The following is a 236,580-nucleotide window of genomic DNA, read 5'->3' as shown; positions in this document are numbered from 1 at the left end:
GGATTTACTCTGAATCACATCACTTGGAGATTTAGTTGGAAACCCCAATGTAAGTGCTCAGTGTAGTGCACCGGATAAATGTGATCCCTAACGTAATGTAAAATGTTCCCAATAAAAGCTTCAACTCAATTCACAAAAATAGTAAGTCCATACTTAGGTCTGGCACCTGTCAATGGAAATATAGGGGGCTTCCACATTACTGGTAGTACAAAGGCTATGGAAAAGATAATTGGCTCCTTGAACACCAAAAACAAACCCAGGAAATTCTGTGCACCGAAATCCAAAAACCCCTCTCCCTTCTGAGCCCCAGGGTCCCTAAACCACATTTAGAGTCCACATGTTTAGCAATTTTGTAGTGGTGAGTGCCCACCTAATTTATGGGTGCATGATTCCAGAAGCATGAGCTGGGCATAATGTACTTGTCACTAAAGCGTACTGGTCACTCAAACATACTGATCACTACAATTCACTGGGCACTACAACGGCAGTTTCCAATTTACTCAGTAACATCCGCTGCTCCTTCACTTCCGAGCCCTGCCGTGCACCAAAAAAAGTACTTTTCTCCCACATATGGGGTATCTGCGTACTCAGGAGAAATTTCAAAACAATATTTGGGGTCTATTTTCTCCTGTTACCCTTGTAAAAATTAAAATAAATTGGGCTAAAAGAACATTTTTGTGGAAATTTTTTTTTTTTTTGTTTTCACGGCTCAACGTCATACATTTTTGTGAAGCACCTGGGGGTTCAAAGTGCTCACTACACATCTAGATAAGTTCATTGAGGGGTATAATTTTCAAAATGGGGTCATTGTGAGGGGTTTCCACTGTTTCGGCACATCAGGGGATCTCCAAAAGAGACATGGCGTCCGCTTTGGATTCCAGTCAATTTTGCGCTCAAAAAGTCAAACTGTGCTCCTAACCTTTCCGAGCCCTGCTGTGCATCTAAACAGTACTTTTCCCCCTCATATGGAGTATCGGCATTCTTAGAAGAAATTGCACAACAAATTTTGCACTTAATTTTCTCCTGTTTCCATAGTGAAAATAAATTTAGTTGTAAACTAATTTTTTTGTGAAAAAAAAGTTAAATGTTTATTTTTTTCTTCCACATTCCATTAATTCATATGAGCACCTGAAGGGATAATACATTTCTTGAATGTGGTTTTGAGCACCTTGAGCGGTGCAGTTTTTAGAATGGTGTCACTTTTGGGTATTTTCTATCATATAGACCCCTCAAAAACACTTTAAATGTGAGGTGGTCCCTAAAAAATGGTTTCGTAAACATTGTTGGAAAAATGAGAAATCGCTGGTCAAATTTTAACCCTTATAACTTCCTAACAAAAAAATCATGTTTCAAAAATTGTGCTGATGTAGACTAGACATGTGGGAAATGTTTTTATTAACTATTTTGTGTGACATAACTCTCTAATTTAAGGAAATAAAAATTAAAAGTTTGAAAATGGCAACATTTTCTACATTTTCACAAAATTTCCTTGTTTCACAAATAAATGTAGGTCATTTCAAACTTTTTTTAACAACATCATGAAAGTGCAATATGTCACGAAAAGATAAACTCAGAATCAGTGGAATCCATTGAAGCATTCCAGAGTTATTATCTTATGAATTGACACTGGTCAGAATTGTGAAATTTGGCCTGGTCATGAAGGTGCAAACAGGCTTGGGGAATAAAGGGGTTAATATTACTATATCTTGCAGATATATCCAATAGCATTGAGCACCATTTATCTGCCTCCTATGTTATCTGATACTTGTTTCATAGTGAATACAGGAAGTAAAATTAAACAAAAACTGCCAGAGCCTTTTATGTTCCCAGACCTAGGAAGGGGCCTAATCCTAAGCTACGTTTTACTGGGTAACTTCACCATACCCACAAAAAACATTATACAAAAATAGAGAATGTTGTTAAAGAAAATTGCATTAATGGAATACCAAGATTTTTTGTTTCCTAAATTACAAGAATTGTTCTCTTTGTGCTCTGCCCTGCCCAGGGGCCAATGTTGTGCAGGATACTATCTGGGAAAGTCATCCTAGTAGATTCCCCTCCTAAAGAAAAATACATTCTATCTAATATGATGGAGAAGGAAGCAGAGACCTGAATAAATTTGGGAGATATACAAGCCTAACAATTTATTAATAAAAATGTTTTCACTTGTTGCCCAGGGGCCCAATCCTGACCAGGGTCCTACGTTGGAAAGGTCATCCCAGTTGATTTCCCATCCAATAACAATTCACCTAAAAATCAGGTGGAAACAGACATTCTGAAAATGTGAGTCACCAAAAATTGCCAATTTTGATTTAAAAAAAAAAAAAAGGTTGCATTTTGCTTCCAGATCTGTGCAAGGTCCTTCCTGGGTAATTAACCCCAGATGCAGCCTCCCCAAAAAATCATTTCAGTAAAAGTGAGGAGTACACTGAGCTGTCCTGAAAATTTGAATCCAAGGGGTAATGTTTCTCCTTGTGGAGAGTGACATGTTAAGCATGCCGAGATGAGGAGACTTTTAAGCTGCAATGCTCCTATGGGAAATATTCAAACTGTCTCTTCAGAGAGTACCGTAAGTCAATGTCGACCTTTTAATGAGCCTTATCACATGACTTAGGATAACGACTTTGGCTTTTACCCTAAGTCATGTGACAAAGCTCGTTAAAGGATCGACATTGACTTTTAGGATTACTACTTCTTTTAGGTGGCACTAGAGTTCAAGTCCACTTCTTCTCTGAAGAGACAATCTGTAAATTTAAATCATGGCTGTTTAACAATTTTCTACCCTCTTTCAAAGGCTTCAATGAGTGACACACAGCCCTTATCATCTACTACAGATTTCAAGTAATGCAAGCTCCAGTTTCTATGCTTTATATTATCTGTCAACTCATCACCTGATGTCGCTCAAATTACAATTTCACAAATCAACTCATGACTCAGTAAAAACTACCCTGTTTCTGAAAATCTTGTTGGACAGTTTTTGCCACACAACAACAGTTGACTTGCCCACACACTCTTCTGGCAATGAGCACAACCATATTCCAGTGGACTATTGTTTTTAAATGTTGCAAAATCAAATTGAGAGTGTGTGAGGAAGTTGACTGTCTTACCCTGTCCTTACCCTGAAGACAACCGCCACATGCTTATGTGTAATGTGAACAGTGTTATACATTTTATATATTTAATGTATATGTGTATAATCCCTATGTAATATGTTATGGTAATGTGAAGAACAGCGGGGCAAATGCTGAAACCCCATAGTGTATAAAGATAAGTGTTTATAGATAAAAGAAAGAAAGGATTATTAGTAATATATGGTAAGAGAAAAGAAATATATAAGGAATAGTTATTGTCAGGTACATGTCCACAGATGGGAGGGGAATAGTGTTAATAAAAGGAGAGGTGCTTCCTGGTTATGGGTGGTTAGGAGTTGTGGAAGGTTTAAGCAAGTTCTTCTTGGAGTTCAAATGCAGTTGATTGCTAGGACCAACATGGAACTGCCATGGGATTGCCACATAACTCATCCATGCGGATCCATTTGTTGGGTCCAGAACCTCGAGATTGATGCTGGTGCCAACGGACAAATTGCACTTGAAGGATTGCATGGGAAGATGGACAAGGATCCTCAAAGGTGGAAGATGATGGAATATGGATGCACTTCCAATGATGGAGAGGGATCCCTAGAGGTAATGGAGACAACAGGGAAAGGGATGCTCTATCGGGAATGAGTGTTAAGGATGAAGATATGTCCGGTACCTGAGGGAAAGGCCGCAACCTGTTGTGGCCTATCCCACATGCTCCACTGCAATGACTGAACTGTTCAGTAAAAGTTTGACTGCTGAAAAGCTCTTGGTTTCCCCTGGATTGTGTGTGGTGTTTGTTGAAGATTGATGCCTGGAGTCAGTGGAGGCCTATAGCCCACAAGTGAGTGTGATGCACCCCACACATAACAGCTTACTGGGAATAGGACATAATTTTCCTGTAGGGTGCCAGAGCGTGCAAAGGCAACAGCTCGTCCATGGCTAGCTCACTCAGGCACCTTACATGTCACCTTACATAGGTTTCTTGGCCTAATTTCATGGCAGCCACAATGTTTCTGGCACTTGTGCTTACTAGTTTTCCCAGTTGTAGTTGACTAGGAGGGATCCTGAGTGACATTTGATATAATGATCTGCGCCAATCCTTGTGGGGATAGGAAGATGTCCATTGAAGAGGATGTGGTGGAAATGCATAAGCATCACCTGGGGCGGAGTTATCACCAATAGTTAACATCAGTCCCACTTTCATCACCGCATTGAAAACCATTAACTCAATGGAGCATAATATGTAAGGTCCCAACTCCCTGGCTATAATTGATGCTGCTGACGATGGCGTGCAAATTCCAGCACGATGTCAATTTCAAGAAGTGGATCATGGGCTCTGCTGTGTGAAATCATAAAACAGATATCGCTTTACTCACCAAATAATGGAGATTAGCTAACTTGCAGTGAGACTGACAGTACAAACCAGGTGGTTTGGCATTGATTGTGGTGAGCGTGGGCATGTTTTCAGTTCAGTTTCCACACAGATAACTGAATGCAGTTTTCTTAGGCGCAGAAAAGGCTAACTAACGACACAATGGAGAAAGAGCAGAAAGAGTTCCTAAAGCAGTAGATGAGGGTGATGATGGGGTTGATAACAATGACCATGCAGTGGTACTAACTGTGGATGTGGAATGGCTGCAAGAAAAATGACGAGGAGATGAAGGAGGACAGCTTGAGTCTTGCTCCTCTTGAAGGTCAGTTTTATTTCTCCTTTCGAGCAAGGGATGCCATTTCATGTTCTAATGGAGTGATGTGGTTCCTAGAGAATGTGTTCCAATATGTGCACAACTCATTTTCTAACAGCAAAGCCTGCGCATACTGTAAAAGATTAATACTCAACGTAAAAAATAATTTCCACATTCGAGAACCCTGTACGTAGGAATCGCCACCGTCACAGCCATCACCAGAGCTTTCAGGCACTGCTGAGCTTCCAACACCAACATCAGTCGCAATATCACCAGCTCCTGAGTTTACCTCAGAAGAAGCATATCTTCACCCAGAAGATCTTTTGGCATGGGCATTAATTTTACTCTTTAATGCTATCTTCACGGTCCCCCCCTTGGGCGTCATTATCCTCGGCACCCCAATTTGATTCCCAATCATCAGCAGTATCGAGGACTCGGCACAGTTGGTCAGTGTGGAAAATGTTCTGTGCTCCCATACCAACATGGCTGGCAAAGTCAGCAACAGAGCTGGGCTTTTAAATCGTGTCTTTCTCCTCCTCCTGCCCTATGTCATTTGAATACAAAGTCTGACTGACCATTTCGCCCAATCAACTCGAAGAACTTGTTCTTTTGAAATGTGTTCCTTAACCCCTGAGTTTAGGGGACTAAGAGGATATAGTGATAGAGGAACAATTTACAGAATTGAAAGTCTGCTATGTAAAAGATTAGGTACTTTTGCTGTAGAGGAGGATAACGGTACATAGCACTGCCTCAAACTGACTGTGTTGCTGTCAGAGGTAACATTATTCTGCTGTGACTGATATGAGTAATGTGCCATATATTACATTAAGCTCTGCCCTTGATCCATTTGTTAATTGATGCAAGCGGAAGTAATGGGACCCCATTGATAATATTTGGTTTCATTATGTGTCAGTTTTTGCAATGGAAAAAAAAAAGTTCTACATGCTGCGCTTTTTCTTCTGCTCAGAAAACTGACACATAAAGGATTCCAGACGGCCCCTATAATAATTAATCGACTCCCTCTGTTTCCATTTGCATGTATTTTGTTTGTATTCCTAAAAGCAGAACTGATAAGCAGATCTCCCACATGAACATGTGAACATAGCCTGAGCGGTATATGTTGCACGTGTCCGAAATGTGAGACGTGTGCAGCATGAGACTAATTTGTAAGCCATTGTTCACATTTAGTTTCTGCAGTGCATTTGGAAGTTCCATCTCAATCTTCATAAAAACAGTATTCAGAAGAACCTCTAACTGAAATTTTTTTTAATATTATTTAATTTTAAAGTGTCCATCTTTTTCAGACTGGTACAAACACATAGCCTCTTTCTGTTGTCCCCATCCCTGCCTATGGCAAGCGGCGGTGGGGGGGAGGGAGGACCCAGTCCCTTTGGCTGACTAAAGTCCAGAAATTCCCGATGGATGATCTGACAACAAGAACACAAAAGTTTGAAAGTATTAGAGAACAAAATGCTGAGATTTAATTGCCCAAAACTCATAGCAGTTTTGCAACATAAGGACTACTGTTCATTAATTAATGCTGGAGTGTGAATATCAGATAAGTTCTGTTCATGTGTGTATGTATTCCAGTATAAAGTCATTGTTGGAGAGCTGAGCTCCAGCACGCTGTGAATGGAATCTGGAGAATGAGTTTCCAAGACTTTTATCTAAAGAACTTGGATCTTGAAACCAGAGAGCTCATAAGGCCTGTTTGCTCTGCAGTGGGAGAGAGTGTTTACTTTTTCATGCAGTTGGCACTTGTGGATACTATGGTTCACGCATTTTCTTTTTTTTGTTAGAAAATAAAGAATATGTCTGTTGCTCAATATTTTATAGTCCATGTTGGGCCAATTTATAATGATATAACAACAACAAAGCACATACTGTGGAAGTTTCTAATATTCGAAACGAAGCGTAGTCTATAGGAATCGATAAAATTGTGATCCAAAAGGAAAAAAATATTAAATTCCCTCTTGGATCAGTCATGGGTTACATCCCTTATCACCTCTTCTTTTCATACCGTATAAAACATTTCTTAATTACTAAAGTCAGTTCATTTAAGAATTTGTTACTATATGTAAAAAACTGTAAATGAAATAATTTGACTCAACAAAATTATAGGCAATTATAACCTATCAATGGGATTTTTTGTCACTCAACAAAAGGTAAAAAAGTGTTCCTAATTGGCCTCTGTCAGGGTTGTATATGTCGGCATACAATCCCTATAAAGGCTTTATAGGAAAGTAAAGAAGACTCAGTTTTCCTACAGGGACAACCAAAGCAAAAAGTTGTATACCTTATAAGCAACGTATGCTACCGTTTGTTCATACAGTGGTTTTGATTGGAATCCTCCATCAAAGGTATGTCTCAGGAGCACATTGAATATTTCCAACAAAAGGCTTGAACGACATGTGCACCTGAAAATAGCAAATATAAGCCATCAACCAGTCATTGTGAATTGAAAAATTTTGACATGTGCATAGGGAAGTACAGTCTCTTATTGGTATAATAAATATAGTATAACACCAAGGTATTTAGCTTGCATTTCATTGTAGTTAGATTATAAATTCTCTAAAAATAGGCAGATGCTGGCATGCCTAATACTTATGCATACTTATTATCCATAATTCTGAGAAATAAGGGGTCACAATGCTGATTAGGACTTGCAGACACTTTACTGCCTTTCCCTGCACATCTACTGTCACTGGTGACTGTGGGATAGCAGATGTGCACCTATACTGACCCTCAGACTAGGGGTCCCTAGCTATCCCCTTCCCCTAGGATTATGGAATGCCCGCCAGGGTCGTGGGGTACTCGGTACCAGGTCTGGTACTTAAAGGGATGTGTCACAGCGGCGGCGACCCGGTCACTGGCCCTGGGCGCCCATGTAAAAGGGATGGGCTTCAAAGGGGTTTTGTGAATAAAGTTTGTTCGTGACGCTACCTGTGGTATTCGGTCAGTGGGGACTGACGCTGCTTAAAGGGGTCCTCTGGGGTGATGTTATGGCAGCTAAGATGGTATAACTTCCCACAGGTGAAGTTGGGTCCCCAGGGCACCCGGTGTATAGATGAAGATGGTGAATGGTGCGGTAGAAACAGAGGACACAGGTTTGCAGTCTCTTTACCTGGTTTACTGAAGACTTCAGGCAGCCACAGTCCAGGGCAACAGATCACAGGTACAGGCAGGGTCCGGATGGCTTGGAAGTGAGTTCAGAGTCCCCTTTACCAGGTGGAGTTAAAAGCCTTCCTACTAGCGCTGCCGTGTAGTCCCTTGCTGCCTGTGGCTTCTGTCAAGGTCCTCACTGTTCTCTCAGTCCTCCTTAAAGGTGGGACACAAACCCGTATGACAGATGGCTCGAGCCTTTTTACAGGGTCTCTCTCACGACCCGGGCTCTATGCGCCACTGTGTCTTCAGGTGTTAAGGCGGACAGGTGACGTGTAGTCCAGCTGTCCTGCCGGTTTCTGCTGTGAATTTCAGACTCCCTCACAACCTCAGTCTTCCGGCTACCGGTGTCTGCGCTCTGCAGGGAGGTATGTTATGATCCTTAGTTGTTGAAGATCACAAATTACTCCAGCTAAGTAACAAACATAGGACAAGCTCTAGGGAGGTGGCAAACTGGACTGACCGCAAATCTGAACCTATCCAAACACACTAGAAGTAGCCGGTGAACGTACCTAAAATCTTAGACGTCTCGAGCCAGCCTGAGGAACTAACTACCCCTAGAGAGAAAGACCTCACTTGCCTCCAGAGAAATAATCCCCAAAGATATAGAAGCCCCCAACAAATAATAACGGTGAGGTAAGAGGAAGGCACATACACAGGGGTGAAAGCAGATTCAGCAAATGAGGCCCACTAATACTAGATAGCAGAAAATAGAAAAGGGGTCTGTGCGGTCAGTAAAAAACCCTTACAAAATATCCACACTGAGATTTCCAGAATCCCCGCACCAACTAACGGTGTGGGGGGAGAAACTCAGTCCCCTAGAGCAACCAGCAATCAAGGAAATCACATTTTAGCAAGCTGGACAAGAAACATGATGAATGCTGATAATCAAAAAATGAACAAACAAAAACTTAGCTTGTCTTGGAGAGACTGGGAGCAAGGTAGTCACAAGGAATCTGAAGAGCACTGAATACATTGATAGCAGGCAAGGAACTGAGTATCCAGGTGAGCTAAATAGGAAACCAGCCTAGGATAACGAACCAGCTGATGCTGCCAACCTGCAGAAAGACAACACTACACAGTACCGCTTGTGACCACTAGAGGGAGCCCAAAAATAGAGTTCACAACAGTACCCCCCCCTTGAGGAGGGGTCACCAAACCCTCATCAAGACCCCCAGGGCGATCAGGATGAGCCGCGTGGAAGGCACGAACCAAATCGGCCGCATGAACATCAGAGGCGACAACCCAGGAATTATCTTCCTGACCATAGCCCTTCCACTTAACCAAATACTGAAGCCTCCGTCTAGAGATACGAGAATCCAAAATCTTCACCACGTACTCCAATTCGCCCTCGACCAGCACCGGAGCAGGAGGCTCAACAGAAGGAACCACAGGTACCACATACCTCCGCAACAAAGACCTATGGAATACATTATGAATGGCAAACGATGCTGGGAGATCCAAACGAAAAGACACCGGGTTAAGGATTTCCAAGATCTTATAAGGACCGATGAAGCGAGGCTTTAATTTAGGAGAGGAGACCTTCATAGGAACATACCGAGAAGACAGCCACACCAAATCCCCAACACGAAGTCGGGGACCCACACTGCGGTGGCAGTTGGCAAAGCGCTGAGCCTTCTCCTGTGACAACCTCAAATTGTCCACCACATGGTTCCAAATCTGCTGCAACCTATCCACCACAGAATCCACCCCAGGACAGTCAGAAGGCTCAACCTGACCCGAGGAAAAACGAGGATGGAAATCAGAATTGCAGAAAAAAGGCGAAACCAAAGTAGCAGAACTAGCCCGATTATTAAGGGCAAACTCGGCCAATGGCAAAAAAGTCACCCAATCATCCTGATCAGCAGAAACAAAACATCTCAAATAAGTTTCCAACGTCTGATTAGTTCGCTCGGTTTGGCCATTAGTCTGAGGATGGAAGGCCGACGAAAAAGACAAATCAATGCCCATCTTAGCACAAAAAGTCCGCCAAAACCTGGACACAAACTGGTATCCTCTATCAGACACAATATTTTCAGGAATACCGTGCAAGCGAACCACATTCTGAAAAAATAGAGGAACCAAATCGGAGGAAGAAGGCAACTTAGGCAAGGGCACCAAATGGACCATCTTGGAAAAACGATCACACACCACCCAGATAACAGACATTTTCTGAGATACTGGAAGATCCGAAATAAAATCCATGGAAATGTGCGTCCAAGGCCTCTTCGGAACAGGCAGAGGCAAAAGCAAACCGCTGGCACGAGAACAGCAAGGCTTAGCCCGAGCACAAATCCCACAAGACTGCACAAAGGAACGCACATCCCGCGACAAGGAAGGCCACCAGAAGGACCTAGCCACCAAATCTCTGGTACCAAAAATCCCAGGATGACCCGCCAACACCGAAGAATGGACCTCGGAAATAACTCTGCTGGTCCATCTATCCGGGACAAACAGTCTCTCTGGTGGACAACGGTCAGGTCTATCCGCCTGAAATTTCTGCAGCACTCGTCGCAAATCTGGGGAAATGGCAGACAAAATCACTCCCTCTCTGAGAATACCAGCCGGCTCAGAAACTCCCGGAGAGTCAGGCACAAAACTCCTAGAAAGTGCATCAGCTTTCACGTTCTTCAAACCAGGCAGGTATGAGACCACGAAGTTGAAACGGGAGAAAAACAACGACCAACGAGCCTGTCTAGGATTCAGGCGCTTGGCAGATTCAAGATAAATCAGATTTTTTTGATCAGTCAAGACCACCACACGATGTTTAGCTCCTTCGAGCCAATGTCGCCACTTCTCAAATGCCCACTTCATAGCCAACAACTCCCGATTACCAACATCATAATTCCGCTCGGCAGGCGAAAACTTTCTTGAAAAGAAAGCACATGGCTTCATCACAGAGCCATCAGAGCTTCTCTGCGACAAAACAGCCCCTGCTCCAATCTCAGAAGCATCAACCTCGACCTGGAAGGGGAGAGAGACATCTGGCTGACATAAGACTGGAGCTGAAGAAAACCGGTGCTTCAGCTCCCGAAAGGCCTCCACGGCCGCAGGAGACCAATTAGTCACATCAGAACCCTTCTTGGTCAAATCCGTCAAGGGTTTAACCACGCTAGAAAAATTAGCGATGAAACGACGGTAAAAATTAGCAAAACCCAAGAACTTCTGAAGACTCTTAACAGACGTGGGCTGAGTCCAGTCATGAATAGCCTGGACCTTGACTGGGTCCATCTCCACAGTAGAAGGAGAAAAAATAAAACCCAAAAAGGAGACCTTCTGTACTCCGAAGAGACATTTTGAGCCCTTCACAAATAAAGCATTAGCACGCAAGACCTGAAACACCATCCTGACCTGCTTCACATGGGACTCCCAATCATCAGAAAAGACCAAAATGTCATCCAGATAAACAATCATAAATTTATCCAGATATTCTCAGAAGATGTCATGCATGAAGGACTGAAACACAGAAGGAGCATTAGAAAGTCCAAAAGGCATCACCAAGTACTCAAAATGGCCTTCGGGCGTATTAAATGCTGTTTTCCATTCATCTCCCTGCTTAATGCGCACAAGGTTATACGCACCACGGAGATCTATCTTGGTGAACCAACTGGCACCCTTAATCCGAGCAAACAAATCAGACAATAGTGGCAAAGGATACTGAAATTTGACTGTGATTTTATTCAGAAGACGATAATCTATACAAGGTCTCAAAGAACCGTCCTTCTTGGCCACAAAAAAAATTCCTGCACCAAGAGGGGAAGAGGATGGGCGAATATGTCCCTTCTCCAAAGACTCCTTTATATAACTCCGCATCGCAGCATGCTCTGGTATAGACCAATTAAAAAGTCGTCCTTTAGGAAATTTACTACCAGGAATTAAATTTATAGCACAGTCACAATCCCTATGAGGGGGCAGGGCACTGGACCTGGGCTCATCAAATACATCCTGGTAGTCAGACAAAAACTCAGGGACCTCAGAAGGAGTGGAAGAAGCAATAGACACCAACGGAGTATCGCCATGAATTCCCTGACAACCCCAACTTGACACAGACATAGCTTTCCAATCTAAAACTGGATTATGAGCCTGCAGCCATGGCAGACCCAAAACGACAACATCATGCAAATTATACAAAACAAGAAAGCGAATCACCTCCTGATGTACGGGAGTCATGCACATGGTCATTTGCGTCCAATACTGAGGCTTATTCTCAGCCAATGGCTGTTGTGGATTCTGTTTGTGGGCTCCCTCTGGTGGTTACTGCTGGTACTGGGTGACTTTGGTGGGTTGCGGCCTTTGGTTTCCACCTGTCCATCAGAGGCTGGGTGGTTCCTATTTTACCTGGCCTTTCTGTCATTCCCTTGCCGGCTATCAATGTATTCAGATGTGCTCTGTTTGGTTCCTGCCTACCTGCTCCCAGATCTTTCAGGATAAGCTAAGTGCTGATTTTCAGTTGTTGGTTTTTTTGTCCAGCTTGCTTATTATGTCTCTATGCTAGCTGGTAGCTCTAGTGGACTGAGGTTCTCCCCATGTGCCATGAGTTGGCACATGGGTTCTTGTAATCTCAGGATGGTTTTTTTGATTAGTGTTTTTTGCTGACCGCTCAGACCCCTTTTGTATCGTTCTGCTTTCTAGTTTACAGCGGGCCTCAATTTGCTGAACCTATATACAGTGGGGCAAAAAAGTATTTAGTCAGTCAGCAATAGTGCAAGTTCCACCACTTAAAAAGATGAGAGGCATCTGTAATTTACATCATAGGTAGACCTCAACTATGGGAGACAAACTGAGAAAAAAAAATCCAGAAAATCACATTGTCTGTTTTTTTATCATTTTATTTGCATTTTATGGTGGAAAATAAGTATTTGGTCAGAAACAAACAATCAAGATTTCTGGCTCTCACAGACCTGTAACTTCTTCTTTAAGACTCTCCTCTTTCCTCCACTCATTACCTGTAGTAATGGCACCTGTTTAAACTTGTTATCAGTATAAAAAGATACCTGTGCACACCCTCAAACAGTCTGACTCCAAACTCCACTATGGTGAAGACCAAAGAGCTGTCAAAGGACACCAGAAACAAAATTGTAGCCCTGCACCAGGCTGGGAAGACTGAATCTGCAATAGCCAACCAGCTTGGAGTGAAGAAATCAACAGTGGGAGCAATAATTAGCAAATGGAAGACATACAAGACCACTGATAATCTCCCTCGATCTGGGGCTCCACGCAAAATCCCACCCCGTGGGGTCAGAATGATCACAAGAACGGTGAGCAAAAATCCCAGAACCACGCGGGGGGACCTAGTGAATGAACTGCAGAGAGCTGGGACCAATGTAACAAGGCCTACCATAAGTAACACACTACGCCACCATGGACTCAGATCCTGCAGTGCCAGACGTGTCCCACTGCTTAAGCCAGTACATGTCCGGGCCCGTCTGAAGTTTGCTAGAGAGCATTTGGATGATCCAGAGGAGTTTTGGGAGAATGTCCTATGGTCTGATGAAACCAAACTGGAACTGTTTGGTAGAAACACAACTTGTCGTGTTTGAAGGAAAAAGAATACTGAGTTGCATCCATCAAACACCATACCTACTGTAAAGCATGGTGGTGGAAACATCATGCTTTGGGGCTGTTTCTCTGCAAAGGGGCCAGGACGACTGATCCGGGTACATGAAAGAATGAATGGGGCCATGTATCGTGAGATTTTGAGTGCAAACCTCCTTCCATCAGCAAGGGCATTGAAGATGAAACATGGCTGGGTCTTTCAACATGACAATGATCCAAAGCACACCGCCAGGGCAACGAAGGAGTGGCTTTGTAAGAAGCATTTCAAGGTCCTGGAGTGGCCTAGCCAGTCTCCAGATCTCAACCCTATAGAAAACCTTTGGAGGGAGTTGAAAGTCCGTGTTGCAAAGCGAAAAGCCAAAAACATCACTGCTCTAGAGGAGATCTGCATGGAGGAATGGGCCAACATACCAACAACAGTGTGTGGCAACCTTGTGAAGACTTACAGAAAACGTTTGACCTCTGTCATTGCCAACAAAGGATATATTACAAAGTATTGAGATGAAATTTTGTTTCTGACCAAATACTTATTTTCCACCATAAAATGCAAATAAAATGATAAAAAAACAGACAATGTGATTTTCTGGATTTTTTTTTCTCAGTTTGTCTCCCATAGTTGAGGTCTACCTATGATGTAAATTACAGACGCCTCTCATCTTTTTAAGTGGTGGAACTTGCACTATTGCTGACTGACTAAATACTTTTTTGCCCCACTGTATATCATCTCTATGTGTGTGCCTTCCTCTCATTTCACCGTCAATACATGTGGGGGGCAACTATACCTTTTGGGGTTCATTCCTCTGGAGGCAAGTGAGGTCTTTATTTTCTCTGCAGTACTAGTTAGCTCTTAGGCTGGTGCGTGGCGTCTAGAACCAACGTAGGCACGCTCCCTGGCTATCTCTAGTTGCGTTTGTCAGGCGTAGGGCAGCGGTCAGCCCAGGTTCCATCACCCTAGAGCTTGTCCGATATTTTGTATTACTTTGCTTGTCCCTTGCTATCCCTAGCCATTGGGATTCATGACAGTATAGCCGGCCCACAAAGTGTTAATTGTTTGGGCTGAAGCAGGAGAAAAAGAAGTGTTTAAGGGAAAAAAAATTTTTTTTCCTTCAGAGTTTTGCTGCCTAGCCCTTAATTGCTGTCTAGCTGCTTCTTACCTCCTCTTAACCCTTGAATAGCTCTGATATTAGCTGTTTAACATGGATGTCCAGAGTTTGGCTTCCAGCCTGAGTAATCTCGCGGCAAAAGTTCAAAACATACAGGATTTTGTTGTTCACACTTCCATGTCTGAACCTAGAATTCCTATTCCAGAGTTCTTTTCTGGAGATAGATCTACCTTCCTGAATTTCAGGAACAATTGTAAATTGTTTCTTTCTTTAAAATCTCGCTCCTCTGGAGACCCTGCTCAACAGGTTAAGATTGTAATATCTTTCCTGCGGGGCGACCCTCAGAATTGGGCATTTGCATTGGCACCAGGGGATCCTGCATTGCTCAATGTGGATGCGTTTTTTCTGGCATTGGGATTGCTCTATGAGGAACCCAACCTGGAGATTCAGGCTGAAAAGGCTTTATTAGCCCTCTCTCAGGGGCATGATGAAGCGGAAATATATTGTCAAAAATTTCGGAAATGGTCGGTGCTTACTCAGTGGAATGAGTGCGCCCTGGCTGCAAACTTCAGAAATGGTCTTTCCGAGGCCATTAAGGATATTATGGTGGGGTTCCCTACGCCTACAGATCTGAATGAGTCGATGGCTATGGCCATTCAGATTGATCGGCGTTTACGGGAGCGCAAACCCGTGCACCACTTGGCGGTGTCTTCTGAACAGGCACCTGAGACTATGCAATGTGATAGAATTCAGTCCAGAAGTGAACGGCAAAATTATAGGCGGAAAAATGGATTGTGTTTTTATTGTGGTGATTCAGCTCATGTTATATCAGCATGCTCTAAACGCACCAAAAGGGTTGATAAATCTTTTGCCATTGGTACTCTGCAGCCTAAGTTCATTTTGTCTGTGACTCTGATTTTTTCACTGTCTTCCATTTCCGTCGATGCCTATGTGGATTCAGGCGCTGCCCTGAGTCTTATGGATTGGTCATTTGCTAAACGCTGCGGTTTTAGTCTGGAGCCTCTGGAAGTTCCTATCTTTCTGAAGGGAATTGACTCTACACCATTGGCTATGAATAAGCCGCAGTATTGGACACAAGTGACCATGCGCATGACTCCCGTTCATCAGGAGGTGATTCGCTTCCTTGTACTGTATAATTTACATGATGTACTAGTGCTTGGTCTGCCATGGTTACAAACTCATAATCCTGTCCTGGACTGGAAAACAATGTCTGTGTTAAGCTGGGGATGTCAGGGGGTTCATGATGATGCACCTCCGATTTCAATCGCTTCATCTACTCCTTCTGAGATCCCTGCGTTTTTGTCTGACTATAGGGATGTTTTTGAGGAGCCTAAGCTCAATTCGCTCCCTCCTCATAGAGAGTGTGACTGTGCTATAGAATTGATTCCTGGCAGTAAGTTCCCTAAGGGTCGTTTATTTAATCTGTCACTGCCAGAGCATACTGCTATGCGGAATTATATTAAGGAGTCCTTGGAAAAGGGACATATTCGTCCATCTTCGTCCCCTCTGGGAGCAGGTTTTTTTTTCGTGGCCAAAAAAGATGGTTCCCTGAGGCCTTGTATAGATTATCGCCTTCTGAATAAGATTACAGTCAAATATCAGTATCCACTGCCATTATTGACTGATTTGTTTGCTCGCATTAAGGGGGCTAGGTGGTTCACTAAGATAGATCTTCGCGGTGCGTATAATCTGGTGCGGATAAAACAGGGTGACGAGTGGAAAACCGCATTTAATACGCCTGAGGGCCATTTTGAGTATTTGGTAATGCCTTTTGGACTCTCCAATGCTCCGTCAGTCTTTCAGTCCTTTATGCACAATATTTTCCGTGAATATCTGGATAAGTTTATGATTGTGTATTTGGATGATATTTTGGTGTTTTCTGATGACTGGGAGTCTCATGTTTTACAGGTCAGGAAGGTGTTTCAGGTTCTGCGGGCCAATTCTCTGTTTGTGAAGGGCTCAAAGTGTCTCTTCGGAGTCCAGAAGATTTCTTTTTTGGGGTACATTTTTTCTCCTTCTACTATTGAGATGGATCCCGTCAAGGTTCAGGCGATTTGTGACTGGACACAACCTACATCTGTTAAGAGCCTTCAGAAGTTCTTGGGGTTTGCTAATTTTTATCGTCGGTTCATTGCTAATTTTTCCAGTATTGTTAAACCTTTGACTGATTTGACTAAAAAGGGTGCTGATGTTGCTGATTGGTCTCCTGCGGCCGTGGAGGCCTTTCGGGAACTTAAGCGCCGGTTTTCTTCTGCTCCTGTGTTGTGTCAACCAGATGTTTCACTTCCTTTTCAGGTTGAGGTTGATGCTTCCGAGATTGGAGCGGGGGCGGTTTTGTCACAGAGAAGTTCTAATGGCTCGGTGATGAAGCCATGTGCATTCTTCTCTAGAAAATTCTCTGTTGTGAATTTGGATTCTGGGCTCCCCCGGTGGCTACTGGTGGAATTGAACTGGTGTCTTCATCTTCTCTGTTCACCTGTTCCCATCAAGATGTGGGAGTCGCTATATAACCTTGCTGCTCTGTTAGTTGCTTGCCGGTCAACAATGTTATCAGAAGCCTCTCTGTGCTTGTTCCTGCTCCTAGACAACTACTAGATAAGTTGGACTCTTGTCCATGTTTGTTTTTGCATTTTTGTTCCAGTTCACAGCTGTAGTTTCGTTACTGTGTCTGGAAAGCTCTTGTGAACAGGAATTGCCACTCTGGTGTTATGAGTTAATGCCAGAGTTTTAAAGTAATTTCTGGATGGTGTTTTGATAGGGTTTTTAGCTGACCATGAAAGTGTCCTTTCTGTCTTCTGCTATGTAGTAAGTGGACCTCAAATTTGCTAAACCTATTTTCATACTACGTTTGTTATTTCATCTTGATTCACCGCCAATACATGTGGGGGGCCTCTGTCTCCTTTCGGGGTATTTCTCTAGAGGTGAGCTAGGACTAATATTTTCCTCTGCTAGCTTTATTTAGTCCTCCGGCTGGTGCTGGGCATCTAGAATCAACGTAGGCATGCTACCCGGCCACTGCTAGTTGTGCGTTAGGTTTAGTTCATGGTCGGCTCAGTTTCCATCTTCCAAGAGCTAGTTCCTATATATGCTGATGCTATGATCTCTTGCCATTGAGATCATGACAGTTTGACAGGCCACTAAAGGGTTAAAATCCTTGGCTGAGAAAGGAGAGAAATAAGTAGTCTGCTGAAATTTTTTTTTTTTTTTTTTTTCTCTCCTTTGAATGGCTCTGTGTTCACCTGTTTGCAATGGATCTTCAGAGTGTAACTGCAGGTTTGAATAATCTCGCCACGAAGGTACAAAATTTGCAAGATTTTGTTTGTCATGCACCTGTATCTGAGCCGAGAATTCCTTTGCCGGAATTTTTCTCGGGGAATAGATCTGGGTTTCAGAATTTTCGAAATAATTGCAAATTATTTTTGTCCCTGAAATCTCGCTCTGCCGGAGATCCTGCACAGCAGGTCAGGATTGTGATTTCCTTGCTCCGGGGCGACCCTCAAGACTGGGCTTTTTCATTGACACCAGGGGATCCTGCGTTGCTCAATGTGGATGCGTTTTTTCTGGCCTTGGGGTTGCTTTATGACGAACCTCATTTGGAGCTTCAGGCAGAAAAAACTTTGATGTCCCTATCTCAGGGGCAAGATGAAGCGGAAATTTACTGCCAAAGATTCCGTAAATGGTCTGTGCTTACTCAGTGGAATGAGTGCGCCCTGGCGGCGACTTTCAGAGAGGGTCTCTCTGATGCCATTAAGGATGTTATGGTGGGGTTCCCTGTGCCTGCGGGTCTGAATGAGTCCATGACAATGGCTATTCAGATCGATAGGCGTTTGCGGGAGCGCAAACCAGTGCACCATCTGGCGGTGTCCACTGAGAAATCGCCAGAGAGTATGCAGTGTGATAGAATTCTGTCCCGAAGCGAGCGGCAGAATTTTAGACGGAAAAATGGGTTGTGTTTCTATTGTGGTGATTCTACTCATGTTATATCAGCATGCTCTAAGCGCACTAAAAAGCTTGGTAAATCTGTTTCCATTTGCACCTTACCGTCTAAGTTTATTCTATCTGTGACCCTGATTTGCTCTTTGTCATCTATTACCACGGACGCCTATGTCGACTCTGGCGCCGCTTTGAGTCTTATGGATTGGTCCTTTGCCAAACGCTGTGGGTATGATTTAGAGCCTTTGGAGACTCCTATTCCTCTGAAGGGGATTGACTCCACCCCATTGGCTAATAATAAACCACAATACTGGACACAAGTAACTATGCGTATTAATCCGGATCACCAGGAGATTATTCGCTTTCTGGTGCTGTATAATCTACATGATGATTTGGTGCTAGGATTGCCTTGGCTGCAATCTCACAACCCAGTCCTCGACTGGAAAGCTATGTCTGTGTTGAGCTGGGGATGTAAGGGGGCTCATGGGGATGTACCTGTGGTTTCCATTTCATCATCTATTCCCTCTGAAATTCCTGAGTTCCTGTCTGACTATCGTGTCGTCTTTGAAGAATCCAAGCTTGATTCGTTACCTCCGCACCGAGAGTGCGATTGTGCCATAGATTTAATCCCGGGTAGTAAATACCCAAAGGGTCGTTTATTTAATCTGTCTGTGCCTGAACATGCTGCTATGCGTGAATATATAAAGGAGTCCTTGGAAAAGGGACATATTCGTCCATCGTCATCTCCCTTAGGAGCCGGTTTTTTCTTCGTGTCAAAAAAAGACGGCTCTTTGAGACCATGTATTGATTATCGGCTTTTGAATAAAATCACTGTTAAATATCAATACCCATTGCCGTTGCTGACTGATTTGTTTGCTCGCATAAAGGGGGCCAAGTGGTTCTCTAAGATTGACCTTCGTGGGGCGTATAATTTGGTGCGAATCAGGCAGGGGGATGAGTGGAAAACCGCATTTAATACGCCCGAGGGCCACTTTGAGTATTTAGTGATGCCTTTTGGTCTTTCAAATGCTCCGTCAGTTTTCCAGTCCTTTATGCATGATATTTTTCGCGATTATTTGGATAAATTTATGATTGTGTATCTGGATGATATTCTGATTTTTTCGGATGACTGGGACTCTCATGTCCAGCAAGTCAGGAGGGTTTTTCAGGTTTTGCGGTCTAATTCTTTGTGTGTGAAGGGTTCTAAGTGTGTTTTTGGGGTACAGAGGATTTCCTTTTTGGGATATATTTTTTCCCCCTCTTCCATTGAAATGGATCCTGTCAAGGTTCAAGCTATTTGTGATTGGACGCAGCCCTCTTCTCTTAAGAGTCTTCAGAAATTTTTGGGCTTTGCTAACTTTTATCGTCGATTTATTGCTGGTTTTTCGGATATTGCTAAGCCATTGACCGATTTGACTAAGAAGGGTGCTGATGTTGCTGATTGGTCCCCTGATGCTGTGGAGGCCTTTCGGGAGCTTAAGCGCCGTTTTTCCTCTGCCCCTGTGTTGCGTCAGCCTGATGTTGCTCTACCTTTTCAGGTTGAGGTCGACGCTTCTGAGATCGGAGCTGGGGCAGTGTTGTCGCAGAAAAGTTCTGACTGCTCCGTGATGAGGCCTTGTGCCTTCTTTTCCCGTAAATTTTCGCCCGCTGAGCGGAATTATGATGTTGGGAATCGGGAGCTTTTGGCCATGAAGTGGGCTTTTGAGGAGTGGCGCCATTGGCTTGAGGGGGCCAGACATCAGGTGGTGGTATTGACTGACCACAAAAATTTGGTTTATCTTGAGACTGCCAGGCGCCTGAATCCTAGACAGGCGCGCTGGTCATTATTTTTCTCTCGGTTTAATTTTGTGGTGTCATACCTACCGGGTTCTAAGAATGTTAAGGCGGATGCCCTTTCTAGGAGTTTTGAGCCTGACTCGCCTGGTAACTCTGAGCCCACAGGTATCCTTAAGGATGGAGTGGTATTGTCAGCCGTTTCTCCAGACCTGCGGCGGGCCTTGCAGGAGTTTCAGGCGGATAGACCTGATCGTTGCCCACCTGATAAACTGTTTGTTCCTGATGATTGGACCAGTAGAGTCATCTCTGAGGTTCATTCTTCTGCGTTGGCAGGTCATCCTGGCATTTTTGGTACCAGGGATTTGGTGGCAAGGTCCTTCTGGTGGCCTTCCCTGTCACGAGATGTGCGAGGCTTTGTGCAGTCTTGTGACGTTTGTGCTCGGGCCAAGCCTTGTTGTTCTCGGGCTAGTGGATTGTTGTTGCCCTTGCCTATTCCTAAGAGGCCTTGGACGCACATCTCGATGGATTTTATTTCAGATCTGCCTGTTTCTCAGAAGATGTCTGTCATCTGGGTGGTGTGTGACCGTTTCTCTAAGATGGTCCATTTGGTTCCTCTGCCCAAGTTGCCTTCTTCTTCCGAGTTGGTTCCTCTGTTTTTTCAAAATGTTGTTCGTTTGCATGGTATTCCTGAGAATATCGTTTCTGACAGAGGGACCCAATTCGTGTCTAGATTTTGGCGGGCATTCTGTGCTAGGATGGGCATAGATTTATCTTTTTCGTCCGCTTTCCATCCTCAGACGAATGGCCAGACTGAGCGGATTAATCAGACCCTGGAGACATATCTGAGGTGTTTTGTGTCTGCTGACCAGGATGATTGGGTTGCTTTTTTGCCATTGGCGGAGTTCGCTCTCAATAATCGGGCCAGCTCTGCCACTTTGGTGTCCCCGTTTTTCTGTAATTCGGGGTTTCATCCTCGATTTTCCTCTGGTCATGTGGAATCTTCGGATTGTCCTGGAGTGGATGCTGTAGTGGAGAGATTGCATCAGATCTGGGGGCAGGTGGTGGACAATTTGAGGTTGTCCCAGGAGAAGACTCAGCTTTTTGCTAACCGCCGTCGTCGTGTTGGTCCTCGTCTTCATGTTGGGGACTTGGTGTGGTTGTCTTCTCGTTTTGTCCCTATGAGGGTCTCTTCTCCTAAGTTTAAGCCTCGGTTCATCGGCCCGTATAAGATATTGGAGATTCTTAACCCTGTTTCCTTCCGTTTGGACCTCCCTGCATCCTTTTCTATTCATAACGTTTTTCATCGGTCATTATTGCGCAGGTATGAGGTACCGGTTGTGCCTTCCGTTGAGCCTCCTGCTCCGGTGTTTGTTGAGGGTGAGTTGGAGTACGTTGTGGAGAAAATCTTAGACTCTCGTGTTTCCAGACGGAGACTCCAGTATCTGGTCAAGTGGAAGGGATACGGCCAGGAGGATAATTCTTGGGTGAATGCATCTGATGTTCATGCCTCTGATCTGGTTCGTGCCTTTCATAGGGCCCATCCTGATCGCCCTGGTGGTTCGGGTGAGGGTTCGGTGCCCCCTCCTTGAGGGGGGGGTACTGTTGTGAATTTGGATTCTGGGCTCCCCCGGTGGCTACTGGTGGAATTGAACTGGTGTCTTCATCTTCTCTGTTCACCTGTTCCCATCAAGATGTGGGAGTCGCTATATAACCTTGCTGCTCTGTTAGTTGCTTGCCGGTCAACAATGTTATCAGAAGCCTCTCTGTGCTTGTTCCTGCTCCTAGACAACTACTAGATAAGTTGGACTCTTGTCCATGTTTGTTTTTGCATTTTTGTTCCAGTTCACAGCTGTAGTTTCGTTACTGTGTCTGGAAAGCTCTTGTGAACAGGAATTGCCACTCTGGTGTTATGAGTTAATGCCAGAGTTTTAAAGTAATTTCTGGATGGTGTTTTGATAGGGTTTTTAGCTGACCATGAAAGTGTCCTTTCTGTCTTCTGCTATGTAGTAAGTGGACCTCAAATTTGCTAAACCTATTTTCATACTACGTTTGTTATTTCATCTTGATTCACCGCCAATACATGTGGGGGGCCTCTGTCTCCTTTCGGGGTATTTCTCTAGAGGTGAGCTAGGACTAATATTTTCCTCTGCTAGCTTTATTTAGTCCTCCGGCTGGTGCTGGGCATCTAGAATCAACGTAGGCATGCTACCCGGCCACTGCTAGTTGTGCGTTAGGTTTAGTTCATGGTCGGCTCAGTTTCCATCTTCCAAGAGCTAGTTCCTATATATGCTGATGCTATGATCTCTTGCCATTGAGATCATGACAATTCTCGCCCGCCGAGCGCAATTATGATGTGGGTAATCGGGAGCTTTTGGCCATGAAGTGGGCATTTGAGGAGTGGCGTCATTGGCTTGAGGGTGCTAAAAATCGTGTGGTGGTCTTGACTGATCACAAGAATCTCATTTACCTTGAGTCTGCCAGGCGTTTGAATCCTAGACAGGCTCGTTGGTCGTTGTTTTTTTCTCGTTTCAATTTCGTGGTTTCATACCTGCCAGGTTCTAAGAATGTGAAGGCAGATGCTCTTTCCAGGAGTTTTGTGCCTGACTCTCCTGGAGACTCTGGGCCTACTGGTATCCTTAGGGATGGGGTAATATTGTCCGCCGTATCCCCAGACTTGCGACGTGCATTGCAGGAGTTTCAGGTGGATAAACCGGATCGTTGTCCGCCAGAAAGACTGTTTGTTCCGGATGATTGGACCAGTAGAGTCATCTCCGAGGTCCATTCTTCTGTGTTGGCTGGTCATCCTGGAATATTTGGTACTAGAGACTTGGTGGCCAGGTCTTTTTGGTGGCCTTCCTTGTCTAGGGATGTGCGTACCTTTGTGCAGTCTTGTGAAGTGTGTGCTCGAGGTAAGCCTTGCTGTTCTCGGGCCAGTGGGTAGTTGTTATCCTTGCCCATCCCGAAGAGGCCTTGGACGCACATTTCCATGGATTTTATTTCTGATCTCCCGGTTTCACAGAAAATGTCCGTTATCTGGGTTGTGTGTGACCGCTTTTCTAAGATGGTTCATTTGGTGCCCTTGCCTAAGTTGCCTTCCTCCTCTGAGTTGGTCCCTTTATTTTTTCAGAACGTGGTTCGTTTGCATGGGATTCCGGAGAATATCGTTTCTGACAGGGGATCTCAGTTTGTGTCTAGATTTTGGCGGACGTTTTGTGCCAAGATGGGCATTGATTTGTCTTTCTCGTCTGCATTCCATCCTCAGACGAATGGCCAGACGGAGCGAACTAATCAGACCTTGGAAACTTATTTGAGGTGTTTTGTTTCTGCTGATCAAGATGACTGGGTTGCTTTTTTGCCACTGGCCGAATTTGCTCTTAATAATCGGGCTAGTTCTGCCACGTTGGTCTCTCCTTTTTTTTGTAATTCGGGGTTTCATCCTCGTTTTTCCTCTGGTCAGGTGGAGTCTTCGGATTGTCCTGGAGTGGACGTGGTGGTGGACAGGCTACATCAGATTTGGAATCAGGTGGTGGACAATTTGAAGTTATCTCAGGAGAAGACTCAGCAGTTTGCTAATCGCCGTCGCCGCGTGGGTCCCCGACTTCTTGTTGGGGATTTGGTGTGGTTGTCTTCTCGTTTTGTCCCTATGAAGGTCTCTTCTCCTAAGTTCAAGCCTCGGTTCATCGGTCCTTATAGGATCTCGGAGATTCTTAACCCTGTATCTTTTCGTTTGGATCTCCCAGCATCGTTTGCTATTCATAATGTGTTCCATCGGTCGTTGTTGCAGAGGTATGAGGTGCCCGTTGTTCCTTCGGTTGAGCCTCCTGCTCCGGTGCTGGTGGAGGGAGAATTGGAGTATGTTGTTGAGAAGATCTTGGATTCTCGTGTTTCCAGACGCAAACTCCAGTATTTGGTTAAGTGGAAGGGTTATGGTCAGGAGGATAATTCCTGGGTGGTCGCCTCTGATGTTCATGCGACTGATTTGGTCCGCGCCTTCCATAGAGCTCACCCTGATCGCCCTGGGGGTTCTCGTGAGGGTTCGGTGACCCCTCCTCAAGGGGGGGGTACTGTTGTGGATTCTGTTTGTGGGCTCCCTCTGGTGATTACTGCTGGTACTGGGTGACTTTGGTGGGTTGCGGCCTTTGGTTTCCACCTGTCCATCAGAGGCTGGGTGGTTCCTATTTTACCTGGCCTTTCTGTCATTCCCTTGCCGGCTATCAATGTATTCAGATGTGCTCTGTTTGGTTCCTGCCTACCTGCTCCCAGATCTTTCAGGATAAGCTAAGTGCTGATTTTCAGTTGTTGGTTTTTTTGTCCAGCTTGCTTATTATGTCTCTATGCTAGCTGGTAGCTCTAGTGGACTGAGGTTCTCCCCATGTGCCATGAGTTGGCACATGGGTTCTTGTAATCTCAGGATGGTTTTTTTGATTAGGGTTTTTTGCTGACCGCTCAGACCCCTTTTGTATCGTTCTGCTTTCTAGTTTACAGCGGGCCTCAATTTGCTGAACCTATATATATCATCTCTATGTGTGTGCCTTCCTCTCATTTCACCGTCAATACATGTGGGGGGCAACTATACCTTTTGGGGTTCATTCCTCTGGAGGCAAGTGAGGTCTTTATTTTCTCTGCAGTACTAGTTAGCTCTTAGGCTGGTGCGTGGCGTCTAGAACCAACGTAGGCACGCTCCCTGGCTATCTCTAGTTGCGTTTGTCAGGCGTAGGGCAGCGGTAAGCCCAGGTTCCATCACCCTAGAGCTCGTCCGATATTTTGTATTACTTTGCTTGTCCCTTGCTATCCCTAGCCATTGGGATTCATGACAAATGGCGTAGCATCAATTCCCCTCAGAGGAATAGGAAATTCCAAAGGCTCCAGGACAAAACCACAGCGCCTGGCAAACGACAAATCCATCAGATTCAGGGCAGCACCCGAATCCACAAAAGCCATAACCGGGTAGGACGACAAAGAACAAATCAAAGTAACAGACAAAATAAATTTAGGCTGTATAGTACCAATGGTGACAGGTTTAGCGAATTTTTTTAAGCGTTTAGACTTTAGAGCATGCTGAGATAACATGAGTAGAATCACCACAGTAAAAGCACAACCCATTTTGACGTCTATGACTTTGTCGCTCAATTCTGGTCAGAGTTCGGTCACATTGCATAGACTCAGGTCTCTGTTCAGAAAATACCGTCAAAGGATGAGCAGATTTGCGCTCCCGCAAACGCCGATCAACCTGAATGGCTAAAGCCATAGAATCACTCAGACTTGTAGGGGTGGGAAACCCCACCATAACATTCTTAACGGCCTCAGAAAGACCTTCTCTGAAATTTGCAGCCAGGGCACACTCATTCTATTGAGTAAGCACCGACCATTTCCGAAATTTTTGACAATACACCTCTGCTTCATCCTGACCTTGAGAGATAGCCAGCAATGCTTTTTCTGCCTGATTCTCAAGATTAGGCTCCTCATAAAGCAGTCCAAGAGCCAGAAAAAATGCATCTACATTAAGCAATGCAGGATCTCCTGGCGCCAGAGAGAAAGCCCAATCTTGAGGGTCGCCACGCAACAAGGAGATAACAATTTTAACTTGCTGAGCAGAATCACCAGAGGAACGAGGTCTCAGAGATAGAAATAACTTTCAATTATTCTTAAAATTTAGAAACCTAGATCTATCTCCAGAAAACAACTCAGGAATGGGTATCTTTGGTTCTGACATAGGGCTATGAATAACAAAATCCCGAATACTTTGCACCCGTGCAGTAAGATGATCTACACTAGAAGTCAGAGTCTGAACATTCATGTCTGCAGCTGAGCTCAAAACCACCCAGAGTTCAAGGGGATGAAAGAAGCTAAACAGCCTGCAGCAAAGGAAAAGCGGGAGGAGAAAAAAAAAAATGTACTCAGGTCTTCTTTTTATCCCACTTCTGCGATGCATTAAACACTTTTTGGCCTGCTATACTGTTATGATCCTTAGTGGTTGAGGATCACAAATTACTCCAGCTAAGTAACAAACATAGGACAAGCTCTAGGGAGGTGGCAAACTGGACTGACCGCAAATCTGAACCTATCCAAACACACTAGAAGTAGCCGGTGAACGTACCTAAAATCTTAGACGTCTCGAGCCAGCCTGAGGAACTAACTACCCCTAGAGAGAAAGACCTCACTTGCCTCTAGAGAAATAATCCCCAAAGATATAGAAGCCCCCAACAAATAATAACGGTGAGGTAAGAGGAAGGCACATACACAGGGGTGAAAGCAGATTCAGCAAATGAGGCCCACTAATACTAGATAGCAGAAAATAGAAAAGGGGTCTGTGCGGTCAGTAAAAAACCCTTACAAAATATCCACACTGAGATTTCCAGAACCCCCGCACCAACTAACGGTGTGGGAGGAGAAACTCAGTCCCCTAGAGCAACCAGCAAGCAAGGAAATCACATTTTAGCAAGCTGGACAAGAAACATGATGAATGCTGATAATAAAAAAATGAACAAACAAAAACTTAGCTTGTCTTGGAGAGACTGGGAGCAAGGTAGTCACAAGGAATCTGAAGAGCACTGAATACATTGATAGCAGGCAAGGAACTGAGTATCCAGGTGAGCTAAATAGGAAACCAGCCAAGGATAACGAACCAGCTGATGCTGCCAACCTGCAGAAAGACAACACTACACAGTACCGCTTGTGACCACTAGAGGGAGCCCAAAAATAGAGTTCACAACAGAGGTAGCTCAGTCGCAGCTATTCTCCCCAGTTCTTTATTCTCCTGTGCTCTGCTCTCCTCCACGCTCTCTACAATGTGTTCATTCTGTATTATCTCTATCCAGGAGCTGCAGCACTCTCGTGGCTGCACGGCCCCTCACCTTCCTCTCTGCCTCAGACTGCTCCAGTCTGCTGTCTGGCACTCTCTGACTCTCTGACAGGAACTGACTGGCTTTCCCTCCAGACCAGAATATATATAGGGGAGCTACCCACAAGCTGGATCAGAGCTCCCCCTTCTGGCCTGGAGTGTGGACATGTTGTATGCTTGTGTTACCTGATAAAGAAGATCTTCCCTCGCTTCCAAGCATGACATCACTCTCCCTGTGAGGAAAGCAATGCCACTGTGACAACCAAGAACATGGGGTGTCACAATTACCCCTCAAGGTGAGTATGCCTGGGCCTCGTTTCTTCCTATGCTCCTAAGTAGCACTAGTCTGTACAGTGTATATGGGTAATACAAAAAGACAGACAGGGTAAAACAAAAGAACAATCACTGAGCACTCTCTCAGGGAAATAAGCAAAGGAATATAAAGTGTAAAGGCTGATAGGCAATAAAGTAATATAAAGACATCTAGAAGAAAGGGTTAATCAAACACGGCTCACAAGAACTTTGGAAATAACCTCAAATAACCATGATGTGTCCACCTCTCCATACCAGGATAGAGAAAATATTACCAGCATCACTTGGAAAGCAGAGCTGCCTTAAAGGGAACCTGTCACCAGAAAAAAACGCTATTAACCTGCAGATTTGCGGTTAATTTGCAGGTTAATAGTGTTATAATGCTGGCCGGTGCCTGCACTTAGCCTAAAGCTGCGGGGAGAAAATTAACTTTATTCTCCCCAGCAGTGTTCCCATTTCAGTCACGGGGGCGTCGGCGGCACTAGTTCAGTCACCTCTCTGAGAATTCAGAGAGTCAGATGTAGCCATGCCCTGGCACTTACTAACAGCTGAGCCCCAATAAAGAGGGAGTTTCAGTCAGGGCCTGGGCAGCAGTTACAGCCACCACTCTGTATTCTCAGAGCAGTGACTGTACCCATGCTGCCCCTGGGACTGAAACCCCTGTCAGTCAGGGCCAAGGGTGCGGTTTCAGTCAGGGGAGCGGTGCCGGAGCTATTAACCTGCAGATTACCTCCATATGTGGAGGTTAATCGCATTTTTTCTGGTACAGGTTTCCTTTATATAGGGAAAGAGCAGACATGACTGGTTCTTCCGCAGCATGTGACCAAAGGCAATCAACAACCTCAGCTGCAGCTCTAAACATCGATGTCCGAATCACTCTGTGCTGATCATAGCTATCAATGGAGTTACAAGGAGGAATGTAAGAATCTGTGGAATCTGCAGATACTGACGCTTTTATGACAGTTGTTGATGATTCCGAAAACTGTTGTGAATTCTGCTCTTGGGCTCCCTCCGGTGGTTGTTGGTGGTAGTGCAGTTGTCTTGGGGTTGTAATCCAGGGCAGGTGTTTCTGCTGATTGCAGCTTTACTAGGTATTTAGGTTTGCAGGATCCATGAGTCCTTGCCAGTCGTCCATTGTACTTGGAGGGATTACATCTCTCTCTGGTTCCTCATGCCCTGCTGCCAATTTAGCTAAAGATAAGTGTCTGGTTTTTTGTCTCTGTGCACACTTGCAGTGTGCTTTGCAATTCAGTGCAATTCATTGTGTTTTTGTCCAGCTTAGACTTTGTTTGGATTTTTCCGTCATGCTGGATTCTCAGGAGATGCAGATATTCTTTCTGTGTCTTTAGTTAGATGTAGAATATTTGTATTATCTGCTGTGGATATTTTTTAGGATTTTAATACTGACCGCTTAGTATTCTGGCCTATCCTTTTCTATTTAGCTAGAAGTGCCTCTTTTGCTAAATCCTGTTTTTCTGCCTGTGTGTGTCTTTCCTCTTACACTCACAGTCAATATTTGTGGGGGGCTGCCTATCCTTTGGGGTTCTGCTCTGAGGCAAGATAGAATTCCCATTTCCATCTATAGGGGTATTTAGTCCTCCGGCTGTGTCGAGGTGTCTAGGACGTGTTAGGTACATCCCACGGCTACTTCTAGTTGCGGTGTTAGTTTAGGTTTTGCGGTCAGTACAGGTACCACCTACTCCTGAAAAAGTCTCTCATGCGGCTCCAAGGTCACCGGATCATAACAGAAAACCTCCTCGTGTGACATCTGCATCCCAACCTTCTACAGTGTAACTCCTCTACATTCAAACCAATGAGACTGGCTACAGGTAATTGCACACATAGGTGGCTGAGAGCACCACTGTGCAATGAAAAACAGTGATCCTGATCCCTTTATATGTAGGATTTGGGGGCTCTCTGAGGTCAGCTGCCCATAAACTATAAAGTGATGACATACATGGTATTTTATACTCATAGCTCTTTAACTACATTTTGGTGAAGAGAAGATATAATTCAATAAATGCCCCTTGAAACCATCTTAAATGAAGACTGCACTGACAAAAACATTTGCATGAATTAATAAAACAAGTGTATATAAGAATGCTTGCAATATATCTTCTCAAAGAAATCTATTTAGCCACTTATGAGACACTTCTTTCTCTCCCTCCACCCCTGGACTTACTTCTACTCTGAAAAAAAACAAAACAGCTCAAATCCATCTTGTTCAAGACAAAATGGACTGCCAGCCAATCGAGGTTAGAAATTATATTGAAAGGAGGAAGAGGTGAGAGGTACAAAGTGAAAAACAAAGAGTGAGGAAGAGAAAAAAGGTTTTGCAGATTCTAGTTACCTTACTGCAGAGATGGATTCACATTTACACTGCTCAGTACTGTTGTATAATTTCCTCCTTGCCTCTGTTGCTTCTGTATGTGTGCTACCAAATGGAAAAAGAGCATTAATACCTCTGTATTCTGTGTATGGGAGACATTATAGCATCTAGTATTCACCTACTAGCTCAGAGTCAATTGTAAATTAGAGATAAAGCCTGCAGAGGAGGAAACTGTTATAAAAATATATGATACAAGACATATAATGAACAAAATTAATGTTATTGCTCATGCAAACACACATGATTGACAATTTTGAAAATTTACTTGAAGTTGTATTTCCCCTTTAAACATATAAAAGCTGCTCTTTCATATTTTCAGGAGCAACTTGTTAAAACTTTTTTTTTACAGAAAATTCCAATGACCAGGCATCTGGAGTCCAAAAATAATCAAGGCGTATATATCAGGTTTTGCCAAAACGGCTCATGGGTGGGGAGAAGAAGATAAAATCCTGTTATCTCTCCTGTAACAAGAACTGTGTAACTCAGATACACAAAAAACAACATTTTAGGTGTGGTTCATTTGAGGTAATTTGATAATGACATAAATAGATTACTTTTTAGTTGCTGCCTGGCAGAATGAGTCATTCTTGCTAACAGAGCCAGTAACTATACAAGAGGCTAGTGGGCATAAATAAGAGAACTCTCTGTATTAAATCACCTTGCTGTGGATGTCAGGTCTCTTGTCACATCGCATGCAGGTCTGTGGTTTAGTTTAATTCACTTAATGCTAATGGTTCAATAACGGTATTTAATGCATTTAATATGACGGTGCTTAATGAATAAATCAGTTACATTGACAAGATGGCTAACCTCAATGTGTAATCTTATCTGGACAAGCAGAACGTGGGGTGTATGCCAATTTAATTCAGTTTGCTTTCATTACAAGTCATAGAACTACCCCTATGTAATACTCAAAGGGGTGCAACGACTGCATGCACAAGCCATCCCATTACCGCCAACACCCCTGGGAAATGGCAATATCCTGGTCACACTGTGTGTCAATATTTGGTATGTAATACATGGAGTTATTTCCTAAGAGAATATAACTAGTAGAGGAGCCACTAAAAGACTCCCCTGAGAGCCAATCAGGACTAAACTAATCTCTTTACATATGCTAACGGTCCTTTTCCCTCCATGGAGGGCACTTAGCGAGTCAGCACTGCAGAGAGTGCTCGTCTTTTGGCAATTGTCCAACAACATATTAGTAGGAAGTTTTCTAACAAGTCTAAGAGCTCATGCACACAAAGTCATAGGCCATCTGCCCCGCATTACGGAGGTTCTCTACACTAGAAATAATGATTTATAAAGGAGAGTATTTCCATAATGTGTATATGGATGGAGGAACCGAGCATGCAGAATTTGTGGGATAAGGAAAAGGAATGAAGGAGGTACCAGACGAGTGATTTTGGGGCTTCCCAACTCTTCTGAAATTATCTTGCCAGGGAAAATAGGGACCAGGTAGTTTGAATTCTAGCACTCGATCCTTTTGTCTCAAATGTATAAGCACCTAAAATGTATAGGCATCTTACTATATGCCTCAGCTTCCCCAAATCAGGGGTATTGAGAGGATAGCAACAGCAGGGAATGTGTCATCAGAAAATGACCTGTTTATATTAGGTTTTATGTTGAAAACATTTTTTAAATGTTGATTATTTTTTCTATATTCTCGTATATCACCATCTATATTTAAACATTTACACTTGCAACTAGGCCTAGTATTTCATTCCTACTTTTTGTTCTATGCAGATGGTTTTCAGTCATCTTATTATCATCACAGACAGGATTACAATGACAGATATCACCTTTATACAAAGCTGATAACACAGAATCCATCATTCACAATGGTCTCACAGCTCACCTCCTCTCTCTTCCCGCACAATGAACTTTTGCTGGATTAGAGCATGCTCAGATGATACTTCTATACTAACAAATTGGGTACGAGTCCGTCTATTGTTGCTAATATCCATATGAAAAGCAGGAAGTAGTAATCTAATATTAGGCCTAGTGGCCACTGTGAAAACTGCAAGAGAATTTTTTTTGTTTACATATCGATAGTGATATAAAAAAAAATGTCAATTACTAAAAAAAATGTAACATAAAACCTTATTTAAACAAAAGGCAACTTTCTGATTTTTTGATGACACATTTCCTTTAAAATCAAACATTTCTGATTCCTCATACGTGATTCTGATCAGCTAATCCTGCCAGAAACTTTTTTTCACAGATGTTCTTAGTTAAAGGAATCTGTGCGGCTTAAAGAGACTGTGGCCCTGATTCATCAAGACCAGCATTGCTCACACCAGTCTTGATGAGGGGGCATGGTGGAGTCAGAGACGACTAATGCATTTATAACACACATGCCTCTTAATGAATCAGGTGCATCTTAAAAGAGGTACCTGCCCAAAATCAAGTCAAGTACTGGAGTAAAATTAGTGGCTCAAGGTAAGCCATAATTTGTCATGAATTAGCGGATGTCACTACTTAGTGTCCCACCCCATCTCCGCCCATTTTGGTGAAGCTGGCCAAAATAAATAAAAAAATTCCGGCACTCTAAATGTCTGCAATTTAGATTTGTTTTTAATGCAATCCCAAATTTATAACGTTTCGATCTGTTACTTAGACCTTCCTCAGACGGATTGCTGAAGGGTGAAGGTGCCAGTCGTAAGCAGCGCGTGGTAGAGGATAAGCTCCTATGAGGAAACAGCGATGTTTCCTCATAGGAGCTAAGTAACAGACCGAAACGTTATAAATTTGGGATTGCATTAAAAACAAATCTAAATTGCAGACATTTGGAGTGCCGGAATTTTACAGATAAGGGAGTGGTATCCCTCTCCGAGCACCCCCCTTGTTACAGAGTGATGTGCACCATCTTTTTATAAGCTGGCCAAAATAGGCATTAAAGCTGCAAAAGTTGCCATATTTCTACATAACCTCGTGTTCTGCACAAACTTTGCAAATTAAGTATTATATACCAGATTTCTGTTGTCTACAGCAGACTTTGGGGTCTTTAAGTATGTGTTGGCATGAATAACGGGGGCGGCCCAGAGCATACATCTAGCGATATTGGGCGCAGAGGTACATTAGTAGTCAAAACCTAGCCCTGGTGCCAAATGAGGGCCAAAACTACTTATCGTGTGGGAGATTTGAGGCCCACAGTCTAGAATTTATGCCAGGATAGCACAAGAGGAGTCTCATAGCAATGCATATGTATAGGGAATCTGTCAGAGAGATGTAGGAAAAGAGACCCTGATTCCAACGATGTATCACTTAGTTTACTGGGTGCAGCAGTTGTGACACAATCAGAATTTTTAGATGCAGCAGAGCTCAGAAAGCTGACCATGCCCACCCACAGCTTTCTGTGTACATGGTCTATTGACAGTGAGCTGCTTATCAGAGGAGAATGTGTGGTCGGACCAGGGTTCACATGAGCTGTGGTCCAGGCAGTGAAAATCTCCTGATGATAAAACATTGATTGTATTGAAACAACAGCACACAGCCTAATAAGTGACCCATCCCTGAAATATGTGTCCCTACCTCATGCTGTCCTCAGATTGCATAGCAAAAATCTGCTGACAGATTACCTTTAAAACACATAGGGGCATAATCCAGAATACTCTTCAATTTTGAGACTATGGAAGATGGTAAATGCCATCAGTATTTGCTTTTAGAAGATCATAAAAATCCTTATATTAACTTTATATATGGAGATCAGAACTGAGCAATAATCGCGATATGAAAGCGCCTGCAATGACAAGATCTACTGAGAAAAGAGTGATTGAAAGGAAAACTCCATTATGTGATAGATTTCCTTTTATCTCATCTTTGCAAAATATCTCTGCGTGTAAATGTCTGCAAAGCCAGCATGACAAACGGATGGGTAATTCTTGTTTGTCTTCCAATGCCTAGAACTGGTAATTACAATGTTAACGGGTCGATGATGATACTATAAAAATCATTTAAAAATCCGAAAAGATTAGGATTCTGAAAAAGATACCAAATTAAATAAATGATAGATTACTGCATTTCATCATTATAAGATATTTAGCACAGGAATTTACAGGTGTCAATCAATTATTCTTGATGGGCTTCATTAATTATACAATATAAAAAAGTATGATTGCAATTTGAGGACTCTCGAATTGTTAAATGATAATATTGTGCAATGTACAAAACACTGTCTTATTGAATGCAGCGACATATGGGGCAATTTATCAGATTTAATTGCATAATATCATTTGTTTTAGAGCAAGGGTTAAATCTGCAGCATTTCTTCATAGCAGACTGTGGTTTTGCTATTCCTGCATGAGTCAAGGTGACCCTACTACTGCAGTATTATTAATCCCTTCAGTGCTGAGGGAGCTACAAAGCAAGACGACCCTACAACCAAGCAATGAGGCAGGAGGGGATTTGTAAGAAAGAAGTCAGACAAGGGCCATTTGGTTGACATTGCATAAACCATGATAAGTTATTATTAATCGTCCTGACTGCTCGAATGCAATTTCTATTTATCCTTTGGTTGTAAAAGTCACTTTTAGTCCTGCGTAACTTTCCTTCGGCTCCTGATAGTCATGAAGTCTTCTTTGAAGCTGTAGGCAGATACAGGCATGTAACATAATAGTTACTGGCTCATTTCTATGCTGTGAAGTAGAATGTTGCCACATATTGTTCTTATCTACATATGGAAATTAGTATAAAAAATGTCCCGTAAGTGACCAATTGAAATTTTTAAGATCTGTCACTAGAATTTACCATATTCCCACGTGCAGCAGCAGTAGCGTAGCTACCGGGGAGGCAGAGGGGGCCATCGCTCCGGGCTAAGCGCTCTGAGGGGGCCCACCTGGAGATACGCTACTGTACCTGTATCAGCGTGTGCAGCACGCCGATACAGTTACATTCTGTGGCAGAGCAGGGACAATCGATCTCCCTGCAATGCTGCCCGGCCATTATACGGCCCCTGAGCGGGGGGGCCCTGGTGTCCACAGTGGTCCCCTCGGCCGTCATCACTTGTTCAGCTGCATCGGCTACATGCTGATACAGCGGACTGCATTGATGAGAGAAGGAGCATTACGCTGCCTCTACCATCATCCCCCTGTCAGCGTCTGACGTCAATGAGGCTGACACTGGTCCAGAGACGTGCAGCCGCTCAGAGCAGCGGAGGAACCAGGAAGAAGAGAGGTGAGTATTTATGTATTTATTTTTATGGGGCTACCTTATACTACAGAGTCTGCCTATGGGGGGATTCCTTATACTACAGAGTCCACCCATGGGGGCTTCCTTATACTACAGAGTCTGCCTATGGGGGCTGCCTTATACTACATTGTCTGTGGAGCGCCCCCACTGCTGCAGGGCCGAGGGGTACCCAGTACCGGGCCTCTCTGTCTCAGTTCTGGGGTTGTCACGTGGCTAGACCCGGCCCGTGACCCTGCTGAGCGGCGTCCAATGAAGGTGGAGAGAGATGATGTTGTGGTGTGGTGCCGGTCGCAGTAAATAACAAGGACACCAGGGTGCAGTCTCTTTACCTCTTTACTGAAGGCTTCAGGATCCTCAGTCCGGAATACGGTTAACCGGGCTGCGTGAGTCCAGCCGGTCCGATGGCACCTCCAGAGTTCCCTTTGCAGGTGGAAATCTGTGCCTACCTTCTAGCGCTTGTGTGTTGTAGTCCTTCCCTGCTGTGCTTACGGGATAGTCCTCACAACTGTTGTGTCTGTTTCTGAAGTTCCCTCACAACTCGATTATGATGTTCTGTTTCGTCCCCCAGATGATATGGCTAGGACGCACCCATATGACGGGTAGGCTCGGAGGTCTTCCGGGACCCTAGAGTCACCCCTCTCCAGATGTTGCCCCCTGTGTCTGCTTAGGTGATTTTGGGTGAGACAGCCCGCTTATAACTGACTGTCCTGCCGTAGGTTTAAAGTAAGGCCTGGAGCTCAATACTCCCTCGGCGTTCCGGCCACCGGCTACGCGCCTCAGTAGGATGTTGCATCGTCTTACAGCACGACTCCTACTGGTGTTTCTCCTTGTTGCGTTGATCTCGTTTCTCACTCAGCACAATAAACCTCGCTTCTTGTCCTTTCTTGGGGTACCGCCGCGATGAAGTGCAGGCGCGGTCCCTTAATGTTCTTTCTGTTCGCTAGGCCTCTGTCAGGATCCCACCCCTGACAGGGACCCCCCCTGAATCTTCCCCTGCAACACCCTCTGCCACAGGATGTTGCCTGGTTCCAACCCAGTCAGCTTCTGACTAACTTCCTATCTAACCCCCAGTTTTACCAGATTGTGAGGAGTGGCCTAATACATAGCACCCTTAGTTCCCCCTGGAGGCCAGACTGTGAAGTGTATTGGTGTCTGTGATACCTGGTCAGGTGAACTTCTTCAGTGCCATCAGACGTACCATAGCCCCCCTTAGCGGCGGAGCATCAGTACTGCAACGACCAGGACTCTGGGGCACTGCACTCCCCCCCCGGTTAAATCCAGTACTCCTGGACTGGGAAGAAAACAACAATACATGTCAGCAAAAAGACATATAATTTTTTTGAAATGCAATAACAAGTAAATTTGAACAGAGCTTCCCTTTATGGGAGGTGAGGACACTTGAACGTTACAAACATGGTTAAATATTTAAAATAACATACTATAAATAACTTCTCTTACCCAACCGGGTATTCTACTTAGTGCAATTTCTGAACAATAATTTAACGTTGCCTTTAAGGACGTACACACTGAATCCACTAAAGACCTTCTTATAAAACACTATAAGGCTAATCAACTTTTCTTCATTTTCCACCTTTACATCTGCAGGACCGCCTGTCTATCTGCTCCACGCCTACTGCCTCTCGTTCTGTTGCAGGACCGCCCCTTCTCGCCCAGGCCTACTGCCTTTCTGCTACTATGCACAGTATAGAACTTATCATCCTTCTCTCAGTTCAAGATCGCTGAGCCATCTCTTTATGGCTCCTAGGAGGACTCACCGACTAACCCCATGCGGGTTCACTTCCTGTCCTCATTCTCTAACACATTATTAAGCATTTCTTACAGTTTAACTAGCTTTCTACATATAACTTTGACATGTAAGCATTATTCGACTTTAAGTGCTATTGGCGAACGTCCCCTTTAAGAAGGGACCAAGTCTCTCGGAGGTAATGCAACTTCTCAAGCTGCAAGTTCGTATACAGCAAGGACTCCGGTGCTGTTTCCAAGAACAGTTTCTTCGCAAAGAGTCCTTTTCTTTGTAAAACCGGTAGAGGGCACCTTTAAGAAGGTGCAAACTATTTACAATAAGTTTGTAATCATGCAGTGTTCATGATCCAGCAGTTCTTTTCAACAATGATAAACAAGAAACAAAAACAAAAAGGCAAAAATAGGGATCCCAGGTAAACTAAGGGATCCCTTTAAGAGTTAACCCTAATCGGGTTGTAGCAGCAGAAAGACACATAGAAAGACAGACAGTTAACTTTATACAAATGATGAAGCTTTCTTGCTTACTGAGTTTCTGGCTGAGCAGGAGGCGGCCTCCTTCTCCCAAACAGGGGTCTGGGTGGCCACCATTTTGGTTTCAACGCCAGCTGGGGCACCAGCTACCACTGCGGCCAAGCTCCCGGCCACTACAGCGGCGGTGGTAGTAACAGTGCAGGTTGTGGTCTTCACCACGGTGCAAGTGGGAGTAACCACCGTGGTCTTTGTGGTGACGGTGGAGCGGTCACAGGATGGTGTCTTCACCACCGGGGGCTGTTTTGCGGGCACCTTGGTTGGGGGTGTCGTGGGCTTTTTTCTTATGGATGTTCAAAGCGAACCACCCCTTTTCCACAAAGTGCCGGGTGTAGGTGACTTCGTCCCCCGGGTAGAGGTCCTGGTCCGGATGACCCTCCCTCAGGTGAGACTCGACATCCCTCCAATAGACAAACACTTCCGCGTACAGGCCCGGCTCTTTAATGAAGCCCCAGCCTCCGCGGAGCTTGAAGGCAATGATGGTGCCTTGCCTGCGCGGGGCCTGGTGAGCGGTGGGGTCCTTGCAGGCCCGGTTCTTGACCGCCAAGTCTTTTTGATGGTGGGCCTCCATCCCGGCCCGGTACGCCTCCTTCTTTTCCCACTGCTGTTCTAGCTGGGCCTGTTATTCCTCCCAGCTAAGGGCCTGTACCATTTCACCCTCCTGGGTCGCCACCCCGGGGAACCCAATAAAGTTGGCCCCGGGGTTCACCCAGCGGCATACCGTGCGCTCCGCATAGACCGCGCCCGGCAGGGTGACTGGTGAGATCGGGGGCTTCAGGAGGTGCTCCATGCCTTGTGGCCTCGTCCCAGGGAAGGAGGCACTGAAGCTGATAGGTCCCAGGGGGAGGTGGCGCTGCGACGGGGCCTATCAGCAGGTCCGCTGCTAACGGGGCAGGGTCAGCGGGCTTACCGGCCGGTGCAGCGTCCTCCCCCGCGGCGGATCCCACTGGCGGTGCCATCGGTGGAGATGTCGGCAGAAAGTCGATCAGCGGTGCGGGAACCGAGGTCGGGGATCCTTCCGCCGGCACCTCCTGGGGCGCGGCCTTGGCCTCCATCCACAGCTGAAGAAGCTGTTCAATTAAGTCCTCCATCTCAAGTTGCAGAAGACCCACTTCAGCTGTGGAGACGAGACCGCTACACTCCTCCGGGTAGCTGGGGGAGTTTTCCACTTCAACCCCACATTCTGGGTCTGAGCGATCAGCCATCTCATCCTCCACGTGGGCCGCTTCCTGGTCCTTTTTCCGCTCTCTCCTTCGTGGGCGGTTTTGTTTTCTCTGTCTCCGCCCACCATTGAGAATCAGGAGGCGGATCTCGGCTGCTGACGGACACGTCCTCAAGGTACAGAAATATTTAGATTGGGCGGCCATTGTCTTTCGCGCTCTTCAGCTTGTCTACGCCCACTTCCACGCCCTTCTTCTCCTCCTGCGCTCTCCTTAGCACTGTAATGGCGGCGGTTTTAGCAGGAACTTTTGGCGGCAAGTGGCAATACACAGCCTTTGCAATAAGTCACAGTCCAAGCACAATAAATCGCAGTTCCAAGGCACATATGACCTGATTCTTCAGGCTTAAGTAGATCCTGTTTGTGATGCCAAGTTGGAGCGCCCCCACTGCCGCAGGGCCGAGGGGTACCCGGTACCGGGCCTCTCTGTCTCAGTTCTGTGGTTGTCACGGTGGCTAGACCCGGCCCGTGACCCTGCTGAGGGGCGTCCAATGAAGGTGGAGAGTGATGATGTTGTGGTGTGGTGCCGGTCACAGTAAATAACAAGGACACCAGGGTGCAGTCTCTTTACCTCTTTACTGAAGGCTTCAGGATCCTCAGTCCGGAATACGGTTAACCGGGCTGCGTGAGTCCAGCCGGTCTGATGGCACCTCCAGAGTTCCCTTTGCAGGTGGAAATCTGTGCCTACCTTCTAGCGCTTGTGTGTTGTAGTCCTTCCCTGCTGTGCTTACGGGATAGTCCTCACAACTGTTGTGTCTGTTTCTGAAGTTCCCTCACAACTCGATTATGATGTTCTGTTTCGTCCCCCAGATGATATGGCTAGGACGCACCCGTATGACGGGTAGGCTCGGAGGTCTTCCGGGACCCTAGAGTCGCCCCTCTCCAGATGTTGCCCCCTGTGTCTGCTTAGGTGATTTTGGGTGAGACAGCCCGCCTATAACTGACTGTCCTGCCGTAGGTTTGAAGTAAGGCCTGGAGCTCAATACTCCCTCGGTGTTCCAGCCACCAGCTACGCGCCTCAGTAGGATGTTGCCTTGTCTTACAGCACGACTCCTACTGGTGTTTCTCCTTGTTGCGTTGATCTCGTTTCTCACTCAGCACAATAAACCTCGCTTCTTGTCCTTTCTTGGGGTACCGCCGCGATGAAGTGCAGGCGCGGTCCCGTAATTTTCTTTCTGTTCGCTAGGCCTCTGTCAGGATCCCACCCCTGACAGGGACCCCCCTGAATCTTCCCCTGCAACACCCTCTGCCACAGGATGTTGCCTGGTTCCAACCCAGTCAGCTTCTGACTAACTCCCTATCTAACCCCCAGTTTTACCAGATTGTGAGGAGTGGCCTAATACATAGCACCCTTAGTTCCCCCTGGAGGCCAGACTGTGAAGTGTATTGGTGTCTGTGATACCTGGTCAGGTGAACTCCTTCAGTGCCATCAGACATACCATAGCCCCCCTTAGCGGCGGAGCATCAGTACTGCAACGACCAGGACTCTGGGGCGCTGCACCTGCCTATGGGAGCTGCCTTATACTACAGAGTCTGCCTATGGAGGCTTCCTTATAGTACAGAGTCTGCCTATGGGGGGCTGCCTTATACTACAGAGTCTGCCTATGGGGGGCTGCCTTATACTACAGAGTCTGCCTATGGGGGCTGCCTTAGGCTATAGTGTCTGCCTATGGTTGCTGCCTTGTGCTATAGAGTCTTCCTATGGGTGGCAGCCTTGTGGTATAGAGTCTGCCTATGGGGGGTTGCCTTATACCGCAGAGTCTGCCTATGGGGGCTGCCTTATACTATACAGAGTCTGCCTATGGGTGCTGCCTTGTGCTATAGAGTCTGCCTATGGTGGGCTGCCTTATACTACAGAGTCTGCCTATGGGGGCTGCTTTATACTACATAGTCTGCCTATGGGGGGACTTTCTTATACTACAGAGACTGCCTATGGGGGGCTGCCTGATACTACAGAGTCTGCCTATGGGGGCTGTCTTATACTACAGAGTCTGCCTATGGGGGCTGCCTTATACTACAGAGTCTGCCTATGGGAGCTGCTTTATGCTATAGAGTGTGCCTATTGGGGGTGCATTATACAATATAGAGTAGGCCTATGGGGAGTGCATTATACTATATGGAGGCCTATGGGAGTGCATTATATGTGGAGGCTCTCTATGGGGTGATCATACAGTGTGGAGATTACAGTGAGCGGGCCATCATAAAGAGTGTTGGAACCATCAAACAGTTTGGGGGCTACTAAGAGGTCAGTATACTGTGTGGGTGGTACTATACAGTGAGGGGGCATCATACTGTGTATAGGGGAGCTGTACAGGGGGGAGACTCGGGATATTATTAAATGTAAAGTGGGCACTTATTGTTATAGGGGAACTCAGGTTACTGTGCCTATAAAAGGGGCACACAGAGGGCAATATTACTTTCTAGGGGGCAAAATGTGGCATTGTTTTAGAGCACACTTTCAACCGGCATTACTATATTATAGAGGGTTGCTTTAGAATTAGAGGGCACAGAGAACCACACAGCAGGAGCAGTAATAGGACACATACGGCAGTAGCTGCTCAGTATTGGGGTATCAGCAGGATGAGGAGTTTGTGCAGGTTGGGGATAGATGTTGATGGGGCTGGAATATGAGAAGTGAAATGTGTCTTTGTTGTATTCTCGGCAGACGAGTCCTGGCTGGAAGAAGTTGTCATGTCGGTCTGGGCCAGATGGAAAAGATGGTAAAAGTGAACGATTCTATTAGAAAGAACATCACCATCTATAACTGTGCTGTGATCTCTTATATGTTCTGTAGGGCTGGTATCTACCACTGACTATATGGTGGTAATATCCATGTTGGTCTTTATTCCCTTTACCCCCAAGGGTGGTTTGCACGTTAATGACCGGGCCAATTTTTACAATTCTGACCACTGTCCCTTTATAAGGTTATAACTCTGGAACGCTTCTATGGATCCCAGTGATTTTGACACTGTTTTCTCTTAACATATTGTACTTTATGTTAGTGGTAAAATTTCTTTGATATTACCCGCGTTTATTTGTGAAAAAAATGGAAATTTGGTGAAAATTTAGAAAATTTTGCAATTTTCCAAATTTGAATTTTTATGCCCTTAAATCACAGAGTTATGTCACACAAAATACTTAATAAGTAACATTTCCCACATGTCTACTTTACATCAGCACAATTTTGGAACCAAAATTTTTTTTTTGTTAGGGAGTTATAAGGGTTAAAAGTTGACCAGAAATTTCTCATTTTTACAACACCATTTTTTTAGGGACCACATCACATTTGAAGGGGTCTATATGATAGAAAATACCCAAGTGTGACACCATTCTAAAAACTGCACCCCTCAAGGTGCTCAAAACCATATTCAATACGTTTATTAACCCTTCAGGTGTTTCACAGTAATTTTTGTAATGTTTAAAAAAATGAACATTTAACTTTTTTTCTTAAAAAAATTTACTTTAGCTCCAATTTGTTTAATTTTACCAAGAGTAACAGGAAAAATTGGACCTCAAAAGTTGTTGCACAATTCGTCCTGAGTACGCTAATACCCCATATGTGGGGTAAACCACTGTTTGGGTGCATGGCAGAGCTCGAAAGGGAAGGAGCGCCATTTGACTATCCAATGCAAAATTGACTGAAATTGAGATGGGACGCCATGTCACGTTTGGAGAGCCCCTGATGTGCCTAAACATTGAAACCCCCCACAAGTGACACCATTTTGGAAAGTAGACCCCCTAAGGAACTTATCTAGATGTGTGGTGAGCACTTTGAACCCCCAAGTGTTTCACTACAGTTTATAACGCAGAGCCGTGAAAATAAAAAATCATATTATTTAACAAAATTGATATTTTCGCCCCCATTTTTTTTATTTTTTCAAGGGTAACAGAAGAAATTGGACCCCAAAAGTTGTTGTGCAATTTGTCCTGAGTACACTGATACCCCATATGTGGGGTAAACCACTGTTTGGGTGCATGGCAGAGCTCGAAAGGGAAGGAGCGCCGTTTGACTATCCAATGCAAAATTGACTGAAATTGAGATGGGACGCCATGTCGCGTTTGGAGAGCCCCTGATGTGCCTAAACATTGAAACCCCCCACAAGTGACACCATTTTGGAAAGTAGACCCCCTAAGGAACTTATCTAGATGTGTGGTGAGCACTTTGAAACCCCAAGTGTTTCACTACAGTTTATAACGCAGAGCCGTGAAAATAAAAATTATTTTTTTCCACAAAATTATTTAATAATGGTCTGCAGGCATCACATTGTGTTTGCAGAGCCCCTGATGTACCTAAATAGTAGAAACCCCCCACAAGTGACCCCATATTGGAAACTAGACACCCTAAGGAACTGATCTAGATGTGTTGTAAGAACTCTAAACCCCCAAATGTTTCACTGCAGTTTATAATGCAGAGCCATGAAAATAAAAAATATTTTTTTTCCACACAACATTTTTTAGCCCCCTGTTTTGTATTTTCCCACAAGGGAAACTGGACCCCAAAAGTTGTTTTCCAATTTGTCTTGAGTACGCTGATACCCCATATGTGGGAGGGAACAACCGTTTGGGCACATGGCAGAGCTCGGAAGGGAAGGAGGGCTGTTTGGAATGCAGACTTAGATGGAATGGTTTGCAGGCGTCACATTGTTTTTGCAGAGCCCCTGATGTACCTAAACAGTAGAAACCCCCCACAAGTGACCCCAAATTAGAAACTAGATCCCCCAAGGAACTTATCTAGATGTGTTGTGAGAACTTTGAAGCACCAAGTGTTTCACTACAGTTTATAATGCAGAGCCATGAAAATAAAAAAAATAATTTTTTTTCCCACAAAAATATTTTTTTAGCCCCCCAAATTTTTATTTTCCCAAGGGTAACCAGAGAAATTGGACCTCAAAAGTTGTTTTCCAATTTGTCCTGAGTACACTGATATTCATATGTTGGGGTAAACCCCTGTTTGGGTGCACGGGAGAGCTCGGAAGGGAAGGAGCACTGTTTTACTTTTTCAACGCAGAATTGGCTGGAATTGAGATCGGACGCCATGTCGCGTTTGGAGATCCCCTGATGTGCCTAAACAGTGGAAACCCCCAATTCTAACTGAAACCCTAACCGAAACACACCCCTAATCCCAACCCTAACCATAACCCTAACCACACCCCTAACCCAAACATGCCCCTAACCCTAATCCCAACCCTAACCACACCCCTAACTCCAACACACCCCTAACCCTAATCCCAACCATAACCCTAACCACACCCCTAACCCTGACACACCCCTAACCCTAATCATAACTCTAATCCCAACCGTAAATGTAATCCAAATCCTAACCCTAACTTTAGCCCCAACGCTAACTTTAGCCCCAACCCTAATCCTAACTTTAGCCCCAACCCTAACCCTAACTTTAGCCCCAACCCTAACCCTAGCTGTAGCCCCAACCCTAACCCTAACTGTAGCCCCAACCCTAACTGTTGCCCCAACCCTAACTGTAGCCCTAACCCTAACTGTAGCCCTAACCCTATCTTTAGCCCCAACCCTAACCATAACTTTAGCCCCAACCCTAACCCTAACTGTAGCCCAAACCCTAACTGTAGCCCCAAGCTTAACTGTAGCTCTAACCCTAATTTTAGCCCCAACCCTAACCTTAACTTTAGCCCCAACTCCAACCCTAACCCTAACTTTAGCACCAACCCTAAGCCTAACTGTAGCCCTAACCCTAACCCTATCCATAACTGTAGCCCTATCCCTAACCCTAATGGGAAAATGGAAATAAATACATTTTTAAATTTTATTATTTTTCCCTAACTATAAGGGGGTGATCAAGGGGGGTTTGATTTACTTTTATACTGGGTTTTCTAGTGGATTTTTATGATTGGCAGCTGTCACACACTAAAAATTAGTTTTTGCATCTCCACATTTTGAGAGCTATAATTTTTCCATATTTTGGTCCACAGAGTCATATGAGGTCTTGTTTTTTGCGGGACGAGTTGATGTTTTTATTGGTACCATTTTTGGGAACATGACATTTTTGATCACTTTTTATTCTGATTTTTGTGAGGCAGAATGAACAAAAACCAGCAATTCAGGAATTTCTTTTTTTTTTTGGGGGGGGGGGGCGTTTATACCGTTCCACATTTGATAAAATTGATAAAGCAGTTTTATTCTTTGGGTCAGTACGATTACAGCGATACCTCATTTATATCATTTTTTATGTTTTGGCGGTTTGAGGACTGTAACTTTTTTATTTATTCACTGATGATGCTGTATGGTGGCTCGTTTTTTGCGGGTCAAGATGACATTTTCAGTGGTACCATTATTTTAGATCCCTCTTTTATATCCCTCTTGATCGCGTGTTATTCCACTTTTTGTTCAGCGGTATGATAATAAAGCATTGGTTTTTGCCTCATTTTTTTTTTACGGTGATCACTGAAAGGGTTAACTAGTGGGACAGTTTTATAGGTCGGTTCGCTACGGATGCAGCGACACTAAATATGTGTACTTTTATTGTTTTTTTTATGTAGACAAAGAAATTTATTTATTGGAACAATTTTTTTTTATTATTTATTTAGGTTTTTTTTTTTTACACTTGTAAATATATATTTTTTTTACTTTGTAACATTGCCGCAGTGTTGAACATCACATTATAGTGTCATATCACTGATCTGACACTTTGCAGTGCACTGTATCAGATCAGCGATCTGACAGGCACTGAAGGAGGCTTGCCGGTGCCTGCTCTGAGCAGGCGCTTGCAAGCCACCTCCCTGCAGGACCCGAAAGGCCCCCGCAGCCATTTTGGATCCGGGCCTGCAGGGAGGAGGAGGTAGGAGACCCTCAGAGCAACGCGATCACATCGCGTTGCTCCGAGGGTCTCAGGGAAGCACGCAGGGAGCCCCCTCCCTGCGCGATGCTTCCCTGTGCCGCCGGAATGCTGCGATCATGTTTGATCGCAGTGTTCCAGGGGTTAATGTGCCAGGAGGGGTCCGCTCCTGGCCCATAGTGCCGGATGTCAGCTGTGATAGTCAGCTGACACCCGGCCCCGATTGACCGGGCTCCTCCCGTGAGCGCGGCTGATCGGTGATGAAGTACTATCCCGTCGGTGGTCATGCGGGCCCATACCACCTCGACGGGATAGTACGTCAGATGTCAGAAAAGGGTTAAATAGAGATTATTTTCAGCAACAGCGCAGTCATCTGCTGAGGTTCTCTTACATTACTAAGGTGCGTTACCGAGTTGCAATCAACCTGGTTAGGGGCCCACTCAGACGTTTTGCCCCCGAACCAAAACCCTAGCTACGTCTATGTGCAACAGATACAGCAGCTGCTATATGGCCGACAACTAAGGGGGACTCATCTCCACTCAAAAGATGCAGTTAGCTGTGGAGATTTAGTCTTATTATGGTGATCCCTGCTGTGTGCCTTATTACTTTTCTGCAGAATTACTTTTTGCACTATAAAAGTATGTTCAAACCAGGACAGATACGCTGCAGATTTTCCTGTAGAATTTCTGCAGCATATTACAGTATCGGCGCAGTGAATAAGACTGACATAACTCCTCCACATACTTCAGAAAAAAAATCTGGTGAAGTCATGCCGCAATTGACATGCACTATGGATTTAATATTTACAGTCAATTTATATAGCAGATCGATTGCAGATTTGTTGAATGTTTTCCCCACTTCAATGAGGGTGTCAAAATCTGCAACAAAACCCACATTTTTTTTAGAATTAGTATCCATCCATAGTACTATAAAATAAGATACAGAATAACAGCTTAATAATAATTATTTTATTTTTATAGCGCCGCATATTCCACACCTTTAGCACCACTGTGAAAATAAGTGTTAAAGGGAACCTGTCACGTGAAAATACGCTATCAACCTGCAGATATGGGGTTGATCTGCAGATTGATAGCTTTCTGAGGCTGCCCTGCGCCAGCACTTAGACCCCCGCTGCCGGGATGAAATTAACTTTTTTCCTTCCGGTAGCACTCCAGTTTCAGTCATGGGGGCGGCTCCAGGACTAGTTCAGTCACCGCTCTGCAGCTGTAATTGTGCCCACGGCCCTGACTGACAGCAGGCTCTAATGCTGAGCTGCTATCAGTCAGTACCTGTGGCACAGTTACAGCCAATGCTCTATATACACAGTGCTGTGACTGAAAACCAAGGCTCTAAGTGCGGGCGCCAGACAGATCAACCCCATATCTGCAGGTTTTTTTTCTCATGACAGGTTCTCTTTAAGGTTATATATCTTACTTGTCGCTGCTTTTGCTGCAAATTACTCACAGATTCACAGCAAAATTTGCAACTCCTGAAATAAAATACTCATTTTCCCCATTGTCTCAAGTGTTTCCCTTTGCCTGATGCTCTGCCGGTCTTCATACAACCTAGGCTCCTGCGTTGATGTTTAGTCCCAGTGGCATGCTGCAGGGGTTATGTGGTTAATGGTTATATGAGAACGCATCTTTACAGATGGTCGAATTGTACAAATATGCCGAGGAGCAAAGACGAGAGCCAAGTAAGCACCGGAAGTCTACGTAGTGGGGGTGTTTTTTAGCAATTTGTCCTATTCGCAGTCTTTAATCTGCATGCAAATAAGCACTAAAATCTATATGTTTTGTTACAGATTTGCAGTTGCTGATGTCCACGGGATTTCTGCAGAAAATTTTAGTTTCATGTGACTACGCCCTTACTATGCATTCTTATTGCCTGCAAGTATCAAAATGCGTGCATGTGCATTATTCCTGTAGTATCATGGTGTGCGTGATCCCTGGTCAGTGACATCACTGTGCACCAAAACAAATAGAGTAGGGGTCCCACTACAAGTTTTGCTTTTAGACATTACTACAGCTTGTAATGACATTTGGCAAATACTTGTTTGAAGCTTGATCCACTTTAGTATAAGCTATTTTTCTTTACTTATGGTTGGAAATGAGTGCAACTTCAGAAATTCGAATTTGCAGACTTTGCTGGCGTAAAAATTTAATTTGTGGTGAATAAATTTGCACAAATTGCTTGCATTTACTCAGAAAATCCACGTGGTGGAGAAGAGAGAGAGAACCCTGTTGACCATAAGAGCTTACACTATACAGGATAGAGAGAACTCCGCTGACCATATGAGCTTAATAGAAGAGAGAGAGGACCCTGCTGACCATAAGAGCTTACACTCTACAGGAGAGAGAGAACCCTACTGACCATAAGAGCTTACACTCTACAGGAGAGAGAGGACCCCGCTGACCATAAGACCTTACACTCTACAGGAGAGAGAGGACCCCGCTGACCATAAGACCTTACACTCTACAGGAGAGAGAGGACCCCGCTGACCATAAGAGCTTATATTCTACAGGAGAGAGAGGACCCCGCTGACCATAAGAGCTTATATTCTACAGGAGAGAGAGGACCCTGCTGACCATAAGAGCTTACACTCTACAGGAGAGAGAGAACCCCGCTGACCATAAGAGCTTACACTCTACAGGAGAGAGAGGACCCCGTTGACCATAAGAGCTTACACTCTACAGGAGAGAGAGGACCCCGTTGACCATAAGAGCTTACACGCTACAGGAGAGAGAGGACCCTGTTGACCATAAGAGCATACACTCTACAGGAGAGAGAGAGAACCCTGCTGACCATAAGAGCTTACACTCTACAGGAGAGAGAGGACCCCACTGACCATAAGAGCTTACACTCTACAGGAGAAAGTATCCCACTGACCATAAGAGCTTACACTCCTCAGGAGAGAGAGAGAACTCTGCTGACCATAAGAGCTTACACTCTACAGGAGAGAGAGGATCCTGCTGACCATAAGAGCTTACACTCTACAGGAGAGAGAGAGGACCCTGCTGACCATAAGAGCTTACACTCTACAGAAAAGAGAACCCAGCTGACCATAAGAGCTTACACTCTAAAGGATAGAATCCTTTGACCATATGAGCTTACACTTTATAGGAGATAGAATCATGCTGACCAGAAGAGTTTACAGTCTACAAGGGAGAGAGAGGACCCCGCTGACCATAAGAACTTACGCTCAACAGAAGAGGAGAAAAACTCACCCAGTGACTCCAGAGGTAGAATATGACTCTGCTGTACAAGCTATACTCTGCTGATCTGTGATGGCTCAGGTACTGACCACCACTGTACAAGGTATGGCAATCCACTGGATGTCATAGCTGCAGGGCGTTATGGGAGACCTCTGCAGCAGTACAAAATGACATTAGCCCGCTTTCTGATACTTCAGCAATGCTTCAGAAATATCACTGGGCAAGGAAATTCAACTCGAAATCGACCCTCTGTGGATTGATCCGCTCATCTCTACTCATGGTTACAAGGTTAGCAGCAGCATCAGCAGCACCTAAGCCCCAAATTTCAGGGCCTGCGTCAGCACCCGGTGTACCTGGGCAAGTGTCGGGGCCCTGGAGAGACGGGGGGCCCACTCATGCTGTCTGGGATACAGGCAACTCACCCCCCGCCAGCGCCGACTCACTCCCCTGCCAGCGCCGACTCACCCCCCTGCCAGCGCCGCCGCATTCAACTATACCGACGTCTATGATGCTGGTAGAGTTCAATGCAATGATGGAGAAGAGAGCGTCAGATGATGCTCCCTCTCCCATCATTCCCCTCTGCCTCTGACACTGTGGGAGCGCGATGATGTCATATCATCACGTACCTGCTGTGTGCCGGGCAGACTGCAGCCACTGAGACCGGAGCCGAGCCTGGAGCACCAGGAGCAGCACGGGGCATGAGGAGAGGTGAGGATTGTGTTGTTTTTTTTTTAAATCTATCAATGAGTGATAACTGGATTGTGGGGCCATTCTCGGGGGGGGGGCTACATTATATTCTATGGGGGGTTGTATTATATTCTATGGGGGGCTATATTATATTCTATGGGGGGCTGTATTATATTCTATGGGGTGCTGTATTATGTTCTGTGTGGGGCTGTATTACATTCTATGGGGTGCTGTATTATATTCTATGGGGGGCTGTATTACATTCTATGGGGGCTGTATTATATTCTATGGGGGGCTGTATTACATTCTACGGGGTGCTGTGCTATGTTATATTCTATGGGGGGCTGTATTACATTCTATGGGGGGCTGTATTACATTCTATGGGGGGCTGTATTACATTCTATGGGGTGCTGTATTATATTCTATGGGGGGCTGTATTACATTCTATGGGGAGCTGTATTACATTCTATGGGGGCTGTATTATATTCTATGGGGGGCTGTATTACATTCTATGGGGTGCTGTGCTATATTATATTCTATGGGGGGCTGTATTATACTCTATGGGGGCTGTATTGCATTCTATGGGGGGCTGTATTACATTTTATGGGGGCTGTATTACATTCTATGGGGTGCTGTATTATATTCTATGGGGGGGGCTGTATTCCATTCTATGGGGTGCTGTATTATATTCTATGGGGGGCTGTATTACATTCTATGGGGAGCTGTATTATATTCTCTGGGGGCTACATTATATTCTATGGGTGATGTATTATATTCTATGAGGGAGGATTGCATCATACTCTTTTATGGGGCTACATTATATTCTATGGGGAGGTGGGTGTAATAATGATAGGGGATAATTCAGGAGACTCTTTGCGTGGAACAAGACAACAGGACACAGTTTTATAAGTGGTAAAGTTTATATTATCACACGGTGATTCAAACAGGTGCAGAGAGAAACTCAAGTCCACAACACTTGGTGCAAATAATAAACGCAGCTTAGCAGTCAATAGGAAACTTCAGAGGTAGATGCAAACAAACCGAAAGTCTATGAAGCACAGTTATTCTTGAGGAAACTTGACACGAATAGATCCTTGACTTAGTCCAGACACAGATAGATATGCTATAAGGCAGTTCAAATCATATCTTAGCTCAACCAGGGAGGCCTGGTTAATAGTCTCAGGTTTTGCAGAGCAGCAAACAGCTTACATGTCCAGCAAATGCAGATGGAAGTAACACGAGCAACAGATGAAGGAGGATTACTGAACACTGGTGTATGCAGCAGGAACTCAGAGCAGAGTGGCAGGATCTCCAACACAGGTTCACAGGAGCAGGTGCAGGTGCAAGGCCAGGGAGTAATCAGGAGCTGGATTCAAAGCAGAATAATCTAGCACAGACTGAAGGATGGGGTGGAGTTTTATAGCAGGAAGACAAGTGCACATGAGACCAAAGACGCCATGTTGGAAAAGGGCAGTAATGCACAGAAGGTAAAAAATGTTCAGAGTCCTGACAGTGGGCTGTATTATATTCTATGTATTAAATGTATTCTATGTATTAAATTTATTATATTCTATGAGGGGTGATTGCATCATACTCTATGAGGGGGCTACATTATATTCTATGGGGCGCTGCATTGTATTCTATGGAGGGGCTACATTATATTCTATGGGGGTTGCATTATACTCTATGAGGGGGCTACCATACATTATATATGCAGGGGCTGCATTATACTATATAAGGGCGTTGCATTATATTTTCTGGGGGGTTACATTATACTCAGGGGGCTACAATATATTCTGTGGGGTGGCTGCATTATACTCTGTGAGGTGGCAGCATTATACTATATGTGGGCTGCATTATACTGTATCGAGGACTATGGGGAATACATTATACTATATGAAGAACTATGGGGTGCATTATACTATGGGAAGTGAATTGTACTACATGGATGACTAAATGGATATACTCACCCCTCCGACGGACCCTGGACCTTATCGGTGCCTCCGTTCCTAAGAATGCAGTGAGTGTACAGGACCTGCAATGACGTCGCGGTCTTGTGATTGGTCGCGTGACCGCTCATGTGACCGCTCACGTGACCGCCACGTCATCGAAGGTCCTTCACTCACTGCATTCTTAGGAACGGAGGCTGCCGGTTGCACCGCTAAGGTCCAGGGTCCGTCGGAGGGGTGAGTATATCCATATTTTTTATTTTTATTCTTTATTTTTTACATGAATATGGATCCCAGGGCCTGAAGGAGAGTTTCCTCTCCTTCAGACCCTGGGAACCATCCAGGATACCTTCCGATATTTGTATCCCATTGACTTGTATTGGTATCGGGTATCGGTATCGGCGATATCCGATATTTTTTGGATATCGGCCGATCCAATCCGATACCGATACTTTTGAATATCGGAAGGTATCGCTCAACACTAGCTATCACTCATGTAAGAAGTGAAATCTGGGATTGTACTATTCTTATATTTCTCTGCTGTATCTGTGCATCATGAATCATGGTATGTGTTAAAGGGGGTGCCACTGAGACTCTTTCTCCCGGGGCCCTCAAAAACCTGGAGCCGGCCCTGCCCCAATGCAAAATCTGTACCTACCTGGGCTCCTCATCTCCAATATGTTATTCATAGTTATGGCATTGTCTCATGTGGCTTCTGGGACCCTCAGGCTCTATGACTTAGGTGAAACTGCTTCCTCTGAAACCACTAAACATCACATCTCCCATGCAATAGAATAAAATATGTAGAATTTTTTTCTAACCTTAGAAAATAGAAGAATGCATGTCCTTCCGAATCCTAACTATAATCCCTGTATGCTGAGGTGAAGGTTTTTTTATTTTGTAGCTCTTAATATTCCTGCTTTATACAGATACAGTACATTATTTCTCTAGTGCAGAAAAAGATAAATACATACAAGAGATTCGTCTCCTCCAGGATTCAGAGATCGCATAAGTGATAAGAGTCTGGATAGTAAAACACTATAATACAAACAGTACACATTTATCATCTCCCTCTAAGGGTACTGTCACACAGTGAAATTTTGATCGCTACGACGGCACGGTCCGTGACGTCGCAGCGATCGTATGATTATCGCTCCAGCGTCGTAGACTGCGGTCACACGTTGCAATCACGGCGCTGGAGCGATGCCGAAGTCCCCGGGTAACCAGGGTAAACATCGGGTAACTAAGCGCAGGGCCGCGCTTAGTAACCCGATGTTTACCCTGGTTACCAGCGTAAACGTAAAAAAAACAAACAGTACATACTTACATTCCGGTGTCTGTCCCCCGGCGTCTCAGCTTCTCTGCACTGTGTAAGCACAGCAGCCGGAAAGCACAGCGGTGACGTCAGACGTCACCGCTGTGCTCGCTTTCCAGCTGGCCGGCGCTCACAGTGCAGAGAAGCTGAGACGCCGGGGGACAGACACCGGAATGTAAGTATGTACTGTTTGTTTTTTTTACGTTTACGCTGGTAACCAGGGTAAACATCGGGTTACTAAGCGCGGCCCTGCGCTTAGTTACCCGATGTTTACCCTGGTTACAAGCGAACACATCGCTGGATCGGTGTCACACACAACGATCCAGCGATGTCAGCGGGTGATCAAGCGACGAAAGAAAGTTCCAAATGATCTGCTACGACGTACGATTCTCAGCAGGGTCCCTGATCGCTGCTGCGTGTCAGACACTGCGATATCGTAACGATATCGCTAGAACGTCACGAATCGTACCGTCGTAGCGATCAAAATTTCACTGTGTGACAGTACCCTAACTTCCATTTGTCAGTTGACTTCTGTAAGGAACAAGCAGTTCAATTCAATAGGTGTCCTGGAATGACCCCATGTCCCTCCCCTGCCTCACAGAAAAGGGTGTTACTTATGTATTACAATTACAATACACAGACCTGATGTTGACAAGTTAATGACTGAGAAATATAACTGAGACTTTCAGAAAGTGTTTCACATTGGACATGTAGTCAGATTTACATGCAGAATGTTATAGAGCAGGAGGAGCTGAGCAGGTTGATATATCAATTTGTGAGAATAGATTCAGTGTAAGCAGCATTTTTATTCATTCAATGCTTAGGAGTCCAGTGGGCGGTCCTAATCAGTGATTGACAGCTCTCTCTGTATGCACACTGATACTGGAAAGACTGTCAATCACTGAGTAGAGGGTTGCCAACTGATCTAAGCATACAAATAGCAGGAAAAAGACCTAGCGCTCATAGTAATTTGATTCAGACGTAGTGTGGAGCCATATTATGACACCCATAGAATTTTACGATGTTTGAAACCTCTTGGGTTGTAATATGTGCATTTATATTGATTTTAATATAAGATTTGTAGAACATACTTGCATTATTATATAAGTGTGCATTTATAGTATTCATACTCTGAACCTTTCCACATTTTTTCATGGGAGTTTATGAAATGTACCAACACAAAGTAGCAAGTATTTGTGAAGTGTAACAGAAATGATACAAGGCTTTCTAAATATTAAAAAAAATCAGTCTGAAAATTGTGATGTGCATTTGTATTCAGCCCCCCTGACTCAATACTTTTGCTGCAATTACGTCTGCAAAAATTTTGGGGTATGTCTCTACCAGCCTTGTACATATGAAGGTTTAAATTTTTTCCTATTCTTTTTTGCAAACTAGCTCTAATTCAGTGAGATTAGATGGAGGCATCTCTGAACAGCAATTTTCAAGTCTTGCCATAGTTTCTCAATGGGATTTAGGTCTGGAGTTTGAGCCGTTCAAATGTGTGAATATTTTTGTTCCAAAACATACCATTGTAGCTCTGGCAGTATATTTCGGGTTGTTGTCCTGCTGGAAGGTGAACCTACCCCACAGTCTCAAGTCTTTTGCAGCCACTAACAGGTTCTCATCTAAGATTTCCATGTATTTAGCTCCATCCATCTTCCCATCAACTCTAACCAACTTCCCTGTCTCTGCTGATGAAAACCATGTTTAACAGTGGGGATGATGTTTCAGGGTGATGCGCATTTTGCATTAAGCCTAAAAAGTTCTATTTATGTCTCATCTGACCAGAGCACCTTCTTCCACATGCTAGCTGCAAACTACAAACGGGACCTAGAATTATAGATGTGCCACATAGTGACTAGGGACTGTGGGCGCCTACCCAATCACTCTATCTAGGGGCGCCCTAGTCTGTCGCCCGAATTTCTCCCGATGGTAGAGACGCCAAGGTCATGTGCCTTGCTATGCTCCTATATCAACCCTTATCTGTAAAGGGAGGTGTGATGCTGAAAGGTATAGGATTAAATTATCCTAACAAACAAGGGAAGACAGACAGGGATAAATGAAAACTACAATCGTACAAAATACACTCACCAAACAACAAAGTGGAACACAGGGGAGGTATAAGAGGGTGAAACCAAATAGGAGAGGATGAGGATGAGCAACACAAAGTCCACGCAACAATCTCCTGAACAACTCTCGAAACGCCTACTCCAAACACAGACTTCACTTTCTACTCCTAACCAAGCACTAAGAACTATCACTGGCAATTGCCAAATGCCAGTGGCAAGCATAAATAGCAGAGGGGAGTGGCCAACATTCAACAGCTGAGACAACCCAGGTTGGAGAGCTCCAGGAGATCAACTGAACTGATTAACCCTTGCACTGCCAGCATGGAAAAACACCTTCACTGTTAATAAGATGGTGAAGCAGTTCTAATTAGTGCATGAGTACGTGAAACCAGATGCCATGATCTTCTGGTCCCTCTCTGTCATGGTAACCCCGTGACAGAATGTTACAGTTGGAAGTGACCTCCAGAGTCATTGTGTCCAACATATTGCTCAATGCAGTATTCACTAAACCAGCTCAGAAAAAATGTTTGCCCAGCCTCTGTTTGAAGACTTCCATTGAATGAAAACTCACCACCTCTCTTGGCAGCCTGTTCCACCCTCACTGTTAAAAAGTTTTTTTCTAATATCTAATCTGTATCTTCTTTCTTTCAGTTTCAATTGCTTCTCGTGTTTCCATGTACAAATGAGAATAAGGATGATCCCTCTACACCAGAGGTCTCAAACTGCATTCCTCAAGGGCTGCAAATAGGTCATGTTTTCAGGATTTCCTTGTACTGCACAGGTGATAATTTAATCACCTACACACATAATGAATACAGCACCTTGTGCAATGCTAAGGAAATATTGAAAACACATATGGTTTGCAGCCCTCAAGGAATGCAGTTTGAGACTACTGCTCTACACTGTGACATCCTTTCGGATATTTGTAGACAGCTATTAAGTCTCCTCTAAGCCTTCTTGTTTGCAAGATAAGCATTCCCAGATCCTTTAATCATTCCTCGTAGGACATAGTTTGCAGTCCACTCACCATCCTGGTATCTCTTTTCTGAACTTGCTCCAGTTGTTTGATGTTTTTGAAAATGTGGTTTTCAGAGCTGGACAGAGTATTGAAGATGAGGTCTGACCAAGGATGAGTAGTCTTAGTCTATAAGTTAGAAAATAGTTAATGATAGAACTATCCTATTGGGTGGGAACTAGGGTTATTAAAAAAAAGTGGGGAACTTCCTGGTAGTGTGAGAGTTAGGAGTTGTTAGAGAAGTGGAGTGTTAAGGTCATGTTCAGGTGCAGTGGGCTGCCAGGGGCAGCATGTACCACTTGCTCCAGGCAGTAGGAGGCCTTACTGGGATCCCAAACGGTCACTCCTGTCACCCAATGTCTGGCATAGGGGCTGCATGATACATCATGTCCTCTGGCATACAGTGGACTATGGACAGGGACCCGTATAAACGGAAGGTGATGACGAGTCCCGTGTGCACTGAAGTGGACAGGAAATCTCTGAGACTGATGGAATCAGTGGGCTTGGCGGTAGTCCAGAATGAACAGGTGCCAGGGATCAAGAGGTGTCATACTAAGGAGGAAGGAAACGTGAGTCTGTAAAGTGCTAGAGTGAAACAGGACAGCAGCTCGGTCATGACTACCGTTCTGTGCTACTTTACAGGCATTTGGCCACTCAGTGCCCAGACAGCGGGTCTCCTAACCTTAACTTTCAGCCTCATATATTCCTATGAGACTGAAAGTTCAGATTTTTTTTTTTTTATTTTAAATGACCAAATTTTCAAGGTTTGATTGTGCCATAAAACTCTCCTCTATGCTGCACGGGTGCTGGTACATAGTGTATTCACATGGCGCCTATGACAATGGATCTCTCGGCAGATTCAGAACAGCCACCTGCACTTGCAACAATTGTCTCTGCAGTACCGCACTTCAATACAACAAGCTGCAAAGCAATATAAAGGTACAGTAGTACAATGGCGTAAATCTATTATGTTATACGCTGTACAAATCACCCTAGAGGATTATAATGACAGAAAAAAAGAGCTTTGGATGATATCCTGATAACAAAACCAAAGCAGAAATATTCATTTAGCCCATAGCATAGTGAGAACAATCACCAGAGGGGCACATTCATGAAACTGTGATAGATGTTAGCTATTAAGATCCATTTAACAGCAAACACAGTTTATTCAATATTCCCTTCAGACCTAGAACTTAAACATTTCAGCACCAAAGACGCAGTAAAAGAAGAAAATGTATGTAATGCATCACTGCAGAAGGATGCATCGGTTAACGGGGCCTACTTAGCACGTGGGAGTTACGTTTTCTAAATAAAGCTCATGTTCGGTCCAGGACACTACTAAGGAGGAAGAATATTTTTTTACCATTTTATTTTTCCTATAGTCCTTGCAAAAAGGAAATATTCATTTTTCATATCAGTGCACTTCAGCACTGAAGCTGTACATTTAGACTCCTACCATGATAGCAGCGTTGCTTCACATCCATGGTTCTTATCTATTATGTTCAGTGGGTTATGAGTTAACCTCATTTCTGTCTGTGCATATGTTTAAAAACTGCAAAATTACTTATAACGATATGATCACAACTATGCAAATGACATGCTTACAGTTACGTGACTGCTCACTAGAATGGGAAATGGTGGGGAATCCTGACAGTCTGCATATTTCACAATACAGGGATTTGGCGGTCACAAAAAGCAACTGCAGAAAGTCACGTTGAGTCGTCGTGATATAAGTTGCGTCATTCAATAGAGAATCATTCTGCTTTTTTCTTTGCTATACAGTGGTGTGCAGGTGATTACATGGTGATGATAACTTCATTTTAGTAATCTGACAAATAACTGAAATTATTATATCAATAATAATAAATGGCAGAAATGGTTCCAAATGTAGGTATAAATGAAAAGTAACAGTTAAAAATAATCAAAAGGTGCTGATATACATTGTATATTTCATAAAATGGACATGCCACAATATGTACAAATAGTCCAAAATGTAAGTTTCCTAAACAGATAAAACAAACTAATACTTGCCCTTCATGTATGTATCTGCTATCTTTCTTATCTTTATCTGCTATTAAAGGGGTATTCTCAAGTTATTGAATTGCTTTATTTAGTCAGACAGCATGAAAATAGAAAAGCAAGTAAATTGCAAACTTTCCTATCGTCTGTCGCTCTCCTGCAATGAGAACTTTTATCTTTCAGAATGTACAGCTTGTTTTCCATGGAGCTTAGTCACTAGCGCCTACCCAAACATTGGCTAAAAGTGCACAGAAGTTACATTTCAGGAGAAGGGTTAAATCTTAACATCTCAGCCACCTCTCTACAGCCCATTGAATTATACACACAGCTAGCTGCTCACCTCCCTCTCAGCTCCTGACAAGCTGTGGTTATAAATCTTACAAAATCACCAGCCAGCACATCAGCTTCCCCCAGAGCAGGTCTCCTAATCATGATTCTTGGCTCTTAATGTTCAGAGCTGTGTGATTGTGCAAATGCCCGTTTTCTCTATAAGTACATATAGAGACAGCAGTGTAGACTCCAGAACAAACCACTGGTAGCAGAATGTGTCACAGCAGAACTTCTGTTGAGTTTTATAGTTCTATGAATACTACAGTTCTACTATTCACCAGATCTGTCCCTCAAGGTGTAGAGCCCGCCCTGCCAGAAACCAGGAAGTGCAGAGACTGTAAAGGTACCGTCACACTAAGCAACGTCGCAGCGATATAGCCAGCGATCTGTGACGTTGCAGCGTCCTAGGTAGCGATATCGCTGTATTTGACACGCAGCAGCGATCTGGATCCCGCTGTGAAATTGCTGGTCGCTGCTAGAAGGTCTGAACTTTATTTGGTCGCTAGGTCGCCGTGTATCGCCGTGTTTGACAGCAAAAGCAATGATACCAGCGATATTTTACACTGGTAACCAGGGTAAACATCGGGTTACTAAGCGCAGGGCCGCGCTTAGTAACCCGATGTTTACCCTGGTTACCAGCGTAAAATGTAAAAAAAACAAACAGTACATACTTACATGCGTCCCCCGGCGTCCGCTTCCCACACTGACTGAGCGCAGTAAAGTGAAAGTGAAAGCACACGTCACCGCTGTGCCCTGCTACTGCCGGCGCTCAGTCATTGCAGGAAGCGGACGCCGGGGGACGCATGTAAGTATGTACTGTTTGGTTTTTTTATATTTTACGCTGGTAACCAGGGTAAACATCGGGTTACTAAGCGCGGCCCTGCGCTTAGCAACCCGATGTTTACCCTGGTTACCCGGGGACCTCGGCATCGTTGGTCGCTGGAGAGCGGTCTGTGTGACAGCTCTCCAGCGACCAAACAGCGACGCTGCAGCGATCGGCATTGCTGTCGCTATCGCTGCAGCGTCGCTTAGTGTGACGGTACCTTAAGGAGATTGCATTGCTCTAAGCTGCTCAAGAATCAACTGGAGAATTACCCCTTTACCCAGTTTTTACACTCAATTGCTTGATTACCATATACAGATATCCCACAGATAGACAGACTTAAAGGGAACCTGACACCTGACACATGCTGTCAAAATCATGAGTTGCATGCATCAGACACTGTCATTTCTGTAAGGTATGTTTTCAAGATCCAGAGAAAACGCCATTCCCTGGTGACTTCTTCCTGCCCCAGTGCACTAGACTGATAGATATCTCTCTCTATGTGTTTGTATAAAGAGAGAGAGGTCTACCATTCAGGGAAAGCGCGGACCGGTCTCTTGGACTGGTCACCTGAGCAATATTGTCCCCAGTCAGCTTTTTTATTGTATGTCTTCCTAAAACACTGTAGTTTTTCAGAGTAAAACATGCCTGGCTGAAATGTTGGAACCAGTATCTGATTCATGCTGCCCATGTATCAAATGCCAGGTTCCCTCTAAAGCTTTAATAGAGATCAGTCTGCAAATAACGTGTACATGCTTGGTATTATTTTATAAGGTGCTTTACCAATTACATTAGAATATGACGTCTTTGCACTAAGAAATGTTTTTTATATAATTTTTTTGTCCATTTTTGGTGCATTATGCTTATATACCAGGATAGAAGGTATATACCATTATTATTATTATTATTATTATTTATTGTTATAATGCCATTTATTCCATGGCGCTTTACATGTGAGGAGGGGTATACATAATAAAAACAAGTACAATAATCTTACACAATACAAGTCATAACTGGTACAGGAGGAGAGAGGACCCTGCCCACGAAGGCTCACAATCTACAAGGGATGGGTGAGGATACAGTAGGTGAGGATAGAGCTGGTCGTGCAGTGGTTTGGTCGATCGGTGGTTACTGCAGGTTGTAGGCTTGTCGGAAGAGGTGGGTCTTCAGGTTCTTTTTGAAGGTTTCGATGGTAGGCGAGAGTCTGATGTGTTGTGGTAGAGAGTTCCAGAGTAGGGGGGATACGCGAGAGAAATCTTGTATGTGATTGTGGGAAGAGGAGATGAGAGGGGAGTAGAGAAGGAGATCTTGTGAGGATCGGAGGTTGTGTGCAGGAAAGTACCAGGAGACAAGGTCACAGATGTATGGAGGAGACAGGTTGTGGATGGCTTTGTACGTCATGGTTAGGGTTTTGTACTGGAGTCTCTGGGCAATGGGGAGCCAGTGAAGGGATTGACAGAAGGGAGATATATATATATATATATATATATATATATATATATATATATATATATATATATATAATCAGGATGGGGGCCCAGTCCAAATCTTGCTATATTCTTTTAATGTTCTATTGAAAGAATACATAGCGGCAAGTATATAAATCATGTGACCGCCCACTAATGCTGGGAATACAAGGGAATCCTGACAGTGTGTGAATTGCACGTAGTCATATTCAACAATCTGCAGACACAGAGTGATTGCAGAAATTTATCTAGAGCCACTTTAAGGAGAGCTAATATTGAGTGTAAAATTCCCCACATAATTCTGACAAACAACATCCAATTATGTAACCCCATTCCTTTTTCACAGAAAAGTCCACCTACTTTTTGAAATATATTTCTCTTCAAAGGTTATTGCAAAGAAAATACTACAAATTTGTAATAGAGAACAGGGGTCCCCTGACTCCCATTTGGCAAATCGAAGTGGACCCATTTAGCAGGTGGTTGGGCTCTCTAAAGATTTGCAATAAATGACAATAGTTGGAATAACTCATTAAATTCTGTGCAAAGCTGTCATATTTCTCACTGGCATTTTAAAAAGTCCATGCTGTCATTAGTCATTGCAGAAAGAATGAATTAGAAAGGCTGCAGGTTTGGCTCACAGAAGACCAGCAATCATAGCCAGACTACCGGTAATAACCAGTGGAGAGTAAACAGTCGTAGTTGTGCACCAGCAATAATGATCGCAGGACTTAGCACTCTGCATGTAAGTAATGGTTTAGTGATCAACCCTAGTGGTGAGTTTACTGTTATGTGTGCTTGTGTTTAAAGGGACTGTCAGCACATAATGACTGTTCAAACTAAGGTCCACTGCTCTGTGCTTCACGGCGGGGCCAATCATTTATATATATGCAGCGCCCCAGAGTCCTGGTCGTTGCAGTACTGTGGATCCGCCACTATGGGGAGCCATGGTGCGTTCGATGGCACTGAAGGAGTTCCTCTGAGCAGGTATCACAGACACCAATATGTTTCACAGCTGGGCCTCCGGGGGGAGCTAAGGGTTCTATTCATTAGGCCACTCCCCACCATAGTGGGTAAACTGGGGGTCAGGCAGGAAGTTAGAAGAGAAAGCTGACTGGATTGAGCGAAGCAACACCTTGTGGCAGAGGGTGTTGTGGAGGAAGAGACAGTAGGGCCTCTGTCAGGGGTGGGATCCTGACAGAGGCTTGGCATTGGAAAGAACGTAACGGGACCGTGCCTGCTCAGCATAGCGGCGGTGCCCTAAGAAAGGACTAGAAGCGAGATAGATTGTGCTGAGTGAGAAACGAGATCAAGCGAAAGGAGAATACCAGTAGGGGTCATGCTGTAAGACCGGAGCAACATCCTACTGAGGCGCACTACCGGTGGCCGGAACGCCGAGGGAGTGGAATAGCATACAGCTTCAAGCCATACTCCAAACAGCGGCAGGGCAGTCAGTTTAAGGCGGGCTGTCTAACACATATCACCTATGAAGTCTTGGGGGGCAATTGCGGGAGAGGGGCGTCTCTAGGGTCCCGGAAGAACTCCAGGCCTACCTGACAAACGGGTGCCGTTCCAACCTGAATAACAGGGCGGGATGGAATACGAGAAGAACATCAAGTAATCGAGTTGTGAGGGAACTTAAGAAACAGACACAACCGTTGTGGGGTACTTTCCGTGAGCACAGCAGGGAAGGACTACAACACACAGCGCTAGAAGGAGGGCACTGATTTCCACCTGTGAGGAGAACTCTGGAGGTGCCATTGGACCGGTCGGACTTGCGCAGCCTGGTGAACCGTATTCTGGACTGAGGACTCAGAGATCTCCAGTAAAGAGGTAAAGAGACTGCAACCTGGTGTCCTCGTTATTCCCCACAACTGCACCACCAACATCCACACCGATCATTCACTGTGCGCCCCACGGCAGGGTCACGGACTGGGGCCTAGCCGCCGTGACAACCCCAGAAGCAGAGACTCAGAGGCCCGGGTACCGGGTACCCCTCGGCCCTGCGGCAGTGGGGGCGCTACAACTTGGCGTCACGAACAGGATCTACTTAAGCCTGAGGAATCAGGTCATGTGTGCCTTGGAACTGTGATTTGTTGTGCTTGAACTGTACTTTATTGCAAAGACTGTGTGCTGCGCCAGTTGCCGCCAAAATCCGCCGCCATTGCAGCGCTGAGGAGAGCGCAGGAGAAGAAGAAGGGCGTGAGGTGGGCGTAGACAAGCTGGAGAGCGCGAACCACAATGGCCGCCCAGTCTAAGTATTTCTGCACGGTGAGGACGTGTCCGTCAGCAGCAGAGATCCGCCTCCTAATCCTTAATGGGGGGCGGAGGCAGAGAAAACGAAACCGCTCACGAAGGAGAGAGCGGGAAAAAGACCAGGAAGTGACCCACGTGGAGGACGCTATGGCCAGCAACTCCAGACCCGACAGTGGGGTTGAAGTGGAAGTCTCCCCCGACTACCCGGATGAGCCCAGCCGCCCGTCCTCCGTGGATAACACCAGATTCCTGAGAGCCGAGATGGAGGACTTATATAACCAGCTCCTCCAACTGAATGTGGGAGTCCAGGCTCCGCACCCGGTAGTGCCGGCAGAGGGTTCCCGGACATCGGAGGTCTCACTGGAAGAACCAGCGGGACCTGTTGTGGAAAGTGAACTCGTACCAGTTGGTGAGTCCGCCGATCCTGCCCCGCCAGCCGAGGGTGTGTTAGTGGGTCCCGTAGCGGCACCACCTCTCCCGGGAACCCATAAACTCCAGCGCCTGCTACCATGGGAGGAAGCCACGGGCATGGAACACCGTATGCGAGCCCCAATCACCCCTACTCCCTTGCTGTGTGAGGTCCACGCGGAGTGCACGGTGTGCCGCTGGGTGAACCCCGGATCTAATCTTATGGGGTTCCCCGGGGTGGAGACCCAGAAGGGGGAGATGGTACAGGCTCTAAGCTGGGAGGAGTACCGAATCCAGCTAGAACAACGGTGGCGAGAGGAGGAGAAAATACATCAGGCTGGGCGGGAGGCCCACCATCAAAAGGATTTGGCGGTCAAGGACCGGGCCCGTAAGGACCCCACCACTCACCAGGCCCCGCGTAGGCAGGGCATCGTCACCACCTTTAAACTCCGAGGAGGCTGGGGCTTCATTAAAGAACCGGGGCTATATGCGGAGGTCTTTGTTAACCGACGGGATGTCGAGTCGCACCTTAGGGAGGGCCACCCCGATCGGGACCTCTACCCGGGGGACAGCGTTACTTACACCCGGCATTTTGGGGAAAAGGGGTGGTTCGCTCTGAACGTTTACAAGAAAGAGAAACCAGCCCCTGTAGCCAAGGTGTCACCGTGTGACCGATCTGTAACCACCCTGGTCGCCCCCACCTGTCTGATCACAGAACCTGCGATCTGCCGCTTGATCCCTGCAACCACCGTAGTGGCCAAAGAGGTGCCTTTTCAAGTAACCGATGTTTCTGATGTACCAGCGCAGACAGAAGTGGGAACGCAGACCCTTATCACCGCACACGATCTGGTTGTGCAACAGACCCGCACCCATGGGGTGTACCTGGCCGCGGGAGTGAACCTGGAGCCTGAAATGCCTGTATTGCAGGGGTTCACCCGCCAGGTGGCGCCTCGTGGGGGATTCTGAAATTGAATGCTTCAAAAATGTAAATAGTTTTGTCCGTTAACTGTTTGTATACTGTTTGCTGCTAAACCCGTTCAGGGTTAACTCTTTATGGATCCCTTAGTTGACCCGGGATCCCTATTGTTTGTTTTTTTCCTACCAGTTTTTGCATAAGTTTTACAAACTGAGAAATCATGAACAGTGCATGATCCAAACTTTCGTGTAAATAGTTTGCACCTTCTTAAAGGCGCATTCTACTGGTTTTACTTAAAGACTCCTTGCGAAGATACCGTTCTGGAACCTTTGCTGAGCAAAGACTGGTAGGCTGAGAAGACGAGCTGCCTCAGAAAGACTTGATCCCCTCTTAAGGGGGATGTGTGACCTAAACTTGAAAGTGATACTGTTTTAGAACCGTAATATGATGATGCTCTGGAAGAAATGTAACTGTTATGCATGAAGAAAAGTTATGTGTGTTTAATCTGTTTGAAATGTGAAACCTAGATAATGTTCTTTAAAAGGAAAGATGCAGAGAGCCCGTAGGGGAAGAATTAGAGTCCTGCATAGTTGAAAGAAAGGAAGTAATAACGAAGGTGAGGATAGAAGGTAAACCCTGAGTCCCCATAGAAAGTTAGTTCGTTACTAAGGACAGAGAGTGAACCCGTAGGGGTTAGGGAGCGAGTCCTTATAGGAGCCAAGTAGAGCCGGCTCAGTGTTCTCAAATTGAAAGTAAAGTTATGTTCTATACTATGTATAGTAGTTGAAAAGGCAGTAGGCCCTGGCTGAACGGGGCGGTCCTGTAACAGAAAGGAGAGGCAGTAGGTCTGGCGCCGATAGGACAGGCGGTCCTGCAGATTCCAAAGAAGGCGAATGAAAAGTTAGAATACCTTATAATGTGATTATAGGAAGGTCTTTAGTGGATTTAGAGTGTGAATCCTTAAAGGCAATGTTAAATTATTGTTCACAAAATTTGCACTTAGTAGAATACCCGGTTGGGTAATGAGAGTTAATTGGAGCCTGTTGCTATGATATGTAATTATGTTTGTAACGTTAAAAGTGTCCACACCTCCCATAAAGGGAAGCCTGTTCAAGTATACTTATTGTTTTGCACTCAACAAAATTGTATGTCTTTTTGCTAACCTGTATTGTTGTTTTCTTCCCAGTCCCGGAGTACTGTGTTTAACCAGGGGGGAGTGCAGCGCCCCAGAGTCCTGGTCGTTGCAGTACTGTGGATCCGCCACTATGGGGAGCCATGGTGCGTTCGATGGCACTGAAGGAGTTCCTCTGAGCAGGTATCACAGACACCAATATGTTTCACAGCTGGGCCTCCGGGGGGAGCTAAGGGTTCTATTCATTAGGCCACTCCCCACCATAGTGGGTAAACTGGGGGTCAGGCAGGAAGTTAGAAGAGAAAGCTGACTGGATTGAGCGAAGCAACACCTTGTGGCAGAGGGTGTTGTGGAGGAAGAGACAGTAGGGCCTCTGTCAGGGGTGGGATCCTGACAGAGGCTTGGCATTGGAAAGAACGTAACGGGACCGTGCCTGCTCAGCATAGCGGCGGTGCCCTAAGAAAGGACTAGAAGCGAGATAGATTGTGCTGAGTGAGAAACGAGATCAAGCGAAAGGAGAATACCAGTAGGGGTCATGCTGTAAGACCGGAGCAACATCCTACTGAGGCGCACTACCGGTGGCCGGAACGCCGAGGGAGTGGAATAGCATACAGCTTCAAGCCATACTCCAAACAGCGGCAGGGCAGTCAGTTTAAGGCGGGCTGTCTAACACATATCACCTATGAAGTCTTGGGGGGCAATTGCGGGAGAGGGGCGTCTCTAGGGTCCCGGAAGAACTCCAGGCCTACCTGACAAACGGGTGCCGTTCCAACCTGAATAACAGGGCGGGATGGAATACGAGAAGAACATCAAGTAATCGAGTTGTGAGGGAACTTAAGAAACAGACACAACCGTTGTGGGGTACTTTCCGTGAGCACAGCAGGGAAGGACTACAACACACAGCGCTAGAAGGAGGGCACTGATTTCCACCTGTGAGGAGAACTCTGGAGGTGCCATTGGACCGGTCGGACTTGCGCAGCCTGGTGAACCGTATTCTGGACTGAGGACTCAGAGATCTCCAGTAAAGAGGTAAAGAGACTGCAACCTGGTGTCCTCGTTATTCCCCACAACTGCACCACCAACATCCACACCGATCATTCACTGTGCGCCCCACGGCAGGGTCACGGACCGGGGCCTAGCCGCCGTGACAACCCCAGAAGCAGAGACTCAGAGGCCCGGGTACCGGGTACCCCTCGGCCCTGCGGCAGTGGGGGCGCTACAACTACCTTCCCACCAGCTTGTTTTCCCCCTATCTCCACTAGAGTTGAGCGAAATTTTTCGGGTTCCCGCTTATTCGGCAAGCTATAGTGCTTGCCGAATAAGCTACAGTGGGAACCCGGATACATGGAGCAGGCCAGCTGATCGGCGTCTCAGCTGCATGTGCCACGGCTGTGTCACTTTCACAGCACATGCATGGGCAGCCTGTTTGTTGGACTCTCCATGCATGTGTTGTGACAGTGAAACAGCCGTGACACATTTAGCTGCGGCGCCGAACAGCTGATCAACTGGCCCGCTCCATGTATCCGGGTTCCCTCTATTGCTGAATAAGCGGGGACCCGAAGAAATTCGCTCAACTCTAATATTCACCACCATCTTCTTTGATTGACAGCTCTGGCTTCATAGATCCAGGTAATGGTGGAGATAGATGGAAACCAGGAAGGTGGGGAGGTGTATTTAAATTATTGTCCCCTCCGGGAAGCACCAAGTGGCAGGACTTGGTTTTAGCAGTCATCATGTTCAGACAGATTCCCTCTAACAGAGCTTTGCCTTGACTGATTGATCCCTGATTCAGGGTCGCAACATGACTATGTCTCTTGTTGCCGAATACTATGCCTGTTACCTGCCCCAACCTGTTTTATTACAATTTTCCACTATGTGCAGCCTGACCACCTATTAAGGACTATCCTGGAGACTGCAATGTGGCAATCTTACCTGCAAAGTCCTTGCAGGTTGCAGAGATTAAGGGTCTCTAGAATGGGGGATTTTAAAACTTCCCACATTATTAACAGACCAAGACAAAAACCAAATTCCAGCCCTTGTCTTCTTAATAAAAAAGAGTAACTCTTTATAGTATTAAAATGCAATGTGTTCTAAAAACTGCAGACAATCCAAGTTAAGAAACATAGCAATAGAGGCCAAGTGTTTGGAACTATGGTACTGGAAATTTCTTAGTAAAGATTTAGTCATTGATGCGAAACCTTAACTAAGAACCTTCTGTTACCATAGGTTCAAAATGTGTAGGCCTCTATGGCTATATTTCTTGGAACTTGGATTGTCTTCAGTTTTTATATTGCATTGGCTTTAATATTATGTAATAAAGAATTAGAGTATTTTATCAAGTAGATGAGTGTTGGAATATCATTTATGTCTTGTTTTGTAACCAATATGCAGCACCTGTTAATCAGCTTTGATATGTTCCCATGCACCATAAAATAATTGCAGTGCTATATGGACCATCAAAAAAATCTACCTTTAAAAAGGTTAGCGGAGAAAATTAACTTTTTTCTTTGTTTGCATGTTCATTTTTATTGTCCCCAAATGCTATTAATCTGCATATGTACGGTTAATCTGCAGGTAAATTACATTCCAATGCTGTTTAGCTGCCTTTTTGAAAGCACGGCTACCAGGAGAAAATTTACTTTATTCCTCCCAGGAGCCGCCAGCTTTCAGTCATAGTGGCTTGCCCTGAGCGACTAGAGTGGCCGCTGTAAGCATGTTCTGGTACTTTGATAGACAGATGGTTTTGAGGGGCATCTGTGCAGAGCAAGCTCTTAATCAAAGGGCTGCAGCATGCTTACAGCCGCTGCTCACTGCATAGCAAGCAGTGACTGTAACCATGACAGCAACGACTAAAAGCTGGCGGCTCCTGGGAGGAGTAAAGTTAATTTTCTTCATGTAGCCGTGCTTTCAGTAAGGTGGCCGGACAGATTTGTAATGCTATTGATCTGCATATTAACCCTATATCTGCATTTGAAAAGTGATTGGGGACACAACAGATTCCGTTAATAATGGTCATAGACATTTACCGTCTCTGCCAGCTGCCAAAATCCTCCTGTGATAAATGTAACCCCTTCTAGTCTACACGGCGCTTCTGTCCCTGCTATGGTGTACTACTCTTTGTCATATCCTCTGAGACGTAACCTGAGCTGCAGTTATGCCAGTTGGGAATGGGCAGTTAAGTATGCATAGAGTCATAGAGCGTTACAACTCACTTCTAAATATTATAGTGGACATGGGCACATCAAGCAGAAGACTAATCGAAAGCACATAATAGATGTGGGCTCTTTTACAGATTTTGCATTGGGGCCCAGAATATTCGAGTAATGATTCGGTGATTGTTGGCTTCCTGCAGCAAGAGTGGAAGATCAGAAGACACCTGCCTGCTGCGCTCCTTCGTTACTAACCCCAAGCAGTGAAAAGACCATACATTATAAATAGTAGCTTGACCTATGGGTTGGTGTGCAATTGAATACATAATGTAGATGCTTGGTGGGTCTTTTAAAAAGAAGAAATATACTGTATATAAATTTCCTACCAGGAACAATTACTTATAAAATGATTCTTATTCCTGCCAGGAAGGGACTGTTCTTTTTAACCAATACAGGACAGCCTCCTATCCTACACATAATGCAGACTACACGGCCTCCATACCAACCTCGCTGCCAAGTTGTGCATTAGTATCATAATTAATATGTGAAACATTGCAGAGCACATTTTCTGCCAAAATCTCAATTTATTCTGAGAACAGATTCAATGAGTAATCAATAATTTCCACCAAACGCTCCGTTACACCAACATCTCCCCAGGCAAGAATCCAGTTCTCGTTTCTCCTAGTACAAAAGGGTCACAGATCAAATCTCAAGGGTCCTTTTTCTAAAATGCCTTTGTATTGATAAGAGGAACATTTTCAGGTCTTTTATGTACAAGCAGCTGCCCTGCAGAAAGTTTACCCTGTAGTCTTTCTTCCAGGTGCACCGCTTTTTGTGTGCGTTGTTATCCCTGATATCATTGAATGCCGACACAAGGAAGCGAGGCCTCTGATGCACATGGTTCATTCGCAGATACTTTTTATCCTGTTTTCTATAAAAGAATAAAACTACTAATTATGTGTAATATAAAACTCAATTGAGGTCCCCTGGTCATATGATAAATAAAGGTGGCATCAACCTTACATATAACAGGATTCCCAAGGTGTAGCTTTTCAGCACTGTGGCCATTGGAAAGCATACAACTGGTAGGGCAATTTATTTATCATTATCAACGCATCCCAGTTAAAGGGACTCTGTCACCCCCCCAGCCGTTATAAACTAAAAGAGCCACCTTGTGCAGCAGTAATGCTGCATTCTGACAAGGTGGCTCTTTTAGTTATTGGTGCAGTCAAAGCAGAAATAAAGCGTTTTATAATTTCGCAAAAATACCTGTCTTTAGTCCTGGAGGCAGATCTTAACCCCCCTGCTGCACACGCCACACTGCCGTCACTCAAGGCTTCTTCAGCGCTGTTTTCAAATCAAATCCGGCGCCTGCGCTGTTTTCTTCTGCCTGGGGCAGGCACAGTGAACGCTGCCCGTCTGACCTCAGATACAGTCTCGCAGACTGCGCCTGTGTGGCCACCCAGCTTGTGAATCCCAGCCCCGCACTGTGCATAATGCATAACACATGAGATCTCGCCATAACACATGAGATCTTCCTATTACACATGTGATATCGCTATAACACATGAGATCTCACTAAACACATGGGATGTAGCTAACACATGGGATCTCGCTATAACACATGAGATCTCGCTATAATACAAGAGATCTCACTATAACAAATGGGATCTCGCTATAACACATGAGATCTCGCTATAATACAAGAGATCTCACTATAACAAATGGGATCTTGCTATAACACATGAGATCTCGCTATAATACAAGAGATCTCACTATAACAAATGGGATCTCGCTATAACACATGAGATCTCGCTGTAACACAAGAGATCTCACTATAACACATGGGATCTCACTATAACACATGGGATCTCACTGTAACAAATGGGATCTCGCTATAACACATAAGATCTTGCTATAACACATGAGATCTCACTATAACAAATGGGATCTCGCTATAACACATGAGATCCCGTGCATTGCCAGTGAGGAGTGCCATGAAGAGTTGTAGGATTGTCCTCTGCATGCCGGCATCTCAAAACCAGTTCAGACCCAGCTTTTGCTAGAAAGTTATTTTCTTTAAGGAGGTATTACGGGCACTACAGGCCATATTCTAACTTAATGTTATTTAGTAAATGAAGTGACTGCCCCCTTTTCATAAAATAATAAGGGCAGCCAGACAGGTGATAGGTACACTTTTACAATAAACAGGACCGGTTTACAGTAAGAGCCCAGTTGACAAGTTATGCAAGTCTATACCCAGAAAAAAATGTCATCCGTCAGCATTAAAGGCAGAGAAACATCAGCCTTTGCCAGGAAAAAGCTATCAGTCAGCAACAAGGAGAGATTCATCCACCATCACAAGGGTAAGGTTGCTGACCAGTGACATTATATCAGCTATAGAGAGGTACTCTAATTAGGGGTGCGTTTCCAGATACACAGTTTAAACTGTATGTAGAGACTATGCTCATGTCTAGGTTTAGCAATTATGTAAGGCGGCCAGGGTGGTAGTCGTGGCAACAGGCTGTAATGTTCCCACACCCTGGTGCCCCACAGATAGAATACAGTGTCCTTTCTTTTGCATGTGCAGTGTGCACAACAGTACACTTACGTTCACTGTCAGAGTCCTCTCAAGTTCTGTCCCTCTGGCTTCACATTTCCAAGCTCCACAAAACATCCCAGAGACACAGTTCTTTTCCAACAAATGAACTTTACTAAGGAACAGGGCATCGATCACACTTGCAGCACAGGTTTCACAAAGTGACATCTTCTGAGCTTTCCCTGCTTTCCTGGCAGCCACTATCCTTCCTGTTAACTCTGTCTCATTTCTTCCGGCAATCTCTGCCTTATCTCTAGACAATCTCTGTCTCATCCGTGCCATCCCACCACCTCCCTGCCATCCTCTTGCTCGATTCCAATAGGGAAAGGTGCCAGGAACATCATCTCAGCTACTCCTGCCCCAGTCGTAGACCCCGGAGCCGTCTTAGGACGGTCCTCCTTGAGCTGCTGCCCACCTGCATGATCCTCAGCCTGGGGCCCCTTCCTGACATAGCAGCTATATCCCCACGGCTGGCAGACTGTCTTCTTCACTGCTCCTTACACCTTGCCCTGGGCAAGGCTGCCTGGGCTCTGCTCTCTAATCAGGAAGTGCCTGTCCTATATCCTTTGCTCTGCACTGCACTGCCCTATCACTCCTCCCAACTGCTAAACCGCTATGCTAACTGTCTATTCTATCCTATTCTGTGATGCCCCCACTATTCTAATCCCCTTATGGTCCTATAGTACCTAAGATCCTATCCTAGCCCTAATTCTACACAGAACACATATTAAAGACATCCACATTACAGTACATGACATATAACAAATACATTTACATTAATGAACATCAAGGTGCCACATGGGAGGGAAAGCACGTGACAAACTGGGTCACCTCTTTACAATTACAATGAAGAGGCCAATAGGAAAAGAGAATAATATTTATCTGTGGTCATACAAGTCACTATTTACAGAGGCTCCTTGTAGATGCTTGTAGATTGGATTTAGGACCTTTAACTTGTTTTATTGCTCTGTACAATAGCAAAATCAGCCTTACATATCCTCTGCTGCTCCAGAGCTGCTCCTCCGCCACTTCCCAGGTCTTTGTCTACAGCAATGACTTCAAGACAAAAGCACTTGTGCACTGCAATCACTGCACTCAGCTGAGTAGACAGCGCCAGACCACTGAGTGCAGTGATGGGCTGCAGTGGTCACATACGATAGTCATGATGTTACCTCTGCAGCCATGTAATAAAAAATGTAAATTATTTTCCGCAATGAACATACAATGGCTGTTCTATTAAACAAAATTGGTTATTTGCTTGTTGTTTTGTGCATTTACTGCTGTATTAATGATAACCATTAGTATTATTAGTTGGTTTTACTGCAGCAGGCAACGTCTCTAACTCAGGATGTACAGACACGCAGCGCCTAAGGCAGGACCAGCTGTAAATACCATTGGGTTTCTTTGGATGAATATTACACTTTGTCAGTTTCCCTGTAAAATATCGCTAGTCTTTAGGATCCACTATAATGATATTGAGCACACCCTGTCTTGAGGATTGTCATGGTAAAGTTAGTTGTGACAGGAATTAATGGAGCTGAACTTCACTGAAATAATACATCTTCGACTTCAATTACTTCATGGTCACAATTTTACATCTTAACTTAAAGAGAATCTGTCACCATGAAAATAAATTCCAATCTGAAGGCACCATGGTATAGGAAAATCAGTGTTTGATTCTGAAGAGGGAGCCTGAGAAATGGCTACCACATCCAAGATAGGCAGCAGGCACATAAATTACCCACTCCCGACCTCCTATATAATCCATTAAGCATTCTTTTGCCGCCCCTCTCCTGCTTCTGCACACCCCTCATCGCTGCACACCCTTCTATCCTCTCTGTTAGCGTACAATAGTGACGCGTTTGGTGCACGCCCATTTTATCACTCCTTCTGTGCCTGTTTTGTGTCTTCTGCCCATTCTGATGATGCGTCATACAGACACGACCCCTGTACATTGTCATTCCCTGTCCACCCACTCCAGTCTCTGTTTGCCCCAATGACGTGTGCAACAAATACGTCATATGACAATTACCACTATGATGCGTTTTGCATCATTACACCGAATACTACATAATTTCTGGTAAGGCGACCTGTGCCACCAGAACCGTTTCGCCGGCACCATATTTAAACCTCCCTCCTGATCCTCTGTAATAGCTCTGGTAGCGCATGTCTGACCGGGTCCATACTATTACTGGTTTGACAGAAGTAATTTCCTTTCTCTATTTAGCTTTTTTGTCTCTCTGTTCTCATTTTTTGCACAAGAACCCTTTTTTTTCACCTCTGGCCACTGTTCCTCCGTATGATTCAAACACCAGCTGGGCACTCTTTCCTTTTGAGGCTGTGCGCCTATAGATTCTATAAAGTTTAGATGTGCCATTATACTACCATATTTTATATGCATGAACTCCCACTCTGTTTCTACGTTTTTCTCTTCTCATCATGCTTTGAATCTTGTTATTTCCACTTGTCCTAATTGATGCTTTTTTGCAGATTCGCTATATTATTAGAGATATAAAATTCATATAACAACTATACTCTGCAACTTATGCCACTATGATAATGTATAGCCTTGCTTTATATTTCTATGTATGGAAATGTTTTGTTTTGTTTCTGTATATACAATATATTTTATTTGTGTTATGTACTGTACAGCAAATCCATTGTTTTTTTTCTTTTTCCCTCCATTCAGCGACCCAATGATAAAGACCCTGAACTGCTCAAAGCATTTTCTTTTGCTTGCTGCTCCTCTGCCTTGACACACTTTACTCCATGTCTGTTCATGTACATTTCAATTCACAATACAAGTTTTGCAATTTTCCTCTTTGAGAGTACAGGGGATTTCTTCCTCTTGTTATTTACAGGCTTCACACTCAAGCAGTAGCTCCGATTTCTTCGAAAGCACATGAAAGCACCATGTTATAGAGAGCATAGGGAGTCGAGTAAACTGATATATATAAAAAAAGATCCATTATAACCTGAGCTTAAATTATTGAAACCACTAAACTTTCTGGGTTTTTCAGTCCAGTGGGCGGTGCTCTCAGTGATTGACAGCACACTTATGCAATGAAATTTGTCAGTCACTGATAGGACCGCCCACTGCACTGTAAACCCCAGAAAAAGCAGAGGTTTAAATGACTAGAACTCAGGTTATACTGAATTTTTTGTCACAAAGCTCTGTATCAACCTGCTCCGCTCTCCTTTTTCTACAATATGGTGCCTGCACATTGGACTGCATTTTCATGGTGTGAAAATTTAGATTTTGATTTTAACAATTTATATTACAGCCTAATACAAAGTGAGCTCAGAGACTTTGCCAAGGTAGACAACACAAGCCGCTGACCTCAGTGATTGTCTGCAGCAGTGATGGGCAATGTAGGCGTGATGTCATTACTGCAGCCAGTAAACACTAGAGCAGACGCAAGGAGAGCTGGCTCTGGACTCAGGGAGTGTGAGTGACAACTGTATTTGTTGTTTTAGATATATAAAATCATTTGGGCACGTGACAGATGATTGTGAAAAACTAAGGAATTATAACAGAACACATTACTTTTTGAGATCCTGACAGCTGATACATGTTGCCGGATGCGCATAAAAACATAGTTTAATAGCTGTTCGACCACCAAACAGATCAGGAGACATGATGGACAGGCAGGTCCCCAATGGCTTCTCCCCTCAAGTTCTCCTTGGGTAATAGGTCTCTACAGTGTCGGACTGGGGTGCTAAGGGCCCACCAGTAACATTGGCTTTGGGGGGCCCACTTTTCACCTGCATATAAATATTACACGACCCTCGTTCACAAATTTACCTATATCTCTATATAATAATAAACTGGGTAGTTTGGTTAATGAATGATGAGATGCTGCTTTTTATGTACAGAGTGAATAAATTGAATTATGCCAAATAATGCCCATATAGTGGGTTTGGGGCTGAGATCTGCAGTGGGGCCCACCGGGGGATTCACCTGTTAGGCCGGAGTCACACTACAGCGAGATACGGCCGAGTCTCCGGAGTGGAGCGTGCGGCTCCATGTATTGCTGTGCGGCCACATGCTCCGCTCCGGAGTGCCGGTGCCAGAGCTTGGTTTTAACTTGTGAGACTCGGCCGTATCTCGCTGTGTGTGATCCCGGCCTTACCCTGTGGCCAGTCCGAGCCTGGGTCTCTACCTGCATGCATTTATAGGAAGAGAACGATCACTTCAGGGCAGCGAGCGGGGAGACGTTGCCGGAGACCCGCCTGTCTTATTAGTCCTCTACTGTATGTAGCTCGGACCTTGGCTTGTTTCAAGCTACAATATGTTTTTCTCTGAAACATTGCAGCTAGTGTTGAGCGATACCGTCCGATACTTGAAAGTATCGGTATCGGAAAGTATCGGCCGATACCGGCAAAGTATCGGATCTAATCCGATACCGATACCCGATACCAATACAAGTCAATGGGACTCAAGTATCGGACGGTATCCCTGATGGTTCCCAGGGTCTGAAGGAGAGGAAACTCTCCTTCAGGCCCTGGGATCCATATTAATGTGTAAAATAAAGAATTAAAATAAAAAATATTGCTATACTCACCTCTCCGACGCAGCCTGGACCTCACCGAGGGAACCGTCAGCGTTCTTTGCTTAAAATGCGCGCGTTTACTGCCTTCCGTGACGTCACGGCTTGTGATTGGTCGCGTGCCGCCCATGTGGCCGCGACGCGACCAATCACAGCAAGCCGTGACGTAATTTTCAGGTCCTGAATGCCTAATTCTAGGCATTCAGGATTTTAAAATTACGTTACGGCTTGTGATTGGTCGCGTCGCGGTCACATGGGCGACGTGACCAATCACAAGCCGTGACGTCACGGGAGGCAGGAAATGCGCGCATTTTAAAATTACGTCACGGCTTGTGATTGGTTGCGTGCCGCCCATGTGACCGCGACGCGACCAATCACAGCAAGCCGTGACGTAATTTTCAGGTCCTGAATGCAGAATTAGGCATTCAGGACCTGAAATTACGTCACGGCTTGCTGTGATTGGTCGCGTCGCGGTCACATGGGCGGCACGCAACCAATCACAAGCCGTGACATCACGGAAGGCAGTAAACGCGCGCATTTTAAGCAAAGAAGGCTGCCGGTTCCCTCGGTAAGGTGCAGGTGAGTATAGCAATATTTTTTATTTTAATTCTTTATTTTACACATTAATGTTGTTTCGATACCGATACCCGATACCACAAAAGTATCGGATCTCGGTATCGGAATTCCGATACCCGCAAGTATCGGCCGATACCCGATACTTGCGGTATCGGAATGCTCAACACTAATTGCAGCATTTCAGAGTCAAACATTCCTGGCTGAAATCATTCAGTAAGTGCCTGATACATACTGCTTGTAGATCAAACAGCATGTATCAGCTGTCTGGTTTTCTTTCAGGATGTTTTCTTCATGAAATTTGTAAGAAGACTGACACAGGTAATAACTAAGCTTCTGCACATCCATTGTACCAATTGTTAAAAGGATTTATTACCTTATGGGGTAATAACTCTGTAACGCTTCAATGGATCCCATTGATTCGGAGTCTTTTTCTTGACATATTGTACTTCATGATAGTGGCAAAATTTGTTCGATATGACGTGTTTATTTATGAAATATCTGAAATTTGGCGAAAATGTTATAAATTTTGCAATTTTCAAACTTATGCTCTTAAACCAGAGTTATGCCAAACAAAATAGTTAATAAATAACATTTCCCACATGTCTACTTTACATGTGCATAATTTTTAAAGCATAATTTTTTTTGTTAGGATGTTAGAAGGGTGAAAAGTTGATGAGCAATTTCACATTTTTCCAGCAAAACCATTTTTTTAGGGACCACATCCATCACATTTGAAGTGATTTTGGGGGACCTATATGACAGAAAATACCCAAAAGTGACACAATTCTAAAAATTGCACCCCTCAAAGTCCTCAGAACCACATTCAAGAAGTTGATTAACCCTCCAGGTGCTTCACATGAATGAATGAATGAATGAATGAATGAATGAATGAATGAATGAATGAATGAATGAAATGTAGAAGGAAAAAATTATCATTTTACTTTTTTTCATAAAAATTTTACTTAAGCCCCCAATTTTTTATTTTAACAAAGGTAACAGGAGAAAATGGACTTTAAACTTGTTGTGCAATTACGCATGAGTATGCCAAAACCCCATACATTGGGAAAATGTACTGTTTGGACACATAGCAGGGCTTGGAAGGCTTGGAAGCCAAAAATCGGTGGAAATGAGAGCGGACACCATGTTGCATTTGGAGAGTGCCTGATGTGCTTAAACAGTGGAAATGCAGCGCCCCAGGGTCCTGGTCATTGCAGTAATGTCATTTTCCTCTAGGGGAGTGTGGTGTTACGTTTGGAGGCAAAGAAGGACAACTGCATCCAGGTATCACAAACATGCAACGCATTTCACACTCCAGGCCACCAGAGGGAGCTCTTGCTCCTATTTATTAGGTCACTCCCCACACTTAGGTAAAGCTGGTGATCTGTAGGGAAAGTTAGTTAGTTGCTGGCTGAGCTTCGCTCAGGTAGTTGTTCCCTGACAGGGGTGGGATCCTGTCAGAGATCGAGGAAGAAGGACACGGAGCTGTGCATGCCCTGAGAGCTGCAGCTCCCAGAAAGAGACACTGAAGGAGAACTGTATTGCAGAGAGGGTGAAAGAAGTCATAGCAAAGGAGTGGATACCAGAAGGGGACCAACCCTACACAGGCTGCTTCCTTCTGAGGCGCAGCATCTCGGTAGCCGGAACACCGAGGGAGCAATGACCCTTTATGCCTTGCTCCAGAGACCGGCAGGACAGATAATTTCATGTTACCTGCCCGCCCTACACCCAGGAGGCAAGGTGGCACCCCTTAGAGGCTGGGGCATGATAGAGTCCCTGTAAACGCCTCAAGCCACCGGTCATACGGGTTTGTCCTATCCTATCCGGGGGACAGAGAGAGAGACATAACATCTACAACATCTGTGAGGACCTTAAGAGAAGCTTAGCAGTAAGGGACTACAGCACTGCAGCGCTAGAGGAAGGCTACCGACTTCCACCTGGACAAGAGAACTCTGGACTTGCCTCCAAACCAGCCGGACTCTGCCTGCCCTGTGATCTGGTGCCCTGGACTGTGGATGCTGAAGTCTTCAGTAAAGGTAAAGAGACTGCAACCCTGTGTCCTCGTTCTTCACTGCGCCATTCATCATTCACCATCTACACACTGGGTGGGAAGCCCTGGGGATACACTTCACCTGTGGGAAGGTATACCATCTAGCTGCCATAACATCACCCCAGCGGACCCTTTAAAGCAGCGTTGGTCATCCTGACCGAATACCACAGGTGGCATCACAAACATTTCCCCTTTAAAGACCTTTTACACGGACGTCCCAGAGCCACGGGCCGGGTCAGCCACCGTGACATTCCCCTGTGAACCGCAGGACCCAGTACCGAGAACCCCACGGCCCCATGGGGCGATCCAGAAACACACAAGTGACCAACTTTGAAAATTAGATGCTTCAAGCAATGTATCTAGATGTGTTGTGTACCCCATGAACTCCCAGGTGCGTCACAGAAGTTTATATTGTAGAGCCGTGAAAATAAAACACATTTTTCTCCCAAACATGATCTTTTGGCCCCAAATTTTGCATTTGCACAAGGGTGACAGTAGAAAATTCACTGTACAATTTGTTGTACAATTTCTCTTCAGTACAACGATACCCAATATCCAGAGGAAAACTGCTGATTGGGCAAACAGCAGGGCTCAGAAGGGAAGGAGCACCATTTGATTTTTTGCAAATTTGCTGGAATCAATAAAGGACACCATGTCGCATTTGGAGAGCCCCTGATAAGCCTAAACAGTGCAAACCAAGCCCAAGGTGCTTCACTGAAGTTTATAATGTAGAGCCGTAAAAATAAAAGAATCACATTTTTCCTACAAAAATGTTCTTTTAGCCCCATTTTTTTATTTTCACAAGGGTAGCAGGAGAAATTGCACCATAAAATTTTCTGCTTCACAGAGGTTTATAGCGTTGAACTGTAAAAATTAAAAAAAAAAAAAAAACATTTTTCCAGCAAAAAAGGTTGGTTTTTGCCCCAAATTTTTCATGTTCACAAGGATAGCAGGAGAAAATGGACCCTAAAATTTGTTGAGCAATTTCTCCTGAGTACACTGATACCCCATATGTGGTTAAAAACTAATTTTGAAGCACAGTGCAAATGTAGCGCCCCCACTGCCGCAGGGCTGAGGGGTACCCGGTACCGGGCCTCTGAGTCTCTGCCCTGGGATTGTCACGGTGGCTAGACCCGGTCCGTGACCCTGCTGAGGGGCGCCCAATAATAGGTGTGGATGGTGGTGGTAGTGCGGTGCAGTGCCGGTCACAGTAAATAACGAGGACACCAGGTTGCAGTCTCTTTACCTCTTTTCTGAAGGCTTCAGGATCCTCAGTCCGGAATACGGTCAACCAGGCTGCGCAAGTCCGGCCGGTCCGATGGCACCTCCAGAGTTTCCTTTGCAGGTGGAAATCTGTGCCTACCTTCTAGCGCTTGTGTGTTGTGGTCCTCCCCTGCTGTGCTTACGGGATAGTCCCCACAACTGTTGTGTCTGTTTCTCGTGTTCCCTCACAACTCGATTCTGATGTTCTTCTCCGTCCCCCAGATGATATGGCTAGGACGCACCCGTATGACGGGTAGGCTCGGAGCTCTTCCTGGACCCTAGTGTCGCCCTTCTCCTGTTGTTGCCCCCTGTGTCTTCTTAGGTGATTTGTGTGAGACAGCCCGCCTATAGCTGACTGTCCTGCCGTAGGTTTGAAGTATTGCTTGGAGCCTGGTACTTCCTCGGCGTTCCGGCCACCGGCTACGCGCCTCAGTAGGATGTTGCCTCGTCTTACAGCACGACTCCTACTGGTATTTCTCCTTGTTGCGTTGATCTCGTTTCTCACTCAGCACAATATACCTCGCTTCTTGTCCTTTCTTAGGGTACCGCCGCGATCAAGTGCAGGCGCGGTCCCGTAACGTTCTCTCTGTTCGCTAGGCCTCTGTCAGGATCCCACCCCTGACAGGGACCCCCCTGAGTCTCTCCCCGCAACACCCTCTGCCACAGGGTGTTGCCTGTTCGATTCCCAGTCAGCTTCTCTCTAACTTCCTCTCTAACCCCCAGTTTTACCAGATTGTGAGGAGTGGCCTAATACATAGCACCCTTAGCTCCCCCTGGAGGCCAGACTGTGAAGTGTATTGGTGTCTGTGATACCTGGTCAGGTGAACTCCTTCAGTGCCATCAGACGTACCATAGCCCCGCTTAGCGGCAGAGCATCAGTACTGCAATGACCAGGACTCTGGGGCGCTGCACAAAGCTCAGAAGGGAAGAAGTGCTACATTGGAATTCAGATTTTGCTGGAATGGTTTGAGGGTGCCATGTAATATTGGCAGAGCCCCTGAGGTGCCAGAACAACAGAAACTCCCCATAAGTGAACTCATTTTACAAAACTACACCTCTCAATGAATTCATCTAGTAGTGCAGTGAGCATGTTGACACCACATGTGCCTCACAGAAATGTCTACCATTGGGCGGTGAAGAAAGAATAATTACATTTTTACCACTAAAATGTTGGTTTAGCCCCACATTTTTTAATTTTTGCAATGGCTGATAGGAAAGAATGGACCTCTCACTTGGTTGTGCAATTTCTCCTGAGTACATCAACATGTAATCGGAAACTACTTTTGAGGCACAGTGCAAGACACAGAAGGGAATGAATGCCATAATTTAGTGCAGATTTTACTGTTATGGTTTGTAGGTGCCATGACCCACTGGGAGAGTCCCTGAGGTGCCAGAACAGCAGAACCCCTCATAAGTAACAACATTTTACAAACTACACCTCTCATCTAATTTATCTAAGGGTGCATATTGACAAAACAGATGTGTCAGAGAATTTTATACCATTGGGCAGTGAAGAAAAAATAATTACATTTTGACCACAGAAATGTTGTTTGAGCCCCAGATTTTACTTTTTTAGAAAGGGAGGTGGGTAAAAACGGCACCAACATTTGCACACAATTTCTACTGAACATGTACAGCACTAATTAGCCACACAGCAAGACTCGGGACAGATGGATCACTATTTGCCTCCTGGAGCACCGAATTTCCTAGAATAGTTTGCGGACTCCATACACAGAGCCCCTAAGAGCTAGAAGAGCAGAATACACCTTCAAGTGACCCCATTTTGGAAATTATACCTGGGAATTTATCTACAGATGTAGTGATTATTTGACTCCATGGACATTTTGCAGAAGCAAGCAGCAGTGGATATTGTTGAGTGAAAATTGGAAATCTGCAGTAATGATCAAATACCCTGCAGTAAATAAATAAATAGTGCATGAAAATAAAATACTGTATTTAGTTAACATGTTTTTTGATTTAAAAAAAAGTGGTCTTCCTTGGCTGTGTGTCCACTAATTGGGCTCAGTCCATCTCTGCCCTTATCTACATGCATGTCACTTGACAAATGGTAGTTTTTAATACTAGAGTTAGGACTGTCTCAGTTATGGTTGCCTTGATGAGGCGGGATGGCTTTCACATTTTTTTGATCAAGAAAGCATGTTAAGTAAATACTGTACATTATTTTCATACACTATGCTATTTATTTATTTATTTACTGCATTTTATCACTATGTTTCTGTCTTTTTCTGGAAATGTGATAACCACAAAAAGAGGAAAATATTAAAGAAAAAAACAAAAACAGGCAGAGATGCTTACCTGTCTAACTAGGCCTCAAAAACATTACATTGAGGCCTAGTTAGACCGGTAAGCATCTCTGCCTGTTTTTTTTTTTTTCTGGAAATGCCAAACTTGTGGACACTAAATGTGCTTTAGGCACACTGTGGAACAGAAGGGAGGGGAGTATTTGCATTTGGGAGAGCAGAATTCGCTGTAGTTCTTTTGGTGGGGTGAGGAGCCATTTTGCTTTTCCAGAGTCTTTGTACTACCAGTAATGTGGAAGCCCCCTATATTTCCATTAACCGATGACGAACCTGAGTGGGGACTTGATTTATTTTTGTGGATTGAGCTGAAGCTTATATTGGGAACATTTTACATAATGTTTGGGATCACATTTATCTGGAGTTTTACGCTGAGCACTTACATTGGGTTTTCCATCTTAATATCCAAATGACATGATTCAGATGAAACCCCAGGGATCCATTCACTATAATGAGGCATCAGAGTTCCTCTAGACTCCGTCTGACCTCTATTCAGCAGTGTCCTTTTCAAAGGTGCACAAAACTGCAGCTGATGGGATTTTTATGTAGTCCTAAAAAAAACAGACACTACCGAATCATAGGTCAGATGGCATTCACAGTGCCTCCATTTGCCTCATTGTAGGGAATCTTCCTTTGGGGGTGTCGTCCTAATCACGTATTTCAGAGATTTACATGGAAACCCTGGTGTAAGATGTAAATCATTCAGCTGCGGTGATGAAAACTAAATCTCCGAGCACTAAAAAATACTCGGAGGACACCCGAGCGTGCTCAAGAAATCTCGAGTAACGAGTATATTCGCTCATCACTAGCTGTGATCTTCAGGAGGCAATAATGAAGAAGTGAACAGCAGGTCAAGTACTGGCTTTATTTATTTTTTAACACCATTCCTCATATGGTATAAGTTATGAGACAACTTTATTCTTGGGTTGGTGCAATTACAGCAATACCAGAATTATATTGTTGTTGGTTTTTTTTTGCTTGGCTGCTGTCACACACCAAAATACTTTTTTTTTCTTTCAAAAACTAGCTTTTGCATTGCCATATTTTGAGAGCTATAATTTTTGAATATGAGGGCTTGTTTTTAGTTGACTTCTTTGTTGGTACCATTTTTAGGACATGACATTTTTTGATTGCACTCTATTCCAATTTTTGTGAGGCAGAATGAGCAAAAACCAGCAGTAATTGTTTTGGGTTTTTTTTATATATGCCGTTCCTCACGTGGTAAAATTGATAAGGCAGCTTTATTCTTTAGGTCAGTACGATTAACGCGATACATTTCTATCATTTTTTTTTTTTTTTGGCGTTTTTACACAATAAAAACTATTTTATAGAAAACATAATTACTTTATTATTTTTCTGCTGATAGAGCTGTATCGCAGCTTGTTTCTTTGTGGAACAATATGTCATTTTTAGTGATACCATTTTTATTTACATTGGTCGTTTTGATCACGTTTTATATCATACGTCTTTTTCATACAGTGTTCACTGAAGGGGTTAACTAGTGGGGCAGTTTTATAGGTTGAGTCATTCTGGATGCAGTGATACCAAATGTGTGTACTTTTTTGTTATTTTTACATGAAAATATTTATTTATGGGTACAATATAACTTTCTTTTCTTAATTACTTAATGATTAGTGATGAGCGAATATACTCGTTACTCGAGATTTCTCGAGCACGCTCGGGTGTCCTCCAAGTATTTTTTAGTGCTCGGAGATTTAGTTTTTCTTGCCGCAGCTGAATGATTTACATCTCTTAGCCAGCATAAGTACATGTGGAGATTCCCTAGCAACCAGACAACTCAAACACGTACTTATGTTGGCTATCAGATGTAAATCCTTCAGCTGCGGCAAGAAAAACTAAATCTCCAAGCACTAAAAGACCCCTGAGCATGCTCGAGAAATCTCGAGTAACGAGTATATTCGCTCATCACTATTAGTGATTTTTTATATATAAATATATATTTTTTTTACTATTTTTTTTCCCTTTTTTTAACTTTTTTCTTTAGTCCTTCTATGGTACTTTCACTTTTTGCAGTCTGATCGCAGTTATAAAGCATTACAGCAATGTATTAGCCTTCCATACTGTATGCTTCAAGCAGAGACAGCTTTTCTCATGCAGCGTTGGAGGAGTGCAGGAAGACTATCGGATTCATCAGTCCAGACAGTTTTAAACCAGCGCTTACAAGCTCTATTGAAAAGAACTTTTAACCCCTTCATGACCCAGCCTATTTTGACCTTAATGACCAGGCCGTTTTTTGCAATTCTGACCAGTGTCCCTTTATGAGGTAATAACTCAGGGACGCTTCAACGGGTCCTAGCGGTTCTGAGATTGTTTTTTCGTGACATATTGGGCTTCATGGTAGTGGTAAATTTAGGTCGATAATTTCTGAGTTTATTTGTGAAAAAAACGGAAATTTGGCGAAAATTTTGAGAATTTCGCAATTTTCACATTTTGAATTTTTATTCTGTTAAACCAGAGAGTTATGTGACACAAAATAGTTAATAAATAACATTTTCCACATGTCTACTTTACATCAGCACAATTTTGGAAACAAAATTTTTTTTTGCTAGGAAGTTACAAGGGTTAAAAATTGACCAGTGATTTCTCATTTTTACAACAAAATTTACAAAACCATTTTTTTAGGGACCACCTCACATTTGAAGTCAGTTTGAGGGTTCTATATGGCAGAAAATACCCAAAAGTGACACCATTCTAAAAACTGCACCCCTCAAGGTGCTCAAAACCACATTCAAGAAGTTTATTAACCCTTCAGGTGTTTCCCAGCAGCAGAATCAACATGTAAGGAAAAAATGAACATTTAACTTTTTAGTCACAAAAATGATTTTTAGCAACAATTTTTTTATTTTCCCAAGGGTAAAAGGAGAAACTGGACCACGATCGTTGTTGTCCAATTTCTCCTGAGTACGCTGATACCTCATATGTGGGGGTAAACCACTGTTTGGGTGCACGGCAGGGCTCGGAAGGGAAGGAGCGCCGTTTGACTTTTTGAATGAAAAATTGGCTCCAATCTTTAGCGGACACCATGTCGCATTTGGAGAGCCCCCCGTGTGTCTAAACATTTGAGCTCCCCCACAAGTGACCCCATTTTGGAAACTAGACCCCCCAAGGAACTTATCTAGAAGCATAGTGAGCACTTTAAACCCTCAGGTGCTTCACAAATTGATCCATAAAAATGAAAAAGTACTTTTTTTCACACAAAATTTCTTTTAGCCTCAATTTTTTCATTTTTACATGGGCAACAGGATAAAATGGATCCTAAAATTTGTTGGGAAATTTCTCCTGAGTACACCGATACCTCAAATGTGGGGGTAAACCACTGTTTGGGCACATGGTAAGGCTCGGAAGGGAAGGAGCGCCATTTGACTTTTTGAATGAAAAATTATCTCCATCGTTAGCGGACACCATGTCGCGTTTGGAAAGCCCCTGTGTGCCTAAACATTGGAGCTCCCCCACAAGTGACCCCATTTTAGAAACTAGACCCCCCAAGGAACTTATCTAGAAGCATAGTGAGCACTTTAAACCCTCAGGTGCTTCACAAATTGATCCGTAAAAATAAAAAAGTACTTTTTTTTCACACAAAAATTCTTTTAGCCTCAATTTTTTCATTTTCACATGGGCAACAGGATAAAATGGATCCTAAAATTTGTTGGGCAATTTCTCCTGAGTACGCCGATACCTCATATTTGGGGGTAAATCACTGTTTGGGTGCACGGTAAGGCTCGGAAGGGAAGGTGCGCCATTTGACTTTTTGAATGGAAAATTAGCTCTAATCGTTAGCGGACACCATGTCGCGTTTGGATAGCCCCTGTGTGCCTAAACATTGGAGCTCCCCTACAAGTGACCCCATTTTGGAAACTAGACCCCCCAAGGAACTTATCTAGATGCATAGTGAGCACTTTAAACCCCCAAGTGCTTCACAGAAGTTTACAACGCAGAGCCGTGAAAATAAAAAATCATTTTTCTTTCCTCAAAAATGATGTTTTAGCATACAATTTTTTATTTTCACAAGGGTAACAGGAGAAATTGGACCCCAATAATTGTTGCCCAGTTTGTCCTGAGTACACTGATACCCCATATGTTGGGGTAAACCACTGCTTGGACACACGTCGGGGCTCGGAAAGGAAGTAGTGACGTTTTGAAATGCAGACTTTGATGGAATGGTCTGCGGGCACCACGTTGCGTTTGCGGAGCCCCTAATGTGCCTAAACAGTAGAAACCCCCCAAAAGTGACCCCATTTTGGAAACTAGACCCCCCAAGGAACTTATCTAGATGTGTGGTGAGCACTTTGAACCCCCAAGTGCTTCACAGAAGTTTATAACGCAGAGCCGTGAAAATAAAAAATAATTTTTCTTTCCTCAAAAATTATGTATTAGCAAGCAATTTTTTATTTTCGCAAGGGTAACAGGAGAAATTGGACCCCAATCGTTATTGCCCAGTTTGTCCTGAGTATGCTGGTACCCCATATGTGGGGGTAAACCACTTTTTGGGCACACGTCAGGGCTCGGAAGGGAGGGAGCACCATTAGACTTTTTGAACGCAAGATTGGCTGGAATCAATGGTGGCGCCATGTTGCGTTTGGAGACCCCTGATGTGCCTAAACAGTGGAAACCCCTCAATTCTAACTCCAACACTAACCCCAACACACCCCTAACCCTAATCCCAACTCTAGCCATAACCCTAATCACAACCCTAACCCCAACACACTCCTAACCACAACCCTAACCCTAATCCCAACCCTAACCCTAATCCTAACCCTAATCCCAACCCTAACCCCAACCCTAACCACAACTTTAACCCCAACACACCCCTAACCATAACCCTAACGACAAGCCTATTCTTAACCCTATTTCCAACCCTAGCGCTAATTTCAACCCTAACTCTAATTCCAACCCTAAGGCTATGTGTCCACGTTGCGGATTCGTGTGAGATTTTTCCGCACCATTTTTGAAAAATCCGCAGGTAAAAGGCTCTGCGTTTTACCTGCGGATTTACCGCGGATTTCCAGTGTTTTTTATGCAGATTTCACCTGCGGATTCCTATTGAGGAACAGGTGTAAAATGCTGCGGAATCCGCACAAAGAATTAACATGCTGTGGAAAATACAGCGCAGCATTTCCGCGCTGTATTTTCCACACCATGGGCACATCGGATGGTACTGTAAACCTGATGGAACACTGCTATGAATCCGCAGCGGCCAATCCGCTGCGGATCCGCTGCCAAATCCGCACCGTGTGCACATAGCCTAATTCTAACGCTAACTGTTGTGGATTCTGTTTGTGGGCTCCCTCTGGTGGTTACTGCTGGTACTGGGTGACTTTGGTGGGTTGCGGCCTTTGGTTTCCACCTGTCCATCAGAGGCTGGGTGTTTCCTATTTTACCTGGCCTTTCTGTCATTCCCTTGCCGGCTATCAATGTATTCAGATGTGCTCTGTTTGGTTCCTGCCTACCTGCTCCCAGATCTTTCAGGATAAGCTAAGTGCTGATTTTCAGTTGTTGGTTTTTTTGTCCAGCTTGCTTATTATGTCTCTATGCTAGCTGGTAGCTCTAGTGGACTGAGGTTCTCCCCATGTGCCATGAGTTGGCACATGGGTTCTTGTAATCTCAGGATGGTTTTTTGATTAGGGTTTTTTGCTGACCGCTCAGACCCCTTTTGTATCGTTCTGCTTTCTAGTTTACAGCGGGCCTCAATTTGCTGAACCTATATATATCATCTCTATGTGTGTGCCTTCCTCTCATTTCACCGTCAATACATGTGGGGGGCAACTATACCTTTTGGGGTTCATTCCTCTGGAGGCAAGTGAGGTCTTTATTTTCTCTGCAGTACTAGTTAGCTCTTAGGCTGGTGCGTGGCGTCTAGAACCAACGTAGGCACGCTCCCTGGCTATCTCTAGTTGCGTTTGTCAGGCGTAGGGCAGCGGTCAGCCCAGGTTCCATCACCCTAGAGCTCGTCCGATATTTTGTATTACTTTGCTTGTCCCTTGCTATCCCTAGCCATTGGGATTCATGACAGTATAGCCGGCCCACAAAGTGTTAATTGTTTGGGCTGAAGCAGGAGAAAAAGAAGTGTTTAAGGGAAATTTATTTTTTTTTTATTTTTTTTTTTTCCTTCAGAGTTTTGCTGCCTAGCCCTTAATTGCTGTCTAGCTGCTTCTTACCTCCTCTTAACCCTTGAATGGCTCTGATATTAGCTGTTTAACATGGATGTCCAGAGTTTGGCTTCCAGCCTGAGTAATCTCGCGGCAAAAGTTCAAAACATACAGGATTTTGTTGTTCACACTCCCATGTCTGAACCTAGAATTCCTATTCCAGAGTTCTTTTCTGGAGATAGATCTACCTTCCTGAATTTCAGGAACAATTGTAAATTGTTTCTTTCTTTAAAATCTCGCTCCTCTGGAGACCCTGCTCAACAGGTCAAGATTGTAATATCTTTCCTGCGAGGCGACCCTCAGAATTGGGCATTTGCATTGGCACCAGGGGATCCTGCATTGCTCAATGTGGATGCGTTTTTTCTGGCATTGGGATTGCTCTATGAGGAACCCAACCTGGAGATTCAGGCTGAAAAGGCTTTATTAGCCCTCTCTCAGGGGTATGATGAAGCGGAAATATATTGTCAAAAATTTCGGAAATGGTCGGTGCTTACTCAGTGGAATGAGTGCGCCCTGGCTGCAAACTTCAGAAATGGTCTTTCCGAGGCCATTAAGGATATTATGGTGGGGTTCCCTACGCCTACAGGTCTGAATGAGTCGATGGCTATGGCCATTCAGATTGATCGGCGTTTACGGGAGCGCAAACCCGTGCACCAGTTGGCGGTGTCTTTTGAACAGGCACCTGAGACTATGCAATGTGATAGAATTCAGTCCAGAAGTGAACGGCAAAATTATAGGCGGAAAAATGGATTGTGTTTTTATTGTGGTGATTCAGCTCATGTTATATCAGCATGCTCTAAACGCACAAAAAGGGTTGATAAATCTTTTGCCATTGGTACTCTGCAGCCTAAGTTCATTTTGTCTGTGACTCTGATTTTTTCACTGTCTTCCATTTCCGTCGATGCCTATGTGGATTCGGGCGCTGCCCTGAGTCTTATGGATTGGTCATTTGCTAAACGCTGCAGTTTTAGTCTGGAACCTCTGGAAGTTCCTATTCCTCTGAAGGGAATTGACTCTACACCATTGGCTATGAATAAACCGCAGTATTGGACACAAGTGACCATGCGCATGACTCCCGTTCATCAGGAGGTGATTCGCTTCCTTGTACTGTATAATTTACATGATGTACTAGTGCTTGGTCTGCCATGGTTACAAACTCATAATCCTGTCCTGGACTGGAAAACAATGTCTGTGTTAAGCTGGGGATGTCAGGGGGTTCATGATTATGCACCTCCGATTTCAATCGCTTCATCTACTCCTTCTGAGATCCCTGCATTTTTGTCTGACTATAGGGATGTTTTTGAGGAGCCTAAGCTCAATTCGCTCCCTCCGCATAGAGATTGTGACTGTGCTATAGAATTGATTCCTGGCAGTAAGTTCCCTAAGGGTTGTTTATTTAATCTGTCACTGCCAGAGCATACTGCTATGCGGAATTATATTAAGGAGTCCTTGGAAAAGGGACATATTCGTCCATCTTCGTCCCCTCTGGGAGCAGGTTTTTTTTTCGTGGCAAAAAAAGATGGTTCCCTGAGGCCTTGTATAGATTATCGCCTTCTGAATAAGATTACAGTCAAGTATCAGTATCCATTGCCATTATTGACTGATTTGTTTGCTCGCATTAAGGGGGCTAGGTGGTTCACTAAGATAGATCTTCGCGGTGCGTATAATCTGGTGCGGATAAAACAGGGTGATGAGTGGAAAACCGCATTTAATACGCCTGAGGGCCATTTTGAGTATTTGGTAATGCCTTTTGGACTCTCCAATGCTCCGTCAGTCTTTCAGTCCTTTATGCACAATATTTTCCGTGAATATCTGGATAAGTTTATGATTGTGTATTTGGATGATATTTTGGTGTTTTCTGATGACTGGGAGTCTCATGTTCTACAGGTCAGGAAGGTGTTTCAGGTTCTGCGGGCCAATTCTCTGTTTGTGAAGGGCTCAAAGTGTCTCTTCGTAGTCCAGAAGATTTCTTTTTTGGGGTACATTTTTTCTCCTTCTACTATTGAGATGGATCCCGTCAAGGTTCAGGCGATTTGTGACTGGACACAACCTACATCTGTTAAGAGCCTTCAGAAGTTCTTGGGGTTTGCTAATTTTTATCGTCGGTTCATTGCTAATTTTTCCAGTATTGTTAAACCTTTGACTGATTTGACTAAAAAGGGTGCTGATGTTGCTGATTGGTCTCCTGCGGCCGTGGAGGCCTTTCAGGAACTTAAGCGCCGGTTTTCTTCTGCTCCTGTGTTGTGTCAACCAGATGTTTCACTTCCTTTTCAGGTTGAGGTTGATGCTTCCGAGATTGGAGCGGGGGCGGTTTTGTCACAGAGAAGTTCTAATGGCTCGGTGATGAAGCCATGTGCATTCTTCTCTAGAAAATTCTCGCCCGCCGAGCGCAATTATGATGTGGGTAATCGGGAGCTTTTGGCCATGAAGTGGGCATTTGAGGAGTGGCGTCATTGGCTTGAGGGTGCTAAACATCGTGTGGTGGTCTTGACTGATCACAAGAATCTCATTTACCTTGAGTCTGCCAGGCGTTTGAATCCTAGACAGGCTCGTTGGTCGTTGTTTTTTTCTCGTTTCAATTTCGTGGTTTCATACCTGCCGGGTTCGAAGAATGTGAAGGCAGATGCTCTTTCCAGGAGTTTTGTGCCTGACTCTCCTGGAGACTCTGGGCCTACTGGTATCCTTAGGGATGGGGTAATATTGTCCGCCGTATCCCCAGACTTGCGATGTGCATTGCAGGAGTTTCAGGTGGATAAACCGGATCGTTGTCCACCAGAAAGACTGTTTGTTCCGGATGATTGGACCAGTAGAGTCATCTCCGAGGTCCATTCTTCTGTGTTGGCTGGTCATCCTGGAATATTTGGTACTAGAGACTTGGTGGCCAGGTCTTTTTGGTGGCCTTCCTTGTCTAGGGATGTGCGTACCTTTGTGCAGTCTTGTGAAGTGTGTGCTCGAGCTAAGCCTTGCTGTTCTCGGGCCAGTGGGTTGTTGTTATCCTTGCCCATCCCGAAGAGGCCTTGGACGCACATTTCCATGGATTTTATTTCTGATCTCCCGGTTTCACAGAAAATGTCCGTTATCTGGGTTGTGTGTGACCGCTTTTCTAAGATGGTTCATTTGGTGCCCTTGCCTAAGTTGCCTTCCTCCTCTGAGTTGGTCCCTTTATTTTTTCAGAACGTGGTTCGTTTGCATGGGATTCCGGAGAATATCGTTTCTGACAGGGGATCCCAGTTTGTGTCTAGATTTTGGCAGACGTTTTGTGCCAAGATGGGCATTGATTTGTCTTTCTCGTCTGCATTCCATCCTCAGACGAATGGCCAGACGGAGCGAACTAATCAGACCTTGGAAACTTATTTGAGGTGTTTTGTTTCTGCTGATCAAGATGACTGGGTTGCTTTTTTGCCACTGGCCGAATTTGCTCTTAATAATCGGGCTAGTTCTGCCACGTTGGTCTCTCCTTTTTTTTGTAATTCGGGGTTTCATCCTCGTTTTTCCTCTGGTCAGGTGGAGTCTTCGGATTGTCCTGGAGTGGACGTGGTGGTGGACAGGCTGCATCAGATTTGGAACCAGGTGGTGGACAATTTGAAGTTATCTCAGGAGAAGACTCAGCAGTTTGCTAATCGCCGTCGCCGCGTGGGTCCCCGACTTCTTGTTGGGGATTTGGTGTGGTTGTCTTCTCGTTTTGTCCCTATGAAGGTCTCTTCTCCTAAGTTCAAGCCTCGGTTCATCGGTCCTTATAGGATCTCGGAGATTCTTAACCCTGTATCTTTTCGTTTGGATCTCCCAGCATCGTTTGCTATTCATAATGTGTTCCATCGGTCGTTGTTGCGGAGGTATGAGGTGCCCGTTGTTCCTTCGGTTGAGCCTCCTGCTCCGGTGCTGGTGGAGGGAGAATTGGAGTATGTTGTTGAGAAGATCTTGGATTCTCGTGTTTCCAGATGCAAACTCCAGTATTTGGTTAAGTGGAAGGGTTATGGTCAGGAGGATAATTCCTGGGTGGTCGCCTCCGATGTTCATGCGACTGATTTGGTCCGCGCCTTCCATAGAGCTCACCCTGATCGCCCTGGGGGTTCTCGTGAGGGTTCGGTGACCCCTCCTCAAGGGGGGGGTACTGTTGTGGATTCTGTTTGTGGGCTCCCTCTGGTGGTTACTGCTGGTACTGGGTGACTTTGGTGGGTTGCGGCCTTTGGTTTCCACCTGTCCATCAGAGGCTGGGTGTTTCCTATTTTACCTGGCCTTTCTGTCATTCCCTTGCCGGCTATCAATGTATTCAGATGTGCTCTGTTTGGTTCCTGCCTACCTGCTCCCAGATCTTTCAGGATAAGCTAAGTGCTGATTTTCAGTTGTTGGTTTTTTTGTCCAGCTTGCTTATTATGTCTCTATGCTAGCTGGTAGCTCTAGTGGACTGAGGTTCTCCCCATGTGCCATGAGTTGGCACATGGGTTCTTGTAATCTCAGGATGGTTTTTTGATTAGGGTTTTTTGCTGACCGCTCAGACCCCTTTTGTATCGTTCTGCTTTCTAGTTTACAGCGGGCCTCAATTTGCTGAACCTATATATATCATCTCTATGTGTGTGCCTTCCTCTCATTTCACCGTCAATACATGTGGGGGGCAACTATACCTTTTGGGGTTCATTCCTCTGGAGGCAAGTGAGGTCTTTATTTTCTCTGCAGTACTAGTTAGCTCTTAGGCTGGTGCGTGGCGTCTAGAACCAACGTAGGCACGCTCCCTGGCTATCTCTAGTTGCGTTTGTCAGGCGTAGGGCAGCGGTCAGCCCAGGTTCCATCACCCTAGAGCTCGTCCGATATTTTGTATTACTTTGCTTGTCCCTTGCTATCCCTAGCCATTGGGATTCATGACAGCTAACCCTAGTTCTAACCCTAACCCTACCCCTAACCCTAACCCTAACCCTAACCCTACCCCTAGTTCTTCTAACCCTAGTTCTAACCCTAGTGGAAAAAATTATATTTTCTTTATTTTATTATTGTCCCTACGTATCGGGGTGATAAAGGGGGGGGGTCATTTACTATTTTTTTTATTTTAATCACTGTGGGTTTTATCACAGTGATCAAAATGTACCTGGAACGAATCTGCCGGCCGGCAGATTTGGCGGGCGCACTGCGCATGCGCCCGCCATTTGGGAAGATGGCGGCGCCCGTGGAGAAGACGGACGGACACCGGGAAGCTCGGTAAGTATGAGGGGGGGGACCGGAGCACGGGGGGGTGATCGGAGCAGGGGGGGTGGGATCGGAGTACGGGGGGAGCGGACAGGAGGACGGGGGAGCGGACAGGACGACGGAGGGGACAGGATGGAGGACTGGGGAGGTGATCGGTGGCGGTGGGGGGGTGCAGACCAGTGTTTCCAGCCATGGCCGATGATTTTGCAGCATCGGCCATGGCTGGATTGTAATATTTCAGCAGTTTTCACAGTGAAATATTACAAATCGCTCTGATTGGCTGTTTCACTTTCAACAGCCAATCAGAGCGATCGTAGCCATGGGGGGTGAAGCCACCCCCCCCTGGGCTGAAGTACCATTCCCCTGTCCCTGCAGATCGGGTGAAATTGGAGTTAACCCTTTCACCCGATCTGCAGGGACGCGATCATTCCATGACACCACATAGGCGTCACAGGTCGGATTGGCACCGACTTTCATGACGCCTACGTGGCGTCAAAGGTCAGGAAGGGGTTAAGTGCTGTGCTCCTTTCATAGGAGAGATGCTCCTGCTGATAGACTTCAGCATTGGCCAATAACCTAGGAGAAGAGCAGTAAACAAAAAAATTTTAAATGAAATATTAAAAGTTAAAAAATACCTCCATTCTCCACAACATATAAGAAGTAAATTGCAAAGTTAATTGTTTTTACAAGCACTTTGCAATTTTACCCATCTAATTTGATGACATAAGATTTAAGAAATCAAGTTTATTTAAAGGCCTCCATCCTAGCAGAGAATATTTAGCTAATAGACACAGCTCTCTGCTCTGAAGATCCAAGATGATTTCAGTAAGGATCATGTAATGCTTTATTTTCCCTGAAACACCTCCACTGACAAAAAGCACCAAATTATTTCTACATCTACCAACTAGTTGGGGACTTTCCTGAACTGAGGCCCTCCCAACATTGGCTTCTATGCTGGGAACTCCTTACATAAAATGAGGTTTTGTCTAAACCAGACAAATAATTTAGAGGACATGGCTATGTTTTTGTGGTGAAGCTAGAAATGTATCACTTTCTCCTAATTCTGTTCTACTGAGCTTTAAAATTCATTATATTACAATACACCACAATACACCACCATTCAGTCATGATGATAATGCGGGTGGTGTTATGGCGACTTTTTATAATTTTTCATGAAGAAAGATGCTTATCAACGCTGTAATTTTTCAGAAATATAATTGGTGCATTCACATGGCAGCTCTTACAAACACACGACCAAAGCAGCTGCACTGCGAAACAAAGGGATCAGTGAGACCTCGAGAAGGGCCAATGTCCACAGTAAATAGGTCCTGCTCTATTAGACATTACTATTAATTGTGCAGTGTAGGGAAAGAATTAACAACGTCATAGTGTCCAATGTATTGTCTAACGTTTTCACGAAAGCGTTTAATTTTTTTTTTATTTGATATTCACCTTAGTGTCTAATTCTTTGTAGATGTGAATATATTTGTGATTAAGGTTATAGATCTATTATAAGTGCATGCTTATAGTTATAAAGTGTAGTAAACAGCTTAATAAAACAGACCGAGAGATTAGAGTTTACTTCTCTGTTGGAAATAATGATACGTCCTGCCATTTAAACCGGTGTGGATGTGCCATCATCCTGATGCTACTGATGCAGATAGCAGTTATATAAATACATATCTGCTGGAGATGAGGCTGGGCAGGACTGCACACTGGGTCCTATGACCTTGTCGGGCTATCACTTTGCTGCCCAACATATCCTCTTACTCATTAGGCTGCTGAGGCCATTAATAATTCACAGGAGTCAGTGTTGTGTTCAATAGCTTTCCTACTAATTTGCTGTCCTGCCCCATTGTCAGCATCACCAGTACCGACTTTAATGGATGTAAAGAGGAGAAAGAGGGTAACAGTAGATGAGTGCCGGATCCCTGTTACTAACCACAGTCGCCAGCTGGTAAGACAGAGTGAGAAGACAAGTAGTGGTCCCAGACTCCTTCGCTGTCACTATGTATTTTTCCTTTATAAAAATATCACTGTGTCCCAAAGGAGATTATGAAAAGGAGAATGTCAATATCCGGCTATTATCATAGTAAAGCAAGGATGAATGCTGAAACATGGACGGTCGAGTTCCTACAGTTCCCAACCTTGAGAGGTCAGATTCTGTCCATGTGATTCAGGGACCAGGTTTCAGGCAAACTATTACATGGTTTAATTGATCCCTCAATAAATAGTTCATAGGACCAAGCAGACAAATAATGCAATGAATGGTGACAAGCGACTCAGTAAATGTTGTCATTTCTCATGCATTGCTCTATATCTCATGACAGGTGATCAGTGCAATCAAAATTTAGAAATCCGTCTGAGCAGCAGTTCCACCTGAGGGTATATATATGGATGTAACAGCAGTCCTGCCTAGTTGTGTGCAAAGCATTGATGGCTTCCACTATGCATATATTTAGTATTACATGACAGTGCGCCTACTGTTTATTTAGATTTGTTTGGCCTAGCTTAGGTACTCAATATTGGTATGCAGTATATTAAGACATTAATCTGAGGCACTTTTGGGCCCACAATATTAGAACTTGATTCCTCTGCACATTTGGTGCAATAGTTGCAGCTTGAATAGGCCCAAAGACAAACTCTACCAAACCAAAGCACACCAGAATTAACAAAAATACATGATAGTTGAGGTGGTGACAGACTTTGCAGTAATGCCCTGGAGCTGCAACTTATTCCTTGCTATTTTGGAAAATCATAAGGCTGTATGACTAACTTTCCTCTGATATGTAACCTATAGATATGTAATACTAAGAGAACGTTCAGAGATGCGAATTACGTTTTAGTCTGCAATTCATATGCTTCAGATAGAAACCAGGATTGTACAATTTAATAGAGGTAAAACCATGATAAAATTAATTCCTATTGTTCAAGAAGGCATTGAATCAAACCATAAAAGCAAGTTGAAAGGGAGCCTGTCTGCTGTTTCATGCTGCCGAAGCCACAGGCAGCATACATCAGACATATGACTGCTACAGCCTTTCAGAGAAAATAATATTTTGAATAGCAGGCCAGAAACCATAGGAAAGAATAGTGTAGTCAGGTGCCACCCCCAGAACGGCTTCTCCTCTCTGTGCTACTGTTATTGACAGGTCTTGCCATATGTATGTAAGGAGATTGACTGGACCTCAGGTACCTGCATGCCAGGTCCGGAACTGGAGAGGCTGCATCCTCTGTTCCCGGGGGAAAGCCAGAGTGGGGCGGACCTTTCCCTGCTGTATGAGGGAAGCTTGAGAGAGACAGAGCTTCCTGCTGAGAGGAGGGGGAGGGGAGAGCCTGTAGGGAGGAGAGCCAAGCTAATGGTCTCTCCTGATTGTCTTGGCCGGAACTGTCGGGGCTGTCACCAGTGTTTCAGGGGTAAGAGATTGCTGACCGGAGCAGTTTAGGGCACCTGACTGATGGGGGCGGGTCCGATATAAATAGCAGTTTGAGCAGGAAGATGGGACATTTGGCGGGGAACGAGCTTGTGAGTAGTAAGATGGTTAACCCCAAGACTGCCGACACATCCTACCTTCAGCCCAGAGAGACTTCCGCACCAGGTAGTGACCAGGATAGAGTACGTACCTTGGCTCTGCTCACCACCGCGGAGGCACTGCTTAGACCCATCCTTGCGGTGCCTGCTAAGTACCGGCCCATGCCTGTGGCTGTGTCCGCTGGACTGTGTGTTTCTACTGCGGCCTTGCCTACTGAACTTTCTGCTTCTTCTTCTGTGCCGCTGACCATCAACTCTACTCCACCGCGTGCCCAGATCAGGAGTTCATGTGCCGAAGAACCCGGAGGATTCGTCGTCGCAAGGAGAAAGAGCATCGCTCATCTGTGGGACCGGATTGGAGACATCTCGCGCCACCTGTGGCACCGCTGAGGAGTCTTCAATGATAAGTTAACCTGTTATATTCTATTGTATTTGACTTTCCCTCACCTTCCCAATCACATCCTTTACCCCCCTGCTTGTACCATTACTGTTCCTATATATAAAGAAGCTTTCTCTGCCTCCTGTGTGTCACTGCATTCTACGCACCTGCTAGCATCCTTCACTTGGCATAGTCGACAGGATGCAGTCCAATAGCATACAGGCGGCAGACCAAACAGCTGGGGTGGCCCCAGGACTAGCCTTTCCTTGGGGGCCATGCTGATCAATTTGCCCAAGTTCACGGGTAGCAACGCTATGCTTTAGAGCTGGACTGAGCGCCTTAGAGGCACGATAAGAATGCACCCCATGACCCCTGAGCTGGAGGCTGACGTGGCCGTTATGGCCCTGGATGAAGAAGCCAGGGATTCAGTAATGTTACGGACCCCACGAGACCGAGATACCTTTAATAAGGTGCTGCAGATCTTGGACTCACGGGTACCCCACAGACGTAGGGGAACTGAGAACACGACTTTTTAGTAGGATGCAGAAGGAGGGGAGACCGTGACCCAATATATGAATACATTGGAAGAGCTACACACTGCAATTATTAGGAAAGACGGCAGGGGAGTAGGACCCACAGACATAATGTTACGAGACTTCCTAGTGACAGGTTTGCGAGACATGCTGACAAAACAAGCCTCGCGAGAACGTGTACAGGTGAACCCCCAAATTACTTTTCCTAAAGTAGGGAGTGAGGCACTCATGCGTGAACAGGATCAGGGGGTGACAGTCCCAGTAGGAAAGGTCCAGAGCGTGGGGGTGTCTGTAAATGCTATTGCAGAACCCCAATAGGTGGAAGAACTGAGGAGAGACCTTATGAGTGTAAAAGGAGAACTGGCTGACATCAAGAGAAAAACAGGGGCTACCAGTAATCCATCAGAGGGCAGGGAAGGTCCGGAGCCTCGCCGTGAGTCCAGAATATTTCGCCTGCCAAGGCTCATCACTTGTTACAATTGTGGAGAGTGCGGACACATTGCACGGGAGTGCACTCGCCATGGAAGAATGACGTCTCGCCGCCCAGAGCCAGAACACGTGAGGAAGAATAGTGGAAGTTCCGCAAGTTTAGTGTCAACATGCCCTGTGATATGACAGAAATAGACGGACGTGCAGTGCGATGCCTGGTGGACTCGCAGGTGACAACGATACCAGAGGCTTATTACCGGCAACATTTTCCCTGGGCAAACCGGCTCGAATAGGGCTCTGAGATAAAGTTAATGGTGGCCAATCAACTACCCATCCCAGTCGCAGGGGTGGTATGGATGCAAGTGTCTATCTGTGGGAAAGACCTGTGACGGAAAGTCGTGGTACTGACACAGGGAGAGGTGAATTATGGACCCATTAGCACCTTGGGGATGAATGTGCTGAAAGAGTTTGGAAGCCTTCTCCTCAGAGACCCCTCCAACGAGACTTTGAAACCGTGGGGTCCACATACACCACAGAGAAGAATTTTCCCACAACTAGAACCAGTGGCACAAGTACAGGAGTCTAACTGTGAGGGAGGAGTGTTAGGAAAAGTAATTGTCCCGGCCTCTACCAAAATTGCTCTTCCACCAGGACAAACAGTGCTGCCCTGCCCATTCGTGCTTGTGTCCCCCTGGAGGGGGTTGAGGTCCAAATCGAACCATCCTCTTCTGAACAGCTACCCACGAGACTCCCAGTGGCACATACGTTGGCCATTGTAAGGGAAGGGACCGTTCCGGTGCAGTGCATTAGCTTAGGAGATCAGGACATTACTGTCATCCCCATAAGTGTGGTGGCCCAAATAATGAACCTACCTGAAGAAGTAATGCCCCCTCAAACAGTGCAATTGGAGGTACAACCTGGAGACCCTTGGACTGTGTCCGTGAACTCTATTTCAGTGTCAGAACTGCGTTACATCAAGGAGGGCCGACCCATATTGGAACAAATGCGGGCTGAACTGGCTGAACTCGAACCCGCTCAGGTGCAATAGGTAGAAGTTCTGCTGGGAAAGTATAAGAAAGTCTTTGCCGTCCACGAAGATGATTTTGGCTGCACCATGGCCATTACGCACGAAATACCAACAGGAAGTATCACGCCCATACGAGAGCGGTACCATCAAGAAGTGAAGAGCATTTTGAATCAGATGTTGCAGGCCAGTGTGATCCAGGAGAGCCAGAGTCTGTGGGCTTCCCCAATTGTGTTGGTACGAAAGAAAGATGGCACCTTGTGTTTTTGTGTGGATTACCGAAAACTCAAAGCCTGTATGGTGAGGGACTCCTACCCGCTGCCCCGGATTGAGGAGTCTCTGTCTGCTCTGGGGAAAGCTCTTCTCTACTCTGGACCTCACTAGTGGCTACTGGCAAGTCCCCATGTCTGAACAGGATCGAGCAAAGACTGCCTTCATTCTCCCCATGGGTCTGTGCGAGTTCAGCCGCATGCCATTCGGCCTAGCCAACGCTCCCGGAACTTTTCAATGTCTCATGGAGAGCTGTCTAGGGGACTTAAACTTTGAGTTAACGCTCATCTACCTGAATTACATTATAGTCTTTTGCGGCTTTCTTCTGCGACACCTGGAACAAGTGTTGGCGTGCCTTCAGAAGCACGGACTAAAAGTAAAGCCCCAGAAGTGCCAGCTGTTCCGCACACAAATTGAATACTTGGGCCATGTCATTTTTGCAGAAGGAGTAGAGCCCTCCAGAGGTGAAGATCGCTGTGATTCAAGACTGGCCCACTCCGGAGAAAGTAAATTGACCCGTTATTACAGGCAGTTTGTGAAGAACCTCGCTCAGTGGGCAAAGCCCTTACAGGAACTGTTGAAAAAGGTACCCTCTGGAGCCAAGAACTAAAAGATCTGCTGGGAGGAGTCTCAAGAAGAGGCCTTTCAAGATCTCAAAAAGCACTCACCGAAGCTCCTATCCTGGCTTACGCAGATTTCTCACAACCATTCATTCTCCACACTGACGAGAGTCTGTTGGGACTTGGGGCTGTGTTGTCACAGAAGCAGGACGGAAGAGAGAGAGGGTGATCGCATATACAAGTCGGTCCCTTCACGATTCCGAATGCAATCTGGACAATTACAGTTCTTTCAAGTTTGAGCTGCTAGAGTTGGTATGGGCTATAACGGAGAGATTCGTGAAATATCTGTCCGGCTTTGAAGTGTTGGGGCGTACTGATAACAACCTGCTTGCGCACCTGGAGAATGCGAGACTGAGGGCCTTAGAACAGCGATGGGTAGCAGGTGTCAGTACTCTGAACATTTTTTACCTTTTGTGCATTACTGCCCTTTTCCAACATGGCGTCTTTGGTCTCATGTGCACTTGTCTTCCTGCTATACAACTCCACCCCAGCCTTCAGTCTGTGCTAGATTATTCTGCTTTGCATCCAGCTCCTGATTACTCCCTGGCCTTGCACCTGCACCTGCTCCTGTGAACCTGCGTTGGAGATCCTGCCACTCTGCTCTGAGTTCCTGCTGCATACACCAGTGTTCAGTAATCCTCCTTCATCTGCTGCTCGTGTTACTTCCATCTGCATTTGCTGGACATGTAAGCTGTTTCTGCTCTGCAAAACCTGAGACTATTAACCAGGCCTCCCTGGTTGAGCTAAGATATGATTTGAACTTCCTAATAGCATATCTATCTGTGTCTGGACTAAGTCAAGTATCTACTCGTGTCAAGTTTCCTCAAGAATAACTGTGCTTCATAGACTTTCTGTTTGTTTGCATCTACCTCTGAAGTTTCCCATTGACTGCTAAGCTGTGTTTATTATTTGCACCAAGTGTTGTGGACTTGAGTTTCTCTCTGCACCTGCTTGAATCACCGTGTGATAATAGAAACTTTACCACTTATAAAACTGTGTCCTGTTGTCTTGCAAAGAGTCTCCTGAATTATCCCCTATAATTATTACAGGATAATCTAGCCATAAAAAAAAAATGAGAGTGCTGGAACAATGACTGCAGAGAGCAGATTAGAGCTGGTGTTTTCCATAATTAGATCACTGTAGAAAGATGTGGAAGGTCTGCGAAAGAAGTTTGGAAGCTTTGAACACAATCAACAAATGTTTGGACAAACTATGCAGGACTTAAGCAATCGCATGGCAGCCCAGGAAAACAAACTTGCTGGCATAGAGTCCCAGTATGGATGGGCTTTTCAGGACATAAGCACGCAAATAGCTGCACAAGTGACTTTACCCTCTGGGCAACCGCCACCAGCTAGCCCACCTAAGTTGCCCCATTCAGATTTAATGGTGATCGCGACAAATTTCGTGGCTTTGTGAATCAATGTATGCTATATTTTGATTTGCATGCTGACCGTTTTCTTACTGATAGATCCAAAGTATTGTGTGTAATAATGCTACGGACCTCACGAGCGCTCGCCTGGGCGAATCCGAACATTGAGTCTCATGACCCACGGTTAAATGACTTGGATGATTTCTTGGCCACTATGGCATTAATGTTTGATGACCCTAATCGCCGTGCAACCGCTGAATCTGCTTTGTTGTCTTTACGCCAGGCTAAACGTTCTGTTATTGAGTATGCCCTTGAATTCAGGAGATTGGCGGTAGATACCAATTGGGACAGTTATGCACAATTGCCTATTTTTAAAAGGGGTCTGTCTAGTATTATAAAAGATGAAGTAGCTCGCTCAGAGTCACCACAAGAACTAGAGACATTTATACAGCATTGTGTGCGCATAGACATTCGCCTTACTGAGCGTAGGCAGGAGAAATTTGCTGCATATAACCGTATTTCTAACTTTTCCCTTCCTTCCAAAGAGCCTGCAGGTAAAACATATCGGGAAGTGGAGGAGGTGCCCATGCAAATTGATTCCGTTTAGAGACGCGAGATCAATGAGCGCCGGGAGCATCGCCTTCGTGAAAGTCTATGTTTCTACTGCGGCCAGTCTGACCACTTCTTGATCAATTGTCCTAAGTGTCCTAGACGGCCTAACAAGGTGCTAGCAGCAATAGGGGAGTATGACAACTGTGATGATGAATCTGACATCTCTGAATGTAGCCTGCCTATAAACTCTGTATTCCATTCACTTTCTATGACTTCACCCCCCAAGGAGCTGAAGGATAAGAACTCTCACTGTTCTCTCCCTATTAAGATCCTGTGTTCAGGAAAGTGGATTTCCAGTTCAGCTATGATTGACTCTGGTGCAGGTGGCAATTTCATGGATATCGCATTTGCCAAGGAACATGTTATTAAAATTCAGCAAAGAGCCTCTCCAATTACCATGGAAACAGTGGATGGGTCACCTTTAATCTCTGGGCCTGTGGATCAGGAGACCGTACCCCTTGAAATTTTGTTGGAGCCTAATCATCAGGAGCAACTTTCTGTCTTGCTAATTTCTTCTCCTCATTTTCCTGTGATTTTAGGCATTCCTTGGTTCTCAGAACCCAATTATCAACTGGGAGACAAAGGAGATTATCTTTCCAACAAGGAGCAACTCAGCATTAACAGAAGCTGTCCCTGAGTCCACGGCTACGGAACCACATGTACAGGTATCTTCTTTACCTCCAGCATATAAAGAGTTCTCTGACCTCTGTGACAAGAAGAATGCAGATCAACTTCCTCCACACAGGCATTATGACTGTTCCATTGAGTTGCTTCCTGGGGCAGATATTCCTTTTGGTCACGTATACCCTTTGGCGGCACCTGAGCTTCAAGCCTTAAAGAAGTATATTGATGAAAATCTGGCCAAAGGCTTCATACATCCTTCTTCCTCACCAGCAGGGGCACCCATTTTTTTTGTAAAGAAGAAGGATGGGACCCTGAGACCCTGTGTTGACTATCGGGAACTCAATAAGGTAACCATACGAAACCGTTACCCTTTGCCTCTGATTCCTGAATTACTGGAAAGAGTCCGCCATGCTTAGGTGTTCTCTAAGCTGGATCTTCGTGGGGCTTATAATTTGGTGCGTATTCGTCCAGGGGATGAGTGGAAGACAGCATTCAGATGCCGGTATGGACACTTTGAATCTCTTGTGATGCCCTTCGGGCTTTGTAACGCCCCTGCAGCATTTCAACACCTTGTTAATGACATCTTCAGAGATTTGTTGGACCAGTTTGTGGTGAACTATTTGGACGATATACTAATCTTTTCTGACTCTCTACAGGAACATGAAGAACATGTCAAAACTGTTTTAAGACGTCTGAAAGAGAACCAACTGTATATCAAGCCGGAGAAATGCGAGTTCCATCGTTCTGAGATACAGTTCTTGGGTTATATCATCACTCCCCAGGGGCTGAATATGGAATCTGGTAAGATTCAGGCTATCCTTGACTGGCCGGCACCCAAGAACGTTAAGGAGGTCCAACGTTTTATTGGTTTTGCAAATTTCTACAGACGCTTCATTCGAAAATTTTCTGATATTGTCCGTCCCATTACTTCCTTGACAAAGAAGGAAAAGCCCTTTAAGTGGTCATCACAGGCTCAAGAAGCTTTTGATCGGCTGAAGATCTGTTTCACATCAGCACCGTTGTTGATACACCCAGATCCAACACATCCTTTCATTGTGGAGGTGGACGCTTCTGATAATGCTTTGGGGGCTATTCTCTCCCAAAGAACTGGAGAGAAGGATCTGCTACATCCTTGTGCTTTCTTTTCCCATAAACTAACCTCAGCAGAGAAGAATTGCTGGCTATTATTGCGGCTTTCAAAGAATGGAGGCATCATCTGCAAGGAGCTGCACAACAGATCATAGTGCTAACTGACCATCGCAATCTAGAGTTCCTTAGATCCGCTAGATGTCTTTCTCCTCGTCAGGCTCGTTGGAACTTGTTTTTAAATCAATTTAACTTTGTTATCTCGTACCGTTCAGGTTCTCGTAATGGGAAGGCTGATGCTTTATCCCGAATCCATGCTGCGGATTCCGTACCTGGAGCCCCGTCCAAGACCATTCTATCTGATGCCAATTTCATCGGAGTTATCCACGATCAGGACTTGTGGAAGGAGTGCAGGGAGGCCTATGAAGGTGATTTATTTCTGGCCAACCCACCTGTGGATATTAATCTTGTCTTTAAGGGTGGCATGTGGTTCAGAGATTGACGTATCTACGTCCCGGAGGTCGTCCGTCTGCAGATCCTCAAGTTGGTACATGACTCCAAGTTGGCTGGTCACAGGGGGATACAGAAGACACAAGAGTTCCTGAGCCGATTCTTCTGGTGGCCAACTTGCCTGAAGGATACCAAGGACTATGTTCTCTCTTGCGAGGTATGTGTCCGCTACAAGACTCCTCATGTGGCACCTACGGGTCTTCTACAACCATTACCTGTTCAATCCCGCCCTTGGGGGTCTATATCAATGGACTTTATTGTGGAGCTGCCTACATCCGGGGGCATGAATACAATCATGGTGGTAGTTGATCGCCTGACTAAAGCTGCTCATTTTGTTCCGTGCACCGGCCTCCCCACAGCTAAAGATACAGTGAACTTGGTTATACAGAATGTCTTTCGGTTGCATGGGGTGCCGGATGAGATCATCTCTGACCGTGGAGTACGGTTCACTTCAAGATTCTGGAAGGGGTTTTGCTCTGCACTCAATATTAATGTCTGTCTCTCTTCTGCTTACCATCCCCAGACAAATGGTCAGACTGAGCGTACCAACCAGACGCTGGAACAATATCTAAGATGCTATGTCAGCCATCTCCAGGATGATTGGTTGGAGTTGTTGCCGTTAGCCGAATTTTCATATAATTATTCTCAGAGCGCCTCCACTAAGTTTACACCTTTCTTTGCCAATCTGGGTTATCATCCGTGTATTTTACCTAGGTCTCCAATTAATTCTCCGGTTCCAGCAGTGGAGGAAAGGCTGACTGCAATGAGACAAAATCTGGAGGTTCTGAAGGAATCCCTGACCACGGCTCAAGAACGTTATAAGAGATCGGCTGATAGATTCCGTAAACCTGCACCTATGTTCAAGGTAGGAGATTCCGTGTGGTTAGCAACTAAGAATCTGAAGTTAAATGTTCCTTCACAAAAACTTGGACAGAAATTCATTGGCCCTTTCAAGATCAACGGTATTGTGAGCTCTGTGGCCTGCCGGCTGAAGCTACCTAGGACAATGAAGGTACACCCAGTTTTTCATGTATCTTTACTAAAGCCTGTATCTCCTAATACCTTCCAGGGACGTGTTGTGCCACCTCCGCAGCCTGTGTTGATTGATGGGCAAGAACAATTCGTGGTGGAGGAAATTATTGATTCCAGGATTCGCAGGAATCGGCTCCAATAACTGATAAGATGGCAGGGATATCCCCCTGAGGAAGACTCTTGGGAACCTGTGGAAAACATCAATGCCCAACAGAAGATTTCTCGTTTTCATGAGAGATTCCCTGAGAAACCAGGTCCAGGATCGTCCTGAGGCCGCTTCTAAGGAGGGAGTAATGTCAGGACTCTGAACATTTTTTACCTTTTGTGCATTACTGCCCTTTTCTAACATGGCATCTTTGGTCTCATGTGCACTTGTCTTCCTGCTATAAAACTCCACCCCACCCTTCAGTCTGTGCTAGATTATTCTGCTTTGCATCCAGCTCCTGATTACTCCCTGGCCTTGCACCTGCACCTGCTCCTGTGAACCTGTGTTGGAGATCCTGCCACTCTGCTCTGAGTTCCTGCTGCATACACCAGTGTTCAGTAATCCTCCTTCATCTGCTGCTCGTGTTACTTCCATCTGCATTTGCTGGACATGTAAGCTGTTTCTGCTCTGCAAAACCTGAGACTATTAACCAGGCCTCTCTGGTTGAGCTAAGATATGATTTGAACTTCCTAATAGCATATCTATCTGTGTCTGGACTAAGTCAAGTATCTATTCGTGTCAAGTTTCCTCAAGAATAACTGTGCTTCATAGACTTTCTGTTTGTTTGCATCTACCTCTGAAGTTTCCCATTGACTGCTAAGCTGCGTTTATTATTTGCACCAAGTGTTGTGGACTTGAGTTTCTCTCTGCACCTGCTTGAATCACCGTGTGATAATATAAACTTTACCACTTATAAAACTGTGTCCTGTTGTCTTGTTCCATGCAAAGAGTCTCCTGAATTATCCCCTATAATTATTACAGCAGGAATGTAAAAAATCCATTACAAAATCGCCTAAAGAAGGGGGGCAGAAAATACCCACGCCGATGCCCTCTCCCGGAGGAAGAGTACCAGACCCGAGCGGGACAGAGACGAAGAGTTAGAGGATGAAGAGGTCCCTAGATTCTGGAGGTCCACCAGAATGGTAGTGGCAATGCAGGGACAGATACATACCTCAGTCCAAGACGACATATTGGTACAAACTCGAGATGAGTGGGTTCAGCTTCAACAGGCAGATGGCGAACTGGCTTTGTTAAGACGATGTGTGGCTTCTCAGAGACTTCCAAGCTCGTCAGAAAGTTGTACCTTGTCCCCGGAGATGCTGTGGATCCTGTGACAGTGGGAACAACTACAGATGAAGAACGGTTTATGATATCGGAAAGTGCAACTGTGGACTGAGCTGAATGTGACCTGGCAAGTCCTCGTTCCTACAACATCATTATCTGAGATTTCGGTCGATGCACACGAGCAAGGAGCCCACTTTGGTTCAGAAAAGACCTTCCAATGGCTACAATGGTTCATCTTCCATCCCCAGTTGAAGGCGAAAGTGGACGAGGCCTGTAGGAAGTGCTGGACATGTGAGCTGGCTAATCCACCAGAGCAGAAGGCTCCCGTTCAGTCCATTATAACCTCCGCTCCTTTGTAACTATTGACAATAGACTATCTAACCATCGGCCCGGCCCATCAGGGCTATGAACATTGCCTGGTAATGGTGGATCATTTTACAAAATTTGCCGTGGTGACTCCGACACGGGATCAGACTACAGAGTCCACAATATGTAAGAACTTCATTCAACCCTATAGGTGTCCGAGGAGAATTCACTCCGATCAGGGAGCTTGTTTCTTGGGAAAAGTAATGGATGAATTGCACCGTCTGTACCAGATTGACAAGTTCCGCACCACACCGTACCACCCTCAAGGTAATGGTGCATGTGAACGATTCAGATGTTAAGATGTTATGAACTCCAGAGAAAGATCGGAAGGCCCAGTGGCCAGAGTTCGGTTCTGAACTAGTGTGGGTATATAATAATCAAATACATCGAACCACGGGATATACACCTTACTGTCTTCTGTTCTGTTGAGAAGGAAAAGGAATCACCGAGTTGGCATTGGACCCAGAAGAGAACTACACACGGGGGTGTCCTCCTGGGTTTGAGGACATCGACACTGCCTGCAGACCTTACACCAGTTGGTCCATACCAGATTACAGGAGCTAGGATATGCAGAGAGGACCTCGTCTGGAGCAACAGAGTTTCAAGCTGGAGACAGAGTCTTAGTGCAGGAGAAGCGTCCTCGAGACAAGCTGGAAAACCATTGGGAGAAAGACCCATATCGGGTAAAGAGAAGAGTTAGTCCAAAGTGACCTGTCTATGAAATCCAACCTGAAGGAAAAGAAGATGCCCCCACTCGAATTCTTCATCGGAATATGCTTCGACCCTGCTTATCTAAGAGCCCTGTTCAAGTAGAAGAGGAGCCCGAGGCTCCTAAGATGGTCCATATGCCGGTATATGCAGAGTACAAAGGAGGGGGTGAAGGATTTATCTCCGAGAGGTTAGAGCCAGAGGATGCAAGCTCCCCCATGACTCTTCCCCCACAGCTGTATTCGGCCCCACAAGAGAGCTCCACTACTTCTCCTGATCTGAGACGCTCAGAACGAACAACAGCTGGCAAGCCTCCCAATCGCTATGACCAAGAGAATTTTGTATGGCAACAATTCACACAGGAAAAGAAAAGACAGTCATTCACTTCTCGAAGACTCTCGCCCGTGGAATGGCGAGGAAAAAGAGTGGGGGAGTGTAGGGAGGAGAGCCAAACTAACGGTCTCTCCTGCATGTCTGGGCCAGAACCGTCGGGGCTGTCACCAGTGTTTCAGGGGGAAGAGATTGCTGACCAGAGCAGTTCTGGACATCTGACTGATGGGGTTGGGTCCATCATAAATAGTTTGAGCGGGAAGACGGGACATTTGGCAGGGAACGAGCTTGTGAGTAGTGAGACGGTTGAATCCCTCTCCATGGACCCACGCCCGCTAGCTGTGCCTATACCCCCAGCTAGCCAGACTGCCGACACATCCTAGCCTCAGCCCACAGAGACTTTCGCACCGGATAGTGGCCAGGATAGTGTAGTACCTTGGCTCCGCCCACCACCGCGGAGGCACCGCTTAGTCCTATCTTTGCGGTGCCTGCTAAGTACCGGCCCATGTCTGTGGCTTTGTCCGCTGGACTGTGTGCTTCTACTGCGGCCTTGCCTACTGAACTTTCTGCTTCTTCTTCTGTGCCACCAACCATCACCTCTACACCGTGTGCATGGATCAGGAGATCACGTGCCGAAGAACCTGAAGGATTCGTCGTCGCAAGGAGAAAGTGCATCGCTCATCTGCGGGACCGGATCGGAGACATCTCGCGCCACCTGCGGCGTCGCCGAGATATCTTCCAGCCACCTTCCCCCAGCGCACAGAGACTGATAAGTTAACCTGTTATATTCTATTGCATTTGACTTTCCCCATCTTCCTAATCACATCCTTTACTCCCTTCTTGTACCATTACTGTTCCTATATATATAAAGAACCTGTTAACTCTTGCTCTGTCTCCTGTGTGTCACTGCATCCTACATACCTGCTAGCATCCTACAAGCCAAAAAAGGGAGCGCAGCCAGAGAGGGGAAAGCGTGCTCAAGAGGAAAGTTGTGGGCGAGAGCATAGCAGTACGCAGAGCAGTGAGTGGCGCGCTCGGTCTCCCTTGCCCTCAGAGAGGACTGGCGCTGTAGCAGGCCGCATAGAGGGGGCCCTGTCACCTGCAGAGACAGGCATTCACAGCACCAAGTAAGAGAGAGAGACCGCTGCAGAGCTGTGCAGAGTGGATCAGAGCCGTGCTGAACAGATGTGTGCAGAGTCGTGCACACAGAGCAGAGCTGAGCCGGGTGCCGCAACAGACTTAGAGAGGAGTGCTCCGGTTGGGAGCACCAGCGCCAAAGAGACCAGCGTCGCCTGCCGCCAACAGTGGGGTCCAGGGAGAGCGGGATATGCGGTGTGTGCCTAGTGATAACCAGAAAGTACCAGGTGCTGTACACAACGTGACCATGAGTACCGCACACGCGCTGGCCCCAAGGAAAGATCACACAAGGGACTGAGACTTGCACCCTGACATGGGGAGAGAATAGTTGTCCTGACCATCTGTTACCTGACTACCCCCCATTTGAGATAGTTAATGAGCCACGTTGGGCTCACACTGGACTGTGGCCCGTGCCTTTAACACCTTTCCGACTTGTGACACAGCGTATGCGTCATGAAAGTCGGTGCCAATCCATCCTGTGACGCATATGCTGTGTTACAGAATGATCGCATTCCTGCGGGTCGGGTGACAGGGGTCAATGAAAGGTCACCCAACCCGCAGGTACAGGGGGACCTATTCTTGACCCCAGGAGGGTGGCTTTGCTACCCCCCCCCCCCCCCCCCGTGGCTACGATCGCTCTGATTGGCTGTTGAAAGTGAAACAGTCAATCAGAGCAATTGTAATATTTCACCAATGAAAATTGGTGAAATCTTACAATGAAGCCATGGCTGATGCTGCATCGGCCACGGCTGGAGACTGTGATCTGCCCCCGCCACCGACTGACGGCAGTGATCTGCCGCCGTCAGTCTTTCCACCCCTCCGTCCTGTCTTCCACTGCCCTCCTCTCCCCTCCATCCTGTCCTCTGCTCCCCTCGCAGTCCGATCCCATCCCCCGTTCCTCCCGAGTCCCGGTGTCCATCCATCTGGATAAGTTCCTTGGGGGGTCTTGAGATTTTCCTTTTTTGTTTTTTGCTCCCCTCCTTCCCAGAGCCATAATTTTTTTTAATTTTTATGTCAGTATGGCCTTGTGAGGGCTTGTTTTTCTTGAACGCACCGATACCAAATGTGTGTATTTAAATTTTTTTATTTTTCTATTTTGAATGGGGCAAAAGGGGGTGATTTGAACTTTTATATTTTTAATTTTTTAAAATATTTTTTAAAACTTTTTTTTACTTTTCACTTGGTTTATTAGTCTCTTTAGGAGACTTGAAGCTGCGATCTTCTGATCGCTTGTGCTACACAAAGCAGGGCTGATATGAAAGCCAGTCACAGGGCAGAGTTCACAGCAGATCTGCAGGTCATGCCTACCCATCGGCACTCAACAGTCATGTGACAGGGGTGCTGATGGGCGGGGTTTGTGATGCGCGTTTGGCGCACGCATGTTAAATGCCGCTGTCAGGGATTGACAGCTGCATTTCACATATTAACAGCTTTGGGTGGATCGTGATTCAACCTGCGTCTGTCAGGGGCACATGACAGCTGATCAATAAAAGACTCATTGCCTGTTATTGTAAATGCTTAATTGCAGTTGTTGCAGTTAAGAATGGCCCAACCAGTTATTAGGTTTAGGGGAAATCATTATCACACAGGGCCCTGTAGGTTTGGATCTCTATTTCCCTTAATAATAAAGATTTTCATTTAAAAACTGCATTTTGTGTTTACTTGTGTTATCTTTGTCTAATATTTAAATTTATCTGGTGATGTGAAACATTTAAGTGTAACAAACATGCAAAACAATAGCAAATCGGGAAGGGGGCAAACGCTATATACAGTGGGGCAAAAAAGTATTTAGTCAGTCAGCAATAGTGCAAGTTCCACCACTTAAAAAGATGAGAGGCGTCTGTAATTTACATCATAGGTAGACCTCAACTATGGGAGACAAACTGAGAAAAAAAAATCAAGAAAATCACATTGTCTGTTTTTTTATCATTTTATTTGCATATTATGGTGGAAAATAAGTATTTGGTCAGAAACAAAATTTCATCTCAATACTTTGTAATATATCCTTTGTTGGCAATGACATTTTCTGTAAGTCTTCACAAGGTTGCCACACACTGTTGTTGGTATGTTGGCCCATTCCTCCATGCAGATCTCCTCTAGAGCAGTGATGTTTTTGGCTTTTCGCTTGGCAACACGGACTTTCAACTCCCTCCAAAGGTTTTCTATAGGGTTGAGATCTGGAGACTGGCTAGGCCACTCCAGGACCTTGAAATGCTTCTTACGAAGCCACTCCTTCGTTGCCCTGGCGGTGTGCTTTGGATCATTGTTATGTTGAAAGACCCAGCCACGTTTCATCTTCAATGCCCTTGCTGATGGAAGGAGGTTTGCACTCAAAATCTCACGATACATGGCCCCATTTATTCTTTCATGTACCCGGATCAGTCGTCCTGGCCCCTTTGCAGAGAAACAGCCCCAAAGCATGATGTTTCCACCACCATGCTTTACAGTAGGTATGGTGTTTGATGGATGCAACTCAGTATTCTTTTTCCTCCAAACACGACAAGTTGTGTTTCTACCAAACAGTTCCAGTTTGCTTTCATCAGACCATAGGACATTCTCCCAAAACTCCTCTGGATCATCCAAATGCTCTCTAGCAAAGTTCAGATGGGCCCGGACATGTACTGGCTTAAGCAGTGGGACACGTCTGGCACTGCAGGATCTGAGTCCATGGTGGCGTAGTGTGTTACTTATGGTAGGCCTTGTTACATTGGTCCCAGCTCTCTGCAGTTCATTTACTAGGTCCCCCGCGTGGTTCTGGGATTTTTGCTCACCAGTCTTGTGATCATTCTGACCCCACGGGGTGGGATTTTGCATGGAGCCCCAGATTGAGGGAGATTATCAGTGGTCTTGAATGTGTTCCATTTTCTAATTATTGCTCCCACTGTTGATTTGTTCACTCCAAGCTGGTTGGCTATTGCAGATTCAGTCTTCCCAGCCTGGTGCAGGGCTACAATTTTGTTTCTGGTGTCCTTTGACAGCTCTTTGGTCTTCACCATAGTGGAGTTTGGAGTCAGACTGTTTGAGGGTGTGCACAGGTGTCTTTTTATACTGATAACAAGTTTAAACAGGTGCCATTACTAAAGGTAATGAGTGGAGGAAAGAGGAGACTCTTAAAGAATAAGTTACAGGTCTGTGAGAGCCAGAAATCTTGATTGTTTGTTTCTGACCAAATACTTATTTTCCACCATAATATGCAACTAAAATGATAAAAAAACAGACAATGTGATTTTCTGGATTTTTTATTCTCAGTTTGTCTCCCATAGTTGAGGTCTACCTATGATGTAAATTACAGACGCCTCTCATCTTTTTAAGTGGTGGAACTTGCACTATTGCTGACTGACTAAATACTTTTTTGCCCCACTGTATATATATCTATATATATATATATATATATATATATATATATATATATATATATCTATATATATATATATATATATATATATATATACAGTATATATATAGTAAATAGTAAAAATTGGAACAGCACAAATCCACTACTTATCTTTGGGTGCAAAGCCCGGACAACCCGTCCTTGGTTGTTTCCTGTCAATATTTTTCACAAAAGCAGGCAGCACTCCATAGTCTAGCATGCCTAGCATGGAGATGTGGGTTTAATAAACACCTACATATTGTTCCAAAGACTATGGAGTGCTGCCTGCTTTTGTGAAAAAAAAATAAATATATATATATATATATAGGTCTGGCAAAAATTAAGAGACCACCACATCAAAACCCTGTCATAGGCAGCCCAATCTCAAGATCTGAACCCCATTGAAAACCTTTGGAATGTAATCAAGTAGATGATGGATAGTCACAAGCCACCAAACAAGAGGAACTGCTTACATTTTGCACCAGAAGCAGTGTGACAGACTGGTGGAAAGCATGCCAAGACACATGAAAGCGGTGAATAAAAATCATGGTTATTCCACAAAATATTGGTTTCTGGAATCTTCCCGAGTTAAAACATTAGTATTGTTGTTTCTAAATGATTATCAACTTGTTTTCTTTGCATTATTTGAGGTCTGAAAGCACTGGGTTTTTTTGACCATTTTTCTTTGTCAGAAAAAAAATGCAAAATTTATTGCTTGGAAATTCCGAGACATGTTGTCAGAAGTTTATAACATAAAAGATCAATTTAGATCTTACTCAAAAATATACCGTATATACTCGAGTATAAGCCGACCCGAGTATAAGCCGACCCCCCTAATTTTGCCACAAAAAACTGGGAAAACTTAATGACTCGAGTATAAGCCTAGGGTGGAAAATGCAGCAGCTACTGGTAAATTTCAAAAATAAAAATAGATACCAATAAAAGTAAAATTAATTGAGACATCAGTAGGTTAAGTGTTTTGAATATCCATATTGAATCAGGAGCCCCATATAATGCTCCATACAGTTCATGATGGCCCCATAAGATGCTCCATACAAAATACGCCCCATATAATGCTCCATACAGTTTATGATGGGCTCCATAAGATGCTCCATATTAAAATATGCCCCATATAATGCTGCACAAATGTTGATTATGACCCCATAAGCTGCTCCATAGACACATTTGCCCCGTATAATGCTCCATACAGATATTTGCCCCATATAATGCTGCACATGGCCCCATACAGATATTTGCCCCATATAATGCTGCACATAGCCCAATAAGATGCTCCATACAGATATTTGCCCCATATAATGCTGCACATGGCCCCATACAGATATTTGCCCAATATAATGCTGCACATGGCCCCATACAGATATTTGCCCCATATAATGCTGCACATAGCCCCATAAGATGCTCCATACAGATATTTGCCCCATATAATGCTGCACATGACCCCATAAGATGCTCCATACAGATATTTTCCTCCCATATAATGCTGCACATCGCCCTATAAGATGGTCCATACAGATAATTGCCCCATATAATGCTGCACATGGCCCCATACAGATATTTGCCCCATATAGTGCTGCACATGGCCCTATAAGATGTTCCATACAGATAATTGCCCCATATAATGCTGCACATGACCCCATAAGATGCTCCATACAGATATTTGCCCCCATATAACGCTGCACATGGCCCCATAAGATGCTCTATACAGATATTTGCCCCCATATAACGCAGCACATGGCCCCATAAGATGCTCCATACAGACATTTGCCCCATATGCTGTTGCTGCAATTAAAAAAATAAAAAATCACATACTCACCTCTCAGGCCCCCGGCACTTGCTATACTCACCTTTCCCGTTCCACCGCCAACCGCCGCTGTGTCTTCCGCGTCTTCTGCACTGACGTTCAGGCAGAGAGCGGCACGCACTAATCGCGTCATCGCTCCCTCTGACCTGCACGTCACAGCAGAGGACGCGGAAGACACAGCGGCGCTGACGGTGGAACGGAGAGCAGTTGAATATAGTGCACTGAGTTATACTCACCTGCTCCTGGCACGGTCCCTGCACATCTGTTCCCTGGCGCTGGCAGCTTCTTCCTGTAGTGAGCGGTCACATGGTACCGCTCATTACAGTAATGAATATGCGGCTCTACCCCTATGGGAGTGGAGTCGGGTCATATTCATTACTGTAATGAGCAGTACCATGTGACCGCTCACTACAGGAAGAAGCTGCCGGCGCCGGGGAACCAGGGACACCGCGCCAGGAGCAGGGGGGTATTATTACACAGCTCCGCTCCCCCTCCCCTGCCGACCCCTGGGTATGACTCGAGTATAAGCCGAGAGGGTTACTTTCAGCCCTAAAAAGTGGGCTGAAAATCTTGGCTTATACTCGAGTATATACGGTACCTATAAAAAGAAAGCCTGTCATGGCTGCCGCGACCAATCAGCGACGGCCACAGTCTGATTAGTCCCTCCCTACTCCCCTGCTGTCACCGCTCACACAGGGTTAATGCCAGCGGTAATGGACAGCGTTATGCCGTGGGTAACTCACTCCGTTACCGCCACTATTAACCCTGTGTGACCACGTTTTTACTATTGATGGTGCCTATGCAGCGTCAATTGTAAAAACATCTAATGGTAAAAATAATTTTAAAAAATAAAAAATCATTATATACTCACCTTTTCCGCTCCTCGCGACGCTCCAGGCAAGTTCCGGTGGAAGGATGGTCTGCGAAAAGGACCTGCCATGACATCACGGTCATGTGACCGCGACGTCATCACAGGTCTTGCTCGCCTGCGCGAGAAGGACCTGCCGTGACGTCACGGTCATGTGATCGCGACACGGTCATGTGACCGCGACGTCATCACAGGTCCTGCGCGAGAAGGAGGCAACAGAACTACAAGGGTACCCTCGGAAGGTGAGTATATGTTTATTTTTTATTTTTTAACCTGTCACATACATGACTGGCCAATATACTACGTGGCTGGGCAATATACTACATGCCTCTGTGCTGTATACTATGTCACTGTGCAATATACTACGTGGCTCTGTGCTGTATACTATGTCACTGGGCAATATACTATGTAACTGGGCAATATACCATGTCACTGGGCAATATACTACGTAACTGGGCAATATACTACGTCAGTGGGCAATATACTACGTAACTGGGCAATATACTACGTCACTGGGCAATATACTACGTGGCTCTTTGCTGTATACTACGTCGCTGTGCAATATACTACGTGGCTGGGCAATATACTACGTCACTGGGCAATATACTACGTCACTGGGCAATATACTACATCACTGGGCAATATACTACGTGGCTGGGCAATATACTACGTGGGCTGGGCAATATACTACATGGGCTGGGCAATATACTATGTCACTGGGCAATATACTACGTCATTGGGCAATATACTACGTCACTGGGCAATATACTACGTAACTGGGCAATATACTACGTCACTGGGCAATATACTACGTGGCTCTTTGCTGTATACTACGTCGCTGTGCAATATACTACGTGGCTGGGCAATATACTACGTCACTGGGCAATATACTACGTCACTGGGCAATATACTACGTCACTGGGCAATATACTACGTGGCTGGGCAATATACTACGTGGGCTGGGCAATATACTACATGGGCTGGACAATATACTATGTCACTGGGCAATATACTACGTCACTGGGCAATATACTACGTCACTGGGCAATATACTACGTCACTGGGCAATATACTACGTGGGCTGGGCAATATACTACGTGGGCTGGGCAATATACTACATGGGCTGGGCAATATACTACGTGGGCTGGGCAATATACTACGTGGGCTGGGCAATATACTACGTGGACATGCATATTCTAGAATACCCAATACGTTAGAATCGGGCCACCATCTAGTGTATATATATATATATATATATATATATATATATATATATATATATACAGTGGATACAGAAAGTATAGAGACTACTATAAATTTTTCACTCTTTGTTTCATTGCAGCCATTTGGTAAATTCAAAAAAGTTCATTTTTTTCTCATTAATGTACACTCTGCACCCAGTCTTGACTGAAAAAAGCAGAAATGTAGAATTTTTTGTAATTTTATTAAAAAAGAAAAAGTGAAATATCAAATGGTCGTAAATATTCAGACCCTTTGGTCAGTATTGAGTAGAAGCATCCTATTGAGCTAGTACGGCCATGAGTTTTCTTGGGAATGATGCAACAAGTTTTTCACACCTAGATTTAGGGATCCTCTGCTATACTTCCTTTCAGATCCTCTCCACTTCCGTCAGTTTGGATGGTGAACGTTGGTGGACAGCCATTTCCAGGTCTTTCCAGAAAGGTTCAATTGGGTTTAGGTCAGGACATAGGCTGGGGCAGTCAAGAATGGTCACAGAGTTGTTCTGAAGCCACTCCTTTGATATTTTAGCTGTGTGATTAGGGTCATTGTCTTGTTGGAAGGTGAACCTTCGGCCAAGTCTGAGGTCCAGAGCACACTGGAAGAGGTTTTCATCCAGGATATCTCTGCACTTGGCCGCATTCATGTTTCCTTCAATGGCAACCAGTCATCCTATCCCTGCACCTGAAAAACACCACCATAGCATGTTGCTGCCACCACGTTTCACTTTTGGGATTGTATTGGGCAGGTGATGAGCAGTGCCTGGTTTTCTAAACACATGCTGCTTAGAATTATCACCAAAAAGGTATATCTTCATCTCATCAGACCAGAGATTCTTATTTCTCATAGTCTGGAAGACCTTCATGTGTTTTTTTAGCAAACTCTATGCGGGCTTTCATATGTCTTGCACTGAGGAGAGGCTTCCGTTGGGTCACTCTGCCATAAAGGCCCGACTGGTAGAGGGCTGCAGTGATAGATGACTTTGTGGAACTTTCTCCCATCTCCCTACTGCATCTCTGGAGCTCAGCCACAGTGATCTTGGGGTTCTTCTTTACCTCTCTCACAAGGTTCTTCTCCCACGATTGCTTAGTTTGGCTGGACGGTCAGGTTTAGGAAGACTTCTTGTGGTCCCAAACTTCTTCCATTTAAGGATTATGGAGGTCACTGTGCTGCAGAAATTATTTTGTAACCTTGGCCAGATCTGTGCCTTGCCAAAATTCTGTCTCTGAGCTCCTTGGCCAATTACTTTGACCTCATGATTCTCATTTGGTCTGACATGCACTGTGAGCTGTGAGGTCTTATATAGACAGGTGTGCGCCTTTCCAAATCAAGTCCTATCAGTTTAATTAAACACAGCTGGAATCCAATGAAGGAAGGAGTAGAACCATCTCAAGGAGGATCACAAGGAAATGGACAGCATGTGACTTAAATATTAGTGTCTGAGCAAAGGGTCTGAATACTTATGAGCATGTGATATTTCAGTTTTTCTTTTTTAATAAATTTGCAAAAATTTCTACATTTCTGTTTTTTTAAGTCAAGATGGGGTGCAGAGTGTACATTAATGAGAAAAATATGAAGTTTTTTGAAATTATCAAATGGCTGCAATGAAACAAAGAGTGAAAAATTTAAAGGGGTCTGAATACTTTCCGTACCCACTGTGTATATATATCAATAGATTATGCATATTAATAAGGAGAACTGTTTGTACTAACCCCCAACCATTACATGGAATGCACCTGGGAGCCTGCAGTACTTGTATTCTAAAACACGTTCCACAATCTTATTATTATCTACAGTGTAATCTGCACAGACTTGAAAATAAAAGCTAAGGCGCATAAATCTTATGAAGGGAAAAGTCATATTGTGATCTTTTTCTACAGCAATATACCATATTAATTCCTCTATCACTTATACTAATCTCTGATTTCTACGAAAACTTCTGCATACGTTGGCATTTCTGTTTAAAGAGAAAAATCTGTTCTCGCTTTCTGGCTGAAAATCTTTGCTTTATGATGACAGTGTTTCAATAAGGTTTTTTTTTGCCATTTTTTTTAGGGAGGAATATGGAGACATTCTTCTTTGATGTCAAGGAATGCAGGAATTACAATATAAAGACGTCTTTGTTGATGTTTAGCAGAAAGAACAGAAACAATGATATGTATTATTCTTTTTTCTCGCACCTGCTTTTGTATTTTTTAGCGTTTTTAGATATGGCTTTGAGTAATTTACTGCTCATTTACTTAATTTCTCTTTTTCATTATTTCCCATTACCTATATAGGACTAACATATTCGCATTAGTGTACAGAGATAGTCAGCATTCTGTCCTTATCACATATTTGCATGTAAGTGATGTACTCATATACACTCACCGGCCACTTTATTAGGTACACCATGCTAGTAACGGGTTGGACCCCCTTTTGCCTTCAGAACTGCCTCAATTCTTCGTGGCATAGATTCAACAAGGTGCTGGAAGCATTCCTCAGAGATTTTGGTCCATATTGACATGATGGCATCACACAGTTGCCGCAGATTTGTCGGCTGCACATCCCAAAGATGCTCCATACAAGGCAGGATGGATCCATGCTTTCATGTTGTTTACGCCAAATTCTGACCCTACCATCCGAATGTCGCAGCAGAAATCGAGACTCATCAGACCAAGCAACGTTTTTCCAATCTTCTACTGTCCAATTTCGATGAGCTTGTACAAATTGTAGCCTCAGTTTCCTGTTCTTAGCTGAAAGGAGTGGTACCCGGTGTGGTCTTCTGCTGCTGTAGCCCATCTGCCTAAAAGTTCGACGCACTGTGCGTTCAGAGATGCTCTTAGGCCTACCTTGGTTGTAACGGGTGGCGATTTGAGTCACTGTTGCCTTTCTATCAGCTCGAACCAGTCTGCCCATTCTCCTCTGACCTCTGGCATCAACAAGGCATTTCCGCCCACAGAATTGCCGCTCACTGGATTTTTTTTCTTTTTCGGACCATTCTCTGTAAACCCTAGAGATGGTTGTGCGTGAAAATCCCAGTAGATCAGCAGTTTCTGAAATACTCAGACCAGCCCTTCTGGCACCAACAACCATGCCACGTTCAAAGGCACTCAAATCACCTTTCTTCCCCATACTGATGCTCGGTTTGAACTGCAGGAGATTGTCTTGACCATGTCTACATGCCTAAATGCACTGAGTTGCCGCCATGTGATTGGCTGATTAGAAATTAAGTGTTAACAAGAAGTTGGACAGGTGTACCTAATAAAGTGGCCAGTGAGTGTACAGTGGGGCAAAAAAGTATTTAGTCAGTCAGCAATAGTGCAAGTTCCACCACTTAAAAAGATGAGAGGCGTCTGTAATTTACATCATAGGTAGACCTCAACTATGGGAGACAAAGTGAGAAAAAAAAATCCAGAAAATCACATTGTCTGTTTTTTTATCATTTTATTTGCATATTATGGTGGAAAATAAGTATTTGGTCAGAAACAAAATTTCATCTCAATACTTTGTAATATATCCTTTGTTGGCAATGACAGAGGTCAAATGTTTTCTGTAAGTCTTCACAAGGTTGCCACACACTGTTGTTGATATGTTGGCCCATTCCTCCATGCAGATCTCCTCTAGAGCAGTGATGTTTTTGGCTTTTCGCTTGGCAACACGGACTTTCAACTCCCTCCAAAGGTTTTCTATAGGGTTGAGATCTGGAGACTGGCTAGGCCACTTCAGGACCTTGAAATGATTCTTACGAAGCCACTCCTTCGTTGCCCTGGTGGTGTGCTTTGGATCATTGTCATGTTGAAAGACCCAGCCACGTTTCATCTTCAATGCCCTTGCTGATGGAAGGAGGTTTGCACTCAAAATCTCACGATACATGGCCCTATTCATTCTTTCATGTACCCGGATCAGTCGTCCTGGCCCCTTTGCAGAGAAACAGCCCCAAAGCATGATGTTTCCACCACCATGCTTTACAGTAGGTATGGTGTTTGATTGATGCAACTCAGTATTCTTTTTCCTCCAAACACGACAAGTTGTGTTTCTACCAAACAGTTCCAGTTTGGTTTCATCAGACCATAGGACATTCTCCCAAAACTCCTCTGGATCATCCAAATGCTCTCTAGCGAACTTCAGACGGGCCCGGACATGTACTGGCTTAAGCAGTGGGACACGTCTGGCACTGCAGGATCTGAGTCCATGGTGGCGTAGTGTGTTACTTATGGTAGGCCTTGTTACATTGGTCCCAGCTCTCTGCAGTTCATTCACTAGGTCCCCCCGCGTGGTTCTGGGATTTTTGCTCACCGTTCTTGTGATCATTCTGACCCCACGGGGTGGGATTTTGCGTGGAGCCCCAGATCGAGGGAGATTATCAGTGGTCTTGAATGTCTTCCATTTTCTAATTATTGCTCCCACTGTTGATTTCTTCACTCCAAGCTGGTTGGCTATTGCAGATTCAGTCTTCCCAGCCTGGTGCAGGGCTACAATTTTGTTTCTGGTGTCCTTTGACAGCTCTTTGGTCTTCACCATAGTGAAGTTTGGAGTCAGACTGTTTGAGGGTGTGCACAGGTGTCTTTTTATACTGATAACAAGTTTAAATAGGTGCCATTACTACAGGTAATGAGTGGAGGAAAGAGGAGACTCTTAAAGAAGAAGTTACAGGTCTGTGAGAGCCAGAAATCTTGATTGTTTGTTTCTGACCAAATACTTATTTTCCACCATAATATGCAAATAAAATGATAAAAAAAACAGACAATGTGATTTTCTGGATTTTTTTTTCTCAGTTTGTCTCCCATAGTTGAGGTCTAACTATGATGTAAATTACAGACGCCTCTTAGAGGTCTAACTATGATGTAAATTACAGACGCCTCTCATCTTTTTAAGTGGTGGAACTTGCACTATTGCTGACTGACTAAATACTTTTTTGCCCCACTGTATACACTGCATACTTAACTGGGAATACACTGCTTTTGCTTACACTTGGCTCCTTACATTTGTACAGCATATAGCTTATCCTTGTATAATATCCCCCACTTAAGAAACACATTCTAGATCATAAAATCTGAATACCTTTCCGATCCTGTGATGGGCCAGGTGCAGATATTTGAATCCTACCTATCAAGCCTAATAAAATTGCACTGGTTCTGTTCTAGAATGCTATAAATCAGTAACACTTTATACACTTTTTTTTTTTTGAATGTCAAAACTGAAAAAAAAAAGTTATATTTAAAGGGAAACGGTTATCAGATTTATGATTGCAGCTGTATATGTTTGACTTTGGAAGGCTTTGGCTTTACAGAGAAAATGTGTTTTGAAAAGTAGGCTGTGGCGCCTATTCATCAAAGATTTTATGCCGTAAAACTGGCGTAAAAAGCTTTGAAAAGTCACAACAGTTTGTGATATAATAGGTTGTACAAAAATATTGCAACTTTTGGCATTTTTACTCCATTTTCGCCAACAAAGTATAGGGATTTGGGGTGGCAGTTCCAATTCAATACAGAGCACATTAAAACTGTCTCCAGAACCTCACAGTTACATGCTTATGGAGTCAGGATTGTGCAACTTTTTTCCAATTTGCAGACCAAACTTGTACATTGATGTGAATGGGTTCAGGTGGGTTCACTTTTTACTGACTGGTTGCTAGCATAAATTAGGGAAATTTCCATCAGTTTTTTTCCATATGAGAAAACTGGACATATGGACCAAAAACAGATGGAAATAGGATTCAGAACACTGAAGAAAAGCGGTTTGTTTGCCTTAGTTGGGTCCACACACCAAAGCTGCTAAGTGAAGAACAGGAGCAACGAGAAGAAAAGTTACAGCCCTGTGTTCATGTGTTCACAGTGCAAAGTTTCAGTATCAGCCTCTTATTTCAGGCCTACTACAAAAAGAGTTATATATGATTTATACAATCTTACTGTGAGGGTAATCTACTGTGAGTACTACCATGTGTATCAGTTCAGTGGTACTCTAAGGCTTCTTTCACACTTCCGTCGGTACGGGGCTGTCACGAAGCATCGGCGCGACGTACCGACGGACATTGTGAAAATTTGGCACAACGTGGGCAGCGGATGCAGTTTTTCAGTGCATCCGCAGCCCATTCAAAAGTCCCGGGGAGGAGGGGGCGGAGTTCCGGCCGCACATGCGCGGTAGGAAATGCAGGACCCGACGTATGAAAAAACGTTCCCTTGAACGTTTTTTCGTGACGACGGTCCGCCAAAACACGACGCATCCAGTGCACGACAGACGCGACGTATGGCCATATGTCGCGATCCGTCGACAATACAAGTCTATGGGAAAAAAGCGCATCCTGCAGGCACATTTGCAGGATGCGTTTTTCCCAAAATGACGCATTGCGACGGAGGCCAAACAACGGAAGTGTGAAAGAAGCGTAAGAACACCAGATTAGTTTGACTTGTTCTGATAAGAAGGATTGGTTTTGGAAGCATGTCTAGACTGTTGGAGCCCAGAAAGATAGTAAATTTGTTGACCTAGGGTGAGTCACCTCACTTTCTGCAAAAAACTGGTTACTTTACCCACCAATTTCAAAAAGTGATGAGATGGGTAAAAAGTCACAAATTTGGGGGCAAAAATGGCTGGTGCCAAAAGGGTCTGCCATTTTATGCTCTAAGAATTTATAAAGAAAAATTATTAGATTTAATAAAGTTTGTCTCTGGACAGTGAGAGTACCTTTTCTTTCAAAGGAACACTAAACATAGAAAATGTAGAAAAAATAATGAAAAACCCAGTAATTAATCTTTTTCCTTTAGGTCTTTTTGCCTTCATATTTGGTCTTTTATTGCAATTTGTGAAGACATTATCTTCATGTGCCTCAAGGGATCAGTCAGGCCACCCTTTATTTTTCTCACAATCCTTTGTCTGGCTGTAAGAAGACTGGCTGAAGCACAAGCCACTCTCTCTGCCCTGTCTGTAATAGGACAAGAAAGACTTTTAACATGTAATGATTCAGGAGAAGACATAAGTTTTAGCTTGAAATACAATTTTGGTTTATTCCATTGTTCATATGTAAATGTCATATTGTGAGGGGAGTCTGTATCGGTAATCTGCTGTGATTGCTACCATTTGGATTCATTCAGGGGCACAGAGAGAAGACAGGATTACTTTGGCTTGTTCTAATATCTAGATTTTATTTTGGAAGTACGTCTAGTCTGTCCTATTCTAGAACAACAGTAAACTTGTTGGACCACAGTGGACCATGTCCCCTTCATGTAACCCCTGACTGCTTTTTCCTCCAATTTCTAAAATAGGAGAGAAGGGTAAAAAGTCTAACATTTTCACACAAAAATGGTATGACTTATGACTTTTCTATGCCATTAAAATGTAAATATAAAGAGATTAGATGTAATAAAGAATTTTTCTGCTCAGTGAAAGTGAGTTTTCTCTCAAGTGAACAGTAAACATAGAAAATTTACAAAAAATAAAAATTCCTCCTTTTGTAATGTCCCAGAATTGTACTACTTTTACATTTATGACCTATCCTTGGGATAGGCCATCAATGTCTGATCAGCCCGGGTCCGACACCCGACACCCACTGTTATCAGTGTTGGCAGCGAACCAGCTTGGCAAGTAAGTATTTCCTGCCGGTGGCAGCCGCCAACACCGATAACAGTTGATCGGCAGGGGTGATGGGTGTCCGACCTCGGCCAATCAGACATTGATGACCTATCCCAGGGATAGATCACTAATGTAAAAGTAGTGAACAAACCACTTTAAGCTGTAGCAGAGCTGTCAGACAACTTATGCTTGCACTGTGTTAAGGGGGTGTGCCCCATTTTCACAGGGGCAAACATTCAGATCAAGAAGGGATTGAAGGGTTGTCCTTCATCCCTGGGCCATTTTCCTTCTTTGTTTTCCTCCCATATATCAAGAGCCATAACTGTTTAATTTTTCCACCAATATAGCCGTATGAGGGCTTGTTTTTTGCATGACGAGTTGTACTTTTGAATGACAACATTGGCTTTACTGTATAGTGTACTGGAAAACGGAACAAACTCCAAGTGCAGTGAAATTGCAAAAAAAGTGGAATCCCACAATTGTTTTTTGGGTTTTCTCTTTACCTTGTTCACTATATGGTAAAATTGACCTGGCAATATGATTATCCAGGTCAGTATGAGTATGCAGAAAAAAATTGTAAAGTCGCATGAAAATTTCTTTCGCTTGTCGCCATTTGTCAAGACCCATAAAGTTTTCATTTTTGGGATTTGAGCCTTATTCTTTGCGCCCTGAGCTGACATTTTTATTGATACCATTTTGGTTTAGATACAAAGTTTTGATTGCCTCTTATTGCATTTTATTGCAATGTTGCTGTGGCCAAAAAAAATTAATTTAGGCAATTAGATTTTTTTTCTCGTTAAGTATTTACCGAGCAGATTAATTTATTTTATATTTTGACAGATAGGACATTTCTGAACACAGTGATAGCAAATATGTTTATTCTTTATTTATTTGTTTTATTTTCAATGAGGCAAAAGGGGGGTGACTGGAACTTGTTTTTTTTTCATATTTTTAAAAACTTTATTTTGTACTTGTTACTTTATTTAATAGACCATGTAGGCGACATGAAGCTGCAATTATCAGATCGCTTGGGCATCAGCATGGCTATGGATAGCAGAAATCATGATCTTATATGAACTCTGGCCATGAGCCAGTGTTCACAAGAGGCTCGTAATGACAGGCACGAGGGTCTTCTGCAGCACCCCAGCTGTCATGACAACCCATCAGCGCCCCACGATCACGTGACAAGGGCGTCAATGGACAGGATGAATGAGATTCAGCCAGATGGGACGTGTTAAATCTTGCTGTCAGTGATTGACAGCGGGATTCTACTGGTTAAGAGCCGCAGGCGAACCACCACGCCTCTTGCGGCTCTTAAAGGCCTAGTAGGGAAGGGAAGGGGACAGGAAGTTCTGGAGAAGCTGAGGAAATAGGTAACCATAGCTCACATATATGAGGAACCAAGGTCTCAGCTGCAGGCAGTTGTGTGGACAATGATTGTCTGTGCATTCAAAAAAGAGAAGCTCATGCTCCTAATATGCAAGAGGGTCGTGGATGTCAACAACCACCTAACTGGATAGTAACTGTTTTTGCTGCATACAGATTGAACACTAAATAAGCTGGATGAGCCTGTTTATTCTTATAAGTTAATGCTCACAACTGCCCCTCCGGCCTTCCTGTTTTCTGAACTATTTGGAGTGCACCACATTACACCACACTAACATGAAGCAGAGATTAATTAAGTGCACCCTGGCATCGCTTACTTTCCTTCCTTTCTATAGTCATTGCCATGACAGAGTTTTAAAGCCACAGGTCTCTCTTTTCATGCTATTTGGTCTTACGGTATGTTAATACTGCGTCTTTTTCCGATGTTATTAACATGATCAAAAGACTAGTGTATAAATTTGTACAGGAAAACATCTAACTGTGGATATGTTCAGGATTTTGAATGTCTTTGAAATGCTTCAAGATTTCGAAGAAACCAAACGTATTTATAAGTAGTAACATGCCCATTGTTCTCACCTTTTCCCCTAGGAAGATGCCCAATACTTTACATTTCAGTAGGTGATAAAGGTTAGATAGTGCCTCGCTGCTAGTTGAAGATGCCAGAGATCAGTGTTCTCACTTGAAAGTTTTACAAAGAAATAGATCAAAACGTTTCAAAGTCACACTGACCCCTTTGTCAGGATTAGTGTTGAGCGATACCGTCCGATACTTGAAAGTATCGGTATCGGAAAGTATCGGCCGATACCGGCAAAGTATCGGATCCAATCCGATACCGATACCCGATACCAATACAAGTCAATGGGACTCAAGTATCGGACGGTATTCCTGATGGTTCCCAGGGTCTGAAGGAGAGGAAACTCTCCTTCAGGCCCTGGGATCCATATAAATGTGTAAAAGAAAGAATTAAAATAAAAAATATCGCTATACTCACCTGTCCGACGCAGCCTGGACCTTAGCGAGGGAACCGGCAGCGTTGTTTGTTTAAAATTCGCGCTTTTACTTGGTTACGTGAAGTCCCGGCTTGTGATTGGTCAGGGCGGCCATGTTGCCGGGACGCGGACCAATCACAGCAAGCCGTGACGAAATTACGTCACGGCTTGCTGTGATTGGTCCGCGTCCCGGCAACATGGCCGCCATTAACCAATCACAAGCCGGGACGTCACGGGAGGCTGGACACGCGCCCATTTTAAAAAGCGCGCGTGTCCAGCCTCCAGTGACGTCCCGGCTTATGATTGGTCACGGCGCCATGTTGCCGGGACGCGGACCAATCACAGCAAGCCGTGACGAAATTACGTCACGGCTTGCTGTGATTGGTCCGCGTCCCGGCAACATGGCCACCATTAACCAATCACAAGCCGTGACGTCACGGGAGGCTGGACACGCGCGCTTTTTAAAATGGGCGCGTGTCCAGCCTCCCGTGACGTCCCGGCTTGTGATTGGTTGCGCCGCGGTCAACCAATCACAAGCCGGGAGGCTGGACACGCGTGCATTTTAAAATTTTAAAATGGGCGCGTGTCCAGCCTCCCGGCTTGTGATTGGTTGATTGCGGCGCAACCAATCACAAGCCGGGACGTCACGGGAGGCTGGACACGCGCCCATTTTAAAATGCGCGCGTGTCCAGCCTCCCGTGACGTCACGGCTTGTGATTGGTTGCGTCTCCCATGTGACTGCGACGCAACCAATCACAAAGCCGGGACGTAATTTTAAAATCCTTAAGGACCTGAAATTACGTCACGGCTTGCTGTGATTGGTTGCGTCGCCCATGTGACTGCGACGCAACCAATCACAACGCCGGAACGTAATTTTAAAATCCTGAAGGACCTGAAATTACGTCACGGCTTGCTGTGATTGGTTGCGTCCCGGTCACATGGGCGGCACGCAACCAATCACAAGCCGGGACTCACGTAAAGGAAAGAAAAGCGCGAATTTTAAACAAAGAACGCTGCCGCTTCCCTCGCTGAGGTCCGGGCTGCGTCGGAGAGGTGAGTATAGCAATATTTTTTATTTTAATTCTCTCTTTTACACATTTTTACATTAATGTTGTTTCGATACCGATACCCGATATCACAAAAATATCGGATCTCGATATCGGAATTCCGATACAGCAAGTATCGGCCGATACCCGATACTTGCAGTATCGGAATGCTCAACACTAGTCAGGATGCGACACAGTATTTTTTCTCTAGATTTTACTTCACCAATACTTTACAATATAAGTCAATGAGAAAGCCAAAAAGACGCTCAAGCGTCTGAACATTTTGTCAGTACATTTGTTTAAAGAATTCCAGTGTTATCTTCATTGTTTAATGGATTTAAAAAAAAGTAATAGAACACCCAATAAATGCTGAAATAACAAAAAAAAAAATTCTAAAAAAAGTAGATGATGCTTCGGGGTTTCTCAGGAGTTTTGCAAACCTAAAGCATTTGCTGCTTGAAAACTGGTCATTTTTGTTTGCCAGAAAAAAACACAGTATTTTGTCGTACCCTTGTGTTAAAATTAAAACTGGGAAATATTTGAAGAGGCATTTATTATTTATTTATTTATTATGCTTTGCTTGTATTGCGCCATCTTATTCCGCAGCTCTTTACATACATTATCTATCATCGCTGTCCTCATTGGGGCTCACAATCTAAATTCCTTATCAGTATGTCTTTGGAATGTGGGAGGAAACCGGAGAACCCAGAGGAAACCCACGCAAACACGGGGAGAACATACAAACTCCTTGCAGATGTTGGCTTTTTTATGAGCCGCAGGAGATCAGTCATTCCTCTCCTTTATTTTACTAACAATCCTGTGTTTGGCTGCCAGACAACTGGCTGAAGCAGAAGCCTTCCCGCTCTGTAATAGGGGAACATAGACTTTGGTCGCTGCATGTAGAGAAAAGTTTTAGCTCGAAGTACAGTTTAGTTTATTGTTGAGTATTCAGAATAACAGAACATTTATTTAGTGGATCTGGCTGTGATTCAAATGTGGAGGTTCTAAGAACATTGATTTGTAGGCTTGTTAGTTGGTTCTCTGCCTCAGTAATGAAATATTGCCATGTACTGAATGGGTTAAGAATGTCATGTCCCTATGCCAGTCCCCCATGTCCGTACCTTATGCCTGCACTTTTCTTTCACGCACTGGGTATATCATACCTCCCAACTTTAGGGGAAGGGAAAGAGGGACAAAGTCAGCGGCGCGCGACGCGCGCCGCGGCAAATTTTAGGCCACACCCATTTCACAACTAGCCACGCCCCAACCACACCCATTTAGCACTTCTGATCACAATGTTTCGTTAACAATAATTATGAACAAAAAAATATGGCCACACACGACGCTCCATACTGTACAATGGCCATTGGCCGCAACCTAATACGGAATTTTGAGCTAATAAATGGTAGTCAGTAATCCACTGGTATCAATAGGCACTGTGTAATGCTTCACTTCCCCTGTGGAGGCGCTGCAGGACAACAGAGCACACAGCAGTACAGCTAGTGGTCAGTTAGGGGCGTGACCACACAGTCCGACGTCCAATCAGAGCTGACTGTGTAGGGACACATCTTTCTGATAACGCCCAGTTGTCGATTTAGTCAGAGGAAGGGTACAGCACAGATATAAGTAAGAGGGTCTTCAGATCCAGAGGTTTTGCTATTTGAGTCCAGAGGTCAGATACCTTGGCCTCCTGGCCTTACTGGGGTCTTGTGGCCAATAGAAATGGTACCTTTCATGTAGAGATCCAGTGTAGGAGCCGTATGTAAATCAGGCTGGATGTGCACTGGGGGTGTGGATGAAGCAGGCCACTGACACACCCCAGTGCACTGCCAGCGTGATTTACATATGGTTCCTACACTGGGTTTCTCAGATCTCTACTAAAAAAAAATGTGGTCCCGATTGGCTGCAGCGCTCACACGTCCCTGGGATGAAACTCACGGCGTGACCACTGCAGCCCCCGATTATGTCGCATGAACACCCCAATACTGGAGCGGCGCCAATGAGGCTACAAGGGGGGTCTGTATCTTACATGGGTCTACAGCTTCTGAGAAGGGGTCTCCATATGGCGGGCAGCCCCTCTAAGTCCTGGAGTGCCAGGAGCTCCCCCATGTCACTGGGCAGGTGACAGCTACCACACAGGTGCCCGGATGGCCGGGGGTCGCCCTGCCCCCTGGGTTATTGGGGAATGGTCCTCTGCCCAGACTTTCCCGGACTTCCCATGTGTGGCCTCCGGCGGCGGACGTGTTAATCCGTTAACCCTTCCCATGCCCCCTCCGCAGACACAGACCCCTTCACCACAGACTGCGCCAATTACAGAGCCGGGTGCGATCCCCGGACACCACACAGAGCCGCGTTCACACGCCTCGTCCTGGCCACGCTCCATCCTCCCGGCAACCAGGCGGGGCCCTGTGCACCACCCGCCGGACATCTCTGCCCAGGACCGCACGGCACCCCAGTAATAAGTGACCCGGATTTAACCCATTCCTACATCCCCAGGCCCTCTCTCACCTCTTCCCGGCTCCGCCGCTCCCTTCAGTCTTGTTGCCGTGGTAACGCCCAGGGGGCGGGCTTTCCCAAGTCGTGTGCTCATTGATGCGATGAATCCGTCACTCAGAAGGTAAAGCTGGAGAGCGCCTGGCAGATGGGGCGTGGTCAGTCATGTTCCCAGAGCCTGATTGGCTGTCTTCGCTGTCACACACGAACGCGCTGTCCCGGACTCTGACTTTTACTAATCGGGCTCTCTCTACGTCCCGGAAGTGGGCGGGGCTTCACCGGCGGCCGCAAATTCGGGATTTTAAATGCCCGAAGCGGGACAGCGGGACCCCGCTGCCAAAGCGGGACTGTCCCGCTGAAATCGGGACGGTTGGGAGGTATGGGTATATGTATATGTGGCACTGACAGAGTTCGCAGTGTGCACCATTGTATAGAGCGTGTAGTTTTGGGGGTTGTATTTTCTGTATGTACTACAGTATTAGAGTTTGCACTTGGATTGTTTGTGTGGTGCACGCCGTAGGGGCCAGGAGCGGACATACCCTTTGTACAACTGTATAGGGGCCCCAGAGGTAAGGGGGTCCCCTTCCACCTTCAAATCATGAGGACTTGGGCATTGCGATTGGAGCGCCCCCAGACGCAGGGCCGCGGGGTCCTCGGCACCGGCCCTCTCTGTCTCAGTTCTGGGGTTGTCACGGTGGCTAGACCCGGCCCGTGACCCTGCTAAGGGGCGTCCAATGAAAGTTGTAAGTGGTGGTGCGTGGTGCAGGTCGCGATGAATAATGAGGACACAGGATTGCAGTCTCTTTGCCTCTTTACTGAAGGCTTCAAGGTCCTCAATCCAGAGTATGGTTAACAGGGCTGCAAGAGACCGGCCGGTCCGATGGCACCTCCAGAGTTCCCTTTGCAGGTGGAAATCTGTGCCTACCTTCTAGCGCCTGTGTGTTGTAGTACTTCCCTGCTGAGCACCACGGGATAGTCCTCACAACTGTTGTGTCTGTTTCTGATGTTCTTCTCTGTCCCCCAGATGATATCGATAGGACGCACCCGTATGACGGGAAGGCCTGGAGTTCTTCCGGGACCCTAGTGTCGCCCCTCTCCCACTGTTGCCCCCTATGTCTTCTTAGGTGATTTTGGTGAGACAGCCAACCTAAAATCAACTGTCCTGCCTCTCTTTGAAGTATTGCTTGGAGCCTAATACTTCCTCGGCGTTCTGGCCACCGGCTACGCGCCTCAGGAGGATGTTGCCTCGATCTTACAGCACGACTCCTATTGGTATTATCTCCTTATTGCTGCAATCTCGTTTCTCACTGCTTCACAATAAACCTCGCTTCTTGTCCTTTCTTGAGATACCGCCGCGATGTAGTGCAGGCGCAGTTCCTTAAAGTTCTTTTCTGTTCGCTAGGCCTCTGTCAGGATCCCACCCCTGACAGGACCCCCCTGAATCTTCCCTTGCAACACCCTCTGCCACAGGATGTTGCTTGGTTCCAACCCAGTCAGCTTCTCTCTAACTTCCTATCTAACCCCCAGTTTTACCAGATTGTGAGGAGTGGCCTAATACATAGAGCCCTTAGCTCCCCCTGGAGGCCAGACTGTGAAGTGTATTGGTGCCTGTGATACCTGGTCAGGTGAACTCCTTCAGTGCCATCAGACGTACCATCACTCCCCTTAGCGGCAGAGCATCAGTACTGCAACGACCAGGACTCTGTGGCGCTGCACGATGAGCTATTAGATGGCAAGGGGCCCATATACTGTTCTTGAACTTGGGTCCTCTTCTTATAGTAGGGACATAAGCTTCTTGCATGCATCTCCTATTTCATATATAGTGGGTGCAAATAAAAGCAAGTGTCAATGGAAAATATAAACGCTACAAGCAGAAATCATTTGCCTATTGTAACCTACACAATCATCCAGGAATTATAGAAAAGGAAACACATACATACAAAAACACAGACTTTCAGGCAATTCTTTATGATGGTATTTTAATGCCTTGAATAATAATTTCACATTCCTTGTTCAATGACCGGATCCGTTTTCTTAGCGTACAACTAGTTTGCCCTTAAGGTGGTCCACATGGCGGAAAAATGGTTACAAGGTGTATTGGCGCCCTCTAGCAGCCAACTATGGAACACACATGAGATAGAATGTAATACTGAGTTATTATTTCATCTTATGAATTATTAAGGTGTGTAACATTCAGGAAAGTGTATGGTGTAAGCACACTCCAAAACAATGTACCAATTAATCTTAGCCAGTTCAAGACAAGGCAATTTTTTATGTTCCTTACCAGGCGCATTGTTGTTTCGCTTTTTAACATATGCTGTTTAAAGAGCTGTAACGTTTTCTCTTTTGGATATTCAAATAATTTTTGCATATTTTTTTGGTCATGGGGTGTCGGATTGAGCAATATTGGTGGGAAAATAAAGTAAATACTGTTTTTAAATGTCTGTTTTTAACATTTTTTATATAACTACAAAGGACCACTAAAATGTGTCTTAAATTTTATTATCATTTCCATAACAATTACTTTTATTTACTGGACATGTTTTTTTTTCAGATTGGGGCAGGGATAGGAACAGCAACTTGGATTGGCAGCAGCTTTATTTAATGTATTTTTTTACTGCTTTTTATTTATGTATTTTCTTTTCATTTCTTTCTATTTTCACATATTGTGCCAACATAAGGTCATAAAAGTCCTTTGGGGGGGGGGGGTGTTTCAACATTTAAATACTTTCTTTATTTAATCTGATTTCCCCTGTAAATAGGGCTTGTATATTAGCCCCAGTTACATGAGAAATCCTTCCTCTGGCTATATAGCAGAGCTGACTGGGTCTCCTGGGACCCAGCGGCTCATGCTTCCTCACCAGGCCCAGTAATCATATAACCCCTGCGTCAGGAGGAGGAAGTGCTGTTAGTGCTTCCTATTACGCTACATACAGAACTAATTCAGCACCGTATACCAGGTACGGACTGGGGCTGAAATTCAGCCCTGGCATTTGAAATCACACAGGCCCATGTTGTCCCCGTCCCCAAGAACTAGATGGGATATATTACTAATATTACCCTGTATGGAGGAAAGCCAGATTTACTACAAGATCAATATTTCTAATGATACCTGTGACCTGCTGGGGTAAGTGACTGAGTCAGCGACTTTGTGGTCCATCACAACTCTTAACAGTGTGGGTGTCTTGAGAACACTGATTCTGTTAACCACGTAGGAAACAAGGCAGCCCATGACCAGAAAGGCCCTTCTGGCATTTGCCAGAATTGCCAGATGGCCAGTCCGGCCCTGCCGTATACACAATCATCCAGAATCCAGAGACAGTAGAAAAAAAAAGTCTCAATCTTCAATTTAAAGATGTCTTCCTGATCCAGTCACGGCTTTGGCTTCAAATACTGCACAAAAAACCTGAACGTGGAAACATACCCAAGGAGTTTATGTGTAAGGCCTCCTTCACACGTTTGTGTTTCCAGTATGTGTGACATCCGTTTTCTTCACTGATACCGCACGTACCCATTATAACTTATGGGGCTGCTCACATGCCTGTGTGTTTACATGGACCATGATGAAGCCAAGGCGGTGAAACGCGCGTCGAGGCTCTTTTTTGCTGTCTGCACGCCCGCTCTCCACTGCTGTGATGTCTCAAGGTATGAGTATTCAGCCTGTTTACCCCTGGTATTACCCTTGGTATTTCCCTTAATGTCTGAGCATTATAGCCGAGCAATTGGTGGCCCTAGTATCTATACCTACAGCCTTTGTGGTTTGTTACTCTTTCATACATGATTATTTACCACTGGCTGTTGTAACTTATGGTATTTATGGGGTGTTTTTGCGGGGTGTGCAGCAGTGATTAGGATTATTTTTGTGTCGTCTTCAGCGCAACATTTTGACATCTTGTGCGCTGTTTTTCTCAGCTGTTTTCATACCTGTGCACCTTCTGTCTTCTTTGTATGATGTATTTACACATTTATTTGTAGGTTTTTTCAATAAATTTATATTTATTATTACCCTTGTCTGATATGGATTTCATGTACTAATTTTTCTATAATATTTATTGATATAATTACATGAGTTTTCCATTTTTTTTTGCACTGAGTAGACCCTCGGTGTTTTTTTCTTCTTTTTTGGTTTATAAGGGTCTATATAAGTCTATGGGTCGATGGCACATGGATGCCATCTTTGTACAGTCTGTGTGCTGTCCATGTTTAACATTGTAAAGTATAGGAGAAGCTTTGCCATTTATTTCTATATCCATACCCAAAAAAACACTGATGACCACACTGATGGTCAAAACGCACACACGGGTGACACTGATGGAAAACACTGATGACACTGGTACCGGTTTTTCACATATGTGTTTTGTACAGACATTTGAAGACATACACAGACATTTTTGTACAGACATTTGAAGAAGGCCTAAAGTAGACTGGACCAGAGACACAAAAAAACCTTGCAGGACACCTGAGGAAAGTTACCCTTGAACTTTTTCTATACTTTTTTTAACTCTTGATGCTTTTTTTTGTCATGGAATAGGATAATAAAGCCGGTTGCAACCACTTTTAAACCACTGTGAATGAAAGTTCTTCTTGTGACAACAGTCTAATAGAAAATATGGCGGGGCCATGATATAACTTGCCCATGGTATATGTATATATATACATATACCAGGGGCAAGTTATATCAAGGGACCGCCATCTTTTCTATATATATATATATATATATATATATATATATATATATATATATATATATATATATATATATATATATTATATACACACTCTGCATCTGCAAGCATCATACTGTATGTGGTAGTGATGATTAAGCAAAGGACTTCTCCGGAGAGGGCAGATTGCTAGCAGCACTGATATCACAGCCGGCTGATTACAAATAATAGATGTTTAGGAAAATGAGGCAGAAATAACATACCAGATTTACTGAGCCAGCAAGCATCAGGAAGACACATACCATAATTACATTCACATCCTGATACGCCATTGTTCACACACCATGGTAATAGGAGGAAGGCTCTCGTGCCTCTCATTCCTCCATTGACCCCTGTAATTTAAACTGGTCTCAACATAGTGCTGAGAGACATCATTCAGCATGTAGACCCTGGAAATGAACACATTAGACACATTCAATTAAGATGACTCCATGACTTTCTCAAGTGTGTGTCTCTTGTAGAGGATTATTGTATCCTCTAAGTTCAATGGATGACTACCTATATGAAAAATACGGAAATTGCCAGTTAACTGTTGTAGCTTCAAAGAACACCTCCATCATTGAGATAATGAATGCACCCATATTGTTTGCTATGTGGGAACCCACTTGCTGGGGAAGGGGACATATATTTACAGATATTTGCTGTCATGCTAAAATATTTTCCCCGTAGAAAATTGTTCCCAATTTGTAAAGCAATAATTTAGATTTTTTCATACAATTAACAAAAAAAGGGTATTACTAAGCAAGCAATAACTAAGCAACCTATTATCTCATTATCAGGTGTAGATGTAGACACAAGTACTGTAACTTCATATGAGGAAGACACATTGCAGGCATTGCTGTGTTCCTTACCTTACGCCTCTAGCACAATATACCGTAATGCATATGCTGTATGAAATTGCAGATATTACAAATATTACTCAGTGTCAGGACTCTGGATTCCCTGTTTCATTTGTGGTACTTTTCGCCTTTTTCCAAGATGGCGTCTGCTGCCTCGCTTCTGCTCATGTGATCCGCCTTCCCTGTCCTTATAACCCTGGTTCACATCCAACTCTTTGCTTGTGTATTCTGCTAGAATTCCTGGCTTGTGCTACAAGAGACTTTCCTCTTCTGATACTCCGGCTCCGCCTCCTCAGCAAACCTGCTCAGCTCTCAGTGGTCTCTGTGCTGCAAGCTGTTTTTGTCTGTGTCTATCTGCAATCTTCTCCTGCCTGCTAGGACACGTAAGCTCTGCCTGCTACAGCCAATCTAGTTTGGTATCCGCTGACAGTTTGACTGTTTCTGGACTCGAAGCTCTGCACTGCTTCTGGACTCTTTTCTAGTGACTGCCAAACCTAGTATAAACTGTGTCTTATTATCTGCTTCACCACAGAGGGTGCTACACCCATAAGACTTTGCCCGCAGCAGAGCTGCAAATGAACTACTCCTAAGAAGGACCTTGTTTGCTATTTACTTGAACTGTTGTGCATATGCTGCAGCCACGTTTGTGCATATAAACACTGACTTTGGCTGCAGCTGAGCTGCTAAGGCATTACTCCTGATTTCATCTTGTTTGCTGTGTTTGAACTTGCTCACGCCTTGCACCTGTGTTTATTTGAATAATACAGACTTTACACTGCACTTTGGTTCTGTTGCCTTATTTGTCTCAAGCCAAGAGATTCCTGAGTGTAGCACTATAATTGTTACACTCAGGCAAAGGTCCATGCACAGATGGCCTTACATTGGATGCTACTGTGTACTATAGTGAAACTGCCAATATACATTGTCAATGGTGTAACTACAGTAGAATCCAACGGACCCCGATTCAAGATTTGGACCTGCCCCCCTGTCCTGATATATATCTCCCTCATCCTGGCCCTTTCCTAATATATATCATTTTACCATCCTTATTATATATCCCTTATCCTTGGCCCCATCTTTGAATGTATATCCCCATCATGGTAGATATGTGTATTATCCTGCCCCGATCTTGGTATATATATCCCCCATCCTGGTATATGTCCCTTATCTTGGGCCCCATCTTGGTATATACAGTATATCCCCCATCCTGGTAGATATGTCTCTTCTCCTGTGCCCGATCTTGGTATATATGGAGCGGCCCCCAAGCGCAGGGCAGCGGGGTACTCAGTACCGGGTCTCTCGGTTCTGGGGATGTCACGGTGGCCTGACTCGGTCCGTGGCCCTGCTAAGGGGCGCCCAATTAAAGATGTCGGTGAAAGTTTGTCAAGTGTTCGTGACGCCACCTGCGGTGTTCGGTCAGGGTGACCGACGCTGCTAGGGGTCTGCTGGGGTGATGGAATGGCAGCTAGATGTTGTAACTTCCCACAGGTGAAGTATGTCCCCAGGGCTTCCCTTGATGAGTAGATGGTAATGGTGTAGGTCGCAGTAAATAATGAGGACACAGGGTAGCAGTCTCTTTACCTCTTTACTGAAGGCTTCGGCATCCGCAATCCAGAGCACTGCTAACAGGGCTGGCTGAGACCAGCCGGTCCGAAGGCACATCCAGAGTTCCCTTTGCAGGTGGAAATCAGTAGCCTACCTACTAGCGCCTGGGTGTTGTAGTACTTCCCTGCTGAGCACCATGGGATAGTCCTCACAACTGTCGTGTATGTTTCTGTTCTCTCTCTCCGTCCCCCAGATGGTTTGGATAGGACGCACCCGTATGGTGGGGTAGGCCTGGAGTTATTTTATAGGGACCCTAGAGATGCCCCTCTCCCACAATTGCCTCCGTTGTCTTCATTAGGTGAAAAGGTGAGACAGCCAACCTAGAGTTAACTGCCCTGCCGTAGTTCAAAGTAATGCGTAGAGCCTATTACTTCCTCGGCGTTCCGGCCGCCGGCTACGCGCCTCAGAAGGATGTTGTCGATCTCGGGGCACGACTCCTTCTGGTTCTATCGCCTTTGTACTGTGATCTCGTTTCTCACTTCTCCACAATATACTTTGCTTCGTGTCCTTTCTTAAGATGCCGCCGCAATGAGGTGCAGGCACGGCTCCGTAACGATCTTTCCTGTGCTAGGCCACTGTCAGGATCCCACCCCTGACAGGGACCTCCCTGTGTCTTTCCAAGCAACCTCTTCTCTCACTAGATGTTACCTGGGCAAAACCCAGTCAGCTTCTCCCTAACTTCCTATCCAACCCCCAGTTTTACCAGAGTGTGAGGAGTGGCCTAATACATAGAACCTTTTGCTCCCCCTGGTGGCCGGAGTGTGAAGTGTAGTGTGTGACTGTGATACCTGGTCAGGTGAACTCCTTTAGTGCCATCAGACGTACCATCACTCCCCCTTGTGGCAGAGCAACAATACTGCAATGACCAGGACTCTGGGGCGCTGCATATATATCCTCCATCCTGATATATGGCCCTTATTCTGTGCCCCATCTTGGTATACACAGTACATCCCCATCTTGGTATATGTCCCTTATCTTTGGCCCCATCTTGGTATGTGTACCTTATCCTCCGTTCTGCCTCTGTTCTTCAATGTATAGAAAAAAACACAACATAGGTCTATATGTAGATTAAGCCAGGTAGCAGTAAATGTAGGGTTAGAGGAGGCATCGCTTACCACAAGTGCAGGAAGCCAAGGCAGGCCAAAGGTGCCAGATGGCAGAACCCCGACGCACGTTTCGTGTAACAGATACCGTTTAATCCACATAAAGACCTATGGGCTGGCATTTGGCTGTTCTTACCTGGAGCACAACTCACACATATGTTATTGTACCTGATGTGCCTGTTCATATGCTGCAGGCTGGTCATTGTTTGTCTTTGATGCGCTTTACTTACTCTTTTTGTGATTTTTTTTTTATAATTTGTATAATAAAATGTACTATTTTAACCTGTATACTCCCCATTCTCCTATGTCTATACTAAAAATATTTACGCATATGTAGAGAAGCTGTATTATCATAATATAATGAACTGTCATGTTTGAATACTGACCGACTAATGAATGGGGGCTTGTAGTTGCCTTTTATAGGTTCTGGGGTGCAAACTGTGCTTTCCTAGGCCACCAGGCCCAGTTGCACTCCTTCAGTAGTAATGTACCCTATGGAAACAGACATGTTGTACTCGTAAAAATATTAAAGCTTGGAAGTGTTTTTCCTTTGCCTCCAATCCCATCCAGTAGCTCTGTAGTGCCATCATCAATAATAGCAGCACGCGTTTTCTGTAGAGTCCCAGTACCAGCCATATTAATTTCGCTAGATGTTTCCCATCAACATTGCACTATTTTGATGAAGTTATGAATGACGTAATTGGAAACGAAGCAGTAAACACAATGATCAGCCCAGCATGGATCCAAGAAAATGTAAATGGGGCCGTAATCACTTTATTTTGAACAGGTTGCACGAATGAAAGCGGTTACTATAAGGGTTATTGAATCTTTCCAAGGGAGCCAATTACCTCCATAATACATAACATTTTCTCAATTTGCTTGCCAGGGTGCTGTGTGTGCACTGGAAGATGTGCCTGATATAGCATAAGTCTGTCTTCATTCTCACATTACACTTATCCGCTTTTCTCTCATTCCAAGTCAATATCTTGATTGATTTTCCCTGCTTAGATCCGTAACGCAAAACCTTTCACATTGACCTTCAGGCATATTGCCGTCTCTAACATCGTCATCTCTGCAGGAAAAAAATATCTTACTCCAGTGTGTCAGTTCCGCTTAAAAGTACTAACATAGGAGTTTTACTTGATATATCAAGATGTGAACTCTGGATAAGTGAACATTTATGAAATCAGTTTCTATGTGAAATCTATATGTAATTCTGGATAAAGGCCCATTTTTTTTGCTGCCACTGCATTTAATAATACTCAATTGTATAACCTCAACAGATTATGTGGTTTGTAACCCCATAAAAGAGTTGAGTAAAAAATAATAGTGGACTGTTCTGAGCAGCCACATTGCTAGAAGTCACTAGCATGTCTTCTTTTCCCCTCTACAGATCCATTGATGGAGTCAAGGGGCTTGTCGCCGAGTTGTTTTCTATGGGTCCATTTACACTTGCCGGTAGGAACAAGCATTCCTACTAATGCTCGTTTCCCGATTAGTGGCCAGTCTAAACAGGCAGCCAATCACCAACAAAGGAGCAAAACGCTTGTTCATTGGAGGAGATTATTATTACATATGCCTAAAAATTATCTTTCTCGACAGCACATTTTCATTGGTAGAACAATCCTTGGGCTATTTTTCCCTTTCACGACATATATATTTACGTCATATACCATGTCCCTGACTTTGATGCGGGCTCCGATGCTGAGTCTGCATCATTCCCGTAAAAGGCAGCTGTTATATGCCTTTAACAGCCGTGGGTGGATTGGAGCTCCCCTGGCAGCTGTTAACCAGTTAAAACCTGCTGTCAATCTCTGAAAGTGGAGCTTAACATGTGCTGGTCAGAAGCATGTTATCAATCACACCTGTCACGTGATCAGGGGCGCTGAGAGGTTTTCAGGACAGCCGGGGATCTGGAGAAGACCCCCGTTCCTGTCATTACGATCCTCCTGTGAATACCGGCTCATGGCCTGCGTTCATAGGAGATCGTCATTTCTGTTATAAATATCAATGCTGAAGCCTTGCTATGTATAGCACAAGGGATTGGACGATTGCAACTTAAAGTCTACTAAGGGGACTATTCAATAAAGTAAAGAGTGCAAAAAAAGTTTTTCAAAAATATGAAGAAAAAAATAGTTCAAATCACCCCCCTTTTGCCACATTGAAAATAAAACAAACACTAGTGTTGAGCGATACCGTCCGATACTTGAAAGTATCGGTATCGGAAAGTATCGGCCGATACCGGCAAAGTATCGGATCCAATCCGATACCGATACCCGATACCAATACAAGTCAATGGGACTCATGTATCGGACGGTATTCCTGATGGTTCCCAGGGTCTGAAGGAGAGGAAACTCTCCTTCAGGCCCTGGGATCCATATTACTGTGTAAAATAAAGAATTAAAATAAAAAATATTGCTATACTCACCTCTCCGACGCAGCCTGGACCTCACCGAGGGAACCGGCAGCGTTGTTTGCTTAAAATGCGCGCATTTACTGCCTTCCGTGACGTCACGGCTTCTGATTGGTCGCGTGCCGCCCATGTGACGGCGACGCGACCAATCACAACAAGCCGTGACGTAATTTCAGGTCCTGAATGCCTAATTCTAGGCATTCAGGATTTGAAAATTACGTCACGGCTTGTGATTGGTCGCGTCGCCGTCACATGGTTTTTGTGCGGATTCTACTGCGGTTTTACACCTGCGTTTTTTTAATATGGAGCAGGTGTCAAACCGCTGCGGATTCCGCACAAAGAATTGACATGCTGCGGAAAATAAACCGCAGCGTTTCTGCGCGTTTTTTTCCCCAGCATGTGCACAGCGGTTTTTGTTTTCCATAGGTTAACATGGCAAAAACACTGCGGATCCGCTGCAAAAAACCGCAACGTGTGCACATGGCCTAACAAGTGTTAGGACTAGAATACGTTTTTTGGATAGTGCTAGTGTTAGTTAACATAAGGACTAGGATAAGATAATAATTCCATAACAATTTTTTTTATTAAGATATAAAAAGGTAAAAATATAATATATAATAATGTATAACATTATTTTTCACATTGCATGTCCAATAGCTTAGGGGCCAAAAAACTACTTGCCTTCCCCAGAGCACTGGCAGACTATAGTCTGCTATCCAGTATTCTGCCTTCAATTTTTTTTTTCAGTTTTTAATCTTTGAATGGTTTTATTAAATATTTCCTAAATACCGAGGAGATTGTGCCCAATATTCACCATATCAGTCTGAACTTCTATACCAAAATACCAGGTAATGTGCACCCTCTAGTGGCAGACATAGAAAATGCAGTATTTTGAATTCTTTTTTTGTTGTGGTCTATAATTATCTGCAATATAGGTTTTACCAACAAAACAAACCATAAAAAAGTTTCTCTCTGTCCCCTACTCAAAAGTATCTCTATGCTAGATAATGATGCAAATATACATGTGGGATGAATGTGATGATTTTGACAGTGACTCGTCTCCCAGTTCCGTGCATGCATACTCAGTTAAGCCGATAATACATGTTTATGGAGAGGGGGATAGTGATAGCTGATTAGATTACTAGTTGTTGGCATTAACGGGATTGTGCAGGATTAGAAAAACTTGGCTGCTTTCTTCTACAATAGCGCCACAGCTGTCTGTAGGTTGTGCCTGGTACTGCAGCTCAGCTCCAGTGGAATGAATGGGTTTTACCATTTTCACACAATACAGGTGGACATGTGTGATGCTTTTTAAAAAATAAAAAAAAATCTTGGACCTTTTAAACTTCTTCACTACCCACCAAAACCACCTGTAATGATAATAATAAAACTTAGCTATCTCAGGACATGAAAGGTATGTTAGAAATTAACCCCTAAGGAGCCCTAGACCATCAGGAAAATTCGGAGCTAAATGCCTAAAAATATGGAAAACTACAGGGCTATCGGGAATGGTCCATAATTAGTATTGATCTCATCTGGAAAGTAACTCCAGACTTGTACTCAAAAATGTTCCTATTTTCATCAAGACAGCAGCAAAAATATCTTTCAAAAAGTCAAAACACTCAGGAGTTTCAATTTTGAGCAAGATAGTTCTGTTGTAAATTTATTCTCACCCACTTTATTACTCCAACTTTTATTCTTGTGGTCATGAGGTAGGAGACAAAGAAAGTTGCCATTTATGGGTTAAATTATTCTGTCCAGCCTAGACTCCAGTCAAGGAAGATATCCCTGGTAGCTTTCCCCCTCCCCACTGCTCTCAACTGGCAGCTTTTTGTTTGTGTGCATTGGGAGAGACCAGTCAGTCAAAGGAATAGGGGCGGGGAGAAGGCAATGAGGCCCAGCCTCTTGGCCTAGTCATCCAAGACACAGTCTCCAACTGGCCTATCAAATCAAGTTTTCTCTAAAACGCCACGGCATATCAAAGTGGAACACATAGAAATCTGCAATAATGCAGCCAGACTCTGTCATTCTGCCTCCAGTTCGGACCACATGAATCAGAAGAACAGTTCCCTTTAACGTAAATTGGGACTATATACTGGGCACCTTCATATTGCATATTAACTTTTTTTCTCTAGAACCAAACATACTGGGGTTCCCATTCATTCTAAACTGCTCCTGTCTGTAGGATGTGCAGCGCCCCAGAGTCCTGATCGTTGCAGTAATGTCGCTCTGCCACTAGGGGAGTGATGTTACGTCTGATTGCACTAAAGGAGTTTCCCTGACCAGGTAACACTCACACTACACTTCACACTCCGGCCACCAGGGGGGGTGGTTCTATCTAGTAGGCCACTCCTCACACTCTGGTAAAACTGGGGGTTGGACAGGAAGACAGGGAGAGAAGTAACTGGGAAGAGCTAGTGAGAGGACCTGTCAGGGATGGGATCCTGACAGACTCCTAAGAGCAGAACTAACCAGTGAACAACGGGAATACAGTAAAGAGGAATTAGGACCAGAAGGAGTCGCGCTGTTAGACCGAGGCAACATCCTTCTGAGGCGCAAACAGTCGGTGGCCGGAACGCCGAGCAAGTAAGAGACTTTAAGTACTACTGCAAACCACGGCAGGACAGCCAATTATAGGTTGGCTGTCTCACACAAATCACCTAAGCAGACAACGGAGGCAGCTGTGGGAGAGGGGCGACTCTAGGGTCCCGGAAGAACTCCAGGCCTACCCCGTCATACGGGTGCGTCCTACCATATCACCTGGGGGACGGAGAGAACGAACATCAGAGACAGACACAGCAGTTGTGAGGACTATCCCGGGGTGCTCAGCAGGGAGGAACTACAACACCCAGCGCTAGAAGGTAGACACTGATTCCCACCTGTAAAGGGAACTCCTGATGTGCCTTTGGACCGGCCGGTCTCTGACAGCCCTGTTGACAGCGCTCTGGACTGAGGACTCTAAAACCTTCAGTAAAGAGGTAAAGAGACTGCAACCTGGTGTCCTCGTTATTTACTACGACCTACACTGCACCGCAACATCACCACCATCCACATCTGTTACTGTACGCCCCTCAGCAGGGTCGCGGACCAGGCCTAGCCACCGTGACAACCCCAGAGCAGAGACTCAGAGGCCCGGTACCGGGTACCCCTCGGCCCTGCGGCAGTGGGGGCGTTACAACTTGGCGTCACGAACAGGATCTACTTAAGCCTGAGGAATCGGGTCATGTGTGCCTTGGAACTGTGATTTATTGTGCTTGGACTGTAACTTATCGCAAAGACTGTGCGTCGACAATTGCCGCCAAGAGTTCCCGCCACGATTCGCCATCGCAGTGTGCGGAGGGAGGAGCCACAGCTTCGTGGGCGGAACCGGCCAAAAGAAGCACGGAACGAGAAAGCGCGGTAACGTGCTGATCCCGGAAGAGGAACCCCGATCTCCAGCAGGTTAGTGGAGGAAGGGCCAGCCATGTCCGAGTCGGGAGGAGCGGAGGAGGAGGCCGCAACCGGGGACGCAGGGGCACCTCCGGGCCCCGCAGCGGGCGAAGCCGCGGCCCTAATACCACCACCGGTTGCCGCAGAACCCGCTGCCCCCAGCAGTCAGTCGGACACTGCCGCTACCACAAAGGCCATAATGCCCTTCTCTATGCCGTACCTGCCCAGAGCGGCCTGGCTCCCGCGATACTCTGGGGAGTCGCATACATTCACTGACTTTAAGGAAGGGCTCTCCAGCCTGCTCGAGTTCTATCCCCTGACAGAGCCTCAGAAGGTTCACATGGTAACCGGCCAACTCTTTGGGACGGCTCTGAGAGAATTGAAGTCCTGGCCCGCCGAGGATAAGGGAACTGCACAGCAGATTTTTGCAAAGCTTAAAGCCACCTTCGATACTCGCACTGCTACAGAAATTAAACTGACTTTCTATGGATGCAAACAGAGACCGCAGGATAGCTTACGGGACTATGCCCTTAATCTCCAGGAGGCGATGCGGGCCATTAAGCAGAGTGACCCCGGCAGCATGCAGGATGAGGATAAACTCCTGAAGGAGCGGTTCATTGAGGGGCTCCTGTGCAGTCACCAGCGGGGCCAATTGCACTTCCTGGCCATGCAAAATCCAGACTTGACTTTTGCGCAATTCAAAGATAAAGCTATCCAGGCATTGCAGGAGCGACAACCCAGCCGTGCAGTACCTCCCCGGCGCCCCGCTCTCACATACCACCAGGAGGTGGCGTCGGATGCCCCAGTCGCCGCCGAGACCGATGCCCAGAGCCTAGAGGACGACTCCCCTGCAGGACTTCGCCTCCAGATGCAGGAGCTAACCAAGAGCGTTGCTGCCCTGGCCCGGACGGTGCAGTCCCTACAGGAGTCCCCCAAGGAGAAGATCCAGTTGGCCTCCAGACCAGAGGATGTCCCTTGGATGCGACAGAGGAGGACTCCGCCGACCAGAGGCCGGAACGACGATCGCTTCCACCAGGACGGACGACCCATCTGCCGCCGCTGTCACCAGGTGGGCCACCTTGCAAGGTACTGTCCTTTAAACGAGCAACCCCTGGGGCAAAGGGCCAACCCCCAGGAGTAGGACGGTCAGGCCCGCAGCGTTGGAGAACCAAGTACATTGGAGGACGACCAGTTCTCCCTGTAGTGGTTGATGGAATCCCCTTGAACGCTTTGCTGGACATCGGTTCTCAGGTGACGACTATACCTTACGTGCTTTATAGACGGTATTGGGAGGACACCGATATTACTCGTGGCCCTGACGATGATTTCACCATAATAGCCAGTAATGGTCAGCCGTTGCCACAAGTGGGGTATAAGGAGGTCACCATCAAGGTGGGGCGGGTGGAATTGAAAGCCCAAGGGATTGTGATTGTTGATATTGACCGTCGAGAATGTAATCCCATGATGACTCTCGGTACTAATGTTGTAGAAAATTGTCTTGCAGAAGTTATTGTTTTATTGCAACAGGTGGCAGAAACCGCTGGCCACAGTGAGCAACGTGCCCTGCAGAAGGAAATCAGAGCTCTGATGCAGAGACAGCAGGTAGAGCTGACTGGTGGTGAGATTGGTCATGTCACTGTGAGTGATTCAAACCCCATCGCGATACCCCCCAGGAGTGAAATGTTAATATGGTGTCGGGCAGCCATAGGCCTCAGGGGAAAGTACTACCAGGCCTTGGTAGAACCCGTATATTCAGACAATAGGCCTACTATTCTGACAGCCCGGGGGGTGGTCGACGTTCACCAGGGGAGAGTGCCCGTACGTGTCCTCAATTGTGGGGAGGAAGAGGTTCACCTCACCAAGTATGCCAAGCTTGCCAAATTGTTCACTGTTAATAATAGTGTGATACAGACACCTGAACCCTTGGTCCCGTCAAACGTGGCGGAGAACAACGGTTCTGCAGAGCACTCAAAAGACTGGTGTTGGGAATTGCATGTGGGCACTGACTCTACCCCATCCCATCAAAAGCAGGGGGCCTACAGGGTGGTACATGAGTACGAGCAGGTATTCAGCAAACACCCCTTAGATTTTGGGCAGGTGAAAGGGATCCAACACCATATCCCCACGGGAGATCACCGACCCATAAAGGAGAGATATCGCCCTGTACCCCCAGCTCATTACCAGTGTGCCAAGGACATGTTGCGAGAAATGAAAGAGGCTGGGTGGTGAGAGACAGCTATAGCCCCTGGGCAGCTCCGTTAGTCCTTGTTAAAAAGAAAGATGGTACAATGAGAATGTGTGTTGATTACAGGCAGTTGAATCGCATTACACATAAGGACGCATACCCACTGCCCAGGATAGAGGAGTCTCTGGCTGCCTTAAAATCTGCTAACTATTTCTCTACCTTAGATCTCACCAGTGGGTACTGGCAGGTTCCTGTAGCGGAGGCGGACAAAGAGAAGACGGCCTTCACGACACCAATGGGTCTCTGCGAATTCAATTACATGCCCTTCGGATTGTGCAATGCTCCCGGGACGTTCCAGAGGATGATGGAGTGCTGCCTGGGACACATGAACTTCGAAACTGTGCTGCTGTATTTGGATGATGTCATTGTCTTCTCTAAGACCTACGAAGACCATCTGAAGCACCTGGCCGAGGTGTTTGAAGCCCTGTCCAACTTTGGCTTAAAGGTGAAACCGTCCAAGTGTCATCTGCTGAAACCTAAAGTGCAGTACCTGGGCCATGTGGTGAGCGCTGAAGGAGTAGCCCCAGACCCCGACAAGGTCACGGTGATCAAGGACTGGCCAAAGCCCAGTGACCTTCACGAAGTCCAGCAGTTCCTCGGGCTGGTAGGCTATTACCGGAGGTTCATTAAGGACTTTACCAAGAAGGCCACACCCTTGCAAAACCTGTTGGTGGGCCAACCAAAGAGGACCAAGGGGAGGAGCACCCCCTTTGATTGGAACGAGGAGCTGGAGGGATCCTTCACTTGTTTGAAGTCGGCACTGACGGGAGAAGAGGTATTGGCTTACCCCGAATACGACCAACCGTTTGTGCTGTACACAGATGCCAGCAATGTGGGATTAGGAGCCGTGCTGTCCCAGGTCCAGAAAGGCAAAGAAAGGGTGATCGCTTACGCCAGCAGGAAACTCCGTCCCACGGAAAGAAACCCTGAAAACTACAGTTCCTTTAAGCTGGAATTCCTTGCCATCATCTGGGCAGTGACAGAGAGGTTCAAACACTACCTGGCCTCCGCGAAATTCACCGTCTTCACGGATAACAATTCCCTAACGCATCTGGATACTGCCAAACTCGGGGCCTTGGAACAGCGGTGGATGGCCCGGCTGTCCAACTATGATTTCACCATCAAGTACCGGGCAGGACACAAGAATGCCAATGCCGATGCCTTGTCCCGAATGCCCAACTTGCCAGAAACGGGAGAAGACCTGGAGGCACTTGAAGAGGTGGAGCTGCCTGCATTCCATCGCCCCAAAGCCACTCAGAACTCTCATCATGTGAAGAACAGGCACAGGAACCAACCGGATGCCACGCTGAATCCCCTGCCCCATCACGGATGGGCGGAAACTCAGGATGGTGACCCCGCGGTCCGTCGGGTGAAAGAGCTCTTGACGCAGGCAGGGTTGCATCCCGGCCCAGATGACCCACAGGAAACCCAACAGCTGTGGAAGGGGAGAAGCAAACTGTTTATCCATGATGGCAAGCTGTGCAGGAGGAGCATCGACCCACGTACTCATGAATTGGTGTGGCAGATAGTGGTGCCAAGGCGAGATGCGCCCATGGTTCTGGGAGCCTACCACGATGGAGCCGGACACTTCGGGTGGAGGAAGCTAGAGAGGCTACTCCGAGGGAGGTTCTATTGGATTGGCATGAAGAGAGCCATTGAGAAGTGGTGTCGGGAGTGTGGTCCATGTAGCCTGCACAGGAAGGACCGTGGCAGCCAACGGGCTCCCCTGCAGCCTATCATCACCAAACGGCCGCTCGAACTGGTCGCGCTGGATCATGTGAAGTTGACACCTAGCCGGTCCGGCTATATCTACGCTCTTACCATCGTAGATCACTACTCTAGATTTCTGGTGGTTGTACCTGTCAAGGATTTAACGGCCAGGACTGCCGCCAAGGCCTTCCAGCAGTACTTTTGTAGGCCCCATAGCTACCCGGAGAAGGTACTGACTGATCAGGGACCAGCATTCGAAGCAGAAGTGTTCCAAGAGTTCTGCCAACTGTACGGGTGTAAGAAGATCCGAACCACGCCGTACCATCCTCAAACCAATGGGATGTGCGAAAAGATGAACCAGGTGGTGATCGACTTATTGAAGACCTTGCCCGTAGAGGAACGGAACCTGTGGCCGACAAAGTTGCCTGACCTGGTGGATATCTACAATTACATCCCAGTAAATTCCACCAACTGTACTCCAGCGTACCTAATGAGGGGAAGGCCTAGCCAGTTACCCGTTGATCTGGACATGGGGGTCCTAGTCCCCGAAGATACCTCGCCGGATGCAGATTGGGATGCAGAAAGGCAGCGAAGGTACCGCAAAGTACAGGAGTGCGTGGAAAGAAGTCTCGCCCAGGCTAGGCAAAAACAAGAAAGGGACTACAACCAGCACGCTCCTGCGATTCCCCTGTCACCTGGTGAGCAAGTACTTAAACGAAAGAGGAGACTACACAAGCTCGATGACCAGTGGGAAGCAGAACCGTATACCATCCTGCCATCCGATTTCGACAACACGAAGGTCTTTCTCATCAGCAAGGACAGAGGGGAGACCTCGACAGCGGTATCCAGGGATCACCTTAAGGTCTGCCCCGATAAGTTGAGAGAGAGGGACACGGCCCCAGGGATCTCCCCGCCGGTGGAAAAGGAGAAGATGATCCATACCGTCTTAGGTGACTTTCCCCAGTCCTGGACTCAGATAAATCAGGCCATCCTGGTACCTGTTCTAACGTTTCAACAGCCGGACCCACCAGAAACAATGGTGGTATCAGATCATCCGGCCCCGCAACCTCAACAAGCCCTACCTGAAGATGCCATGCCAACCGTTGAACCGGCAAATCCTCCCTCCGCTACCAGTGAGCCTGCCGTGCCTACTGTTGCCAGCAGCAGCAGCCCTGAGAGCTTCAGCCTGCCAGTACTACCTAGACTCACTGAAAGTGTAGCTAGAAGGCAATACACTACACCAGGGGTAGCAAGTATAGTGGGCCCTGTTAGGCCAGTAGCAACCCCTGTGCTGCGAAGGTCCACACGCAGCACTCAGAATCAAATTCCCCTCCGCTACAAAACTTAGAGATACTAATAAGGGCTGTTATTTAGTTGAAAATGTTTGTGTATATATCTTTTGTTACAGGTTTTAAAATGGACAATAGAGTAATGGACGGTAAATTGCTCCAAAAACTTCTAAAAGGGGACCCCTTTGTTTACCCGGGGTCCCCGCAGTTTCAACCACTGAACTGAGAGTCATAAACTGTGCATGACCTAACTTTCGCAACGTTCAAGAGTCCTCACCTCCCATAAAGGGAAGCACTGCAATGTTTAATTGTTTATGATATTTCAAAATTTTGTGTGTTTTCTGTTAACATGTAATGTTGTTCTTGTTTTCCCAGTCCGGGAGTACTGGATTTAACCGGGGGGGAGTGCAGCGCCCCAGAGTCCTGGTCGCTGCAGTAATGTCGCTCTGCCACTAGGGGAGTGATGTTACGTCTGATTGCACTAAAGGAGTTTCCCTGACCAGGTAACACTCACACTACACTTCACACTCCGGCCACCAGGGGGGGTGGTTCTATCTAGTAGGCCACTCCTCACACTCTGGTAAAACTGGGGGTTGGACAGGAAGACAGGGAGAGAAGTAACTGGGAAGAGCTAGTGAGAGGACCTGTCAGGGATGGGATCCTGACAGACTCCTAAGAGCAGAACTAACCAGTGAACAACGGGAATACAGTAAAGAGGAATTAGGACCAGAAGGAGTCGTGCTGTTAGACCGAGGCAACATCCTTCTGAGGCGCAAACAGTCGGTGGCCGGAACGCCGAGCAAGTAAGAGACTTTAAGTACTACTGCAAACCACGGCAGGACAGCCAATTATAGGTTGGCTGTCTCACACAAATCACCTAAGCAGACAACGGAGGCAGCTGTGGGAGAGGGGCGACTCTAGGGTCCCGGAAGAACTCCAGGCCTACCCCGTCATACGGGTGCGTCCTACCATATCACCTGGGGGACGGAGAGACCGAACATCAGAGACAGACACAGCAGTTGTGAGGACTATCCCGGGGTGCTCAGCAGGGAAGAACTACAACACCCAGCGCTAGAAGGTAGACACTGATTCCCACCTGTAAAGGGAACTCCTGATGTGCCTTTGGACCGGCCGGTCTCTGACAGCCCTGTTGACAGCGCTCTGGACTGAGGACTCTAAAACCTTCAGTAAAGAGGTAAAGAGACTGCAACCTGGTGTCCTCGTTATTTACTACGACCTACACTGCACCGCAACATCACCACCATCCACATCTGTTACTGTACGCCCCTCAGCAGGGTCGCGGACCGGGCCTAGCCACCGTGACAACCCCAGAGCAGAGACTCAGAGGCCCGGTACCGGGTACCCCTCGGCCCTGCGGCAGTGGGGGCGTTACAGATGCTCTTCCTCTGCTGCATTGGGAGACTGTGTTAATATGGAAAGAAGGATGTGTACTGAGTGTGAGAGTTTCCCCTTGGGACGCTTGTAGATTTGTGGTCCACAGATGGAGCTGAAGACACGTGACCGCTCCCTATCCTCATGCCACAAATAACTCTTTGCTATTTAAAGCTTCTGAAACCTCCCATTTACAAAGCTGATAATGAGTTTACAATACTGGAGCTGCTGGTGTAATCGAATCAGGGGCAGCAGAGAGCGACAGCGGTTGTAAGATGATGTTAGAAGGGCTAGAGTTCCGTGAACTATTTTTATTTCCATATATCTAATGATATGTTTACCCAGAACGACTGATAGAAATGTCTTCTAAAAGGATCTGTGCTTGTGTCCAGAGCGTGACTTCTCAGCCTTTGTGCATGAAAATGTCCCACAACCAAAGATAACATTTCTAATATTAAAGCACATGTCTGCCGCATCCAAAGCACTGCCGACTTTTGAATACAGGTGATTCCGCATGTGTTCATTGAACCGTGCGGAATCACCCTGTCCAATACATTGGTGGGTGATATTTATCTTGCAGAGACTCGCATCTCCGCAAGATAAATAAGGATGCTGCAATCTGGAAAGACGCGCCGCATGCCCGTCTACACAGGTAAGCCATGAGCATCGGTACATAAGGAAAACACCGTGTGCACTGCTATAATATGGTGCAGAGACTAAGTGCCCAAATCCTTTAGTAAGTAGTAAAAGAAGTCTCGCACTCAACTTAAACATGGATATTTTTGCAGGTTTTATTGGTACTGAAGTAGTACTGTAGAAACGTTTCAGCCTCAACTAGGCTTTCATCAGTCACTACAACATTCAAAATGAAAGCAAAATACAATATAATACAGTGTGCAGATAACCCAGTATATATAACAAAACAAAGTATATACAATTCATAAACAGAGCCATATTCGTAAACTATTTCAAAATACATAAGAGTATAACCAAGTACAATATTCTCGCTAAACATGGCGATCTATTAATTAAGTGTGAGGAAGACATAACGGGAGAAACACATACCGTACTGTGTCTTATCAAAGTGTGTGGACGGTTCCGATAATAAAGATGCAGATATTGCGTGTTGCCTGAAACGGCGTGATTAGAGAGAACAGTCATTCACAGCTGTGTATGACATGAGTGTATAGCCGGTGGTGCATAGTGGTACTTACAGAAAATTGGCCGCTTTGTGGAAGCGTATGTTGCTGTACGTATTGGGACCTGAGATGAACTGTGGAACAATGATGGTAATGTAACAGAGGAATTCAGGTATATCTATAAAATATCTTGCCATGTCAGTTCTAAAGACACCCCACCTTTTGTGTGATTGCCTCAGATAAACTTGCCCAGATGTAAAGTAATGGCCTCCCAGGGCGACCTATTGTAGTAAATGCCGGCTGAAAAACAGACATAAGGGGGCTGAATGTTATATAAAGTGGATTACCGGTTATGTGGTCGTAGTGGTCCGAAGTTACATCCTACCTGGAGGGGAGCCGCTATGCGTTCCTTGCAGACGCGGTATCCGCCGCTTGTCTGTAACTATGTGGGAGCGGTACTCCAATTTATCCCTGAGTATGAGTCATATGCCGGCGTTGTAACCGGAAGTGACGCTGTATTGAAGCGGCCAAACCGGAAGAACATGGCCGTGCGTGTCAAGCAGATTGGATGCGTTCCACAGTATCAGCGGTAATGTATCTAGCTAAAACGCTAGACATTACGCTGTAGGCAGGTTGCAAATTGTAAAATTGGAGTACCGCTCCCACATAGTTACAGACAAGCGGCGGATACCGCGTCTGCAAGGAACGCATAGCGGCTCCCCTCCAGGTAGGATGTAACTTCGGACCACTACGACCACATAACCGGTAATCCACTTTATATAACATTCAGCCCCCTTATGTCTGTTTTTCAGCCGGCATTTACTACAATAGGTCGCCCTGGGAGGCCATTACTTTACATCTGGGCAAGTTTATCTGAGGCAATCACACAAAAGGTGGGGTGTCTTTAGAACTGACATGGCAAGATATTTTATAGATATACCTGAATTCCTCTGTTACATTACCATCATTGTTCCACAGTTCATCTCAGGTCCCAATACGTACAGCAACATACGCTTCCACAAAGCGGCCAATTTTCTGTAAGTACCACTATGCACCACCGGCTATACACTCATGTCATACACAGCTGTGAATGACTGTTCTCTCTTATCACGCCGTTTCAGGCAACACGCAATATCTGCATCTTTATTATCGGAACCGTCCACACACTTCGATAAGACACAGTACGGTATGTGTTTCTCCCGTTATGTCTTCCTCACACTTAATTAATAGATCGCCATGTTTAGCGAGAATATTGTACTTGGTTATACTCTTATGTATTTTGAAATAGTTTACGAATATGGCTCTGTTTATGAATTGTATATACTTTGTTTTGTTATATATACTGGGTTATCTGCACACTGTATTATATTGTATTTTGCTTTCATTTTGAATGTTGTAGTGACTGATGAAAGCCTAGTTGAGGCTGAAACGTTTCTACAGTACTACTTCAGTACCAATAAAACCTGCAAAAATATCCATGTTTAAGTTGAGTGCGAGACTTCTTTTACTATGAGCATCGGTACAGGCATAGTGGACATCGGATTTCTTGAAATCCCATCCGCTATGCTGTAACATCTGGCCGCTGCGGGTTGGATACTGCGGATGAATGCAGCGTCTGTCATGGTTCTCAATGGCAAGAGAACGTAATAAAGCATACAAAAGGACTAGCTCTTGGAAGATGGGAACTCGAGCTGACCATGAGCTAAACCTACCGCACAACTAACAGTGGCCGGGTAGCGTGCCTACGTTTTATCCCTAGACGCCCAGCGCCAGCCGGAGAACTGACTGACCCTAGCAGAGGAAAATACAGACCTGGCTTACCTCTAGAGAAATTTTCCCCAAAAGGCAGACAGTAGCCCCCACATATATTGGCGGTGATTTTAGAGGAAATTGACATACGAAGTATGAAGATAGGTTTAGCAAATTGAGGTCCGCTTACTAGATAGTAGGAAGACAGAAAAGGGAACTTCACGGTCAGCTGAAAACCCTTTCAAAATACCATCCTGAAATTACTTTAAGACTCTAATATCAACTCATGACACCAGAGTGGCAATTTCAGCTCACAAGAGCTTCCAGCCTCAGAAATATTCAATCACAGAGAACTGGAACAAAAATGCAAAACAAACTTAGGACAACAAGTCCAACTTAGCTGATAGTTGTCTAGGAGCAGGAACATGCAACAGAAAGGCTTCTGGTAACATTGTTGGCCGGCATAGAAATGACTGAGGAGCAAGGCTAAATAGAAAACTCCCACATCCAGATGGAAAACAGGTGAACAGAGGAGAAGAAGCACACAAGTGCAGTACCACCAGAAACCACCGGGGGAGCCCAGAAACCAAATTCACAACAAGCGTCCAACCCGCAGCGTTTACTGACAGTGGGAACATACCCTCAAAGTGATATCTGGGACTTTACAAAAAAACAAAAAATGTGCCTAAGCGCTAACAGGCAGGTAATTGTAACTTACCTGCCTGTTGTGCACAGCGCCGTTCTCTCCGGCACAGGGCAGTCACAGATCGCTCCTGCCGGGGATTCAGAAGCCTCTGCTGACATCACATCTACAGAACTGAGGCTTCTTTTCCAGTCCGCTCTGTAGACGGGGCAGGACTTCTGAGGTCATTCTGATTGACAGCAGGATCCCCGTTGCCTAACTTGAGGAGCCGGCTGTCAATAAGAATGACCTCGGAAGTCCCGTCGCATCAACAGAGGCAGCTCAATCCCCGGCAGGAGCAGCATGTGATTGCTCTGTGCCAGGGAAGGACAGCGCTGTGCACAACAGGAGGGTAAATTGCAATTACGTGCCTCTTAGTGCTTAGGTACATTTTTTTTATTTTTTGTAAAGTCCTAGATACCCCCTTTAATAGATTCTGCAGTTCCAAAGATTGTGATGCATTGAGCTTCATTTGTGAAACTGCCCGTTTGGCAAAAAATAGACTCCAGGAATCTTCTATATTTCCTCTTTGTATCTATTACTTTTAACGATGTGTTGTCCAGAGGTTCTGTTTAGGGTGTTTGAGGACTCCAGCTGTCTCTTTGACTGTTGATACTGGTGACACTTCTGACTATAGCTGTTGTTAAGACCTCACACATTGAAATTGAGCTCTACAATCTGACAGCACTTACCAGAGTAATTTCAGTGTCTAAGAGAATTTGTGTTGCCAAGTTACCCTACATTCCAAAAATGATTGAGACCCATGACGCTTCGAGCAGCAAGTTGATCGTTTTCTAACCTGGATATGTCGTCAACCTAGACAAAATCTATTCCTTCTAGTGAAGTCTAACAGTGACTCTAAATATTGTGCCCTTAGCTATGGTTTTAATATTTTTACATGGCACGGCTTTATGATGGTGATGATTGCTGAAACTGATATATTCTACTGTAACTTCCCTAAAGGGATGACCCCCTGTTGCTCCATGTCCCATCTACAACACATAACTGCTTTAGCAATTTATTAGATTCTGGATTGATGCCATCTATATATGACAGCTGCAGCCAATCACTGGCCTTAACGGCCATCTACCACAGCTTTACTGCTGAGGCCATGAGCGCCGCTAGCAGAAATCCCCGCACTTATATGCCTTGGCTGCGATCAGGGGGGGCTGTTGATGTTTGTCTGAGAAATGATCTAAATGTTCATGGGCAAACCATTCCCGGAGTAGAACTAGTGTGATGATCTTTCACAAAGACCTCTTCTTGGCTTTGCCTACATGGTCTCCAGCCCATTAACTGGAGATCATTGTGTCCAAGAAAAAGGAGAACTCACCGATGAAGATGATAGACTTCCATACCAGCCTTGAAAACAGTGATGTGAAGTCAGGGATATGCAAATTGGGGAAGAGGACTAGAACTCTAGTGCCACTTAATAGAAGTAGCAATTCTAAAAGTCAATGTCAGTCGGACCAGACGTGCTGTCCATAAGGCCAGTCCTTATCAGTTTTAGAGTCCATAATCCCACATTTCTGAAGACAGAAGATATCAGCATTCATCTGTTTGATATAATTTAGGTTAGTTGTCCTCCTGGATTTGGATCTAATTTGCCTTACATTCAGGTATGCAATGCCCCAACCAGCTTCGTCCATGTAATGAAGAGAAAAGTGGAGGGCACTCACCAATCCATAAAATCCAAAATTTATTGCAAAAGTTAAAACATCTTCAGCAGAGGGGTAGAGAGTGGAACGATCAGATGACGACCGTTTCACACGATTGCATTTCTACGGGTCCTAGAGGTCAGAGGAAGTGACGGGGTCTATATACATGGAACAGGTACAACCCCTCTCCCTTCCTTGACTAACCTCCTTGCATACCAAGTGAAGGGAAAACCGCCCATCTTTTAGACTGAACGTAATAAAAAAATGTTTTTTTACACAAAACACTCAACCTGTAAAAGGGCAAAGCATGACATATTACACCATATCGGAATTACAGAAAAATGGACATATCAATTCTATCACTGAAGCCAGTGGCATCTAATGCTCGTGACTGCATTATTCACCTTGTTTCCTTCCTAAGGAGAAGTCTGTGAAGATCACCTCCCTGCGGTGGTAAAACCACCTTTTCTAAACCCACAAATTGTAGAACCTCCGGATTCTCTCCATGAAACTCTCTCACAAGATTAATCAAACGGGGAACACCTTTACCTGCACATATAGAGTTGAAATTCTCCCGAAACCTCACAAACAATAGCTGTATTGTTTTACCTATGTAAAAATATTTGCAGGGGCAAAAAAATCACATAGACAACATAATTCATACCTCATGCAGTACATCAGGGCATCCAGGAAAACAAACAAAAAAACATTATTCTTCCCAATTGAAAAATTAAATGGTTGCATCCTGGGCTTTGGAGATCTGTCCCAAATCTCTCAAAAAATTTGTATTTCCCGGTCCAGAGCCCTGGACATAAATGCAATGTCTCTTTAAAAATAAAGTAATGTCATCCAAGGAAACAAAAGGGTTGTGCATGCAAACTACAAGTGAGACATCCCCCTTAGAGTAAAGCACAGTAAAGGTAAGACCTTCCAGCAAAGGATTTGCAACTCCATTTTTCAGGGCAGTAGTCTGACAATAAATGGCTTCACCCAACCACTAACCATGAGTGGTTATTCATATTCTCTGAAAAAAAGGCCAAGCAAGCAAAAATTCTCCTGGGGTATGTAAACTTTTGAGCACAACTGTACCTACCTTCCCTCCTGCAGGTATATTCTCAGACTTCCGAATCTTCAGGGTGTCATAAAACACCATATTGACCAAATATCTCACAGGAAAATGCATCTTCTTATCTTCAGCGATGTCAATCCTGAATCCGTCTTTGACCGGGTATTACCGGTCCCAGAGAATTGAAGCTTGACTCTCATCATCCTCAGCTTCCAGGATCGCCCTTCTATTCCTCCTGGCTGTCCCCCAAAAGCTGCAACCGGCTTAAGTCACCAAAGTGGCAATGCCAGAAAGCCAAGAACTAGCACTCAAGGTGTTTGAGTCTTTGCCCCTAGTCAGTGTGAGATCTGATTTGACTGTCTGAGGGACATCTGACCAGGATCCAATGTGTACTGTTTCTCCTTGCGGAGAGTGGCAAGTCAAGCCTGACATGCCAACTTGATGAGACTTTTAAGCCTAGCAATGCTCCTCTGGGAAATTAAATATGCAAATTATCTCTTCAGAGAGGAAGAGGACTATAACTCTAGTGCCACCTATTGGAAGTAGCAAACCTAAAAGTTTGACTTTTATCCTAAGTCATGTGGCAAGGCTCGTTAAAGGGTCGACATTGACTTTTAGGATTGTTACTTCCAATAGGTGGCACTAGAGTTCTAGTCCTCTTCCTCTCTAAAGAGACAATTTGCATGTTTAATTTCCCAGAGGAGCATTGCAGCTTAAAAGTCTCATCACCTTAGGCTGCTTTCACACATCAGTTTTTTGCCATCAGGCCCAATCCGTTGAATGTTGAAAAAAACGGATCCATCACAGATAGTGGATCCGTTTTTTTGCCAGGTCCGACTAGCTGATCCAGCTAATTGGATCCTAAAAAAAAATCAGAGCATGCTCAGTTAAAAAAACAGAACCCGTCGCCAGATTCCGTCATTTAACGGATCCAGCGCCATAGGTTTCCATTCTAGCAAACCATGGACGGCGGCGGATCCATCGCTGTCTGTTTTTTCGACGGACACAAAAAACTTTACTATGGCCGGAAAAACAATTTTCGATGGATGCGGCAAATAACAGATGCAATGTGAGACCATCTGTTGCAATCCGTCGCTAATACAAGTCTATGAGAAAAAACGGATCCGGCGATAACTTTTGCCGGATCCGTTTTTTTTCAAAATTCGACGGATTGTGACTGACGGCAAAAAACTGGAGTGTGAAAACAGCGAATCTTGACAATTTGTGTGCCCAAGTGCAGTCAGCGTGGTAGAACAACCAATAATAACCTTATTGATAGCAGCCAAGGCCTGTAAATGTATGTATTTCTGTGCTCAGTGCTCATAATTGATGCTGAATAAACAAAAGTGGTTAGAAAATTTTGTATACATTTTTTCATCAGTTGCACATTAAAAAAACATTTATATAAAAAGTAATTTTTGTGCCTTTTTTTACTTTTCTGTGAATGCAGCTGTACGAGAGCTTAGTTCTTACAATTCCATCATTGATTTGTATACTGTATATATATTTTTTAGGAACGTGCTGTGTAGTAAAGTCTAACTGGCAAGGTATATTGATTCTTTGGGTCGTTATGATTGTAGTGATATATGATAAATCATGGTTCCCTGTCTGAAATTTTGGGGATTTTGTTTTCTTGATTGTGATTTCACATTTACCATGCAGTATAATGATATGGTCTCTCTATTCTGTCATCATATTCTGAGAGCCATGACTTATTTCCTCCAACTGGACTGTGTAAAGGTGCGTTTTTTCCCAAATTAATTAATTTCATTTAGTATAATTTTTGCGTAAATCCAACCTTTTCATTTTTTAATTCCATTGTTTTGGGGGGAGGAGGGAGGGCAGCATGGACAAAAAAAAGCAATTTTAGCATAGTTTTTTAAATTGTTTTCTATATAGACATGGCAAAACCAAAAAAACATCTTACATGTATTTTATTGTCTTTTTTTATTGTTTTATTGCAAGTCAGCGCAAGATTACGGAACAATATACAAAGGACAAAGAACATAACCTACATAATTCTCGAAATATATGTATTAGTTTTGAGTACCTGTCATTGCAGGTGACTTTTTGGAATAAGCTATTGTGGGTGTACATAGGGAATGAGTTTATTTCTCATCATTAAATGTATCCTGCATTTTATACCAATTCTCCCAGGGTAGGGGGAAATTAGCTGCTTTGATGTCTCCCATACATAGTATAGATGAATTGCTGCTCTTTTTCAATGTAGCACACAAACTGATGCAACAGCAGTGACATGGAAGACATTATGCAGCAGTACTGAGCAGTGTCTCTGTGAATCCAGCACTAGATAAATCACTTGCTAGAAGCTGCAGCACAGATCTGTTTCTCTTCCTTTTTTGTCAGTGCCACTTCATAGATTTTAATATAAGTGTTAACATGAATACATAGGAATTCCCACAGCAGATGCATATCAACAATAATAGTGGCTAAAAATTAAACAAAGGGCTAACATATAACTAAATGTAAAAATAAAATCACCAAAAAGTTACAGCTTTACCAACACCAGGTCAGATTACCAATGCACTAACAGGACGTAGCAGACTCCTATAATAAAGGCTGGGTCATCACTGGTGCAAATACTGATGCAAACAGCCATGCACAAGCCTACCAATTCATGGAGTGGGTGGTTGTGTAGTATTAAACATGCACCCAGATGGAGCTTGCATAGGACACCAGTCGCACAGATGTAGTTCATAGTGACTGGCTTACAGCCTATTGCTGATGCCCATACTATTAGATCAGTCTGACTGTGCAGCACTGTATAAGTGCACCCCACAAGACAGACGCCTCAATTCACCAAACTAACAAAAAAGGACCTGGCTGCATCCTGCATAAAAATGGAAAAAAGTGCAATAAAAAGACGAAAAATAATGTAAGATAAATACATAACATGAGGTATTTATATTTTGGCTAAAATAGACAAGCGTCCTATCCACACATGCTCGGGTGTTATCCAAGATTCTGGGAGTGCTCGTTTATTTTGTTCCGTGCTCGGATAACGTCTTATCCAAGCATGCTCAGGTGTTACCCGAGCATCTAAGCTTGCTCATATATTATGTTCTAGTCCCTGAGGCTGCATGGTTGTGGCTGTTAGGGAATCCTCACATGTGCTGAGGCTGTCTATCAAATACGCAATCTCCACATATGTTCAGGCTGTCTAACAGCCACAAATCATGCAGCCATAGGGACCTGAACATAATATATGAACAAGGCTAGATGCTCGGATAACACCCGAGCATGCTTGGATAAGACGTCGTCATCACTAGAGATGAGCGGTGTTCGAGTCGAACTGTTCGCCAATTTCAAATTCGGGCTGTTTTGGGCGGTGTTCGAGTCGTTCGACAAACCCGAACAATTTGCTTAAAATTCGGCTGTTCGAGTTTCTATTCGATAACTGTTCGTTCACCAAAAGCCCAGCTTGATTTGCACGTTAAAACTGTTTATCATTGTTAATGGACTTTTTCAGTGTATAGTGGGCGGGTGGGGGATAGATCTGTGCTGAAATAACGCCGATCTCCATTTTTTTTTCTTTCCCGCATTTACAGAGGGGCGGTGCAGTCTCTCAGCCTATCAGCAGTGCACACACACACAGCAATGTGCATGTGATGCACACAAGTAAGGGCATGTGTCATTGGCTGTGTATGTCACATGTCCTTGCCCTATAAGAACCAGCCATTTGCCCCGTCGTCACCATTTCCTTACTGCTGCAGCTTAGTGTTAGACGGCACCGCTGCTGCTGTGGGCGCTATACAGACTAAGGCCTCTTTCACACGTCAGTGTCTCCGGTACGTGTAGTGACAGTTTTCTCACGTACCGGAGACACTGACACACGTAGACCCATTCAAATGAATGGGTCTATGCACATGTGCGTGTTTTCACACGGACCGTATGTCCGTGCTGAAAACACGTCGACATGTCCGTTTTCCGCCGGCAGCACGGACCACAATACGGACAGCACACGTGCACACGGAGAACAGTGTGCACTCTCCTCCGTGTGCACGTACCGCCCGCAGGAGAGACAGCGCTACACTAAGCGCTGTCCCCCCCGCGTGTGGTGCTGAAGGCGGAATTCATCTCTTCTTCCCCGCCGGAGAGAAGAAATGAAAGTTGTTGTTTTTTTGTTTGTTTGTTTGTTGTTTTTTTTTTTTTTTGGGGGGGGTGAAAAATAAAGTTTGCATGTGCCCCCGCGTCCCCCCCCCCCCAGTGCGCCGCCTGGCCTCTTGCCGCAGAAATACTCACCCGGCCAGCTCCTGCGATGTCTCCTGTGTCCTCTCCGCGCTGCCAGCTTCTCCTGTGTGAGCGGTCACGTGGTACCGCTCATTACAGTCAGGGATTATTCACTGACTGTAACCACGTGACCGCTCACACAGGAGAAGCTGGCAGCGCGGAGAGGACACAGGAGACATCGCAGGAGCTGGCCGGGTGAGTATTTCTGCGGCAAGAGGCCAGGCGGCGCACTGGGGGGGGGGGACGCGGGGGCACATGCAAACTTTATTTTTCACCCCCCCCCCAGAAAAAAAAAAAAAAAGATCTTTCATCTCTTCTCTCCGGCGGGGAAGAAGAGATGAATTCTGCCTTCAGCACCACATGCGGGGGGGACAGCGCTTAGTGTAGCGCTGTCTCTCCTGCACGGTCCGTGTGGTCCTCAGGGGGCACACGGGCGGCACACGGATGCCGCACGTATGTGCCACTTGAGCACACGGACATACGGACACGGATATCTCCGGTACCGGTTTTTCCCGGTACCGGAAATATCAGGACGTGTGAAAGAGCCCTAAGAGTGGTTTTTTGGAGCGAATTGTCAGAGAGATAGGTTTAGGGAGTCGGGAGGAGTCGGGACTAGTTGTAATATCAGCCCTTTTCAGGGTAGGTTACAGCAGTTCATAGCACTGTTTGCCAGGCAGGTCTGAGCCAGTGCTGTGTAAGTGTTAGTCACAGCATTTGGTGTAATCTAGCTCAGCCAATCCTTTTGGGCTAGTAGCATTGTCTGATAGTCATCTGAGTAGCCCGCCTGTGAAGCTACCTACACCGCCTGTGTATCTCAATTTTTACTGCATCTAACCCAGGAAATCGTTTTGGGGTTTTGGGCTTAGTAGCAGTGTCTGCACGTCAGCAGAGTAGCCCGTCTGTGAAACTAACTACATCGCCTGTGTATCTCAATTTTTACTGCATCTAATGCAGTTAATAGTTTTGGGCCTAGGAGCAGTGTCTGCATGTCAGCAGAGTAGCCCGCCTGTGAAACAAACTATACCACCTGTGTATCTCAATTTTTACTGCATCTAATCCAGTTAATAGTTTTAGGCCTAGGAGCAGTGTTTGCACGTCAGCAGAGTAGCCAGCCTGTGAAACTAACTATACCGCCTGTGTATCTCTATTTTTACTGCATCTAATCCAGTTAATAGTTTTGGGCCTAGGAGCAGTGTCTGCACGTCAGCAGAGTAGCCCGCCTGTGAAACTAACTATACCGCCTGTGTATCTCAATTTTTACTGCATCTAATCCAGTTAATAGTTTTGGGCCTAGGAGCAGTGTCTGCACTGTCCGACGAGCCCTGGTGCAATACGTTATGACGTATAGTCTGGGCCACCAAGCTCAAGAGGTGGGGCAAATCACTCTGCAGGAGTGGTCTCAGATCAGGGACCTATGCACCCTTCTGCACAGTTTTGAAATAGCAACGAAGATGATTAGTGCTGACGATGCCATTATCAGCATGACCATTCCGGTGATTTACATGCTGGAGCACACCTTACACAGTGTTCGGAGTCAGGTGGTGGAACAAGAGGAGGAGGAGGAACAGGAGGAGTCGTATGCGGAAGGGATCATATCTCCAAGGTCAAGAAGGTTGGCAGCACCAAGGCGACTGGCATTGGAGGCTGGGGGAGAGGGATTACCGAGGGCGCATGGTAGCAGCCAAACTGTTGAGGAAGGTGCAGGAGGCGAGGAAGAAATGGAGGACGAACTGGCGCTGGGCATGGAAGACTCATCAGATGAGGGAGACCTTGATCAAATTTCTGTTGTGCGAGGTTGGGGGGAGGGGGCAGACTCACCTCGCCACCACCAAGACAACAAGGACTTGGTCCTCCTGGATGCGCAAGACACATGAGTGCCTTCTTGCTGCACTACCTGCAACATGACCCACAGATTGTCAGAATCCGAAGTAAAGCCGACTACTGGGTTGCCACTCTCTTAGATCCCCGGTACAAAAGCAAATTTGGCGAAATAATTCCTGCCATAGAAAGGGATTCACGCATGCAGTAGTATCAGCAGAGAATGTTGCAGAATCTAACATCTGCTTTTCCACAAAACACCAGTGGTGCACGTAGTCAATCTCTGAGTTCTAACTTGCCAACCGTGGGACTATCGAGTCATCACTCTAACCGTAACAGTAACATCGTATCTGGTGGTAACAGCAATTTTTTCCAATCATTTCAAGATTTTTTTAGACCATCCTTTGCAAGGCCACAGGAGACAAGAAGTCTGATGCACAGCCAACGCCTAGAAAGGATGGTACAAGAGTATCTCCAAGTTAACATCGATGCCATGACTGTAGAACTGGACCCTTGCTCATTTTGGGCTTCCAATCTTGATAAATGGCCTGAGCTCGCCACTCACTCCTTGGAGATCTTGTCGTGCCCCGCAGCCAGCGTTCTCTCTGAACGTGTGTTCAGCGCTGCTGGTGGTGTGCTGACAGATAAGCGCCAGCGGCTGTCCAGTGACATTGTAGACAGACTAACGTTCATCAAGATGAACAAATCCTGGATCCGCAAGGACTTTTCGACCCCTGTGTCATCTTGGGAAGACTAAAAGCTTGATGATTTTTGAAAATCACCTCACCAACCGTTAAAACTCTAGCGATATTGATGCCACAATAAATACACTGGAATTGACATCCTGCATAAATGGGGGATAAATGTCAAAATACAAGGCTCAAAAAGTCAGGCCAAAGCATAAACCCCATCATATATATGGACAGTATTGGGACAAACTGCAATATATACTAAAAAGAGAAAAAAGCACCACAAGCAGTTTTTAAATATCCAAAATTGACAAAATCTTTATTAAATGTAAAAGAAACAGACAGGTACAGTAGGGACATGGGAATACATGTAAGAACACGGCATAAAACTTACCCAACGAGAGCCGTGGACGGCCATATATGAAGTATATTGGTAAAGAACCAAGTTATAACATAGCATGACCTTATAGATGACAATACTGGGCCACCCTGGTCAAAAACATGTCAGAGTTATAAAGTGATACAGTGCACATATTAGTATAATGACATACCAGGGTTGCACGTCCGTCACCACGCCGTCCACCGCTATCCCCGACGCGCGTTTCGGTTACGAAACCTTCCTCAGGGGGCATACCAAGCAGCTCACATGTGCCGTCTTATATAGAGCAATTGTGTCTCGCAAAACAGGGGGAGAAACCGGAAATCGGCCGCCATTATCATCACCTCCAAAGGCCCAGTGACACGAGAACCGGAACTAGTAGGGCGTTACCAAAGCGTCACCATAGCGATGAAAACGCCATGAAAACTCATTGTGAGTACTCAAAAAAGTTTTAGCGGCATAACACATAGATATCGCAAAAGTACCACTGATGTATTGCAAGTGCTATTATAGTGTAACACATACCGTACCGGAAGCATAAAGAAACCGGAACTGCTGCGGCGTCACACATACATCACCATGACAACAATATTGCCACAGATTCTCATTGTAAGTGTATAAAAATACGATGTAAAATAAAGACGCTAAAATAAAGCGTCACAGAAGCACCGCTAGAGCGTCGCCGCAATAATATGAGTGCTATGTCACTGGACCTATGACGTACCATACCGGAAATGACAAAACATTGCCATGGAGACAACCAAAACAACCAAGAGCGCCGCCACTCGATCAGCTGGTGCCGGAACCCATGGTGCCCCATGTGACCGAACAGCAGACTGACATACAGTAGGCGGAGTCCCAGTGCTCAAATAGCACAAACAGTGTAAAACAAACACCTAAAACAGGACAGACAACAAAGGGGGAGCACAAAATCAGCCTATGCAGTACACATAGAGGTATGGAAATTTCTATAATAATATAGGATAAGTACAAATCAAAATACAATAATAAAGCAAAAACAAATACAGACATAAATCACACCTGGGGATTACAGATAGTCAACCATATAGCATTGGGCAAAAATATATACATCCGATAATCACAAACAGTGTACAGAATATGCAAAATTAATATATATAATATGTCCCAAAAAGATCAGTCTTAAAATGGTGATGACTCCAGATGGATAGGCGGGTACACCGAATAGAGTAATCTCCCACATATGAAGTGGAATAGAAATATCCTTGTCAGCAATATACCTCCAGAAACGAACCCCAAAAAGGCCTATAAATAATACAAAGATAAAAAGTTAAAAATACAGCATTACAAACATGTTAGGTGCACATGGGCGTGGCGACTACAGGAAAGGAGCAAAGGGAAGATTCTCATTCAGGCCATGTGGATGGACTGTCTTTAATGTCCATATCCAGCGTGACTCCATCATACCCAGTCGTTTCGATAATTGGCCACCCCGAATATTAATCCGAAGGGCATCTATACCACGTACCCGCAACAACGATCCGTCGCAGGCATGGAATAACTTAAAGTGCCTGGGGAGCGTTTTAAGGGTGGAAGCGTCCTCCTGCGTCGATGCCGCCAGAATACCTAGGACGTGCTCATGAACACGGACCTTAAGCTGGCGAGTTGTTAGGCCAACATAAATTAAACCACATGGGCAGGAGGCATAGTATACCACATATCGTGTGGTGCACGTAATACGTTGTCTAATATCATATGTCCTCCTGCCACTGGAGTCCGTGAAGGTGGCACATCGGTCGATATTGGAGCAGGCGATGCATCTACCACAGGGGACGCAACCCACCCCAGCAGAGCTAGCATCCAAAAAGGTCAACGGACGTGATCCCACATAGTGGCTCTGCGTCAAATGGTCTCTAAGATTTTTTGAGCGACGAAAAGTGATCAGAGGTCTATCGGGAAGAAACCTACTAATTAGAGGATTGACTTTTAGGATGGGCCATGCTTTTTCAAGCACGGACCTCACCCTATTGGACTGGGAATTGAAGGTAGTGATAAACCTCACTTGGTCACCCTGACGTCCAATCCCAGTTCCAGTCCCATACAATAATTGTTGACGAGGGGTATACTTGGCACGATGGTATGCTTTTTTAATTATCCTGCCACTGTATCCCCTAGCCAGAAATCGTTCCCTTAGATCAGAAGCTCTTTTCTCAAAATCCGCATCGGTGGAACAGATGCGGAGTAATGAATATTCCGGTCATTGCTGTTAAGCATAGAGATAAATTGCGGGCTGTGGGAGAGGAACCTCTTCCTGTCTGACGAACAGGAGTCGGTGGACCGTGTCCCTTTGTGGACACGGTACATCGACGACATCTTCTTCGTCTGGCAGGGCACATCCATCGACCTTGCGCAATTTATCTCTATGCTTAACAGCAATGACCGGAATATTCATTTGACATCTATATGGAGTGCTGACAAAATAGATTTCTTGGATGTCACCATCTCCAGGGATGCCGCAAGTATGGCTCAGACAGATGTGTTTAGGAAGAGTACCGCTACCAACACACTTCTTCATGCTACATCTGGACATCCTTCCTTTTTGATTAGATCTGTTCCAATTGGCCAGTTTCTAAGATTACGCCGCATCTGTTCCACCGATGCGGATTTTGAGAAAAGAGCTTCTGATCTAAGTGAACGATTTCTGGCTAGGGGATACAGTGGCAGGATAATTAAAAAAGCATACCATCGTGCCAAGTATACCCCTCGTCAACAATTATTGTATGGGACTGGAACTGGGATTGGACGTCAGGGTGACCAAGTGAGGTTTATCACTACCTTCAATTCCCAGTCCAATAGGGTGAGGTCCGTGCTTGAAAAAGCATGGCCCATCCTAAAAGTCGATCTTATAATTAGTAGGTTTCTTCCCGATAGACCTCTGATCACTTTTCGTCGCTCAAAAAATCTTAGAGACCATTTGACGCAGAGCCACTATGTGGGATCACGTCCGTTGACCTTTTTGGATGCTAGCTCTGCTGGGGTGGGTTGCGTCCCCTGTGGTAGATGCATCGCCTGCTCCAATATCGACCGATGTGCCACCTTCACGGACTCCAGTGGCAGGAGGACATATGATATTAGACAACGTATTACGTGCACCACACGATATGTGGTATACTATGCCTCCTGCCCATGTGGTTTAATTTATGTTGGCCTAACAACTCGCCAGCTTAAGGTCCGTGTTCGTGAGCACGTCCTAGGTATTCTGGCGGCATCGACGCAGGAGGACGCTTCCACCCTTAAAACGCTCCCCAGGCACTTTAAGTTATTCCATGCCTGCGACGGATCGTTGTTGCGGGTACGTGGTATAGATGCCCTTCGGATTAATATTCGGGGTGGCTAATTATCGAAACGACTGGGTATGATGGAGTCACGCTGGATATGGACATTAAAGACAGTCCATCCACATGGCCTGAATGAGAATCTTCCCTTTGCTCCTTTCCTGTAGTCGCCACGCCCATGTGCACCTAACATGTTTGTAATGCTGTATTTTTAACTTTTTATCTTTGTATTATTTATAGGCCTTTTTGGGGTTCGTTTCTGGAGGTATATTGCTGACAAGGATATTTCTATTCCACTTCATATGTGGGAGATTACTCTATTCGGTGTACCCGCCTATCCATCTGGAGTCATCACCATTTTAAGACTGATCTTTTTGGGACATATTATATATATTAATTTTGCATATTCTGTACACTGTTTGTGATTATCGGATGTATATATTTTTGCCCAATGCTATATGGTTGACTATCTGTAATCCCCAGGTGTGATTTATGTCTGTATTTGTTTTTGCTTTATTATTGTATTTTGATTTGTACTTATCCTATATTATTATAGAAATTTCCATACCTCTATGTGTACTGCATAGGCTGATTTTGTGCTCCCCCTTTGTTGTCCGTCCTGTTTTAGGTGTTTGTTTTACACTGTTTGTGCTATTTGAGCACTGGGACTCCGCCTACTGTATGTCAGTCTGCTGTTCGGTCACATGGGGCCCCATGGGTTCCGGCACCAGCTGATCGAGTGGCGGCGCTCTTGGTTGTTTTGGTTGTCTCCATGGCAATGTTTTGTCATTTCCGGTATGGTACGTCATAGGTCCAGTGACATAGCACTCATATTATTGCGGCGACGCTCTAGCGGTGCTTCTGTGACGCTTTATTTTAGCGTCTTTATTTTACATCGTATTTTTATACACTTACAATGAGAATCTGTGGCAATATTGTTGTCATGGTGATGTATGTGTGACGCCGCAGCAGTTCCGGTTTCTTTATGCTTCCGGTACGGTACGTGTTACACTATAATAGCACTTGCAATACATCAGTGGTACTTTTGCGATATCTATGTGTTATGCCGCTAAAACTTTTTTGAGTACTCACAATGAGTTTTCATGGCGTTTTCATCGCTATGGTGACGCTTTGGTAACGCCCTACTAGTTCCGGTTCTCGTGTCACTGGGCCTTTGGAGGTGATGATAATGGCGGCCGTTTTCCGGTTTCTCCCCCTGTTTTGCGAGACACACTTGCTCTATATAAGACGGCACATGTGAGCTGCTTAGTATGCCCCCTGAGGAAGGTTTCGTAACCGAAACGCGCGTCGGGGATAGCGGTGGACAGCGTGGTGACGGACGTGCAACCCTGGTATGTCATTATACTAATATGTGCACTGTATCACTTTATAACTCTGACATGTTTTTGACCAGGGTGGCCCAGTATTGTCATCTATAAGGTCATGCTATGTTATAACTTAGTTCTTTACCAATATACTTCATATATGGCCGTCCACGGCTCTCGTTGGGTACGTTTTATGCCGTGTTCTTACATGTATTCCCATGTCCCTACTGTACCTGTCTGTTTCTTTTACATTTAATAAAGATTTTGTCAATTTTGGATATTTAAAAACTGCTTGTGGTGCTTTTTTCTCTTTTTGATATTGATGCCACTTAAGTGGTGTCTGTGGATGAATTTTTTGAAAAAATTGAGTCTCTTTTATTTAGTCCCCTTGCTGAGTTTTACATGACGTTGCCATCGTCAATTCCAGGTGGGTGGGGTCGTCTGCAGAGCTGTTTACTCATACTATGGCCTGGGATTCAGAGGTCTGCTCCAAAGCTTCAGTGTCTGCTAGTCAGCAGAGTAGCCCAGCCACCCACCGCCTGTTTACCTAAGTACTATTTTTAACGGCATCTGGCCCAGGAAATCCTTTTGGGCCTAGTAGAATTTGGTGCTACTCAGCAGCGTACCCCACCCATGAAGCAAGCTACACCGCCTGTTTACCTAACTACTATTTTGTAACGGCATCTAGCCCGGGAAATCCTTTTGGGCCTAGTAGAATTTAGCGCTACTCAGCAGCGTACCCACCCATGAAGCAAGCTACACCGCCTGTTTACCTAACTACTATTTTGTAATGGCATCTAGCCTGGGAAATCCTTTTGGGCCTAGTAGAATTTAGTGCTACTCAGCAGCGTACCCCACCCATGAAGCAAGCTACACCGCCTGTTTACCTAAGTACTATTTTTAACGGCATCTTGCCCAGGAAATCCTTTTGGGCCTTGTAGAATTTGGTGCTACTCAGCAGCGTACCCCACCCATGAAGCAAGCTACATCGCCTGTTTACCTAAGTACTATTTTTTAACGGCATCTAGCCCAGGAAATCCTTTGGGGCCTAGTAGAATTTAGTGCTACTCAGCAGCATACCCCACCCATGAAGCAAGCTACACCGCCTGTTTACCTATCTGCTATTTTGTAATGGCTTCTAGCCTGGGAAATCCTTTTGGGCCTAGTAGAATTTAGTGCTACTCAGCAGCGTACCCCACCCATGAAGCAAGCTACACCACCTGTTTACCTAACTACTATTTTGTAACGGCATCTGGCCCAGGAAATCCTTTTGGGCCTAGTAGCAATTTCTGCTACTCAGCAGAGTACCCTACCCATGAAGCAAGCTACACCGCCTTCTTTCTTTCTCAATCTAACCCCTCAGCTCTGGGGTATCTACTCTCCCTCCAGCTCTCTCCTTCTCATAGGTGGACTACCGCATGTTTTCCCTGTGGCAAATCTTTTGGGCCCAGGCATAAGAAGTCGTCGAGGTAATGGATAATATGTGCCGCCTTACAAACGTCCATGACGACACATTCGAGGAAGCAACTAAACACCTCAAATAGTGAGCAGGATATGGAGCACCCCATGGGCAAACAGCATCTATGTAGTATGCTCCTTCACAGAAGCAGCTCAATGGGAGGACACTATTCGGAGGCACAGGTAGTAACCGGAACGCCCCCTCAATGTCTGTTTTGGCCATTCGGGTGCCCCTTCCCAACTTCTTGACCCTCCTGATTGCCTCGTCAAAGGAGGTACAGTACAGTGTATTGTACTTGGTTCCGCGTCGATGTTGTCGTTTACTGACCTGCCCCTTGGATATGACAAATGGTGGATTAGTCTGAATGTATTGGGTTCCTTTTTTGGCACAACTCCCAACGGGGGTACCACTACGTCTTCTAAGGAAAGTGTTCTGAATGGACCCGCTGCCATTCTACCTAAAGATATTTCTTTTTTAATTTTTTTTGTCACGACGCCTGGGTGTTGGTAGGGTGATTTTAGATTTTTACTCCAGCCTTTCTTGATTTTAGAAGGGCATGACATGCCTATATCTGTGTCTCCTCCTCCTTTTACTCCTCCACCTCTTTTCTTTTCGCATGATTATATGTAGTTGTGACTTTTCCATGTGTTTGTTGTGTCTTCTGAGCAGTTTATGGGAAAAAAAAGCAAATGTTCCAGCTTCATACAAATAAAATCCAGACTTTAATGAAAAATTTTAAAAAGTGCATACTCTGCGGATCTCACAATAGCCCCGGGAGGAGAGCGACGTGTTTCGACTGCAAACGCAGTCTTTATCCAAGCTTTTTTTTTTCTCTTTTGAGCAGTTTGTCAGCTTTTGGACACCTTTTAAGGTGTTTTCTATGTGTTTTCCATGTGTTTGTATGTGTTTGTGTTTGCCTGCCATTGGTTTCAATGGGGTTCGTCGAACGTTCGACGAACAGTTCGTCGAACACGGCCCTGTTCGACGAACCGAACCCGAACACTAGGGAGGTGGCTCATCTCTACTCATCACTAGCGAGGACCCTTGACATGGGTTGTGAGCTTGTTTATTTTGGCCAAAATATCGATCAATACCTCATGTAATATTTTTATGTTATACATCTTTTTGTTGCACTTTTTTCCATTTTTATGCAGGATACAGCCAGGCCCATTAGTTTTGCTTGGGTGTATTGAGGCTACTGTCTTGTGGGGTGCACTTACATAGTTCTGGGCAGCCCGCCTAATCTAATAGTATTGGCATCATCAATAGGCTGTAAGCCAGACACTGCGCACTACATCTTGCATTTTTTTTATTGTTTGAAAAGTTGATGATGGTACAACTCATAACTAGTGATGAGCGAATACATTCTGCACAATTCGTTACGCGCACGAATAGTACAGTATTCGGGCTATTGGTTACTCGGCAAGTAATTAGGTATTCGCCTTAGTATATTTGAGTGACCCGCCCTGGCTTGCCAATCACTGTAATGCCGGCGCCATCTTTGGTGTGGCATTACACACCTTCAAAAGCTCAGCTGCGTTATGAGCTTTATTACCTAAACAGATGAGCTTCAGCAGAGAGTTCTACCGCTTCACTAAGCAGTGATGCAGACCTCCCACCTGGAGAGTAATGGGGGGGCTACTTTCGGTGAGGAGGAGGAGAAGGAGAAACAGGAACTGTAATAAGAGGAAACTGAAACCCTGATGGAAGTTGGGACTGGTCTTCTTGGTTTGAGTAAGATGTGTGATGTCCCAGCCTCTGACTCTGTCCCAAACTCCACCAGGATCAGCCAGTGTGCCATAAAAGAAATGTATCATCCCTGTCCACAAGAACATGTCCACGTGTCTTCCCTGTGACTGTGTTGGCCACAGCACAGCTGATATTGTGTAACACGTGCTTGCTTATATAACGCGTTGACGGCACACCGTGAAAAATAGTGTCGGATGGAACCATGGTGCTGCCACCACCCAGAGATCACGGGCTACGGGCTACATCACGATCAGGGCTACCAATCTGCCAATGTGGGTGTTTATAGTTTTTGCCGGTGGGTGGATATTTCTGCTTTCTGTTAAACATCTGGGGCAGTGACAAGTGAACGCTGCGCTGAGACAACAAAGTGGACATGGTTGCTGACTGTTGTATCTGTGCAACTACAGGTTGTGGGCAGGAGGCATCAGCGCCTGCTTCATGGACAGCAGATTGGGAAAACCGTAACACAGGGGAAGGGACAGTGGTTTCACCACCAGTCAAAGAATTTATACCCAGGCTTTCTGCCCACCTACTGGGGTGCTTGGCTGCCATGTGCTTTTGCATGCTAGTGGTGCTCAGGTTCTTAGCTGTTCTTAGCTTGGTTTCACCGATGATGCTAAATACAGTTGTTTTGTCTGAACGAATTTCAGAAAAAAAACTGCCATACAGGGGAAAAACATACCCTTGGCCTGTTATCTAGCCAAGTGCGAGGGGCTCTGTGGAACAGTTGACTGAGTTCCCCCTCTGGTCTAACCACCACCTCTTCTTGCCTTTTTTTGTGCTACAGATCCATCCCTGTCTGCACTGCTGTGCTCGCTAGGCGTGCCACCATGCCAGGATGGATCAGTGGCCTGCCTCATCATCGACCACGTCATCTTCCAATTAATCAGTCTGATCCTCCTTCTGAGTTGTGATTTTAGGCTGACCACATAGCAACTCTCACCTCTTCAGACATGAATTGACCTTCCTCAACGTGGCTTCCTTCTGGTCATGGGTGCTCAAATATTTGGGCATCACTGGACTCCACCTCCTCATGACCCTCCTTAATGGTGCACGTTGAGAGGCCTGACAAATTACAAGTAAACGTAAACAGTTCCTCACAGTGGCCAGCATTGGGGTCATATGTCTCCTGGGACTCTTTATGGTGGGAGGAAGGAGGACCAAGTTGGGGATTCAGAGGCCCAGTCTCTTGGCTACTGAGACTGGACCGTGTGGAAGACTTTGTGGTGCTGCTTGTCAACACACTGGAGCCTTTGTCTGCCATACAGCCCACAACACCCTTGCACTTATCTGGGTTCGTTAGTGGTGTAGAGCGCTGACCAAATTTTGACAGGAAGCTAGGACGTGATACAGTCACCTTCAGATCTGTCACACGTTGGCACAACGACATCCACTTTCCATAACGTCACCCTTTCTCATATTGAATGCGTTATGCTTATTGAAAAAAAACTGGCTTTATTTTTCACAAGTACCCTCACAAAGGTCTTATATACAAATTCACTGTATCTAGCAATGTATGGCTATTTTTTTCAGATCTCAGCTTTATTATACACGGCAACAGCAGACTTATGTAAATGACAGGTAAATAGTCACGTTTAGGTATTTCTGCCAGCTTTGCGCCTGTCGCACAACTGCTAGATAAAAATACACTATTTATTAAACCAATAGGCTTGGGCAGATTGGTCAATGGCACTCCTGTCTCTTTCCCTTGAGGAGTCTGCTTCCAAGTAAAATGACCTGACAAACTGACCACAATACAGGCCCTCGCTTGCATACACTGTATTCAGAATTTATTTCTAATGCTTTTGGTGTCTGGTATAGGATAGATATATATCTTGGTACCATGCTAGCCAGTAGATAGAAAAATATTTAGAATTGAGAGTCCTCAGTGATTAATACCTTCTTTTCAGTTAGCCATTAAAAGGTAACAAATTGCAAGCTTTTGAGACTACTCAGGTCCCTTCATCAGGAATAGACTAATAAAAATTCTCCTCAGACCATTTGGGGGGCATCATAACAAAGAACCAGACCTCAATAAGAGGACAATAAAACATTCACACTCCTTATCTATGAACTGTTCCAATATTTATGGACACAACCGTTTATCACTCTCACATAATGGTAGCTCTGCTTCACGTCACCTGTCTTATCTATGGCATTATTTTTGGGCTGTATTATGCATAAATATGTGATTCTTCAGAATTTGTATTAGTCTATGTCTGATGAAGGGACCAGAGTAGTCTCGAAAGCTTGCAATTTGTTATCAAGCTTGCAATCTTTTCAGTTAGACATTAAAATGTATCAACCACTGAGGACTCTCAATTCTAAATATTTTGGTGTCTGGTAGAATCCAATTTATTGACATTGAGCATATAGTTCTCAAACACCTGTATTATATTCACCTTGCAGCGGCTTCATCCACTATGACAGTTGTTCCATTGGGATTCGGTGGCAAAAATGAACTGCGGAGCTTACAAAACGCAGGTTTCACAGCACCTGCTGACCCTCTGCAAATTGTCAGCAAGGGCCGCATAATGACATTGCGGTAGACATGGTAGTGGTGACGGGCAAAGCCCAAAATTCAATTGGGCATGTTTAAAATGGCTTTGTAAAGGGATGTAGAGTATGTATTCCACTATCTTGCTAACTATTTGGAATGAGGGAGGGTCCTCCCAAAAGTAGGAATGAGAGCCCTCACAAATATTAAAGTAAAAAATAAAGCCAAAACGCTCCATGTGAACATATGCTAAAGGGGACGTATAATTTTTTTTCTATTTTGCATTAATTACATGTAATTATGAAGGAAATAATGTTTCTTAGCATTTTTCCCTTTAAAAAAAATTTTGGTTTGGGATGCCTTTTTAAAAATCCTTAAAACCGGCGCAATAGTCTGACAACCTTATTCCCAGATACCATATGTGAGTCAGAAAGGCATGCAGGCATCCTCTTCATGCTGTTCCCTTTTAGTGTTAGCTCTTTCCCATCCATTTCAGCGTTTTTCCCATTCCCCCAGACCTGTTTGTTGGGTCCAGCAGAAAAATATTCAGCTTTCCCATTGACTTGCATTGGATTTATTATTCGGTACGAATACACGGATATTAGAAATTATTTGTGCCGATTTTCCCGAATCCGAATATTTCACTATTCGATCATCACTACTCATAACACAAGATTAGGGAACAATATTCAAAGGACAAAATCAACAATAGTGTATAAAACGCAAACAAAGGGCTAACATAGAACAAAATTTCAAAAAAAGAAATCACAGAAAAAGTTGCAGGCTAAGCAACACCAGGTCAGATAACCAATGCTCTAGCAAGATGTAGCAGACTCCCATAATAAAGGCCCCAGATCAAGAAATATTGACAGTCATCTTGTGTTTCTTCCATTTTCTAATAATTGTTATATTAACCATTGTTGCCTTCTCACCAGGCTGCTTGCCTAATGTCCTATAGCCCATCCCAGCCTTGAGTAGGTCTACAATTTTGTCCCTGGTGTCCTTAGACAGCTCTTTGGTCTTGGCCATGGTGGAGAGGTTGGATTGTGGTTGATTGATTGAGTGAGTGTGTGGACAGGTTTCTTTTATACCAGTAACGAGTTCAAACAGGTGCAATTAATACAGGTAATGAGTGAAGAGTAGGAGGTCTTCTTACAGAAAAAAAGGTCTGCGAGTCAGAATTCTTGCAATAAAATGCAATTTCATTATGTAAAAATCATACAATCTGATTTTCTGGATTTGTTTTTAGATTCTGTCTCTCACAGTTGAAGTGTACCTGTGATAAAACTTAGTCCTCTCCATACTTACTTCCCCCGCTGTATGTATAGCAGAGCACAGGGTGTGTGCGATAGAGTATCTCTGTTTTATTTAGAAGCACAACTTTGTTTTCTGTTAGGGCACTAATAACAACTGTAATTAGGCAAATGTGTCAGCGGCACCGCTCATAGTAAGACCTTATTCAATGCAGAAACAATCACATTGCCTAGCCCTCCATGCGGTACAACTTGTCAAGCTGTCAAAATGCGTCCACTGAGGGCTGTAAGATGGGAGCTCTGTGACAGCTGGACCATAGCAACTTCGTATGGTAGGAGTTTTCAACTGCATCAGGTTTGTTAATAGCATACAGAAAGGATTCTATGGCGTATATGGTAAGTATGATCAGGGGTTGACTGGCCCAGGTGGCAAAGAGGCAAATGCCCCCCGGGCCACTCCCCCAGCAGCTGTTCAGGGCCGGCTGCCTGGTGGTGGCTACAGCCACACAGCAAATTGTGCGCAGCCATGTCCGCTGTACTGTGATGCGGTCGGCAGCAGACACAGCCGCATCACAGTTAGCGCACACGTCTGCACTGGGGCCGGGAGCTATGCTTGGCTGTCACCTTGATGGCTGCACAGCTTCTGCTCCCTTCATGTTCTCTATACTCCCAGGTTAGGTGTCGAACATGCGCGATGGCATCATCACGCACACGCTGACATGTCCCGAAAGCTAGAAGCAGAGAGGTGCTGCAGGGGAGCGACTGGTGAGGTAAGTATGAAAAACTTTTTTGTTTTCTTTATAAAATAAATTTAATGGTGGGTAACTGCAAGTGATTAAGTGGGGGGGGTGTAAGGAGACTGCACATAATGGAGTGAGGGGGTAAGTGGGCTGCACATGATGAAGGGGGAGTGGGGCTGTACATGATGAAGGGGGAGTGGGGCTGTACATGATGAAGGGGGAGTGGGGCTGCACATGATGAAGGGGGAGTGGGGCTGGACATGATGGAATTTAGTGGATAAAGGAGACTGCACATGATGAATTGGGGAGAGTGGCGCTGTACATGGTGGAATGGGGCCTCACATGATGTGGGGGTAAGGGGGATTGCGCATGATGAAGGGAGAGTGGGGCTGCACATGAAGTGGCGGGTAAGGGGGACTGCACATGATGAAGTGGGAGGGAGTAAGGGGGACTGCATATGATGAAGTGGGAGGGAGTAAGGGGGACTGCATATGATGAATTGGGGTTAAGGGGGACTGCACATGATGAAGTGGGGGGTAAGGTGAACTACACATGAAGTGGGAGTAATGGGGACTGCACATGATAAAGTGAGGGGTAAGATGGACTGCACATGAAGTGGGGGGTAAGGGTGACTGCACATGATGAAGTGTGTGGGTAATGGGGACTGCACATGATGAAGTGGGGGGAAGGGGACTGCAAGACTGCACATGATGAAGTGTGCCTGAGGTGGGACTGCTCATGATTAAATGGAACGGGGATAGGCGGCTGCAAATGATGAAGGGGCTGTGCAGGTGAAGCGAGGGGGTGATAGGGGACTGCAATGAATGAAGTAAGGGGACTTCAAATTAAAGTGGGGGGACTGCAAATGATGAATTCAGTGTGAGGGACAGGGGACAGCAATTTAATTGAAGGTGGGGGTGGGGAGAGCAAATGATAATTGAAGAGGGGGTGGGGAGAGCAAATGATGATCTAGGGGAAGAACAAATAATGAATTTTAAGGGTGGGGGAGTAAATGATGTATTGAATGTGGGGTAGAGCAGTTGATAATGAATAGAGGCTGGGAGAGAAAGACATGACAATGAATTGGGGCGGGAGGGACATGTAACTATAATGAATCAGGGTTAGGGTTAGAGTGGTAGGTACATAGTGGGGGGCGTTGAGGATGAAGTGACTGGTAATGAATTGGGGGAAAGAGTACAGGTGCTAATTAATTTATATATTAAATGGGGAAAGTGGCTATTTATAGTTAGTGGGTGCACAGTGGTGGATTATAATTTATATTTGGAATGGTGGGTTAATAATAATAAATAATAATTATAATTTATTTCTATAGTGCCAACATATTCCGCAACACTTTACATTTTCAAGGGGACTTGTACAGACAATGGACATTAAGCATAACAATAAACACATAGATCAACAGATACCAAAAGGAATGAGGGCCCTTCTCGCAAGCTTACAATCTATGAGGTTGCATAATAACCAATTATATATTGATTGTGGGTGCACCTCTGTATTCAGATGTGTAGTGTAGAAGAAAGGGAAAAAGTGGGGAATGTGCTCTGGAAGCCGTGCTCTAGGTAACTGTTATTTTGTGCAGAGACGAGTCCTGGCTGGAAGAAAGGACGGCGGTCTGTGCTGGATGAAAATAAAAAGCAAAGATGAAGGACTTCAGCTAGAGACGTCACTAGTGAGTCAGTGTATTACCTATACACTGACACTATACACTGTATATTATATACAAAGCTCCTGTGTATAATGTCACTGGCAGTGGTGATCACTGTATTACCTGTACACCAACACCTTATACAGATCTCCTGTGTATAATGTCACGAGTGATCACTGTATTATCTTTACACTGACAGTAAATACAGAGTTCCTGTATACAATGGCACTTAGCATTGTGATTTTTTAAAATTAATTATCAGTATTGTAGTATACAAGTAGTAAAAGGTGCACACTCCCTGACAGGAGTTATGTCGCTTATCCATGTTATGTAAATAAAAACTTATAACCTGACGTTAAATTCATCCATTGGTTGTATAAATTATTCTTTTGAAAGTTGAAACCCTCCAAAATGTGGTTTAGGTTACAAAAATAAATTGGCATCAATGCAGAAATATTGATCAGTTAATGGACACAGAATGGTCAGATTTTAGCAAGACAAAAGTTTTGTCGCCTGGTCATATAATGCACCCAATCCTACTTTACATCCTCACGTGTGCTCAGTAAATGATCGGTTAATTAGTGTGTGTATAAAAAGAAACCCAGCACCCCAGACCTTCACTTGAACTGCAACTTAGGCTCTGACAACATGCCAAAAATCCACCCTGCGACCAAAGCCTGGATTATCAAGAGACCAGATCCACTGCAGAGGTGGCGGGCACCTTTAATGTGTCTCAGCGTCAAGTACATTATATGTAAAAAAAGATTTGAAGAGACTGGAGATGTGTTTGATAAGCCCAGGTCTGGCAGACCCCGCAAGACAACTGCTCGGGAGGAATGTTTTTTGGTTAGAAAATCCAAAGCAAGCCCCTCTTCCAATGCAGCAGAGCTCCAACAGGCCTTGTCACTTCAAGTCCCTGTGTCAACTAGAACAGTTTGTATGATTCTGTCTCGAAATGGCCTCCATGGTCGTATCAGTGCCCAGAAGCCAACACTAAACAAAAGGCAAATAAAAAACCGTGTGACATTTGCAAAGCTCCACAGCCTGCTAAACAGATGGACGCTGGAAAAGTGTCAGAAGGTGGATTTCTCTGATGAATCTTCAGTAGAATTACAGCACAGCTGCCGCAAATACTGCAGGAGACCTACTGGAGCCCGTATGGCTCCAAAATACACCCAGAATACCGTTAAATTTGGTGGTGGAAAGATCATGGTCTGGGGTTACATTCAGTATGGGGGTGTGCAAAACGTTTGCAAGGTGGAAGGCAATATCAATAGCCTAAAATATCAAGAAGTATTAGCTACCTCTTATACTCCAAATCATAAAAGGGGTCCAATTCTGCAGCAGGATGGTGCTCCATCTCATACATCCATCTCTACAACAAAGTTCCTCCAGGCAAAAAAGATCAAGGTGCTCAAGGATTGGCCAGCCCAGTCACCAGACATGAACATCATTGAGCATGTTTGGGGTAGGATGAAAGAGGAAGCTTGGAAGACAAAACCAAAGAATCTGGGTGAACTCTGGGAGGCATGTAAGACTGCATTCTTTGCTATTCCTGATGACTTCATTAATAAATTGTATGAATCATTGTTGAACCGCATGGATGCAGTCCTTCAAGCTCATGGAAGTCCCACAAAATATTAAATATGACTCTAATAGCACCACAACTTCATTCACCAATGTTATGCAACATATATTTGTATTTTAAGTTAATTATTTGTTTGAATATCACATTACTTTCTGTGGGCGTCAAAACTTTTGTCTTGCCAAAATCTGACCATTCTGTGTCCATTAACTGATCAATATTTCTGCATTGATGACAATTTATTTTCTTAACCTAAACCACATTTCGGAGGGTTTCAGCTGTCAAAAGAATAATTTATACAACCAATGGATGAATTTAACGTCAGTTTATAAGCTTTTATTTACATAACATGGATAAGCGACATAACTCCTGTCAGGGAGTGTATGGTGGCATCATTGGTCTTTGTATAGAGTGTAGTTTCATGTAGAGGTAATGGTGATATTATAATATGTATTCACTGTGTAGTGGTGATAGTACTAGGCACTGTGTAGCCGTGTTGTTGTATGTATGTTTGTAAGTATGCTCCGTTATGGCACCATATCTAAGCAGTAAGCTTGGTTCTGGTACTGTATCAATGTAGTAATCTAGATTATGGTACCGTATGTATGTCGTAATCTCGGTTCTGCTCCAGTTTCTATGTAGCAGGCTTGGTTCCATGTAGTAGACTTATTAAGCTCGGTTCTGCTCCCATATCTCTGTAGTAAGCTTGGTTCTGCTCCCATATCTCTATAGTAAGCTCTGTTCTGCTGCCATTTCTCTGTAGTAAGCTCTGTTAAGCTCGGTTCTGCTCCCATATCTCTGCAGTAAGCTCGGTTCTGCTCCCATATCTCTATAGTAAGCTCTGTTCTGTTCCCTTATCTCTGTAGTAAGCTTGATTCTGCTCCCATATCTCCGGAGTAAGCTCGGTTCTGCTCCCATATCTCTGTAGTAAGCTCTGTTCTGCTCACATATCTCTGTAGTAAGCTCCGTTCTGTTCCCATATCTCTGGAGTAAGCTCGATTCTGCTCCCATATCTCTGTAGTAAGCTCGGTTCTGCTACCATATCTATGCAGCAAGCTCCGTTCTGTTTCCATATCTGTGTACCAGCCTGTTTTTAAAGCCTATTATCTCTGCTACTTTAATGCAGTGGCCAGATATAAGCAGGGAAAAGGAGGGCCACCGCCTTGTGATTGCCCCCCAGGCTGAAAAGTGCCAGCCAGCCCCTGAGTATGATCAAATGCAAAAGTATTCAGATACCATGTTAGATTACAAATCTAAACAAAGTTTAGTAGAACAATTAAAGGGAATCCGTCAGCAGGTATTTGCTATGTAATCTGAAGACAGCATGAGGTAAGGGTTAAAACACAGATTTCAGTGATGCGTCTCTTATCAAGCTCAGTGGTTTTGTTTGCTTCCAATGGTAGTTTTAGCACCAGGAGCTTATCATTGCTGTGAAACAGTAGCGCCGCATGCTAGTCTGACACATGAAAAAACTGACCAGGTACACATAAAATTGGCCTTTTTTATGCGCTAAACGCTCTCATTTTTCATATTTCTAGTGCAGTAATGCAGTTAAATTTTCATGTTTCATGTTTGCATGTTTCAGCGCTACAGTGTGCTACCTTATTTGCTTGCATGCTAGTCTGACACACCCCCTCCTGTGATATGCAGCTCACTGTCTATGGACATTGTATATACAGAGCCTGGTGTGGGTGGGGTCAGCTTCCTCAGCTCCACTGTATTGCTTAATCTAAAAACTCAGTTTATTGGGTGCAGCCGTTCTGACACAAAGTGATACATCATTGGATTCAGTGCCTACCACCCTCCCTTCACTCCCGACTGTGCCTAAAAGAAGAAAGCTATTGAACTGTGCCATTGCATAGTAAAGTACAGAATCCCAGGGTTCCTGCACTAAAAGTACAAAAGAAAATATTAAAAACATTGCATCAAAGCTGCACAAAAAAACAGATTACAGAAAAAGAAATAGAGCAAAAAATGCGATCATCAGCAAATTACTCTTGCACATTTTGCTGGAGATGCCTGCAGACAAAATGTGGTGGAAAAACGTAACATTTTTGCACATAACAGTGGTCCTCATCCTTATATAATGTGAGAGCCACATTCAGCTCACAGATGGACGCTAGACACATTCAGTGATTCCCCCCTCCCCCTCCTTCCACAGTAGTGACACCCAGAGCCTGGTAAAAAGACAGACAAAGTTCTCACAATAGGCACAACCTGACTTTGGGTAATATATACTTGCTAGTGATGAGCGAGTATACTCGTTACTCGGGTTTTCCCAAGCATGCTCGGGTGGTCTCAGGGTATTTGTAACTGCTCGGAGATTTAGTTTTTGTTGACACAGCTGCATGATTTGCTGCTGTTAGACAGCCTGAGTACATGTGGGGGTTGCCTGGTTGCTAGGGAACCCCCACAAGTATTCAAGCTGTCCAGCAGCTGTAAATCATGCAGCTGAGTCAATAAAAACTAAATCTCCGAGCACTAACAAATACTCGGAGATCACTCGAGCGTGCTCGGGAAAACCCAAGCAACGAGTATACTCGCTCATCACTAGTAATATATTAACATCAGGGGTGCCCGCTTTACTCCTGTTCAGCATTTTTACGGCAAGCATACTCGCCACACAATTGCACCCCACTTCAAATACCAATCCAACTGGCAGCATCATCACATCTCCCCCCACTCATTACATGCTGTCATAAAAGTCTGCCCATCTAGAGACCTTCTCTGCATAGCTGTTTGCAAGACCTGGTGCACATGCAGAAAGCTGATAGACAGCCATGAGCCACATGTGGCTCCCAAGCCGCAGGTTGGGGGACTTCTGCCTTAGAGTTTGCTAAAGTATATAATTTATAGTGGCTGGAATTGGCGCAGGGTCACATAAACCACAGTGAAGCGCAATGTAAAATCTGCATAAACAGAATGCCTGACCCAATTACTGGGCCTCCCGTCCCAAGGTTCATAGGCATATATCAGGCAGGCGCTTCAGGCCAGGAGACTCAACAGTAGGGTCGAGTATTCAGATCCAAGCACACCGAAAGTGTAAAAGAAGCCTTAGATGCTCCTGTATTGAAAATCAAAAATTTCACAAAATAGGACATGAAATAATCTCCCAACACTAAACCCATGCAACTTATATTTAGCGTATGTTCTTCTAGGGCATGCACGCAACAGACGGAAAATCTGGAAAATTAAAGAATCAACATTGGGAATGGCATTTCATAAAATCTCACATATCACGTGGAGAAAATGACAGCATGAATTGATTGGTGCTGAGGATTTGCATTGAAGCCGGTTAATTTAGGATGTGGATGTGAATGCAAATTTGACCAAAAAATTAAAAGTATAAAAAGAGAAATTAAATTGTGAACAGGAACAGTGACGATAGTCTGCACAGTGCTGGAGAATATGTCTGCAGGAAGCAGTTCGAAATATATGGCTCAGTACAACAGTATCACACCTAGGAAAGGCAGACATGTTACCTGTAGGTGGCTCCGTTCTAGGAGGACTGTAAGGAAGCCAATTCCAGCCTCGAGTCTTCAGCTTTCTGAGACGTAACCTCAAATAGAGAACCACTGGGAGTTGAACTCGGGAGCCAGTGATAAGATTTAAGACTTGGTTTCTGACTTATTCCTTCCAGGTTCTGTGTCACCAGCTCAGAGAATCTTCCCAGGATCTCCCGCCTGCTGTTATTTCTCCTTAGCAAATGTGTGCAAGCACTTGATATCCAGGGGGGTCAGAGGCTACTTGGAGAATTTTTGGTCCCAGCTGACATGGCAGTTGTGAGAGCAAAGTTGTTTGAGAGAAGCAACTCTGGGCTATGTATTTGGATAGAGACTCCCTTTGGCTGTTTAAGCATATTCCTCAACAACTTTTGCTGACACTTGTAAAAGTATCCGTGTCCCAGCGAGCAGGTTCCAGCAGAGGCCTCCCGAGTGCAAGACGGAAAGGAGCCGGCTCCTAATAAGCGGCACTTTTAAACAACTAATTGAAAGAATTGACAGAATTAACTGTTGCTGGATGACTATTATAAACGATCACCTCAAGTTTCCTACTAAACTGAATATAAAATATTTTGCACATGACCTACTTGAAGATTCCCCATTAACTATTAAGAGTGACTTTGCTTTATTTATAAACTAAATTCTAAAAGTAGCGGAAAGGCGACACTAAAAATAAGAATGGGTGCAAATACCCCAGAGCTCCTGATTGTTTACACTGACCAACAGGTGGCAGGCAGGGCTGTCAACTTGACATTTTATTTTTTCTGGACAGCTACTCAAAAAAAAAAAAAAATGAATGGACAATATTTATTTATGGACACATTGGAAAACTATAATAAACCATTATGATTATAAGTGATACATATCTACAGCCCATAATTATTATTTATTTATATAGCACCATTGATTCCATGGTGCTGTACATGAGAAGGGGTTACATACAAATTACAGATATCACTTACAGTAAGCAAACTAACAATTACAGACTGATACAGAGGGGCAAGGACCCTGCCCTTGTGGGCTTACTTTCTACAGGATGGTGGAGAAGGAGACTGTAGTAGGCTGAGGGTTGCAGGAGCTCCGGTGTTGGTGAGGCGGTAGCTTCGGTAATGGTGAGTAGGCAATGGGGTCAGTGCAGGCTGAACGCTTTCCTGAAGAGGTGGGTTTTCAGGTTCCATCTGAAGAATCCGAATGTGGTTGACCCATTTATTGACTTTGTTGATGTTATGGATTTCCTATATACAAGTCCTGATCTGCTCTACCCCTGGAAACTTTCGAGTCCATGTCCATCTACTTTGCTGTACCAGTGTGTCTCCACACCTACTCCCCCTCCCTGTCGCCAACATTTATGGCTATTATTGTTTGTATTAATATAATAAGCTTCTTGGATTTTATCTACTTTTAATTGGGATATATACAGTATTGTTCTGTCAGTCTATTGTTGCTGTTACATTGTTATGCAATAAGGTTTGCCCCTTTTAGAAGTTTGTCCTCTCTCGCCCTGTTTCCCCAGCTTTGATGTCAGTAACCCCTCCCTTCTTTCCCATGCCAGTGTAGTCAGCCATATTCGAGTGAGCATCATCTTGATACCTAGCTCTGGTTCAAAATAATCTTTTACCTATTGTAATTGTGCAAACTACAAGAATTCAACTTAAAAATGAAATATGTGTGTGAATATTGATTTATACTAGACATCCATAGAAACGGTCTTAAGAGCCCACAAATTTCCAGCCTAGCTATGGAGTCAGAATATTATCTGCCAGTCATTAAAAATAAAACACAGATGGTATCTCAATGCTGTATGACTTTCATAGACCCATAAAACTTTCAGTGTAGAGTTTGATCAACAATTGGATTAATATTGGACCTGTGAAAGCAGGATTTATATTCATCTATCCTGACTCTATTGTGAATATTCTACATATTTTATATTCTGCTATCCAAGATGGAGTTTAAGTCAGTGTGTGTGTTTTCTGATAAGGTCACCAATGACCTACTAACCACCAAGAGCAAGCAACACTACTCTGTCCTCCTTTTCCTTGTCCGGTCTTCTGCCTTTGACACTGTGGACCACTCCCTCCTGCTACAGATTCTATCATCTCTTGGCATCACAGACTTGGCCCTATCCTGGATCTCGTCATATCTAACAGACCAAACTTTTAGTGCCTCCCTCTCCCACACCACCTCCTCAACTCACCCCTTGTCTGTCAGTGTCCCTCAAGGCTCAGTTCTGGGACCCCTACTCTTCTCCATCTACACCTTCGGCCTGGGACAGCTCATAGAATCCCACGGTTTGCAGTATTATCTCTATGCCGATGACACACAGATCTACCTATCCGGACCTGACCTCACCTCCTTACTCACCAAAATCCCACACTGTCTGTCTGCTATCTCCACCTTCTTTTCTGCTCGCTTTCTTCAACTGAAAATGGACAAAACAGAATTCATCATCTTTCCCCCACCTCAATCTGCCCCTCCACCAGACCTATCCATCAATGTCAATGGCTGCTCACTTTCAACAGTCCCGCATGCTCGGTGCCTCAGGGTGATCCTCGACACTGCCCTCTCTTTCAAGTCACATATCCAAGCCCTTACCCCCTTCCTGCCATCTCAAACTCAAAAATATTTCCCGGATCCGCGCATTCCTTGACAACGAAACCACAAAAACAGTAGTGCACGACCTTATCATCTCTCACCTTGACTACTGCAACCTCCAACTCTCTGCCCTCCCCTCCAGTACTCTGGCACCACTCCAATCCATCCTACACTCTGCTGCCCAGCTAAGCTACCTGTCTCCCCGCTATTCCCCAGCCTCTCCCCTATGCCAAGTGCTTCACTGGATTACTATCGTCCAGAGACTACAGTTCAAAACTAGTGATGAGCGAGTGTACTCGTTGCTCGGGTTTTCCCGAGCACGCTCGGGTGGTCTCCGAGTATTTCTGACTGCTCAGAGATTTAGTTTTCATCGCCTCAGCTGAATGATTTACAGCTATTAGCCACCTTGAACACATGTGGAGATTCTCTAGCAACCAAGCAACCCCCACATGTACTCAGCCTGGGTAGTAGCTGCAAATCATTCAGCTGAGGCGATGAAAACTAAATCTCCGAACATTAAGAAATACTCGGAGGTCTCCCGAACGTGCTCGGGAAAACTCGAGCAACGAGTACACTCGCACATCACTATTCAAAAACCTTACTATGACATATAAAGCCATCCACAACCAGTCTCCTCCATACATCTGTGACATGGTCTCCCGGTACTTATCTACATGCAACCTTCGATCCTCACAAGATCTCCTTCTCTACTCCCCTCTTATCTCTTCTTCCTACAACCACATCCAAGGCTTCTCCCGTGTTTCCCCCATACTTTAGAACTCTCTACCCCAACACATCAGACTCTCGCCTACCATAGAAACCTTCAAAAATAACCTGAAGACTCAACTCTTCCAACAAGCCTATAGCCTGCAGTGATCCTCAACCTATTGAACCGCCGCACGACAAGCTCTACCCTCTCCTAGTGTATCGTCACCCATCCCTTGCAGACTGTGGGCCCTCGCGGGCAGGGTCCTCCCTCCTTCCGTACCTGTTAGTGCCTTGTTTTTTATTCATGCTTATTGTATTTGTCTATATTTGCCCCCTTTTCCATGTAAAGCGCCATGGAATAAATGGCACTATAAAAATGTATAATAATAAGACAGCATGGTGGCTCAGTGGCTAGCACTGCAGCCGTGCAGTGCTGGAGTCCTGGGTTCAAACCTCTCCAAGGACAACATCTGCAAAGAGTTTGTATGTTCTCTCCGTGTTTGCGTGGGTTTCCTCCGGGTATTATAGTGGCTCTTCTGTGCACGTATTTGAATTTTACAATTTTATTTGGAACAGAGCCAACGTCTGAGGAAGAAGTGCTTTGCACTTTGAAATATGTTGAATAAAAACCAATTGAATGAAATCGCTGAGATATAACGCTGAGATATAACATCTTCTATACACAGCAGCATGGGAGATGTCCACAAATTATTCATATTACAATTTGCATAGAGTCATAATCAGAACATTTTTTTTTTCTATCTAAGGGGGTCAACAGTGGGAAGATCCCATGGGCATGTTCACTGAATGTCCCATTGTAACAAAAAGGAAAAAAATAAAATATGTAAAAAGGGAGCACACTAGATTATGAAGCGATGAGCCATTTTGGCTTAACCATGTTCATTAGATAACTGAAGGATCCTCATTTTTTCTTTCCTAATTCTATATTCAAAATGCGTTAACCACTTTTTTTTAGCAACAACATAATTAAAAGCACTGTACAGATTATTTACTCAGACATCCAGTCCTAACAAAGTGATCATCTAATTTTGGTGTATAAAATAAACTCTAGTGACTATTGGAAGTCAAATAATTCCATCAGTATGATTTTGGAACAAGGAACTTGCAGGAATTTCCCTGTTGCTTGCCTTCACATTATATATGAGAAGTTTAGAAAGTCTCAAGGAAACAAACTAGCACAAAAACCTCTTAAAGGGAACCTGTCACCCCCAAAATCGAAGGTGAGCTAAGCCCACCAGCATCAGGGGCTTATCTACAGCATTCTGTAATGCTGTAAGATAAGCCCCCTATGTAACCTGAAAGATGAGAAAAAGAGGTTAGATTATACTCACCAAGGGGCGGTCCAGCTGCGGTCCGGTCCGGGGCCTCCCACCTTCTTACGATGACGTCCTCTTCTTGTCTTCACGCTACGGCTCCGGCGCAGGCGTACTTTGTCTGCCCTGTTGAGGGCAGAGCAAAGTACTGCAGTGCGCAGGCACCGGGCAAGGTCAGAGAGGCCCAGCGCCTGTGCACTGCAGTACTTTGCTCTGCCTTCAACAGGGCAGACAAAGTACGCCTGTACCAGAGCTGCAGCGTGAAGACAAGAAGAGGACGTCATCGTAAGAAGATGGGAGGCCCCGGACCAGACAGCGACGTCCATCGGACAGGACCGCCCCCCAGGTGAGTATAATCTAACCTCTGTTTCTCATCTTTCAGGAGACATTGGGGGCTTATCTACAGCATTATAGAATGCTGTAGATAAGCCCCTAATGCCGGTGGGCTTAGCTCACCTTCGATTTTGGGGGTAACAGATTCCCTTTAAAGGTAATAAGTCACCAGAAAAAGACTGTTTAAATCTTGTTCCTTTGTAATCTTAAAATATTGTAATTGTTTTATTTTTAAATAAGTGCTCTCATCAAAATTTTTACCCTGTTAATATATTGCAGTCATATTATACAGCACTGTGTCCTTACAATTGCTCATTTTACCTTTCTATCCAGTTGATTCTTCATGTTTCTACATAGAGCAGAGAAAGAGAGAAGTCTATTGTCCCTGCATTTATCATTCCCCTCTTCAATTTCTGACCCAGTTGCTCCCTGCTCCCCCTGCCATAGACTTTTGTAGTGACTGATGACTCATGCAGGGATAAATTGACCTCCTGTTTCTATATAGAGATTAGATGCAGTTCGTTTTTAATCACAGACCTAATGGAAAAGAGAAGCACTAACTGTATAGAAATGCAAACTTAGCAATTGCAAGTACACAGTGCTATATAATATGATTACTGCAATATATTAAGAGGATAAAAATTGATGGGAGTGCCATTTTAATATCCCTGTTTTAATTTTTTTTTTATAATAAAGATCAAGTAATTTTACCATTGGGTCTTTTTTTCCATTCAAAATGTTCTGTTATTTCAGGAAATCCAACTGTACATTAGTTACAATGAACACTGCACATGCTTCTTCCATGCTTCAAGACAAACGACAGCGTTAATGGTCATTGTGATGGACGAGATGCAGGGTCAGATGTGACTTTGCCTATTATGAACAGTGGATAGTGTTATCAGCTGTGTATAGAGGAGTTAGCTGTTATTATTATTATTATTATTATTTATTGTTATAGCGCCATTTATTCCATGGCGCTTTACATGTGAGGAGGGGTATACATAATAAAAACAAGTACAATAATCTTAAACAATACAAGTCATAACTGGAGTGAGGACCCTGCCCGCGAGGGCTCACAATCTACAAGGGATGGGTGAGAATACAGTAGGCGAGGATAGAGCTGGTCATACAGCGGTTTGGTTGATCGGTGGTTACTGCAGGTTGTAGGCTTGTCGGAAGAGGTGGGTCTTCAGGCTCTTTTTGAAGATTTTGATGGTAGGCGAGAGTCTGATGTGTTGTGGTAGAGGGTTCCAGAGTAGAGGTGATACTCGAGAGAAATCTTGTATGCGATTGTGGGAAGAGGAGATAAGAGGGGAGTAGAGAAGGAGATCTTGTGAGGATCGGAGGTTGTGTGTAGGTAAGTACCGGGAGACGAGGTCACAGATGTATGGGGGAGACAGGTTGTGGATGGCTTTGTACGTCATGGCTGTTATTGCAATCCTGGCTCATAAAAAACTGCTGTAAACATTTTTTTTTTTTAAACAAAAGGAAGTTAGTGTCTAAAACAGCATATGCAGCCTATACAACAATTTAAAAACGAAAAAAAATAAACACCACAAACTTGAAATGTCTGTAATAAGTGCCCCATTTCCTTTAATGAAGACCTGTTACTTTAATGTATAGTAAATACTGCTCTTCACCTAAATCTGGCAAAGTTATTCTTTTGTTCCTGCGTTTCTCCAGAAAAAAAAAAAACACATGGCCATGCTTCTCTGCATATAAATGTAGTCTTTTTAGCCACATGGGATGCGATTTTCAACTCTTTTCTATATGCATCTTCTTCAGGATCACATCCAGTCGGCTAAAAATACAAGATTTACATACAGACAAGAAGATCATATCTCAGGAACAGAGCAGTATAAGAGCAAAGCATTCGGTAAAACTAACATTTAAGCTAGGTAAAATAATCATAATTTTATACTTCAAACGAATGGCATGCAAAAATATTTCCCCTCCCTTGGCATTTTTCACATTTGCTACCTCAGAACCTGAAATTTCACAGGTTTTGTTTTTTTTTCCTCTGTTTAGGGTTTCTGTCAGGTCATGTAAAGAATATGCCTACAACTGAGAACATTTGGTTTTCTTTATTGGGAAGCAAACAAATAGGACAAACTAACTGAAAACTGCAGTGTGCATAACCATTCACGCCCTAATGCAGTACTTTGTAGAGCCTCTTTTTGCTGCAATTACAGCTGCAAGTTGCTTTGAATAAGTCTCCATGAGCTTCCCACATCTTGCCACTGAAATTTTTGTCCATTCCTCAAGGTAAAAATTGCCCCAGCTTCTTCAAGTTAGATGGTTTCCTCTGGAGAACAACAGTCTTCAAATCTGACACACAGATTCTCAATTGGATTAAGCTGTAGGCATGACTTGGCCACTCCAAAATATTTTAGATTTGAGTATTGCTTTAGCAGTATGCTTTGGGTCATTGTCTTGTTGGAAGGTGAACCTCTGTCTCAGTCTCAAATCACTGACAGAAACTGGTTTTACTTAATATCCTTGTAGTTTGCACCATCCATCTTTGCCCTCGACTCATACCATTTTCCCTGTCCCTGCTGCCAAAAAACATCCCCACAGTGAAACATGGTGGTGCTAGCATCATGGTGTGAGGATGGTGTTCTGGGGTGATGAGTAGTGTTGGTTTGGCACCAGTGTTTACTTTGGTGGACAAAAAGTTCAATTTTGGTCTCATCTGATCACAGCACCTTCCTTCATACATTAGAGGAGTATCCCACATGTCTTTTGGCAAACTCCAAAAAAGCCTTACAATTTTTCTGTGTAAGTAAAAGAGTTTTTCTGCCCACTTGTCCATAAAGGCTACCTTCATAGAGTGTACGCTTATTGTGGTCGTATGGACAGATACACCAGGCTGTTTGGGAAATCTTCAGCCCCTTCAGGGATACTTTTGGTCTCAATACTGCTTCTCTGATTAATACCCTCCCTACCCAGGCAGAGCATTTTAGTGAGCAGCCCTCTCAGGGTTTGTTATGGTACCATGTTCTTTACATTTGATAGTAGATTTGATGGTGCTTCAGGAAATCATCAGAAACTGGGAATAATTTTTCTTTTTATATATCCAAACCCTGACTTGTACTTCAACATCTTTGTCCCTGACTTGTTTGGAGATCTCCTAGGCCGTCATGGTATTTGGTTAGTGGAGTCTCTTGCTTAATGGTGTTGCAGCCTCTGTATGTAAGGCCGGTTTCACACGTCAGTGGCTCCGGTACGTGAGGTGACAGTTTCCTCACGTACCGGAGACACTGACACACGTAGACCCATAAAAATCAATGCATCTGTGCAGATGTCATTGATTTTTTGCGGACCGTGTCTCCGTGTGCCAAACACGGAGACATGTCAGTGTTCGTGGGAGCGCACGTATTACACGGACCCATTAAAGTCAATGGGTCCGTGTAAAACACGGACCACACACGGACCTTCTCCGTGTGGCGTGCAGGAGACAGCGCTACAGTAAGCGCTGTCCCCCCCACATGGTGCTGAAGCCGCGATTCATATCTTCTGTGCAGCAGCGTTTGCTGCATAGAAGATATGAATAATAGTGTTTAAAATAAAGATCTATCTGTCCGCCGCCCTCCCACCCCCTGTGCGCCCCCCCGCTGTTCTGAAAATACTCACCTGCTTCCCTCGTTGGCTGTCGATGCTTCCTGGTCTGGCCGCCCCTTCTACTGTATGCGGTCACGTGGGGCCGCAGATTAGAGTCATGAATATGTGGCTCCATCTCCCATAGGGGTGGAGCCGCCTATTCATGACTGTAAATGAGCGGCCCCACGTGACCGCATACAGAAGATGGGGCCAGACCAGGAAGCATCGACAGCCAACGAGGGAGCGGGTGAGTATTTTCAGAACAGCGGGGGAGGGGGCGCACAGGGGGTGGGGGGGCGGCGGACAGATAGATCTTTATTTTAAACACTATTATTCATATCTTCTATGCAGCAAACGCTGCTGCACAGAAGATATGAATCGCGGCTTCAGCACGATGCAGTGTACCACACGCGTGGGTACCACACGCTCCGTGTGGTACCCACTCAGCACACGGGCGGTACACGTGTGCCGCACGTATGGCCTACGTGAGCTCACGGACACGGATAACTCCGGTACCGGTTTTTTCCGGTACCGGAATTATCTGGACGTGTGGGACAGCCCTTAAGGAGGAGAGACGGCCGCAGCGTGCCTTTTCCGGAACAAGTCCGGAACCATCGGTGCTGTCACCTGTGTTGCAGGGGGGAGAGTTTAGTTCCCAGAACAGACTTTGGAACTTAAGAGCAGGGGGCTTGGAGGACATAAAAGGGCAACAATACGTGGGAACCAGGTCAGTTTGGGCGGGAAGCGATAGTGTACGGGAACAGAGTGCGAGCCTTCCTGCACTGCATGGTCAGGACAAAGTAGGCCTAAGCCAGAGGGGCCTATGCCAGTTTACTGGAGACCACATGCGCAGACGCTTCCAGAAACCTGACCTTGCCGACTCCCGTAGTGTTACCCACCATGAGTGGTTCCTCCCTGCACCAAGACCATAGTGGGCACACCACCAGGCCGCAGACAGAGCGGGGCTACCTGACATACCTGCTCCTGTACTGTGTCGGTACTTAAGAGAAAGGACTATTCCTCCTTCAGTGAATCTTCCCCTTGGACCCAGAACCTACAACTGGACAGTCCAGGACCAACGACTACACCAGAATTCAAGGCCCTTTCCATACCAGGACGACACTGGATTCTTCAAGCATTCAGGCCAGAACGCCACCCCGACCATCTCCGAGACTACTCCTCATCAACGCCAGATTGATAAGTTTGATGCTTTTGAACTCTGCTTTGTCTATTCATATACCTGTTGCGCCTAAGTTAACCGTACACAATTTTTCTGCCCTATCTTCCATTTGTCCCCTCCCTGTGTGGAGTAACGCTGTCAGATTAAATTCCTCTGTAAACCCTTGCTCTGCCTCCGGCAATTACCGTATCCGCTCACCTGCTTTTATGTATATACTGACAGATCATGTGACATTAGAATGCTCACAGGTGGCCATCCTGTCACTAAGCATGTGACTTATAAAGGTAATTGCTTGCACCAGAAAATTTTAGAGGCTTCATAGAAAAATGGTTTAATATATACGCGCATGTCAAGTTTTAGTTATTTGATCACAAATTTAAACCTATATTTTTCGCACTTCAGCATTTTAGACTATTTAGTGCTGATCTGATGCATCACACATAAATCGGAATACAAAACAATTTAAACACAGGTTGTAACGTAACAAAATAGATAAAAAGCCAAGGGAGTGATTACTTTTGCAAGCCACTGGATGCAGAGATGCTGTAATGCTGAGTAAATCCTTTACCTTCCTTGTAGATATCTATTTTGCGGTTTTAGAGAAATTTACAGTTGAAATTGTATGCGGTTTCCAGTGCAGTGGGTGCACCTTGCACTTACCGCTTTCCTGCTTATCTCCATATTCCCCACCTGTTGCCTGCCTCCTGTTTCCGACTGGCAAGTCACTGAAAAATGAGTGACCTAGAGTCAGAAGGCAGGCAGACAAAAAGGAAGAGAAATACAAAGTTTTTAACCAGTAATGTGATTTTCCTTAGCCCATGACAGCACCACCTGAGAGAGAGGATCCACCCTTGAGGACAGGAAATCTTCAGAAATAGAGGGCCATGCCTCTCCACCACCTCAGTTGTTTACAGAGCATGAGAGGACACAACTTAATTTCCTTTGTAGTGGTTGATTCATGTGATGTGTAAAAAGAATCATGGTATTTATAATTAAGTCATCACCTTTTCCCACTGGCGGGAGGGAATATAAGGGTGCCGTCATGGGCTCAGGAAAAATCACATTACTGATAGGTAATTCAGTGTTTTCCCATCACTAGTGTTGAGCATTCCGATACCGCAAGTATCGGGTATCGGCCGATATTTGCTGTATCGGAATTCCAATACCGAGATCCGATACTTTTGTGGTATCGGGTATCGGTATCGAAACAACATTAATGTGTAAAAGAAAGAATTAAAATAAAAAATATTGCTATACTCACCTCTCCGACGCAGCCTGGACCTCACCGAGGGAACCGGCAGCGTTGTTTGCTTAAAATGCGCGCTTTTCCTTCCTTCCATGACGTCACGGCTTCTGATTGGTCGCGTGCCGCCCATGTGGCCGCGACGCGACCAATCACAGCAAGCCGTGACGTAATTTCAGGTCCTTCTAGGCATTCAGTATTTTAAAATTACGTCCCGGCTTTGTGATTGGTCGCGTCGCGGTCACATGGGCGACGCGACCAATCACAAGCCGTGACGTCACGGGAGGCAGGAGACGCGCGCATTTTAAAATGCGCGCGTGTCCAGCCTCCCGTGACGTCACGGCTTGTGATTGGTCGCGTCACCCATGTGACCGCGACGCGACCAATCACAAGCCAGAACGTAATTTTAAAATCCTGAAGGACCTGAAATTACGTCACGGCTTGCTGTGATTGGTTGCGTCGCGGCCACATGGGCGACGCGACCAATCACAAGCCGTGACGTCACGGGAGGCTGGACACGCGCGCATTTTAAAATGCGCGCGTCTCCTGCCTCCCGTGACGTCACGGCTTGTGATTGGTCGCATCGCCCATGTGACCGCGACGCGACCAATCACAAAGCCGGAACGTAATTTTAAAATACTGAATGCCTAGAAGGACCTGAAAATTACGTCACGGCTTGCTGTGATTGGTCGCGTCGCGGCCACATGGGCGGCACGCGACCAATCAGAAGCCGTGACGTCACGGAAGGAAGGAAAAGCGCGCATTTTAAGCAAACAACGCTGCCGGTTCCCTCGGTGAGGTGAGTATAGCAATATTTTTTATTTTAATTCTTTATTTTACACATTAATATGGTTCCCAGGGCCTGAAGGAGAGTTTCCTCTCCTTCAGACCCTGGGAACCATCAGGGATACCGTCCGATACTTGAGTCCCATTGACTTGTATTGGTATCGGGTATCGGTATCGGATTAGATCCGATACTTTGCCGGTATCGGCCGATACTTTCCGATACCGATACTTTCAAGTATCGGACGGTATCGCTCAACACTACCCATCACCCATGAAAGTACCACCTGAGATATTTACAGAGAAACTTTAAACTTAAGGCGGTACCACAGTCTATAGAACCCTTATCCTAAAAGAAAAAGGCAACAGAAGATACGAGATCAAGTCTATATTGTGTATAGAAGATGCAAGGTGAGGATCATATCGCAACCTAACATATTGCTTGATGAAGAGCACTTTCTTATTGTGCTTCCTCGGATTAGCACGGGAAGAAGGGTGCACACACTCTGAATGCTATGGAACTTGGAAGCCATCTTGGGAAGATAGGCCGGTTCCAGAACTACCCAACCTTCTAGGATCTGTGTAAACAGAGGATTAGCTCACTAACGCACCATGCCAGGGCCACCAGGATGATAGTCTTTAGTGTCAAGATATTGAATACATGGGTTCAAGCGAAAGCTTGTTATAGGTTTGCTTGCAATTCTCTTCCCCCTTTATATGAGGTGCTGTAAAGATAAAAGACGAGACTCCGCCATCTGAACTGATCACAGTGTCATTAATAGTGATGAGCCACCTCCCTAGTGTTCGGGTTCGGTTCGTCGAACAGGGACATGTTCGACGAACACCGTCGAACCCCATTGAAACCAATGGCAGGCAAACACAAACACATACAAACACATGGAAAACACATAGAAAACACCTTAAAAGGTGTCCAAAAGCTGACAAACTGCTCAGAAGACACAACAAACACATGGAAAAGTCACAACTACATATAATCATGCGAAAAGAAAAGAGGTGGAGGAGTAAAAGGAGGAGGAGACACAGATATAGGCATGTCATGCCCTTCTAAAATCAAGAAAGGCTGGAGTAAAAATCTAAACTCACTCTACCAACACCCAGACGTCTTGACAAAAAAAATAAAAAAATAAATATCTTTAGGTAGAATGGCAGCGGGTAGTGTTGAGCGATACTTTCCGATATCGAAAAGTATCGGTATCGGAAAGTATCGGCCGATACCGTCAAAATATCGGATCCAATCCGATACCGATACCCGATCCCAATGCAAGTCAATGGGACGAAAATATCGGAATTAAAATAAACCCTTTATAAACTTGTAGGTTCATTCTACATGAAGGAAAACAACTAAGAATAATGTAGGATGTATTGGGGGACGTGGCGGAGACATTAAAGGCACAGAGGTTTAGCCCAATGTAATAGAATAGCAGGATTTTGGGTTTTTTTTATGACGTTCGGCGGTAGAAAGATTTTGACTATGTTTATTTTTTTTTTTATTTTGTCAGATATTGATGTTTCACTACTTCCACGCCCTTCACCTTCTTTTTTACTTCTCCCACACTTTCTTCTTCATTATCCTCATCATCAGCTTCTTTGACATCAACTTCTTCACCTTATTCATCTTCTTCTTCATCTTCTACCTATTATTTTTTTGGTTACATTGTTCATATTCTTTTTATTTTACTATTATCTTCATCATATTCTACTTCTTCATCATATTCTTATTTGTGACAGGCATTCCCGTAGTTGTTATCTATAAAAGTTTGAAGAATACACCTTCCGTTCTGCCTGTCACAAAAGAGTTACATTTGTCCGCGTTCAGTTTGGCCTGCAGCATCAGGCTTTATCCAGGGGCACCACGAGGAGGAACGGACTCACCCCCATACACTGCTTAGTCTTCTTCTGCTTATAATTTAGATAATATTTTTTGCTCTGATATTTAGTGTTATGCTTAATGTTCTTCTGCTCTTTGTTCTGCAGCCTCTTGTTCTTCTGCTTCTCGGTCTTCCAGGTCGTCGTCGTCTCCAGGGTCGTCGTCTCCGGGGTCGTCGTCATCGGGGTGGTCTTCAGGGTCGTCGTCTCCGGGGTCGTCGTCATCACGGTGGTTGTCGTCTCTGGTGTCGTCGTCATCTTAGGGGTGGTCTTCCGGGTCATCGTGTTTAGTCTCTTGAACTTGGCAATGTAGCAGAAGGTACAAGAAGGCTGAGAAAATGCCGAGAACCAGCTGATGGAACTGGAACTCGGATGGCTACCCGAAGGTCCAAGAGCCAATGGAACTACCGAGGACCAGCTGACGTTACTGGAACCCGGTTACTAAGCAGGAGGTACCCGTGCCTGAAAGCACTACCAAGGACCACCTGACGTTGGTGGAACTCGGATACCCAGAGGGAGGCACCTAAGCCAAAGGCTCTGCCCGGAACCAGCTGACGGTACTGGAACCAGGATGGGGAGCAGAAGGTACAAGAGCAAAAGACACTGCCGAGAACCAGCTGACGGTGCTGGAACCCGGATGGGTAGCCGAAGGTCCAAGAGCCAATGGAACTACCGAGGACCAGCTGACGTTACTGGAACCCGGTTACTAAGCAGGAGGTACCCGTGCCTGAAAGCACTACCAAGGACCACCTGACGTTGGTGGAACTCGGATACCCAGAGGGAGGCACCTAAGCCAAAGGCTCTGCCCGGAACCAGCTGACGGTACTGGAACCAGGATGGGGAGCAGAAGGTACAAGAGCTTGTGTCTGCGTGGCTTTTGCAGGACACGATGCCGGCTGCACAGCAGGGGAACAGCTGGCGGTGCTGAACCCCACTGACACATTGGCTGGTGTTTTTCTCTGTGCAGCTAGCAGTACCGGGCCCCAACTGGCGGTGTTGGAGCCCGGGGTCAGCAGGAGGAGGAGAGGGAGCAGAGTGTAGGCCGAAGCCTGCACTGGCGGCAGCTTTTGGGTCTGTTGTGCCTGCGTGGCAGTTGCAGGACACGTTGCCGGCTGCACAGCAGGGGAACAGCTGGCGGTTCTGAACCCCACTGACACATTGGCTGGTGTTTTTCTCTGTGCAGCTAGCAGTACCGGGCCCCAACTGGCGGTGTTGGAGCCCAGGGCTCTGCAGGGGGAGCAGAGTGTAGGCCGAAGCCTAATTGAACCAATTTCAAAGGTAACCTTTAACCCCCCCTCAGGGGTTACAAAGTAGAAGAGCCACAGCTTATGCAGCAGTAGTGCTGCACAAGTCAAAGGTTGCTCTTTTAATTTCGCTCCTTGCACACGCTGAATGAAACACGTATAACATTTAGCCCTTTAAACAGTCAAACTGTGTTGGAGGCGCGAGTTCCCTTTGTAATGAGACGCAGCACAGATGTCAAGAATCCCACCTTGGTGCTGGCTGCAGCCTCCTGAGCGTTGTTATTTGCTGTACAGGAGTCTGCGCTGTCGTGTTATCCCCTGGCCTAGCGCTGTTAGCGCTGCCCATGTTCTGGCATGATTTAATGTCGGCCGGTGTGGTTCGCGATGACCAAGAATCCCAGCCCCGCAGTGTCTTAACATTGTTAAAACACTGCGGGGCTGGGATTCAGGGCCTGGCGCAGCACATATGTTCGCCTCTCACACTCGGGTCCTTACACCCGCTTCAGACTGTGCGGCGTCATCTGATCCCTTATCGCATGCCACGGCCATGAAGCCGCACAGTCCGCAGAAGGCGGAAGGAGATGAGGGACAGGCGAAGATATGCACCGCTCCTGCCCATCAATCACACCCTCGCAGTCCCAAGAAATCAGACACCGAGGGGCGTTGTGTGGGTCAGGGCGGCCGCAGAGGCGCAGGCAGCCAAACAATGATGCCAGAAGACGGGCAGCGCTACCAAGGGGGTTGCAGCGTGTCATTACAAAGGAAAGTCACACCACCGGGACGGTTAAATGGTCACACAGAGGACACATTTTAGACGTGTTTTCAGTTCCACATGTGCGAGGAGAATACGTTTATGAGCCACCTTGCACACATGCAGCATTACCGCTGTACAAGGTGGCCTTTAAAACGTACAAACGCCTGGGGGAGGGGGGACAGGTTCCCTTCAATTTCAGTTCTTGTGTCTGCGTGGCTTTTGCAGGACACGATGCCGGCTGCACAGCAGGGGAACAGCTGGTGGTGCTGAACCCCACTGACACATTGGCTGGTGTTTTTCTCTGTGCAGCTAGCAGTACCGGGCCCCAACTGGCGGTGTTGGAGCCCGGGGTCAGCAGGAGGAGGAGAGGGAGCAGAGTGTAGGCCGAAGCCTGCACTGGCGGCAGCTTTTGGGTCTGTTGTGCCTGCGTGGCAGTTGCAGGACACGTTGCCGGCTGCACAGCAGGGGAACAGCTGGCGGTGCTGAACCCCACTGACACATTGGCTGGTGTTTTTCTCTGTGCAGCTAGCAGTACCGGGCCCCAACTGGCGGTGTTGGAGCCCAGGGCTCTGCAGGGGGAGCAGAGTGTAGGCCGAAGCCTAATTGAACCAATTTCAAAGGTAACCTTTAACCCCCCCCTCAGGGGTTACAAAGTAGAAGAGCCACAGCTTATGCAGCAGTAGTGCTGCACAAGTCAAAGGTTGCTCTTTTAATTTCGCTCCTTGCACACGCTGAATGAAACACTTATAACATTTTGCCCTTTAAACAGTCAAACTGTGTTGGAGGCGTGAGTTCCCTTTGTAATGAGACGCAGCACAGATGTCAAGAATCCCACCTTGGTGCTGGGTGCAGCCTCCTGAGCGTTGTTATTTGCTGTACAGGAGTCTGCGCTGTCGTGTTATCCCCTGGCCTAGCGCTGTTAGCGCTGCCCATGTTCTGGCATGATTTAATGTCGGCCGGTGTGGTTCGCGATGACCAAGAATCCCAGCCCCGCAGTGTCTTAACATTGTTAAAACACTGCGGGGCTGGGATTCAGGGCCTGGCGCAGTACATATGTTCGCCTCTCACACTCGGGTCCTTACACCCGCTTCAGACTGTGCGGCGTCATCTGATCCCTTATCGCATGCCACGGCCATGAAGCCGCACAGTCCGCAGAAGGCGGAAGGAGATGAGGGACAGGCGAAGATATGCACCGCTCCTGCCCATCAATCACACCCTCGCAGTCCCAAGAAATCAGACACCGAGGGGCGTTGTGTGGGTCAGGGCGGCCGCAGAGGCGCAGGCAGCCAAACAATGATGCCAGAAGACGGGCAGCGCTACCAAGGGGGTTGCAGCGTGTCATTACAAAGGAAAGTCACACCACCGGGACGGTTAAATGGTCACACAGAGGACACATTTTAGACGTGTTTTCAGTTCCACATGTGCGAGGAGAATACGTTTATGAGCCACCTTGCACACATGCAGCATTACCGCTGTACAAGGTGGCCTTTAAAACGTACAAACGCCTGGGGGAGGGGGGACAGGTTCCCTTCAATTTCAGTTCTTGTGTCTGCGTGGCTTTTGCAGGACACGATGCCGGCTGCACAGCAGGGGAACAGCTGGCGGTGCTGAACCCCACTGACACATTGGCTGGTGTTTTTCTCTGTGCAGCTAGCAGTACCGGGCCCCAACTGGCGGTGTTGGAGCCCGGGGTCAGCAGAAGGAGGAGAGGGAGCAGAGTGTAGGCCGAAGCCTGCACTGGCGGCAGCTTTTGGGTCTGTTGTGCCTGCGTGGCAGTTGCAGGACACGTTGCCGGCTGCACAGCAGGGGAACAGCTGGCGGTGCTGAACCCCACTGACACATTGGCTGGTGTTTTTCTCTGTGCAGCTAGCAGTACCGGGCCCCAACTGGCGGTGTTGGAGCCCAGGGCTCTGCAGGGGGAGCAGAGTGTAGGCCGAAGCCTAATTGAACCAATTTCAAAGGTAACCTTTAACCCCCCCCTCAGGGGTTACAAAGTAGAAGAGCCACAGCTTATGCAGCAGTAGTGCTGCACAAGTCAAAGGTTGCTCTTTTAATTTCGCTCCTTGCACACGCTGAATGAAACACGTATAACATTTAGCCCTTTAAACAGTCAAACTGTGTTGGAGGCGCGAGTTCCCTTTGTAATGAGACGCAGCACAGATGTCAAGAATCCCACCTTGGTGCTGGGTGCAGCCTCCTGAGCGTTGTTATTTGCTGTACAGGAGTCTGCGCTGTCGTGTTATCCCCTGGCCTAGCGCTGTTAGCGCTGCCCATGTTCTGGCATGATTTAATGTCGGCCGGTGTGGTTCGCGATGACCAAGAATCCCAGCCCCGCAGTGTCTTAACATTGTTAAAACACTGCGGGGCTGGGATTCAGGGCCTGGCGCAGCACATATGTTCGCCTCTCACACTCGGGTCCTTACACCCGCTTCAGACTGTGCGGCGTCATCTGATCCCTTATCGCATGCCACGGCCATGAAGCCGCACAGTCCGCAGAAGGCGGAAGGAGATGAGGGACAGGCGAAGATATGCACCGCTCCTGCCCATCAATCACACCCTCGCAGTCCCAAGAAATCAGACACCGAGGGGCGTTGTGTGGGTCAGGGCGGCCGCAGAGGCGCAGGCAGCCAAACAATGATGCCAGAAGACGGGCAGCGCTACCAAGGGGGTTGCAGCGTGTCATTACAAAGGAAAGTCACACCACCGGGACGGTTAAATGGTCACACAGAGGACACATTTTAGACGTGTTTTCAGTTCCACATGTGCGAGGAGAATACGTTTATGAGCCACCTTGCACACATGCAGCATTACCGCTGTACAAGGTGGCCTTTAAAACGTACAAACGCCTGGGGGAGGGGGGACAGGTTCCCTTCAATTTCAGTTCTTGTGTCTGCGTGGCTTTTGCAGGACACGATGCTGGCTGCACAGCAGGGGAACAGCTGGCGGTGCTGAACCTTCACTGACACATTGGCTGGTGTTTTTCTCTGTGCAGCTAGCAGTACCGGGCCCCAACTGGCGGTGTTGGAGCCCGGGGTCAGCAGAAGGAGGAGAGGGAGCAGAGTGTAGGCCGAAGCCTGCACTGGCGGCAGCTTTTGGGTCTGTTGTGCCTGCGTGGCAGTTGCAGGACACGTTGCCGGCTGCACAGCAGGGGAACAGCTGGCGGTGCTGAACCCCACTGACACATTGGCTGGTGTTTTTCTCTGTGCAGCTAGCAGTACCGTGCCCCAACTGGCGGTGTTGGAGCCCAGGGCTCTGCAGGGGGAGCAGAGTGTAGGCCGAAGCCTAATTGAACCAATTTCAAAGGTAACCTTTAACCCCCCCTCAGGGGTTACAAAGTAGAAGAGCCACAGCTTATGCAGCAGTAGTGCTGCACAAGTCAAAGGTTGCTCTTTTAATTTCGCTCCTTGCACACGCTGAAAGGAACACGTATAACATTTAGGCCCTTACACAGTCAAACTGATTTTGAGGCGTGAGTTCCCTTCGTAAAGAGACGCAGTACAGCTGGCAAAAATGCCACCTTGGTGCTTGGCGCGGCCTCCTGAGCATCGTTATTTGTTGCACAGGAGTCTGCGCTGTCGTGTTATCCCTTGGCCTTGCGCTGTTAGCGCTGCCCATCCTCTGACATCATGTAATGTCGGCCGGTGCGGTTTGCGATGACCATGAATCCCAGCCCCGCAGTGTCTTAACATTGTTAAAACACTGCGGGGCTGGGATTCATGGCCTGGTGCAGTACATATGTTCGCCTCTCGCTTGGTTTCTTACACCCGCTTCAGACTATGCGGCGTCAGATGATCCCTTATCGCATGCCACGGCCATGAAGCCGCACAGTCCGAAGAAGGCGGAAGGAGATGAGGGACAGGCGAAGAAATGCACCGTTCATGCCCATCAATCACACCCTCGCAGTACAAATAAATAAGACACCGAGGGGCGTTGTGTGGGGCAAGGCGGCCGCAGAGGCGCAGGCAGCAAAACAATGATGCCAGAAGACGGGCAGCGCTACCAAGGAGCTTGTTGCGTGTCAATACAAAGGAAAATCACACCTGAGGGACGTTTTAATGGTCGCAGAGGACTCATTTTAGACGTGTTCAGTTCCCCATGGGCAAGGAGACTAAGTTTCTGAGCCACCTTGCACACATGCAGCATTACTGTCGTACAAGGTGGCTGTAAAACGTAGAAACACCTGGGGGAGGGGGGACAGGTTTCCTTCAATTTCAGTTCTTGTGTCTGCGTGGCTTTTGCAGGACACGATGCCGGCTACACAGCAGGGGAACAGCTGGCGGTGCTAAACCCCACTGACACATTGGCTGGTGTTTTTCTCTGTGCAGCTAGCAGTACCGGGCCCTAACTGGCGGTGTTGGAGCCCAGGGTCAGCAGGAGGAGGAGAGGGAGCAGAGTGTAGGCCGAAGCCTGCACTGGAGCAAGTTGAAAGGGAAACTTTAACCCCCCCCCCCAGGCGTTTGTAGCTGAAAGAGCCATCGTGTACAGCACTAATGCTGGAAAAGGTAAACTTAGCTCTTTTAATTATGGTCCTTGCACATGCTGAACCTAACACTTATGAAAAGTGTCCCCTCCTACCGTGATACCGTTCGGTAGGTGGAACTTTCCTTTGTGATGTGACGCAGCACAGCCGTCATTCTTACCCCCTTGGCGCCGTGCGCCGCCTCCTCAGCGTTGTTTGAATCAGTCCCGGAGCCTGCGCTGTTAGGTTAGCCCTTGGCCATGCACACATTTGTCTTCTGTCTTCTGATTTCATCCCACTGGGGGCCTGAGATACGTGGCCATGCGCAGTGCATATCCTCGCCTCTCACTCCCCTCCCTACGGCTTCTTCAGACTGTGCGGTGTCACGGCCGTGGCATGCTATTAGGGACCAGCTGACACCGAACAGTCTGAAGAAGCCATAGGGAGATGAGTGAGAGGTGGAGGTTCAGATATGCACTGCGCATGTCCATGGATCTCAGGCCCCCAGTGGGATGAAATCAGAAGACAGTACGAGGCGGGATCTCGGCCAGCGCGGCCGCACAGGCGCAGCCAGCCTGACACCAAATGATGTCAGAAGACGGGCAGCGCAAAATGTGTGCATGGCCAAGGGCTAACCTAACAGCGCAGGCTCCGGGACTGATTCAAACAAGGCTGAGGAGGCGGCGCACGGCGCCAAGGGGGTAAGAATGACGGCTGTGCTGCGTCACATCACAAAGGAAAGTTCCACCAACCGTACGGTATCACGGTAGGAGGGGGCACTTTTCATAAGTGTTAGGATCAGCATGTGCAAGGAGCACCACGAAAAGAGGCACTTTTTCCCTTTGCATCATTACTGCTGCACAAGGTGGCTCCTTCAGTAACAAACGCCTGGGGGGGGGGGCAGGTTCCCTTAAATTTAACTTGTTGTGCCTGCGTGGCGGTCGCAGTACACGCTGCCGGCTGCACAGCAGGGGAACAGCTGGCGGTGCTGAACCCCACTAACACATTGGCGAGGTGTTTGGCTCTGTGCGTACAGCACTTCTGGACGGCAACTGGCGGTGTTGGAGCCCAGGGACAGGTGGAGGAGGAGGAGGTTGGAGGAGGTTGGAGGAGGTAGGAGGGATTGCCACACACACAGCAGGGGAACAGCTGACGTTACTGAACCCCAATAACAGAGGAGGGACTGTCGGGACTGTGCGGACAGCACTTCTGGACGGCAACTGGCGGTGTTGGAGCCCAGGGACAGGTGGAGGAGGAGGAGGTTGGAGGAGGTAGGAGGAGGTAGGAGGGATTGCCACACACACAGCAGGGGAACAGCTGACGTTACTGAACCCCAATAACAGAGGAGGGACTGTCGGGACTGTGCGGACAGCACTTCTGGACGGCAACTGGCGGTGTTGGAGCCCAGGGACAGGTGGAGGAGGAGGAGGTTGGAGGAGGTTGGAGGAGGTAGGAGGGATTGCCACACACACAGCAGGGGAACAGCTGACGTTACTGAACCCCAATAACAGAGGAGGGACTGTCGGGACTGTGCGGACAGCACTTCTGGACGGCAACTGGCGGTGTTGGAGCCCAGGGACAGGTGGAGGAGGAGGAGGTTGGAGGAGGTAGGAGGAGGTAGGAGGGATTGCCACACACACAGCAGGGGAACAGCTGACGTTACTGAACCCCAATAACAGAGGAGGGACTGTCGGGACTGTGCGTACAGCACTTCTGGACGGCAACTGGCGGTGTTGGAGCCCAGGGACAGGTGGAGGAGGAGGAGGTTGGAGGAGGTTGGAGGAGGTAGGAGGGATTGCCACACACACAGCAGGGGAACAGCTGACGTTACTGAACCCCAATAACAGAGGAGGGACTGTCGGGACTGTGCGGACAGCACTTCTGGACGGCAACTGGCGGTGTTGGAGCCCAGGGACAGGTGGAGGAGGAGGAGGTTGGAGGAGGTAGGAGGAGGTAGGAGGGATTGCCACACACACAGCAGGGGAACAGCTGACGTTACTGAACCCCAATAACAGAGGAGGGACTGTCGGGACTGTGCGTACAGCACTTCTGGACGGCAACTGGCGGTGTTGGAGCCCAGGGACAGGTGGAGGAGGAGGAGGTTGGAGGAGGTTGGAGGAGGTAGGAGGGATTGCCACACACACAGCAGGGGAACAGCTGACGTTACTGAACCCCAATAACAGAGGAGGGACTGTCGGGACTGTGCGGACAGCACTTCTGGACGGCAACTGGCGGTGTTGGAGCCCAGGGACAGGTGGAGGAGGAGGAGGTTGGAGGAGGTTGGAGGAGGTAGGAGGGATTGCCACACACACAGCAGGGGAACAGCTGACGTTACTGAACCCCAATAACAGAGGAGGGACTGTCGGGACTGTGCGGACAGCACTTCTGGACGGCAACTGGCGGTGTTGGAGCCCAGGGACAGGTGGAGGAGGAGGAGGTTGGAGGAGGTAGGAGGAGGTAGGAGGGATTGCCACACACACAGCAGGGGAACAGCTGACGTTACTGAACCCCAATAACAGAGGAGGGACTGTCGGGACTGTGCGTACAGCACTTCTGGACGGCAACTGCCGGTGTTGGAGCCCAGGGACAGGTGGAGGAGGAGGAGGTTGGAGGAGGTTGGAGGAGGTAGGAGGGATTGCCACACACACAGCAGGGGAACAGCTGACGTTACTGAACCCCAATAACAGAGGAGGGACTGTCGGGACTGTGCGTACAGCACTTCTGGACGGCAACTGGCGGTGTTGGAGCCCAGGGACAGGTGGAAAAGCAGAGGAACACAATGTAGGCCGAAGCCTGAGAAAGTCGAAAGGGAACCTTTAACCCCCCCCCCCCCCAAGGTGTTTGTAGCTGAAAGAGCCAGCTTGTGCAGCACAATAGATGCAAAAGGAAAAGGTGGCTCTTTTCATCATGCTCCTTGCAAACACAGAACTAAACACTTATAAAATGTGTCCCCTGCAACCGTAAAACCGTCCTGGAGGTGGGACTTTCCTTCGTAATGTGACGCAGCACAGCCGTCATTCCTACCCCCCCGGCGCCGCGCACCGGCTCCTCAGCGTTGTTTGATTCCGTCCCGGAGCCTGCGCTGTCATGTTATCCCGTGGCCAGGCACACTTAGCGCTGCCCGTCTTCTGGCATCATTTGGTGTCAGGATGGCTGCGCCTGTGCGGCCGCGCTGGCCGAGAGCCCGCCTCGCAGTGTCTTCTGATTTAATCCCACTGGGGGCCTGGGATCCATGGACATGCGCAGTGCATATCCTCGCCTCTCACTCCCCTCCCTACGGCTTCTTAAGACTGTGCGGTGTCACGGCCGTGGCATGCTATTAGGGACCAGCTGACACCGAACAGTCTGAAGAAGCCATAGGGAGATGAGTGAGAGGTGGAGGTTCAGATATGCACTGCGCATGTCCATGGATCTCAGGCCCCCAGTGGGATGAAATCAGAAGACAGTACGAGGCGGGATCTCGGCCAGCGCGGCCGCACAGGCGCAGCCAGCCTGACACCAAATGATGTCAGAAGACGGGCAGCGCAAAATGTGTGCATGGCCAAGGGCTAACCTAACAGCGCAGGCTCCGGGACTGATTCAAACAACGCTGAGGAGGCGGCGCACGGCGCCAAGGGGGTAAGAATGACGGCTGTGCTGCGTCACATCACAAAGGAAAGTTCCACCAACCGTACGGTATCACGGTAGGAGGGGGCACTTTTCATAAGTGTTAGGATCAGCATGTGCAAGGAGCACCACGAAAAGAGGCACTTTTTCCCTTTGCATCATTACTGCTGCACAAGGTGGCTCCTTCAGTAACAAACGCCTGGGGGGGGGGGGCAGGTTCCCTTAAATTTAACTTGTTGTGCCTGCGTGGCGGTCGCAGTACACGCTGCCGGCTGCACAGCAGGGGAACAGCTGGCGGTGCTGAACCCCACTAACACATTGGCGAGGTGTTTGGCTCTGTGCGTACAGCACTTCTGGACGGCAACTGGCGGTGTTGGAGCCCAGGGACAGGTGGAGGAGGAGGAGGTTGGAGGAGGTTGGAGGAGGTAGGAGGGATTGCCACACACACAGCAGGGGAACAGCTGACGTTACTGAACCCCAATAACAGAGGAGGGACTGTCGGGACTGTGCGGACAGCACTTCTGGACGGCAACTGGCGGTGTTGGAGCCCAGGGACAGGTGGAGGAGGAGGAGGTTGGAGGAGGTAGGAGGAGGTAGGAGGGATTGCCACACACACAGCAGGGGAACAGCTGACGTTACTGAACCCCAATAACAGAGGAGGGACTGTCGGGACTGTGCGGACAGCACTTCTGGACGGCAACTGGCGGTGTTGGAGCCCAGGGACAGGTGGAGGAGGAGGAGGTTGGAGGAGGTTGGAGGAGGTAGGAGGGATTGCCACACACACAGCAGGGGAACAGCTGACGTTACTGAACCCCAATAACAGAGGAGGGACTGTCGGGACTGTGCGGACAGCACTTCTGGACGGCAACTGGCGGTGTTGGAGCCCAGGGACAGGTGGAGGAGGAGGAGGTTGGAGGAGGTAGGAGGAGGTAGGAGGGATTGCCACACACACAGCAGGGGAACAGCTGACGTTACTGAACCCCAATAACAGAGGAGGGACTGTCGGGACTGTGCGTACAGCACTTCTGGACGGCAACTGGCGGTGTTGGAGCCCAGGGACAGGTGGAGGAGGAGGAGGTTGGAGGAGGTTGGAGGAGGTAGGAGGGATTGCCACACACACAGCAGGGGAACAGCTGACGTTACTGAACCCCAATAACAGAGGAGGGACTGTCGGGACTGTGCGTACAGCACTTCTGGACGGCAACTGGCGGTGTTGGAGCCCAGGGACAGGTGGAGGAGGAGGAGGTTGGAGGAGGTTGGAGGAGGTAGGAGGGATTGCCACACACACAGCAGGGGAACAGCTGACGTTACTGAACCCCAATAACAGAGGAGGGACTGTCGGGACTGTGCGGACAGCACTTCTGGACGGCAACTGGCGGTGTTGGAGCCCAGGGACAGGTGGAGGAGGAGGAGGTTGGAGGAGGTAGGAGGAGGTAGGAGGGATTGCCACACACACAGCAGGGGAACAGCTGACGTTACTGAACCCCAATAACAGAGGAGGGACTGTCGGGACTGTGCGTACAGCACTTCTGGACGGCAACTGGCGGTGTTGGAGCCCAGGGACAGGTGGAGGAGGAGGAGGTTGGAGGAGGTTGGAGGAGGTAGGAGGGATTGCCACACACACAGCAGGGGAACAGCTGACGTTACTGAACCCCAATAACAGAGGAGGGACTGTCGGGACTGTGCGGACAGCACTTCTGGACGGCAACTGGCGGTGTTGGAGCCCAGGGACAGGTGGAGGAGGAGGAGGTTGGAGGAGGTTGGAGGAGGTAGGAGGGATTGCCACACACACAGCAGGGGAACAGCTGACGTTACTGAACCCCAATAACAGAGGAGGGACTGTCGGGACTGTGCGGACAGCACTTCTGGACGGCAACTGGCGGTGTTGGAGCCCAGGGACAGGTGGAGGAGGAGGAGGTTGGAGGAGGTAGGAGGAGGTAGGAGGGATTGCCACACACACAGCAGGGGAACAGCTGACGTTACTGAACCCCAATAACAGAGGAGGGACTGTCGGGACTGTGCGGACAGCACTTCTGGACGGCAACTGGCGGTGTTGGAGCCCAGGGACAGGTGGAGGAGGAGGAGGTTGGAGGAGGTAGGAGGAGGTAGGAGGGATTGCCACACACACAGCAGGGGAACAGCTGACGTTACTGAACCCCAATAACAGAGGAGGGACTGTCGGGACTGTGCGTACAGCACTTCTGGACGGCAACTGGCGGTGTTGGAGCCCAGGGACAGGTGGAGGAGGAGGAGGTTGGAGGAGGTTGGAGGAGGTAGGAGGGATTGCCACACACACAGCAGGGGAACAGCTGACGTTACTGAACCCCAATAACAGAGGAGGGACTGTCGGGACTGTGCGTACAGCACTTCTGGACGGCAACTGGCGGTGTTGGAGCCCAGGGACAGGTGGAGGAGGAGGAGGTTGGAGGAGGTTGGAGGAGGTAGGAGGGATTGCCACACACACAGCAGGGGAACAGCTGACGTTACTGAACCCCAATAACAGAGGAGGGACTGTCGGGACTGTGCGTACAGCACTTCTGGACGGCAACTGGCGGTGTTGGAGCCCAGGGACAGGTGGAGGAGGAGGAGGTTGGAGGAGGTTGGAGGAGGTAGGAGGGATTGCCACACACACAGCAGGGGAACAGCTGACGTTACTGAACCCCAATAACAGAGGAGGGACTGTCGGGACTGTGCGGACAGCACTTCTGGACGGCAACTGGCGGTGTTGGAGCCCAGGGACAGGTGGAGGAGGAGGAGGTTGGAGGAGGTAGGAGGAGGTAGGAGGGATTGCCACACACACAGCAGGGGAACAGCTGACGTTACTGAACCCCAATAACAGAGGAGGGACTGTCGGGACTGTGCGTACAGCACTTCTGGACGGCAACTGGCGGTGTTGGAGCCCAGGGACAGGTGGAGGAGGAGGAGGTTGGAGGAGGTAGGAGGGATTGCCACACACACAGCAGGGGAACAGCTGACGTTACTGAACCCCAATAACAGAGGAGGGACTGTCGGGACTGTGCGGACAGCACTTCTGGACGGCAACTGGCGGTGTTGGAGCCCAGGGACAGGTGGAGGAGGAGGAGGTTGGAGGAGGTTGGAGGAGGTAGGAGGGATTGCCACACACACAGCAGGGGAACAGCTGACGTTACTGAACCCCAATAACAGAGGAGGGACTGTCGGGACTGTGCGGACAGCACTTCTGGACGGCAACTGGCGGTGTTGGAGCCCAGGGACAGGTGGAGGAGGAGGAGGTTGGAGGAGGTAGGAGGAGGTAGGAGGGATTGCCACACACACAGCAGGGGAACAGCTGACGTTACTGAACCCCAATAACAGAGGAGGGACTGTCGGGACTGTGCGTACAGCACTTCTGGACGGCAACTGGCGGTGTTGGAGCCCAGGGACAGGTGGAGGAGGAGGAGGTTGGAGGAGGTTGGAGGAGGTAGGAGGGATTGCCACACACACAGCAGGGGAACAGCTGACGTTACTGAACCCCAATAACAGAGGAGGGACTGTCGGGACTGTGCGTACAGCACTTCTGGACGGCAACTGGCGGTGTTGGAGCCCAGGGACAGGTGGAAAAGCAGAGGAACACAATGTAGGCCGAAGCCTGAGAAAGTCGAAAGGGAACCTTTAACCCCCCCCCCAAGGTGTTTGTAGCTGAAAGAGCCAGCTTGTGCAGCACAAAAGATGCAAAAGGAAAAGGTGGCTCTTTTCATCATGCTCCTTGCAAACACAGAACTAAACACTTATAAAATGTGTCCCCTGCAACCGTAAAACCGTCCTGGAGGTGGGACTTTCCTTCGTAATGTGACGCAGCACAGCCGTCATTCCTACCCCCCCGGCGCCGCGCACCGGCTCCTCAGCGTTGTTTGATTCCGTCCCGGAGCCTGCGCTGTCATGTTATCCCGTGGCCAGGCACACTTAGCGCTGCCTGTCTTCTGGCATCATTTGGTGTCAGGATGGCTGCGCCTGTGCGGCCGCGCTGGCCGAGAGCCCGCCTCGCAGTGTCTTCTGATTTAATCCCACTGGGGGCCTGGGATCCATGGACATGCGCAGTGCATATCCTCGCCTCTCACTCCCCTCCCTACGGCTTCTTAAGACTGTGCGGTGTCACGGCCGTGGCATGCTATTAGGGACCAGCTGACACCGAACAGTCTGAAGAAGCCATAGGGAGATGAGTGAGAGGTGGAGGTTCAGATATGCACTGCGCATGTCCATGGATCCCAAACGCCTTGGGGGGGGGGACAGATTCCCTTACATTTCAGTTGTTGTGTCAGCGTGGCGGTCGCATGACACATTGCCGGCTACACAGCTGGGGATCAGCTGACGTTACTGAAACCCAATAACACTGGGTCGTATGTTTTGACTGTGCAGACGGCACTTCTGAGCCTCAACTGGCGGTGTTGGAGCCCAGGAATTTAAATTCAGGTGGTAGAAAGATGAACACAACAGGAGACCTGGATAACGTATACAGTGACCTAATTATTTAATCAGGAGGAGGAGTGGCAAATTCCTGCGAGATCCAGGCCTTGTTCATTTTCAGGAAAGTAAGCCGGTCAACGTTATCGGAGGATAGTCGCATGCGACGGTCAGTTAGTACACCACCTGCAGCACTAAAGACACGTTCCGATAATACACTGGCCGCAGGGCAAGACAGCACCTCCAATGCATACTGGCTTAGCTCTGGCCATGTATCCAGCTTTGAGACCCAAAACTTGAAAGGGGAAGAGCCGTCTGGGAGTACAGCAAGAGGGCAAGACATGTAGTCTGTCACCATCTGACGGAACCGTTGCCTCCTGCTGACTGGAGCCGTCTGTGATGGTGTAGACTTTTGTGGGGGGCACAGAAAACTGTGCCACAGTTGGGCCATACTGGTCTTGCCTTGGGCAGAGGCACTGCTTCTGCTCCCTCTTTGTGCAGAGCCTCCACCACTGCCTGGACGCACTGAGCTGCTTTGGAATGCACTAGCAGCACTTCTCTCAGTTGGAATGGAGAAGATGATGGAATTGACCAGTGTGTCTTGGTACTCCCGCATTTTTCGCTCCCGGTTCAACGGTGTGATGAGGCTTTCTACGTTGTCCCGGTAGCGAGGATCGAGGAGGGTGAACACCCAATAATCAGACATGTTGAGAATGTGGGCGATGCGGCGGTCGTTTCTCAGGCACTGCAGCATGTAATCCACCATGTGCTGCAGACTGCCAACTGCCCAAGAAACGCTGTCCCCTGCTGGAGGCGTGATCTCTGCCCGCTCGTCATCACCCCACCCTCGCTGTACACACTGAGTACTGGACAATTGTGTAACTCCCTCCTCTGGACGGATGTCTTCCTCCTCCATTGACTCCTCCTCATCCTCCTCACAAACTGTCCCCTGCCTACGCGTTTGTGAGGAACCACGTGGCGCTGACTGTCCAGAAGATGATGGAAATGGTGAATCCTCATCCTCCACCTCTTCCACAACATCATCCCTTAGCGCTTGCAGTGATTTTTCAAGCAGGCAGATAAGGGGGACAGTCATGCTGACTAGTGCATCATCTGCACTCGCCATCCGCGTGGAATAATCAAAGGGACGCAAAACCTGGCAGACGTCATTCATAGTGGCCCACTCTGTGGTTGTGAAGTCTGTACGGCGCTGACTGCGACTTTTTTGCGCCTGAAGCAGCTGGTACTCCATTACAGCTTGCTGCTGCTCACACAACCGCTCCAACATATGTAACGTGGAATTCCACCTGGTAGGTAGGTCACATATGATGCGATGTTCCGGCAGGCGGTGTCGGCGCTGCAGAGCCGCAATGCGCGCTTTTGCCGTGCTGGAACGCCGCAAGTGAGCACACTCTAGGCGGACCTTGTGCAGCAGTGCATCAAGATCCGGATAGTCCCTCAAAAAGCTCTGCACGACCAAATTGAGCACATGTGCCAGACATGGGATGTGAGTGAGGTTGCCGAGGCCCAGAGCTGCCACCAGATTTCGGCCATTATCACACACTACCATGCCTGGCTGGAGATTCGCTGGCACAAACCACACATCGCTCTCCTGCTTGATGGCATTCCAGAGCTCCTGCGCTGTGTGGCTACGATTCCCCAAAAAAATTAATTTCAACACGGCCTGTTGACGTTTGGCCACGGCTGTGCTCATGTCGGTCGTAACAGGTACACGTTCATCACGGGTCCATGTGGAGGTGGACTGTGACGGCTCCTGCAGCGATGATTCTGAGGAACTGGTGTAAGAGGAGGAGTCAATGCGTACAGAATGGATTCCTGCAATCCTTGGAGTGGGCAGGACACGTCCTGCGCCACTCGCACGGTCTGTACCCGGCTCAACGACATTAACCCAATGGGCAGTGAGGGAAAGGTATCGCCCCTGTCCATGTTGACTGGTCCACGCATCGGTGGTGAGGTGGACCTTGCTACTGACGGCGTTCAGTAGCGCGTGTTTTATGTGTCCCTCCACATGCTTGTGCAGGGCAGGGACGGCTTGCCTGCTGAAGTAAAAGCGGCTGGGCACATTGTACTGTGGGACTGCCAATGACATCAAGTCACGGAAGCTGTCAGTCTCCACCAGCCTGAATGACAGCATTTCCAGTGACAGAAGTTTGGCAATGCCTGCAGTCAGAGCCTGTGCTCGTGGGTGGTTTGACGAGAAAGGCCGCCTTTTCTCCCATGCCTGTACTACCGATGGCTGTAGACTGGGCTGGGAGTGTGTGGATGACTGGGAAAGTGGCGCTGCGGGTGGAATTACAGCGGGTCTCTGGACAACAGGGCCAGAGGTTCTTCCACGGCGATCCTGGGAGGAAGCCGAACCAGCTGCGTGTGAGCTAGAGGAAGAGGCAACACGAGCTGAAGAGGTGGTAGCTGCCGCTGTTGGTTGGCCTACCTCTTCAGTGTGTTTTTCTAACTCCGCCGGGTGCCTGTTGTGCACATGTTTCCACATGTTGGAGGTATTGAGGTTGCTGACATTTCGACCTCTTTTGACTTTTTGATGACACACGTTGCATCTGACATAGCAAATGTCATCTGCAACTGTGTCAAAAAAGGACCAGGCACTGCAAGTCTTGGGAGCGCCCTTTTTGGCTTTTGGAAGAGACATGCTCCTAACGGGTGCCAAAGCGGAGGCTGCAGGATCCGCAGTCTTCCCCCTCCCTCTCCCTCTTTGGGCCGTACGGGGAATCTCTTCCTCAGAGCTGCTCCCACCAACTTCCTGTCCCTCACGCCAAGATGGGTCGAGGACCTCATCATCTACACTACCCTCTGCCCCCAACTGCTCCTCCTGGGTAGTCTCAGCAGCAGAGCACGCACCAGTAAGTGGCACCTGAGTGTCATCATCAGCTGATGCGGCCTGCGATGTGGTGACCGGAGCCACTGGCCCACCCGCCTCTTCAGAGGAAGACAGAAAAAGCTGTTGGGCATCACTGCACCCTGCCTCTTCTTCCATTTCTCCAATGCTGCTTGGCTGGCCCCCTGTTTCCAAGCCAAGAGATTCAGAGAACAGAAGTAGAGACGGCTCCTGTCCTGGGCTCTCTGTCTGCCTGGGCAATTTGGCAGGTGGTGAAGAGACAGATGGCTGCTCTTCAGTGCTCTGTGTCTGAGAGGATGTGGCACTAATGGAAGTTGATGCATTAGCTGCCATCCATCCGACAACAGCTTCAATTTGGTCTTGACGCAGCAGCGGTGTACGGCGCTCTGACACAAAGCTGCGCATGAACGACTGTTGCCTGGTGAAAGTGGGTGCTGATGAGTCACCGGTGCCCGCAGCAGGCACAGAATCCCCACGTCCCCTCCCTGCTCCGCGCCCACGCCCACGTGCCTTACTCACTGCCTTCTTCATCTTGGTTGACTGATAAAGATAAGCAGAAAAGTACTAACGGATTTGTGTGCTTATTCCTGAGCAACTCCTCCTAACAGGTATAAGAAACACTAATTTTCTAAAGTGTGGACTAGACTTTAATATGAGCTAATGTGGCCTACACAAATGTAAAGTGGTGTAACTGGTGTGTTTGGTGAACTTTATTATTTATTTCTTTTTGGGGGGCTGAACTGACAACAGATAGAGCTGCAGTCACACGGAGACCGTGCAGACAGACGTAAACGGCGCTGCAAGGCCCAAAAACCCTCCTCTACGTTATCCTATGTAGTGTTTTTCCACAAGTTAGCTGGAGACGGGTGGAAAGACACTAATAGGATTTTTTAAAATAAATTAGCAGCAACCTACACTACTTGAAAAAAAAAGAAAATTGATTTGGCGGTATGACGCAGTGAACAACCCTGAGCTGGAGACAACCAGGCTACGGCTGCTCACAGACTACAGGGCGAGCTGCAGTCACACGGAGACCGTGCAGACAGCCGTAAACGGCGCTGCAAGGCCCAAAAACCCTCCTCTACTTTATCCTATGTAGTGTTTTTCCACAAATTAGCTGGAGACGGGTGGAAAGACACTAATAGGATTTTTTAAAATAAATTAGCAGCAGACTACACTACTTGAAAAAAAATTAAAATTGATTTGGCGGTATGACGCAGTGAACAACCCTGAGCTGGAGACAACCAGGCTACGGCTGCTCACAGACTACAGGGCGAGCTGCAGTCACACGGAGACCGTGCAGACAGCCGTAAACGGCGCTGCAAGGCCCAAAAACCCTCCTCTACTTTATCCTATGTAGTGTTTTTCCACAAATTAGCTGGAGACGGGTGGAAAGACACTAATAGGATTTTTTTAAATAAATTAGCAGCAGACTACACTACTTGAAAAAAAATTAAAATTGATTTGGCGGTATGACGCAGTGAACAACCCTGAGCTGGAGACAACCAGGCTACGGCTGCTCACAGACTACAGGGCGAGCTGCAGTCACACGGAGACCGTGCAGACAGCCGTAAACGGCGCTGCAAGGCCCAAATACCCTCCTCTACTTTATCCTATGTAGTGTTTTTCCACAAATTAGCTGGAGACGGGTGGAAAGACACTAATAGGATTTTTTTAAATTAATTAGCAGCAGACTACACTACTTGGAAAAAAAAAAAAAAAAAAGAACAGTATGAGGCAATGAACCACCCTCCCTGAACTGAATACAACCAGCTATGGATGGCCTATGTGGCTGCACTCAGACTAGAGAGTGGGCTGCACTCACACACACACACACACACACACACAGACCTTGCAGATCGCTGTGAAAACAGCGCTACAAGGCAAAAGCAAGGTGAATAGTAGGTGAACACAGCGGTTGCTAAATTAGCCTTTGGAAAGCACAAAGAAGCAAATCGCTATCTCTAAACTGTCCCTCAGTCAGCAAACAGCGTCCTGTCACTAACTGAATTCACAGCAGAGTGATCGCAAAATGGCGCCAGCGACTTTTAAACTGCAGCATGACATCATTTCAGCAGCCAATCACAGCCTTGCCAGTACTTTCATGCCCTCCATGCTAAACAGGATGTGCCCACACTTGGAATCATTCTCATTGGCTGAATTTCTGCATTTTGAATCTTGGAACTTCCGATTCCGGTATCCGATACGCGGCAAGTATCGGAATCCCGGTATCGGAATTCCGATACCGCAAGTATCGGCCGATACCCGATACTTGCGGTATCGGAATGCTCAACACTAGCAGCGGGTCCATTCAGAACACTTTCCTTAGAAGACGTAGTGGTACCCCCGTTGGGAGTTGTGCCAAAAAAGGAACCCAATACATTCAGACTAATCCACCATTTGTCATATCCAAGGGGCAGGTCAGTAAACGACAACATCGACGCGGAACCAAGTACAGTACTATGTACTGTACCTCCTTTGACGAGGCAATCATGCGGGTCAAGAAGTTGCAAAGGGGCACCCTAATGGCCAAAACAGACAGTGAGGGGGCGTTCCGGTTACTACCTGTGCCTCCGAATAGTGTCCTTCCATTGGGCTGCTTCTGTGAAGGAGCATACTACATAGATCGCCGTTTGCCCATGGGGTGCTCCATATCCTGCTCACTATTTGAGGCGTTTAGTTGCTTCCTCGAATGTGTCGTCATGGACGTTTGTAAGGCGGCACATATTATCCATTACCTCGACGATTTCTTATGCCTGGGCCCAAAAGATTCGCCACAGTGTGAAAACACGCGGTAGTCCACCTATGAGAAGGAGAGAGCTGGAGGGAGAGTGGACACCCCAGAGCCGAGGGGTTAGATTGAGAAAGAAGGTGGTGTAGCTTGCTTCATGGGTGGGGTACTGTGCTGAGTAGCACAAAATGCTATTAGGTACAAAATGATTTCCTGGGCTAGATGCAGTTAAAAATTAGTAAATAAATCAACAGGCGGGGTAGCTTGCTTCATGGGTGGGGTACGCTGCTGAGTAGCACCAAATTCTACTAGGCCCAAAAGGATTTCCCAGGCTAGATGCCGTTACAAAATAGTAGTTTGGTAAACAGGCGGTGTAGCTTGCTTCATGGGTGGGGTACGCTGCTGAGTAGCACTAAATTCTACTAGGTCCAAAAGGATTTCCTGGGCCAGATGTCATTAAAAGATAGTATTTAGGTAAACAGGTGGTCGCAACGTCATCTAAAACTCAGCAAAGGGACTAAATAAAAGAGTCTCCATTTTTTCAAAAAATTCGGCCACAGACACCACTTAAGTGGCATCAATTTTGCAAGAGTTTTTTAAAACGGTTGGTGAGGTGATTTTCAAAAATCATCAAGCTTTTAGTCTCCCCAAGATGACACAGGGGTAGAAAAGTCCTCACGGATCCAGGATTTGTTCATCTTGATGAATGTCTGTCTACATTGTCACTGGACAGCCGCGTGCGCTTATCTGTCAGCACACCACCAGCTCCGCTGAACACACGTTTAGAGAGAACGCTGGCTGCGGGGCACGACAAGATATCCAAGGCGTGAGTGGCGAGCTCAGGCCATTTTTCAAGATAGGAAGCCCAAAATGAGCAAGGATCCAGTTCCACAGTCATGGCATCGATGTTAACTTGGAGATACTCTTGTACCATCCTCTCTAGGCGTTGGCTGTGTGTCAGACTACTTGTCTCCTGTGGCCTTGCAAATGATGGTCTAAATAATCTTGAACGATTGGAAAAAATTGCTGTTACCACCAGATACGATGTTACTGTTACTGTTAGAGTGATGACTCGATAGTCCCACGGTTGGCAAGTTAGAACTCAGAGATTGACTACGTGCACCACTGGTGTTTTGTGGAAAAGCAGATGTTAGATTCTGTAACAGTCTCTGTTGATACTCCTGCATGCGTGAATCCCTTTCTATGGCAGGAATTATTTCACCAAATTTGCTTTTGTACCGGGGATCTAAGAGTGTGGCAACCCAGTAGTCGGCATTACTTCGGATTCTGACAATCCGAGGGTCATGTTGCAGGTAGTGCAGCAAGAAGGCACTCATGTGTCTTGCGCATCCAGGAGGACCAAGTCCTTGTTGTCTTGGTGGTGGCGAGGTGAGAATCATGCTTCCTTCGTCTGCCCTCTCCCCCCAACCTCGCACAACAGAAATTTGATCAAGGTCTCCCTCATCTGATGAGTCTTCCATGCCCAGCGCCAGTTCGTCCTCCACTTCTTCCTTGCCTCCTGCACCTTCTTCAACAGTTTGGCTGCTACCATGCGCCCTCGGTAATCCCTCTCCCCCAGCCTCCAATGCCAGCCGCCTTGGTGCTGCCAACCTTCTTGACCTTGGAGATATGATCCCTTCCGCATACGACTCCTCCTGTTCCTCCTCCTCTTGTTCCACCACCTGACTCCAAACACTGTGTAAGGTGTGCTCCAGCATGTAAATCACCGGAATGGTCATGCTGATAATGGCATAGTCAGCACTAAACATCTTCGTTGCTATTTCAAAACTGTGCAGAAGGGTGCATAGGTCCCTGATCTGAGACCACTCCTGCAGCGTGATTTGCCACACCTCTTGAGCTCGTTGGCCCAGGCTGTACGTCATAACGTATTGCACCAGGGCTCGTCGGACAGTGCAGACACTGCTCCTAGGCCCAAAACTATTAACTGCATTAGATGCAGTAAAAATTGAGATACACAGGGGGTGGAGCTAGCTTCACAGGCGGGCTACTCTGCTGATGTGCAGACACTGCTCCTAGGCACAAAACCCCAAAACTATTAACTGGGTTAGATGCAGTAAAAATTGAGATACACAGGCGGTGTAGCTAGCTTCACAGGCGGGCTACTCAGATGACTATCAGACAATGCTAGTAGCCCAAAAGGATTGGCTGAGCTAGATTACACCAAATGCTGTGACTAACACTTGCACAGCACTGGCTGAGATCTGCCTGGCAAACAGTGCTATGAACTGCTGTAACCTACCCTGAAAAGGGCAGATATTACAACTAGTCCCAACTCCCTAAACCTATCTCCCTGAGAATTCGCTCGAAAAACACTCTTAGTCTGTATAGCGCCCACAGCAGCAGCGGTGACGTCTAACACTAAGCTGCAGCAGTGAGGAAATGGTTGCGATGGGGCAAATGGCTGGTTCTTATAGGGCAAGGACATGTGACATACACAGCCAATGACATGCCCTTGCTTGTGTGCATCACATGCACATTGCTGTGTGTGTGTGCACTGCTGATGGGCTGAGAGACTTCACCGCCCCTCTGTAAATGCGGGAAAGAGAAAAAAAAATGGAGATCGGCGTCATTTCAGCACAGATCTATCCCCCCCCCCCGCCCACTATACAATTAAACAGTCCATTAACAATGATAAACAGTTTTAATGTGCAAATCAAGCTAGGCTTTTGGTGAATGAACAGTTCTCGAACAGAAACTCGAACAGCCGAATTTTAAGCAAATTGTTCGGGTTCGTCGAACGACTCGAACACCGCCCAAAACAGCTCGAATTTGAAATTGGCGAACAGTTTGACTCGAACACCGCTCATCTCTAGTCATTAATGATCTTGGCCGAGTTCCCCCGTAAATGGTTTATGTAAGATACAGTTACTCTGTACATGGTTATCTTGTATAGATGAAAGGAGCTTTGTTATATACAGCTTGAAGCTTCTTTAGGTTAACCGAATCGGATCTTTTATGGCAACCCAGAGGTGTACATCTGTGACCATGTCACTACTGGAACACCGTCGGTTAGAGTATCTAACAGCGATATTGCCCTTCTTTAGAGTTGTGGTCAGACCGCTTATTAATTAACACTTAGAGTTGTTATCTCTCAAGGGAGAAGGTGTCCTGCTGACTCCCTGAGTTTATGAGTAGAAATAAGGAAATATTTCAATGTTCGGTTCAGATTACGATTGCCGAATTTGCAATATTTGCCAAACATAACCGAATGCCATTCATGTCAATGGGAGGCAAAAACAAACACATGCACAACACTTTATAATGGCCTCAAATGCTGCCAAACACATGAAATGTGGGACAGACACCAGGAAAGTGGCCTAAACTCACCCACAGTGCAAATTTTAGCATGACACTGCAGCAATCAGCCTGGCATGAGGTATCGAGGTCTGGAACAGCATTTACAGCTTTCAATTGAATGTCACAGTAAGACGAGGTGGGTGAGGGATTGGTGTAGGCCTCCTTGCTGGGAACCATGATACCACATGCAACACCTCTATCTGCTTTCATGCTGAGCCACACTCGGGTGGCACAAACATCAGTTTTGTAGACTACCATTGTTGGAAAAATTTAAGGATAGTAAGGGTACAGTTACTCTAAACGATTTACCAACGATCACGACCAGCGATGCGATCGTTGGTAAGTCGTTGTGTGGTCGCTGGGGAGCTGTCACACAGACAGCTCTCTCCAGCGACCAATGATCAGGGGAACGACTTTGGCATCGTTGAAACTGTCTTCAACGATGCCGAAGTCCCCCTGCAGCACCCAGGTAACCAGGGTAAACATCAGGTTACTAAGCGCAGGGCCGCACTTAGTAACCCGATATTTACCCTGGTTACCATTGTAAAAGTAAAAAAAAACACTACATACTCACCTTCTGATGTCTGTCACGTCCCCTGGCGTCCACAGGGTTACGTGCTGCTGCCGAGAGCTTCCTGCACTGACTGAATGTGTCAGCGCCGGCACCGGCGCTGACACATTCAGTGCAGGGAAGCCGCCGGCGGGGGACGTGACAGACATCAGAAGGTGAGTATGTAGTGTTTTTTTTTTACTTTTACAATGGTAACCAGGGTAAATATCGGGTTACTAAGCACGGCCCTGCGCTTAGTAACCCGATATTTACCCTGGTTACAAGTGAACACATCGCTGGATCGGTGTCACACACACCGATCCAGCGATGACAGCGGGTGATCAGCGACGAAATAAAGTTCTGGACTTCTAGCTCCGACCAGCGATATCACAGTGGGATCCAGATCGCTGCTGCATGTCAAACACAACGAGATCGCTATCCAGGACGCTGCAACGTCACGGATCGTCGTCGTTCTCGCTGCAAAGTCGCTTAGTGTGACGGTACCTTAACACAGGTAGATGAGTCCAAGGAAGTGGAGGCCTGACAGTCTGGGGAGGCCTACTGCTACAGGCAATACACATGAAAGAGACCCAACCCAGGAGTGTTCACATTTCCAAAAATTATTGGCAGACACCACAGAAGTGGCATCAATTTCTCCACAGTATAGATCGTATAATAGGGACCGACAGGTCATCCACTACACCCAATCATGAATGTTCACATTTAAACAAATGAGGGCCTTACACTATATAAAGTGGCATCAGTTTCACGAGAGTAGAAATTGTATAATAAGGACCGACAGATCTTCCACTATGCCCAATCCAGCAGATGGACACCCAACCTGGAGTTTTCACATTTAAAAAAAATGAGGGCCTGACACCACCAAAGTGGAATAAATATCATGAGAATAGAAATAGTATAATTGGGACAGACACATCTTCCTCCACAGTCAACCCAGCAGATGTAGACCACCCATGACTGTTCACATATCCACAAATGTTCGTGTTAACATGAGCAGCAGCAGCAGCCACACAAGATATCAGAGTGCAGTTACGTGGCATTAATGCAGCACACTAAAAAATGCAATATCACCTAGTCTGTACAGTCTGCGATTGAGGTGCAAAAGTCCTTGGAGATTCAGGACTTGTTCACCTTGATGAAAGTTAGGCAGTCTACACTTTCAGGGGACAGGCGGCTGCGCTTATCCGGATACCATCAGCAGCACTGAAGACACGTTCTGAGAATATGCTGGCTGCTGGGCACAATAAAACTTCAAGGTGTGTGAGGCAAGCTCAGACCACTCATCCATTGTGGAAGACCAAAATGTGAAAGGGTCCAAGCCCTCCCTTATCAAGAAAAGAACAGCCAGCCCATGAATGGCAGCGCTTCCCAGAACTCCCATCCAAAGATGATATTTCATATTTATTTATTTGATAAGTTAAAATAGAGGAGATACAATGTGTTTCAGATACAGTATATAGCCTTCTTCAGGTATCATAAAAACACAGTACAAATCCTACTAGTATAAAATTCAATCACACATATATAGTAGCAAACCTCTTATCCCAGCCTCTTGTTTTGTTTTGGGGTGTGGACCAAGTTCAGGAACACACCCACTGATTGACCAGCCTTGTCAACATTGATGAAAAAAAACCAAAAAACATTTAAACTCTATGATATCATTCAATCCATTTGGATATAATGTTCCCAAACAATATATCCAAAATGTTTCTTTCCGGTTTAAGAGAGTATCTGCTCCACCTGAGTTACTTTTATGTTAAAAATGTTATGTTTAATTAGCAGATGCCTTGAGAGTGTGTTTTAAAAAGCCGTTTTTTTCCTCTATTTCTGTGGCCATTAATGCGGGACCGCAGTGTCTGTACAGTGCGTCCCACATATTGCAAACCACAACTGCATGTGATGACATATACAACATGATCACTACTACAGGTGAGTCTTTGTGAGATCTCAAAGACATCACCAGTATTATTGCATTTGACAGTTTTAGCCCTGTGATCTAGGATCACACAGGTACAACATTTTTTGGAGTTGCATTCAAAAACTCTGGTCCCTTGAAGAACACCACATAAAATTTGATCCTTACTTTTATTAATGTTTTCTTCTTTTTTAATCCAACTTTTTTTTATTTTTTTTATTTAATGGGGGCCACCAAATTTTTCAAAGTTTTTCCCCTTCTATATGTAATCCCTGGTTTATCAGGGAGATGTTTTCCCAAAACATCTACACGCTTCAAGATCTACCAATATTTAGAAAGCACAGTTCTGATGACTATTTCCTCTATTGAATATTGTCACAAAATTCAATTTCCAGCGATCATCACTTTTTGCTTTACCTATAGTCAAAATATCTCCCTTCTTGGTTTTTCCATTTTAAACATTCCTCCTGTGTTTTTACTTTGTTATCCCTATATGCACCATTTATCAAATTTTTGGGATATATTTTTTCCTTAAATTTTCATTTTTTAAATTTTAGACTGCGTTACATAATCAGATTCTCTTGTACAATTCTTTCTGATATGAAAAAAAAATTGGCTGTGGGGTATATTAACCTTCCACTTCTTGTATTGTGCACTGTTGAAATCTAAAAAGCCATTTGAATCCGCTTTTTTGAAGTGCATTTTTGTAATCATTTTTTCCCCACTATGGCGGATTTCTAGATCAAGAAACACCATTTTTTTCTTTATTAATTTGTGATGTAAAGGTAACCCACCAGGTTTTATTATTGAGCTCCTTTATTAAATGTCCTCCTCTGTCCCCTTCCATATAATAATCAGATCATCTAGGAAGCACTTATAAAGCCTTATTTTGTCATTGAAAACAGGCTTAGAAAGTGACGATGAGGACTCGAATCGCCCCATAAATAAGTTTGCGAAACTTGACGTGACCCGAGTCCCAGTCGCGGTGTCAGGCAACTTTAAAGTACAGTAAACCTTCAAAATTGAGCACATTGTGTTCAAGAATTTCAGACCCTTTAACAGAAAATCTTTGTTCGGGAAGCATCTCAGTCTTTGCTACATAAAAACCTACCGCATTTACCCCCATTTCGTGATCTATGTTGGAACATAATGAATTTACATCCAACGAGATAAAGGAATAGTTATCTTCCCATTCAATATCCCTAAGTTCCTCGATTGGGTGGAATCTCTCAAATATGAAGAGACTTTCCTAGATCTTGTAAAAACAAGTCAATATAAGCCTTCCCTGATGGTATTGATAATCAGGTCTAGATACTCCTGGATCATTCTCTCCATTCGTTCACCACGTGTAAGACTTGGAGTGTTGTGCTGGTGCACGAGCTGGTCTTTAAAAAAAAAAAAAAAGTGTCAAAGGACTCACAGAAATTGCTTCTTCCACTTACATTACTGCTGCTCACGATTTCCATTTAAAAGACTAATCCATCTCACTTAGGGTACTGTCACACAGTACCATTTTGATCGCTACGACGGTACGATTCGTGACGTTCTAGCGATATCGTTACGATATCGCAGTGTCTGACACGCAGCAGCGATCAGGGATCCTGCTGAGAATCGTACGTCGTAGCAGATCGTATGGAACTTTCTTTCGTCGCTTGATCACCCGCTGACATCGCTGGATCGTTGTGTGTGACAGTGATCCAGCGATGTGTTCGCTTGTAACCAGGGTAAACATCGGGTAACTAAGCACAGGGCCGCGCTTAGTAACCCGATGTTTACCGTGGTTACCAGCGTAAACGTAAAAAAAACAAACAGTGCATACTTACATTCCGGTGTCTGTCCTCCAGCGTCTCAGCTTCTCTCCACTGTGTGAGCGTCTGCCAGCCGGAAAGCGAGCACAGCGGTGACGTCTGACGTCACCGCTGTGCTTGCCGGCTATGGCGCTTACACAGTGGAGAGAAGCAGAACGCCGGGGATAGACACCGGAATGTAAGTATGTACTGTTTGTTTTTTTTACGTTTACGCTGGTAACCACGGTAAACATCGGGTTACTAAGCGCGGCCCTGCGCTTAGTTACCCGATGTTTACCCTGGTTACCGGGGACTTCGGCATCGCTCCAGCGCCGTGATTGCAACGTGTGACCGCAGTCTACGACGCTGGAGCGATAATCATACGATCGCTGCGACGTCACGGATCGTGCCGTCGTAGCGATCAAAATGGTACTGTGTGACAGTACCCTTAAGGTAAACCTTCACATTGGATGGTACATCTCAATTGTCAGACTGTCAGATTAGCCACCTGAAAGAGCCAACTGATGAGGCACAGCTGGAGGGCAGACTTTCACATGGACATTGTGCTGTATTAGCACCATGGGACAGACAATGGTAGTGAAGGAAAACAAGCAGGTGGGGAGATGCACTTTTAAAATCACATTTTTTCTCAAATGCAATTAATTGGATGTTTCAGTGCTAGGTAATACTTAAAACAGATGATTATGCCCTCTACCCAAGAGCAGGATTCCATTAAACTGGTTGACATTTCCAATAGGATCACTTGGACATTGTATCAGCATGAAAAAAAAAATCTTTAAAGTGAAAAAGTTTAACTAGAAATAAGATTTCCAGTCCAGGAATCTTTGTTTAGGGTAAACACCATTTAATTTAGCAATCTCTATTCAAAGCTAATCACTGCACTTCCCCCTCCAATGGTGTTTTAATTTTTAGTGCTACCATTAATGCTCCCCACAGGACTGTATGTACTCTATACCTACTTGCATGGATAAAGTATTTTAATCTCTGCTCCAAGCTCTCTTTTGGCTGTTTTCCCTCCACAGTGCAGAAGCTGGCCTAATGTCAAGCATATTAATCTCCCATCTTGACGTGCAAGTAACCCAATCCTTATACTAATGTCTCATCCATCACTGAGATTTCTTCTACATGTTAAACTTCCATTGTGGAGAAAAACCTTTATTTAGCCTGTTAGGGTTATGGCTATTTCACTATCATCGTTAGGAAAGGCCAGATGATGCAAAATTTCCTAGCTTTATAAAAACCCAGCTTTTTCAGACCTTGTGCCAAAAAAACAGCAGCCATTGATTCTACTAAGCAACTGCCTAGCACAATGAAAATGGTGGAGGCCCACAAAGCAGGAGAAGGCTATAAGAAATTAGCAAAGCTGTTTCAGGTTGCCTTTTCCTCAGTTTTAAATGCAATTAAGAAATGGCAGTTTACAGGAACAGTGGAGGTCAAGATAAGGTCTGGAAGACCAAGCTAAATTTCAGTGAGCTGCTCGTAGGGTTACTAAAGAGGCAAATCAGAACCGCCACTTGAATGTAAAAGAACTTCAAAAAGCTTTAGCAGACTCTGGAGTTGTGGTGCATTGCTCTACTGTTCAGAGACACCTGCACAAATATTGCCTTCATGGAAGAGTCATCAGAAGAAACCCTCTCGTATGACCTCACCATATAAATTTTATGACAGAAGTATGCAAAAGAACATCTAAACAAGCTTGATGCACTTTTTAACCTAATCTGACCACAAGACTTGCTTACATTAGAAGTCTTTGGACACGTGTGGAGAAAAAAAACAGCAGCATACAATTTCAGGAAAAGAACATTGCGTCAACCATTAGGCATAGGGATTGAACAATCATGCTTTGGGGTTGTGTTGGAGCCAATGGCATAGGGAACATTTAACTGGTAGAGGGAAGTATGGATTCAATGAAATTTCAACCAATTCTCGATGCAAACAGAACACCATCTGAAATAAAAGCTAAAGTTGAAAGGAGGATGGCTTCTATAAATGGATAATGATCCTAAACACACGTCAAAAAATCTACAATAGTCTACCTCAAAATGCACAAGCTGAATATTGTACAATGACCGTCAGTGTCTGGATTCTGTAGCTAGACCTCACAATAGCAGTATATGCAAGACGACCCAAGAATCTCACAGAAGAATTTTCCAAAGGAAGAATGGATGAAAATCCCTCAAAACAAGTAATGAAAGACTCTTGGCTGGTTACAAAAAAGTGTTTACAAGCTGTGAATGTCAGACATGGGCGGAGGGGGGGATTTGGGGGTACTACTAGGTACTAAGCATACAGGGTGCCCAAGCTTATGCATTAGCCTATTTTTCTTTTAATTTTTAAAATTTAACAATTTTGTTTGACTAAATTACATTTTTCTTTTATGTCATCTTTTTTAGCTCCAAAACAATGCACAAGGTACAATGGGCACTTTCAAATTAACAGAAACCTAAGAAGGAAAGCTACAGACCAGTTAAATAGTTTAAAAAATATTCTTTATCGGTACAAAGACATAAAATAGGGGAAAACAAAAAAAGGCAAAGACTGCTACAGAACTCATGATAGTAAAAACCAGACCTTCTAACAAGCCTAACCTGTAATGGGGAAGTGCCAAAAGAAACCAAAATATGCCAAGCTTACTATTCAATATCAAGGACCAAGTGCTAAAAAGTGTATATACACATGCACTGGCTAATTAAATATACAAAAATAATGCCAAATACACCCATATTATATAAAAGCTTCAAACAGTAATGTTTTTACTGGCAAGTTGGTGTGTTTAAATCCTAAATGGTGTCTTCAAAGGGAGATTTGTAGTTAAAATTCTGCGCTGCCACTAAGATGAATTTCAGGAGAGTATAGTTGATTCACAGTGGTTTTATTCAACGCGTTTCAGGGGTCTCATGCCCCTTCATCAGGTGACATTTCCTGATGAAGGGGGCATGAGACCCCTGAAACGCTAACCCTACCGTCTGTTGCTGGGTAGATGTAACCTTTCAACTTCATTCTCTGAAAACACTGCAAACACCCATCTCTGTCATCTATTACATCACTATACTTTATAATACCTTATATTATTTCATCCTAAATTATAAATCACAATATATGTAAAAGATGCTTAACACTTATTCCCATAAGGCGATTGGAGTCTTCAGGGATAGCAACATGACAGTGATTGTCCACACCTCTTACACTGGCTTATAGGGTTCATATACACCATTTTGCAGTGTGTAAGAGTTCATATGCAAGTTATGTAAAAGCAAAAAGTAAGAGAAGTGCAATCATTCTCCTTCATGAATTATATGGTCATAAACCTCCACGATGCAGCTTTCCACTCTATATATACCTATAAGAGAAGGCACCACACATTGATAATATGAAAACCACTTTATTAGTATTAGTAAAAGAAAAAACCATAAATGGTCATAAAAAGTCTAAAATAGGCAGCAGGTAAGAGACAACAAACACAGAAAAAAAGGGTAGACACCTGGCAAGAGATCATGACAAAGTATACATAGATTTACTGATACATACATAGCGCTCACATTGCATACAGTTTACATAAAAACAAAAAATGGTTCAGTATAGCATAGCAGTCTAACAAGGAGATCTAATAAAGTATTACATATAAGTATTAGATATTGAAGGGGCCATGACTGTGAGTGATATTTCTACACTGAAACCTATCCCACGTCATTTTAAGGAGGTACATAACTGTGACCCTTCGGGTCTGAAACTCAAGGGCATCGACAGGGTGTTTATAGGTCCACGTGGGGGAAATTGGAAGCGCTTATTAGCACAGAAAGAAACAAAATGGATTTTTAAATTAAACACCATTTCCCCATATGGACTAAATGAGTACAACAGTTTTCAGCCCTTTCTATAGTTGTTTGTACTCCCTTTTGATATTGGCTTTCTTCATTTTCCGGGTCTCTCCAATGTCTAGAGGGGGGCTGTATGGGGCGCAGCTAAAAGGAAACCCCCACATGACTGCGTTGCCATGGGGAGCAGGGCAGTAATTTTTGAAAATTAAAACTGGGAGGCTCAGGATTGGTAGGATAGGAATTGGGGCGGGGAATTCTATGAGATTGGGAGGAGGGGACCTGGGAAAAAGTGCGGGAAAGGGGGTCAGTCAGTCAGAGACAGGCGAAGTGAGTGGACCAGCTGCCACAGCGTTACTTACCATGGCCACAGTGGACAGCTTGGTCGCTCAGCTTCGCAGGGAGGCGAGATCCAGGAGGGCCGGATGGCTTGAAGAACAGCTCACTGGGCTGCTAGGAGGCAGCGGGAGCCAGGACAGCGGGAGGCGGGGCAGGAGTTCCAGGAGGTCGAGGCCGCCCGAGAGGCTGTCCCCGGATACCACACCGCGCGGCAGGCCGCGGAGCCCCTCCGGGGACCCTACGGGGGCTGGGGGACGCGGCGCAGCCACACCGCCCGCCCCCCCCTCCGGCAGGAATCCACCCAGCGGCCCTGCCGGTGCGAGGCGACGAGGCGCTGTGGGAGCTGGACAGGCGCGGCAGGACGCCGGCGCTGCACAGGATGTTATGGCCGCACTTCCGGTTCGGCCTAGCAGGGGGCGCGGGAGCGCCGCAGCGCCGAGATCTTCCCCTCAGACCCGCCGGGGAGCTGCTCCAGCGGCGGCGGCGACACCAGGGACGGAGCGCGAGAGGTGCACGGCAGCGGCGGCATCTGCCAGGAGCCGGGAAGTACTGCGGCGGGTGCACCAGGACCTCTGCCGAACGGTGCACCTGGCTCTGGGACAGGACGGCACAGCAGGATGGCGGCCAGGCCAGTGGCATCTTTGCGGCAGGGAGCAGGTCGCGGGCGCGCCGCAGGAGCGGCGCACAGAGGAGTCGGTTCGGCTGCGGCACCCAGGGGACTTGTACAAGCTGCCAGATCCAGGTCCAGCAGGAGGTCGAGGGAACAGTCGCCTTCGCCAGTCTCGGTCCCCCCTGGTGACGTGGAGGCCAGGGGCGCGGGCCTGGGGCAAATGAGTGGCAGTGACGACTCCGGGAACGAACATCAGGCTGACGGGGATCGGCAGGATTCAGGAAGCACGGCTGGTGGGGACACAGCACCTGCGCAGCCCCATGAGTATACGTCCAGTCTTTTTCCGGTGCCGGGGGTTTCGGGGTTAGCTGAGCGGGGTGGTGGTGAGGTTCCGGGTGTTAGAGAGCTTTTAGCGGGTATGTCGCAGATTTTGAGTAGATTGGATGGTGGTGTTGCGGATAGTGTGGGAGCGTCGCCCGCTCAGGCTTGGGTGTCGGGGGCTGGTCGTGGAGTGGGGGGTTTGAGTGAGTTTGCGAGTCCTGGTAGCGGTCCGATGTCTTCAGTGGCTGGGGTGTCGGTGTCGATGCAAACAGAAACGGAAAAGGGGGATACCGTTAAGCTAGACGATAGGGCAAAAGGCGAGGTTTACGTGTGTTTTGAGGGCCCGCTGGGGGCCCATTTGAAGGAGGAGGTGAAGGACAAGATTTGGAAAGATGAATACGTAGAGATTTTCTCTCTCCTCCCTTTAGAAAAATTTAATTTGGATAAAGGAAAGAAAGACGATAGTAAAAAGGAGGAGGAAGAAAAGAGGCGTTGGCGCCTTATTCCTCAGACGTTTGTTAACTGGCAGCAGGCATTTGCCATTCTGGCGAGTGTTATAGGGGAAAAATTCCCAGAGAATTGCTCAGGGCTGTTTTGTTATTTTGACGCCATTGGGGAAGCACATCGTACCTTTCGGGGGCCAGGCTTGGCTGAGATACGATGAACAGTTCAGGCAGCGCAAAGCGGTGAGGCCCGAGATAAGATGGGAGCAAAAGGACATCGGATTGTGGTTGAAGGTGATGGCACCGGTGCGATATGGACAGTCCTTTCAAGGGGGCGGGGGGGGGTAGCAGTCAACAGTCAGGGCAAGGTGGAGCAGGACAGGGGTCACAGGGGGCAAAAGAAAGAACGGGGACATGCTGGCAGTTTAACGACGGCCAGTGTAAGTATGGCGCCACCTGTAAGTTTAAACACGTTTGCTCCCATTGCAACGGGGCCTCACATGGGGATGCTAAGTGTTTCAAGAAATCGCGTGGTAAGCCATCCGTGGGTGGCGGTCAAGGGGGAGACTCCGGTGAGGCTTCAAAAGATGGCCCCCTATCTAAATAGATACCCGGATTATCAAAAGGCGGAAGTTATTAGGGATGGTTTTCTTGAGGGGTTTAAGATTCCTCACCCGATGCATGTTGTCCCCTTTTCTACAAAGAACTTGAAATCGACTAGTTTGCATTTGGAGGTTGTTTCGGTTAAATTGGCGAAGGAGGTCGAATTGGGAAGAATGGCGGGGCCGTTTAGTTCGCTCCCTATGGCTGACATAATTGTTTCCCCGCTTGGGGTGGTGCCCAAGAAGGAGCCGAATAAGTTTCGGCTGATTCAGCACCTGTCTTATCCCAAGGGATCCTCGGTGAATGATGGGATTGCGGAGGAGTTGTGCTCCGTTGTTTATACCTCTTTCGATGCCGCTGTCCAGTGGGTGCGCAGGTACGGGCCTGGGGCCTTGTTGGCAAAAACGGATATCGAATCGGCTTTTCGGCTTTTGCCTGTGCACCCGCAGAGCATTCCTTTGTTAGGTTGTTGGTGGGAGGGGGGTTTTTACTTGGATAGGCGTTTGCCTATGGGATGTTCGATTTCCTGTGCATTGTTTGAGACTTTCAGTACCTTTTTGGAATGGGTAGTGAGGGACGTTTCGGCTGTTCCTTCGGTTATTCACTATTTGGATGACTTTTTGTTTGTTGGTCCACCGGATTCTGCGGTGTGTGGTCATCTACTTGCTACCATGGAATGGGTGGCCGGACAGTTTGGTGTTCCTTTGGCGCAGGATAAAACGGAGGGCCCCTGTAAGGTCTTGAGTTTTCTAGGGATTCTCATTGATTCGGAAAAAATGGAATGTCGGTTGCCGGACGATAAGTTGCTGTTGCTTAGGCAGGAGGTGGGCAGGATTGGAAAATTGCGGAAGGTGACCCTGAAGGAGTTGCAGTCGTTGCTGGGACGCCTGAATTTTGCTTGCCATATCATGCCGATGGGCAGGATTTTTTGCCGCAGATTGTCCAGGGCGACGGCGGGAGTCCGGTCAGCCCATCATTTTATCCGTTTGGGTAGGGAGCATAAGGACGATCTTCTTGTTTGGCAATGTTTTTTGGACAGCTATAACGGCAGGTCGCTTATTCAGCAGGAGGATCTCAATGCTTTTGACTGCGAGATCTACACGGACGCAGCGGGTGGAGTTGGCTATGGGGCCTATTGCGGAGGAAAATGGAGTGTGGAGGTTTGGCCTGAAGATTGGCAGAAGAAGGGGCTTACCAAGAATTTTACATTGTTGGAGCTGTTCCCAATTGTGGTGTCGGCGTTTATTTGGGGCGACAATTTCAGGGACCGGCGGGTGCGTTTTCATTGCGACAACTCGAGCGTGGTGTCCGTGATTAACAGCTTATCTTCTTCCCCCCGGTAATCAGGCTGGTTAGGGCATTGGTGTTGAGATGCCTTGAGTTGAATGCATGGATTTCAGCGGTGCACGTGCCAGGCGTTCAAAACAATATAGCTGACGCTTTGTCTCGTTTGCAGTGGGACCATTTCCGGGAATTGGCTCCAGATTCGGAGGTGACAGGAGCGGCATGTCCTTTGCATCTGTGGCAGGTGGTTACGGAAGGGAAGGCCGACTGATTCAAGCTTCGGTGTCAAACAGGACTTGGTTAGATTATACGGCGTCATGGGCCATGTGGGAAGGTTGGTTAGATCAATGTGGCCCGGCGGAGTCAGATGGTGATAGGACTATGGCGTTATTGGCCCTGATTGGTAAGGTGGTGGAATGGGGTTGGTCTGTGTCTAGGTTAAATAAGTTTATAGCAGGTTTGGTTTTCGGTTTCCGGTTGCAAGGGGCCAGGGACGTTACAAAGGACTTTGTGATACGGCAGGCGTTAAAAGGTTTTCGCAAACGTAACGTAACTTTTGATAAGCGTAGGCCCATTTCTTTTGAGTTGTTGCAGCGGTTAGGTGAGGCCTTAGTTTTTGTTTGTTCTTCTCAGTTCGAAGTGATACTGTTTCGGTTGGCTTTTTCTTTAGCATTTTTTGGTGCTTTGCGTTTGGGAGAATTGGTTTCCCCGAGCAGGGGCAAGTCGGGTGGTCTTTTAGCGGAAGATGTGGATTTTTGGGATGGGGGTATCGCCTTTTGGATTAGGCGGTCAAAGACGGACCAGCTGGGCAGGGGAATGAAAGTAGTGTTAGGAAGGGTAGATGGTAGCGGGATGTGCCCGCAGCAGTGTTTGGCAGCATATTGGGGTTTGTGCCTGGTCAGGTCAGGCCCTTTGTTACAACATCAAGAAGGGGATTTTCTGTCACGCTTCCAGTTTGTGGCTATTTTGAAGAAGGGCTTGGAATATCTGGGTGTTAACCCGGATAATTTCGGTTTGCACTCTTTTCGGATTGGGGCCGCGTCCGAGGCTGATGGTTTGGGCCTGGGGCCGGAGGTAATTAAGAAAATAGGCAGATGGAGTTCTAATCGTTACCTGTCTTATGTGCGACATTGAATCGGCGATGCTGGGGGGTGTGTTTTTGGCTTTTTAATTGTGGTTATGTTTTTCCAGGTCGGCCCCCCTCTTTGGCTTGGATTGTTGGACACTCTTTCGTTTACTGGGGTGCCCTCCGGGCTGATGCTAAGTCGAATGGTAGGCAACTGGGTTTTGGGCGGGAGGCAGTTGTCATTCGTTGGATGGGTCGCCGTGGTATGTTGTGGCGTAGCCTGTTGTCGGAATTCTCCCGCGCTGCTCGGTTGGATCGCCCCCCGGACATCTTGGTGGTTCACCTGGGAGGTAACGATTTGGGGGCAAAACCAGTGAGAGAACTGATTCGGGACATCCGTTTCGATTTGTTGAGACTGTGGGTTTCTTTTCCTGGTTTACTGACGGTGTGGTCGGACATTGTGCCACGCCGGAAGTGGAGGGAGGCCCGTTCCCATAAAGGGTTTAACAGGGCCAGGGTGAAATTGAATAGGTCGGTGGCGAGTTTTGTGTCACGGAACGGGGGTATTGCCGTTAGACACTTTGAGCTGGAGGCCGGGGTCGGGAATTTCTGGCGGGATGATGGAGTGCATCTCAACGAGATAGGTATGGATTTATAGGCGCTCGGTCTACAGGAAGGTGTAGAAAGAGCTTTGGCGGTGGTGGGGCACTCACGAGCCTGAGGTGGTCAGGGCTGTTCATGTGTGGCGGGGAGTGGGGTTCTTGGAGTTGGTGATGATGCTTATAGGGTTGATCTGGCTTTTGTTACAGGCTCTGGACGGGGTGTTTACCTCGGGAGCTTTGTGGTTGGTTTGCCCGAAATGGGTTACATGTGCCCTTGAGCTGGTGGTTACGGCTGAGGGTAAATACGTGTTTTGGTTAAATTTTGGGGTAGGCTTTCGGCCTATTATGAGCCAGATTTTTGCTCCAAGAACCCTCCCATCGAGGTTTTATATTTACAATGTTTACATGTTGTTATTCATGTATTTGTTTGTTAATAAAATGGCCGCTGTGGCCAAATTATCCAAAAGAAATTTATGTCTTCGTGTCAATTCATTGGGTAGTTAAAGGGTATGGTTTAAGGGGAGCAGGGTAGTTGGGGGTTGAGGATTCATGATGGAAAGGATCCTGCATTGGCGATACACGGTCAAGAGGGGGTGCTGTATGGGGCACAGCTAAAAGGAAGCCCCCACATGACTGCGTTGCCATGGGGAGCAGGGCAGTAATTTTTGAAAATTAAAACTGGGAGGCTCAGGATTGGTAGGATAGGAATTGGGGCAGGGAATTCTATGGGATTGGGAGGAGGGGACCTGGGAAAAAGTGCGGGAAAGGGGGTCAGTCAGTCAGTCAGAGACAGGCGAAGTGAGTCCCTCCCACCCTCCCTTTGTTTGGTGCCAATCAGAGGTGAACATAATTTTGGTGGAGGTCTTCGTGATAGTTATTTTAAATTTTATTTGAAATCTTGTTTATGTTCTACTTATCAGATGTAGGAATTTTTTGTTATTATCGTCACAGTGGCGGATTGGCGGGGGGTGGGGTTCTTGGAGTTGTTGATGATGCTTATAGGGTTGATCTGGCTTTTGTTACAGGCTCTGGACGGGGTGTTTACCTCGGGAGCTTTGTGGTTGGTTTGCCCAAAATGGGTTACATGGTGCCCTCGAGCTGGTGGTTACGGCTGAGGGTAAATACGTGTTTTGGTTAAATTTTGGGGTAGGCTTTCGGCCTATTATGAGCCAGATTTTTGCTCCAAGAACCCTCCCCTCGAGGTTTTATATTTACAATGTTTACATGTTGTTATTCATGTATTTGTTTGTTAATAAAATGGCCGCTGTGGCCAAATTATCCAAAAGAAATTTATGTCTTCGTGTCAATTCATTAGGTAGTTAAAGGGTATGGTTTAAGGGGAGCAGGGTAGTTGGGGGTTGAGGATTCATGACGGAAAGGATCCTGCATTGGCGATACGCGGTCATGGTAGTTTTAACTGTTTTATCTTATATATGTCATGTCTTAATAAACGCTTGTTTGAGCTGTTGTGCGTCGTTGGTTTTAATTATTAAAAAAAAATTTTCATTTATTATTTTTTATCTAGGCTGTGATCCAAGTCCTGTTTTCCTTTATGGCACAATTTTTCTTCACTTCAAGGAATTTCAAGTCCAGTCCAGATTATATTTACTATATTCCTGCTTTTATCTTGATCTATTTATGCTGATGTTTACATTATCACGCTATTATTTATATTAAATTATTGCTTCACGCATGTTCTATGTGCAATAAGAGTCACTTGTTTGTTTATTATCACTTCTTATTTGTGATTTTAATCTCATGTTCACACCATAGGATTAGATATACTTATCTGCTTATTTGGGGCGTCTGTCTCATACATGTGCGCGTTATTTTCTTTTATATGTAGTCACTGGCGCTGCCGTGGTAATTTATAATATATTTGTTATTTGTTTGTGTCCAGTAACTATTGCTTCTTTTTTCACAGGATTCTTGTTTTTGTGTCTGTCCCTTCATTGCACCGCCCCCCGGCTCCCAGCCTGTTGTGCTTGTTGCTGGGTTACCAAGTGTAAACAGCGCTGCGCTCTGGCCTCTAATTCTCGGCACGACTCCACGTCACATTACCCTTTGCGGCCGGTCACCCGGAAGTGTTTCTGTCTGGAAGCACTACAATATTGCGGACACTGGAATCCGTGATTTGCACTAGACACTGTATGTTGAAATGCACTCCACCAGATGCTGTGCTCACAATATACGCGTTTTTATGTTTACTTGGAGGTTTTATCCTTGTTGTGCATCATTGCCATGGCAGCGTTATTACGTTACTTCCGTTTTTTTCGGCGCCTGCGCGCCTTTCCACAGCTGTTTGTCGTTATGTGTGGCCATATGTTCTATAAAAAGCTACCTTACCAGCGTCTCACCACCCCTGGACGAAGCAACTTCTTGCGAAACGCGCATCGGGTGTGGTGGACTCCTGGTTATTGCTCCATTGTTTGGTAAATATGCGCTGGTGTGTGACATTATATGCCAGATAAGTGTGTGTATAGCCTGTTATAGTTTTTTGGATATTTCTTATGTGGATTTACATGGCATGTTAGCCTTCTACACTGAGACCACATATTGAATCCTTATGTAATACTTTATTAGATCTCCTTGTTAGACTGCTATGCTATACTGAACCATTTTTTGTTTTTATGTAAACTGTATGTAATGTGAGCGCTATGTATATATCAGTATATCTATGTATACTTTGTCATGATCTCTTGCCAGGTGTCTACCCTTTTTTCTGTGTTTGTTGTCTCTTACCTGCTGCCTATTTTAGGCTTATTATGACCACCATAGGGTATATCATTGGTGTTGTGAGCTTTCCACTCTAGACAAGTCCCAATCCAGTTTTTTTTTTTTTTTAAGGAGTTGTCCATTCTAAAACTAAGTTAACTAAGTCAGCAGGAAAGATATATATCTTGGTACCATGTTAGCCAGTAGATAGAAAAATATTTCGAATTGAGAGTCCATGGTTTGTTTTTTTTTCTGTGCCATGTTGTGCATAAATATGTGATTCTTCAGAATTTCTTTTAGTCTTTGCCTGATGAGACCTGTGTAGTCTCGAAAGCTTGCAATTTGTTACCATCTTTTCAGTTAGCCATTAAAAAGGTATCAACCACTGAGGACTCTCAATTCTAAATATTTTTCTATAAGTCAGCAGTCATTCTATGTGACTAGAGACTTGAGAATCTTGACATTGCGTGCTTAGGATTATCTGTTGCCGGCACAGGGAATGATGGTCATTTGACCACAAGTAGGCGATATGGATACTCTCAGCCACATTTTGACTTGTATTGAGCGAGGCCGCGCCAATCTCATTGGAATGTAGATGCAATCACATACTTGCGATCACATGACTGCCACTCCCGGCAACGGCAAATCCTCACAGCGCACGTTATGGGAGGATTGACTTCAGACCTGTAAGTTAAGAGTGGACAACCCCTTCAAAAAGGCAAATGTAGCAAAGGACAAGCTTTCA

General features: G+C 45.9%; 1 long non-coding RNA gene across 1 annotated transcript; it reads right to left on the bottom strand.

Moving 5' to 3' along the window:
- Positions 1-7,072: 7,072 nt before the first annotated feature.
- LOC143818492 (uncharacterized) lies at positions 7,073-182,937 on the bottom strand. Its single transcript, XR_013224572.1, has 3 exons — positions 182,657-182,937; positions 29,820-29,903; positions 7,073-7,182 (listed from the first exon to the last, which is right to left on the bottom strand). It is a non-coding gene; the product is annotated as an uncharacterized LOC143818492 (long non-coding RNA).
- Positions 182,938-236,580: the final 53,643 nt, after the last annotated feature.

The sequence above is a fragment of the Ranitomeya variabilis genome, chromosome 3 (genome assembly GCF_051348905.1).
Source record: "Ranitomeya variabilis isolate aRanVar5 chromosome 3, aRanVar5.hap1, whole genome shotgun sequence".
Lineage (NCBI taxonomy): Eukaryota > Metazoa > Chordata > Amphibia > Anura > Dendrobatidae > Ranitomeya > Ranitomeya variabilis.
This window is presented reverse-complemented; position numbering and strand designations above follow the sequence as displayed.